Source organism: Haliotis asinina, chromosome 12, assembly GCF_037392515.1.
Source record: "Haliotis asinina isolate JCU_RB_2024 chromosome 12, JCU_Hal_asi_v2, whole genome shotgun sequence".
In the NCBI taxonomy this organism is placed as follows: domain Eukaryota; kingdom Metazoa; phylum Mollusca; class Gastropoda; order Lepetellida; family Haliotidae; genus Haliotis; species Haliotis asinina.
The window spans coordinates 37,828,163-38,116,520 of NC_090291.1; the positions used below are offsets into that span (position 1 = coordinate 37,828,163).

A 288,358-nucleotide genomic window follows, 5' to 3' on the forward strand; every position below is an offset into this window, starting at 1 on the left:
CAAGCGGATTAAAACCGGATGTCACGCGGCCAAAGGTTTAGTCTGTTACGTGAACCTTGATATAAATCTATCCAATAAAAACCCATTGCTAGTCTATGAAAATTGCCAGATTAGATTAATGGAGTAATCGCCCTGTCTAATGTGTATTACATTCTATGCAAGTACTTGGAATCCGCGTTTCTTTAGAATGTGTTTATTCCAGAGGAGAGAAGTTAATCTTCCAGCGGTTTGAATCACCGACCTTACACTCAGTGTCAGGACACCCTAAAAGAGCATTGACTGAAATATGAAACACCGTTGTTTTAAACAAAAGCAATTCGAACTTAAACTCGAAAACTAAAATGGATCATCTAGTGACAAGCGTTGATGGCAATGATTAGTTGAGCACCATTTCAGCATCACTGTTACTGTTCCCCGAAGAAGGTATACAAGTCCCATTTCATTCACAGTATGTTTCCTGGTTTTAATCGCAGTATATTTGTTCTTTTTACGTACGGCTGAACTGTAAAAAAATACAAACATCTGAAGGAAGGATGTAAATCCAGCTACGGTCCATGCAGGTAGTCCCCTTGGTCCCTTGGATGGTCATCTACTTGGTGGTTGGTGAACTAAACCCGTTTTTTTATTGTATTATCCTGTATTGTAATAATTGTTTAATGCTTTACATGTTACGCTTAACCTAGTTGTTTTACTGTCCTTTGTTGACAGATTTCACGGAACAAATTATTATTTATTATCATAGTATATATTAGTATAGACACGATATGGCTGCAGGATTGCAGATGTGACACTAAATTTTAAGTCATTGACTACCTCACTCAACATCAATGTGACTGAAGAACACAAGAAATATTTTGAAAATAACATTTTTTTTCACCATAACCTTGCTTGTTTTTTCTGAAGCTGCCTTCATATGTTTCGTATTTGGGCGAAGCAACAGGGACTCAGAGAGTAATTACAGATATATTAATTACAGAAATATATGAACTACAGAAATATATAGTTTCAGGAAGTATCGTTGCTTCCTGGATATTTATCAATATTGCATCAATGTCGTAAGTAAATGACTTGAACGACCAAACCATTGGAAGAACTGACCGCGCATGCTCACATGCGTGAGTGGTTCTTGAAGAGGCGTAGGCACTACTCAACTTCCCCCGTGTGATGCTTGACAGGCAACATTGTAAGGGTCGGAAGAACATGCCGTGTCTAACTGATAGTGACAGATTGCGTGTCATAGACCTTGGGACGAGCCTTTGCAGCCGTTTTTAACATGCACGGAACACGATAATTATCTAAATATGGGGGAGACGACAGCAAGCCGGTAACGTCAGTGATCGTCCACTTGACGTCCTAGAGCTGCTTTCAGCAACATTCCAGAAACATCATGGCGCTTTATACCTGACATTGGCTTCACACGTTTTATCCATATGAGGAATTCTAACGGGACTTGAGGAGGAGACCTTATGTAACCACTAAACTATGGGCGGATCCCAAGGATTGGGGATGTTCTGGGAATTCTACCTCCCACTTTTGAAAATGACTTAAGACCACACTGAACAGGTATTTTTGCACTGGCACAGCCAAGGGCTGGTTCTGGGAGTTCTAAGCCCCTGGACACACCCTCTCCCCACCCATGTCAAAATTCCTGGAACTGCCCATGCACAAGGCTACGTCAGAGACAGAGACAGTCAGACAGCGACGTCCTGGCAAAAGAATGAAACAATCACCTATTAAACTGCTAAAATAAGCGAGATAATCCATCATTCAGCGGCTTCACGAAGAGTGATTTGTGAAATAGGAGTCTCGAAATGTAAATGAAAAATATCACCTTGAATAAAATACAAAGCCAAAATGCAGATTGAAAACTGAGTCAACTATAAGTATCTGCAAATATAGCACACATCACCAAAAGTGAGACATGGAAATATTAAAATCACGCACTGGGATGACTGCACTTCATACACAACAATTGCAAAATAGGCAGCAAAATTTAAGCCCGGCAGAAACAGCAGAAGATATGTTTTGTCCTGAAGGTGCACCTTTGAAACTATGGGATCACGTTTTTCGGACGGTCATTCTCAACGACACTGTCCATGACGTACCATCAATGTTGACACCACGTCAGAAACTGACCTTACTGGACACATCCAGATACCTTCTGGACAGTTGTCATCAGAATCCTGACAAAAGTGAGAACACCAACGAAGCTCTCTTCCGGTGTCGCTTCCGGGCCCTTGCTCACGTGTGATCAGGGGGCGGTAGGGTAGCCTAGTGGTTAAAGCGTTTGCTCGTCACTGCGTTCCATTCCCCATATGGGTACATTGCTTGACAGTCTAAGTAAACTTTGGCTCAATATTATTCGTTGCATTGTTATACTGAGTCTAATAAACACTAGCAGAGGCAGCTAACCCTTTGAACTGGCCAGTCAGATCATAGCTTGCCAAATGGCGAAATCGCTTTTACTTCGGAAACGACTGTACTCGAACGATCACGAATGCTATTTTCTGCACGACCGCTTTCAAAAATTCACATGGAGAACAACATTATTCACAACAGGGAGTAAACAGTCGCTGAAAATATTCCAGGACGCCATCTTGCGAAATAAGCTTGTCAATGTAACGACTGATAATATATATACTTAGACTGATTGTGTGATTGTGTGAAGCCCATTTCCCGTGTCCCCTGCCGTGATATTGCTCGAACATGATATTGCTAAAAGCGGCACAAAACCCAACTCACTCATGAGCGTACATGTCCAGCTGCTGATGCTGAAGCTGTAGTCTGTGGGTTTGAATGAACCTGAACGATTTTCAGTAGGCCATGCAATGTTTATCATACAGATCAATCCTACAGGTGGGTACAGTGCTACAGGCAGCATAGCAACTTGGTGGTATGTGGAAGGACTTCGCTTTCGGATATCTTTCCCAGAGGACATATACCGACTGCACTGGGCTATGACGAACCTAACTTACGAACATGGGCCCTGTTTCACAAAGCTCTCGTATGTTTTCTCGTAGCATCGGAAGCTCCTGTGTAAAAGTATAGGAGGTACAATGGCTGCGAGAAAACTTACGAGATCTTAGACTTACGAGAGTTTCGTGAAACAGGGCCCATGGACGTCTGGTTTTGGTTACTGTTCAGAACAGGATGTGACATGGAGGCATGGTGGGAGTGATCACCGCCTCTCTGAGAACACAAATTCCTTCATAACTATGTCCGTGACAGTTACATACTTACACTGTATCCTGTCTTGAGCTACGTCTGTACAGAAGATTGAAACACCCACCTCCTCAACAGCATAAAAAATACAAGGTAATCGATCAAGCAGTGGCTGCATAGATACTGATTTGTGAAATATGACTTTCGACATGTTAATGAAAAATATTACCAAAGACAAATACTAAAATACATGCCACAGGGAGTGATCACCAAGTCTCAGAGAACACAAAAGTCTGCATACCTCTGTCTATGACCTTTATAAACTTGAATGCATCCCCTTGAAATAGGTCAGAGAACAAATAGCTTATGTTCCACAGAAAGATGCATGCAAATTTCAGTTTCATTCGTCCCGAGAGTCTGACAATGAAGGACTGGTTGACAAATGAACAGTGATTTTACAGGTGAACTAAATGTGCAAGGTCTTACTAAGAAAGTGAAATCCTAAATATGACATATGTTGTCTTTCAAACAGCTAAATGGTGGAAGGTCATACGAGTGTTGGTCAGTGTTCTGAATGTGTAAACTGACTCTATGTCTTTCCATTCTTTATTTTCTAAGAGGTAACTAAGGGGTCAGGTTACCTGACACGTCATCGTATTCCAGTAGCGTAGATTGATGCTAATGTTGTTGATCACTGGATTGTCAAGACGCGATTATTTACAGACCGCTGCCATATGTTTGGAATGTTGCTGAATGCGTCACTAAACAAACCAACAACCAGTCCATTTATAAGCCGCTTTACTGAGTTTTAAACCAATTTTGAAAAACAATTTAGTCATATTCCTTTGTATGAAAACAAAATGTTAAAGATAAGCCGGACAGGTTTGACGTTTAGTCTCATCTTGGGTTTAGCTGATCATGCATGGTGCGGACAAACCAACACTTGTTTTGATTTTACACATTCCAACACTCGTCTTGGTTTAATACATTCCAACACCCGTCTTGATTTAATACATTCCAACACTCGTCTTGATCTTATACATTCGAAGTCTCGTTTTGGTTTACACATTCCAACACTCGTCTTGATTTAATACATTCCTCACGTCATGTCATCGTGACACTGTTATCATGCATTCTCAGACATTTACCACTCGGGTTCCAAGGGTAGAATGGTGACAAACCAAAACACATCATGGTGCAATACATTCCTTGTGGAACACAAGTTCCAGTTCATAATTAAAACTGTTATTATGCAACATGTTTCTCCACCCAAAGATGCCAGCTAGAGACATGGTTGTCCAGTAGTTTCCATTTCACCTGATGGTGTATGATCACAATGTTCTACTGGTCCTCTAAACATGAAACAAGTAACAACAAAAATGCAACAGACCAATCCAGATTTCATTGATTTAATGCCATCCACAACAACCTTACCAGTACCATCAGCATCCATCATCATTCTCTCATGAACAATACATATTGTGACGATTCTCCACATACACAAGGAGCAAACAATTTCTTTCACTGACATAAATAGATTAACATGATCAGTGACAGTTACCACACTCCGTTTCAACACGGATTAGGACATCACTAAATTGTGGGGCTTCTGCTGTCAAGGAATCATTTCAAATCATTTTGCATTTTCACCTAAAACAAAACAAAGTAAGGCCAGGCTAATTTTACTACTTGTCTGGATCTGCTGGTCATTTTTTTGCAAGAATGAGATTTTTTTTAAATTAATTTTTCCCGCTCAAGAAAATAAAATCCTAATGTATTTATTGGTCAAAAATATAAACTCTTTTTGGATTGTGTTTTGTACCATGTACACTTCATTAATTACCAGAAGTAAAATACTTTAAATATTTAGAAGTAAATTACTTTGATTTTTATTGTTATTTTTAATCCTTCTGCCTTTAGACTTTCTGAGGACAAAAATCTGTAAAACAAGAAATAAAACTAGTCTGGCTTAATCATGAAACAAAGAAATCAGGAAACAATCTCTGTGCTGTCTAAATGTTGCACAATCAACAAGTAATAAAATTCCAAACAGAATGAATGATTTGACAATGAAATAAGAACTGAACACAAATATGGTCTGGTTTAATCAATGGTACTCAAATGGCCATATAACACTGGGTGATTTTTCATGATTCAGTTAACATGGAGGCAAAACATAGGTTCTAATTTCAACTCTGTTAGAATTTGTGTACAGTGACCATACTTATTGTAATGGGATCAGGTGGTCAGGCTGTGATTTGGTTCACATACATCATCTATTCTATTGGAGCAGATGTTGATCACAGGATTGTCTTGTTCAGACTGTATTATCTACTGTCATATAGCTGGAATAAACATTTCCAAAGCATTGTTTGGGTGGAATTCATAAACATCTGCAGATTGGAAAAATTAGAAATTAGAAAGATTAGAAAAATACAGAACCTTTAAGTAGGTGACGCATTTTGTGCACATATGAATATCAGCACAAATTTCTTTCTTGGGAGATATTAACACATACCTTTACTAACTTAAGGTTTAATATTGCTGGATGTCTACATGAGGGTATAATTCTGATAGAAAAAAGTGAGTGAGTGGGTGAGTTTACTTTCACGCAGTTTCTGGCAATATTCCATCAATAACACAGAGAGAACACCAGAAATGGGCTTGACACACTGTACCTATGTGGGGAATCGAACCCAGATTTTCCATGTGATGAAAAAAACCTGCCTTAACAATATTTAAAAATGAAAAGAGGACTGACTGTGATTCAGGAAGCCAATTGCTTCAGATTTTTCCTTTTAATGATAACAAATAGACAAAAAAATGCGAGTGTGTGGGTGTGTGAGCGAGTTGGGTTTTACATTGGTATTTGCAATACCCCAAGAATATATCGTCACACCACCTTAAATAGGCTTCACATCACGTGGCAAATCAAACCTGGTCCTCTGATGTGATGAGCGAATGCTTTAACCACTATGCTAATCTCCCTGAACGAAACAAAGTCTAAATGGCAAATATAATTTTAGTGCTTAAATAATGGTAATGGACAGTAAAGTCTATATTCAATAATATTGAAGAAAGCTACGATCACAAAGAAACATATGCATAGACATTCACTTGAGCTAATAAATAATTCTGGGTAAAATAGATCCAGTATCAAAATCTTCGGATTGCCAAGGATATTCTTCCCTTTTTCAAAGAGTGTTGATATATTGATACCAAAAGCCACATGGGTGAGATTCTATTTATTATAAAAAAATCACTCATTAGTTTTTGAATGACAAAATGTACATCTGTGAACATGGTACTGTCATTAGAATTGCAGTACAGCGATGTCATACCATTGTGATGTCATCATGTCTCTGACATCATAGCATTGTGAGTCATGTAAATGTACAAAATCTATTGTCAAAAAAAGAATCTCTCAAACACAGTTCTGGATGAAAAATTTCTAGTTCGCAAAAGAAGCAAGACATGAATATTATAAAAACACAAAACCTGCATATAGCTTCTCTTTAATTATGTTTGATTTGTTTAAAAAGTCTTCAAGCAAATCAGTATACTAATGCTCTGAGTATATATAATTCTGATATGAAACAATAAATGCTTTTGAATTGAAAAGGAGTTCCTGAGCCTCTGGATATGAAGCTTTTGCATTGCAGAAAGAGTTGGATGGAAGAGAAAATAATATAGTTCTGGGACTGTAAGACAGACTAGAAAATCAACTTCAATCGTTGCACACTGCATTTTGATTTTTTATTTTATTCAACAAACTGACAAGAAATAACACTTCTCCATACTGTTAGAATCCATTATTGTGAATATGTATTCGAAGCTTTCATTGACATAACAGCATTTCATGACATGACTGATAAAATCAAAATGAAAACAGAAATGGAAGAAAATAACAAATCAATAATGTTTAAATCAAAGTTAAATAATTTCATAAACCTTAACTTGACACTAGTTGCCATGATGTGACCAATAAATGTACATCTGAACACACCAGCTACCAACAAATAGAGGCATTAAGAAGACCTGCAATTATTCCAGCAGTATCATGGCCGGGGGGACACCAGAAATGAGCTTCATAAATTGCCCCATATGGGCAGTTGAACCCGGGTGTCCACCAAATGCCCCAGCCAATCTTGATATCATCATCTGGCTTATTAACTGGATTAAAATACAACAAAATTTTGCACTGCAGCTGATCATCCAAGGTGGTTTAACTGCTAACTTTCCAACCCAAACAAGTTCACTTTACTTGATTTCTACATATTTATTAACATGATTTACACTGTATGCACTGCCATTTACTTTTAAACCTCCATTACCAAAATTAAAACTTAAATGAATTCTTAAATTCTTTTAACAAATGTCACACCTACCTCATTCACTCAATACAACATGATAAATATACTGGTGAGATTGACCTTGACCATGAGATAATGACCTTGACCTTTAACACTTGTAAAATGGATTTCTGCAGGTATTCGTTAATATGATAATTTGGGAGTGTTTCAGGGAGTGAGTGGATATATGCGTGCTCAGTGAGTGATTGCGTACACCTTTTCAACACTTTCACTAATACTATCATTACAAGGAATACTACTACCGGATTTTCCAAGTCCTGTCAATTGGGAAACCCAGGTATACACCATCATGAGCAAACACTTGAACCACCAGACTACTCCAGCAACCCTGAAATACTAGAAGTCACTTGAAACTACAACCACATTGGCAACAGATCCCTCGTGATAGCTGGTAGAGCTGCTGTTGATACTGCCTTGAGCCACATTCACCAGAAAACAGTTCTCCGAAGTCGACACTGGCTGAGCATAGAGGTTGCTTGGGTCAGAGGTCAAGGCTGTGATTGCATTTGTGGCATCACCTGCCTGGAACCAATGACTCCTATTGCTTCCTGCATCATTTGACCAATAAGATTCAATGTTGCAAATTGGTTGACGAGGAACATGACTGGCTGCCTCTGAGATAACTGCAGCTGCCCCTTGGATGTCTACATTTTGATTGGTTAATCTAACATTTTTGATGGTTTGAATGATTGCATTTCTTTGTGGTTTTGGTTGTCTCTCCTTAACATGGACAATCTTGGTTCCCTCTTGTGGCTGTGACGGATCGTCTCCCCTGACATACAGTCCTGAAAACACAGACAGCGAGTCCAGTTTTTCCCCAGTGACTTCATCAGGGTGACTTGTAAGAAGGTGGTCACGGAATTCCTTGCCTGTGTTTGTTCCAAATTCACAAAACTTACAGGGATATATTTTCAGTCCTTGATGTTTCTTTGTTTTGGCAATATGTTTTCTCACATTTTCATGTGTATTGCATGTGTAAGGGCAGTAAGGACACTTAAAGGGTTTAGAACCTATATGAATACGCATATGTCTGCGTAAATGGGTGCTACACCCAGCCTTATATGTACAGTACATACAATGGTGGTCACGGATACCAGAATGTGTTTTCACATGGCGCTGGAGACGGTTTTTAGTGGTAGCGCCAAAACCACATATATCACAAAGGAACTTTTTCTCTTTGGTATGTGTAAGCATGTGCATCTTCAGCTCATGTCGCATCACAAATGTCCAGGTGCATCCATCAATGGGGCATTTATGCTTCCTCTCACCATGACGCTTCATGTGTGCTTCAACCTGTTTCTTCAATGTGAAGACCATTCCACAGACGTCGCAGATGCACTTACTACCCTCCTTTTCACTCGAATGTTGTTCCATGTGGTTCCGAAAAGTTTCCAATTTCTTAAATTCACGGCCACAAATATTACATGTGTTCTCAGTGAGCCCCATGTGCATCATTAGATGTCGACGGAGGGACAGCTTAGCTACAAAGGACTTTTCACAGAATCTACATGTATAGGGTTTTTCACCTGTATGAAGCCTCAGATGTTCCACAAGATGATCCTTCTTCAAGAATTTGCCACACTCTGGGCAAGACAGAGAGGTGTTTTTAGGCAAGTCTTCCAAAAGCTGTAAATGATCCCCATACAGCTTTGTCACCTTGTCATTGCCCTTGGTGATCTCATGCAGTGAGGCCTCATTGTTCAGGTGGTTATGCTGGTATTCAAAATGGAAGTTTCTCCACCTTTCATCCACAAACTTCATGTCGCAGATGCTGCACTTGTAAAACTGGTCTGATGCTGTTTCAGTGCTCCTTTCCATCTGTTCTTGGTGATAACGCCCCGAGCAGTGGATGCGATATGCCTTCAGGGACAGGAAGGTACTGCTGCACATGTCACAGTAATGAACCTCGTTTGGGTGAACCTCTTCACAATGAGGTCTGAGGTCAGAATACTGGCCACACGCATAATCACAATGTTCACATTTGAAGACCTTTTTCTTCTTTCGTTTCCTCAATATAACCTTCTTGTTTGTTGGAACTATTTCTTCTTTTGATTCAAATTGTAAGGCACATTCTTTCTTTCCATCTTTCTCTGGAAATGCTTTGTCATCCTTATTGTATATCACCATGGCATCATCTTCATTGTCTTCCTCCTCCTCCTCACTTGAGGAGCAGTCAGCAGCAGTCTTCACCCTCTCTTCAGGCCTGTTTCCATCTTGTTCCTCTTTCCTATCCAGGTTCTTCTCCACCTCCTCCTCCTTCACATTCATCCCTTCTGCCAGCTTTCCTCGCAAAGCCTGGTCCAACACCACCAGTGCAGCATTCTGTTTTAACTTATTTTCATGTCTTCGAGATTTAACATGGTTGCTCAGAGCTCCAAGGACAGCAAATGACTTTCCACAAGGATCACACTTAAATGGTCTTTCTTTGGTGTGGTTCCTTCTGATATGGACAATGAGTGCTGATGGAGACACGCAAGTCTTACCACAGTCTGGGCACTCTGGATGATGACCTCCCTTCACACGAATAAATGGCTTTGTGATCTGTTTTTGAGGATGGCGATAGGCAATATGGCGACTCATACGTTTCCTGTTATTCATTACAACACCACAATATTTACATTTAATCTCACAGACATATTCTTTGATGATGCACAAATTTGGGGACTTCTTCATTTCATCCTTATGCTCCCTGCCCTTGAGGTGATCATTCAGCATCTTGAAATCGCTGGCCATGAACTTACACACAACACACACAAGCTGTCCAACAGCCTTACGGCAGTTAGACATGTGCTCGTCACTGTCAATATGGTTTAAGAAGTCACACTCCCGATTGAAAAAGAAAGAACAGAGCTTACACTGATAGGGGCTGAGTCGCAGCACCAGTTGGTGGTACTTCTGAAGCATGTTCACTGCCTCTGGATGCTTCATGGCACGATTTCGATGGAAATTTGTAACAAGATGTTTAGCAATTTCATATCGTCTGTGGAATTTCTTATCACAAACAGTACATACATGCACTTGCCTTTTAGGAGTCATCCCTTGACTCTCACTCTCAGCCTTATTTTTTGCTGTCTTCTCTTCATCCTTCTTCTTTGATTTCTCAGAATCTTTTGCAGCTACTGTGTCTTTGTGTGTTTTAGAGCCAAAATGATTGGAATATAGAAATCGGTTGTTGAAGGTCATATCACAAATCTTACACTCATAGTTCTTTGTGTCTATTTGTTTGCCTATAGATGATGGGGCCTGTTTTCCATTGGATGCATGACTTGGCTCTCCTTTGGCTGCAGGTCCGTGTTTCCCATGCGTCATCCCTGGTTTCCACTTGCCACCATGTCGGATCGGTCCTGCTCCAAGTCTCCATTTCATCTTTTTACCCTGAGGCTTGTAATGAGGACCTTCACCTGGCTTCCACTTCCCTCCTGTGTGTGAGTTGGGTGGGTTGTCAAAGTCATCGTCCGAATAGACATCAAAGTTGCAATCTAAGTCATCATCAGAAGGCAAGTCTACAATATCCTCATCTGAACTGAAGTCAAGATTACTCAGGATTTTCGAGATTGGAAGATCAATGTCTGCGTGATCTTCATCATCAAACCCTTTGGAGTGATGATTCATAGAATCTCTGCCAAATCCATTGGGTGACTTCTGTTCCCGTGTTCCTTTACTCTGCAGCTCCAAAGACTGGAAAAAGTCTTCACAATGCCCCGAGGTAGTTGTTGGCATTACAGAGTTGGGATCAACAGCTCCTCCTGTAATTGGGCTAAGGTTTGCATTGATGAAACGTGAAAGAGGTGAATGCACTTCAACAGATAATGTGTTATGTGAGTTCTGGTTTGAGTCTGGAGCACTGAAAGACAGACTAGGTGAAGCTGAAACGCTCTGTTGGGAGATGGATGGTAAAGCTGACTGCAATGGCTCTGAAGCTATTGCTGGTGGAAGAGGATCAGCTGTCAGAGATGAGGACAATGTCGAAGGTATGGTATTAAGCTGTGAACCGGGAGAATGGAAGAGACGATTAGGTTGACTGCTTGGGGGAGTAATAGCTTGACATGGTTCAAGGCCAGAGTAATGACTAGATTCTGAGACAGATGTGGGTAGAGTTGTTGCAGCAGTGGTAGAGGTGAAGGTGGGGCCACTAACAGTCTGCATGGGCTGAGTATAAACATCTGGGTGGGATTCAGGGAACATGAGTTGAGACGAGAACTCCTTGTCTGTCCTCTGTCCCAATCCTGATAACATGGAGGATGGATTGACAACATTCTGGTCATTGCTCAACAGCAGGGTGTCAGGATTCTGAAGGTGACTGCTGGAGGTGATCTGTGCCTGGTATGTGTTGTCAGGAGCAACAGGACGAGGCCCGTCTGTTGGGATATCTGTCTGCTTCTTTCCATGGCACTGGTTCTTCTTGTGGACGATGTAGTTGATGAGGCCAACGATGGTCTGGTTGCAGACAAGGCACAAATGGGTGTCGAACATGTCATCCTCCATTCCTGAAACCAGACAGAAGACAGTTACAATATAATTTGGATAGTACCAAACAAACTTTTTTAAATTGAAAAGGAGCCCCGGGGGGCCAGAGTACCCAAGGCAATCTTCATTTAGGGCTTTTACATAGCGGGAAGAGTTGGGGAATAGGGGAAACAATGTAGTTCATGGACTGTGAAACAGGCTAGGTAGCGTAATGTAACTACCAAAACATCATTGTTGTTGTTGGTGGTGGTGGTGTTGTTGAATACTGGGGAATTATTCCTACAGGGTGTCGTAGTACAATACTACACCATTCATGGTCATCCAACATAACTATCCACACATCTGTTTAATCAGCAGTTGCAGAATACTGGGTGATTATTTCTATAAGAACGAATAATGTTTGATGTTGGACATGGCTGCATTCTCAGCTTAAATCAGGAAACAGGTAACTTCTATCGACATGCTGACATGGCATCCAGCCTTGGATGTGAAGGAGTCTGGAATTGTATCTTGAAACTTGGTTACATTAAGGCTGCTACACAACTATGAAATTCCTGGAGTTACCATGGTCCTGATCTTTAAGTCATTATCAAAAAGAGATGCATTTCACTGTGTTTTATCTGACCTTGCAAACAAAGGAAATTTATGGATGTTTTGGGATGATAAGAAATGGCAGTCATCTGCCACATGACATTTGACCTACTGCAAAGTGAGAGTGTCATTAAGGGTGTCATTATATTTTCTGATTTGTTGAGTGACAAGTAGCAGCAGGAACTATATCGATTACACATACAAAGATAACAAATATTCAGCAGTAGGTCATTTCATGATTATATGTTTGTGGATAAATAACAACTTTTTTGAATTTACAACTTTGAAATAACCTACAAACATGGATATGGTGCTGTTTTGTTTATTGCCTCCCTCTGCAATATTCCAGCAATATGGCAGCGGTGTGTAAATAATCCAGTAAAAATCTAGTATGAGACAGGGGCCATGCGCCATTTTGCACATCAGAATAAAAAATGGCGGATTAAAGTTTTGAAGTTTACTACTGATACCAGGGCAGTGGCCAATTCTAAATTCAGAAAATGGCTAATAATCGTGAAAATGACCCATTGTAAAAGTTCTCTTTCTCAGTCATGGACTTGTAATGCTTATCTCCCTTTTCATCCATTATGTCATATTTATGTAAGGCCTAACTGACTCTGGGAGGGAGTTTGGGATAGCCAGATAGAATTCAATGAGAAATATTCTAGTCAATCAATCTAGTCATGCCATTTTCACCAGAGACTGACAGCTTGGACAACAACAAACACTACTATGACAGATTGAAACCATCTTTTTCTTACAGCAGGTATGAGGAACAGGTTATATTCTGTCTCAAAATCAACATGGAGTTCCTCTTTATTGCATGCTGTGAGTGAGGGAATGAGTTTAGTCTTGCTTTTAGCAATATTGCAGCAATATCATGCTGATGTATACCGGAACTGGGTTTCACTTGCAGGCTCATAAGTTTAGTCCGGAACCTATTCCTATACTCCATTCCCAAAGGACCATTCCCATTTAAACAGAAGGATCCGGCCACCTTCACACACCATTTGGAATGTGTGATATCAAAGTATTTCTCGAATAAACCCCATAAATGTAAAATAATAATACCAGGACCACTTAGACCCCTGATTTTTCCTTTATTAACATTTACAGTTCGGTGAATTCAAGTGGCAGTTTTGACAGCATTTGAGGTTTGTCCATGTACAGTGTTAATGTCTGGAGAATGTTCTTGTCATGAATATATTGATCGCCAGTAGCTTTCACCTAAACATGGAACCCTTGGGATCAGACTTTAGTCACGGACCCCGTCTATACACCCATGATGGATGGATGGCACACATCAGGGTCAGGTTTCAACTGAGTCATATTTTAGGACAATGTAGACTGTCCTAAATGTCCTAACAAATTTCAGAGTGAATTGTTACAAAATAGAATAATGGTCTGTCAAGGGATGATATAATAATGATATTGCTCAGAGACTTTATGTCTGGAGCTTCGTCCCTTTAGGGATATAGATATAGTGCTCAGTTGTAGAAATTAAGAATTATTATGTATATGCTAGGTGAAAGTTGGGAATAACCTTTGGGCCTTACTGATATCTACAATTTCAAAGCAACCCAATCCAAGTGCAACTGATCTCTTCAGCCCCACCCCAGGGCAACTGATCTCTCCAATCTCACTCAAGGCAACTGATCTTTTGAACCCGACCCTAAGGCAATCGGTCTCTCCAGCCTTACCCTAAGGCATCTGAACTCCCCAACCCCACCCTAAAGCAACTGATCTTTCCAACCCCAGCCTAAGGCAACTGATTTCTCCAACCGCACTCCAAGGCAATTTATCCCTCCAGCTTAAAGCAACTGATCTCTACAACCCCTCACCCAAAGGCAAGTGGTCTCTACAACCTCACCCTAAGGCAACTGGTCTCTCCAACCCCAGCCTCAGGCAACTGTTCTCTCCAACCCCTCTCCAAGGGCAACTGATCTCTCCAAACCCCACCCTAAGGCAACTGATTTCTCCAACCCCTCTCCAAGGGCAAGTGATCTCTCCAGCCCCAGCCTAAGGCAACTGTTCTCTCCAACACCACCCTAAGGCAACCCCATCAACTATAGAGACCTAAGCAAAACCTAAAGTAAAACTGATCTCACAACTCATTCACACCAACTGTCTCAGCACCTGATCTCTGCAAGAAGTGTGGCAATCACTATCACCCAACAAACTTCATGTACTCAAAACTATGGGACAGTACCAAAGATTGTCTACAAATACACATTGACCTAAATGCTGCCTGTAACATACAGATAACATACTAACAACCACACACGTCATCGTCTTATAGCACCCCAAGAATTATGTATACAGCAAATGATATTCCTGGAAATCAAATCCGAATGATAGATTAACCTTTACATGCAAAGTAAACAAAGACATTACATCACTACCCCATACACTGCTCTGTCAAAGGCCCACTTATACTGCATGAAGAATAATTAGTGTCTGACTGTACACTGTAGATAATGTTAGTCGTCAGCGCCGCCCAGATCGGGTTGCCAGCTCTCAGGAACAGTAATGGCTGCCTTGTTACAGAGGCTGAGTGACAGACAGTGTCAGGGAGGGACATAAAACCGTCAGAGTCTTTCTCTATCATTATGTCAGGGGTTTAATGGATAGCAAGCACCTGCTCTATAGCCAAACCTCGAAAACATCTCGTCCCTGAAATTAACATTATTTTACAGAAAACAATCTCAAATTTTTGTAAACATAAATATGAAATGTTCTTCAAAACCCTTTTTATCATGTTCAGAAGCTGAAGTAATCTATGCTTGTATATAGACTTATATACACCAGATATTACAGACTTGCTTGGGTTCTCTTGGATATAATCATTCAGGGTCTATATGATATATTACTGCAGTTAGTAATCATAGACTAATGCTTTGTCCCTGATGATATATAATTCTGACAGAAACAAAAAATCGTTTTTAATTCAAAAGGAGACCCACTGATAAGGGAATTCAGAACATGAGAAAATATAGACTTTTTTTCATTTTTCTATTTTAACAAGGGTTGGGAAAAGGAAAATAATGTGGTTCAGGGACTGTGAAACAGACAACAGTATATCTAAGCCGTCAAACATAGACCGGCATGTCTTGAAATATTTCAGAGTCTGTATGACAGACTATAGCCATACCCTCCTCATAGAGTAAGTGAATGAGTGTTTTTACCCCACCTTTTGCAATATTCCAGCAAAATCATGGCAGGGGGCATGGCAATGGTGAATCAAACCTTGGTCTTTGGCATAACGAGCCAACGGTTTCATCACTAGACTACCCCCATCACTTCCCCTCCTCACTGAAATCATGGGACACTCTATACCAATATTTAAAAAAGCACATGTTAGTTCGTTTACTTTAGATCATAAATTAGCTACTTCTGCCTAAACCTACTCCCTGGCTATTCATTGATATTAAACCAAAATGATCATCTGTATGGTGACTAACAGATGCTCTTCCTGTTGGATCAATTCAGTGATGTAGAATGGAATGTCCAATCACAATGTTGCTGAAACAAAATCTTGTGTGGGTATTTGTAGTCTGGGAATTAACTTAAAGAGGAATGACTGGGAATAACTGGAAACTGAGTGATGAATGGGGCAGACAGAAGTTGACTGGGGTTTGACTATGGGTTGACTGGAAGACATGACGGGGATGTCTGGAGGCTGACTGGAGGTTAATAGGGGTTGATGGGGTGATGACAAGGATGTCTGGAGGCTGACTGGGGGTTAATAGGGGTTGATGGGGTGATGACGGGGATGTCTGGAGGCTGACTGGGGGTTAATAGGGGTTGATGGGGTGATGACAGGGATGTCTGGAAGCTGACTGGAGGTTAATAGGGGTTGATGGGATGATGACAAGGATGTCTGGAGGCTGACTGGGGGTTAATAGGGGTTGATGGGGTGATGACAAGGATGTCTGGAGGCTGACTGGAGGTTAATAGGGGTTGTTGGGGTGATGACGGGGATGTCTGGAGGCTGACTGGAGGTTAATAGGGGTTGATGGGGTGATGACAGGGATGTCTGGAGGCTGACTGGGGGTTAATAGGGGTTGATGGGGTGATGACAAGGATGTCTGGAGGCTGACTGGGGGTTAATAGGGGTTGATGGGGTGATGACAGGGATGTCTGGAGGCTGACTGGAGGTTAATAGGGGATGATGGGGTGGTGATAGGGGGTGTGTGTCTGGAGGCTGACTGGAGGTTGAATGGGGTTGATGGGATGGTGACAGGGATGTCTGGAGGCTGACTGGGGGTTAATAGGGGTTGATGGGGTGATGACAGGGATGTCTGGAGGCTGACTGGGGGTTAATAGGGGTTGATGGGGTGATGACGGGGATGTCTGGAGGCTGACTGGGGGTTAATAGGGGTTGATGGGGTGATGACAGGGATGTCTGGAGGCTGACTGGGGGTTAATAGGGGATGATGGGATGGTGACAGGGGGGATGTCTGGAGGCTGACTAGGGGTTGAGGGAGGTTGACAAAGAGCTGACAGAGGGATGTCTGGAGGCTGACTGGGGGTTAATAGGGGTTGATGGGGTGATGACGGGGATGTCTGGAGGCTGACTGGGGGTTAATAGGGGTTGATGGGGTGATGACAGGGATGTCTGGAAGCTGACTGGAGGTTAATAGGGGTTGATGGGATGATGACAAGGATGTCTGGAGGCTGACTGGGGGTTAATAGGGGTTGATGGGGTGATGACAAGGATGTCTGGAGGCTGACTGGAGGTTAATAGGGGTTGTTGGGGTGATGACAGGGATGTCTGGAGGCTGACTGGGGGTTAATAGGGGTTGATGGGGTGATGACAAGGATGTCTGGAGGCTGACTGGGGGTTAATAGGGGTTGATGGGGTGATGACAAGGATGTCTGGAGGCTGACTGGGGGTTAATAGGGGATGATGGGGTGGTGATAGGGGGGTGTCTGGAGGCTGACTGGAGGTTGAAGGGGGTTGATGGGATGGTGACAGGGATGTCTGGAGGCTGACTGGGGGTTAATAGGGGTTGATGGGGTGATGACAGGGATGTCTGGAGGCTGACTGGGGGTTAATAGGGGTTGATGGGGTGATGACGGGGATGTCTGGAGGCTGACTGGGGGTTAATAGGGGTTGATGGGGTGATGACAGGGATGTCTGGAGGCTGACTGGGGGTTAATAGGGGATGATGGGATGGTGACAGGGGGGATGTCTGGAGGCTGACTAGGGGTTGAGGGAGGTTGACAAAGAGCTGACAGAGGGATGTCTGGAGGCTGACTGGGGTTCACTAGGGTTTACAAAGTGGTGATAGAGGGGTGTCTGGGGGCTGACTGAGGTTGATTATCTGGTGACTGAGGGATGTCTGGAGAGCTAATTTGGGTTGACATGGATTGACAAGGGAGTGACAGGGATGTCTGAAGGTTGACTGACGCTTGATAGGGGTTGACTAGGTGGTGAAAGAGGGATGTCTGATGTCTGGAGGCTGACTTGGGTTGACATGGGTTGACTAGGTGGTGACAGGGGATTTTCTGGAGACTGTCTTGGGGATGTATTGGGGAATCATCACAGAAGACAGTTTTACAGTGCAAGCTGAGCACTGAGACCTATACTCTAACATGGATACCCAACTCTGTACACTGATGTTAAACACATATTACCTCACATCTTCCCATGTGGACAATCAAACCTGGGTCTTTCAGAGTGACAAGTCAATGCTTTAACCACTAGGCTACACACTGTTCCCCCACAGAAGCATACCCATTTGTAAGAAGTCCTTCAGAATGTTCTCTAATGTCATTAACCTTAGCATAGTAAACATGAAAAAAGTCACTGCAGGTCAAATTCAGACAAAGCCTTAGAGAACGAACAAGAGCACTGCTAATACGTTTAAGAGGATTTACATCTAACCATGTTAAGATGAAAGATTGATCTCCTTTCAAATAACCGTTTTTCACTAGGTAAAAAACACTTGCATTTGATCTTTGAATCCATACAGGATAACAAATCAATCAATGCCACATTATTATCTAGGAGCATCAATCCTTTGATCAGTCAGACCCCTGTAGGTCAATACTATCCCGATGGACTATTTCACATACTTATCAAGTAATTAAAGCATAAAAATTAAATTAAAATAAGTGTTTGATATAGAAACACTATTATTATACCAGAATAACAAAAGTATTCAAATACAATATCTGGAGAAGGGTTATTAGTCCCTTTTATCAAAATTATCTTCAATTCAAACATTCTTGTTACAAATGGAGCTTTGTACAAAGGAAAGCTGGAAATCCACGTAAAAATAAATTTTGCAAAAAAAACGATGACTTTTGGGTCGTTTCAAAAGAAAAAAAGTGTTTGGGTTATGCCACTTTTAGCAACATTGCAGCAATATTGCTCCACACACTGTACCAGTGTGGGGAAATGACCCAATGTTGAGATAAGCAAACACCATAACCCCAACCCACCCAAAGAAAAAGAGACAAGCACAACACTCACTCAGGTATCGGTACATGTATGAGAGCATCACATTTACAATACGGTAAAAGAGAATATAAGGAATTTCAATTTAAACCAAAAAAAATACATACGAATGCCACTAAGAAAAAGCTAAGCATCCATTTCTGATAACACATCACATGCTCATTTTTGCTATATTAGTTGTTCATGTGAAAGAAATTCTTCTCAAAACTAACACGCTCAAAGGTAATGTTAAAATTGGATATATTTCTAGTTGTTTAACATGTCTGAAAATAACTCTCACAAAGCTTGGACATGAGTACAGAACCAAAATGGATGTGGAATTGTTTAATCTGTTGCTGTAATTCTGACAAGGTACATATTAGCTGCAATATTATAATCTGGTATTTTCAATTGAAACCACTTTGGTTTCTGGGATAGCTAAAGAAAACTTGACAGACATTATTTATAACTGACACGAGCCACAGGTACTTTATTTCATGTACACACTTTTGAATATTTCTTTTATGCAAGATGCATATTTTTAGCAATCTATTGGGCAGCTTTAGCCACTAGCCTAAAGCCTGTCTATGCTTAGTAAACTTTAGTCCAGTCTAGTGAGTTAAGGTAATTTAAGTCCATATGAGAACAATTAGACTGGCCAAGAAATGATGCAGAATGTAAAGTTTGGGCTCGTGGACTCCAGAGTATGTGGCACAGACTAACAAAAGATAATGACACTGCAGATTGGTGTGTATCATTTTGAGCAACACCCTAATCATTCTCCACATCTTTTCTCAAGTAGAAATAAGATCAAGTTGGTAAATGTTGACAAGAGTGAGTGAGTGAGTGAGTGAGTGATTTAGTGAGTGAGTGAGTGAGGCAATATCAGCAGGGGCTCACACATTCTACTCAACCGGCAAAAATGAACTCAGATCTTCAGCATAAGTTGGTAACTGTTGACAAGAGTGAGTGAGTGAGTGAGTGAGTGAATGAGTGAGTGAGTGAGAGAGTGAGGTAACATCACCAGGGGCTTCACAGATTGTAGTCATCTGTGAAACCTGAACTCAGATCTTCAGCACAAGTTGGTAACTGTAGACAAGAGTGAGCGAGTGAGTGAGTGATTACATCAATATCAGCAGGGGCTTCACACACTGTACTCATCTGGGAAACCTGAACCCAGATCTTCAGCAAGACAAGCGAATGCTTTAACCACAAGACTATCAAACCACTCCGTTGACAAGAAGATTCATTCACCAAATAATTATGATGTCTGATCAGCTTTATCAAATATTCAACAAAACTATATAAAATACTTTACACAGCACTCAAACATCCTTGTTTGACATCTTCAGATGTTGCTCTTGATTTTGAGACTGGAATTCACTCCCCAATATGAACAGGCATTTTGTGCAAGTAAAACTCATGCTACTACAAGTCAATAAATTGAAATATATGTACCAACCCAAAACATTGGAGCAGTCAATCGGACTCTTTAATCGGACTCTGTTGATTTCAGACATATATCATGGACTTTCAGTAACATATTAATCTATTCTAGTCAAAACACAACTGAGGCACCACCAACTATACTGTTTCTAAAATAAACCTGAGGTCAGATCAATGTTATTTGTTTTACGGATTTTTGTCCTCAGAAAACCTAAAGGCAGGAGGGAAGGAAAATAAAAATAAAATTTCCAGTCAAAGTAATATTCCTTTTACCTTCTTCTAAAAGTATTTTACTTTTGGAAATTTATGAAGTGTAAATGGGGCAAAAAACAGTCTTAAAAACACTTAACCCATTGTGGGTAATGCCAGCGTATCTAAATAGCCTATTATTAGGGCAGTATTACCATACATCCAAGGACGTATCATACAGTGGTGCAAGTGTTATTTCTTCATAGCTTGTGTGAAGATCCAGGTTTGAGGTGGTTGTGAGCATGCTTATCATAAGAGGTGACCAATGGTTTGGTTTGGTTGTTGTTCATTTTTAACGCTGCATTCAGCAATATTCAAGCTATATGGTTTATGAATAATCAAGTTTGGACCAGACTAAACCAATGATCAACAGCATGAGCATCTATTTACGCAATAAGGTAACAATGACATATGTCAAAAAAGTCAGCTAGCCTGACCACCCTATCCCATTTGTCACCTCTTATGAAGATCAATTTTTTACTTGGGTCTTCGCAGGTCAGGTGATAATTGGAATTGATTCATCAGTTTGGCTTCATACATGTCATAGATCGCAATGTCAATCACAGGACTGTCTGGTCCATATTAATTACAGACCACAACCACATACCTGGACTATTTTTAGATGTGGAAAGAACAACAAATGAACAAATACACCGATACACACAACAAACACACAAACTAGCCTAGAATGAGAGCCCAGTTGATCAAATGCATTTTATCACTGGCATTATCATATTTTACTGCTGTTTCTGTGACAGAAATTCTAGTTTTTTATACGCAACACCACCTGTTCAAATATGTTTTTCAAATATTCATTGGATAATTCATGTAGCTTCTCAGTGGGTTCAGTGTGATTCCACAAGGAAGTTTCTGTTGTTTGTTTAACTTTGATGTTTTTTTCAACTTGCCCTGAATTTCCAAATATGGTTCTGGGTGGATCATATGACCTGGAGCTTACCTTGAGCATGTCAAACAAGCTTGTTGACAGTTACTGATTATGTCATATACTGGTCTGTCACGTCTGCCATGCATGATGGCCTTCAAGAGGACACCTGGCAAACAGCGCTCAGGACATGGAACACACTTCAGCCAATCTGTCATGAGTTTAACTGCTTATTTACAACACATCAACTTAATTCAAATTAATCACTTTAACAAATAAACCCTGATTCCTTGTTTAACATTGATGTTTGTGAAAGGATTCAGCAGGCCTTGGATTTCTGAGTTATGATAGTTTTATATACATTTTTGTTTTACTTTGAGTATTGTTAGAAAGTAATTTGTCAGTTTCTTGAAATTAAATTACATCCTCTTTATGATAACTGTTCCTCTAACTATTGGCCACTCTTGACAAAGATATAAAAGAAAAGCACACTTATCTCAAAGTAGGTAACTGATGAGCATTAAAAAAATATGTAAGAATTTCCTATGTATTTTCTTCTCTACATTGTTCAACTATAGCAAAGGACAATATTACAGCCCTCTTATTTACAAATTTGATGACTACACAGAAGATGGTAAGGACAACCAGATTCTTTCACATTACTTTCATCATGGATATTACTATAGATGAGGTGATTCTTAACTTCTTTTGAGTCGTGTATTATGGATAGGGTAGAAAAAGTCAATCTGATGTATTGGTATGATGCAATACATATTCACATATGATGAACATGGGAAGATATGTACTGGCATTGGGCCTTAGCAACCCATTCTTGTAGAGTGAGTGAGTGAGTGAGTGAGTGAGTGAGTGAGTGAGTGAGTGAGTGAGTGAGTGAGTGAGTGAGTGAGTGAGTGAGTGAGTGAGTGAGTGAGTGTTACACCGCACGCAGCAATATTCCAGTTATATGGCGACGGTCTGTAAATAATCAAGTCTGGACTAGACAATCCCCTGATCAACTACATGAGCATCGATCTGCACATTTGGGAACCGATCACATGAGTCAACCAAATCAGTGAGTCTGACCACCCAATCATGTTAGCCGCCTCTTACGACAAGCATAGTCGCCTTTTAAGGCAAGAATGGGTTGCTGAAGGCCTATTCTACCCCGGGACCTTCATGGGTCCCATTCTTGTAGAAGAGGTAACTAACAGGATCATGTCCTCAAGCTTGCCTGGCTGACATGTCACCGGATCCAAACTGTGTAGATACATGCTTATGCTCTTGATCACTGGATTGCCTGGCCCAGATTCTATATTTACTTAAAGCAGCAATACTGCTGGGTGCAACATTAACTGGCAAAAGACACATATCCAAATGAGGTACCATAGCTGAAACTATTGCTTCTAGTAAGCTCCAAACATCAAGGCAAAGTGTATATACTAAATAAATTATCTAACTAAAACTATACATAATTCATTCATTCAGGGCTTTACTATAGCAACGAGGGCTAGGCAGTATGAAAAATAATGTGGTTCAGGGACTGTGAGACATACTAACTGCAAACCAACTTTGAAAGATGAGAAACACAACTTGTTTTTAAAACTGTATTGATGGTGTAAGAGGCAAAAATTTGAACAAAATTTTTCCAGGTAACAAATGTAGTATCTGCATTCTGTGACTACCGCCAGACACCATTTCTTTCAGTGAGTTCCTTGCTTAGATCGATGTGTCACATGACTACAGCTTGACATCATTTCTTTTAGCAAGCTCCATGCTGTGACCGATTAATCATGTGACTACCGCTTGACGCCATTTCTTCCATGGAGTTCCAGGGTGTGACTTACATGCTGGGACTTAATCTCACTGCACCGGTGGCCACTTGCTTCCGCGACGTCTGCCATGCAAGGAAGACATGCATGCCATGTGACGTACATGTTGTGGACAGAATACATGCTTCAGTATTGTTTTAGGAGTTTTTTTACTGCATTTCCTGTCTTAAACCCTGACAAGCTGGCTGTGGTCAGGTCTGATGGCCAACATGGGCAAGTGTGATATATAGCCATGCAAGTGCTGGAGGCATCTTGCTTCACACTGGGCAATATACCATCATATCGGAATTAACGAAAATAAGTGACACTTGAACAGTGTGCAATGGCCAGTGGGCCTGTTCAGGTAAACCTGCATGCAGATTGCAGGTTTCCATTAAGGGGATTATGGTAGTGCACTGTTGTACAAGAATAGGGAGATGGAGGGCAAAGACAGATGGGATAGTTAGAGACAGCTAGACGCGACAAGCTCAGTGCTCCAGGACAATGTTACAGTGCATGCACAGTGCTCTAGAACAATGTTACAGTGCATGCAAAGTGCTCTAGAACAATGTTACAGTGCATGCACAGTGCTCTAGAACAATGCTACAGTGCATGCAAAGTGCTCTAGAACAATGTTACAGTGCTACAGTGCATGCACAGTGCTCTAGAACAATGTTACAGTGCATGCACAGTGCTCTAGAACAATGTTACAGTGCATGCACAGTGCTCTAGAACAATGTTACAGTGCATGCACAGTGCTCTAGAACAATGCTACAGTGCATGCACAGTGCTCTAGAACAATGTTACAGTGCATGCACAGTGCTCTAGAACAATGTTACAGTGCATGCAAAGTGCTCTAGAACAATGTTACAGTGCATGCATGTTCCATGGCAATGTCACAGTCCATACATGTTTCTAAACAATGTAATAGTGCATGGATTAATACTATATGACAATATTAAAATGCATGCACCTTATGTTCTATGACAATAGTAAATGCACACATATTGTCCATGATGACAAAATCATGCAGCTAGTGGTTATGTTCCATGACAATATTACAATTTATGTGGCCATGTTCCTTGACAATATTGCAGTGCAAGCAATTATGTCCATGACAATATTACAGCGCATGTGGCTATGTTCCTTGACTATATTACAGAGAATGTGGCTATGTTTCATGACAATATTACAGCACATGTGGGTATGTTCCATGACAATATTACAGAGAATGTGGCTATGTTTCATGACAATATTACAGCACATGTGGGTATGTTCCATGACAATATTACAGAGAATGTGGCTATGTTTCATGACAATATTACAGCACATGTGGGTATGTTCCATGACTATATTACAGAGAATGTGGCTATGTTTCATGACAATATTACAGCACATGTGGGTATGTTCCATGACAATATTACAGAGAATGTGGCTATGTTTCATGACAATATTACAGCACATGTGGCTATGTTCCATGACAATATTACAGTGCATGTAATTATGTTCCATGACAATATTACAGCACATGTGGATATGATCCATGACAATATTACAGCACATGTGGCTATGTTTCATGACAATATTACAAGGCATGTGGCTATGTTCCATGACAATATTACAGCGCATGTGGCTATGTTCCATGACAATATTACAGCTCATGTGGGTATGTTCCTTGACTATATTACAGTACATGTGGCTATGTTCCATGACAATATTACAGCACATGTGGCTATGTTCCATGACAATATTACAGTGCATGTGGCTATGTTCCATGACAATATTACAACGCATGTGGGTATGTTCCATGACAATATTACAGAGAATGTGGCTATGTTCCATGACAATATTACAACGCATGTGGCTATGTTCCATGACAATATTACAGCACATGTGGCTATGTTCCATGACAATATTACAGAGAATGTCGCTATGTTCCATGACAATATTACAGCACATGTGGATATGATCCATGACAATATTACAGCGCATGTGGCTATGTTCCATGACAATATTACAGCGCATGTGGCTATGTTCCATGACAATATTACAGCGCATGTGGCTATGTTCCATGACAATATTACAGAGAATGTGGCTATGTTCCATGACAATATTAAAGGAAATGAAAGGAATACTTGCATGCTACAGTGCATCACAAAAGTACAACATTGTTTAAGGCATGCTCTTCATCATCATCATCAACCTTAATTTCAATGGAATCTGTTAAATTATCACCCAAATATAATAATTCAATTGTTTGCAGTTTGTCCAAATTTTGCATTAAAAACATTCACACTATATCAAACAAACACATCCTGATATACTAGTTAAGGCAATGGTGGACACACAAACACATTCATAGTTGAGAACCCCTGACAACCTGGTTCAGTCTCAAAATTTCAGTCACTGACACCTGCTCGATATGATTAACACTTACCTGAAATTATTCACTTGTGTGCAAGTATGTAATCTCCAATGCCAAACTAAAAGATGCCTGAGTTATTAAGAAAATATATACCCACAGAAAGGTCGTATATAAGAAGCATATTTCTTAATTAATAACAGCCAGAAATATATTTCAAAAAGCTTTTTCGGAATATTTGCCCATAATTCCACCGAAAAATCTCATCACAAGTCTAAAACAAGAAACCTCCAAAACAAATAACACCATCAAAATAAACCATCTGGGTTTTGCACAACCTGCAACTATAAATCTGACTTAAACCAGGATGACTCAACCCTTAATCCCAGCAATAACCTCAGTTTACATGTACTCTCCATATGCTGTAAGACTCAGTTGACACACATAAATCTTGCTGGTCAAAAACCATGACAAAGAAAACAATCATGTGATCAAGGTCGATAGGAGACGAACACACTGTCAATCATCTTGACAGGGAAATCCCCTACTGGCGATAACGACCCCCTGCTGCTTTGCAAGGTGATCTAGGATCACCAACAAGGACAAGGTCAAGTATCAAGGTCATACTGAGTCGTAGTCACTAACAACAACCTAACTGAAGAATTTTGAATTTGAGAAACAGCACTCAGCTCATCATAGCCTGAATGAAAATAAGCATGTCATGAAGGTTTATCAGTATTGTTTCCATGTCAGAGATAGTAACATTTAAAATATGAGGCATTTTAAGATGAAAAATCTTCATGTCCCCAAGTCCAACCTGATGAGAGAATTCTATCCTCTCTTTCTGTCTACATATACATGTATAAGTAGTTATTAAGCTATCAAATTAGGATTCGGAACTTTCTATTTTGGTCAGATACACACCAACATGAGTTTGGACAGAAAATATTGAATAGTTCTTTAGTTTCTGAAACAACACCTAACTCCCTTTCAGGTAAATTTAACATGTTTGCATGGAAACAGCAAATATAAAACATTGAAAATCCACTAGCAGCAAAAATTCACTACTTCAGGATCTTTTTGTTGAATTATATTGAGTATCAGAAGCATAATGACAGATAAGGCGTCAACTATGAGCCATCCACACTCTCAACCACAAGCACTCCCTGCATAAAATTCCAGGGGGACCATGTGAACAGTGAATTCATCACAATAAGAAGGTGCATCCTGGTACATAGATACACCTTTGTATAGCAATACATCCTGGGGATCCTTTCACGACCTGGTACAAAGATACACCTTGGTACAGCAATACATCCTGGGACTCCTTTCATGACCTGGTACAAAGATGCACCTTGGTACAGCAATACATCCTGGGGCTCCTTTCATGACCTGGTACAAAGATACATCTAGGTACAGCAATACATCCTGGGGCTCCTTTCACGACCTGGTACAAAGAAACACCTTGGTACAGCAATACATCCTGGGGTTCCTTTCACGACCTGGTACAAAGATACACCTTGGTACAGCAATACATCCTGGGGCTCCTTTCACGACCTGGTACAAAGAAACACCTTGGTACAGCAATACATCCTGGGGTTCCTTTCATGACCAGGTACAAAGATACACCTTGGTACAGCAATACATCCTGGGGCTCCTTTCATGACCAGGTACAACGATACATCTAGGTACAGCAATACATCCTGGGGCTCCTTTCACGACCTGGTACAAAGATACACCTTGGTACAGCAATACATCCTGGGGCTCCTTTCATGATCTGGTACAAAGATACACCTTGGTACAGCAATACATCCTGGGGCTCCTTTCACGACCTGGTACAAAGATACACCTTGGTACAGCAATACATCCTGGGGCTCATTTCACGACCTGGTACAAAGATACACCTTGGTACAGCAATACATCCTGGGGCTCCTTTCACGACCTGGTACAAAGATACACCTTGGTAAAGCAATACATCCTGGGGGTCCTTTCATGAAGCAACTATTACTAAGGTTAACCTTAGCTCCCATTCTTTAACATTACACTAAGATTACGTTAGAGACTTATGATCATCTTGGTGCCTTGTGAAAGGAAGCCCTGGTACATTGATACACCTTGGTACAGTGATACACATTGGTAAATAGGTACATCCATGTGCATGGATACACCTTGGTACATTGATACATCCTGGTACAGTGGTACAATCAAATAAATGGGTGTATCAAGGTACATGCATATACCTTGATACATGTCTACATCCTGATACATTGATACACCTGGATAGTGATACATCCTGGTCCATGAATACACCTTGGTACAGTGTACACCCTGGTACATGGATACATCCTGATACATGGATACTCCTTGGTAAACAATCAGATACACCATGACCAACAAACACACTCATAGAGACAACCCATCAAGATCTTCAGCAACCCATGCTTGCCATAAGGGGCGATTAACAGGATTGGGTGGTCAGGCTCTCTGACTTGGTCATCAGTTCCCATTTGCGTAGATCGATGTTCATGCTATTGTTCCCTGGATTGTCTATTCCAGATCCGATTATTTACAGACAGCTGCCATACAGATGGAATATTGCTGAGTGCGGCTTAAAACTAAACTCACTCACTCACTGACAGATACAGCAAAGTGTTTTGGGTTTTGGCCCATCTGATGTATATTTAGTCAAAATGTGAATACAGACCCACGGTTTTAACCACTTAAATAAGTAATCCCTTTGAAATTACTTCAACCATAGTTTATTGTACATAAACTCAAACAAAACAATCCTGAAAAGGTAATACATTACGAGACTGCAGCCTCATAAATATTACATTTTCCCCACACATGATAAATCTAAAAATTTGTACATTTCCTCAACATTTATGAGCAAGGCAAATTTTTATAACATCTTATAAACCGGCTGTCAAAATGAGAACATGTTGGTGAAATTAATGGTCCCTGTCTGGCATGTGGATGCACTTCAGCATACAGACAGGCAATATGATGGACAGGGATTCATGCCAAAACAGCAGCAAAGCATCATGTTCACATGGCTCGACCAATCAAATTACTGGCATTATTATGCCATGTTTGTCTGAAGAAAAATGAAATGAGTGAAATGTAATGTCTCGTATATGGTCACATGACCAAATTCTCCTGCACAGATGCGGATAATTGGTTACTTCTTGTGAGAAGAATCAAGAGAAAGGGGCAAAATTTGCATTTTCCTTATTAGAATATGTTCCTGTTTTTGTCCAATTCATAGCAACTATTTAACAAAGATTCTGTTTGACACTGCGAAGGTAAGTCATAAATCCATATAACTTCCATTGCAACAAATTTTCGAGCAATTATTTCTGACAGGACATTTCACATCGGTATCATGTAAGGTGTTAAATACTGGTTAAACTTTTTAGTTTAAACTTGTTTATCATTTGACAAAAACTGAGTTTAAAATTCTCATAGTTTTGAAAACACTTACGAGAATACTAACCTCACAAATAAATCACGTTCTCATTTATCATCACTATAAAGAAGTTAATAAATGTATTTTCAATTCAATGTACATGAAGTATAAGAGAATAATAAGATAATTAGCAGAATACATATTTTGATGACACAGGAGTCAATGATGTTACTTTAGAGTTACACATATCAAGTCCGCGGCCGCTGGTAAATGACTCCACCAGGTGTCCTTTCACACAACATGCTTTCTAACTTGCTGTCTCTCATGTGTTTTAGACAGTTCTAGTTCATACATCAGATCATTTACACAAGCTCCAGCTGACCAGTTGACAGTCAGTCCTTCATCACGGCTAATACACTCTTCACTAATTCACAAGCCACAAAATACAATATTCATTTCCATATAGACAGAAGACTTTTTTACATCTTCATCTCAATATTTTGTGAAAAACATAATTCATAAATATATATAATGTATTCCTTATTAAAGAAGATGTACCAGAAAATGTCACTTGAGCACATTGTATGCAAATTCTAAGTACAAAAAATCATAAGATGATAAACAAAATTCCTAAGTACGACTTGACATTTCTTTTTTAATTGATAAATATGGTAAAAATTGTATGCATTTGTTTCAATATGCAGATACACAGTGTTCTCTGTGCTCCACTTCAGCACTGAAATGGCTGGAGTGCTGTGATACTTAAGTACTGGGAGTGGGAAACGAAATCCACCATCAGTTATCAGAGGACATGTGGTGAACGATTGTCAATTATGTATTTATAATCGAAATACATGCACATATATTTGAAGTGTACCCATAGAAGAAAGGTGCTGAAATTGTAATTAAACAATGATAGTTGTTAAAATTAGTTTGTGAATATTGATCAAATTTTATGCTTAGTTTTCTTTATTCAAGTATGTTCTACAAAAACAACAAAAGTCTGATTAATCAAAAATACATTTTTTACAATTGATAATTATTTTAAACCCATTTTCAATCATTGGAACCCCACTTTGCATACTTGCTACCTACTTGCAGCATGGGAGAGCCACCTCTAGACACTGGATGTACATTCAGAAAACCGCCGCTCATTCACAAAACTGTTTCTGGAAACACCCTCCATAGTCAGATCTGAAAAACATGATATCAATATAATTTTACACATGTGATACACCTTGGTACAGTAATACATCCTGGTACATGGATACACCTTGGTACAGTAATACATCCTGGTACATGGATACACCTTGGTACACTAATACATCCTGGTACATGGATACATCACAACAATATTCAGGCCGAGAAATACATTTCTCTAATTTGAACAGGTCAAACATGTAAACAAAATGAATCCGGAAACTGTGCTTCATCATCAAATGATTCTAGACCTAAATTGAAGACTTTAATTCAATGTTTAACATTATTCTGTAAATGCAAGAAACAGTCTTCCACACCCAAAATTAATCAGTTACTTCAGGATGATATCAGATAGTAGTTTAACAACTACATTCAAGAACCTTTATATTTCTTGCAAAAAGTTGGTCAAATGTATATTTATTGTTTCCCTCCTGTCTCCTGTCTGCATGCAGTCACTACATTTCTTTGAAGCTGAAAATATTTCTGAATCATGTAAATTCTGATCGGTGATTTATATTCATACAGTCTGCTTTACTCTGACCCCCTGCTATGAAGATACTTGTCAGTCATGTTGTACAAAGAGGTGCCAACCCCAAATCATTGCAAATAGTACTTTCAAGGATCAAAATTAGCATTTTGACCATAAAATTAGTTGTCAACTGAATACTTAATATCACGTCACGATATGGCTGCAATGTTGCCGAGGTGACGTTAAATATTAACTCACTCACTTAATATCATGATGGATTCTGAGAATAATATGACGCAAATCAAGAGTGAAGCTTTAATTTCACATAGCAGGCACCTTCAACAGCAGATTTCCAAACTATCAGTATTACATATTTTCTTGCGAAAATGTATTTAATAGATGAAAAAAATATGTTTTGTCTGTATATCTGAATTATAATTAAATTTCTTCACATTTTGTAGTTTCAGGCTAAAATTTGTATTAACTACAATAAAATCGAAGAGGTTGTCACCTCCTATACATCATCTCCTAGCAACACCTGTAACAGAAATATTTTCCTCATTTGTTCAGTTACGTCTTTAACACTTTATTTCAAGAACTCAATAGACCATACAGGGCCCTTTCCTGATATTTTGCTATCTCTTCAAAGTTTTAACTAATACCACTTTTCATGTGTTATGATTTTGACTAAACACATTGAAGATTTCAAACTTAAAACACACATGGCATTTCATAGAACCATTTTGCAGGAGTTCCATTCTTGTCATAATAAAGCGCAGGATATCAGAAAGCTACTTTCAAAAATAGCAATGACACAAATACTGCCTTTCAAAAGCAAAAAAACCCACACAAATCATCATGCACATGAAAAAGTTGAGAGCAACCACATTTCTTCAAAGACGTAAAAAGTCAACAAGTATTCAACAGAATATGTTTCTATATCACTGTATGATCCATTATTCCTCAAATAACAATGACAGAACTTCTATGTACAGTAGTCAAAAACCAAATAGTATGATTTCAGGGAGGACAAGGCAGTGAAAGATTCCACTGAATTAAGACAATACTTAACGTTTTTCCCCTCAAGTCAAATTTTTTTCAATACCTAAATGTTCTGTTTGAAGAAACCCAGAGGGTTATATTCAGCTTGAGAGATGCTCTTTGTTTTTACAAACATCAACAAATACAATTGTGGACATGTTGGTGATCAATTTTCAGTGTTAAGTCAACATTCAGTTATACAACTTGTCAACGTCACAACAGCAAGTCGTTTTTTCATATCCACAAATATAATTTACACTGTTCCCAGATCAATTTTCAATACTGTTCCAATCTGATGATCAAGAAAGATAACTGAAAATCAATTTTAAAAGGATTAATTCATCCGCATCCAAATCTTAGGATACAAGACAGTGTGAATTCACTGAAGCTCATCTGTCTCAATAATGACTGAAGGTGGAGCTCCTTAAAAACACTCCCTCAAATTTATTTATCTGTTCTAGAGAAGTTGAAACTGAGAAACATTCGTGGACGACATGCACACATTTTTATTAAAATATAGTCAAATGAAGGTTTTGTTACTGGGAATATGTATTTGAAACAATAGTCTTGAAAAAACCTGTTGCTTCTTTGAGTTATTACCAAATGTATGGTTCTAATGCATAGCTGCCATGATAACATTTATAATTGTTATGAGTACAGTCTTAAAAAAAGTAGGGGATATTTTATTTACAGGATTGATAAAATGCAAATGAAGCCAAGGAGGAAACAGATGATGAAGAGAAATTAAGGGAATATGGGACAATTTATTCCATTCTTTTAGAAATGTTCCATCTGTATGGATATGTATTACTTTTTCTCATACGTACTGACATTGGCTAGATGTGTTTGCAAAATGGGTAATCCCCTACTTTTTTTGAATGACATGTAATGAAATTCTGTTGACTTGGAAAGGTTTGAAGGATCAATATGTTTGAGTCAAATTAACAGCACTAGGCTATAGAAATGTTATAATGTGTACCTCATCTACTCGCTTTTTAAGTTCTCAGATTTATATTCTAACCTGTATGTATGTATGTATTTACAACTATTACAAATGTTACCATGGTTACTCTATTTTGTAAGTAATGTTTGTCAAGTTGAATTCCCAAAATATCATTCAGCAGTTCAATGGAATTATTTGCACACCTGAAAAGAAGCTATCTGCTTCTTGTGTGTACAACGGCTTCAATGTATATGGTGATCGAGGGTTATGGCTGTTCAGTGGAGATGCCTAGGAATATATCATCTATTGTGAAAGCTACAGAGACAATCCTTGAGAACAACAGACAAAAGGCAATAAACTATTTTCAGGTCTCTGTTATTGCAGATTTTTATCAGCTTCTATGCAAACTAGCTTGGCTCAAATGTTTGTGGGGCCTGTCAAATTGACAGGTAACTTCCCTAATGGCTGGGACCTACATTTGCAAAATATTTACGAGTAGGAACCTTAGGCATGAAGGACATTGGTTCGCTGCATAGATTTATCCTTATCTCTTTGCTTGTCTCATCCACATCTGTTGGCATGACGATGATCTGCTGGCATAACAACCATTGATGTACCCTCATCACAGGCCTTAGTTTTGAATTCCACAGTTTCAGGATAGTTATTGATTAAACAGGCGAAAATATTTAGACAATGACTATGTGTTTTAATGTTTAGTGTTACAGATCGAATAATTTGAATTTCATACATGTGGAATAAAGTTTAATTTTGAGGATAGTTCTTAGCTTCTTCTGAGGTAATTTTGTTCAAAGGAACCAAAATTATCCTTATATTCCAGCACAGCAGGGGATACAAGAAATGGGCTTCTCATACTGTGCACATGTGGGGAATCACACCCAGGTCCTCGGGCGTGGACACTCTATCTATTAGGTTACCCCACCACCCATACTGATACGCAAAAGTGACTTGCATCTCACAGATCTAGCAAAGGCTGTATCATTTCATCACAACAAAAGAACAAAGCTCTCGATTTGACCCAAATAACATAAAAGGCAAAACCCCAAAACAATTATCTCAAGTATCACTACGATTTGTGCTGTTTGGAATACAACTAGAAATAGAACCCCAATTCAGTTTCTTATGATATTGTTGGTAATAAAATACTTCTATTTTTCATATATAAGAGGTCCAAAAGAAAAGATGGATAACTTAACAGATTAAATATTTTTTTTCCCAGAAAGTACATAAATACAACCTATTTTGAAATCTTACACTACACACTGGCAGATTCACTGGTTAACTGCAAAATGCTGCCTTAAATAAGACGCATGAAAATCTTCTTCGTAAAACTATTGTGTTATCTGTCTCATCCGCCATAACAGACATTTTTGTCTAGTATACCCAAAGCGTAACCTGCAACACATATCTCATTTATACATCATTCATCATCATGCAACTTGGAGCCATAACAATTTGACACTTACATGACGAGTCTCGTCTTATCTCAACAGTGTTCCTTCGTTGCAAAAGCATTTGCTCATCAATGGGTTCAAACCCAGATTCACCTTGACAACCTCCAGATTCTTCATCAACTCTCCTTAACCTTAAAATATTTGCTTTAAAGTCATGTTTGAATAAAAGTTCATTTTGAGAAATAGGCTGGATATTTCATGCCAAAATGCTTCAAGCATTAAATTATACAGGAATAAAATACATTTATCTTTTTACATGTTTCTGAAAGATTTGAGTCAACATATCCATTTTTTAACTTTTCTCTTAAACAAAATGATTGTGAAAATGTGTTTTGCTTATCTTTACAACCATTTGTTTCACATTAGTTTATCGTGCCCCAGGAAAATGATACACTTAACAACATGTCTGGCATCAGTTCTTATTTAGCTTCTATATTGCATATATTCCTACCCGGGAAGACCTTGGGTGGAATTGATCTTCAGTAACTCATGCTTGTTGTAAGAGGTGACAAACAGAATTATTCCTACCTGTGAAGATCTGGGTTGGAATTGATCTTCAGTAACCCAAGCTTTATTGTAAGAGGTGACTAACAGGATTATTCCTACCTGTGAAGATGTGGGTTGGAATTGATCTTTAGTAACCCATGCTTTATTGTAAGAGGTGACTAACAGGATCGGGTGGTTAGACTCGCTGACTAGGTTGACAGATGTCATTGCATCCCCATTGTGTAGATCAATGGTCATGCTGTCGATCACTGGATTTTCTGGTTGAGACGCGATTATTTACTGACTGCCATATAGATGGAATATTGTTGAGTGTTGCGTAAAACTGAACTCACTCACTCACGCTTTAGCTTGTACAGTACATAATTCAGCAGAATTAAAACATTATGTAGTGGATGTCTGTAAATAATCAAAACAGGACCAGGATCCTGTGATCGTTATTTTGTCAACCTATCCTCACTGTCAGGCAGTGTACCAAGTCATCAATTCCAAGAATCTGATATATTTGGTTGTATAACATGTATAGGCTTCAAAGGATCTATTGTAACCAACTGACATGTTTGGTTGCCTCTCAAAACAAACATAGAATACAAGGAAAATATTGAACCAATTGACATATTATTGCCTTTTCACAGCAAACATAAAATACAAGGAAACTATCATAACCAATTGATATATTTGGTGCCTCTCACAGTGAACATAGAATACAAGAAACCTATCATAACCTGTTATCCTCAGAGGAAAGATGTACAACAGTGACCTTATATCAATATGTCTGAAACACCAATAATACCAGATGAAAGTCCATAATGAATCATTTTTCTTTAAATGGCTGAAAGTACCACTAGACCACATCACACAATCTAGAGATGTAGAGAAAGCAAAAGGGAAGTCCAACAATTACTGATATGAAACAGTTTCCAAATAAATCATTACATAATTCTGCATTACAGTCTGTGGTCACCTTTTCAACCTATTTGTTTCACTAGCACTGAACGATTTAATTTCTCATTTTACAGATCTGCTGGTAGTATTTTTTTTTTAAATTAGAAAAACACAATAAAATAAATTTTCCCTTCTCAAATTATAAAATAAAATTCTTATGTTTTTATTGGCCAAAAATGGAAACGTAATGTTTTTAAGATTCTATTTTGCTTCATATTCACTTCATAAACTGTCAGAGGGAAAAATACTTTTAATATTCAGAAAGAATATCATTTTAACTGGTAATTACTTTTTCCCCCCTCCTAACTGATTTTCTGAAGACAAAAATCCATAAACCAAGAAATAAAACTGGCCTGGACTTAGCATACAATAAAGAAATAATCAATATCTAACAGGTTTGCATTGAATTGTGCAGTAAGCTGCACAAAGTTAGCACCAAGTTGCTTGTACTCCCATTCTTTAACTCTGGTTTACAACAGCGTTAAGACTGTTTTGTGCAATGGGGCCCAAGTGCATAATCTTCTCGACATATTATACACAAGGACACATATATTTCATATCATTACTACAACCCGAACTATACCCTGCAGCACTAAGTGATAAGTCCTTATTTCATGCATTTTGTAAATTACATATTGCATTTGTTTCAAGTAAATCTACTGAGACAAACAAAATGTACAAACAAAATTATTGCTGTATGCGCAAGTTGTAATCTAGAAGTTCTCCAAGATGAGTACCATGTATTGTTTTCATGTGAAAGGTATACAAATCTCTGAACAAAATATTTACATTGTATCAATTACAAAAGTCTATCTGTTCTCAATACAAAAAGTATCCAAACCATAACTTCTGTCACGTTTTCATGAAACATGTGTTTTGCTTATCATGAGAATGTACATATGTTCTTCCTGTCACATGGTACAGCTATGTCGCCACAATCATTTGTACCTTGGGCCACATGGCCGCAATACTGAATAAATGAATCGAACAAATGAACAAAATATTGATGAAATTGTCTGAGCATTACAAGTTTTCTGATTGTCTACTAAGCCAATTGTTCTATTGTTTGATGGTTAAGCAGCCCAACATCCATGGTTGTATACTGTTAACATCAGTCAGTGTATATGACATTACACAGCCCATTATTCTAAACACAATTGGTGAAGCAGCTGCATCCATATGTGATTAACATTCAACACTAAACAATGTCTGACGTTAAATACCACACAAATAACTTCAAACCTATCAAAAGTAGCAGATTCAGTACTTTAGTGACGAAGTGAAAGCCAAATGTAACATCCTTTTAGCGTCAAAATCTTTTTCTCATAAACAAGGAAACATTTCAAAATATCTAGCTGTTTATTCAAGGTGATTAAATATTAGGTAGTTATCATTCCTCAGATAAAATCTTGTCACATAAAATTCCCTGTCTAAATAGTATCTCTTCATCCAAATCAAGCAAAATTCCATGACTAATCTTCTTTTCACACCTTTTCCAGCAGGAGTTACCTCCCTTAGCCCATCTCATTTTCTATTCACATAGGGTCTGTGTCTCCAGATTCTGGAGGAAAATAACTCTATTAGAAATATGGTCATGGCTGATTCTTTCTCTGTAAGAGATTAATCCCAAAAGCACAATGAGGCAAATTCAGGATTTTAAATAAGCAAAAAGCATGCTGCACATAAGACATACATCATGAAGAGACTTGTCCAAAGAAGCAGTTGACATGTAAGGCACCCCTCAATCTGTTGCTGTGAATTCTCCAATGAATATACACTAGTGGTGGTCTGGTTTATTGAAATAATCAAACATTGGTTGCAGTGCCTGGAGAAGCAAGCATTTGATCATGTTTTTTCAAAATCAAACTCAAACAAATTTGGAACACTTGTTTGTATTATCAATAGCCATCAGAAGGTTGGTTTTGTTTGTTACATTTCATAAGCACTACAACTTGTTCCAAGATGCATTTATCTTAAAAAGTCTAGGAAACCTGTAAAGATATGAAACCTGTAAATGCATTGCATGCAAGTTGTCAAATCCCACCTCAGATTCCCCTCCCCCTCCCAAAACAATGAAAGAACTACATATATTTTCTTATGTTTTGTGCCTCAAGTAAAATGTCGCTAACCAATTATTTTCGATAACTGAATGGTTGTAATGAGCCAGTCTTCCACTATGTGGTTTTGACCAATTCCTAACACTAACATATACACCATTCCTTCATAATAAAATAATTTGATAGCAAATCTACTGCAAACCATGGCCACAGAACACATTTTGGTTGATCATTTCCTGTTGTAATGAACTTCATTTGGTAATAAAAGCAGGATACTTTATGGATAACAAATTCTCTGTTAAATATGTGACATTTCAGCTTAAATTCTCACATAGTTTTCAAGTGAAGGTGATATCAGAGGCATAATCATCTATACCAAAATATTGCATTATATGTATGTCTTCCTGACAGCGATTGAGTTGATTTTTTTGTAGTCACAGTCCCTGAACCTCATTATTTTGCCTACTGCCAAGTTTTCTCTGCAGTGTTAAAGTTTTAAATGAAGCAAGTCTAGATTTCCTCAAGTTCTGAATCTCTGGTCTCCCTGGGGCTCCTTTTCAATTAAAATGTGTTTGTTTGTTACTATCAAAAAAATATACATTCAGAGACTAAGCCTTCATCTAGGTTTCTTGACACTTTTAGAGAAATTCCAGCAATATCATGGTGGGGACTCCAGAAATGGACTTCACACTTTGTACCCATTTAAGGAATTGAACCCAGGCCTTTGGTGTCATCAGTGAACGTTTCAACCACTAGGCTACTCCTCCAGCTGTCTGACACATAACATGTTGAAGTTTATCATTGATACGTCACTGTAATGCCTCTGAACTCCTCTAAATGCCAAACACAAGGGAACAACTAATGGTGAAGGGATACAGCAAAGTCATGAAACAACATCTATCAAGAAACTCAGGTAAAAAAATAATGATTTTAAAAGTTCTTCTAAATAAATGTTTCAGCCAAGGTTTAAAAGGGAAAGCCAGCTGTAGATGCATGTTCATCGAAGCCAATTTGAGTACCTAACTTGAAATGCTTAACAACACATTTTTTAAATACTTGACAGAAAAAAAACGGAATTTGAAATGAGTAATATATTATTTTAACATTTTCAAAAAAGCATCTTGTATATTGTCTAATTAGTCAAAGAATAAGAACTTGAAGAAAAGTATTGTCTCATCCACTGAAACAACTTATCAGTGCAGTTAACATTGTTTTGTATGACAAGGCTGAGACTTTCTCTCCACCACAACATGGAGAGGTTCTTATCACATGCAGCTGAGCGAAAGTGGTGTGAAGTAAAGGTGAGAAATATTCACTTCTTTGGACAACAGTTCACATTTCATTTTCAAATACTAAAGATTTCAAAACTTGACATCATTATTTGTAAAAAAGAAAAAGAGATGGACGGAAGAGAGATGGGAATAAGCAAGAAAGGGAAGGAGTGCTGGAGGAACTGTGAGATATCCAGTGTTGTCCATAAACAGTGTTTCTCACAACAGAATTCAAATGAGATATTGATTATAGTGTGCTTAATGGAAGGGAGATAACTCTCAATATTGATAAACCTGTAAGCCCACAATCAAATAACAGATCAATATGACAAATATTTTCTCTAATTTAATAGCAAGACAGACAACAATATTTTTTTTGCAAAGTGAATAATATAATAATATATGCACAGACAGAACTGAACAGAATTGTCGAATCCTACACGTAATATGAAAACACAAGGGACAGCACAGGGACATACAAACTGAAATGAGACGCAAGCCTACTTTGTTCATCTTGTTACTATTTTCTCTCTGGCAAAATAAAGACAGGCTGGTCATGTACACAATTTGCTATATCATCATAGCATCATGAAATAGGCACTATGTTCCATACAGTCAGTGAACACTCTAGTCTGTACCATAAATCAGTCTACCAGATTTATTGTTGGGCAAGCCAGGTTAGGAGATTACAATCTGTTTGTTCATGTAAATACAACAGCTGTACACATTCAATCCTTCCTGACTGTAACCTGCATGCACTACAAAACCAAACTATCGTAATCCCATTACAACAGAACTTCGGATATCACAATCAGCTTTTGTTTGCCAAAATGTCTAAAATGCTACAAGAAAATTTGTCTGGTATTCTAATGAAGGATGGTCTCATATCTTAATAACTCATGGAAACAAATAAGGGAACATATGAAAGTACAACTGTCCCTTTATTCTTTTCAAGGTTTCTTCACAAGGTATGTAACACACTGTGGGGGAAATTCTGGAAATAAATAAAGGAACACTTGTACTTCCATGAGTGTACAATGTCCAAAGGTTTATTTATATCATGTAAAAAAATGTTCACCAATGCATGTCAATACACTCTGTTATCATGTATACATATACTGGAGCTGGATATTGATGCAGATCATGGTGATCACTAAAAATCAACTGAATATCGATTGATTATCCATAAATATTGGAAAAGTAACTTTCAGCAATGATGAAAATAATCTGAATGAAATCATTATATTTCACATCACAGGTCAGTGGTGACCTATTCATGATTGGATTACAGATAGAATGTCTTAGAACATAATTTATAAGAAGCCCATTAATATAACAATAAACACCTAACATTGTGTACTGTCCGTGTATGTTCCAATAAATGTCATAACAATAGTTTAGGTACAATATTATCAATGACACAGGTTTAACATCAGTAATCATTTATAATTGTTTGCATGTTTGCAGAGATGATGTTTCACAATATCAATCATTGCAGTCAGGCTTCAGATATACACATCACTGTTTCCCCTACAAGCCACTGCAGCCATCGTGAACAATTGTATTCTCAAGCATATCAGTATCCTTCCCCTGTACTTCAATTAAATGTCCAAATGGCACTCCCCATATGATGCTTGCATCAATGCACTCCCCACATGTATGTATGAAGACACTATCCATACCATGCATGTATCCAGGCACTCCCAAATTCATGCATGCATCAAGGCCCTCCCCATATGATGCTTGCATCAATGCACTCCCCACATGTATGTATGAAGACACTATCCATACCATGCATGTATCCAGGCACTCCCAAATTCATGCATGCATCAAGGCCCTCCCCATATGATGATGTCTCTTCACTGGTCGCCTATTAAAGCTCACACTGATTATGCTTATACTTACTTATCAGTCCATTCATGGTATTGTACATATCTTCAAGAACTTCTCTCTCCTTACATGCCACCAAGAACTCTCTCTGTTCATCCCCAGCTAATCTGCTCTGTGTAGCAAAGTGGAACCTTAAATCATTTGGCTACAAGTCCTACCGGAACATGGCATCCTTCAAATGGAATTCCCTCCCTGATGAACTTAAGCCGTCTTCATCCCTTGAAAACTTAAAGAATCATCTCAAAACTTTTTTCTTCAAAACATTCCACATATATGGACACAATAATGCCTGTTATTGTTAGCACATTGAGCATACCTGGTGTGGAGTTTGGCGCTATATACATGGACATATTATTATTTACGATCATGCATGCATCAAGGCACTCCCCATAATAGGCATGTATCAAGGCACTCCCTGTAACACGCATGTAGCAAGGCACTTCCTATATTATGCATGTACTAAGGCGCTCCACATATCGTGCATGTATCAAGGCACTCCCTATATCATGCATGTATCAAGGCGCTCCACATATTATGCATGTATCAAGGCACTCCCTATATCGTGCATGTATCAAGGCGCTCCACATATCATGCATGTATCAAGGCGCTCCACATATTATGCATGTATCAAGGCGCTCCACATATCGTGCATGTATCAAGGCACTCCCTATATCATGCATGTATCAAGGCACTCCCTATATCATGCATGTATCAAGGCGCTCCACATATTATGCATGTATCAAGGCACTCCACATATCGTGCATGTATCAAGGCACTCCACATGTCATGCATGTATCAAGGCACTCCCTATATTGTGCATGTATCAAGGCACTCCCTATATTGTGCATGTATCAAGGCACTCCCTATATCGTGCATGTATCAAGGCACTCCCTATATCGTGCATGTATCAAGGCACTCCCTATATCGTGCATGTACTAAGGCACTCCACATATCATGCATGTACTAAGGCACTCCCTATATCATGCATGTATCAAGGCATTCCCTATATCATGCATGTATCAAGGCATTAACCATATCATGCATGTATCAACACACTCCCCATATCGTATCAGTTAACACTTGTACATCCCATATTGTGTATAGTTCAGCCCATTTCCCTTCATAGTGTATTTACTAATGTAAATCACTACTATTACATGTATTACAATGCAGATAATGTCTTACAAACTGTATATCATGCACTCCCCATCATTATCTCTGCATCAATGCACTCCCCTGTCATGCATACATAACAATGCACTCCTTTACATCTGTTATCTATATATCAACGCACTCCCCATCATTATCAATATATCATTGCACTCCACTCCCTACATCATGTATACATAACAATGCACTCCCCATCATCATCATCTATATATCAATGAACTCCCCTGCATCCATTATCGATATATCAATGCACTCCCCATCATCATCTATATATCAATGCATTCCCTGCATCATGCATACACAACAATGTACTCCCCATCATTATCCATATATAAATGCTCTCCCCATCATCATCTATATATCGATGCACTCCCTACATCATGCATACATAACAATGCACTCCCCATCATTATATATATATCAATGCTCTCTAATCATTAACTGAATACCAATGCATTCTGTATGTCATGCATATATTACAATGCACTCCCCAGCATCATCCATATATCAATCCACTCACTACATCATGCATACATTAATGCACTCCCGATAGGTATCAATGTGCTGTAGCAATTTTGTGCATGAGAATATTCACAAATTGTGGGATTCAACAAAAATCATGAACACACTTTGTCAATGTACGCCCTTCACTTCCCATACATCAGTGATCTCTCTCTAAACTCACTCACACACTCTACATACATATATCAGTGCACACGCTCACTCTACATACATATATGTCAGTGCAGTCAGTTGGTTGAGAGACTGATGACAAATAATGTGGCAGACTAATTATCAGTCACGCTATACAATCCCTCGAAAATGGGATTCATTGTTAATACATTTCAAATCCGCTAGCACTTTGTCAAGCATCTGTGTACATTAAAACCCCATGTTACACATGTCATCAACATGCACACTTAATTCTTTATCTGTGTTTGCTGAAGGGACATGGCAACACAGAGCAGTGAGCAGGGGCTGATATGTCTAGCCATTGCTTTAAACAATACACAGGAGGAGAATGCTGCATTTTTGACACCTGTGAAATTATGTAGCACAGCTTTGCCGTGTGCTTGGATAATAGCTCAAGTTTATTGTTATTCATTGTGGAGCAGCAATGAATTTCACTTTCCAAGACTGAATGATCACAGTCAGGTTGGGACTTTTCTCTTGTACCTAATATCCTGTATTTAACTTGGGTAGAATAGGCCTTCAGCAACCCACGCTTGCCATAAAAGGTGATGATGCTTGTTCTAAGGGGCGACTAATGGGATTGGGTGGTAAGACTTGGTGATTCAGTTGACACATATCATCAGTTCCCAATTACGCAGATCAATGTTCATGCTCTTGATCACTGGATTGTCTGGTCCAGACTCGATAATTACAGAACACCAACATATATCTGGAATATTGTTGAATGCAGTAACCAACTGCACAGTTCAAAGTTCATGCTATTGATCACTGGATTGTTTGGTCCATGCTCAATTATTTACAGACTGCTGCGATATACCCGGAATATTGCTGAGTGCAGCCTATCGTTAAAGTCACTCACTCTCTCAATCACTCTCTTCAGTGTTTAAGTTGTGAGTGAGCAAACTGATCTGAACTCCTGACAGCAATACTGCAGTCATGCACTGTTTTCCAGGAATGTTTGCACTGCGTGATTAAAATAGAAAAGACATCATATCCTAGCAACATGCATACACTGGAGTAAAGTTTTCACAAACATTGAAAAAAAACAACAACATGAAATATCACCCAACCCTGTCGACTATATATATAAATCTTAATGCTTCTCATCATGATTGAGGCTTCCAGTCATCCTGTCCTTTCAGCTTCCACTCAACATGCCTTAATCATATCAATCAGGCTTCACTTCACTTCATTCAATTGTACCACTCATGTAAACATCCCTTTATCAGCTTTTATCTTGCATAAACATGAATAATACACATGTATAAAACATTTCTACTTCATGTTTCTTGTCATCACTCATTCATGTGTGTTAGTATCTTCAAAGAAATTTTTATTCATTGTAAGGGAGAAGTTGTGTAGCCATAGAATTATCTCCCTTGTTTACCAAACCAAGTTCTTTTGCCTTTTAAAGAGATTAGCCTTAAGAATGACCACACAGTGTTCATGAATGGTATTTTAAAGTAACAGGACATTAGGTCCTGTAAGTCTGAGAGATGTGTCTGACCCACTGAAAATTCACAGGACACACAGAATAAGAAATAATTTTCAGCATTATTAGTAGTAACATATGTAAAACATAGAACCAGCAAACAAGTGTAACATGTTAATATGAAACTTCAAAGTCAAAGTCAAATTACCATATTTCGGGACAGTTGGCAAATCTGCTGGATTTGTCAGAGAGTCAGACACTATTTGTGAACACTGACTACAGGCCTATGCCTTACTTTGGGTTTTAACAGACCAGTAACTAAATAATTGTAGAATTATTCAAATGAACAAAAAAGTCTCAGAAGTATGTCATGTATAACCAGGACATACAACCGGTCACCAAGACTAACAACTTGTGTGGGCTTTCTTGGATATATATACTTCAGGGTCTGCACGACAGACAACCTGTCACCCTCAGGTAACACATCACATCAGCCAGGTAAAAACTGAATTAGTACTATCCATGCTGAATCATAATCCCACCTAATGGCTTGTCAGCTTTAGTCTGAAATTAGCTCTTACCCTGATGTGAACTGGTTGTGTCCAGTAACTTTTATAAACAATTACTGTTTGGGGGATAACAGGTGCTACAGCATCATTAATGGTCACATGCAACCCAAAAATCAAACATAATTAAAACACAATTATCACTTATTCATGACATATAATATATATTGCTGATTTAAATAAAACAAATATTCAAAATTATAAGTGTAAAATCGCAATTCAAAAGTGCAATATTTTGTACTTGGGCTTACTCCCCTCCTAATGAAGCCCTCTGGAGACCGAACCCAGTCACAGCAGGTGGGTGTGCACTCAAGTGTAACAACGGCGTCTGATTGGCTGGTTCATTTGCTGATACACTGAGGGCTCATTGTGTGTACAGAAAGATGATCTGTTTGATGGGTATTTTAGAAGTATGGCGAGTCACAAGAAAGTAAGATTCTATATGGATAACAACTTCATTTATTGCACTTGATGCGTCGTTTCAGTATGGATTCATACACCATTGTCAAACAAAATCATATACACTACAAGAAGTTGTTATCCATAAAGAATGTATATAGAGATGTTGGGTTTTGTAAATACATGTTTCCTGAATTTGCGTTCAATCCAATCAAAAATCATCTCAGTAGAGATGGTAAACTACTGGAAACTGTCATTCGTCCAAGTAATTAGCAGGACTTGATACTGAAAAGTGTTTGCACCAGTTTCCATCAGATCCAGTCATCCGAGAAAAATGGATGTAGTTTGTTTGCAACCCACAGATATAAAAACGTCATGTATACAAGTATCTATCACACTTGCCTAATTACATAATGTGGCAGAGACAGAACTCGGGTGCACAAGTCATAAATCAATTTATTTTGTTTATGTCGCATACCCTGATAGGTATTAAGTTCAAATTGCATGTGGTCAATGATTGAAGCTGTGTATTGTATATTGATTTTAGCAGACAGACAGGCAGACATATAGGTGTCAATAAACCAGACATTGAGCTTTCTCTGTGACCGAGGCTACTTACCACAATCAACAAGTTTTTTGATGTAACAAGTAGATTATTTACTTGTTTGTGTACACAACCAAGATTAGACTACTGCTCATGACCTCATACTCCGGGCATGCATACTGTTTCATACTCCGCGAACCTACTCACTGTGCATGCATTATGGGCGCAGCGCAGCACAGATGTTAAAACCACTTTTTCACCCAGTGCTGGGGGAAATTTTGTAAATTGTTTGAACTCCGATGTCGCAGGCTTTTTTCATCACAATTTTTTTTAACTTTAAAGGATGAAAATGGCATTTTTGATGATTTGTTTTGGTAAGTGCAAGGTATCAAAGGTATCAGAATCTGCAAAGTTGTGTTTAATGTTGCATGTGACCTTTAACAAGAAGTTATTAATTAGTGCTTGTTATGGGTTGGTTTGATGTTCCCACCAATATTTCTGCTGTAGGACACTGGTCTGTAAATCAGCATATCTTCATCAGATCAGTCCAGCCAGTGACTGACATTCTTAACACTGATCTACTTATTTAGGACATCTTTATACATATGAACCATGTCAGTGACTTTGAACAACTGATCTCCAGTTTCATTTCAGTGGTATAGGGTCATCTCCTATTCTCGCAAGTTTCCTATTCTCACAGTAAACACGCTTTCTGCCGAGATCGCCGATGCGTGATCCTTAGCACATAGGAAGCACATTGGTACATAGGAAGTGGCCAAAGTCTGTGAATGATCAAAATTTTGCAATGTAAAGAATATTCGTGAGTTTTTACCTACTTGAAAAAAGCGTAACTTTTTCCTGCCCTTTCCAACAGGATTCCCATTCCTTACACCTAATAATGTTACTTTCTTGTTATGCCATGAGAATGGGAAACGCCTCAAAAAGTCAGCGGCGGACAACCTTGCATTTCATCGAGCTCAAAAGTGATGATACACCAGATGGATCAAGCAGTTGATAGATGTAGAAGTTATTTGTTGAGTCTCTTCATTTAAAAAACAACAAGCATTCATACGAAAGGAACTGTTTGTATTATTTTTTGAGCCAATATCTGCAAGTACCGCGAGAATAGGAAACGCCAGTATACATCATTGTAGATGTTTACCATTTAGCATTAAGAACTTCTGGAAGTCTTTTAAGCATTACATCTTTGGTGCTAAATCTTCATATTGTAGTCCAACTATAACCATGAAAACACTTTCAGTGCTACCATCTTTTTCAGTACCATTTAGGGACCTACATTTCAGCATTTGTCTAAGTGCAGCATTCATGTTGGTTGTTATAACTCAAAATAACCAATTGTGATAACTGAAATACTGCTACACAACACTTCTTCTAGTTCAGGGTCAGAATCATCAATGCTAAATAAACTGGTGTCACTGGATGAAAGAAAAACATATTATGAACAAACCTTGCCAGAATTGACAAGTACATTCTGACAGATAGATGGTACTAATTAAATCACTGATCAACACTAGACACATATCTTCTTTGTACTTCAAATACAAATCACCAAACAAAACTCACATAATCAGATTCACTACGACAGACTAATAATCAGGGACAATGGCTTTCAGCAAATGAAGACTGTTTTTTTTTATTGCAACCACCTTATTGTTACTTTTAACACTTTTTATAAATTTTGACTGTACATGTATCATTGAACAACTTGTGTACTGAAGAAAATGGCAGATTCATTCTTGAAATTACTATGAATCATTATTTGATCAAGAACACAGAAATTACTTGCAAAAAGCATATGCTATCTTCGCAATGCATGCGACCAAATTGAATAAAAAAAGGTCATTCCTTATTTGACATGGTCATGCACTAATGCACACTGCAATTGACAAGGTATAATTATCACTGTCTTTGTTGATTGACAAATTCATTACTGAGCAAGCAGTAATATTGTTGTTTGGTAATCTTTCAAATCTGATTCAGTGTTTAGGAAAACGTTTACCAATGGTAAACCAAGATGCCTTATTATAATTTAGAGAATCAATAGTAGATTATTTTCCTCGTGAAATTCATTGCTGACAATATATATCTGTTCAATGATTACAAGGGTCACTTCAAACTACTGAATAAAACCTAAAACATACCATCATATTTCACTATCGTCAGTAAGTTCACCTTATATCTGTCTAGATTCAGACTCTGTGGCAATTAAAGACAAGTACCCAGATCTGTATCACATTAGTCGGCAGTCTTCCTTGAGTATGTCATACACAATGATGTGCAAGAAAGCATTACAGGCTATTTCATTCAAGTGTAAGTTTGACTTGTACAGCATGTATGATGATCAATCAAATATGGGTCATATCGTCATATTAGCGATATGGACGTCTGTGAATGACTGGGTCATAAAGCGGGAGTAAAACGTGTCTGTTGTTCCAAGATCAAAACATGACAGTCATAACTTACCATGCATTGAAAAAATCAGTGCAATAGTATTCGTTTTAAACTTTCCTGCTAAAAACACAAGAAACTTTCAGCCATTTTCCGGAAGCAGGTGCGTGGGACGTACGCATGCGTGTGTCCCTAAATGACCTTTCATTTGTATCCGGGTCATATGAAAGGTTGGTAGCGATCGGATCGCATCCACTGCGCTCCTCATGCGGTCCATTCAAAGTTTGTTTTGAGAGTGGTACTTATGCGATCAGACTAGCACAGGTGCTCGACATGCCGAGAAGAAAACAGAACTACCCGAAACGATTGAAATGTAAGTAACAAACTGTCATTTTGTGTGTGTTGAGTATATTACGATCGAAGCTGGCGCGAGACCCTGTTGTCTAGCATGTCAGTAGCTGTCAGTCACATGTGCTGTCACCAGACACACTTTGTTTACGGAGTGCAGATCGCGCGAACCATTCTGCTTCGCATTATTTGAGGTAGATTCTTGACTCGAATGTCCGAGTTTTTCTGCTGTGTTCTAGTAGGTCAGGAGCCTGTGTAATGTCGAGGCGAGCGCGACCATCTGCTATTTGTTCTGGGGGCATCAATCAAGGTTCTCATTGCCGCTGTCAATCAGCTGTCACACGGGCTTTGTGGCGCCCAAACAATCAATCTCCTCGCGCATCAATCATCCCCGCTTTTATTGTAAATGTATTTGCTCAACAGTGCAAACAAAGACGCCCGGCTCGCCTTTGACAGCTTGCAAGATATATTGGCTAACTCTTACATTAGATAGAATGATAAGATGACATTTGCAGTCATAATGAGAGATGTGTAACTTTTTGCATGTGTAATGATGCAGTTCAGAGGGGAGCTGTTGTCAAGTTGCCAGGGCCGCTAGAATAGATGGAATTCATTTGGTTGTGTAATGAGAGATGCTAATTGGCGCGTGATTGATGGCTAGTGTTATCAGTCAGAGGAGAGCACAAATAACGTCATTTATTTTTCATACATGTCAGCTACTCGGCCCATAAATAATACTTAATGAAGAAAATTCCCCAGCAAGGCCAAGTGGGGTGGTTTTATCTACAGCTTCAGTATTTGATTTGCATGTGACATGTTGGAGTCTAGCAGCTGTCATCAACAGCCTGTCTGTCTCACACGAGTGACAATGCATTTTACCCATATGAGGAGACAAGTAACTTTTTGCAAGCAGCCCCAAGTACCAAACAATGCTGGTATGGATTTTCTTTCATTAGAGAGACCCAGGGGTGGGGGCTGGACCGAAATAGACGAAAGATTTATGTGAGCATCTGAAGTAATGGATTACCGGTCAGGATGAATTACTTCAAATGACAGGTTGCTATTTAGCCGCTCAGTCTCTCGGGGCCAGCTGCTCCTCGCAAATTTATTTTATATCTAACGTGTTGCTCATAAATCAATCAGCCGCTTGACTTGGTGTTCAATGGCATTGATCTAGCTGAAGCCTATATCAGTCCCCAGAAAACTGGGAGTCAGGAAGGGGGAGGGGCCAGTGGGGGGAGAGAGGGATGCTTGACACCTCTACCTGTTTTTCATCCCCACATTCATTGAAGAAGTGGTTGGGTGCTGTGACAGGTATCCCATTAAGTGTTTGTGATTTATCGTGATCGGTGGTGAACTTGTCTCCCAGGCTGGCAACTAGCTAAAGACGAGAGATGTACATCGCACAAACGCTATTACATGCCATTATGTGATATTGACAATCATCAGCACATGTAAATCAACACAAGATGCCAGAGAAATACACTTGCAAACTTTGTGTCTAGACACACGTCAGTCTGAAAGAAATAAAATGTTAAAGACCAGAAAAACATGGCTTCTTTATCAGTCAGTAATCTAAGGCTAAATAGAGAAGCTGAGGTGATGTGTGACTCGTAATTAGCGCTTACACCACCATAGCACTTGAAACTAATGCGGGATGGCGTTGTAGGAAGCGAATTCAGCAAGGAGACAGGAGTTGCCACAGGCTATCTAGACTGATTTCTGTTAGATGAAATAGAATTACCAGTGCATACAAGTGTAATTTACTTTCCTAGCTAGGGGAAGGCTGAGCAGGACTGGCAGTCACATCAGAAGGCGAGACAGCCCACTTGACAGACTCACACTGACAGATCACTTCCAAAAGCTTCATAATCTCCAACTGCAAGAAAGAGAGCACATTTTTGGGATGTTTTAGCAAACCCAAATCTTTTATAATGGCATTTTCCGGTCAGTCAAGAAGGGACAATACTTAATGATGTATTAACGAAGAATGATTGATAGTAATTGACAGTTGTTAGAAGCAGGCATGTTTGCAGGCGGCCCCAGTCTTGCTCTCTCGCCTGTTTTTCTTTGGCACTTAACCAACTTAACTGATCAGGGTCCTACGCTTTGCAAGAAGTAGCCCTAGAATCAGAAAACAATGAATATCATCCGTCATTATGGGACAGACAATTGATCATCTACTACCTGCACATTCCCAAGTTGGAAACATGGATTCTCAGTTCCTCGGAAGAAAATAATAATTTTGGTATCAGAATCTTATTTTGCATTAATTTGTTTGCTATTTATTTTTTTGTATGTTTGTTTGTTTCTTTGCTATTTATTTATTTATTTATTTATTTATTTATTTATTTATTTATTTATTTATTTATTTATTTATTTATTTATTTATTTATTTATTTATTTGTTTATTTATTTGTTTATTTATTTGTTTATTTATTTATTTACACACACCTTTCATTATTCTCAACATAGTTATTTGACAAAAACTCTTCATGACAATCCTGTGTAATACATTCATGCCCAAGTGTTTAAGATAATATTATGAACATAGTGATTGCTTGTTAGAATGTGTCCTGCTGATTACCTGCCTTTATGAACGTGGGAAGTGATCAGATTGCTGTCATCATGACTTCCGTATCTTACAGCTTTGCACATCAGAGGGGAAAGCTTTGTATTGACTGATACTACTCACCAAAACATATCATTTATTTTAATTGTTAATTGTATATTTTGATTTTATTGCAAGTTATATATCATTGAACTTTAAGTGTACGTTTGAGATCAAAGGTGACACATATGCTATTTCTCTTTACCAACATTTAATTGTCAGCAAATCACCAGGCAGCTTATTTCTTGAAACAATTAGATTTAAAACATTTATTTGATAATGGAAATATAAGTATGTTCCTTACAATAGAGCAAAACCTGATTAATTATTTGTGTTAGGGCTAACTTGGTGGTAACTGGTATTAAGATTCTGTTGCTGATGTTGTACTGTAGTATGAAATTAACAGTGGTGGGATGGTATTTGGGTAATCAGTACGTATCACCAACTACCCCAAACCCACCAATAACACATGCACACTAATTATTATGACAATGATGATGAAATTTGTGTAGAAAAATATTTTATTGTAAAAGTTGATTTTTCAGTGTTGCTTATGATGATAATGATGATCAGGATGAGAGTAATGATAAATGTGCCAAGGATGATGAATACTATATTGTTTGTTGTTTGATACTGCCCTCATTTATGTTTTAGCCATTTGAAGGCAGTATCAAATAATCAAGCTTGTACCAGACAATCCAGTGATTGACTTCAAGTGTATTAGTCCACTCAGATTGGATATGTAATTCACTTGTAAAATGAGCTTTGGTTGCTTGGGACCAATATTCATACTGCGAGTCCTCATGGATCTGATGATGATGATGATGATGATGATGATGATGATGATGATGATGATGAAGATTGTGATGATTTGTTTTAGTAATAATGTCAATGTCAATGGAAGTTTATCAGCATAATGTTAACTGCACATATGAATGAGCAGATTTTTTAAAGTCCAAATATCATTACTATGGAAACACTGATATCACATCTACCCAGGTACCCATTATACAACATTTTGTTTCTCTGTAGTCTGAGAATCAGACCTTTCCTTATTCTTCCTTCTGATCCCTATCTTTTCCTTGACAGCCAAGAAAATGTTGAATTTTGATGACTAAGCAGATGTATCTAGGCTACAGTTTTCATAACATTATTTCTATTTCCTGGTTTAAGATCAAACAGAACCACTGTTCTTCTTGTTCTTACCAATGGAAAATTTGTAGTGTCTTGAGGAATTATTGATTTTTAAAATTTTTTTTGTCACCACCGAAAGACTGTATAGTTTCTCAGTATTGTGTTGATATTTCAATTATCCTCAGCTTTAGCCTCAAGGAAGTTTAAGGTATCTGTAATCTTTCCAAATGTATTAACTCTTCAGTATTTGTTAATGTTATATAACACTGAAATGGGTAAAAGAATGTTATGATGAATGATAGCTGTAGATATCTGTGCTTATATAACAGATCAAGAGTCAGTAATCAACCAGAGTTAGTGAGTGAGTTGGGCTTCATGGTGAGATTTGAATCATACTAAGTCTGTGGCATCAACCATACAACAAATATAACCAAGAAAGCCAGTGCAAGTCTAGATTTCTGCAGCTTCAATGTCTGTAGAAAGGAAAATGAAGAAAGTCTCTTGGCTCCTTTTTATCAGAGCTTGTGAAGAAATTGTTAGAACTTTTTTTTCTTCCATAAAATATGTTTGTTTCAGTGACTAGATATCTGTCTGCATTTATTGTGTGATCTAAGTAGCCATTGTTCATGATATTGAAATAATGCCGGTGTGACTTTGAACACTCACTCACTCACTCAATCAATCAATCAATCAATCAATCAATCAATCACTCACTCACTCACTCACTCACTCACTCACTCACTCACTCACTCACTCCACTGAACCAAGATATAAACTTGTGCCATTGGAAAGGACACTATGAATGTCCTGCCTAAATTTTTGAAGTGAACGGCGACTATCAGGATTGGGTGGTCAAACTCGCTGACTTGGTTGACAAGTCATCACATTTCAGTTGCATAGATCAATGCTCATGCTGTTGATCACTGGATTGTCTGATCCAGACTCAGGTATTTCCATATAACTGAAATGTTGCTGAGTGTGGTATTAAACAACCAACACAGCCTGCTCATTTTGGGTTCAAAGGGATTATCATACTAGGTTAGTGTATATATTATGGTTATCCTCAGGTCAGTGCACTCTCATTTTCTGTACTGTGGTGCCTGACACTATATGACCCAAGGAAACTCACTATTTTCATTACTTCAGGTACATGATAACATTGATAGTTCTGATTAAATCCCACAGTTAATTATGTTGATAGTTTCCAAGAAGTGATAGCATGGGATCTTTGACTTCGCTTGTAGAAATAAGGCCAGGGTGAGCTGATTGATAGACCAAAATCAGTCCTCCGAATATTTGTATTGTCCTTGATGAAAAGGTAATAATTGATAGTTTTAATGATCATTTTTTAAAATGTACATAAAAAGGAACATATTGTCCCTCAAACAGACTATCTGTTTATCTAGACTTGCCTGTTTCAAGGTTAGATTTACTACACATTCATAGACTTAGCATTCAGAACAGCATGGAGAAAGATACACTATCATACCCTGTAGCAAATATAGCCACGAAAGCCCACAGAAGTCTACAAAATGTACAGGAGCAAGACAATATTGTCTAGTACATACAGGTGACATAATATCATGGAAAGGATTACCTGATATTTCATATTACTGCTTATAATCCGTTGTACTATGACAGACTCACTTTCACAACATGAAGAACTGGGTTTTCTCTGTAATTTGTTTTGATTCATGTAGATCAGTCCTGCCTTTTTCATACTACATGTCATGGGTCAAATGTGTGAAGACCATTTCTGGTGTCCTGCCCGTGACATTGCTGGAATATTGCTAAAAGCAGCATAAAACTGAAGTCACTTCTCATGCTACATGTAAATGACACAATTGTGTACCTTTTTAAAGGAAGGTGAAACATATTAAGAGAATGCCTTTTTCCTTGTATTTTATGAAAAAAATGGGTACAAATGTAATACGATAGTTATTGTGATAGTAACATCCTGGAAAGTGAGGGTGCTAATGGTTAAAGCATTCGCCACATGGATACAAATTATGAAGTCTAAATCTGGTGTCCACTGTCATTATATTGAGGAATGTTGTTAGTGCTATAAAACCTTTCCCACTTTGCAGGAACCATCTGTAAGGAGCTTTACACAATGTATCAAAACAGGGATGTAACTATGAAAAGCAAACACATTCACCAGTGGCCCATTGTACACAACAAGGATGTGTATCAAGGCGAAAGTACACAATAGGAAACCATTCCAGATGCTGAAAAATCATTTTGTTAGTGTTATTGTCAAGAGCAGAATATAATATCACAGGAGAAATGCCCATTTTTACGACTTATTGACGCCAAAATATTATGTTTTCCTAATATCATCCTTAAACAACATTTATGAATGAGAGGATGGTATTTGCTTTTGTTGTTTTTTAGGTTGCTTAAAATGACTGACTGGCAAGCTCATGTATATTGACTGTTTGATGGTATTAACAAAATATACAGCTCTCTGATAATTTGCTATTGTACAAGTTTACATTTATTGCAATCCGCTGCCAGAGAATGGAGTGATATGAATCCATGTCACTCCCGACATTAAATAAACATTTCCCATTATACAGTTATCGGCTGAAATGAGAGAAAGTACTGCCCATATATCACTTATGTAATTGAGCAATAGGCGCCAATTTTTGAATAGCACCAGCCTGCAAATTATAATAGTCTGATGTTGTAAATAGTGTATGTATGTTATAAATGACGTAACAGCCAGATTGTCATATACATTTGGCTATCACTGAGGATGTGGAACAGTGAATCTGACAAGCTGGGCTTTAATATTGTTCACGTTGTGGGGCTGGTGTATATAGACGCCATAACGAAATAGACGTTGGCTGCTCTGAAACTGACGAGAAATTGACACATTTGGAAGGGATTGTCTAACACCCACCTCTTTAGTCTGACTCCCGCTGGTTGTAGCAGACAAGTGTCTAATACGAGAAACAGTTCCATACATGCGGTAATCAGTAGTCGTCAGTGTACACACCAACAAATTATTTTAATTGCCTATTTATTTACTGTGATGGATAACAATGGCAGATTTTTCACTTGCTTCTTCCCAGTGTCTATGACGCTGATAAAACCCTGCTCATGTCACTAGAGTTGATCCGTGTGGCACCATATATATTTGTGCCAATTTTTAAATAAGTCCCCATCCTTTTTGATAACAAGCTGCAATCTGATTGGTTGATGAGGTTTCTTTGTAAATGATACAATCGTACAGCAATCAGTCAGGATAAGACAAGGGGAGAACCCTGTATTTCAATAGGAGGATCTGGTTTTCTTTCCTTGTCAGTTTCACCCGTCAATTTCTCATCATTCTGGTCTTCATCAAAGATGTGTCATGTCCACAAGCGGTCAAGAGAATCTGCTGACCAGTGAAGGTTTTGTTTCCCCTTCGCTTTTTGAGAAACCGAATTCGATTAGAGTGGTCACTTTGGTTGGAATTGATGCTGCTGTCATGTCAAGGTGACAAGTATGAATTGCCGTACATGACCATGATACCTTCACAATGGCCAACGTTGAGGGATTGCCAGGATTGAACTTGTCAGGAAAATGTAAAATTGCTCTTGTGAATCACGTCTCTTCTATGTGCCTGAAAATAATCAACATTGTCACATGGAAAACTTAGCCGTTTTGTGGTACCTTTTGACTAACTTCTTGAGAATGCTTTGAAACTAGGGCCAGTCTTTTTAAACTTGGGTCAGCGATCTGGAAGATCCGATTTTGAAGAAGTGAGAAAATGAAAAAAAAATGTTTCTGTTTCCTGAGAACATAGATGTTTTTTGACCTGAATGTATGTATTTCACTGTTTTAAAGGTTCGTTCACAACCTCTTACAAAAGTCTTTTATCTGTGATTAAATCTGTTTGTGTTTACATGGAGTTGTTGTAAGTAAATAAACAAAATTTCACAGTACTGTTTCCATTTCAATTTTGTTTTCTTGTCTAACATCAGTTTTCCGTTTAATCTGAGAGCCAAGTTTTATTAAAAGGTTGAATGGCCTCAGCAAACTCCTAGAGCAGAATAAAGTTCTCCTTATAAGATAGTGGAACAGAGATATACATGATTATGATATACAGTTGAGATGAATTATTGATTGAAAATCTAGAAATCTGATCACAATAATGTTAAACCTTTCTTCATCAGATTAGATATAAAGTAGTCCTCAATGCAATACTGTAAAGGTTAATTTTTTTTGTGTTGTGATCTCAGGACAAACTTAATTGTTCAAGAGCCAAATGGTGGATAACATCTATGGCTTAAAGCCGATGCATGTTGTTTCAGTAATTTTTCCAAAGATCTAATTTTTCATCATTCAATTATAGAATTTAAAAGTTTATTTGTTTAATCAAACACTTAATATGTATATTTTTGTGGTGACTGTTTTTGATTTACTAATTATGAATGTTCATCTCTGACATAAAAATTAATGTTGTGTCATAATCTGTTGTAGAACTTTTGAAAGATAGTCGTACTAAGTTCTTGACAAGCCAGATTCTCAATGGTAAAGTGTCTCCTGAAGAAAGAATGTTTACATAAAAACATAATCTCATAAATTTGTTTGTATTCCTTTCCAACTGACCCTAGCAACGCATATTATAAACCATTTTTGGTGACATATTGTATGTATATGTCACGTTAAGTATTGTAGAAATGACACAAAATTAAGACTTTGATGTTTAGGTGGTATGTTCATCTGACAAGACTTTCATTTACAATTTGTAATTTCTTCTTAATTTGGTGTTTTTTACTCCAAAAACAACGCATCTGCTTTAAATATATAAAGTATGTGATTAAGTATGGAGGTAACAATTAAAGCTTAATAGTTTTGATCTCTTAATTTTATGAACACGGGTCTGGATTAATATCCAGTCAAGCTCAATTGTCTTTTGAGATTATGGTTTAATCTAAAGTTAAAGGTAATTTGGTTACAGGCAACCTTTGATTGTACCATTATCTTTGGTGGCATAGAAATATATTGTCCGTTATTTGAGATAATCAGTATTGTCAAGCAGGATATTGAATTTTCAGAAGTGACATCATCTTTAATGATGAAAAGTGAGCTAATGGAGGGGAAGGTAACGCGATTTTCCTGTGTTCCCCTTGCTCTTTGATGGAACAAAGAGCAGAATGAAGGGGAACAGACATGGCTTCCCCGTCAATGAAACAATAAACATGGGTATGGTACTATTCTACTAGTGATCATCATCCATGAAGATTAGTGTTAGAACTTGTGTTCAAGAAACCTGTTATACGAGACAGTGTTTGCCCTTAACCGTGAAAAGCTGCAGATCTTATAGATCAAGCTCCATAAAAAAGTTGTGTTTTCTGATCAGAATGTGTAGGTAGGCCCTATATTTTAATATGGAAATAGTACTCTTGTAACGACCTACAGAAAACAAAAGTTGTGGGTCCAGGTGGTTTTCATTTGGGCTCAGGCCTAAGGACTGACATTCATTTCAAATGCTGATGTAAGAGGGGGCCATCCCCATGATTTGGTTGAAGTCAGAATCTGTGGTTGCCTTAGAATTATATTCCCAATTGTTGCCTTGGTTGAAACTTGGTTGAATCGATGCTTGACTGAGTAATGGTATTCCCCTGTGTTACCTTGGTTGAAGCTTAGAATCTGTACTTTACTGAAAAAAGGTATTCTCATGTGTTACCTTGGTTGAAGCATAGGATCTGTACTTCACTGAGAAAAGATATTCTCATGTGTTACCTTGGTTGAAGCTTGTTATTGTATTCCATTATATTGCATGGATCGATTGCATCGATGCCAATCACTGGATTGTTGTGTGCACACTCTGTTATTTATACTTTTCATACAGCTTGAATAATAATAAGTGGATCATTAAAAAATCGAATCCAAACATCATCATTACTATCGTCTGTCTTTATCTTTCGACATGCAGCTTCCCATGCCAAAATGTTGCCGTTCTATGCAGCATATCAGATTCTTGTGGCTTGGACCAATGGACTTAGTGCTGACCCTATAGATGTGTACCCAAGCAGACGTGTACCAGGATCTAGATCTGTTATCAGTTGTGTTTCTCAAAGTTACATGGTCACATGTACTGAAACCTAAATATATCCATCTAGGGTTTTAGATGCTGTTTCTCTCTTGTGCAGGTGAAGTTAGACATTGATAGATAGTGGACATTTTTTGGTGTAAATTTGATGCAAAACAACAGAATAGATTGATATTTTTTTCATTGACATGCATGTTTTGTGACTGACTATACATCAATGACAGAATGACATTTGAAATAGACAATTGTACATTTCACTGCAATCCATCTTGAATAATTTGGAATATTTGATAGATCTAGAACCCATCTGCAGAGCGTTTTTCATTTAGATGGGAGCTGTACAATGATATATTTATTAATTAGTGATTTACCTCATATATGAGTTAATGCTAAAGCACTGGTAAGCCATTTACAAAAATCGTCAATGTGACATCGATGAAGTTCCACAGAACAATGAAGAACGATGCATAAACTGTAATGGCCACCATTAGCCAGGAACTGGGAAGGTAGACTCTAAAAGTCTTAGCTGTCAGACGCAGAACCAAATCGGAATTCCCCTGAGAAGGAAATAAGTGTCACAGTGCGTTAGTTAGATCTTGTTTTATTACCCAAGAAGCAATTAGATCCGATGGCTTTGTTTACAGATAACCTGCCATTCTCATCATTTCCTCATGTTGAGGACCACTAAAAAAAATTGAAGACAAGGGTGAAATTTCATTATCCTGTGTTTATTTGAAATGTTTTTCTGTGACTAGATTGTCAGAAGTGTTATCAGACTTGAAGTAATTGTTGACTGATGGAATCCTGAGTCAAAAGTGTCAGTAAAGTATTATGAAAAAAGTCCTGGCAGAATCCTGGTTGCCATGACATTATAACCACAGTTTCTGTTTGATCATATGGAAAACAGTGATACTCTGTGTTCACATCACACAATGTTGAATGAGGTTGAAACTGTAGACAAATCTTAGATTTGTCTTCACGTTCATGCTGAAACCTAAGAGAAACCATGGATTTATATTTTTTTATTCCTTAATTTTGAAGTTTTGGTTTCTGATAGCAGTTTCAATGTTGACACCCATTAAAAGAAAAATGATCTAAATCATTACAAAAGGTCCAATGACAAGGCATTGAAATCAGGATGAGCTTGAATGTTAATTGTCAGTGAGTCAGTTTGTCTTCAAGAATATAGCACTGAATACACAATAATCTGTAAATGTAACATTTACAGGTATTTCATTTTGCTTATTTTTTGTTCGGCTGAATATTAAATTTTTGAGTGTTAAAAAAATTGGTATCCTAGAATCATGTGATCATAAATGTTTGACCCTGTGAAGCATTGAATTTCACATTCCTGATGGTTTTGTAGTAAGTGCCACAGAGTTCTTGCATGCATATTTTATAAAGTTGAAATCAGACCTAATTCTCTGATTAACTTTGTAACTAGCCCAACAGCTCCAGTGTATTTGAAATAAAAATAGATCAAGAAACAAAACATTTAAATATATACGAAGTATTTAAGCTATTATTTGTCAATCTGCATATAATCTATTCTATTTTCAAGGTCACTATTGTTTATATGGGTAATTACAAGGTGAAGTAAATGCTAATGACTTTAGTCTTAAATATCCTATTAAAACATAGTTCCGGAGTTTTGTACATATGGAATTGTGACTCTTTTCTTTTTTTTAAAGACTGCTTTCATGCCAACTGCGATCTCATCACAGTTCTGGTTGTTATATAGCTGACACCATGCTGGTACAGCGTTAAATTTCAACTCACTCACTCACTCTAGTTATTCCACGATATGGATATTGCTATTAGTGTGGCGATGGGTTGGCCGAGTGGTTTGGTTTGATTCCCTACATGGGTACAATGTGTGAAGCCCATTTCCGGTGTCTTCCACTATGATATTGTTGGACTATTGCTAAAAGCACTGTAAAACTACACTCACTCACTCACTATTAGTACACTCTCCTGCTTCAAAATCCTGAATCTTTGTCTTTTTAATAAAGATGGCACTCTCATCATACTTGCGTGTTCATCCAACTTAGGGCTTTCTTGTTCAAACATTTTGTATTAGGTTAACAATCATTGCACTTGTTTTATGACAGATTTTTGCATGTTGATTAACCTTCTTCAGGCAACAAAAACTATATTCATTGTTTGAAAAGATTCTGTGCCTTAACTTGTAGATATTTGAAACCATCTTCTGGGCGATTATTGCAAGAAACATAAGGAATATGCATGATTCTTGTTGCTGTTGAATGTATTACTCTGAGAGGAACATTTGCTTATAAATGAGACTTTTGGTTTGGTATTGAAAAAAAGTGTTTTTCAGTTTCTGACATGAAAAACTGTTGATAGATTTATAGTGTGCTGAAGACGGTTGAGTCTCAACTGTTGCATCCTTCTCGCTGTGTACCACAAGGAAAACAATTGTTGTTTCTCAGAAATATTTGTAAGGGCAATGAGGACAGTTTGGCATGAAACTGTTTGTGAGAACTGTGCATTCGTACTTCTTAGTTTCCCTTGCGTCTTATTCCCATAGTCTCATGCTTAAAAAATGAGGATGTGTTAAGTTGCTGTTTTTGAATTATGAAATATTTATTTGTGAAGGTTGAAATATACATTATTGCCGATGAATATTTAATGGAATCATTTTATTCTGTTAATCAATTTTTAACTGCCAAGTACAAAGTCCTGTGACTTTAATTCAGTACATGTGAAATTTTAATGATCTTTTCTTGTTGAAGGTTTAGGTTATATGAAATGTGTTTATTTAAAAAAATGTTATACAGAACTAAAGTTTGAGAAAATACAAAGAAGTATATCTTGTGATTATTAGTATAATAAAGATGAATAATGTTATTTAACACTAAAGTTAGACATTGTTTTTCATTTGCTAAAGACAGAATGATAAAATTGACAGTATTTTGTAAAAACATGGTTTCCATGGTACCAAGACACAAAGGAGTAAATAATGCATTTTTAAAATCTGATATTTTAATTCACCAAACTTTGGGACTAGAAATATTATATAGAAACAATGCAGTGTTATCATCAGATAGCTTTTCTTATCAGTGTAAATTAGCCCATGAAAATTCCAATCAAGGAACACTTTCGGTATTTCGGGGAACCATCTCATTGAGTTCATGTAAGTCATACTGAAGAGAATCCCTGTGGGAGGGGAGCTGGTGAAGTCAGGTTCTTCTACATCCAGTATCAGACCTCAAGTCCATGTCGGTATAATTCAGCCATCACATCAACAACAGGCACATTAGCCTAACTGATGTAGACATTTGTAGCTTGACAGTTGCTTCTGGATATTGTGCTTGATGCCTCGCTTATCTGCTACACATCTCACCGTGGCAACCAAGATTACAGCATACTTGGCGCAACCTGCTCTGCTGCTAATTCATGCTTAGGACCATAATTTATATACGTCTTTAATTGATATATATGAGGTGTTTAGTTTCTGCAAGGATGGTATGTACACATGCCTTGTCCATGAGGACACTGAGACTGACAATATCAGCTATACTGCTTTCCATCTCCTAAAATAATGCTTAGTTTCTAAATATATATATATACGTATATATAATTTTGATAGAAACTAGCAGTTCTTTCTAAAGTGAAAGGGTGCCCTAGTGAAATGGAAGTAGTTTGTCTCACACGCTCTGGGCCTGAACCACACTATTTTCTATACTGCCTAACCCTCCCTGCAATGCTAAAGTCCTAAATGAGGCAAGTCTAGATTTCCTCAGGTCCTGAATTTCCCACCCCTCTGGAGCTCCTTTTAAATTCAAATGGTTTATTTGCTAAATTATTATATTCAGTGACTATGTGTTAGTCTATGAACATAGATGAAAAACCTGAACATGAATAAATCTAGATTTGCTTCAGTTAAGCCTTTTCACAAAGGGCAGAATGAAAAACTGTAAGACATACCATCAATCTACAAACATATAAAAATCCACAAGTTTTGAAACCGTCCCCTTTTAGGTCCTAAAGACAGATCACTTAGGCTATACTGTAGCTTACTGCTTTCACAGAATCTTTTTTATTCTCTTTCAAAGGCTGTAGGTTTAGTTCGTATGATTGAACTTCAGCAACCCATGCTTGCTACAACAGGTGACTGATATGATTGGGTGTTTCATGCTTGGTAGGCTCACACTTGTTAGATTCATGTCATATAACAAAGTATTAGGTCAGTACTCATGATATCGATCACTGGATTTTTCAGTCTAGACTCAAGTATTTACAGACTGCCTTCAGGTAGGTAGGATGTTGGTGAAGGCGACGTGAACAAACCAGTCGGGCAGACAATTGCTCCCATTTTCCCATGCTTGTCAAGAAAACTACAACTTGTCTAAAATGGTGATTGGTTGATTGCAGTATCAGTTGAGTAGGAATGTATGGAAAGCTTTAGTCAGTGACTCTAAGGAATAAGGGGAATGGGTTTACAATGTTTTAGCATGTAAAGACTTTTTGCAATATTCTAGCAAAAAAACGCATTATATATTCTATGTATATCAGACCAAACCCCATCCATCTTGCAAGCTACAAATTCTTTAATCAGTTGCCTTAACCAGAGCATATGCAAGCTGTAGATGCTATGCCCAGAGTATATGCATGCTACAGTGGCCTTAAACAGAACATATGCCTGCTACAAATGATATGAGCAGAGCATGTGCAAGCTACAGATGCTGTGCCCAGAACACGTGCATGCTACAGTGGCATTAAGCAAAGCATTGCATGCTACAGATGACATATGCAGTGCATATGTGACCTACAGATGTGATGAACAGAACATATGCACGGTGCAGTGGTCTTAACCAGAGCATGCTACTGTAGCCTCTTACTATAGCAGGTTAACCAGAACATCTGCATCTGTGCTGCAGTCATGTTGTATGGGCAACGTCGCTTTTTGTCACTTCAGCATCAAGTAGTACATCTGTAATGCATCGGCAGGTACTACATCAGATCTTTTCTGGGCTCCAGCATCTCTGCTACGAACCTGACCTTTTTACTTATCTCTCCACGCTGCACCGACATTAGCACTTTATCGCATGGGCAATACATAAATGCCAGTCCTGACCATGTGCGAGCCATCACAACCGAGGGCAGTAGACATTTGATGTGGACCTATCCATCCACATTGTCACTCTCTCAATGGATGATTGAACTGGTCCTGTGGAATTGAGCTCTGTGGGACCCCAAGTCAAGATGAGCCTGGTGCCTGTATCAATCAGACACAAGGTGAAGGTCAAATAGTCGGCACCAAACTTTCTGCCACTTTAGCAAAAAGTTACAAAAGCACAATTTGCAAGTTTGCTGCTTTTTGCTTTAAAATTGAAGATGTTGTCATTAGATTTGTTTATTAGTCACTGGGTTGATTTAGAAAGCCCAGTAGACTTGTTGGTGGAGAGAGACAAGCTTGGTCATCAGTGACGTTTCAGAGTCTGACAGTCAGCTTGCTGTTGATGATGCGTTTTTCTGCCCAGTGAAACTTTTAAACCATTTACGTGTTTGAAAAAACCAATGCTGGCTTAACATCTTTTTCACCATTGAATGCACCAGGTCAAACTACAGAACATTATTAACGGATGGTGTGTCTATGAACAATCCTTTCATCGTGTGATCAAATACCTAGTATGTAGGCGGGATTACTGCATTTGATTGAGCTGCAAACAGAAAATGTAAGTCAATCAAATATGGTGATAAAGGAGACAGCTCAACTCTTTTGTACCTTCATCTCTGACTGTGGGAAAAATCCTACTAGCATGCCAGACAAATGAACAACTCAGCTTTTTTACGGCCATTACTTTTGCAAGCCTGCAGTTGTTGGTGTTTAAATTGTATAAAACACCATAGATTCCCTTTATCTTGAGGTTTGCAATCTATAAATGAGGCAGAGTAGGTCTTCTGCACTGTGCACTTGTAGGCAGACATGTAGGATCAGATGCCGTGTGCAAAGTGTTATCACTGTACACACCAGACGTTGCGTCTCCAGATTTTCATGGCCTGTTCTGACCATGACATACATATTTGCTGTTTTTATTACTATTTTTAATCTGCAGAACATAATAGTAAGAATATCTCGATAGTGCTAGTTCCATATCTTTGAGGGACATGCTCAGAGCACCTCTTACACCAAGCTCGTGACTCCTCGCTTGAGAATTATTATTCCATTGTCATTTCATAAGTTTCACTCACAAGTTGTTCTGTACGACTCTGATGACAAAACTAACCTTTCAGGATTGTAGAAATTGGATAGTTTTGCCTGTTTAGAACATTAGTAGGACTGGCAAGTAACTATTTTTCAGACCTATCTATTAGTCTCATTGTTGCAATAAAGTGGCTGTGGCTTTCTCAGATATTGTTGACTTTGACTTTCTGACGTGCTGCTGGGTTTCATGTCCTACTCTTGCATTTACGGAAAATTCCACTCACTCACTCACATACTCACTCAGATAGTGAAACATGTGAAAATGATATATTGCACTTGGTCACTGGTACTGAACTTTATTGTTTCAGTCCTAGGCAATTGATGTTGTGTATTTGTTCTTTGTTGTTGAATACCACTCTTTGTAATCAAGTCAGGACCTGACAATCCAGTGATCAATATCAACATGTGTTGACATATGTCAACCAAGTCAGTGAGCCTGACCACTTGATCCCGTTAATCAACCTTTATGACAAGTATGACTTACTGAAAATCATTTATAACTCAAATCTTCACAGGTCTATTGACTGTTGAAATTATGTAGTAAATATTTGTAAGCAGTTTGTCCATTTGTTGCTAGTAATCAGGATTACACCGTTTCACAACACAAATGTTTGTCACATGAGGGCAGTACAATTTGTTCTCTGTACCAGCATCAATGTTATTTACGAAGCATCTAGTGACTTTCTCCAAAAGTGGGCGTCTAAGTCGATGAAGGAAATCTGTGATGTAGCAGTTGACTGGTCAGCTCTGAATAAAGGTAGTACGGCTCCATCGTACATACATCATCAGAGAGCTGCTAATACATTCCGGCCAATTACTGCTGGTGATTGATTAGTTGTGACAAACATATCAGAACTTATGACTGATGATGAAATCACTGCCGATTCCCACCAATAACCATAATGGCTCTCCTAGTCTCATTGCTGGAAGAATTATTGCACTTATGATCACAAATGCAAAATTTGTACATATCTAAGGATATTAGAATCAAGGGTTAACTTTCAAATTTGTTAAGTAGGTATAGCAGCTGAGTTTTCTTCATGGCCAGGAAAGGTGAGAAACCATGGCAACAGACTTTCTGCTGGTTTGATATATCAGTGTCATGTGTCCAGGTAATGTATGCATGATGTAATTGCTTAAGGATATTTGTCTCGTCAAATGTGTTTACCTCGTCTACTAACAACCCATGAAGATCTGGGTGAGAAGTGATCTTTAGTAACCCATGCTTATCTTAAGAGGCGACTAACAGTATTGGGTGGTCAGGTATGCTGACTTGGATGACACGTTATCATACCCCTGTTGCATAGATAGATGCTCATGGTGTTGATCACTGGGTTATGTGGTTCAGACTCAATTATTTACAGACTGCCACCAAATAGCTGGAATATTTCTAAGTGTGGTATTAAAAAAACTCACCAACCAAATAACTAAGCAGCATGACAAAGTTGTCTGACAACATGAGATCAACATAGCACTTGACAAGAAAGACAAATATTCTGTTCATTATGTATTTTCATGCATCATCGTCGATATCATTAGCATATCCTTAAACTTATGTCCCTGATGTTGACTGAGAGTTGGTAAGGCATAACAGTATTCTTTCATATGAGTCGACATTTTATTTCCAACAAGTGAAATATTGATAATATATTTTGTCCTCAATATAGTATTTCATCTCTAAATAGTTAATAAATGTCACAATACACTATTCTGTGTATAACAGCAATATTAGTCATAATAAAGAATAATGTGGGGTAAAATTTGTATTTTCTAAATCCCGCTTTGGTTGTTTCATTTCAGTTCATGTTATTTCACAACTACATGAAAGATGAGACAGGTTGTTTTGACATGGGTTTATTGTATAATCAATCAGATAATTGATGCAAGTTTTTAAATAATTCTTAATCATAGCATTATAGAAGCAGCTGGGTTCTATAATTTTGTATTGTTGCACATTAGTTAACACTTTCAGCCTTGCATTATTGTGAATGCAGTCATATGCGAAAAGATACATACACAGCAAAACAGTTATTTGTTTGAAAAGCTGAGAAATTCCCCTTTCAACTTTCAGGAGGTGATGTTTTAGGAACTTTTTTCTTAAAACACATAACACATTTTAAAACAAGTAAAGTATATGGTATTGTGATGATACAAATGATATATTCAGAGGCAGATCCAGAGTGAGGTGAGCATGCTCGACACCCCACTCTCTCCGGAAATAATTCCCCCCCCCCGAGGAGCATTTGGTCCTAGCCTTTGGACTTCATGATTTATGTGCACCTCACCTCCAAAATCATAGATCCACCCCTGTTATACCTAGCAGCTTTGGTTGAAAGTAAATCAAATTGTGTTACCATTTGTCGTGATAGAAATCTTACACTTTCTCAAAACTTTTTTTCCCCATTTTATCAGACATATCTTTCTGCCCTTATTTGCCCCATCAACAAATTTCCTCATGGGTCACTGAACTAGTATGGTCAAGTTCTGGCAGCCAAAAGAAGTGGGGGTCGTCCAAGGTCATGGGTAATTGAAAACTTCTTGAGCCAATTAGTCGTAGGCTTTGACCATAGATAGCCAAGAGCCATCTTTACCACAGACCTGACATTCATTTGTCTGTGGCTGGAGGGTTAATTGACTTGACAAGTAAAGGGTTAATCGGTTAGACAGCTGAAGGGTTAATCAGGTAAAAGATTGAGTCAGAGCTTAGAGTGGGGATAGGGTCATCTGAAGCAGAAGATGTTTTACGGACAAATCTGACAAAAATGATCGTCTGTCCCTCTGTTGTCTTTTTTTGTCCCGAATAATTAACATGTTAAACAATTGCTATGGAGGTTTATGTTCCGCCTTTAAAATCAATACTTACGTCTGATGTGTGGACGTTTCAGTTGCTCTTTCAAAGAGTTGTTTTAGTGATCGATTAGATCAGCACTCGATAGTGAATCTATTAAGTAGGCAGTATTAACCTTCACAGGAGATTGTTCAACAGTGATTACACCCCCTACTGATATTACACTAACTTGCCTAATCAAGTCATTGTATACAGTGATCAAGAAAATTGGTTGATTGTCAACAGTCTGGCAAAAGGACAAGACAGTATAGTTGGTTCAAAGATCACTAGGTGCAGTGTGGTGTCCTAGGCCAGACTTAACAACATTCTCGTATTTTGGGAGCATTTGTCAGTATAAATTTACATATCATATTAACCAAAAGTTATGAACAAGTGAGTGTGGTTTTATGCCACTTTTAGCAATATTCCAGCAATATCGCAACATAGGTCACGAGAAATGGGTCTCACACATTGTACTTATATGTGTTGTTAAACCCAGGCCTTCAGCATAAGAAGCAAATACTTTAACCACTGGGCTGCCCTTCAGCTCCCCCAAGTTTATGACAAAGTCAACTGATTTGTAACAATGTGTATTTTTGGTGGGATAAAACAATAATATATTGTATTCATTATTGTGTGCATTACCCATATGGTGACCAGCTATGATACGTAATCAGAGTAATTTTGGTGGTAAATAAACTCTTTTATGAAAAACAAATTTCTGTAAAAATCTCTTGCAATGTTTCATAAGGTAGTCAAGAGATACTCCAGATATTTTCATTATTTTTAATATTTTCTGCCCTGATATTCTATTAATTCACAACATATTCATCATAAGTTCCTTAGTTTAAGAAAAAACATTATTTTGTCACACAATTTTTGATAATTTTTTGCTAAAGCAGTAGTATCACTGATCTGTTTGACACTGTGTCTTTCATGGCATGAAGTGATTCTATTTATTGAGAATATGATTAATCCAAACAAAGCGACACATCAGACCGGGTTGTCAGTTGATCATGACTGGACTACCGCCACAGATCCTTACACAGACCGACAAGTTAACATGGTCGCTGAAGCATGTCCGTGGGGTAGTTCATTGTTCGCAAGCGTGTTCACAATCGTCACTTGTATTTTGTTTGGCTTCGTGATCGAGAGCTAATGTTCATTCAGTGTGAGGGCTCATTATTCCTGCTGTTAATATAATCAGCTGGGGTTGAATAGCTAATTTGGTGGGTGTGAGCTTACTGTGATTAACCAGTAATCAACCGCAAGTATTTGTGGGGTTGATTGTTTGTTGATACCATGACATGGGTTAACAATTTAGGAAATTTCAATTTGATGCTCTCTTAATCTCATGTGAGTGAGGTTGGTTTTATGCCACTGTTCTGCAATATTCACGCCATCTTGGCTGGACAGAAGCTGGCATCAAGGCCCCTGACAATATTTCGTTGAGTCACAAATGTTGTCATTCACACTGAGTTCTTTTGGGGTGTATTCAGTATATTTTCACTAACTTGGAACAAGTCTCCTGGGTATATTTAAAACAGTGGGTAAACATACACCATTCAAAGTAAGTAGGGGATATTGAATTTACAGGATTGATAAAATGCAAATGAAGCCAAGGAGGAAACAGATGATGAAGAGAAATTAAGGGAATATGGGACAATTTATTCCATTCTTTTAGAAATGTTCCATCTGTATGGATATGTATTACTTTTTCTCATATGCATTGGCATTGACTAGTGGTATGCTCGCAAAATGGGTAATCCCCTACTATTTTTGGTGTAGATAAAAAATAATTTTCCCATATTTAACTTGAGATAATAGGTTAGTATATTCACAGGATGATAAAATACTGAAGGGGTAAAACTGCATTATGAAGCATCACCATTTTTCATGTATTGTACATTATTACAGTGTGATTCAACAGTTTGCAATATATATATGTATCATGTTGTTATTCTTTTAAGTTCAGATCACAAAGTATTTCACCATGTATTCTAACCATGCTTATATTGAGATTAAGCCTTCTTGCATTGTAGGATTTTAAACTTCTAACAACATTGTAATAAAACTGTTTAAACTAGAATTAAATATTTCAAAACCTAAGAAGAGATGAACAGCACTCTGAAGTAGAAAGAAATATTTACATCTGATGTTTGTTTTTCCCAATGTTGGTAGAATTGGCAGGGATTTATACAGAAGTGTAGACTAAGGGCCCAAGCAGCAAGTTGAGGGAAAAACTATTTTGTTCAAAATTGGAATCTTTAAAATTTCTGCTTTATAAATTCAATTCAATCTCCTTCCATTCTCAATGAGTATCAGATGCAATATCCTGTAAGACTGGTTGTATGTGTAATAGTGACCAGACATTTTCTCCCAATTTTCCATGTATTTGGTTTTGGTGGATTGTGCCATCCAGAATTCCACCTGAGCAAATTTAGTACCACTGGAACTAACCTACAAACCAAATAATTGTTTTCCTCCAGGGTTAAACTGAATAAGGAATATGTATGAAAAACATTGGATAAGTCGTGACCAAATCCTGTTTTCCAATCAACTCATTGTAGGACTGTAAGCATTGACTGACTGTACAGGCATACTGCAGGAAGGATTGACCTATTGCATTCAGTTGATGAAGTCTTTTATTCCACAATGCTCTCTCTCATCTAGTTTTTTTTTCTTCTTATTTTTGACTTGTGCTGATGTCAACAATGAGTGGCACTACTTAAGGTCTAGGGTAGCCAGCTTGTTAAAGTATGGTAATCTGCTTGTTGTCCATCAGTCCATTGTCCATCCATGTGTCCATTCTTATCTGAACATTGGGATGGTGAGGAAGCTTGTGCGACACTGATGCAAGAGCAAAACCATGTCATACACATACATAGAGGCTGTTATGCCTGTGTGGTTTGGAGGGGGGGTGTATTCTAGTAGTTAAAGTGTTCACTTGTCATGCCAAAGACCAAGGTTCGATTGCCCACAAGGGTACTGTATGAAGCCCATATCTGGTGTCCCCTGCCATGATATTGCTGAAATATTGCTAAAAGCAGTGTAGAACTAAATTCACTCTCTTAAACATTCTGGAGTGGAACATGTTCCCAATATCCCATACCCAAATCACTGGAGATTCTGGACTGGAACAGGCTCTTAATACCCCTTACCTGTCTCAGAGCCAGTAGGTTAGCCCAGTGGTTCAAGTGTTCACTTATCGCACTGAAGATCCTGGTTTGATTCTCCACATAGGTACAATGTATGAAACACATTTGTGATGCCCCATGATATTTGCTGGAATATTGCTGAAAGCGGCATAAACTTGAACTTGGTCATTCACCTTAAAGTCTGTTGCAGTGTATTAAAATAATCAGGAGGGGGGCTTAATTTAAACATTTTTCAGCAAAAGAGTTATTGTACAGTCACTTGATCTTTAAGGCTTTGAAATAATTTATATTATATTTAAATTAAACGCATGTATTTCTCGGCTTTTGTGCAAGAATCAAGGATTCTCAGAGCACCCATTTCTCAGTGATGATTTACTCCAACAAACAATAATTGATATTGCACTCTGCTCATGATGTCATTCACTGGATTGACTGCTCCTGACGCGATATTTACGACACTCTCTCATATACCTTTGTGATGTTGCATGGAGCAGTGACGCTCTGCAGCAGTCAATACATAAGACTTACCCTTTGTCCTACCTCAGTAAATAATTCCTCAAACAGAAAGTGTTTGGGGAAAAAAATGTTAGCATCTGTGATGGAAATGTTGCTTTTTGAAGTAGTTGAAAGGGGTAATGTTTCAGGATTTATTAATGAACTGATATTATGAATGCCTGTCAGAACATTTTGTTCCTTGTTGCCAAGATCCATTGTCTTCAGCATCAAAGATCTTCTTCTCCAAACCTCTAAACAGCTACATTGTTACAGCGCATAACTTATACTTCCCTTTGTTGATGCTTTCGATGTAAGGTTTGAAATATTATACCTGGTTATTTCATGTGATGTCTGTTGCATCCATTACTATTTTTAGATGCCTTTGTGGAGGGAGGTTTGATTGTCAGTTGATGGGAAGGTGAAACCCAAGATGCATGACAAGGCAAATTTGATGATTTAAATCTTATTTTTGCGTTTATGTATTGGTGATGAGAATTGAATGCAGGGTGTTTTGGATGTCATTTGTAAAGAAAATTCTCCTAACTCAACATGCTTTTGTGGTGATTCATAAAAAAACATTATTAAACAGGACATAATGAAATCTATTAAACCCTTTTCATATGACAGTGTTTGTATGAAGTGTGTTTTTTATTAGTCTGATGTAAGCAATAAAATGTTGACTGCATTTGGTGTTGAATATTCTGTGGCTGAACATTGTTTCGAAGGAACTGTAAGTCAGATGAAACCCAGGTCAATTTATGACATCACAGTAATAGCTCTTCTCTGGTATTTTCTCTGTCTGGGAAATGCCTCCTGAATTCTTTCGACAACAAATCCACCTTGGAGTCATTTATTTCGAATGGTTGTTGTTCACGATCTACCTCGACCCTGATATATCAATCCCCTAAAACCATCTGTGTACCAGGTGAGAGACATCGAGTGATTTATGTCACAAGTGTCTGCAGAACCGGGTAGTTTGCTATGCTCGGCTGGTTTCCAATGGTACATGGCTGGTTTTAAACTGTCACCCAACAGTTGGATATCTATTTGTCAGTAACTCAAGCCGTCTGACAAACCAAGATTACTGCTCTCTAGGTGGCACCCGCAATGGCCACAGTGGCGCCCTCTATATCAAAATCATGTGAAGACCACGTTTTTCACTCACCTGTCTTAAAAGAGGAAAGATCAGGACGCTTTTGCTTCATCATATTATCGTTGCCATGGCAATGTTTTGTCATAGCCCAATTAATGTATTTGAAACATGTTCTGACAACATCATGCCTCTAAACATACCAAGTTCTTAGTGTGATTTTAAGTATGAACAAATTCACTAGTAGGTACTTCAAGCATTTGTCAGATAGCTGGCATTGTGTGGTTTGTTATGGTTTCAAATGGAAACAGCCATTTTCTTAATACTTTTGTCTATTACTAAATTAACTGTTGTATTAAATGACACAGATGACAATGGTCGTGACCCAAAGCGGAACAAAATGAATATATATTGTGCATACAGATCTAAGCAGAACAACGAAAAAAAACAAATAGAGGTCATTTGTATGAAATTGTATTTAAGTGAAAAATCAATGATGAAATGATTAATTAACTTTGGCGTACAAGAGTTATGTCCCTTGCTCTGTTGAGTCAGACAGTTTTGGGCTGTGACCAGCTTTATGTGTTGTTGATTTAATGCATATTTTATAATCGTGATAATATCATGTTGCTCTTGTAATTACATAAATTACGAAGATTCTCCAGATTATTCCATCTACCATCACAAAGAAATATCTAGTAAGTCCAAAAGTTTTGATTTTAAATAACATCACATTGATCTGCTTTACTGAGGGAGTGCAGAACTACTCAACATCGAACATAGCAAATCTGATCATCTGATTATTTCAATGTTTAGACACTTATTTTAATTTAGCCATGACACGTTTCAAGAAATATGTTTACCGTACAAAAGGGTCAACGAGTTCATTGTAGTCAATCCATCACTTTAATTAGTGTCCCTAAACTGCCATTTAAGTACGGTTTGATGAACTTTCAGCCAATCAGAGTTGAGTATCACACAAATGTTATCCTAGAATGTCAATATTGTATTGACTTCATTTGCTAATGTGTTCGATGCCTGAATTCACTGAACTGATATTATGTAGTTTTTCATCTGTGCATAATTCTCAAAACATTCTTTTCAACAAAATACAGAATCCTCTAGAGAGGGTTTTGCATTATACATGGGTATACACTATTCCAAGAAAATATGGTCATGAATTTTTGATAAATAACTAAGCCCCAGTTCCAGTTAATATTGTATAAATAAGAAACTGTAAAAACTCCATTGGAGTATAAGGTTGAAATAAATAGCATACATAAAATGCTAATTTGTTTAAGACATATCACAGTATACATATTTAGATATAGTTTAGATATAGGATCACTTAGGAATATCATTATTTTGTTTGATAAAAGACAATCTATGTGATAAAAACAGGCAGGTATTTCTAAGCATATTCATCTTTGGACCCTAAATGAAATCATCATTGGAACACTACTTTTGAAGAAAGAAATTTAGTCTCATCGCCTTCACCATGTACTGTGTTGATATGTGCTTTGTATAAATATCCCAATAATATTATAATAGTAATTTAATGTGTAATAAAATGTTTCACCGACTGTAAGTTTGCATAACATTTTTGATAAGGACATATCAAAATAACATATTCTGCTAGTATGGGTTCTAGTCTTTGTAGCTTTAGTTGGGTACCTGGAAGGAGACAGTGATGGTGACAGATGAAAGTGTACTCTCCCTTATGAATGAGGGGCAATAGGTAGAGTACATTTAGTTTACAACAAGTCTCACTTGATCCGATATATACGAGTGATGTGTGCAGATGCAGGGTTATAGGAAATGGCCACTATCAGTATTCAAAATGAGGATTTATTTCTTGTTGCCAGGTTCAATAGAGTTATTTCTGATGACCAATAGTGAAGTGAAGAATGCCATAGACTATAAACAGAGCAGACCATTTTGATGTTGTTGAACTCTGAGTACAGTTTATAGCTTGTGCTGGGGGTCCCTGCGGTGGATCTCTTTGTGTAGGGTACAAAATAAATCACTTCTTCAGTATATATCTTGATAAGTACTATTCAATAGTCGACACTGAGGTCCGGTCTTTTATGCTTGTTGATTGGTTTTGAATATATGTTTCTTTGGGTTGATATATCATAGTTTCAATTCTGGTTAGTTTTGAAATATTTTCATGCTTCGCTGTCTCCTATTGACTTGCATGTTAGATAAGGTGCTTCACATCCTATACTTGTCTTAGGAAGCAACTACATTGAATAAGAGATCATGAGTTGATTTGTCACCAGAGGCAGATAAAGAATTCTGCAAATCAGTGAGCGAGTATGGTTTTACGTCACTGTTAGCAATATTCCAGCAATATTACAGGGGGAACAGAAATTGGCTTCACACACTGTACCCATGTGGGGAATCAAACCTGGGTCTTCGGTGTGTCAAGCGAATGCTTTAACCGCTAGGCTATTTGATGGCAGCCATGAATGTAAGTAAGGCTTTACTTCGCTTTTAGCAATATTACAGCGTTATTATGGTGGGGAACAATACAAGTTGATGTCACATGTTGCAACCATGTAAGAGTAAATGAGTGAGTTTAGTTTTACGTCGCACTCAGCAATACTCCAGCTATATGGCGGTGGTCTGTAAATAATAGAGTCTGGACCAGACAATCCCGTGACCAACAGCATGAGTATCAGTCTGGACAATTGGGAACGGATGACATGTGTCAGCCAAGTCAGCGAGGCGAACCACCCGATCCCATTAGTCAACTCTTACAATAAGCATAGTCACCTTTTATGGCAAGCATGGGTTGCTGAAGGCCCATTCTACCCCGGTCACACCCATGTAAGAATTGAGCAAGGGTCTTCAGCATGATGCATAAGCACTTTAACCAAGAGACTACCCAGTGACCCACATGGAGGAACAGGATGCTATTGTCTGTCTTCCAGTTCCTGAACCACATTTTCCCCTACTGCCAAGCCCTGAAGCCCCTCTCTGCGATGCTAAATTAGCTAAAGCCTTAAATGAAGCAAGTCTAGATTTCCTCAGGTTTTGGACATCTGGTCCACCTTGGGCTCCTTTTCAGTTTTTATGAGTTAGTTTGTTACTATCAAAATTATATGTATTCAGAGACTAAGCATTAGTCCAAGGATACCAGATCTAATGCTGAATTCCCAACATCTGATGAAGCAAACTGACCCTTAACAAGGACTCGACAAACACCAAGGGCCTATGATATCACACTGAGAAGTCAAGGCTTGCAGGGGCTTATCTAGGATTCCAAACCTAGTACCTTGGCAAGCATATTTGAAAAATAACCATTCTCTTGTTAAAGTTTGCAATTTTAAAAATATATTAGTTTTAGAGGTGTTTTAACATTGCTTGGTACTCTGTAATACAATATATATCCTCCATACTGTGATCAGGGAATTATTAGTCACTTCTCCACAGATGTAACTTTTGTTATATATATGTTATACTGAAGGTTCATTTTCATTTGTGATATGGCTATTGAATTTACTGACGTTGGACGGAATATTGGTCTCTTGGTAAATCCTACCTGCACAGTGTGTCTTTTAATCAATTACCATTACTATCTTATTTTTTTAAAGTAATATCCACCTACACTATAATCTATATTCATTACAGCAATCATGAGCTTTGCTTCACTAAGCACACATTAATGATATGTCAGCTAGAAAATACTTGACAGTCATTTTACATGCAGAACTTAACCGACCGCAGGAATACCTGTGGAATTATAAAATTAATGTACACTGATATGAAACTACGGGGAAAGTGGTAAATCATTTACAATAGCCATTTTGATATAACATGAGCCTTGTGTTTAAATATTGATGGAAGAAATGTGTGGGTTACAGTATGATTGGTTGATAAGAAGGTGTGGGATTCAAAGACTGGAACCAATCATCACACATTTATAAGCTGCTAAAAACTACTGTTGCTTTTGTGGTGACCTTATGGTGTACCTGGAGAGCTGGTTTGATTCCGTTTAATGGCACAATCTGGAAATTTGTGGTGTTTGTGATTTTACTGGAATCTTGTGGAAAAAGTGTGAAATCTCTCTTGGACAACCTTCTGGTGTGGAATTTCACGTATTTGTCCTTGTACATTTCCATCTGAAAACCATCCTGAAATTTGCCAGATAATACTCACTCACTCACTCACTCACTCACTCACTCACTCACTCACTCACTCACTCACTCACTCACTCACTCATAATTTGATTAGTTCCACAGAAGTATACATCATGCCTTTTGGCATTAAAAATAACTCTCATTATTACAGTATTGTCCATATGAAATTCCAACATATCCAGTACTCATTAAAACCAGTATATTCATTAAAACCAGTAAAATCTGAAACACCATGACATGTGTCTAGAAAGTTAAACTTTAGGGAAAACAAACGAATTATATGACAGGTTGTGTCAAACATCAGAAACATAAGTTAAATCGTCAGTTGTGTGACTATTGAACATAGGGTAGTCCTGCCACCAGGGTGCGCTGTCTCAATAGGCTGGCAATCACAGTGAGGTCGTGAATATGATATATGCAGCAGAATGTCAAACATAAGTGATTTCTCTGTGATTGATAGGCAATAAAAGATTTAATAATCCAGGAACTAGTTGTGTAAATTTTCTGGAGGAAATAATTCAAGGTCTATCCATTTTCTTCGCTGTGTGTTAAATGGGAGGTTGCTGACAGCCTGGATTAATGCAGTGCATGGACGATTTACATCATCCCCCCCTCCCCCTTGTTTGATGGTGAAGGGCTGTTTTCTGACAGTAGTTATATTGTAAATGACGAATGTTTTTTGTGTCATGACATCTATACACACTTCATTCTTTTCCATTTTTTATCACATTTGTTTTGTGGCATATGAAATATCTTATGAAATAAAAAGTCATGTGACTGTGTCTTTTCGAACAAAATTTTAAAGTGAATAATACTGGATATTAGATTATGATGATTTATTTTGGATATAATTCAATAAACTTTTGTGAGTTATATTCTCCTTAGTGCGTTCTTTGTCTTTGGCAAAAGTATAAATACACCAATATCTGTTCCTTAACTGCGACTAAAGAGTAATATGAAGGGCCAGCTTCTAGCAACACCTTGATCACTTGAAGAAAAATACATCTCCAGTAAAACTTTTGCATAATGGTATACAGGAAGGAGTGAAATTTAGTAAACCTGAGGTACTTGATTTGCAGAATCATTTGGGTAGCCTAATGGTTAAAGCGTCTACTCTTCATGCTAAAGAACTGGGTTCGATTCCTGGCGCGGGTACAATGTGTAAAACCCTTTTCTGGTCTCACCCACTATGATATTACTGGAATGCTGCTAGAAGCGACGTAAAACCAATTACTCACTCACTCACTCACTCACTCACTCACTCACTCACTCACTCACTCACTCACTCACTTGATTAGTAATGTAACAATTTAATTTCATGGTATCTGTGTTAATTAAGTCGATTTTGCTTTTTGTTCAGAATTTCCGCTCCTTATCTCAATGTCAGCTCATACTATATAAGCTAATGTATATTGTCATGGTAACAAGGAAACATAGGTATACTGGACAAAAACAGTTAGGGATATTTGTAGATTTTGAAATTATGAATCCTTATGTATTGATTGATTCATTGACATACTGATAAACTATCAGTCATAAAAATACCAGTATCCCTATCTTACTTTGTCCAGTATATATACTAGCAATGCTTGATGTCTTGATGTTAGTTCATTCTAGTAATGGCAGGTCCTTGACTTGTTTGGGTAGTGAGATAGCATAATGGTTGTAACTCTTCACGCTGAAAACCCAGGTTCAGTTTCTCACATGAATACAATATAAGGACAGAACTTTATGGTTGAGCAACTTCTTTAATCAGGTGGAGATTAATCAAGATGTTTCAATACAGCTTCTTGTATCGTTGTCAAGCAAGTAAACTTCTTTAATCAGGTGGAGTGACGTTTCGGTACAGCTTCTTGTATCGTTGTCAAGCAAGTAAGCGACGTTTCGATACAGCTTCTTGTATCGTTGTAGAGCAAGTAAGCTTCTTTAATCAGGTGGAGTGATGTTTCGGTACAGCTTCTTGTATCGTTGTAAAGCAAGTAAGCTTCTTTAATCAGGTGGAGCGATGTTTCGATACAGCTTCTTGTATCGTTGTAAAGCAAGTAAGCTTCTTTAATCAGGTGGAGCGACGTTTTGGTACAGCTTCTTGTATCATCAAGCAAGTAAGCTTCTTTATTCAGGTGGAGCGACGTTTCAATACAGCTTCTTGTATTGTTGTCAAGCAAGTATGCGACATTTTGATACAGCTTCTTGTATGTTGTCAAACAAGTAAGTTGCTCATCCATGGAGTTTTGTCCTTATCTGATTCACCAACTTCTAAACATGCCTCTCAAAGAACTTCTGATTACAGTATGTAGAGCTCATGTCTAATGTCACCTGCCATGATATTGTTGGAATATTGCTATAAGCAACTTCAAACCAAACTCACTCACTCACTCACTCATAGCATTATTGAATCCATCTCTCCATACAATTTGTGATATATAACACTATTTCCAAAGATGATTTGTTTGAAATCATGTCCACAAGCGGAATGACGCTTAAAGCTTGCAGCAGTATGCTCTGCCCTTTTCCCAGTTCTGCTGCTTGAACAGAACCAGAATAATGAATCAATTTGATTGATTGATATTCACCATTTCATGTTTTTTCACATGTCAGAATGACTTTCCTGGTTTAGTTAATATTACCTGTTAATAATATAGAATGATACAGATACCATACTGTAGACATCATACATCACAGCAGGAAGGCTCTGTGTCCAGTCACACCTCGAACAAGAGAAAGAACTCATCAATTATTTACATATTACTCCAGTGATTTCTTTTCAAATTAAATCAATTGTGGACAACCGGCTTGCTTTTAAAAATGTTTATTTGTGTTAGACTAGTAGCATTGAGCTGGGAAGACCTACCCACCATAAGATTGATGTATGGCAAAGGGAGATTACTCTCAAGATGTATACACTAAAGTGCTAGAGTTGTCACAAGAAAAAAAGATACACAACATTGTTCCTGTGAGAAGTGAAGTTTTGGTTTAGGTTCATATGACGTTCATGATATATCTTCATCTATTAGAATATACATTGGCTTCTTTTGGCAGCTCTTGTGAAGATCTCTGTGTGTCTTGGCCTTTAGAAACCAATGCTTGATATTGGAGGCCTTTGTCAGGATTGGGTGATCAGACTTGGTGATGTCATCTGATGATGATGTATATCATGATGGTCAGCTGCAGACTTGATTATTTACAGACTGGTGTTACAGAGGAGTATCGCTGAGGCAACAATATCGCTAAAGTGAGTGATTGGATTTAATTTTATGCAGTATTCCTACAGCATCACAATGGGCTTCGAACATTGTACACTCGGGTCTTCATCGTGATGAGCAAATGCTTCAACTACTAGACTACCCCACTGCCCCCATATTGTGAGTGAGTGGGTTTAGTTTTATGCCACACTCATAAAATAGCAACATTCCAGCTATATGGCGGCAGTCTGTATATAATCAAGTCTGGACCAGATAATACAGTGATCATTCACATGAGCATCGATCTGAGCTATTGGGAACCAATGACATGTGTCATCCAAGTCAGCCTGACCATTAGTCAACTCTAATGATAAGCATAGTCGTCTTTGTGATCAAGCACGGGTTGCTAAAGACCTATTCTATCCCGGATCTTCACAGATTCCCCGTACTGTGTTAACATTAAACAAAATCTTATATTTTGTGTTAACACCAAAGACTTATCAGGTTGAAATAGTGACATCTGCTCATCAGGGGATATAATGGTCACTGAAGGTCATTGCAGTCAGTTATTATGTACTTTATTAGTTGTATATTTAATGCTAAAAGAATCTGTGAATCATGACTTCAACATTTGCTATGACAAGCAGTAAATGCATAGCACTTTTTGATAATGAGAACATATTGAATCAGGTTCTTGAGAGGCATTTAGAAGTCGGTATTCTAATATACAACAAAATGTTATGGATGTCAACTTCTTCTTTTTTGTTTTCACAACAATGGATTAAGCAAATACATTGGCTTCTATTGCTTAATCCATTGTAACAACACCATACCAGCTTTTGTATATATTAATTCTCTTTTTATCTGCTATGTTTTAATTGTATTTACATGCTTAAAATCATCTCTCTTGCTTCATGGGCATTACGAGTATATATATCCTGTTTAACTGTTAGTCAGCATCCACCTGACGAAGGGGCAAGGAATAACTCAGAAAAGGGAAAACAATAAAGAAGAAGTTGACGTCCATAACAGCTTTGCATGTACTGAATAACTCGAGCAGAATCATCTCTCTTGCTGGAAATTCTTTGATATAAAATACAAGTATCTGAATGAAAGGAAACTGCTTTGTTAGTATGCCTAATTACCTCTATTCTAGTTGGATAATAATATCTTAAACAGTTGTTTTGAAATTAATCCCAGCAAAAATGTCGGGTGTCAAAAAGTCAAAATAAACAAGTGAGATGTACGATCATCATTAGCACAACCTGTCAGTGTTAACGTAATCTTTCAAGGTTTATCACAGAGACTGGCTGCCTCAATTGTGAATCATCAAAACTATTTGTAAGAAAAACTAATGAGCAATAGAAATTCCTTAGGGCTAACAATAGGATGCTCTGATGTCAGTTTATCAGTCGGCTGGCATGTTCGTTCCCATTATGACAGGCGCCATGGCAATCTACGACAAGGGTGATGTGTACAACTGGACATTTGTATGTAAAACAGCCCTGTGCATTGATCATATTTGGATTATTAATGTGACTAGCATCGCTTGTACATTGCATGCATAAATCACATGTCAGTGCTTTCTTGGAGTGTTATTTGTAAAACAGTGACTTCATTTCTTGTTAGAAGTGTGTTGTTGAAGCGATGGTTTTATGTTTTGTATCAGTAGCTGATAGTTATACAATTCTTCAATATTTCCTTTCCTTTCACCCCAAGAGTAGACTTTCACAAGTTTCTTTTGCATAAATATAAGTTTGAATCATGATTTCTAAATCATGTCAGTAATGAAAATATGTTGTCCAAATAAGAAACTGGTATCCTTGGATTTTCAGCTTGTTTCGATTTGCTGAAAAATGATGAAACTATATATTCATGAACTTACCATTCAGTATTGCCCTGTAACAGGGCAAGTCATGGGGGTTCTGTTTTTGGAGTGAGTATGTGTCTTATGGCACTTTTAGTAATATTCCACCAATATCACGTCAGGGAACACTAGAAAGGGGCTTCACACAAGTGGGGAATTGAACCTGAGAAGTCAGTGTGATGAGTTAACGCTTTAACCACTAGACTACCCCACTGCCCCTCTTTATTGATCATAACTCCTCTGCAACTTTATGTAGGATAAAACAAACAAAGCCTGTCTAACACATAATACTTGGTGACCCATTGTCAGGACATAAAGGTGAAACTTTCAGATATGACTTGAAACGGTTAGTATGGTTTTCCGCCAGTTTTCACTAGAAATGGGCTTCACACATTATATTGATGTAGGAATCAAACCCAGGACTTCAGTATGACAGTTGGATACTTTCACCTTGAGGTTCATACAACCCAAGCTGCCTATTTTTTGGCATTACAAGATTTGCAGTCACATGACTGTCTCTTACTACCACGTACCCATTTGCTGCTAGATGAATGGAGGCTCGTTCTAAATCACTAGCCCGATGTCATGCCACAGTACAGTTATGAGGCATTACGGCATTATGCACGCATGCACGCATGCACGCATGCACGCATGTACACACACACTAATACATTACTGATTATTGTTTAGATTTTACAATACAGGTTTTAGACAGGGATGTCTTGTTTTGAAAGAAGTGTTAGAAACTATTTTCTTCAAAACTGATAATTGCTAGTTAAAATGCACCTCTACTTGATGGTGCTATGGCATTTTTTGTTTTTTGTAAGAGTTGTTTAGTCCTGTACTCTTAATATCTCTCTGTGAATAGAACAAAACTTGCTCATCCAGCTTAAAGCAATAAATAAATAAATAAAGCTCTGACCTTTTGAAACCAAAGAAGGAACAAAGCCATTTGAATCCAAATCAGCTGATGCTTCTTAATCATTGGTGCACTGTTATTTAAACAAGGCTAAGATCAAATTAATCATTAAAAGATGCAATGCTATATTTAGATGCTGCAAGGTGATGTTTCATTTTGTTTTCATTTCATATATCAGGAATGATAAGAATTACCGAAAAAGGGATGTTAATTGATGTATCTCCAAGTTTGGTAGTGAAAAATGTGTACATCAGTTTGTCACATGCCGATTCATCCTGATGGACAATGAAGTTGGGTGAAATGTTTTTAACCAGAAATGTTGAAATTTTCTTTTGTAATAATTCCATAGTACATAGTATAAATAATGACTAGAGAGAGTGCTCCTTTAATTTATCAAGAAGTTCAGTAATATCAGTGTCAAATTTAATGGTGATGTATGATAATGTGCCTGTCAAAATGAGTGAAATACCTGTCACTCCCAAACAATCACATCCATTCTGAATTTAATAAGATATCAAGTTTATCAGCTAATTCATCAGGAATATTTATAGCAAGATTTAGGAATCGTTTACAGTTTTGGATTTAATCTGCATTTCAATCCTCCTTCCTTGATTGTAAAAATTTTGTTTAGCTCTGCGAAATAAACATCAGTGAAATCAATTAGCCTCCCTTCCAGGTTTGAAATGTACAACTAACAAGGGTTGTCGATTGCAACTATGGCGACCACAGCTCAGCTCTTTTTGCCTTGCTATCTGAAACAGGGCCGAGTCTTAAAATGGCCAGACATTTATCACAATTGTTATACTTCTAGAATTTCTTACTTTTGACATGTGACATTTTGATGAATGTTAGCTGCGATGATGTCACCTTGTATTAAGTGTTCACTTTTTCAACTTGTTGTTTTGTGCGATTGAAGAAGGGCTGCAGTGAGGAGTCCCTGTAGACTAACACTTGAGCTATGGGCCCTCCAAGACAATCCCCCCTAATACAGTGGGTAATCGAGGCTGGCAGGTAGCGCAGTTGATTTCGCTGGCTGCAATCCACAGTCACATGACCTCCCTGGAGCCGCCAGTCTCTTGGACAAGGGGCTAGTGGGCACCTGTCACGCTGATTGATTGGATGGTGTTAAGAAAAGACACGAGTCTCAAAATGATGAATAATAGTCACCCCATGATGTATGTTGAGATTGGCGGTGATGTATTTCACTGTAACATGAAATCGAGTAGAGTACAGGTGTGTGTCCCAGCCCTGCTCTTTTATCATTGCCTGTACATTGCACTGAAGATATCATACTACATAACTGATACACATAATAGAAGATGCTCTCATCGCATACAAAAAAAAAGAAACTAACAGCTTCAATAAGTTCTCAGTATGACAAATGATATGGTGCTGGAGAACCTTGCCTTAATTTGCTCACTGACATTTATGAAAACCATAAGGAACAGGATTCTTAAGATTAGAGTGAGATTGATTCTATCAAATTCCCAGAAAGCTGAGCTCTAATAAACAGCGGTCATGGGTTTTATCTCCAACTTTTGTTTTTAAATTAATTCTCTTGCCAGTTTCAAAGATCATGTATGCTAAAATAATTTTCCGGTCATCAACATCAACAATGAATATTTAATGTGAATATGGCTAGAATTTTCATGTCTTGTGTACAAGTTCATCTTCAATGAAAAACTTAACTTCTTTACAATTGTAAGATTAATACTCATTAAGAAAACAAACAAGCGATGTCATTTTAAAAGCCAGTAACTACTAACATCACATGTAGTTTATTTTGGAAAGGACCATCATTCAAGGATTCATCATTCATTTGACGGGTTATTTTGGAATGCCAAGGAAATTAAAAAAACGTAGAGGCTTTTCTTTGAAACCTGTGAAACACAATCTTCACTAGTAACTGTTTTCAAGGTTTTTTTCATTAAGCTGCATGTGATGAATGAAACAATGTGGTGACGTTGGTGTGACTTTGATGCCATTATTGTTCTGTCATCATGAATGCATGTTAATAATAACATAAATAACAGACAGTATAAAACTGTTACTGTTATGACGTTAATGCGTGTTAATTTTATTAATATGATATAGTAAGTAAGTGAGTCCTACAATGCTTTTAGCAATATACCAGCAGTATCATGGCATTGGACACCAAAAATGGGCTTCACACTTTGTACCATGTGGGGAATCAAACCAAGGCCTTCACCATGATGAGCGAACATTTTAACCCCACTGCCCCAAAGAACATCTAATTAACAATCATTATGTAACTGGTCTAACTAAAAAGCATCCCATGTAGAGCATGTCATTTATATTGCTTATCTTGCATATGCATGTAGATATTAATTTATCAGATCTTGGGTATGTTTCTCAGCATGATAAAGCCAACAGATAAGAACGGTACCAGTTTAGGTGATCTATTTATAAAGACCGACATAACCATGACTTGCTAAATCCATTGTTTTTTGATACAGGAGATTTGCTATCCAAACAACACTGAGTGAGTAAGTATGCCTTTACACGACTTATACCAATATTCCAGCAATATAAAGGCAGGGGGCACTAAAATTGGGCCTCAACATTGTACTCGTGTGGATTCAATCCCAGGTTTTCAGTCTGATGAGTGAACACTTCAACCGCTAGACTACCACCCACCACCCCTGAAACCACACATGTGGAGAACATGGTTTTGCTACATGACATGGTTACCTGATGGTTTACAGCCTGTATGCAATATTTATGCACATACATATATATGTAGCATTGAAATTCACACCCACACACAAAAAAATGATGACATTTGTCATCAATGTCAGACAGAATGTCATGTTTGTGAAGCAACTCAGACTGTAAGAATGACTGCAGTTTAATTGAGAGGCATGACATGTTCATGTCACACCTGACAAGGATGAAGGTGAAACATGCCTACATGACATTCTCATGATATGTTTCTGTGATTTCTGAAGTCACTGAGCCCATGACATGTTGTCGTGCCATTCTACAAACAACCACTTCATGCTTTTTTTGACAGAAATTATTTTCCAGTTCATTCTAATCTGGCCAACATTACAATGTGAACTGTGGCACGCTAGATACTTGTACTCTCTTGTTCCAGCGCAGACCGCAATCATTCTCTAATTAAAAGTTCGGTGTCTACTTTAAAAGTTTGTGTCATGGAGGAGTAGACACAAAAACAGAACATGTCAATAGCTTTGGCTTGTGCTGGCAGTTGAGCTGTAAAACTGCCACTAGGTACCAAGCTGATGTTAAGTTTCCACGTATGTTCCTGATGGAGTTTGACGCTGTCGCATGAGTGTCTGAAGACTTACGGCTAAGTGAAATGTGTACCAGACATTGTCCATAGCTCAATCGCATGAAATTAGCATGTTATTGTTGTTTATGAAGCCTTCCTTGATCAGTAAGGGAGACAGGTGCATCTGATATGTAGGTCTAAACATGGCATTCTGGCCACAGCATCTACATATATGACCAGTTGTAAGGGAAACAGTATTTCGGGGTAAGTTTTCACTATAGTTTATAGCTATTATTATTATTTCCTCAACAATGAACTTTGGTACTTTTGAATAAATTCAAAATTAGTTTGTAGCTTAAAAGTCTGAGATAATGTTATTATCCATAATTTTTTATTTGGTTGCTTTTGGGCAAAAACTGTTCAAAATGCAGACAGATTTGCATCAATTTTCTCGAAATCTTAACCAAACAACCAAAACGAAATTTTTTGTTCAAAATGTATCCCTGCAGAAAATTTGGTAGACTAACACTGAATATATATGATTATGTATTGTGCAAAATAAACCCCTTTAAATTGAAAAGGAGCCCCAGGTAGACCAGAGATTCTGAACCTGGAGATGTCTAGAGCTTTTTCATTCAGAACTTTAGCATTGCAGGAAGGGCTACGATGTATTGAAAATAATTTGACTGTGAGACAGACTAGAATTTTGAGGCAATGCTCCGGGACTTCCATGTCCTTTTTCCCTGATAAGATACTTGCTCACAATATCAATCACTTGATTGTCTGTGCTGGAATTTTTCAGAATCAAATGTGTAATAACCAACAGGAAAACAGTGTGATTAGAAACTGAAAAAACATTGAATGGGTTTTGAAAATCACAGACTAGTGGCCATGGTATTTGGTCATTTACATGAAGATTTTGATCAAACTTAGCAGACAAGATGTCTATGTAGGGGATTCTGTAAGACTGTACAGGTGAGCTAACCCTGAACTGTAATTAGAAAACAAACTAGATATGATATCTCTCATACCTGTTTCAAGAAAGCATTTAAAGCCATGCTGGTCAATTTAAATATGTATGCATACCAACGGTATCTTACTTTTTCACATAAAAGACTGAATTTAAAATGACTTTAATTCCTGCTGATAGTAATTAATTAGATTTTAAAAAGAAAACATTGTATGGATCATGGTTTATACCAATTACTAAACTATTAATAAGATCAGCTTTTCATGATAAGCTATGAAAAAGTAATTAAACTTTTGTAACAGCTATTTTTTTCAGCATAGTAAACATTCAGTGAACAAGTTGTACCGCAACATTTAACCTTTTCCTGCATCAGTTTGTTTTGAGATTATTAACCAGATAATGTGAAAATGACCATGTCTAGTCATAATGGCATTTGTAAACTGAAATCTGACATTCTCTCTCCCTTATGCTTTATGCAGTTTGGGTCTATTAAGTCTTTTTCTATTTGTTTGAAATCTATTAAGCTGTTATGTATTTTGTTACCGATTAGGTTTGTTTTTGTTCTGATTAGCTGTATTCTGTTAAGTTGCATTCTGTTTGTTGTTATCTTATTTGTTATTGTCATTTTGATTGTTATTTCTTGAGTTTGTTATCAGTTTTGGGCATCCATTAAGTTGTCTGTTCTGTTCTATCAAGGTATATTCCATAAAGCTGTTATCTATTTTGCTATCTGTTATGGGTTGTTTTTGCTGTAAACCGTTTTCTGTGAAGTGTTATTTTGATTGTGATTGTTATCATCATTTTAGTTGTTATCTGCTGAGTTTGTTATCAGTTTTGTTATCTATTAAGTTGTTGTCTATTTAGTTTTTATTGTTTGAGGTAATTTGAAGTCATTTGTTTTCTTTTAATTTGTCATGATTTTGTCATCTTTTCATAATGTTATTTGGCTATTGAGAATGAATGTTTTTATTGACAACATGTCAGTATATGTAATGGTAACTCAATGAATTTGGTTATGCAGCAATCTAGAATGTAAACTATGACAGGCCTCTTCTTGTATCTGTTACACTGTCATCTGTTAGTTGTCTTCTCTTTGTTGTTGTCCATCAGTCCCAGGACATATTTCATGATTAATTTGTCTATTATTAAGTCCTGTAGTACACTGTCTTTGATTGAGATGTTTTCTATTAATTATTCGTCTGTTAAGTCATCTTCTGTTATGTTGTCTTCCGTTGTCATTGTCATTCTTGACATTGTCATCTGTTAATATTTTTCGTTGCAGTCCATTAATTAAGGAAGGTGATCTTCATAATCCAAGTTTCCTTGTAGACATGGTGATATTTATTTCAGAAATGTTTTAACCGCTTTGGGGTATTCATGATAACAGTAGTGAAAAATGTCCTTTTTCTCACATTTAGGAGCAATCCTATTCACATACAAGTTTCATCTAAATGCTGACTTAGTACAGCAAAATATAATTTATTATGGATAATAAAGGTTTCCATCAATATTTAATCACATAAATTATCAATGTCTATGTATGTTTTCTTAGATAAATGAAAATACCCAAATCCAGAAATTGTATGGTATTAACTCTGAACTATATCCTCATTAAATCTTTAACATTAGAAAATACATCAAATCAACAAAATGTTGTGAACATTCTTTATTTGATGCAACTTGTTCTGTGTGTTATTAGAAAATTCCTCGCTTGTCATATTTTGTTACCAAATATAACAATAACCACTTAATTGGTTGTATCATGTATATATGCAACCATTTCTTGAGGTTGGATGGAGTATAAATGGTTCTTCTAATGATTTAAGGTAATTATTTGGCTTTCATTAATTGAGACGTCTTGAAAGTGATATTTGCTTGTTACCATGGCTACCAAGACAATGGCTTTCAAGAAACAAATGTGACAGTTTCAATGACTAGATAAAACCAGACCAGATGTCTATTAAGGGGAGATAACTCTGTATGGCCCTGGAACAGCTCAACTTGTTCAGGAGTACCTGGGTGTAGCTATGTTGCATTGTGATAAATGATAGGCGTGATTGTTAGGCTGCATTGCCTCAAATCCACATCTTGCTGCTATCTTAGAGTGTCGGGGAAAACTTTGCTTCATTACCCATTCTTTGTGAAGTTGTGACTCTGGGATCGTAAATCTTGCTTGAGCCGTTCCAGATTGACTCCCAGAATAAAGGTGTGGTGTTCGGAAGATAAAGCACTGCATTCGTATTTAGCATGCAGTGACTGTCGGCCCCGTTCCCAGAGCTTGCAACCGACAAGCAGGCTGTGTAAGACAGCACCGAGCTCGATAGAGTGATGGCTTGGAGTGGAATGGTGTCATCCAATCACTGTGATTTATTCTACTGTTTTGAATACAACCTAATATCACCAGTCTCTCATCCGTCTGCCCCTGTACGAGCGCGGCAATAAAACATTTCTGATTAGTAATTTGTGGACCTGGGCCTCATTTGTTTTCATTATTTGATAACTCTGGCATGATAAAAGTATATATATCATGCGCTAAGGTTGAACGGTTACACTGGGCTGCATAAGCTGCTACGTATCAGTTGGAGGCAAATGACAGACAAAGCTCCTTACATCCTCTTGACAAGCAACACGCCTGCCAGGAGCTCTCCATTCTCATTTCTTGTATCTTTGCTGTTACAGGCATCTGTCAGTGAGCAAACAAACCTCCTCCATAGCTGATGACTGATGTCCCTTAATTAGTTGGTAAACTTGATGATTAAGAAACTAACGATAGTTTGTCATGTGACTTTGTATTGAAGGATTTATCATGCACAGACATTTGGCATCTTTATAAAATAGTTTACTTTGTCATTAAGATAAGGTATCATTAAAATTTGATCACGAAGCGGCTTATTGTTCCTGCAGACATTTATTATTAAAATGTATGTGCATGTGATAAGAAGCGACACTTATTTCTTCACACCTTTAATGTTTCTTGAGTTGGAGCTATTTTGAAAATTAGATAAAATCAGCACCAATCTAATAGTTTGGATTAAGTTGAAAATGTAGATGTTTATCGCTCTATGAAGCTTTAACAATAAATACTGATAAGATGTCACCACAATTCATCAGATTAAAACAGCTGATGACATTTTAGAAGAGCAATTCAATATCCTTGAAATAAGGTGGCTGAATGGCTACAAGGCAAAAAAATTGTCAAATACTTCTTGTCTTTTAATGCAGTGAAGGTTTGGATGAGTAAGGATCAACTGACACTCATAACCTCTTGAAAAACCTTGAATTTCTTGATGAAATTTATGAAATAACAGGTGTTTTTAAGATACAATGCTCAGATTTAAGGGATAGTTGTAAAATGTAATTACTGACAAAACACTAACCTAAATTTGAACTCATATGTATTTCAGAGTTTGAAAAGAGGCCTGTCATAGTTTACATTCTGAGTTGCTGCGTAATCAAATCTATTGAGTTACTGCTAAATTTACTGACATGTCGTCAATAAAAACATTCATTCTCCATAGCCAACTAACATTATGAAATCAATATCTGTTGTTACTTGTGACAACTTGTATATAACAGATCAGATATTGACAGGCATTGTCAATTTCAGTCTTTGGATGGAATGTGAGGCTTTTAGCCAGGCCTAAAGTGCCTAGTTCTCTGTTTTTTAGTAGGGAGGGATAAAACCGTGGGCTGTTTGTAGAGTGATGTTGGTTATGAGTTGTCAAACGTCATTGTCACATGTCAGGTATGATGATTCTGGACGTGTTCGCAGCATTTGTTAAATGTTAAAGTGTACTTGTGACATGTAACTGAGAGTTAATTGGCTGTTCATGATATTTTGAGCCTGTCAAGGTTTCCTGAAACGAACATGGCATCATCATCATGTTTGTGTCAATTACTTGTAGTCTCAAAGGTAGCATCTTTGCACTTTGTCATGTATTATTTTGTAATTAAAAGGAAACATTTAAGCTGACTTGAATCATATTTGTTTCTTTATTAAAATGACTTGTTAGGGTTAATAATGGTTTCCTGTAGTACTGTGTGTCCTGTTTTGTGAAAGATGGATATAAGTAAAGTTTAGGCACTATTTATCAAGAACACTGTTGCGATGACAGACATTACAGCAGAAATAGTTACCAACCAGAGGTGAGTATTGAGGGGGAAACAACTCTTGTAAAACTGCACTATTGTGATTAGATATGGCTGTAGAATTTTTCTCATTGAGTTGTCTCATTTGAAGTCATTTCCCAAATGAATATTTTGTTTTTATGAAAATAAAAACAAGCTGAAGTGGTTTCATTCTCTTTTAATAACTGATAAGAAACTTGAAACATATATCAAGTAAACAATTAAAACAAACTCAATGCAAGTCTGCACCCAAACAATCTGGTACTTCTTGTATTTTGCCCTGAGCATTTATCAAGAGAAGTCAATCACTAAGCTATCAATACTCACAGTGAGTGAGTGAGTTTAGTTTTACACCACACTCAGCAATATTCCAGCTATATGGCAGGGGTCTGTAAATAATCGAGTCTGGACCAGACAATTCAGTGATAAACAACATCAGCATCGATCTGCACAATTGGGAACCGATGACATGTGTCAACCAAGTCAGTGAACCTGACCAACCAATCCCGTTAGTCGCCTTCTACAACAATCACGGTCGCCTTTTACGACAAGCACAGTCGCCTTTTATGGCAAGCACAGTTGCCTTTTATATACTCACACATACTAATGATGCAGTGATAATTTTTTGTTTCTACCATTGATTATTTTCTATCGGAGACTCAACAATTGCAATCCATTGATATTTTGATGCATTATTACAGTACTATTATCCACACAACTGGGTTCCAGGGGTGGAAGCAGCTAACTCAGTAACTGACGATCCCTTCCCAGTTGTATTTTTAGGACATGAGCACTGAATTAGCCTAGGGTTAGAAGCATGTATTTTACATGCTGAAAACCCAGGTTCTATTCACAACATGGGTGCAATATGTGAAGTCTATTTCTGGTGTCCCCTGCCATGATATTGCTGGAATATTGTTCAAAGTGGTGTAAAGCTAAACTCACTCGCTTTGAGGACAAACACAGATTGTAGGGGACCTCTGTAGATATGGAATACTGATGAATGCTGACTGCTGATCACTACACATGAATATATGTACATCGTAACCTTTCAGGAGACTGACGAAACAGAAATTGGCAGGTTCCCATGTTTAACAAGCCTGTATTTTCTGAAATTAAATTGATGTTGGCTTTATTACTGTTGTATTCCTTTTCAAAGAAAAAATGACAATTACATCCGCGTGACATCAGTGCAGTTGGTTGCTGTTATGTTGAAGATTGCAACATCACATTTGTGTGACATTAATTGTGTTGGCTCATTATGTTTAGTATACTTTGGGAAACATGCATCAATGTTATAGATATCAATACAGAACAGCATATTTGTTCATCACATCTACGCACACAAACACGACATTACCCTAGCTAGAAATCCTAAATAAGTGTATATACCTGTAGGTAAAACTTTAAGTAGTTTTCTAAGAAAAGAATATAAACATTCGGACGATAAGCTGATGGCATTTGCAAAAGACGTATATCTTGAATTAAGTAGATTTAAGTTAATGGTTGAAATGTGGAGACAGTCTTTATCAGGCGGTAATGTTTTCTCCTGCCAGGCCAGCAGATACAGCCTCCGATCTGCACCCGATCTCCTGGCCTCATTTGACATATTTAGTAGAGTTACATGCTATCTATGTATCCTAACTGAGTCCCAAATTGACGGAAATACCAAACAAGGAGAGGGATATTGGTATTTAATGTATCATAGCTTAAGATGGCTTTAATGCAAACATTATCTAACTGTTAACTCTGTATATGTCATCTGGAGTCAAGATGAATGGGGGCTTTCTTGTGGACATCTTTCAACATTGTTGTTTTTTAATCTCATTTTAATTATTGACCAGTGATACTGTTACGGTGACGATTCATGTTATCGGGAGAATAACATAAGATATTTATTGCATAGCGTTCCACAGAGGAACAGTGACAATATTGTATTAACTATATATACAGGTGCAGAGATATCGAAATACTAAGATATATATATATATATATATGTATAAATGATGTGCAGTGTAACATTTCCATAGAGGCTGTTTCTGGACGTCTGTTTGTAAAACATTTTACGAATTGAACGCATGTTATTTTTGAGGTTACACTGAGTAAATACCGATTCTAGTAGTTGTGTTGGGTTGAGTCCTTATGTCCCAATATGTGTATATTTAAGAATTGTTCTTTTTTAAGTATCATTAATTCTGCATCTTGATTAAGGATTGTTTGTAGAGGTGATTCTCCTTCTTGGTTACACTTCATGCAAGATATTTCACTTTATTCCTAATCTTTCAAGACGTTATATGTCTAAATACATTTGAAAAGGATTTGTACATTTCACCTGTGGATAACCATTGATAACTCTGGCCACTCTGTGACAGGACAATGGTGGTATTCTATACTGTTTCACAGCTCCACCCATTCCACCTAGATTGATGCTGATCCCCACCCTACAGTCCCAACCCCACCTTTCCACCCTACTACTTGTACCTCCTGCATTTTCCTCCCTGTCCTCTACCACACTCTCCATCCCAACTTGTCACTCTCCACCCATTTTCCTCTAAACCCATCCATCACCCTATCACCACACCTTCTACATCCTGCTTTTCCTTCACCTAGGTGTCAAAGTATCCCTCTTTTTCAGCCCACACTCTACAACCCATATGTCACTCTATCCCTTGTACCTAACACATGCTTTTCACTCTAACCTCTCCGACCCTATTTGTCAAAGTCTGCCTCCTCCCTACAACCATCCCTCTACCATCCTTCTCCTGACCCAATCTGTTACCCTATCCCTCATCACACAACGAACTCTCTCCACCTCTAAATTTCATACTTTTTCTCTCATACCTACCATACTTATACACCTTCATCTTTGACCAACTCGCTCCACCCTTATCCCCTAATACCTACAACACCCTTTACAATTGACCTGCTCTAACCCCAACCCCCCTACATCTGACTAAACCAACTCTCTCCAGCCCTAAATTTCACTTTTTACCCTACCACACTTCTACACCTTCATCTCTCACCAGCTCTCTCCACCCTTATCCCCTAATACCTACCACACTCTTTTCTCACTTCACTCTCCATCCCCAACATGCCAAAGTGTCCTCATCTGCCTCTCTCAACAGCTAACCTTAACACCTATCTTGGCTTTGACACTCTTCACTTTCCATCCCCTGTCTGTCAGTTTGTCTCACAGTCCTAGAACCACATCATTTGCCCTAATGTCTATCCGTCCTTTCATTGCAAAAGTCCCAAATGAAACAAATCTACATTACTCCAGGTTCAGGAAATCTCCCACCTCACCGAGTCTCCTTTTCAATTTAAATGGGTATATGTATAGTGGAAGCTGTCAAAACAGGCATTTGTCCAATCCGGCAAGTTGTCAACACTGGCATAAAATCTCAGTCCCATCCATAGCTTGAACATCTACGTTTCAGCTCTACGATCCAGCACTTTGTCTAAACTGGATTATGTGTTCAGTCCCAATGACTGCTGGTTTAGACAGCTTCCTCTGTACTTGTTACTATCAATATTATATACTGGTATATACAGAGACTAAGCGTTAGTCTATAGTGTCTCTCATTCCTGACCACTCTCTCCAACCCTATCACTTAGTACCTACCACAACCTGTACACTCAGAGTATTCCTTAGTCACTGAATATGTATAATTTTGATAGTAACAAACTAACCCATTTACATTGAAAAGGAGACCCAGAGAGACTGGAGATTTAGAGCATGAGGAAATCTAGACTTGCTTCATCTAAGGCTTTAGCCTTGCAGAGAGTGCTAGGCAGTAGGGAAAAAAATGTTGTTTAGGGACTGTGAGGCAGACTGCCTCTACTTTGTCCATCCACCTGTCACAACATCCCACATTTTTAACCACATACTCTCCGCCTCTGATAGTCACTCTATCCATTATTCTACACCCTTTACACTCCTTCTGCTCCATCCCCTGACACAATATCTCTCAACCCCACCCCTCATTCCCTACCCTGTTAGTCCCACCCAGTCTCTACCTTCACACCCAGCCCCTGCTTTCTGCTTTGAGTATACCCCAACCCTACTCTCCCAAATCGCCCAACTCCTCCCCTATTATCCAGCAAGCTCCCCACCCCTGTCATAAAGCCATGTTGTTTCAGCGTAATCACTCTGACACTCGTTAGAATGCTGCTAATTTACTGGGTACTTGAGATGATTATTTATTGAGGGACTCAGGGACAAGATAAGATAGGCAGAGGATATAAACGGGCTGTTTAATGGCCCCCCTCCTCCCTCCCTCACCCCCCTCTCTGTCAGAAGCGATAAGTATCCTTGTCTAGTTAGGGAGGAGAAGCTATGTATGGCCTCCAGGAATTACGGAACCAGAGTGCCTTGGAGGAGAGACAGTTTGGCACATTTTGCTGCCAAGCCATGACAGACCTCCAGTGATCCCCATCATGTCTACACATGGTTCATTCCACCCTAACCAGTCATATAATTCTTTCCTAACCATTCATGAGATTGATCATGCAACTGTGGCTGGATACTCATCTAATCCCATATGATTTGTTGAGATGAGCAAACCAAGGAAATTGGTACTGTGAAAGAGTTTTGAGACATTGAAAAAATGTACTTATACTGAACCGATTTGTGTGTCATAATATTTTTTCATGTGTTTTTTATTCTTCTACAGAAGTATTTTTTTAGACATTATTTTATTTTCAAAATTATTCCATGTATCAATTCCAACTTAATCTTTCTCAGAGACCTGAACCACATTATATTTCCTACTGCTTAGCCCGCTCTGCAATACTGCAGCTGAATGTCTGATCTCCGTAGGGTTCCTTTTCAATTTAAATGAGTTTATTTGTCACAGTCAAAATTGTGTATTCAGAATCTAAGCGTTAGTCTACTACATGCTGAGCGTGAAACAGGAATCATCTCTACCCTCTTTTTATATAAAAAACAATACATTCTTAAACAAGTAATCAAGTGTTGTGAAACTTGTGTGTTTATTTTGCCTATCAGTTAAGAACGTGGTTGTGATGATAGTAGAGAGGAAATAAATTGCAATTTTGGAAGGTTTCACAGTGTCTCTCAGTTTGGAATTGCAACGTTAAACTCAATGTGATAGTCTAAGATATCAGGATAATGTAAATTGGGTGTTGATTTCACCTTGCGAATGACGAGTGATGTGTATACATGCCAAGATTGTCAGCAAAGGTGTGATATTAACGACAGGTAAGATAGGCAACTCCCGGGTAATCTCTGTGTGAAAGCTACATGTGGGAGATTATTTCAGCTGTCAGATGTTGGGTTGTAGTGCAGACCATGGCAGGTGAAGGGGGCTGGGGTGGGGGGTGGGGGGAGTTGTGGGTCCAAAATCGGTCAGCCCTCTTATGATTGAGATTCCATGTCCAGTGGAAGGGATTAGTGTTCCTGTTGTAAGCAGTAGGAGGGAGTGTAGGTCTGTTCAGATGTCAGTGCTAGTTCAAGACAAATGACCATGTATATAGACATGTGTCATGGCTGACCATCAAGAACCTTCTTAGTTTCTTTCATGCATATGGCTAATTTGTCTTCTTCATGTCTCCACAGCTACTTATTATCACCTGTGTTGGATATAACATTTACATTGCCATCCATTGCCAGTATGGTATGGTTTGTTGTCCATCAGTCCATTGTGTACCATGTGTACCCTCCAGGTGTCCATGTCCAGGCCCATTGGTAAAGTGTTTGCTCGTCAAGCCGAAGACCAAGGTTTGATTCCCCATATGGGTACAGTGTGTGAAGTCCATTTCTGGAATATTGCTAAAAGCGGCATAAAACTCTACTCACTCACTCATACGTTTCTCACTAGGCATTCTGGAGTATGCTGTGTTAGCTACAAATGAACACTCATGTCCTCATCCTCCAGTTAACAATGTTGCTCATGCTTTCAATCACTGGTTTACACAATCCAGTAATGATCTATACAGGCCTCCATGATATATTGCCTGTAGTATGATACATTCTCTCATTTGTTCTTAGAAGCTGCCTGTAGGTTATAAACTTAAATCAGCCAGAATATAACTGTACTGTCTTGATTTAACAAGATTACTTATACTAATAATGTCTTGCAGAATCTTTATCTGATCTGCAGCCAATGAGTTTCGACTCATTTCAATCATTTAGATTGCTGCAATCTGATTAATTGTTATGTTCTTGTATCTGTGGTGATTGATTGGTTCGAAATAATAATAATTTTCAGTCATATTTGAGATACTGTGAATTATCTTTCACTGTGAGAGGTAATATTATAAGCCTTTATTCAAAATCACTTTTTATTCCAGTCAACCATGAGCTTCAAAGATAACAGTAATTATAAGAAGTTTGATTTATGTGATTAATTCAGAGTGATAAGAAATCAGTAATATTATACACAACTGTTTTAAGCAATATGATCTTTTCTTTACACTTCTGAAATTGAGTGCCTTGATTAATTTTCTTATCTGTTTTGATTTAAATTTTAACATTTTACTGTTTTATCAAATATAATTCCAACTCATGAAAAAAACAGGAACCTTTGTGAAATGTTAATAATTAATTAAATACATGCATGGCAAGACATCGCTATCAGTGTATGAATAATTGACAGTGTTTGAAACAAAAGTATTGTAATTCAAACAGTGAGAGATATGATGAGGAATTCAGAGGTCAGTTAATTTATTGACTCACTGGGTTGTTCATGTGCCACTTGAAGCAGGTGTTTACTGGAACCCTATCATGTTGGAGAAGATTGTTTATCTTAAATTGGTGTTACATACACAAGATTGGTTTCATTAGCACCATTGAAAAAACGTTTCATGCAAATACTGCCTGCCCACTGTTAGTAGAGAAACTTTGTAGGTGATTTTAAACTGAGTATTGACTTGTGGTGGAAACTTGTTGACTTTTTCATAAATCTTATTGGTCAGTGGAGTAGCATAGTCACTGAAATGTTGGTTCGTCATGCCAGGTTCATTTCCCCACATGGATACTGTGTATGAATTCCATTTCTGGTGTCCGCCGCCATGATATTGCTGGGATATTGCTGAAAGTGGCATAAAACCATACTCTTTCATTCCTTTTACTTATGTCATCGGGCGATGGGGTAGCTAAATGGTTAAAGACCACTGAGGACCCAGGTTCAATTCCCCACATGGGTACAATATGTGAAAGTTATTTCGGGATATTGCTGAAATATTGCTAAAAGCGACATTAAACCCAGTTCACTCACTCACTCAGTGAAATGGAAACACTGGCAAATCATATTGTCACCAATCACCTTGATTGTAATGACACCTGCCCTGGTTAATGTACATTGGTATTTGTCCTGCTGACCAAAATATTTCAGGAATATGGGGTATGTACATGTAGTCTGAATAGGCGTAAGATGACACCTTATGAATTGCATATTCATAGCTTTTTGCAGGATCTTGTGTCATTAATTTTAAGTGGTGCTGATTGCGGCTGTGATCTCATGTGTCATGGGATATGTCACCAGATTCTTTAAATAATTCATACACTTTTTAGATCCGTATTTGACAAGCTGTTCTCCCAAGTATGAGCACTTGCATCCAGACACAGGGAAATAATTGTTGTGACACACTTGTCAGTTGCAGTCACACACGACCACCTGACCTTATTACACACTACCTGACACCTGTCAATCACACATTACCGTGGCGACAAGGGCTGAGTGCTTCCCCCAGTCGATCTTGCACGTCACTTGCAGGCTACATGGTATTAAACTTGACACTGACGTGAGGTGTCATATTGTTCATGTCGTCTTCTGGATGTTGGCTGAATAACAGATAGCGGTATGTATGTTGTTAGTTTCATGATTGACTGCAATGAACATGCTTCTCCATGGCTTAAGTTTTCAGCTGTAGTAACTCAGGCTTGTAGGTTTCGTAAGATGACAATCAGATACGAGGTGTAAATATGATATCAGGTTACAGTAGCCTTGCCCAACACTATATTAACAATTTAGAGTTTTCCTTCTACCTGTCACATCCAATGAAGGATTTATTATCCTGTTTTGACAGGCAGTTTGTACAATGCTTAAGATAATAGCAGGCATGGGATGAGAAACAAACAGGTGTTTTTGATATCTAAAAAAATATTTATGCAACCAAAAAGTCTCATGTTTTTCAACTGAATATACTTGATCCTTATTCTCACACAAATCCATAGTGGTTGTTTTTTGACAAAAAATATTCCTTCAGTGTAGTTTGAAGAGAACAAAAATCATGGGTAACACAGTTATGTCATGTTCTTGTATGAATCTGTCATTCTTGAATAAAGCTGTCTCGTGGATTGAGGAAAATTTATGTCAGATCGAAATATACAACCCAGTTGGACAGATTTGAGAGTCATAAAACATTATATTGACATGATTTACTGTCTAAACCAAGATTTCACAATTTGACAGGGGATTTAGTGTGAAGCTTAGAATCAACTTTGGGAATATGTGGGAGACTGGGGCTGATATTGTCTACAGAAGAAGTCTTTCCTGCCTGGGTCACATTACAAAGACAGATTTGTTAAAACTGAGAGGACAACTGAAAAAAAAAATTAAGATAAGATTTGTTTTTGAATTGTGTCTGTCTGACTTAAGACTTTTTTAGTTGACAGATATGCTGAATGTGTGCCCCACTGGTGTCAAGTTTAGTTTTCTGTAGTCTTCACAAACTTGTCGTTGACTTAGCTTTTATCAGAATTCCTGATTTGAACCAGGTCTGAACTTCGGAACATATCTGTCAGGAATCAAGTCAACTTATCCTTTTAGAAGGAGGGGTAGTCCAGTGGTTCAAGTGTTAGCTCGTCATGCCAAAGACCGTGGTTCGGTTCCTCACATGAGCACAATGTATGAAGCCCATTCCCGGTGTCACCTGCTAAGATACTGCTGCAATATTTCTAAAAGCAGCATAAAACTAAACTCACTCACTCACTATCTTATTAGAATATAATTAAAATTCTTTGGTAAATGATTTGGTAAAGTGAGCAAAAGTATTACTTAAAATGTATTTACACACAAAAAGACACCTTCCTCTTTTATACTCACTTATCTCTATTATATACACATATGAAATCTACCTATTGTACTGGGATAGTCCTGAGTGTGCTAGATAAAAGCCCTACAAAACTGAAAGACCAAAGGGCTTTTGTCTATGGGGCTTTGGTCCTGCAGGGCGCTTGTCTGTCCAGTGCTATGCCAAGCAACTTGCACCAATTCAAATATTTTAGGGTTCAACAGTCAAAACATTCATTTTGACATTATTGTCTTATCTTATGGTCATATGCATTTTACATCATCATACCCTGAAAATACATTGAACATTCTGTGAAATAAAAGACTGTCTTGTCAAGACCAGGTGCAGTTGGGTAGTCTACTTTATAAAGTGTTTGTTCATCACACCAACCAGGTTCGATTCCTTACATGGGCACAAATTTTAAGCCCATTTCTTGTGTTCCATGTAGTAATATTGCTGGAATATTCTTAACAGCAGCATAAAATGAGACGCACCATTGCAACTCCTCCATGATAATGGCCAACAGCAGGCAAAGTTTACACTTACAGATTCACACAATTGGCTATTATATCAGGAGTTTTCACACAGAAGACACACTAACTCAGAACCTCTAGTTATCATAAGAGGCAAATAATGTGATTGAATACATGTTGTCAGTCACTGCATTGTTTGGTCCAGGATTGATTATTCTCATAACTAGAATATTGTGAAATACAGTGACATTCACTTCCACAAACAATATATAAAAGTATATATATATGAAAGAATACACACAGTGACAGGAAAACATTCCTGGATCAAAGAAAATAGCTCCTGATTTAGAAAGAAATAACTGGTGCTATTTTCCTATTATTTTGTCCACTAAGTTCGATACAGCAATTTCATGTCTAAAAGTGTCTAATGTCTTAAGATTAAATCAAGCACAGGTAAACTGTAGCGCAAATGGGTTGCACAGCATAGAGAAAATGACCAGTCTTCTTACATGCGAGCGAAGCGAGCAAAGGTTGGCAACGTACTTCCCTCGCTTTGGTTCAAAAAGTATTTTTCATGTCAAAATAAAATATCGCCACCATCAAAGGTATACACCCATTACTTCACTGGATTGTGCTCTCACATTTTTAACCACATGTTGAACAATTACTCACTTGAAATATTTTTATTCAACATTTTAAGCGTAACTTGTGGTGTATCAGACCGTTCTTTGCCTCCATTACCCCTTCCAGCTTCTGGTTCAATGAAGTGAAGGAACAGGAGGGTATTATTCCATATGAAATGCTTACAGTTACCTCCCTTGCTTCATTCGCCCATTATGCCAGAAGTCTTTTTATGTAGAATAAATTTTACAGAAATTCTAACAATAGCGATGACATATAAGACAAATAAACTCCAACAGGTTCATGATAAAATTAAGCAATAGGGTATTTCTGCTTATTCTTGTTCTGTCACTCCATTCAACTGGAATCTGGAAGGGGTAATGGAGGCGAAGAATGCTCTGGCGCTTAAAATGTTGAATAAAACATATTTCACATGAGTAATTATTAAACATGGGGTAGGGAATCTGAGAGCTCAACCAAGTGAGGAAACTGGAGTGTATCTTTGACTGTGGTGGTATTTTATCTTGAAATAAAAAATATTTTTTTATCTGAAGCGAAGGTAGTACGTTGCCAACCTTTGCTCTAAGAAGACTTGTCATACTCTATACTGCGTAACCCCATTTGCGCTACAGTTTGTCTGTGAATCAAGAAACTTTGTTGGATATTTCTATCCTGGTTTTATCTCTGTTAAAATCTCCATGTAGAGTTATTTCATGGCGGGTCACCTGAAACCTGTGATTGTGGATTGGCATAGTTTGATCCAGTTATGTTTCGATGTATCAACACTTTTCATGATAGCCGTATTCTTGAACTGTGAAGATGCTGGCCAGAATAAATGGTCTTCAGTAACCCATTTTTGTTGTAAGAGGTGACTAACAGGGTCGCAGTTCAGGCTCGCTGACTTGGTTGACACTTGTCATTGTTTCCTAATTGCATAGATCGATGCTCTTTATCACTGCTTTATTTACCAACTGCTGCATATAGCTGGAATATTGAACAACAAACCAACACTTGCTAGTGTGTTTCCCCATAGAGGTAAAAATCTGAAATCTGCATTAGTTTGGACCTTCCTCCATTTTAGTCTGACATGTAGTGATATAACTAGAATTCTGTTAAAGGCAGCTTTTCAACCTAATTCATCCACCTTTTGCTAAAGACTACCTTTCATAACAGGTTTTGATGTAAAAGCAAGCACAATGTTTGTCAACTGTGCTTTGTCAACTTCAGTTACCTCCCTTTGTAGCTAGGGGCACCTGTCACAAGAAAATCACCATTACAATAAAACTTGCACATTTCTGTCACCGGAATGTAATCCATCATGTCATTACCTTCAGTGACACGTGTACATTTGCATAATCAATTACCATGATATTAATTCTGTGATATACATTCTCCTGACACACTTGATGGATTTGTGGTGTTGTGATATATTAGTCTTAACGTCTCCTATGACACTTGTGTAACTCTCCGAAACATTAAACCCTCAGCTACTGCTGGGCTACTGACACTAACATATCTCATCAGTGATAATGTATTACGATAAGTACATCTTGTAAATCACATGTAAATGTTAGGCCTCAGCACTTAACTGATTAGACAAAATTTTGTATTTGGAGTCAAATTGTTTGAATTTTTGTAGAGTATGATTTCATTTCATACATTACCATGATAAATAGGTGAAAGTTTTGAATTGGGAAGGCTATATTTTCATAAGTACATACTTTTCAGATGATAGAAACATGGTGAAATGGCACCTGGTTCATGAATATTCATAGTCAAATCTGACTGGCTCTGTCTTTTTGTCAAATGGGCCAATGAGATTCACTAATTCATTGCTCCCTTTGAATTCTTGGTTACAGGAGAGTCCCAGTAACCCATGCTCGACGGTATTATAGGTATTATCAAAAATGGTCGTGTCGTTTAGTTCATCATCATCATCATCATCATCATCATCATTTATGCTGGACAATATGGGTGAGATAGTGGATTGGATGGACTTGATGACATGATTGATTGCATGTCATCATGACCTGATGATGTGGATCCATGAACTCAATGTCAAACACTTGATTTCATAATTTGTGATATTCAGAATAGAAGATGTTTGTTGTTTAACTCCGCACTCAGCTATATTTATGCTCTATGCCTATGGTCTGTGAATAATTGAGTCTGGACCAGACAATCCAGTGATCAACGGCATGAACATTCATCTACTTAATTGGGATATGATCATGTGTCAGCCAAGTCAGCGAGCCAACTACCTGATCCCATTAGTTGCCTCTTTCGACAAACACTAGTTGATTACAGATCCCTTACCAGGGTCTTAATGGGTTAGATATACAAAGCTCTTCTGGGTTAGATATACAAAGTTGACTTCTTCAAATATCGAATGATTTCACTTTCCCCTCTTCACTAATTTCCATAATCCAGTTCTGATGTTGTTAATGTTTTGTTTACAACATGTGTGAATAAATTTTAATTGAGTTTCATAACTTGTTTAAGTACCTGTCATAAATGGAATTGATTTCAGTGTTTTGACACATGCATCAATCATGTCTTTTGTTAGGTACAGGCCTGTATGCACTGAAGTTGTGGCAGGTGGAAGGGGGAGGGGAGACAAGTACTAGGTGTCTACAGAACACAATGCTTCCAGATATTTCAAATATTCAGGGTCAGGTCACAAACGGAGAGATTTGTTTTCTTGCTTGTTAAATTTTCATGCTATCATTTTCCTTTATGGCTTGATTTCTGCTTGCAGAGTGTTCAGAAAAAATGTTATAAGTCAATTATGCATGTTATTTAAAAAGCTCTTTCTTTCTTTAAACTTTTCACGACTCTCATGCCTTGTGGATAACAGGAACTAGTGTATGAGGCATTATTTAAATTAGAATTTACTTTAACATTTTATGAATGTTACATTTAACCTATTTAACCTTAAATTCCATTTAGAGTATTTATACAATGTAAATTAATATTTTACATGTTCATGTTTATCTTTCACTCAGACCAGTGAGCGTCTGGGTTAGAACTGATCTTCAACAGAACTGATCTTCATTCTTGTTGTGAGAGGTGCCTAACAAGATCGGGTGGTCATGCTCGCTGATGTGGTTGACACGTCATCACTTTCTAACTGCACAGATCGATGCCCACTGGATTGTCTGGTCCAGACTTGATTATTTACAAACCACTGCCATGTAACTGGAATATTGCTGAGTGCAGTGTTAAACTACTCATTTACTCACTCCATCACTCAGTTGAAAGGTATGACGTGAGAACGACAGCATTTGAATAAGATGCAGTTAGGGCCATGGAGTTAAATGATGGTATTGTACCTGTCTTTTATGATGCACATTTTGCCATAGATTAAGATCCACAACGGACACGCCATAACATTACAGTCCCTAGACTAACATCTAGTCTAGGAAATAAACATATATTACAGTCTAAAAGGTTTTAAATTAAAATGATATACAATAAAAAGGAGTCCAGGGACTTTCTTCATTTTCAGATTTTTTTTCCCCCTGAAATTGTGGTTATCTAGACTTGCCACAAATTCTAGACTTGCTTGAACTGCATTGAGTATACTTGTTTCAGAATCTGTTTGACTGATCATAGACTCTGCACAATTCTCTATGGTAAAAATTAATAGTGTAATTGTTAAATGTTTACATAGTTCCTAAACAGTAATAAATAAAAGACTGGGGTACTGTCTTCATTAACTGTTGTCCACCTCTGTGATATTGCTGGAATATTGCTAAAAGCAGCATATAAGTAAACTCACTCACATCTAGACTTGTCTCTTCAAAGGAGAGATAGAATCACAATACACCCTTGGGTACAGCAATTAGTACAGCTGTGCAGGGGGGTATTAAAATGTGTTCCATGTGTGGGTACGTGCATCCATCCATCCTTGCATCCGTCCATCCTTGCATCCGTCCATGCACATTTATCTTTTCCGGAGCAGAACTTTATGAAACTGTTTAATGTTTCTTCGCCATACTTGGCGCATAGATAGCTCTGGTGGTGTACTGGTGCCTTGATGGTAGTTTTGGAATTCTGAATGAAAAATTTTTGGTGTTTCCATGGTAACAAGTTTGACTTCGACTGAAATTGGAGCAGAACTCTAAAAGCATTCGCTATTCCTTCACCAAACTTGACACAGAGATTGGTCCAGTGGTGTACTGGTGGCCTTTGGTAGTTGTGAAATTCTGAATAAAATAGTTTTGGCATTTCCATGGCAGGAAGTTTGTCCTGGCACATACATAGATATGTATGGTTTGGGTATTCTGAATAAAATATTTCTGGCATTTTCATGGCAGCAAGTTTGACTTCAACTGAAATTGGTTGTAGTGCTCTTTTTCAGATCAGAACTCTAAACCTGTTCACTATTTCTTCAGCAAACTTTGCACATAGCTTGGTCCAGTGGTGTATTGGTGCCTTTTGGTAATTTTTGAATTCTGATTAAAATATTTTGGCGTTTCCATATTAACAAGTTTGACTTAAACTGAAATTGGTGGTTGTGCTCATTTCAGGAGCAGAACTTTCAAAGCCTTTCATTGCTCTCCTTCCGCATTTCTATATATACACCAAACTTGTGGCATAATCATGAAGGACATTTTGCCATTGCGGGAGATATTTATGACTTTGTCTTCTTGTTTTTCAGATAATCATGTTGATAGTGCTGTGTTGTAAGAATGTATAACGTTTGGACACTTTTTTGTGCAATGTATATATATGTTTTTTAATAGTGATTTCAATCAGTACAGTGCGACACCATGCAAGACACAAGAACCACACACCCATGCTTACAGCATGTGAAATGGACATAATGAGATCATTTATCAATTGATGCCAGTGACATCATATTGCAGGGTAAATGTTGTGTTTACTGTTGACACAGGACTCTCAGTAAATGTGCAAAACATGAATTGATACTGCAAAAGATAAAGTTACATGTGATATCTGTACAGTTTGGGTTTGAAATTACAAGGTAAATATGTTTTGTGTGCAAAAAGACAAAAAGATACATTTTAGTGCGATGTTGCCCTTTAACAAAATGTGAGTAAACTTTGGGTTATGTGCGTGTCAATATTTTCAAGCTATAGTAAAGCTGAAGTAATGGCATATTCAAACCAAAGTAACACATTTGCTATAATTAGAGGATGTGTTGTAATTATGTGTATCATTTAGAATGTGTTCAGTTGATTTTACGTTAATTCAGACTGAATGATACCCAAATATCCATTGTGTAAATATTTCATTATAATTACAACTGTTAAAAAACCTGCCTGTATAATTGACATTTTGATCCTTTTTTAATTTTAACACATACATACTTAATGCATAAAAATGTTTTATCTTTGACAAATAATGGTTTTAATAAAATGGCAAACTTGGAAGTTCTTAATTTAAAAGAATGTTTTTGATAAAACACTGTCACAAAGGTTAAAAGTTAAGCATGTATTCATTATTTGGAACAAAATGAAACAGCAGTGTAATGTTTTCTCATGGCCCCATACAACATTTCCCATTGCCCCCTACAGCTTGTAGCACTGCCCCTTATAGCATGCTAAACACTGGAAGATGGACCACTGATAATCATTCAGACAAAGGCCATAACTTGTGGAGCTATTGTTTAGGGGTTGACAGTTTGAAACAAAGAACAGCTACGATCACCTGCACCCGCTGTCAAAGGCGAACTCCTCAATCTAATTCTGTTGATGTCTTCACAGTTTTGGTCTCTTTACTTGCAACTGTCTTCCATTTCTTTTATCTTCACACTTTTGAAAAAAAAATTGTGAAATATTTCGTTTTATATTTCATTTGAACATGACAAAAAAGGGCTTTCAAATGAGTACATACATGATATATCTTTACACAATAATTGATAATTAATTTTTTACCTGTGGGTTTTAAAAAACATGCTGTTGAAACGAGCTCAAATACCTCTTTGTAGAATCTTCGGCATTACTTGCTCCTTGGACAAATGATTATTTACACTGTGAGCCTCAAACTTTCCCATTTGAGCCATAATTGTGGTAAATTGCTTTCAGCAATTGAAGTTGTTCATATCAATCGAAAGTACCATTTGACAGCAGAAATTAGACTAATATTGTGTCAATTCGAGTGAAAATGACACCCTCTGACATGAAGGATATTCTACATGGCAAGGTCAGTCTTGGCCGGTTTCTGTAATATATGCTAATTGGATTAATCTGTTCATCTTGCAGAGAAAATTGCTGAGAAAATATTTTGGTTTCCAGCTCTTCATTTAGATGGGATGTGCCATCACTAATCCATCACATAATGCTATGATTGTTTCGTGTTCTTTCTCTCTCACATTTGGTCGTGTTTGTGATAAATTGTTGTCATGCTTTAATTTGTATCACTTCTTCCAATTCAATCTAAAAGCCACTGTAAATTATTTCTTGCACTTAAATTGACTTTTCTAGATTTTAACTCTTTTCCATGTTGTAATGGTTTCTCCAGTAATCTTTAAACCTGCACAAAGCTTGATATTAAGTCTGCAAGTGATGTCAGTAATATTTCTAAACTAGAATTAAAAAAGTAATTTTGAAAAATCCAACTTTGAAGATCACCATCATCATCATCATCATTGTCGTCGTCGTCATCATCATCATCATCATTATCATCATCGTCATCGTCGTCGTCATCATCATCATCATTATCATCATCGTCATCATCATCATCATGGGTTCAGTGTGTGAAACCCAATTCTGGAGTCCCAGCCTGGATATTGCTGGAATATTGCTGAAAGTGTTATAAAACCATACTGACTCACCGGTTACCGTCAAGGGACACTATAGGCATGTTGATTGTCATGTCATCAGCATTGTCTATATTCAGTAGATGTCATACTGTTTTGGAAAATCAAAGTTCTGTAGTGAAGTAATAGCTCTGAATTTTATTTAAAACGGAACTGTCCTATTCCTCTCAGCATGTTTCTTCATTTCACCATAGCCACATTATTTAGATTGAAAAAATGCATACTGTGTTTGAAAATCAGGGAATGGCTTTAACGAATCACAGTTCAATATTTTCTGAAGTTATGGTGTTGTTGAAAGTTGTTGCATAGGCTTCACTTAATGGGACTAATTGCATGCATGCACAGTATAAACATATTTCCAAATTTCAATTGATCACTTTTTATCTGAAAAAAAAGTGCAAAAATAACAATTATGGTCCATGTTCTAAAAGGGGGATAATTAGAGTTGTTGGACGTATTTCAACCTTGGGACCCTAAAATGTATACCTTTTCACCTTATGGTTTAGACAATGACCCTTAGTAAATGTTTTCAAACAACTTTGAACACCGATACTCAGTGTTTATGTCAAATGCAGCGGGCCAGGTGGCCATCATCTGTTCATGTCATATTTTACAAACTGTATTAACATAGTTCAATCACCACCCTTGTCGTAGCTCGGGTGTTATGCTTTGTTGGAGGTAATGAACAGTGCTTCACCAGGAAGTATGAAACAGTAGTGCTCACCAGAACCTGTATCACCCACCCTGGTCTAAAGTGTCTGTTTAGAACCTATGTCACCAACTCTGGACCACAGTGTCTATACAGAACCTATATCACCTCCCTGGACCACAATGTCAGTACAGAACTTATATCACCCACCTGGGTCCACAGTATCTGTACAGAACCTATATCGCCAACTCTGGACCACAGTGTCTATACAGAACCTATATCACCTCCCTGGACCACAATGTCAGTACAGAACTTATATCACCCACCTGGGTCCACAGTATCTGTACAGAACCTATATCGCCAACTCTGGACCACAGTGTCTATACAGAACCTATATCACCTCCCTGGACCACAATGTCAGTACAGAACTTATATCACCCACCTGGGTCCACAGTATCTGTACAGAACCTATATCGCCAACTCTGGACCACAGTGTCTGTACAGAACCTATATCACCTCCTTGGACCATAGTGTCTTTACAGAACTTATATCACCCACCTTGGTCCACAGTGTCTGTACAGAACCTATATCACCTCCTTGGACCATAGTGTCTGTACAGAACCTATATCACCCACCTGGGTCCACAGTATCTGTACAGAACCTATATCACCCACCATGGTAAACAGTGTCTGTACAGAACCTATGTGACCTCCCTGGACCACAGTGTGTGCATAGAACCTGTATCACAGCCCTGGACCACAGTGTCTGTACAGAACCTGTATCACCTCCCTGGACCACAGTGTCTGTACAGAACCTATATCACCTCCTTGGACCACAGTGTCTGTACAGAACCTATATTACCTCCCTGGACCACAGTGTCTGTACAGAACCTATATCACCTCCCTGGACCACAGTGTCTGTACAGAACCTCGAAATACATTTTTTATATAATCACCAATTTTAAGGGTTTTTCATCATTGTTTTTTTCTTTTTTCTTATTAATGTTTAACTAATACTGTCAGGCAATAAAATTCACACATACAAGAAAAACTACAATGGAAGTAGTTAGATTATGTGCATAGCTTTAAGCTGTTGAGTGCATGTATGTTCATAAATATTTGTCAACGTTTTGGGATCATTTTCTTCTTTTCAAGAGTCGTATACTAAAACAACAAACTTCAAACAAATTTCAAACAAACTCCTGCTCACCTCATTCAATTTCCTGGAAATTTCTTAATATGGATAATTTCACTTAGAACTCAGAACTGTCCATATAAATGCTTCTAAATGGGAACTGACAGTTCAGCTTGGGGCAAGGTTTAACTGTGACCATTGGGAAGATCCTTGACATTTTCTTTGAATAATTTCTAGCAACAAATGATGCCATGATTATGACCTCAGGTCTTTTTCAGGAAGTAGACTTGGGGCTGGAAATTTTTGTTAGTCGAAGCATTCCACTCACAGGCCATCTTGGTTGATACCAGACATGGAAAAGTGAAGTTAATACCATATGTACAAGATGACTGACAGGTGTGTGACAGGTCTGTCACTTGTCAGTAGCCTGCTCCCCTCCCTGAAGCCCCCCTCCTCTGTACAGGGATGACTCAGGTGTTAGGAGTGACAGATTAATGTTATGTACAATAGATCTTGTCAATTCTGGTATTAATTACGGGTATTGTCATTTCCTAATCCAGAACATGAAGGGTGACAGGAGAAGGGGGAGGGGATGTGAGATCAATTTCATTTGTGTTGAAATCTACGACCAGAAGTTGACATGTACTGTGTGGGATTCACTGGGGTAATCCCTGGTTGTGTGCTTGTCAGAGGCTCTGATTGGTTGTAAAAACATGAGGTCAGGGGTCATAATGCCCAACTGGTGGCTATGGCTAAGTAGCCAAGGTCATCTTTGACAGGATTTGTCAAATGCCTACTTAATTAAATATCTACTGGAAGTCTGATTGATAGTTCCAGATCTTGTGGTTGAATTTATGGATGAATTTTGAGAACACACTGTTGCATATGATCTTCCTTCAGATGAGTGAGTAAGGTGTGGGGGATGGAGGTAGAGGGGGTGGGGAGCGGACACCAGAAATTGGAATCTGGGAATCAAACCCAGATCTTTGGCATCATGAACCATTTGAACCATTAGGCAACTCCACTGTGCCTCAACTTGAAATTACAGAACTCCTGTTTTTTATGTTTATTCAAACCTTTTGAAAACATGCATTTATTGAAATAGATTTTGCCCCAAAATGGTGTTTTCCTGAGAGATAATTAATCTGCTCCAAGGAGACGTTATATAATTATGGAGCATGGCTATGACAAATTGCATGCTTAAAAAAAAGAAAGTGAAAGAGTTTTATGGTGTGTATTTCAACCCTGTCAGCTGTTGTGTATTTTCTGGGTGTAGAATTACAGAGCAGGTTTTCCATGAAGCCTCTCTATGAAGCCTCTCCATCACCCCTTGTTCTGTATCATGTCTACATGAGCGTTCTACAAACATATGACATCGTTATCAATTTACGTAATTAAAGTTACTTCTCTTGCATCAGGAATGTCCCATTAGAAATCCTTGTGGTTGAAACTGGTTTGGGTGATGTAATATATTACGACTTAACATAAATATGCTAAGTGCGTGTATAATGGATAGTGTTGAAAAAATTCCATCCTCCATAGCATTGTTTCAATGAGGATATGTGGAGAGTTATTAAGAGCAGGATTAGTCACAAGCTGGTGTAATCAGAGCTTTGAGGTGCTTGACTAGTTAATCACCTGTAGGTCGAGTTATCGAGCCAGCGTGTTTGACACAGGAGTCGGAGGGAGAGGTAGAGATGTGTACCATGTACTTAGCATAGTTTGACAGTAGCTATCAATCACCCACACAAGCTTAGGGGGACAGGCTGGGGGGTGAGGTAACAAGCCTGGGGGTGGGGACCAGCATGTGGCTATTCTTCTGAAAAGCTGGACTTTAAGTCTGAGGTGAAAATGGTCGTGGTCGCAGTTCAGCATGATGTTATAGACCTGCATTTAACGTCCACTGTATGTGGGCACAAGGACGCTCTTAGTCGCTCACACATCAAGTCGGTGCCAAGGCACTGGTGATAAGAATGATAAACGACAATGATGGATCCCTCCAATGACGTCGCTATAGCAACTGTCAAGGCCCATCAACCTCCATTGGGAACATATCATTTGTGTGGTTCCGGACTGTCTACAGCCTGACAATGAATTATGATGTTTTTGTGAAAATGCCACCATTCTTTTGACAGGAAAATTATCATAAATCTTTTGTTGGTTACCCCACATAAGGTCATAAATATTTTGATTCTGTCTAATCGTAGCGTTATTATGGCGCTGGGGCAGAGTCTTAATGATGCGGACCTCGCACATACAGCATATTGTCTCTGGGAGGTGATGGATTGCGGAGCTCACCCCTCTCGGCCATAACTCAAACTTTCAAGTGCGATTTTTAATTGCATTTATCAGCAATGTCATATGACACAGCCTACAAGGGGAATTGGCCCTGTCTGGGATGTGTTGCCTGCTGATAAGATACTGCTTGTTATTTCTTCCTGTCTAATGCGCCAAACATTTTTCATTATTACAAGCTGGCTCGCGTCAATCACGAAGGAAAAAAGCCATAATCCTTGTCAAGAGGATTAAGAGTAATGTCTCAAATAAACATATAAGTTTTAACGTGATCTTCCCTTAGAGTGCTTCGGGCGGAGGGATTAAGATGTCAGACTCTGATTATAGGCTCCAGGCTGCATGGCAATTAATCATTACAATTTGAATATTCCGACAATAAATATCTTTAATTGTTATTCGTGTGCTGATAGGTATCTAAATGTAGACACCACGGCTTGGCTGTGCCCATATATCTGGTGTTTATCAGAATACAGGCCTAGTTCCATATCAATCATCTTTTGCATTTTCTGAGAACAATCTTTGGCTGAAGAATCAAAACTACATTTTCTTGTCTGCCATTTTGGAGTAGGCGACTTGCACTCGTAAATATTTAGAATTGTCACTTGCAGAAATTTCTTAGTCTTTATTGAATTTCCAGGAAGAATATTGGGCATGATTTAAGGGTATTTTGTTGTGAAGACATCAGATATGATTGAGGAATATTTTATTGCTGAGTTGACAGAAGTCTTTGTTTAAGGAATTGTAACTTGTGAGTAATGTAGAAAGTTTTCACTCATGATATAAAATCCCATGGTTACAGTGTTTGATTTACAAAGTGATGTTTTTGTCAAGGGACTCTGAAAATATATGATATGATTGTTCTAAATGAGTCAATAGGGGCTTGGATTTATGCTGCCTGAAAGTGTGGAGAGATACACAAAACACCTCTGAGATCGTCTGTACAGAAAACGTGTGCTCTTGTATGTGAATTATCATATGTTGCAGGCACTGTAGAGCATCAAATCAAATCATTAGGAAGGGATGGTTAGCCTTGTGGTTAAAGCGCAAACTGTTCTTGTGAAAAGTCTGGGTTTGATTCTGTTTGTGTACAATGCATGCAGCTGATTTCTGGTGTCTTTGTTCTAACTGGAGCGTTGTCAATAAAATTTTGCCTTATATTTTGGGCATAGCAATGTTATGAATTTGGTCTAGATTGATACTCATATTGTTGGTCACTGGAATATCTGGTCCAGATTACAGTTTGCAGACTGACGCCATATTGCTGGAATATTGCTGAGTGGTGTAAAAGTAATGCACTAACTATGAAGGTGGTTGTACACCAAATCTGCCTCACAACCACATTTGGTTGAACCACATTATTTTCCTTTCTGCCCAACCCTTCATGAAATGTTAAATTCCTTAATGAAGCAAACCTGATTTCCTCAGGATTGGCAATCTCCCTCCTGACTGTGTCTCCTTTTCAATTTGAAAGAGTTGTTTCTATCAAAATTGTATATATTCAGTCTACCTGTTGGTCATTCTAGACCAGTGGCCTGTAATCACAGGTGACACCTGGAGATATCTATTGTTTTATATGTAAGTGGGAAGCAGGTTTTCTGATACAAGGACATAGCTGGTACACGTGAGGAAATCGTCTGACGTAATTCATGTCCTAGATTCATTACATAAGACACCAATGGCTGTCAGAAAGAGTGAGTGAGTGAGTATGGTTTTACGCCCCTTTTAGGAAGATTTCAGCAATATCACGACAGGGCTGACCAGAAATGGGCTTCACATATTGTACTCATGTAGGGAACCGAACCTGAGTCTTTGGCGTGGCAAGTGAATGTTTTGACCACTAGGCTACTCCACCACATACTATAAATGAAAATGATCAGCCACGTAAACTTTATTGAAAAAATAATCTGAAAGGTTATTCAGTAGTGACAATTTATAGATGGATTGTTTCTCCCTTATTCATAGTGTTATTGATAACCATTCTGTGGTGGCCAGGTCGTTAAGGCATCTTGGGGTGCTGGGTCTTGGTTCTCTTCTCTTGCGAATACCATTCCTCCCTTTGATACAGCTTGGATAGTCTGTCTCACTCACTCACTCACTCACTCACTTCAGGAAAAACCACTTATACCAAGTATTTTAGCAGCCATTATATTCACTATGAAATTGATAACAATTTACAAAATTGTGGCTATACATTTAAATGTTTAGAAATAATGTTATTCATAAACAGAAAAACAGCAACAACCAAAAAGCACAAATGCAAAAATCAATGCAAAAAAAATAAAAGAAAAGCACATTTAGTTTCGCAGAATTAGCCAGAAAATAACTGATTGTGAAGAATCAATATATATGCTATGACTTAAAAATTGTCATACGTCAACTGTTGATGTAGTACACTATACAGAGGGTACATGAAAAGCAGCCCACAGGCACGTGTCATCATATTAGACAGGCATCGGCACAGGAAGACCATTATTTAATGCCACGTTTTGCAATGATGAAATACGACACTTAAGAATGAAAAAGAATTGAGATAAATAAAGTTTATCAGATGAGGAAAATGGATAGTTTAGATTTAGCACTTCTTAGTTTGGTTTTTAAGCCGATAACAAATGATTTAAGAATTGTTGTGGTAGAGACAGTTTCGTTTTCAATGTGAATATATTTGTGTCATGAATTACCATATCTGCTGATGAATGTGGTTTGTATGTATGAAGCTGGGTACATACATCTAGTCATGATCCTCCATGAACACAGTGATTAATAATCTGATGTCTCTCTCACTGTTTGTATGTGTTGGGAGATAGTTAATTTAAATCGGTAGAATATTTGTGTTACTTTAAGTTTCAATAGTTGAAATATATTCATAAAAATGTATGAAATCTGAGCAAATCAAACGTAACTTTTTAAAAAAAAAAAAAGATTTGCTTTATGTATGTGGGCATTAAGAAACTACATGGTACCCATGTTACAACTAGGAGTAAACAATAACAGAGTGGTGGAATATGAAATGGTTTTACAATGTCTACCAACACTGAAAGCAAACTCAAGAACATGTACATGATGAACTTGGTATGGACTGACAATTGGAACCAGAAATAATGGGATGCTAGAATTGAAAATGTGATGCGGATGGGTTAAGGGTATTTTAAAGCTGGGAACTGGGTGCTAGAGCTGAAAATGGGGTGCTATGGCAGAGAATGGGATATAGATTAAGGATCCTGTGGATGAGAATGGGATGCTGGGATTTGTAAAGGGAGGGGCCATGGGCAATTTTACACACTGGAATAAGAAATGGACCGTAAAATTTTTGAAGTATACTATTGATACAAAAGCAGTGTCCCATTCTTAATTCAGAAAATGGCTAATAATCCTGAAAATGACCCATTGTCAAAGTTCTCTTTCCCAATCCCTGGATGCTATAGCTCAGAATGGGGTGCTCGAGCTGGAAATGGGATCCTATGGCTAAGAATGGGATTCTTTGGTGAGGAATGGGATGCTATGGCTCAGAATGGGATGCTGGGGATGAGAATGGGATGGTAGGGATGAGAATGGGATGCTACAGCTGAGAAATGGAATTGGCAAATTGGATGTCTTAGAATAGGAATGAGAATAAAAGCAGTAATGGGATTTTTGAGCAGGGATATATATGGGAGGCTTGGTTTAGTATAGGATGATACAGCTACAAAGGAGATGCTAGAACTGAAAATGGAGAATAAAAGCTGTGATTTGATGCTAGGTATGAATATGGAATGCTAGAGCTGAGGATGGCATGTTACTGCAGAGAATAAGATGACCCTGGGATCCTAGTGCTGAGAATCACAGATTCTATTACTAAGAAGGAGAGTGTGAGGGATGAAAGTGCCGAGAATCACAGATTCTATTACTAAGAAGGAGAGTGTGAGGGATGAAAGTGCTGAGAATCACAGATTCTACTACTAAGAGGGAGACTGAGAACTGAGAATGGGTTGGTTACTATACCTGAGAAGGATCTGAAAATGGGATGCTAGAATGGAATATGATGAGAATAGAGTGAAGTCTTTGCATCAAACATATTCTCAAAGGTTTGTAAGAAAGGTTACTTGTGTTTTAAGTGTTGGCTTGTCTGACAGATTGACTGGATATGGATTTGCTGTAGTGGTAAAATGTACCAAATCCCAGGTTGTGATAGTGGTGGAGTCTTCCCAAAACTACACATTCTCACTCTGTGTCCGTTTTTTCCCCTTCCTAAACCCAATGTTCCCTGACATCATATTGTATAAATCTAAACATAAAAACCAAAACATTTACTGCACTGATTCCAAACCTATCATGTGGGTAATTTCTGTATCGACTAAATATTCTTGCATTTGTACAGGGGGTTAAAATTCTGTTTGGTAATACCACTGTCACTTCTTTGCTCAGTGTTAACTTGCTGTTGAAGTTTTATGGTTGTAATAGCATTTAATTTGATAAACCTCTCCCACCTCTGCAGCCAGCAGCAGTGAGGGACCCCTGGTCCGTGACTTACGTTACTGTCAGGGGTCTTGATTAGATCAAGAACTGTATTTATGGACAAGACTATTTGACAGTGACAATGTTAGCCAAGCACACAAGCTCATAATCCCATTGTGGAATGGTTTGTAGTTGCTTGGGATGGCAGAAAGACAAGCTGTCGCCTCCGTGTGTAAATGTCTGTCGCCTGTCACGTCATCCACCTGACATCTGTCAATGCAATCACTATAGCGATGCACAGAACCGATTTCAAATTGCTGCAATCTGACAAGTGCGAAGTCTGTATCAAGTAGTCTAAGTCAAGATGGCTTTCAAATCCCCTCCGTTCTGACGAGAAAAAAAATTATACAAAATCAGCAAACAGTGCGCCATCAGTTACAGCCACCATTGTTGCCCAACCACTGCAACAAAGCAGACCCTCGTAATTCTTCTCTAGTACATTTTCCTGCATTACAAAAAAGCATGGACAGCACTATGTTGTGCTTTCAGTCATTTCGTCTATGATTTATATATAAGTATGTGCATAAACATTTACAGGAATGTTTCCTGCATCTGTTATCGTATTCCTGGGATCAGACATGGGTACATTTCACTTTGTAAAGTAAAACACGTAAATTTCTAATGTTCTAAATACAATTTGACACGTATCTGTCAAGTTCAGCCATCAAGGATAACACTGTCGCTGTCTGTTTCAGACCAAGAGATTTTGCACTCTGTCACCGACTGATTGCTTAAAAGCGATGACAGACAGGAAAGGGCTTCATTAATTATATGAATGCAATTCTTTCAATAAAAACCTTATCGTTGAAAAATTAGTTTATTCAATTTTTATCAAATTTTTGAATTGAAAGGCTAATTTTCGTTTCAGTAATGAATAGCTTTAAAATAAATACAAGTGTCATCTGGTAATAAGATAAATGAAGTTTTCATGTTTTTAAGGACTGTGATATAAGACATGTCAGATCAGATGTATTTTGTAAACACTGTTTGTTAATCATGTTTGACCTGACTGTGGAAAGTGATGTTTAATTATTTGTAGACATCATGCTTTGCTATCAAGGTTGAATAATTAATGATGAATATTTCTGTAGTTTGGTGGAGAAAATAGCCTTATATATGGTTGTGGCATGTTGTTTATGCAATGCCTGTTTTCGGACATACTGCATCCTGCTACATCTCCAATGTATAGTATTCGGTGGACAACTACCTAACAAACATGCTACATACACTAAAGATCAAGGACAATCTCCAAATGTTTCTTTATTATTGTCCGTATTCAATGCAGGGCATTTTCAAATGAAGTGCATGATTGTTTATTAGGATGAGTATGTAGTATCTTTTGACAAGTTAAAAAAGAAACTAACATGCATAGCAGTTTGTATTGATCTGTAACTACTTGTGGGCAAATACAAGGACAATCATTTCAGATAAAAAGTTACGTTGTGATGAACTTCTTGAAAAGCATTTTGAACTTGTATGAATCTGCAATTGGGATATGACACGTTTCTATGGATACCTTCATTTTATTCTTTATACAACAGTTCAGTGCTGATTCTTGCACTTTTGTCAGGTGAATATTGAGCCCAAAGAGTGAATATTTATAGATCAAACATGCTTACACAATGCAAGGGGGACTATGTATAAAGATAACAATATCATTATAATGTATACAAATTTGTAATGACTTAAAATCATATTATTGACCAACATTCGTGTGAATAATGCATTCAAAACATGGAGGTAAATGTATTGTCAAGCTAACTCCACATGAATCTGGAACTACTGAATACTGACTTGTCAAGGTAAACCACCACTGATAAAGACTGCTATTTTGATATCATCAGTAATTATCTGTAGGTATTTTAAAACAACTGTATGTACAAGAGTACAAAATACTTTTTAATTATAGTTATAGGTTACAAAATTAAAATTTACTGCGACATTCATTTTTTTTTGTTGCAATGTATTTTGAGCAGAAGGTTTGAGAGAACTTAGAACAAGGTGCCTGACAATAGATATTTGAGGTTGTGTCTTGACAATCACAATGGGGATGTGAAGAAATAATTTATGTGGTGCTTCTTCCTTTCTCATTTCAAGTAAGGACAATTAAATATTCCTGTAACTGAGCCCTACATTAACGTGTGTCTCTATTTGCACATATTTTGCATACAGCATAACTTTACATTGCAAACAGTTTATCAATTTGAAAATAAAACATCAAAAACCTACAATATTTTCCATTAGGCCAGACCAATTTTCTTTCTTGATTCTATGGATTTTTGTCTTCAGAAAACCTAAAGGCATCAGGGGGAAAAAAAATATAAATAACAAAAATTACTGGTCAAAGTAGTATTCCTTTTAAATGCTAAAAGTATTTTACTCTGGCCATTTTATGAAGTGTATATGGGACAAAAGACAATCTAAAAAAAGTCTTGCAAGTTTATATTTTCAGCCAATAAACACATTAGGATTTTATTTTTTGATTGGGGAAAATTAATTTTCCTTTTCCTTTTTCTTTTGAAAAAAACAACTGGAGGATCTGTAAACCAAGAGATAAAATTGGTGTGGTCTAATCCTGTTTTGCAGACTTAAAATTTGAAATCTTTTGGTCAAAGACAATGGCCCTTGACTTCATGTGTAATTTTTAACTGATGTCTATAATACCACTCTGAGCAGCCATTGCAGTCACCATCCCCTGTAGAAAGGATATGTCTGATGCATGTAATGCTGGATGATTTCAATGCCGATAATCCCCGAAGATTGCCCCCCTTGGCATGTCTGTGCCGTCTAACATTCTGATCGTGCTGTCATGATTAATATCACAATATGTTCATTTTTCCAGACTCACAATCTACTGAACATTGGTCAGAACACCCATTTCCAATAAAAGCTTGTCTTTGTCGGTGTGGTAGTTTTACTTGTATAATGATGAGTGTTTGTCTGACAGGGTGTCTGCTCGCTGCCTTGTATCATGTTCAGTCTGTCTGACATCAGGATTATCCCATGTCTAGGATAGCTTAGGAAATGTAATCAGTTAGAGACTAGGCAAATTCCTCGCACTTTCATATATTGATAATGTGTCTCATGCTGCTGATCTGTCATAAATCGAACAAGGAAGTCAGCTTATCCCCGTTCTTGAAATTCTATTCCACTAGTTATTGGATCACATACTCATTTGTGTGTCTGTTTGCATATAGATCCTGTGTTGGATCTGTATAGTGTGTCTTCATATCTAGCATACAGAGCAACCGAGGGTATTGCTGTCAAGCATCATGTTTTTCAGATGTATTATTCTGAACAATCCTTGTGCTGTGACTTCTGGTTGGAGGTTTCCACCTCCAAATAATAATTCCCCTGTCACATTCTCATCGAAACATTTATCAAAACACCTCACTCATTGAATGAGATATGCACTCACTTCCTTTAACCTTCTCCCTTCTAAGTCAAGGGGGTTCTGTGTCATCAGTTTTGTACATGTGTGGGGGGGAGAAAGGGTCATGGATTTTGTACATGACAAGTATGGGGGATCATTTGCTTTGTACATTAAGTTTCAGAGGGGCCATTCACATTACCTAGCCATAAATTACGAATGGTCCCTTACAATAAGCATGAGTTGCTGAAGACCAATTCAATTCGTACCCAGATCTTCACAGGTCACTCCTCAGAATTAGGTTCTAGTTGTTTCATGCTCTTTCACACTTGATGAGAAAACTGAAAATATAAACTTGCACAGCCATCCCACGCCCTATCTTCTGAACTTCCTCACCCTAAATGTTTGATATTTTGAAATCTACAGTTTTTTTCCATCATGATGATGATGATTATGATGATGATTATGATGATGATTATGATGATTTAGATGTAGTGTGGAACAGTCATTTATGTTTGTCCTGTGCACTTGCAGTAAATTTTATTTGAATTGTTTCCCCCAAAACTTAAGATTATCATGACCTTAAATTACTGGTTCCTTTTTAAGTTACTGGCTGACTTTTTACGGCATATTTTACTGAATTAGCAAATTTTATCTGAACATTCTGTATTACAGCAAATATGTAATGATTGTGTTATCCCATCCTCTCAGGGTACAAAAGACATGTGAAAAACCAGTTTATTACATTAGTGACAACCTATGTGATTAGACTAGTCTGTCTCACAGTCACTGAACCACATTGTTTTTCCCTACTCCCTAGCCTTCCCTGCATCACTGAACCACATTGTTTTTCCCTTCTACCTAGCCTTCCCTCCATCACTGAACCACATTGTTTTTCCCTACTACCTAGCCTTCCCTGCATCACTGAACCACATTGTTTTTCCCTACTACCTAGCCTTCCCTCCATCACTGAACCACATTGTTTTTCCCTACTACCTAGCCTTCCCTGCATCACTGAACCACATTGTTTTTCCCTTCTACCTAGCCTTCCCTCCATCACTGAACCACATTGTTTTTCCCTACTACCTATCCTTCCCTGCATCACTGAACCACATTGTTTTTCCCTACTACCTAGCCTTCCCTCCATCACTGAACCACATTGTTTTTCCCTACTACCTAGCCTTCCCTCCATCACTGAACCACATTGTTTTTCCCTTCTACCTAGCCTTCCCTGCATCACTGATCCACATTGTTTTTCCCTACTACCTAGCCTTCCCTCCATCACTGAACCACATTGTTTTTCCCTACTACCTAGCCTTCCCTGCATCACTGAACCACATTGTTTTTCCCTACTACCTAGCCTTCCCTGCATCACTGAACCATATGTTTTTCCCTTCTACTTAGCCTTCCCTGCATCACTGAACCACATGTTTTTCCCTACTCCCTAGCCTTCCCTGCATCACTGAACCACATTGTTTTTCCCTTCTACCTAGCCTTCCCTCCATCACTGAACCACATTGTTTGTCCCTACTACCTAGCCTTCCCTGCATCACTGAACCACATTGTTTTTCCCTACTACTTAGCCTTCCCTGCATCACTGAACCATATGTTTTTCCCTTCTACTTAGCCTTCCCTGCATCACTGAACCACATTGTTTGTCCCTTCTACCTAGCCTTCCCTCCATCACTGAACCACATTGTTTGTCCCTTTTACCTACCCTTCCCTGCATCACTGAACCACATTGTTTGTCCCTTCTACCTAGCCTTCCCTGCATCACTGAAGCACTAAATGAAGCAGTAAACCATCCCATAATTTTCCCCATTGCCTAGCAATCCCTGCAGTGCTAAAGCCTGAATGAAGTGTGAAGCCTGGGGCACCTTTTTAATTTAAATATCATTATTTGTTGCTATCAAACTGATGTATGTACAATGTATTCAGAAACTGAGTGTTAGTCTGTGATTAGACTAACATGCTCCACTGTACATTTGTTAGACATAATCGGATTGTCCACAAGGGAAATAACTCTGACTGGAAGTTTCGAGATGTTGGTGGATGAAATAGGATACAGCCTTGATGTTTAAAGCTCATTTCACAAGTTTGTGTTTTCGAAGATTGTCTATGCATTTGTTCATACTTGGACAGATGCTTTTGGTGTCTGGCTTTATGTGTGACATGGAAGATATTTAAAAAAAAACAAAATATATGTTCTCACTCGGTTGGTTAATATAACTCTGACTCAGATCCCTGTGTAGATTTTGAAGTAGTTTTTGCTTGTCATGCCTATGCAAAAATATGTCCCCTTGATTATAGCTGGAAAATTGCTGAAAATACACATCCTTTCCTTGGTGAAGCAGCAATCATGATATTTGAAACCCATTCCACCTTGTTATTTCTATCTGCAAAATTTCTGTGTTGTGTGACAGTTTTAGATGTTTTTTGTGCACTGTCTCCTACTTTCTGCTTTGCTGTTTCAGGCACGTCTCAAGACGGTACCGGCAGTCATCAACAGACATCTGATTCAGGAGGAGACGACTCTGAGTTGACTTCAGATGAAGAAGGTGAGGAGGATGAACCCATGAACAGCCCTGATAGCAACAACCAAGCCACCGCTGAGTCCCGAGATTCAGACGCTGATCCTCCTCCCCAACTGAGCACCTCTGATCCCACTGAGGAGTGCAGTAATTCTCCAACCAGCATGACTCGTGCTGACACCCATCGGAAAGAGAAAATGGATGTTGGTAGTTCCGATCTTGCTTGCCCAACCAAACACGCCAAGAGTCCCACATCATCCCCTTCTGTGATTGTGTCCACAGCAGCATTTGTGTCAAAGACTGAAAATAATCATTATTCACAAACTAACAAGAGCATGACAAAATCTTTTCTCCAAGCTACCAGTTTTTCTGACATCCTGGACCAGGACACTGATCAACCTCTTGATCTTTCAAAAAAGGCAGACAAGGAGAAAGTGAAAGTGAAGCGAGCTGTGTCAAATGGCCATTCGACTTTCTCTCCTGCAGTTTTCCCATCGAGTCTGCAAAGTCTCCAGCAGAGATTCGGAGGAGATTTTCCCATAGAACCTCCCCGCCGCCCAAGCAACAGTATCCCACTCCAGTCCACCATGATCCAAGGAAAACCTCTGCTTCGGTCACCACTGGTCGTTCCTTCCCCGAACCACGCCCGAACATCTCCAACACTGGACAGCCATAAACCACGGCCATCGCCCAAGCTCGAGAAAGTAGCAAATCTTGGAGGGTCTCCAGCCAAAAAGATGAACCGTCTCAGTTCAGCAGAAGCAGAACTTGAGGAAAAGAGTAACAAGTACACAATGCACAAATGTTCTTGCCAGAAAAACTTTACTACTCTGTACTCTCTGAGTGTGCATCTTCAGGAAACGGGCCACGTGCCGGGAACAGCAAAAGCAACAAATCTCATGGACTACCCAAAGTTAGTCCGCGGTCAGGACATGTGGCTGAACCAGGAATCCGAGCAGACGCGGAGGATTCTGCGATGCATGCAGTGTGGAGAGTCCTTCAAATCTTTGCCTATGCTAACAGTTCATATGATGCAGACACAACACTACACGAAGATTGTTAGCTCAGACCATGGACGCAGATCGCACAAATGTTCAGCTTATTGTGAAAAAGAACTTGATCGAGAATGCATTTTTAAGTGTAAGGTGTGTCATGAGCCTTTCACTGACATGGAAGGACTCTGCAATCACATGATAATGTCTGGTCATCATAAAAAACAGGTGTTAAGAACTCAGAATTATCCAGATCTTGGTATGCGTTCTCGGCGAAAGCGTTACTATAGTGAGGAAAGTAATGCATGTGGAACACCCACAGTCGCGTCACTGCTGGAGTATAAAAGGAAGTGCATATCCCATGGCTCAAATGGTTTCAGCCCTATTTCTGAGTCTTCAGGGTTTGGCATAGAAAGCGCAATATCATGTGAAAACTGCGGTCATAAAATTGAAATGCATAATTTCGTTGAGCATGTACGGTTATGCCTACGACAGAAGTCTAATGTCATAGGTGCACTCAAACAAAAACTGACAATGGACGACAGTTTGCGGCATCGTAGGGACAGTTCCTCATCTGTGTCCTCCCCAAAACATTTTGACGAGGCTAAGAAACACTCAAGAGTTGCCTCTCCTTCTAAGAACTCTCCATCACCACCTTCTTCTCCTTGTTCTAGCAGTCCAACTGTCCATGAAACTGAAATGGAGGACAAACCACAAAAACTTAATCAACCAAAAGAACATCAAAATGGGGATGATGTTAATTCAAATAAAGTGAGCTTTAATGATGGAACTGACTGTATAAATCACAGTGTGTCAGAATCGTCTGACTTTCCTCTTGATATTGAAATAAAAAAGGAAGTTGATGCTCCAAGTCCAGACCCAGCTGAGTCTGCTCTGTCTCCATGTTCTGTCAAACAAGAGAGGAGTCTTTCCGTCTCACCCACCAAGGAACTGAATGCTTCTTCCTGTCTGCAAGATCGGTCTGAAGCATGCTCACCACAAAAGAATGATGAAAATCGTTCTGAATCCCGGGTAAGCCTTGACATTATTGATCCAAATATTGAAACAAATGGCCGAGGGGATTCTGCCTTAAAGGCAATGGAGTCCTTCATTCAGAGAAGCTTCAGTTCCAAGTTTGACCACCATCGAAGCAACATGGTCCATATGATGAACCCACTCAACAAATCAACTCTACATCTGCCTGGAACAGCTCAAACAGAATCTGACTCAGCTTTTAATTATTTTGGAAAGCTGAGGAAGTTTTTCAATTCTTTTCAGCCATTTGACAGTGAGGTAGCTCCTAAGAAACCTCCCCTGGCTGCAGGGGCAGTGGCACATCCTGAGAAATCCACAAAAGACTCTGACAAGAAAACTGCTCAGACAGAGAGGCTAGCAGCTCATCCTGCTTCAGCCTCTGATACCAAAGATGGTGAGAAGCGAAAGACAAGCACGCCAAAGTCTGAAATAAGTAATGACGATGCCAAATCACCAGCCAAAGAAAGCCAATCTGACGAACCCTCCGAGCCCCTTGTGAACAAATACCTCAATGTAGATGAAGGGGAATCTGCACCTAAACAAGGCTCTGCACTTGATTCTCTAAGCAGCTTTGTGTACGGGCAACCGATGACCAGTGAGCACCCTCTGGACAGCCTTCAGAGGCTGCTGACAAAGACGGACATTCCCAAGATGCTTCAGCAACAGATGGATCCAATCTCGTGTCGACATCTCATGTCCCCCTCAGAAATGATGGCAGTCCCTTTAAATCTTTCCCTAAAACATTCAAAGTCTGATGACGAGGATGACGACCATCTGGACGAACAGGCTGAGGAATTGGCAAGTCTTCGGGACAGTGGGAGCCCCCTGATAGGTTGTGATGGCGAGCTGCTGGAATATAAATGTGCAGCTTGCAGTAGACAGTTTGCATCCAAAGGCTCTTATCGTTATCACTTGAGCCGGTGCCATCTGTCCAGTGTCAAGAAGTATGGCATCAAAGAGGCCTTCAATATGAGTCCATACGTTTACCTACCTCTTGATCACACTGCCAAGTTTACCAAGTATTATGAGATGGCACATGAGCTTGCAAATAAGGGAAAGTAAATTTTACAAAGATTGTGAAGGTTTCCCAAGTGGTGAAAAATCATAAAAAGTACAAAATGTTTCTGAAAAGGATCCTTATAAATATACCTTTGCTTCCAAACCAAACAAGCTGTTTCAGCCAGTTTCCTTTATTTATTCACAGTGCTCCATTTTCTTTTTTAAAATGTCTTCACAGATACATAAAAAAGTAATGCCATTTTCATTCTGTGCTTCATTTTCCAAAACTTAACAGCTCATTCTATTTCGTGAACCACAATAGTGTTTCAAAACACCATTCATACTGTTGGCATGAGCTGTCTTACACAACACGTGTCATATTAAAGTATTTTTGTGCTACCTTATTTTTTATATATTGGTGATAAATATGATAGTTTTCATTGTTTGGGAAACATTTAACTAACTTTTAGAATGGTTACTTTGTTACTTTGATTACAGGGGGATACTGAATTATGTCATGTGTGATGTCCATAGGTGTAGAGAAGGGAGGTAACTGGTGTATGGTGGGCGTTGTTAAAGCTCATTGCTTGTCTAAGCTTCAACCAGTTGATGTTGTGCTCCGGTTTGGAGCAGTCAGCTAATATGTTCATAATGTCATGACCACATGATGTGACTTGTACCAAATATTGCATTTTATCTTGTCCAAACGGCATTTATCTGATATTTTCTTTTTTATCTCAACATCTGTTCATGTGCTCTTGCATTTCAAGTGCTGTAATGCTTTATATATATGTATATCCACAACAACCATATCAGTTTTTATTTTTGACATTACATATGCAATTTTGTGATTGAGACGTGACCTTTGATTTATAGATATTGATTTTAAACATCATTGTAAATATCAAGACAATTGGATGTGACTTTTATTTGATTAAGTTGAAAACATCTTTAATGCACAAATTTGATAATTCTGAATTTGCATAATACTTATATGCATAAATTCCTCCTCTGAGGAAGGCAGTAATGGAACTAAAGATACAGGAATATGTAATCTTGCCATCCTGTTGGTATTACATGCTTTTACATGATGTTCTTTTTCTGCTTTTAGTGCTGTAAAAATCGTTTTCTATGAATTTGTACAATTTGTTTGACTAATTGTTTTGAACATGTTTCAAGAGCAGCTGTCTGTCATAGATCTTATTGCCTTTACTTAAGCAGATAATATCTATTACTTAAATTATGAATCCATCATAATATATCTGTGGCCAAAGTAATGATCTTAGATTTTATAATTTCATCAGTGGAGCAAACAATTTGATTGCAGATATGATTGTATTTTTCATTCGTTGTGAAATATTGATTGTAAGTTTATAAAACAAAAATATTGCATAATATTACTTTTCCTCATTTAGGCCATAAATAAAATGTTGTTCTGTCAAGAAACCTTTAGGCCAGACCAATTTTAATTCTTGTTTTACAGATTCTCCAGTCATATATTTTCAAGAATAAGAATGTCGAAAAATACTTCTTTTTTGTTTTACCCATTAATATGATATATGTGAAATATTCTTTAAATCAGTGTGTAAAGTTGATATAGGCAAACCAAAAGTGTTAACATGAATTTTTGTATTAGTCCCTCCTGCCTTTAGGTTTTCTGAGGACGAAAATCCATAAAACAAAGATTAAATTGGTCTAGCCTTATTTGAAAGTGAAAAATCCTTGGTAATTTTGTAAATGGTGCAGACAAATGTCGCTTAAAAAACTTGAAATGATCTGCATATCAATGAATCTCTTCTTGCCAAATCAAGGCAGTTATTTTACTTGAACTAGACTGACTCCGATTCAAAGTTTTTATGCTAAGATGATTATTTTGATATTTCAAGATGTCAAGAAAATGTAAATTCTACTGATTGTTATTTTCTGATGTTAGTTAAAGTCTGTATGTTCATCTTTGGTTTCTAGACAATAGTGTTTGTCTCTTAAGTCGCTTTGGTAATTAATAATCATGATGGGATGAACTCGTTAGGCTAAATCTACAGCTGTTTCTCAAGTTAAACGGTTTTGGTTTTATGTTAATTTTTTATTTTTTAAGTTAGTTCCATTTAAAAAGTTGACTTCAGTTGAACCACTCAGGATTCCCAGTAAGTAATGAAACGAAGTTCGGGTTTTTCAGAAGTACCACCAACTGGTGTCTTCAGCAAAACTACTAGCATTATGTGAATTTTTTTTTAATATTTCAGACAAAATTTGTATTCATGGAATGACTAAAATCAAATGTTCAGCTCCCTATCAAAAGTCTGAATTGATAGAAATATGAAATGTGATGCCTAATGATAGTCCATTATATCGCAATACATCTTCCTCAGTCAACACTCCAGGCTTGTTGGACTTGGTGCCGTGTCTGTTGGCCACTAGAATAACGTTTTGGGCTAACACTTTGTGTGATGTCATTATGTTTACTGTAGCTAATACATTATGCATTTCGCATGGTGTGTATCACACATTGTGTACCAAGTGTGTATGTCACATGGTCTGTACCACTGTGTGTAGCACAATGTGTATCACATAGTGTGTACCAGGGTGTACATCACATGATGTTTTCTACTGTGTTTATCTTACCTTACACACAAATGTCATTTTCTGGTTGGCTGAGCACTCGTCTATTATTTTCAATATACATCGATATCAAGCAAGTAACACTGTAGCCCACTGGCAGTGCCAAACTGGGCGAATTCATTTGACACTTCACATTAGTAATGCTTTATTTCAAATAAATGACACATTTATGATGTACATAAATTACCTATGTTTTGCTGATACAAATTTATTGAAGGGAGATAACTCTATTTTTTTTTTTATGTCTGCTACATTCTGTGTCATCTGAACATATAGTATCGACTAATTATCTAATCCTTGTACCCCTTATCATCATCAAATACCCATTGTTCAAACAGTTCAAAATTAACATCAAGGTGTTCGGTAAGATGAACACATTGTTCACTGGTCCCATGGGGACCATCAACCCAATGCCCCCCACGTGACCAGTAAACAACTAGTAATATCACAATATGTGTATCACTGTGTGTGTTATCATATCATGGTGTGTACCAACACATAATATGTAACATTCTGACATACAAAAACAAAAGTGAAGTATTTTCCAACAAATATTTTTCTGTTTTGGAATTACCAATTCTCAAATCCTGCTTTTGTGTCTTGTGGCCAATAGATAGCGGTGATGGAATGCTCCTGGTTTCAGGAAGATGGATACCATTGTGTACTGAACCATTTCGTTGCTTACTGAACCATATCAAAATATACCAAAGCTGTTCTACATCTTCCTTTTTAATTTGTATGCATGTTATATTTTCTTTGACCACAGTATACTCTTTGTGATAATTTTCATCTTGGTGCAAGCTTGCAAACATTCTATGAAATCCCAAGGCTCTTATGAGCTTATTCATTTGTGTCAATCAAATGTCCTGTAAATACTTATGCAATGAACATGTTGAATCAAAGTGGTTCTAATGTGGATGGGCTTTAATCATGTATATATGGTTACATTTTTTAAGTGTTTGAAATCCGTTGATTCAAGGTTTATTCAAGTTTATTATAGAATCAGTTTGACAATCTGTCAAATCACTTTCAGATGATGTTTAACTGACAACTTGTTTTTTATCATGTAAATAGGTAAACAGCTTTAAAAGATAAACAGTACATGGGTTTTACAAACTATGGATAATGTGACAATGTGAAGCAGTTTAATTCCCTTTTTATGTAGGAATCTGGGTAAGTTCACTGATTTTAAAGCTGATTTGACCAAGTGCTATTTGTCTGTTGTATGGAAACTGTTCGTGTTTTGAAACTATTTACCCACCAACTCTTCATGTTTCTGATGAACCTTATGCGACTCTATGTTGTGCCCCAAAGGGGATGTTCGACTTGGCCTGTAGCAATGTTACATATGTGCTTTAACTTGTGTCTTGCAGTCACTCTGATGTTGGACAGAGTATATTCAAACAGTCATCTAAATACTGCTCATATTTTCTTGTAGAAACATAATTTTATCGTCCAAAGATATGGTTTAATATTTTAATTTGACAAACTTTTAAACTACTAAAGCTATACAGAACACCACAACAGGAGATCAGTTTTGGAAAACCTCCAACCACATCAGATTAACTTTGAGTATGAACACAAATCATGAGTTCTTGAACTTGTTCCAAGCAGTTTATTACAGTCGAAATGGAAAACTTGAAGTTTTGTTGGTATAACAAAGACTATGACATAGTTTGTTCCACAGATGCTTTGCCCAACTAACATCCCCCAGTGACTGTAAGAGCTATATACTTGAGTGTGATAGAAGCAGGCACTGAGAATGCACTTACCTGATAATGAATTGCTCCATATACTGAACTGTCTTCAATAAATGAACATGCAATGTTTCAACTATGAGTATGTAGAATACTTTGTTTAAGATAAGGCCATTTTATTTTGTACTGGTTGGTTTACAAAATGTTTTGACTTTAAAATTCAATGTAGGTGAAAACTGAAGTTTTTACTTGGCAAAACATAATTTAGTGTTGGTAATCAGCAGACTAACATTACTTGCAGCGTTTCTGTTTGGTATTTTGTTAGTTCTCTCATTTCATAAATTCCAAGACAATTTTTGCAGCTAAAGAGCACCAATGGAGGTGTCAATGAGGTTATTTTTAATTATTAGCTTTAAAAATAGGGGCTTGTCCTTCGAATAACATCTAATTTATTTGAAAAAAATACCTGAGTTTTAATTCCTTCATCAGTTTTGTGAACCAACTATTTAAATTTTAAAAGCTAAGGTATCAACAAAAATTACATAATATGTTGGTCTTAGCATTCTCACCCATTTCACTTAAGGCTTCAGTGCTCAAGCTGTTGATCACTAGATTGTCTGGTAAAGACGTTATTATTCACAGACCACCGTCTTACAGCTGGAATATTGCTGAGTGTGGCATTAAACAACAAATAAACATTGAAAGCATCCTTGCCACTCTCAGGGTATTAGGTTGTTTCAACATCTGTAAATTGTGTCTTGCTTTTAGAAATAAATAGAGAAAGAAATTATGAAATTTCCCCTTTCTTACTGTTGAGGAAAAGGAAAACAATGATTCAATGATTAAAATAGGCCAAACAGTCTTTGAATGTTTTTTTTTTCCCTACACAGACTTGCATTTCAGTACACAAGCTAATATAGAAATATGTTCCTGCTAATAAGAATAAATACGAAGAGTAACGAAATCAAAACATGTTACAGTTATGTCAGAATGTCAAATAGTCCATAGCTAGCCTAGACTTCCCAAATAACCACACATTCCCAGATACCAGTATTATCAGAAGTGCTATGAAATGTACATAATTGAACCATTTTTGTTTTATTGATTTATTGTGTTCTATGTTATTGATCAATTGTTGACATTGTGTAATTGACGCTTTTTGACAGAGCTGTTAGAACTGCTATTCATCAGTATTAAGATTGACAACCATGTTTCCCATCAGCTGATTACGTTTCAACCTTCTGCTCTTTGGGCAAAATTGCCCTTGTTTCCATGACGAGGAACTGGCTGAAGGAATGATAACAATGATGATAATCATCATGAAATAGGAATGTGTAACATGATAAATAGTAATGCATTATCCTCATTTAGAGGAATTATCATCGTTAATAGTAACAAAAAATCATATGGATTAGGCCAGACCAATTTTATTTCTTGTTTTACAGATTTTTGTCCTCAGAAAACCTAGGCAGGAGGGAAAAATAAATAAAATTCAAATCACCGGTCAAAGTAATGCTCTAAATGCTGAAAGTATTTTTTACATTTGGCAATTTATGAAGTGTATATTGGACAAAAAAAGTAAATCTGCAACAAAATTTCTTGTAAGTTTACATTTTTGGCCGTTATAAACATTTTATGTTTTAAGGCAGGAACTTGTTTTCTATGATATTCTCATAAGAAAATGCGACTAGGGGATCTGTAAAGCAAGAAATAATATTAGTCTGGCCTTAATGATTAAAAAATATATAAACTCTGATTTTCATGAATATTATTTTATTTTTTCTTAATAATGAGCGTAAGTGCATTATTAACATAAACAATAATGCATCATGACTAGTGATGCATTATTTTCATTAATAGTTATGCATCATTTTCATGAATATTTATTAACAATTTTGTAAGCATTGATAGAAATGAGGGTAATCAATATATAAAAATCAACTGAGCTTGATCTGTAATTGTTTAGTTCTTTCTGAAATGATTACAAATATTGTAATAATATTTATCATTACCATGAAACATTTGCAAATATTATATCATGAATATTAACAATGAATGATTATGTGTAATAGGAATCTTAATAGTTAGATGATTCACCACCTTTGTGTTCTACTTTCATCTTTGTACCCGTGTAACAACATGTTTATGATTGCCATATAGATCTGATGGGATGACACAGCTTGCAATGCTGATGCTCTTTAGGTCACTTTCGATCATTAACAAAGATCTGTTTTACATGAGATCTGAAAACCTTGCTATTAAAGAAGTGTTATATCATTGCAATGGTTTGATTTGTATATTCGCCAAAACACCTCTTCAGTTATGGTACAAATGTTCAAACAGACTCTCAGGACGAATTCAAGAATTTTGAAAAAAAAAAGAAATATGTAGTTTATCAAACAGACTAGGTGATTCCTTCTGACAGTGTATGGAGCTAATAGGACCATTACTTACAGTATTACATACATTTCCCATACCTGGTGGGTTCTGAGTGACTGTGTCAAAACTTGCAGCAGCTTTAGTCTGGCATCTTGCCAACCTCTTTCTCTCCACCAAATTATCATATTATTCTTTTATTTCAAAGCAAATAAAATATATTTATACCTCAAATTTGTATAATGTTTTTTTTTTATGGGAAAGAAATTATTCCTGACATTTTTTAACCAGCACATTTTTTTCCAAGTCGTCAAACAACCTCTTCTTGATGTAAGGGAGAGAACTCTGATCGCATTGATCTTTGCCTACAGAAACTGACGGATCTCTGTTCAGAAACAATTTGGTTTTAATTTACGATGGGTTTTCATTTATATTCATGATGAACTGTGGATGTCACAAATGAATATCATGTCTGGTAAGTTTTATTCAAAAGCAGAAAATTATAAGTGTGATGTCTGAGTGTTGTATGTATGCTGCCGCTCTGCTGCATCAACTGCAGATCAATACAGTCCACTTCTGTACCATGCTGTAAAAACACTGAGATAGAAAAAACGGCTGCTCAATACTGAAGCTCACCTTGCATGTGCTCCATGACCTACAACTCTTGAGAAAAATAACAAATAATGAAACCAGGCCTTTCTCTCTCATTGACAGGCCAGTTAGGTAGCTCAGTGGTTAAAGTGTTCGTTTGTCACGCCAAAGACCTGGGTTTGATAACCCACTTGGGTACAGTGTGTGAAGCTCATGTCTGGAGTCCCCGGCCATGATATTCCTGGAATATTAAAAATTCTTGCTCCAACATCCATATTAAGAAAAAACATGCTTAACATTTGAAAACACTACATTCCCATTAGTTGTTATGTGAAAATACTGTTTTGAAGACTGTATAACTTCACCAGAATGAACTGCTGCAGCGGCCATGTCAGTGCTGCTCAACACATCTGTGTATCCCCAAATACTAAGAATAATTATTCAGTAACACCAGTACTAGACCAATGCTTAGTCTCTGAATATATATAACTTTGATAGAAACAAACAAACCCATTTAAATTGAACAGAAACCCTTGGGATACCAGTGATTCAGAACCTGGAGAAATCTTGACTTGATTATTTAGGGCTTTAGCATTGCAGAGAGGACTCAGCAGTAGGGACTGTGAGACAGACTACACCACAACCATCAGTTATTTCTGTTTTCAGTAAAAAAGTAAAGTAACTAGCAAATGTCCAGGGGCTCCTTTCATGAAGTAACCTTTATTTAGGTTTACCTTAGCTCCTTTTCTTGAACATTTCACTAAGGTTATCTTAGTCACTTACGACCACTTAACGCTTTGTGAAAGGAGGCCCAGGTGAGCTAAATTTTAAAGAACACATTGGTACCTCAATAACTGTCTCAATGAAGGGGAAAAAAATATGTTTTCAGAGGGAGTACTAGGTAATAAATCAATTATCAAACATCTTGGATTTAACACTTACATAGAGGTACAGTAGCTCACCTATAGTGGTGAATGCTGAACAAGAACAGCTTTATGCTGCTTTTAGCAATATCATTGTACCCACATGGGGAAACAAATGCAGGTCCTTGGAGTGATAAGCTAATGCTTCTATTCTACCCCACCTGAGTGTTGAGGGAGCAGTTGGATAGTCCACCAGTTTAAACACTTGCTTGTTTGCTCGTCAAACTGATGACCCAGGTTTGATTCCTCTCATGGATACATTGTGGCAAGCCCATTACTGGTGTGACTGGCCGTGACATTGCTGGAATACTGCCAAAAGCAGCAAATGCAATGAATGGTGAAGGTGTTTAATTACAACCAACATTCAACACTTGGATATAACAGGTATGCCAGTTATCTTTTTGTGCTCATGTTGCACATGTTAATGGTATTATTTATTATAAAGCGGTGCTGTGTGGTCTTGTACAAGGAGCCCAGGTCACAAATCAGGTGAAGTTAAGCAATGTTGGTCAGTGACTGCCCTTGGATGGGTGACTGTGCTGTCCAGCTTGACCCTGTTTCACAAAGCTCATTTAAGACTAAGTTCTCTTAACTTTTTTCGTAGCATTCGTACCTCCTATGTTACAGTATTTGAGGTACGAATGATATGATAAAGGTTACGAGATCGTAGGCTTATGAGAGCTTTGTGAAACGGGGCCCAGGCCTACAACAAAGCTCATGTGACACATATGGTCTCATCTCTGGCAAGTGAGATAGTTCAAAACTGCCTCTGTTCACCCAGCAGTGAATGGGTACCCGGTGGTATAATATGGTCATACGACTGTTAACCTTCTAGGGTTTCACGGGCACCTTGGGTTAACATTGGTAATGTCCATTATTCTGTTGCTCTTCTAGTATGCTGTGCAGCATTAAGTTATGATGTAAAGTGCATCCTTCATCAGCAGCAATGTACCATCTTCCTTCATTTCATACTCCTGGGAACTACCACACATCTTACTGCTGTAGTTTATTGTAATTACATTTATTACTCGCCCGTTGAAGATACTGCAGTGTAATATTCTCATGGCAATTTTACACTAGTGTAATACCGCTTGATGTATGACGTCAAAATGGTTCAAAGTTGTGACATCACAATGCTAATGTCGCTGTTGCAATTTTACTAGAGCTTGCTTGACTCGCAGGAACCTGAGAGTCCTCACACTGTATTCAATTTCTGTCAGTTTATGTTCACAAGTAATAAACAGAGTACTAAACTCTCTTCCGTGAAATATCATTTTTATTTAACTCGTTAAAGATTTAGTATCAAACTCGCTTTCGCTTATTTGATACCAAATCATTAACTCGTTTAATAAAAATGGCATTACATGGAAGGTCATATAGTATCCTCTATGTATTTCAAGTGCAACATGTCAGTCACAGAAGTGATGCTGGGTTAAATGCTGTGTACAACATTTGGTTGTAATATTTATATCAAGTTTTAAAAATACAATAGTCTGCCCCTTTCTATGAAATGATTTTATTGGTATTAAAGATCTGACCAATCTGCAGTCATCTTTCGCAAGAACAGCCCCATGATGACAACAGCTTTTATTGACTTCATCAGCTTCTTGATGTGAAGTAGTACTTGCTAAAATCTGAAGAAACCTGTAGGATTCTTGCACCTATCTTTCAGCAGGTACCAGTAGGAACAAACATTACCAAAATGAAATTAGTTTCACTTGTATAGATATTTCTGAAAGATATCTGGTTGTTGGTGATAATAACACTGAACTATTTCCAGGTGGATAGAAAGGGGAGTCTTTGGTCACAACACCAGTATTGTAAGCATAAGGTCAGCACAGCCAGATCTTTAATAAATTACACACCCGATTTCTAATGCTGGCAATGGTGATGGAATTGTTTTTAACTGAAATCTTGTTTCATTTGTCAAAATAATGTTACAGACATCATTTTGTCTTCTAGTCCCATCAACACTGAAAAGTGATGCTGCCACAGCCATTTTGATCTGAAGCAGTTAATCTGTCTCCCTGACAGAACATGCCTGAAAAAAATATTGATATGTTCAGTACTGGTAGTTTTTAATAAACTGTCTTACAATCTTATAACAGCTGCAGGTCACTGTGACATGTTCCTATGAGAAGAGTATGCCTGTTTGTTGCTACATTATAAATATTTGGATTATTTGCTGGCAAATGCTTCAACATATACGGTCAAATCTGGATACCTAGCTTGTTTGGGTCAAGTGTCTCTCAGAAGATAATGTATGTGTGGTACAGTCAGATTGTGAAATCAGTCATTTCTTGAAATGACTACAAATTTCAGTGAATTTGTGAAATGACTAAGAGGGACACCCATTTTGTGCAACAACACTCTATTTTCTTCAGTGATTTCATGAAATTTCATTTCATCTATATGTGGTGTGGCTGCTCTGAACACAGCATGTGTCAAACAAACCATCATTGCCACAATAGTTTTAACTGTTAGTGACAATATATGATGTTGAAACTGCAGATTAAGTGAAATTTCACGAAATGACTGAAGTATTTTGATTGTTGTTACACAAAATACTCTAAAAGAACTGACCTTCTTATTAATGTCACAAAGTTACTGAAATTTCTAGTTATTTCATGAAATGACAGATTTCACAATCTGACTAACGTGTATATTTATCACTTTTTCATGATATATGTAAATGTGAAACTGTAACCAATGACTAGCAGATACTGCTTTGGCCTCTACACCTCTACACCGGGTCTTACTCTCCACACTACTTAGCATAAGTTAACCATTGTATGCAAACACAGCAACATTCAAACGTCACCATGTTAGCATGTAAATATGTGTACCAGAACCAAAACAATCTGGTGCACAATTTCCCCAGGGTATGATGTTTGTTGTCTTGTTTGTTGTTTAAAGCCACTTTTAGCAATAATTCAGCTGTATGGTTGTGGTCTTCAAATAATCAAGTCTAGACCAGACATTCCAATGATCAACAGCATGGGTACTGACCTATGCTGCTGGGATACGATGACATGTGTAAAACAAGTCAGCGAGTCTGACTCCCAGAGCCTAGATTATCCATGCTCTCTTAGCGCAGAGACAGCTGTAAGTGTCATACATTACCATTAACTTACGACTATCCTAGCACTAAGAGAGGTTTGAAAATTTCCCTGTCCTGTTAACCACCACTTACAACCAGCATGGGATATTGAAGATCAATTCTAACCTGGATCTTTACGAGTTGATGAATGCTACCAACAAAGTAACCTTGGGTTAAAACCCATTCCATACTACCCATCAGACTTCTTGATTTACTAGTGTAAAGGTAGTCATGTACTCATTAAACTGCACTAAACTAGATTTTGCCAAATATTCCATACTGTTTAAAGGTACTGTTACACATGAACTGATGTATTGTAAAATCGTTCAGTAACACTGAAAAGATAATTGTCATGAGTTCAATCAATAACGAAACTCAGTTAATATTGGCGAATTCTTAAAACTTTACACCAAAATGCAGCTGTTCACTTGCATGATATTTGCACATGCTTTTCAGCAATTTAATGTACAATCCGCATGCAATTTATCTGCATAAAGTTTGCAGTTAGTTCCCCCAAGTCAGTGGAGAAATTTATCATATATATATATTCATGACATATAGTGAGTGCTTTAAACAAGTCTAAACTTTTGACGACCTGTGAAGGTCCCAGGGTAGAATAGGCCTTCAGCATCCCATGCTTGCTATAAAAGGCGACTATGCTTGTTGTAAGAGGCGACAAACAGGATCGGGTGAAAAGGCTTGCTGACTTGGTTGACACATGTCATCGGTTCCCAATCGTGGAGATTGATGCTCATGTTGTTGGTCACTGAATTGTCTGGTCCAGACTTGATTATTTACAGACCGCCGCCATATAGTTGGAAGATTGCCGAATGCAGCGTAAAATTAAACTCACTCACTCACTCTAAACCTTTGATGGGTACATAAAGTCATCTCTATCAACCAACATAGGTTGACGAGAAACTCTTCTAGCTCTGAAAGCAAACAAATGTCCTTAATAATGATTGAAATAAGAACACAACACACAATTCATAACAAATGGCCAACAACAGATTTAATCTGTATGAAAACAATTGCTTCAGACAGACATTGATGAGAATTCAAATAAATAAAAGACTTTCAAAATTCCATCCATTCTTTGAACATGCATTGGTCAGTTAACAAGCAAGGAATCCCATTTGAGTTACATCATCAACAAGTTCATCTTGCAGAATCAATAACAATACCTAAGAATGGATGTAGCTGCCATGATTCCCAGTTTCATACTTGGATTTTCAGTTGAATGAAGTAATGCTGACATCTAGGCATAGCTCACTCAATACAAAATGCCTACTCACCATTTCATGACAGTTCAAATATCAGATTTAAACCCTCTTGTTATTTAATGAACATGAGAGATAAGTAAATCTTCACTAAGCTACAATGTGCAGAGCTTTACAATTTTCACTTTTCATATCAAACATAAGACTGCACAATATGTATATTATTAGATATTGTAAACCAAAAGTCAGAGTGTTCTGTAATCTGATTGGTTGAAAGAAGTGATTGACATGTAGAAATATTGCACACAACTGATGTATTGTTGTTGTTGGCAGAGGTGACCTCATATTGTGACAAAAGTCTGAATGACATCATAAAGCAGGTGCTACCATGGGAACCAGCTGATGACTCTTCACTGCTGTATCTGTACTTGATGTCAACAAGTGCAGACAATTAAACCTATGTGGGCCTCTTGGTTTACTTTTCTGTTCACAATGTCATGTGTTGGCCAATTTCAGGTTGTTGTTAAGTATTTGAAGCATGGGAATATTTCATATGAAACCCCTGTCTGCCACCATCAGTTCCAAATACATTCCCATGCTTCAAATACCAAATAACACCTAGAAATTGGCCAACACATGATGTTTTTCTCCTAATTTGATTCTTGAAATCCCAACCTAAATCATAAGCCTTGCAAACCCTAAATTCATTAATGTTCATCAGTCCTGCTGACAATAACCCACTTCATCGATGCTTGCGGTAAATATTGATTTCTTAATACCATTCATATACAAGATGATCCTGATTTTCAACTCAGGATCTCAATATAAAGTGACCAAACCCTGTACTTTGTAGTGCATGCATGTGGAATTAGAAGACATGATCCAATGAAAAATTGTAAAGACACTGTCATGCCAAACATTCACACATTTCTTCAGACAGAGATACATACAGCAGGGATGAGAATAGGCATGAGTGAAAAAAGTGAAAAATGAGCCAATGGTTTGGGGTCCCCATCATTTGTCTCCAATGATGCCTGCATGATCAGTTCTGCAGAATTGCGCGGGTCCACTGAAAATTCTCATCCCTGATATAGACACGTACGTCTCAGCTGATCCGATTCAGATTCAGTAATGGATACATAACAGATAGTTTTTACTGTTGACTTACAAAGAGAAATCAAGATGACAAAGAACAATATAACCACATGTTTGAAATTCAGTTTGAAATGGCAAGAATAAGTCATTTCATGTGCATCTCCATGCTGAGATCAAGGTTACAATTTCCAGGATGACAAATGATCGCGCGGCTTTCAGTCAAGTTAGTAGCTTTACGAGAAAGCCGAAATGGTTACATGAGTCAAAGTATTGGGACTACTTATGCAGACAGAAGGATGTTAGTAATAAACATATGGTTAACTTGAGCAGTTTAAATAAACTTAGGCTCAGTAGTATGTGTTACACTGTTATACTGAGTCAAACAAACCCTAAAAGAAGGACGCATCAGCTGACATTTGTGTGACCAATGACTGTCCAATGAAACACGATACAGCAGAACAAATTTAACCAATCAGACAAGATACAGCAGAACAAATTTAACCAATCAGACAGTGGTTCTTATTTTAGTGTTTGGTGGAATTTACAAAAAAATTTTTTGTTCTTTTTTTTTTCCTTTTTTATTTTGTCTTCCCCATTTGCGGACACAACAACAAATGAAAATCAGCATAAAACCTGCAGTATATACGCTTAAGGGTTTCTGATGACATGGTTACTGTTTGCTTAACATTTCTGCAAGATGACATCCTGGAATATTGACAAAAATGCTATTTTCAGCAACAGTTTACTCATTATTAAGAATAATGGCATCCTCACACAGAAATTAGCATCCAGACTTGTTTTTGTTTTTGAGCTAAAGGTTCAAACAGTATGTGTGAATATTAACTTTAGCAATTTGGTAACCTATGTTCTGATTGGTCAGTTCAGAAGGTTACCTGATGTGACCTCCTGCTAGGGTTTGTTAGAGTAGGTAACAAGAGTGTAATGAATAATACTGAGCCTAAGTTTACTTAGACTGTTGACCTGAGCATAGTGACAGTACCATGAACAATGCATGTGTGTAGAGTGTGTAGAGAGTGTGTAGTCCATCATTTTGGCAAGAACATGTAACAGTGGAGAAGCATGTTTCCCTTGCGAAGGTGAAATAAGCAAAGACAATCCGGCATATCATTTGTTTTCCTGCAAGAACAGAAAACACCCCCTCCCTATAAGAGTATAATTCTTAAAATGTCAGTTAACCAGATTGGCTAAATTCAGTGCCTGAGAAATGATCTGCTATATTTCCTGCCTCCTGTCTTGCATACTCCATGTACTCACCGTTCAATCATAATGGCCATTAACCCTGACTTTGCTGTGAAGTTTTTATGCAACACTTTGACAAACAGATTGCAACTCTCAAAGAGCTGGTCAGCAAAACACATTACACCAGCACTAATTTAAGGCTGGTCATGGGTGTTTCAACATATCTCTCACAAATCCATTTCGACAGATTTGGTCTTTAAGACCTGTATATCATTGTTTCATTTCAAATGACATATTTGGATACGTCTTTGTTCAACACAACGCGTAAACGTGTACAGAAGGGCTCCAGCTGAATGTGACAGAACTGTTAATATTGCTCCATAGATTCCAGATGTCTATTGTTGAAAAAGATCAACAACTTCAGAGAGGTCTAATCCCTCGTCATCACCAGTGTTGGGTGGTGCTGAGGTGATGCTGATTGTGCTAGTGGCTGCTGGGACAAAGCTGTGTGGCAGGTTCATCGACTGCACCATCTCCAGGTGATGTGCACGTTTGATGTGTGTCTTTAGGTTGCCCTTTTGAGTGAAGGACAGGGAACAGTAGTTACAGAGATGAGGTCGCTCACCACTGTGCTTCTTCAGATGCACCTGTAGGGCGTTCTTCTGGTTGAAAGCTTTTTCACACAGATGGCATACATATGGCCGTTCACCTGAAGGGTCAGAGAAAACGTAACTTAAATTTAATACAAATGCAAAATAAATTTACAATTCATACCAAAAAAACTGATAAATATTTGTTTCTACAAGTGTACACTGAAGGTCAGTGTTTATGACAAAGGAGTTATATTTTCATCACTTTTGCAACAACTGTTTCTTTCAATGAATGATCCTGAGCTTAAGGACATACACATTGTCAGTATGAAGCACCCCAGTCTCTTACCAGTGTGTATGCGTTCATGCCTCATGAGTTGACTGGGTTTCTGGAAGGCTTTGTCACAAGTCTGACATCTATGTGGAGTAGGTTTCACCTTCTTGGGTATAGAGCCAGGGGCGTGTGTGGTCAGGTGCTCCTTCAGGTGGCTGGATCGCTTGAACGCTTTATGGCATACCTACAGTTGAAAGGGAACTGTGTTAAGTGTTTGTTATTTAGCAGCATGCAGAGCAATATTTCAGATATATGTCAACAATCTGTATATAATCAAGTCTCAACCAGACAATCCAGAGATCAACATCATGAGCATCAATATATACAGTTGGGCTATGATGACAAGCATAAGCCAAGTCAGCAAGTCTGATAATCTACCCTAAATTGTCTTGTATGACAAGCATGGGTTGCTGAAAACCAATTCTAAACCTGATCTTCATGGATATGTTGTAAGTGATTAGCTGTGTCGATATCTCCAGGGTATACACTCCGATAAGTTTCCACCAAACCCTGGATGCATCTATGGCTCATCCCTATAAATCTAATACCTCCCTTGGCTGGCTTTTCATCAAATCAGGCGTCTACGTTGGGAAGCTTGTTTTCATTTTTTTAAGCCATCTAACCAATTACACTTGGCAACACAAACCATGCACAGGTTCTCTGAAAGATGTAGAAGTTCTTACATATATATTTTTTCGGACCTATCAATTTGTCTGTATGATTTCTGAGTTGCACAGCAAACCTTCGCAGCTGTGACTGCTATCTTCGTTGACACTAGCAAGCTCAGTTGTAAGGGTGGCTTAGCTGATGGTCTCTATGAGAATATGGAGCCAGCAAGGGGAGGGAATAAAATTATCAGGCTGAGACATAGATGCATCCATGGTTAGTGGAGATTCATCGCAACATTTACCCTTGAGATATTGAGAATGCTTTAGATAGGAATATTAGCTATCATTAGCTTGTGGTGATAGGAATGGCCGAAGTGATGCAAATCATGAGCATTTTAAACTTTAGTGAAATTAATTAACTCATGAATGTTACTGACAAACAGAAGATTGTGTTTTGAGTATATATTGCAACTGAACTCATGATGATGGTTCTCAAGGGACACAACTCTGTTCAACAGATTGCACAAATACAGATCATCCAGGGATCACCCTAATAACCATTATAATCTGTGTAAAAGAGTCCGAAAATAAGATTTTGATGGAATATTTGACATTGATGTAATACTGCTTTATGCTGCATTTGCAATTCTACAAGTATTTAGGGTACAGTTTTACAAAGGCTATGGGCATGTTCTTACCCCACATATGTGGTTCCTCTGCAGGGAGTACTTCTCATCATGTATGGGCATGGCTTGAGGGAAGTCTAGTGAAGTGTCTTCATCATGGACAATGGTGGAGTTGTGATCGTCAAGCGGGACTTCTTCATCATCGTCATTGTAGTCATCATCATCATCGTCGTCATCGTCATCATTGTTGTCGCTCAACAGAGATTGGTCCTGGTCAACAACCATTTGTGACACCTCAGAAACCTGAACAAAACAAGAACAGGGTTAGAAAACAAGAAAGATCCCATTCAACTTTTTTTTCCCCTAAAAAATCTATGCCACTGATGGTTTGTTTACAAAATAACTCCCAGACAATATTAAATTATTTTACATGGCCTATAAATAAATAGTCTGGCCATGACAATCTATTGATATAATTTTGTTGCCTCTTGTTACTGAAGACCCCTTTTCCTAGAGATCCTACCTGCACATCCATATGGTCTGGCACTACAAATCCAGCCATATCTGGCCGAGCCTGTAGGGTGATGTTCTGAGTCTGTAGAGATTGCTGTGCATCTACCTGCGTGACAGCAACACTGGACATGGGCTGGACAATCACATTGGGGTTGACTGTATCCTGCAGTGAAGAAACAGGCTGTATCTGTATATTCTGCATCAGGTTGGGATCATGAACTGTCTGTGTGATGATGTTAGGGTCAGCCTGCTGCAGGACAGTACCGTCAGCCTGAACAGTCTGTGTTAACAGACCCTGATCTGTGGCTTGTACAGTTTGCGTAATGACATTCGGATCCTGAGCTTGCACCTGTTGTGTGATGACATTGGGATTGATGGTGATGTTGATGTTACCCTGTTGCTGTAGCTGCTGCAGTAGACTAGCATCAATCTGGACAGTTTGAGACAGTATGTTGGGATCAAGACCAGCAATCTGAATCCCCTGGCCTAGCCCTGAGGTGAAATGAAGCTGGATACCTTCCAGGCCTTGTAATACTTGTGTAGCAAGCTGACTCTCATTGAGCGACGTCAGATTCTCCGGGACTGTGAATGAGATGGGAACGATGCTCTGTGTCTGAAGTAATGACGGGTCAACGCTGACCACTTGGCTGGACATTGCTTGATGAGGAACTCCTGCCTGCACTGGTACCTCCGAAGAACTGACCATTGTCACTGGGAAGTTCTGGGATGTGTCCACACTGCGTGAAACTTTTCGTTTCTTGGGTAAGTCTTGCTTGAAATGAGACAGAATGTGACTCTTGCGGTGTCCAGATGTTCGAAACCTGCCAGGGCAGTGAGGACATTTGAAAGGTTTGGCTCCTGTATGGAGCCGCATGTGGACCTTCAAGCTGCCCTTCGTCGAAAACAAGGAACTGCACACATGACACTTAAACTTCTTGTCACCTGGAAGTTAAGGATAATGCCATGAATATACAAGCATGTATTATATGAGTAAGTGAACGAGTGATTTCAGTTTTACGCTGCTTTTAGATATATTTCACTGCATTCACTTTAACATGCTAACAATTCAGTCCATTTGTCTTAATTCATGCTAGCTTGTATGAATACCTCTGTTCAGACAATGAAAATATTAACACTAACAAATGAATTCTATGATAGGTTAGTTGTGTATCTGAGCATTTGAGCGAGTGGAGTTTAGTTTCACACTGCTTTTAGCAATATTCCAGCAATATCACAATGAGGACACCAGAAATGGGCTTCGCACACTGTATCATTGTGGGTAATTGAACCCCTGCCTTCGGCGGAACAAGCAAACCCCCGTCCCTCTGAAAGAGTACCTGGTGTTCTACAGTGACTATTCACAATATATCAGAGTAAGCAGCAGGCTGCCTCTCACCTTGTGCTGGTCCATGTGTCTTCATGTGACTGTCTAGTGTAGACTTGACGGTGAAGGAACGGCCACACTTGTCGCAGTGAAAAGGTTTCTCTCCTGTGTGTATGCGAATGTGTCGCATCAGGTCACTGGGCTTCTTGAAACTCTTAGGGCAGTGGTTACACTGGTGTGGGTGTTTGCAATGGTGCATAGGAGGAATCGGTTTCTCTTGCTGAAAAGGGAGATAATTCAGGATTATATATGTCTGCGAGAGAGATGGATAGAGAGAAGAGGTGCAATCAGATTAACTGTGACATAATCCAGTGGATTATTTGTTTGTTGTTAAACGCAATATTTTAGCTATATAGCAGCAGCCTGTAAATAATTTGGACCACACATTCCATTCATAAAAAAATCCAGTGATCAACATCATGAGCACCAGTCTACACAATTGGATCTAGATGACAACCAATTCGGCAAGCCTCACCTGATCCTGTTATCGCCTCCTATGACAACCATGTTTAGTTGTTTATAGTTGTTTAATGTCAGACATTATTTTATGTAAGGGAAGACTAATCAAGTCTGGATCAGACTATCTAGTGATTGACATCATGACCATGGCATAAAGTGTATCAAGAAAGTCAGTCAGATTTCTCAATTCTCTTTTAGTCTCCTCTTATTACAACCTTGGTTTGGAGATGACAAGTTCCAAAACAGCTATGATGTCAAGTTTGCTTCTTTAGTTTCAATATGGCTATTTCCCTAAGGGTGCAAAACTATTTGTGAATCCTATTAAAGGAAATCATGTTGATATGGAGCATATTTAAAAGAAAATACATCAAGAAAATCTTGCAAAGACTGAGGCAGTTACCTCACTAACTCGGTCCTTTTCTGATGCTGACTCTAAAAGTATTTTCTCTGACACCGACAATGCATCCTCAGGATTCTTGGACAGCTCTTCTGTGTGGTCATCCGTGATCTGTATGCTGGCTTTGGTGCGACGAGCAGCAGGTGCTTGGCTTTCCTCATCACCTGGCACACCTTACATACAGCATACACTTAGTACCTCAGTCATTTGTTGCAGAAGCAAAACATAGCAATCACAACACTTGTTACCAAAGCTTAGCATCAGGGATTTAAAGGACGCAAATTACATTGTCCTATATATTTCACTGTGGACACAATAAAATTTACCAGTGTATCCCCAGGGATGCAGAAAAAGTCCCAACACTTTTGTGAAAATTCCAATCAAGTAACAGTAAGTTATCACTGAGTCTACTACCCGGGTTATGGTATCATGTGCAATTTCATAACAGTAACAATGAATGTGTTGATCAAGATACACAATACAATAACAGTATTAATGATAATACTTAAGTGTCTGGGACCACAAATTTGTTGTCCAGGACAAATAATTGCATGAGTCCCTGCGACCCTCAAATACAGGACTAAAGGTAAATCCCTGGCTTAGCATATTGGCTTGAAGGATTTTTCAAACTTTCAGCAGATTTGATAGTAAGACACATAAAAGAGCAGAGGACAGCGTCCGAAAGTTGAGTCCACTTCAAAACATTCCCTGTCCTTTCTAGATCCTTTTAAAGATTCAGTGGCACATGGGAGTTACTGATACAGATACAAATTATTAATAAATGAAAGAATGAAGTAGGGTTAAAGTTGTACTCACTGTCTGGTGGTACTGCCCCTGATCCATCTCGATGCACCCTCATATGTCTCTTGCAGTGGACTGCAGTGCGGAATGTCTCGTTGCAGAAGGGACATCGGAAGGGCCGGAGACTGCTGTGTATCATCATGTGGCGAGTTAGAGAACCGTTGGTGGTAAATGTAGCCTGGCAGATGTGACACTTGTAGTCCTTGATACCCAGGTGGGTCTTCATGTGTGCCTTCAACACTCCCGTTGATACAAACATTCGGTGACATTCAGGGCACTTGAATGGCTTCTCACCTGGACACAGAAGGTACACACAGGGGATATTGAAAACTTTATCGGAGTATGGTCACATAAGGTTAAATGCAACATAGTCGCATTCTGATTGTGCAAAAATTCAACAATAAAAGTGTCGAGCATTACTTCATCAGCAGGAGAACCACCATCATCCAAATCAGTCATAGTGAACCTACACCACCATCATCATCGATAACAGTCACCACCATAAGCATCACCAGTAGCACAGACTAAGTAAACTTAGTCTCAATATTATTTGCTACACTGCAAACACTAGTAGAAGGTCGTGTCACTGACCAGGGGTATCCAATTACCCTTTGTGCCATATTTTGTATAAATACACCCCCAAACAGCAAAGTTATGGAAAAATTAAGATATTTTCGACGAAAAAAGTGGTCCGATTTTCAAAAGGAAAAGTGATCTGAAATCAGTAGAATGCCAGCTATCAGACAATGTTATTTGTATTCATTTATCTATAATATGAAAAAATCATGTGGTATAGCTACTGTCAGCTAACCTTTGATTTTCTGATGACATGGTTACCATTAGCTATTATTTCAACAAGCCTACAAATATTGACAAAAAAGCTATTTTGAGGAACTGTTTAATCACTGTTCACTCGGAAGCGATCATACAGGGAAAAGCATTCGGAGTTGTTCAGTTAAAACATTTTCAAGGTAAAAGTTTAAACGTATGTGTGAATGTCAACTTTCCCTACTTGTTCAGCTGCTCTGAGTGGTCAACTGAAAAGGTTACTGATGCGACATTCTATTAGGGTTTGTTAGACTCACTATAAGCAGTGTAACAAATAATGCTGAGCCCAAGTTTACTGAGACTGCATCAAGCATGACGAACGTCTCCTGCAGTAAGCCAGAAATTAATTAATCCTCCCTGCTTTAAGCTTAACCACACTTCCAGCGAAAAGCCCACTTACCAGTGTGAGACCGAACATGCTGCTTCAGGTGACTTGACTTTTTGAATGACTTGTCACACACCTCACACATATACAGCCTCTTGCCATCTGATTGTTCATCCTGACCAATGATTACCTCCCCTTCATCAGTCTCTTCCACCAGCTGGTCCTCTGTGGCATCCTCAACCTCCCTGCAAATAGGATTCAAACAACCTCACCCTGAGTTCAAACATAACAGCCGGGAGTGACTGAATGCTTATCATCACAGTGCTTTTCATTCAAATCAGAACAGATCTCCTTACATGTTAGATGGACAGAGATGTCTTACTAAGAACCCCTAAACATGCCAACCTACAACTAAATGGTTGGTTGGTTTATGTTTAACGCCGCACTAAACAATATTCCAGGAATATGGTGGATGTCAGTAAATAATCAAGTCTCAACCAAACAATTCAGTGATCAACCGCATGACAATCAATCTACCCAATTGGGATACAATGACGTGTCAACCTAGGCAGCGAGCCTGACTACCTCTTCCTATCAGATGACTCTTACAACAAGCATGGGTTATGGAACATCAATTCTAGCCCAGATCTTCAAGTGTTACAACACAAATGGATCAATAGCGAGTTACCTACCTTGTTTCCAGGATGTTCTGCATGCTAGTGCTGGGCATGGTGGTGGACATTGAAGGCGTGGCCACAGAGAACGCTGTGCTGACCTGCTGTATTTCCATCTGATTGGACAGGGTCTGGGGCTGCATCATCAGCTGATTGCTGGTCAAGGATGTCATCTGACCACTCAGCTGGCTGTTGAGCGTATTTGTCACTTGGGTTCCCAATGGAGTTGTCAGTTGATTTGTGAGCTGACCACCGAGGCTGTTCAGGGAGGTGGTGACTGTCTGTCCGAGCTGACCAAAGCCCTGCTGACCATTTAGGAAAGCCTGGCCAAAGTTCTGCTGCTGGCCAAACACCTGCAGAAAAAGGATATTATGAAGATAACACATACCAAACTGTATCTGCCTCCATATGAACAATGGAAAGTTAGCAATACAAACAGTGCTTATAACAAATGCCTTTAATCAAGAGGACATGAATGAGCATGAGCGCTGAAACATTGCTGATGTGATGTAAAATTTTAACTCACTCACATGCCTCTGTCAGCAACAACAAAGCTACATCATGGTGGCTTTTAAAAGAATCAAATCTGGACAAGACAAACTACAGCTTGATATTATGTCCATTAACCCACTCAATATGAAAACACATGATCAACTTAGTCCAGCAAGGCTGACAACCTGCTTCAATTTCCACACATCGACATGTATGGGTTGCTAAAGCCAAACTCTAACCCAAATGATCACAGTGCCATTGAGGTTTGGCTAGGACAAACAGACAATGAGGACATAATCAACTAGCCTGCTGACTGCACGTGCTGAAGATATGGTAAACTAACCTGCTGACTGAGCGTCTGCTGTAACTGATGATCAATGACTGTGCCAGTAAGGTCCTGCAATGTTGCCTGACTGAGCACGGCTCCAGGGTCCTGTGAGATGCTGGTGACAGGGACAAACTCCTGCTGCGTGATGGTGGTAGTGTGGCCTATATCATCCTGTTGCAGAGCTGACAGGTCTGCAGTTGTCTGTGGCTGTGTTAGGTCATCTGTGTTAACTACAGTATCCCCAACACACTGGGTCTCCCCTTCTGTAACCGTCTGCTCCTCATTCTGCAAAGCCTGCAGCGCCAGTTCATGTCTGAAGTCGTAGAAATTACAATGAATGTTTGTAGCAAAACATAGTTCTCTAGTCGATGAAATGATACACCTTGTTAATGAGCATTTTTTGACAAAAAACAAAACAAAACAAAAAGCAAACATGAGTCATCAGAAGATGACATATCCCCCTACGCCCACATGTTTCAAAGGACAAATCTTCTGACGATTAGTTTTTGTGCTTTTATATAGCATCAGTCTGTAATAATTGAGTCTGGACCAGACAATCCAGAGATCAACATCATAAGCACTGATCTATGCAACTGGGGTACAAGGACATGTGTCCACCAAGTCAGCAAGCCTGACCACTCAGTCCTGTTGGTCCCGTCTTATGACAAGTTTGGGTTGCTAAAAACCAATTCTACCCAGATTTTCACAGGTTTTTAAGACTGCACATATTGATGTTTTCTTTTTGTTGTGCTGCCAAAGGACAAAATGATCCCTACAGGTTTCTAACTATATCAAGTCACAATCAGTTATTCGAATGTTGGTTTCATGGGGAGAACATCAACTGGATGATACTGAGCAACATCCAGCCACACTTTTCTCTGTTTTAGTACCACCTCTTCATGATGATGACTTATGTCTAAGTAAACAGTGATCTTTCAAAGCTGTTTAAATTTGGAGCAGAACCGAGGTTGATGTTCAACTTCCTGTTAAGCTTAAAGTTCAATCTGAGCATACATGGATTGCAGTTAAAGTCTAATTATTTTGTAAGGAAGAGATATCAGAACTGTTGATGTCTATCAGGAATATCTGGCTGTATGTAATATATGAAAGGGTCATTTGTGTCCGAAGCTATTTAGCCACTAACCTGTGAGTTTTCATGTGTTTCTTGCAGTTGACTGATGTTTTGAAAGTTTTCTGGCAGTATGGACACATGAAGGGCCTGACTTCACTGTGGGTAGACATGTGCCGCTTCAGACTACCATTAGTGGTAAACGTTGTGTCACAGATAAGACATTTGTATGCTTTAACACCTGAGTGAGTTCGAGAGTGTGCCTTCAACACCCCACTGGAGACAAATGATCGGAAACATGTGTTACAGCGGTATGGCTTCTCTCCTGAAAAGGAAGATTACAATGACATTCTTACTATTAAACAAGGCAGATTCACTCAGTATTGAAGAAGTGAATACAAGAAATAACTCTGTAAATGTTATGACAAATGTGGTTTGACATTACCTGTATGATATTTGAGGACATGGTGTTACCTGTATGGTATTTGAGGACATGATGTTAACTGTATGAAATTTGAGGAGTTTGCATTACCTGCATGAGACCTGAGGACATTGTGCTACCTGTATGAGATTCACACAAATCTGTCACATGTACCAGATGTGCAAACACTGTGTCACATGTCCAAGATTAGAGGACGTTGTGTTACCTGTATGAGATTTACACAAATCTGTTACATGTACCACATGTGCAAACACTGTGTCACCTGTTCAAGATTAGAGGACATTGTGTTATCTGTATGAGATTTACACACATTGTGTCAACAGAGAGGGTAAGTGGGTTGTTTTACCTGTGTGAGATCGGATGTGTTGTTTGAGGTGACTGGATTTCTTGAAGCAGCGCCGACAGTAGTGACACTTGTAGGGTCTGTCCACAGACCCGGACTCCCCTAAGTACTGGTTGAACACGTTGTTGTTTCGAGGCGGCTGCTGGATTAAACCTGAATGGCAAGCATCAACATTGGTACAATTTGCTACAGATGCATGGATGGGCTCTGTGTAATGAGTGAGGTCTAATGACTTTTTTTTTTAGCAATATTTCAGCAATATCATGACTGGGGACACAAGAAATGGGCTCCACACATTGTACCCATGTAGGAAATTGAACCTGGGTTTCGGAATGATGAGCAAACACTTTAACCACATATATCGACTTCATAATACTTAAATACACTTAGTTTTTCCCTGCTTTACAACGTACAGTTAGCAGCAATTACTAGTACAATTGCAATGCTCATGCAATTGATCACTGGACTGTCTGGTCCAGACTCGATTATTTATAGACTGCCGCCATATTATTGGAATATTGCTGAGTGTTGCATAAAGTTAAACTCACTCACTCACTAGATAATATGATGGCAAACTATTCTGTACTCAAGAGAAAAAGATACTGGAACTGTAAAAGTCTGTGGAAAAACATGGGGGCAAAACAGCAAACAATTTGAATAGTTATTACCAGTTTCAATAATGCCATCAGGTTGAAGTACATGAGTGAGATGGGGAGAAAAAGGCATGGAGTAGCTGACAGAGTGTGACTGGTTATTACACAAACAACACAGTGACAGAGAATTTCAGGATGTGACAAGTCACCACAACATCAAGAGAGTCCTGGCTGCTGTCCCAAATGTCAAAAACAGTAAGCACTATCTGTAGCTTTTGTATTTCTGTCTATATTTTCCTACAGTTTAATATAAGTATTCCTTGCAGGACCCACCTGTGTCTGTAATGAGTATTGGTTCTTGAAGAGGTATTTCAGGTAAAGATACATCCTGTCGTGCCCGTCGTAACGACCTTGATCGAGGACGTCGGTCAGGATTATCTCGGAAGTGTGAATGGATGTGGGATTTCCGATGAGCTGAGGTTCGGAATTTCTTGTCACAATGAGGGCAGTCAAAAGGCTTAGCCCCTGGAAAAAATATTTATTCAATAGTTACATAGAGTATATGTGAAATGAAAACTCATCATGTAACACTGGATTGTTATGGACTACTTGATTCATTCCTTATGATAAACTTGACATAGGGCCTGCTTTCCACTTATTGTTTTATCACAGCATTCGGTTGCACAGTGTAAAACTAACCATTAAAGTCTCTTCCCTTTCATTTGACCTTTTATTGTACAAGTTCTCTCTATCAAGACTTTCACTTGAAGATGCAGAAAATATATATACTGAACAGCAAAAGAAATGCACCTGTTTTTCATCAAGTTTTTAAATAGAAGACATAAACATGAACGCTTACTTTTATGTGATTTCTATCTTTTTCAAACTTGCATTTCTTTTGCTGTTTATCTTTTTCATATTTTACCCACCTGTGTGTAGGCGTACATGAACTTTGAGACTCCCTTGGGTGGAGAAGAGTTTGTTGCACACGTTACACACATAGTCTTTGATCCCTGAGTGTGTTTTGATGTGTGCTGTTAGTGTGCTCTTCACAGCGAATGCCCGGAAACACTGTGTACACTTGTAGGGCTTCTCATGGGTGTGGATACGAATATGGCGGACAAGATCACTGGGCTTCTTGAATTCCTTGGAGCAGTATGTGCACTGGTGCCATCGTACACCATTTACCTGGAGACATCAACACAGTATTACAGCCATACAATGCACAAATTGCAAATAATTTGGGAGTGTTTAATTGAGAAATTAAGAAATCATTTTTGAATATATATCACCATTTTTATTATGTTTTTGTGAAAGTTGTGGGCTAGTTGGCTGCCTTTGTGTGATAGTGATTAGGTGCCTGATTCTGAGGGTGGGGATTCAAATCCTGTATGGGACTCAACCCCAAAAGTAGCAGAATCTGTACTTTGCTAAGAAAGTGTAATTCCAAACATATATTACATTTGACCACTTTCTCATTGGCATTGTATAATCATACATCACTACTTCCAGAAAAAAATACAACCCCTTCTTTGAACAGACTGTCTCTGACTGGCTGATATGAGAAAGTGTCAGGTTTCCATGGCAACAGTGAAAATCAGTGAGCACAAAGTGCTCAGTTCTTCAAAAGAATTAGTGTACTTACTTTGCGGATGACATGTTTCTTGATAGACCCTGTAGATGAGTCATGAACAGTGATTGTAGAGATTGCTGGATTGATGATGGAAGACGCCATGGATGTTACCACAGAAGCTGGTTGACCATTAGTGAGGCCACTGTTCTCCAGGGCCTGTTGGAGGATGTCAGATGCACCTCCTGCAGCTAGGGCAGCCTGGGATGAAAACATTAAAAACAGATTTAACTAGATAAACCACATTCAAGAAATAACACTGCATCTGTTTTGTTTAAATATGGTTTGTGGCCTTGTCAGATATTTTATTATATATGTGAGTATGGTCATATGTTGCTTTCAGTGACAATGATCACAACTAGGAAGACTGGAAATGGGCTCACACACTGTAATCTTGTGGGAAATTGAACCTGGGTTTATAACAAGACAAACACTTTGAAATCATGGCTACCCCACCACCCCCACATAAGAAACCATACGGGAAGAACACTTGAGACATGAGAAACCAATTAGCATGTGTGTTTAGGTGCCATGACTCAGCTCTGGTTAAGAACCATGGCACTTATTCTTGAAACATTTGTAGCCCCAAAAATTCTTAACTTTGATCGTAGCCAATGAATTAAGAATGGGATATAGAAGGTTATAGGGTTAGAACATTTCGAGAATAGCTAGCCTGATCCTGTCCAGTATGTCCCCACCCTTCTGGCCTGTTTTGGACAGTTTGCTGGTTGTTATATGCAATACTCTAATAATAAAACTATGTGTAAATAACATCAGCCAATGATCAATAGTAAGATATTCCATCTTCAACCAAGTCACCAAACCTGATAACCCAATATCTTTAGCTTTCTCTTACTACCAGAAAAGGTAGCTATGGCATGCATCTACTTAGAATCTCCATCGGAGTCCTGTCAAGGATAGAGTTGTATTGGTGAGGGCCTCGTTTCCCAAAGTCTAAGATCTCGTAACTTTTCTCTTAACATTTGTACTTCCCATGTTATTGTATAGGAGGTATGAATACTATGGGAAAAGTTACAAGAGTTTTGTGAAACGGGGCCTAGGTATATATCCAATATCTCACCTGGTCCTGGTCAAGCACCTGCTTTTGGCGAATGTCCTGGTCCTGGACCTGCTCGTCATCAGTGCCATCCATGACAGCGGCCTGGTCCGACAGCTCCAGGAGCTGTTGTATAACAGTTTCATTGAGACTCTTGGCTTCCTCCGCACCTACTCGTCTCACTTCTACCTGAGTTGGCAAGTCCTAAAACAGATAGTGGTTTGTGTGATGTCTGTATCACAGTTGCGAAATATAGTCGTAAATCATTCCGACTGTTATATTCATTCAGGCAGTTCTGTTCTACTGGCAAACAAGAATAAGTTGGAATTAGCAGAGAATGCTTTTACAAAAAGTAGGTAGTGCATGGCAATGAGCAAATTTGGTTTGTGAAAGGTAGAACAGATGTAGGCTAGTGCCTGTGCAGTCCACTATGATGTTGATTCCGTGTGTAGATGCAACATGCTTTGCTCTTAAGATTCCCATGTGGTCATTGCAGCAAGTCAGTACAACCAAGGGGCCCTTAGCTCACAATAGAAAGCAGTGGCCAGTGGGTGGCACTCACACATGCTAATATATGTCAATTGTCAGGTTGTATCTTAACTTATCCTTGCTTGCCAGTAGATGAAGAAAATTATTGCAAGATTCTGACAAACAACACATAACTGTAGCAATGAAAGGTTCCTTCAGGACATACCGATGTGTCAGAGTGCGCCCTGCTGATGTGAGCATTTAGGCTCCCCAGTTTCTTGAAGACACAGCTACACTCTTCACACTCAAACGTAGGGCGACTTCCATCTTTGGCAATATTGTGCACACGCTGAAAATCAAAGAAATATAGTTATAATTTTAACTCACAAGAATTCAACTATTCAGTTTCATATGAATTATGTTTAGAGGGGGTGCAGTGGGGTAGCCTAGAGGATAAAGTGTTTGCTCTTCACACTGAACACCTAGGTTCGATTCCCCACATGGACCTATATATGTGAAGCCAATTTCGCGTCTCCCAACAGTGATATTGCTGAAATGTTGCTGAAGTGACGTATTAACTATGTTTAGAAGATGTCCTTGGCAATCCAAAACTTAGGCAAGTGAATGACTGGTATGAGCAGACAGCAATATTCCTCCTAAATGATTTGGTTTTAAAGAATCCAGTCTGGGATAAACCAGTCTGTGGTTGATAGCACCATTACAAACAATGTTCCATCTACAAAGGTTTCCATACCTGTATATGCGCTCGCAGATTTCCTTTCTGAGCAAATGTCATGGGACAGAACTCACACATGTGAGGTTTTTCTCCAGTGTGTTTGCTGGTGTGTATCTGCAGTGCTCCTTTCTGGTTGAAAGCCTTATTGCAGATCTTACACTTGAAAGGACGCTCACCTAAACAATACAATAAGAAAGTCCTGTATTTAATCAGATGCCTGCATCATAATGGGACTAAATGTCACTTGTAACAAACCAATGAGCATAGGTCATTTGTCTGTGTGAATTGCCAATAGGTAACAACACACTAAGCCTTCTCTAATATCAAAGCATCATCAGTGTGCATTCTCGGTCTCTGGAGGTCGCATGTGTGTTCTTTCCTGTCTCACATGCCTACCTGAGTGTCTTCTCTCATGTCTCAGCAGTCTTTGTATACTCCATCTCGCTGGCCTACTGGATGTATTCTCTATCTCACTACCCTCCATGATGTATTCTCTCATGTTTGAATATCCTACACACAGCATGTCGCGGCAGTCTACCAATGTGTATACTCTCAAGTCTGAGCAACCTACCTGATGTATTCTGTCAAGTTTGCGCAACCTACCTGTATGTATTCTCTCAAGTTTGCGCAACCAACCTGTATGTATTCTCTCAAGTTTGCGCAACCTACCTGTATGTATTCTCTCATGCCTCAGCAGCTGACTGGGCTTCTGAAATGTCTTGGTGCAGTGTTTGCATTTGTGATGGAAGGAAGAACGATCAATGTTCCTCTTGTAAGTTCGATGAGACAGAGATGCCCTGTAAGCAACAACATAAAAACATTCAATATAATTCACCACTGAGACTGTGACTTCCTGCTGGTTTGTTAGTATGATATTCAGACTTTTTTCCCATGCTGGCATAAACCAAATGGCCAAGTGGGTGAGTATAGTCTTATGCTGCTTTTAGCAACATCCCAGCCAAATCACAGCAGGGGATGCCAAAAATGGGCTTCACACAATGTACCTATGTGTTAAATCAAACACAGGACACTTTTACCATTAGGCTACCCAAACACCCCTATCATTACAGAGTCTGACATTCCAATCATTAGATTAAGAGCTGTTTGCATTTTCCCCCAGTGTAAACAGTCATCAAATTTAAAAGATGTTAGGTACAACAATTCATGATATATATCGCGTCAACAAGAATCGGGACATATGAACGAACACACAGACATGCGTACAAACACTGCTGAATACACAGTCCCCCCGTTCCATGTTGTGGCAGGGGACAAGAAGTAAACAGCCGCATAAAAACATGTTTCATTTGACATACTTGATTTTGTAATGCTGTTTCATGTGTTCCCTGAGGAGGGACAGTTTAGAGAAATCTTGGTTACACTGCCGACAGGCATGCCGTCTTGCTCCCTCATGTTCCTCTCGATGTTCCTGCATGTGTCTGTCCAGCTGACTCTGAAACCACATGGTAAAACAACACTAGTACAAACACATACTTCCCTACACTAGTCATGTTTAACTCTTGTAAAAATATATAAGATAAAACAAGTGTTCACCACTTCTACGGCAATGTCCAACGCCCTTAGAGAAGAATGAAGTATTTTTAACATATTCACTACTTTTTACTTTTTGGTAACACACAACATGCATGAAAAGACTAGTGTCTGCATAATCACCCAATGTAGGCTGTTGACAAAGTTGACGAAATGAGCTGCAATGTTTTATGAGATATCACGTTAATATAAGTTTGAGAAAGGGACAAAGTGTCATGCTCACACTGAAAATAAGATCAAGGTCACCCAAATCAACTGTTGTCTGTGGAATCCCCAGATGTGGACGGTCACCGAATTTAAAGATATTAGGTACAACAGTGCATGAGATCTTGCGTTAACAAGAGTTTGGTCAAATCAGGTGCACCTTGAAATAATGTCTGTTTAATTCCTAAATGTAGGGAGTCACCAAATTTGAAGACATTGGGTACAACAGTTCATGAAATGACGTGTTAACAAGAATCTGAAAAGTCTTCAAGATGTTGTAGTGACCTAAATCAAAGAAATGTAGGCTGTCAACAAATTGGGTACAACAGTAAGATATTGTGTTAAAGTGAGAAGAGTTTGAGAAGTGGTCAGTCTGGACGAACTTGAAGTTCAAGGTCATCCAAATCATCTTGTGTTTGCATAATCCCCAAGTGTAGGCTGTCACCAAATTTCAAGACATTGACTACAACAGTTAAGGAGATATTGTGTCAACAAGAATCATGATGTGCGTATGGACATACAGGCACTGCTGGATACACAGTCACCTATTCCATGTTGCAGGGGGGACAACAATTAGTCTGCATGAGTTAAGCGAGTCTAGTTGCTTTTTCACATCCTTTGTTGATGGGAGAGTACCAAAAGTATGGTGCATTATCCAGGTGACTCTGGGATTCAAATCAGTGCTGAACAAAGGGGATTCAAATCAGTGCTGAACAAAGGGATATGATAATTCATAGGGTCTTGACACCTTAGACAATTCTGTCAACCTGTAGGAACCTAAGTCTATCATTTCCACATCACATTCAAGGGGTTCACATTTTTTTTAAAAGCCACTTGCCACAGGGCAAGTGACTTCAAGAAAGTAACTTGTCCTGACTAATTTTCCACTTGCCCTGATTTTATGACACAATGTTTGATGTTAATGTTTACAGGACTAATTAGAAAAGAGTGATAAATTTCAAAGTCTGATAACTCTATTTAATTATTAATGTGAAATTTAATAGCTACATTATGAGCAGACATGAAATGAAATCCAAGTTTGTTTGCAGTTTGACACCATAAGTGGATAGTATCTAGTAGCCCATGGACAAATAAGATGCCATTATTTGATTGCCTGAAATGAAAACTGGCTTGTCCCGGGTGTCGGGTGATAGGATTTTTTAACCCCTGCATTCTCATTTAATAGGTTGATGGTATGAAAGCCATGAAAGCAACATAAAAATATGAAAGTAGGACACCAAAATTATTGTAAGACACTATGAAGGTAGGACACTATAATGACTGAGTGAGCGAGTATGGTTTAACCCCGCTTTTCAGCAATATTCCAGCAATATCAGGTGTACACCAGAAATGGGCTTATACACTGCACCCATGTGGGGAATCAAACCTGGGTCTTCGGTGAGACAAGGCAACACTTTAACCACTAGGCTATCCCACCTCCTCAGTGTTTCGAAAGTATGAGTGAGTGAGTTTAGTTTTAAGCCGCTTGTAGCAATATTCCAGCAATATCACGGTGGGGGACACCAGAAAATGGGCTTTACACATTGTACCCATGTGGGGAATCGAACGCGGGTCTTCGGCGTGACGAGCGAATGCTTTAACCACTAGGCTACCCCACCACCATTCGAAAGTATGACCATAAAATGATGTCATGAAAGTAAGACACCAAAATGATCTTACGAAAGTATGACACCAATTAGATCCCATGGAACAATGATGCCAAAATCATCTGGTTGACACCAAAATGATATTATGAAACTGACACCAAGAAATCAACACACTGCATGATCTTATGATTATTTCAAAATAATCCATTCCAAAAGTATTGCATGGAACTATACTAGTAAAATGAAACAGTATAAATTACTGAATTCATTATTGAATTGATGAAAACAAGCTCATAATCATCAGATTAATCTCTGTTGGAAAGAATGGGACAGCCATGTCAAGTAAAGCATTAATGCATATTGTTAAGGTAATAAACACAAAAACACCTTGGAAAGAGATGGCTTTTGCATTCCTGGTGAATATGGCATTTGTCCTTCTCAGGAATCCTGTAAGCACTGGTATGGGCATGACAAAGCAAGTGTTGAGTTCAAGGAAAATCTTTGCGTCAACCCTTTGATTAGTGAAGCCTTGAGAAGGGAGACAACTCTGTACACCTCACATGCAAATGGGACATAATGACATGCACAAATCAAGCAAGGGAGTCAGACCACCTATTTCTGTAAGTTGCCTTTTACCATGGTTAAGCATGGTTTGAGGACTGATTCTAACCTATAACTTTACAGAGGGAGCTAGTGGTAGCCATACATACCTGTACACTAAACTCATCTCCACATTCCGGGCACATCAGGTTCTCCTCTTTCTCATGCATCATTATGTGAGCTTTGAGACTGGCAACCCGTGAAAACTTCTTGTTGCACTCAGGACATGTGGGGACACCATTCTCCGCCACGTGGGTGGCCTGATGGAGGATGAGGTTGTCCTCCATGTTGAAAGACACAGGGCACTGTAGACATCGAAATGGTTTATCCTCATCGTGGGATTTCATGTGACGCTGCAGCTGGTTCCATTTCTTGAAAATCTTGTCACATAGTTCACAGTTGAAAGGGCCCTGAAATAGTTAAAGAGGTTGCAGAAATCATCTGCATCTATTGTCTTAGAGTGTATCACATTTGGGCCCTCTTAACAACATTCAAATTACTATTCCTGCAATAAAAAGTGGGGTTCAAACATTATTAGCTTGACAAATTACTTTTCAATAACAGTTATCTTGGCTTGACTATCTTTATAAGATCACAGAAACTGATAATCATTAACTCAGTATCAACTGATTAAAGATAAATATCCTAAACATTAAAATCTGAAAGAAATCAAAATATTTGTATGATATTATCGATGACACAATTTTCATATTGATAATCATTATTATTGATTCCAATGATCTATCGACTATCTATCTTGTTAGCGAGCCCTATTGAGATCTACAGGTAATTATGCTTCTTTCCCATGGTATTAAAGTCACACGCACAAGACTAGTTGGTTGGTTTGTTGTTCAAAGCTACATTCGACAGTCCACACAAAGAGAAATTCAATACGTGCTAATATGAAAAATGGTGAGGGGCTGAGTAGTTTTCAAGTTGCTGACATCCCATCCCCCAAAAATGACACATGACTTCATTAATAACGCAAAACTACATAATGCTGATGAACTGATGTGTATCAAGGTACTACATTGCCAACCTTAACAACAAATATTAACATTTAATAAAAAAATACAATCATAATTTAATAATTAAAAATATAACAAAATTCAATTGAAGAGCTTACCTTGCCAACAGGTGGCTTGATATCTGATTGGACATCAGCTGCACCATTTGAAATCTGTGCTATGATTGGCTGTTCCAAAACAACCTGCTCTAGGACACCCTGCTGAATAGCTTGGTACACCTCAATGGTTTGGTGTGGCTCCAAGACCTGGTTGGCATCGAGCACTGTGTGCTCGATGAAAGTCATGGTGGCGCCCTCTGGAACGCCATCTGTCATAACATGGACTGGCGTTGCATGCGTGATGTATTGGGCATAATCTGCAACTGACAGATAGTGTAAACTGAAATACACGGAATAGCTAGAGAGAAAACAAATGTACCCTACACTGAACTATTTTCTTCATAATGTAATTTAGTTTGGAGTGTGACCCATGAAGATTTGGGTTACAATTGATCTCCAGTAAACTATGCTTGTCGTAAGAGGCGACTAATGGAACTGGGTGGTCAGACTCGCTGACTTAGTTGACACGTCATCGGTTCCCAATTGATGCTTATTCAGTTGATCACTGGATTGTCTGGTCCACACTTGCGTATTTACAGACCGCCACCACATAGCTGGAATATTTCTGAGTGCGGTGTGAAACTAAACACACATGCATATCACAATTGTTGTATGTGAAAGAAATGTTGGAGTGAGTGTTTGCATGTGTGTGTGCATGAGTGAGTGAGTGACCTGGTTTACGATGATGTACTTTTTTCCAGTTACATAATGGTGTGTCCGCTTCATTCGGATTGAAAACCCTGAATTGATGCAGATCCAAAAAGGTTATTGTTGTAGTGAAACCTATGATTATGGCAAATCACAAAATATATTTGAGACTAAACTGGATTCAACCAAAGATTGTGCTTCTGGTAACTACTGGCAAATACACGATACTGCAATATATTATGATTCAGTTACCTGTATTGCAGTGTATTGGGATCTTAACTGTTTGACCATAAAGAGGTAGTAGGTGAGTTAATATTTAACAGTGGCAATATTTCAGCCATATTGTGACGAGAAAATATTTTACATTAAAATAGAAGATGTGTATATGATAAATACCTGTTGGCAAAGGACAATAAAACAACTAGAATATCACAATTAGAATTAAAACTAGCGTGGAAAGGTAAAACTACTATCACTGTAATAAGGAAAGGAGGCTATAGATCGCGAACAACTGAAAGCAGATCACCATACTAGGGTCCATGGGGACTTACAAAACTTTTGCTACCTGCATGGACCCTTGCTGGATTTACACCATCCCTTCAGCTGCTGGAGACAGGGCTGAGTTTAAGCCAAAATTAAAATAACAAATGTATTGTCTGAAATGTGTATTGTGGTACAGTCTTGCCACAGGTGTTTATCCGAACTTCAGATATCTGGAAAACTCACCTTCCAAACGAAAATTCCTTGAAACAAATTTAAAACGAAATCCAGTTTCCGTAACCGTACGGTCATTTTCACATACCAAACACCAATTTATGTACATTGTTTGTCTTGTATATCCGGATGGCTGAGCACTGTATGTCTACCCACACGATTACCGAGGGCCTTGCGTACGGTAACATGAAAGAAGTCTTTGAAGCGCGAGAAGATTAATTACCTCTGAGTAGCAAGGTGACACTGAGTTAATTTTGAGGCGTGCCAATTTGTAGGTCACCTTAATTACTGACGAAGTGACCGGCAAATCTTTGAATGACACTGACATCCTCCAAGGAGTGTGTTCGGACAGCGAGGCTGATGATGATGACGAAGTTTAGCAAGTGCCACCTCCCCCACCCGTGTCTCACAAGGAAGCTCTTGTTTGCCTTGATCACCTGATTAGCTACTACGAGTGTGCAGGCGACAGTGAGAACCTCGAACTGTTACTTAAAGTCCTCGCTTTCCTACACAGCCAGTGCAAAAGGCTATGACTGATATTTTTTCAAGTGAGCATGAACAGGTATGAGACATTGTAATTTGTATGCACTGATATTTATTTACGTGTAATCAATAAAGGTTATGTCTGATGCCTACAATGATTGTTTCTTTGTATGTGTCTTTGTACATGTGGCCCGTGATTCAGATATCCAAAAATTCGCTTATCCGGACGATTTCAACAAAAACACAAGCGTTCGGATAAACGGAGCATGACTGTATACTGGTTCATTGGCAGTACCATGAGGGGCTAGTTGTAACTTACTCACATAAACCCTGAAGAAAATATAACCATGCAAGCCATGTAAGTCTAGAAAATATGGCAAGTTTAGATTTCAACAACTTCAGCCAAAAAATCTCAGGGTTCCTTTTCACTATATTATTAAGGGATTGATTTGAACTAATCTTCTGTAAAATATGTTCATTTCAAAGTCTAGCTGTTCGTCTAGTAACTTCTGCATTGTAAGGTGCAATGTCTAAGCCAATGGGGCCAGATGTATACAAACTGTGCCATTACATGTCCGCAAGCAGTACTACAACATTATCAAGTCTATGTCTGAAGAAGACAAACCAGAGCCCAATGGTGTCAGCACCGATGTGCAGTCCACACCACCACTACTATGAACCAAATGGCGTATTTAGTTAACAATTGTGTTCAAACACGTAAGCTGTACCCAGGGGTGAATACTCACTGTGCACACTATTGAGAAATGGAGCAGTGCACACTTTAATTTTCACTTGAGTTTCATTTATCAAAATATGAGGACTATATTTCTGCACCTCACAGTATCTGTTTGTAGATTCATTGATTGGGACAGCAATCTGCTAATCTCCATCCAGAGTCCATCCTCGATATCTCCAGGGTATATGCTCCGATAAGTCTCCACTATACCCTGGACGCATCTACGGCTCTGGCAGATAATTTTATTACCTCCCTTGACTGTCTTTTCATCCAGTCAGGTGTCTACGCTGGGAAGTTGAGCGAACCAATCACAACTCACTTTCGTTTTTTTAATTATCTAACCGATTATACTTGGCAACAGAAACCATGCAGAGGTTCTCTGGAAGAATTAGTCTTGCACATGTTGTTTTAAAGTTTCGGACCTGTCAATTTGTTTGTATGATTTCCCTAAAATCTGGAACACACTGTGGGCAAACCTTCGCAGTTGCGACCGCTACCTTTGTTGACACTGGCAAGTTCTGTTATAACGCTGGCCTAGCTGATTGGCTACTGTGAGAAGGCGGTGCCAGCAAAGGGAGGTAATAAATTTATCTGGCAGAGCCGTAGATGCGTCCAGGGTATAGCGGAGACTTATCGGAACGTATACCCTGGAGATATCGAGGATGCCCAGAGTCAAACTCATAAACAATGTGTGGAGCTCCTGATTGGCACTCGGTGCATGTCTGGACGATGTGCACCCTGTCTGCGTCTGTCTATGATTTTACCCATGATTCTGGTGCACCTACTAGAGCTACTCTGGACTGAGTTAAAAAAAAAATCTGCATGAGATGTTTGACCCGTCAATCAATTATTACTTGTGAAGCAATAGAGGGATTACATAAAACCAGCCACATACAACATACACAAGTATATTTATTACTGAAAAAAAAAAATTTTCTGTAAAATATTTTGATTCAGTTTACCGTAAATTCCAACTTCAAGTCCTCTGTAAACAAAGTATTATTCAAGAACTAAAGGAATAAATGCATTAGGAAGCAAGTGTAACAAAGAAAGTGATGACGTGACTGTGTTACTGCTACAATTTTTTCAAATTTGGGTTCCTTGGAAATTTTTCTGCTCCAATCCTACAACTTGGAGCTAAAGAGATGGACACAACAGCCAGAGTTATCTCCCATGACGGAATCATGTCACATTTCCTGAGTCAATGCCACTATCCCTACCATGTGATGGTAGTTAGATAACTAAAACAAAAACTTCTATACCTGAATGTCAATCTGCAATTTGTAGCTGTATCATTGCGTAAAATAGATACATTTACTATAATGGTTTGTACTTAAGACTTTCAAGTTTTTCAAGCCACTTTCAGCAATATTCCAGAGATGTGTACAAAGAAGGGATTCTCTTACTGTAAGTATTTTACACAACAGTACATTAGTAAATTCAATGCTGCATTCAGACATATTCTAGCAAACAAGTGATTGATATTCTGAGCAATGACAATCACAATCACACTACCATGGCTTTATCAACTAAATCACAGAATCAGATCACCACCACATGCGTCAAGACACCTCTATATTAAAACAACGTTTTCAGTTTTCATATATATACCTCTAAAATATACATACATTGACCTTCGTTGTCAATTTCTAGTCTATCCAAATTTATATTCATTGTTAAACTTTAAATATCATAATAGGAATTCTAACTCCATACTGTATACCTATTAGAGAATGAAACTGACAAGCACACTGAAACAATATTGTATTCTGCTTTGAACAGTGTCCTTTTATTTAGCCTTTGGTTTGGCATACTGTACTGCAATACCAAAATCAGCATTAATCAGTTTTTATACCACCCTTTTCTTAACTTTTTTAAAATGTCTAGAAATACACTGACTTTGTCAAAATCTATGCATGTATTTACAGGTGTGGGGGGTGGGGTTCTTGTCAGTTTTCTGTATTATGATCATATTTCATATACAGAACTGAAACAAACCAAACTGAAGGCCTTGTACCACAATACATACACTAACATGGTAAGAAAACACCCTCATCCCAGCAGATTGGCACTGACATGGTATAAAAGTGACCAATTCTATACTCTTACTTGGATTTAAATGCCTATAGAAAACTCAAAATTGTTCCAAAACATTACTCAACAGGCATCTATCATCAGAACATTGTTGTGTGGACTGCACTAATAACTATAACTAACAATAGTTAAAGTGTGAAAATGTTAATTATCCAATCCACAGTTTGTGGGAAATGTAAAGAATTTCACGACCAAGTAGATATTGCATATCTTTTGCCTCTTTAGTTCAAACTTATCTTCTCAAATCTGTTTATTTTGCACTTATTCATTCTGTATCGTAACAAGAGAAACCCTCAGACTAACATATCTCCTAAGGGTCATAAGAGGGCAAAATACAATATTAGAATTAGAACTGGCTGAATGTTCCTAAATGTTTCTTAGTAAAAGGTGTATCCACTCTCAAAGTTGTTTTTAGATTTTAATAATAAATCTTGATCCCCAAAGACAAATGTGAATCTTTCTACTTCATGTACAATAATAGTAAGTCAAATATTAGACCAGTGAGGGACTTTAGAGATGAGATAAAACCATTGCAGCACATACAAAGATTGATTTATATATACTATACCCCTCAAGACTTCAAGGAAATGCATAACATGTCATTTCTGGGCACACACTTAGGCAATGGCTCTGACACAAATATTGGGGACAATCAAGGCAATATGATATCTACAACATATGAGTAATACAAGTGGAACTTTATTAACTTTGTCTTGAGTAACATAAGCAAATCTGGCGCTTGCTGGAAACATTTGAACGCTCAGACACGATGTCCGCGGTGTCGGGGGAAAGAATATAGCCTAGACAGTGCGTGCACGGTTTACATTGAATTCTTGACTTTATGGTAGGTAACATACAGATGAGGACATTTTGCTAACATCCGCGGCGGTACAATGAACCGAGGAACTAACTTAGGGAGTAGGAATACCTTCCCTCATATTGAAGCGTATTACTGCGCCAAGTATTTCGGGGCGAGTAAGAAGGTTGTGGAACTACACCCAAATTAACACGTTCTAACTAGGTCATCAACCATAGTTTCGGTTACTTTGTTAATTACTTTAAGAAATGAAGTCTCATTGCGTCTGTTTAATCTTACCAGATACATTTTCAACCTGTATATGGGTTACAGGATGAGCTTCTATGGACATATTTTCGCCAAATTATAACCAAAATGGCGGTGATCAGTACGCTGACATCATAACGAGGCTCCATGGAGCTAGTGACCCGGATGTTGACAGACTGTTGGTCGGATCTTTTTCATTCAGTGCACGGTTCTTTAGCTTTAGGCTAATCCTGCAGACTTGAACTGTTTGTAAAGACTAAGTAACAGGGGGAGTGATTATAGCAGATGTCCATAAGTCGTAACTTGCTAGAGGATTTTCTCCATCTTGAAGGACAATAGAGGCATTATTACACGAAAGGAAAAACACAATTGACACCCAATATGTAATATTCTGCTGTAATCACCACTTGGACTATTTTCACACCAACACACAGACAACACAATATGAATATGTGCGTGGGCGTCTTGTCAGACAAATCTTTCATGGGGAATGTAGAAAACAGTTGTTTGTATTGAAGATGCAGATTTTGTGACAATTCCCTTGAAAGCACAAAAGGGCGCGCTTACAATATATCGATACTAGATCTATATTACGCATTTATGGCACAACTCTAACATGAGATCAGTCGGCTTTTTAGATAGCGATGATTTTATGTCCATATTATCCGGAATTTTTGGCAGTTATACAGATACAGAATACGTCCTTTCCGTAAGATTTTGCTTTGTATCTTGAAATCACGTTTCGATTGAATTATCTCCCCTGGGGCGACTCGCCTAGGTAAAGAAACATCAATGTTTATTTTGTTTTCTACCTAATGATAACGATCATTTCTCGTTTTGATTTCTCACATATGGTCTCATATGGACACAAATTTTTTATGTGTGAAGCTAGAATACCATACAATGAACCAGCTGCCATTTTATTGGTGACTGCTTCGCGTAAAGTCATGGAGTGAGTGAGCATGATTTTACGCCGCAATTTAAGTAACTGTGGGAGACACCAGAAATAGTGCCCTTGTACCCTCTTTTGAAATCGAATTCAGGTCTTTAGCCTATGAGCGAACTCTTTGACACTAGGCTATCAAACAAACCCGCTTCGACTATAATGGAAACAAAAACTGTTTAGTGAGAAAGCCAACGTAATCAGGACGTTTATACACACATTTCAGTGCTAACATATGCTACATCCCGGATTACACTTCCTCACTTAAGTACAAATTCCAGTACTTTTGTTGGGTCGAAACCCATTCGGGATTCGAACCCACACTCTCAGACAGTCACTTGTCAAGCACGCAGTCGCACCCATACATATATCCCTTTTATAATCACCCTTGTTGCCATAGTTACACAACGCGTTTAACCATTTATTTCCTGTTGTATGTTATCAGTAAATATTGAGAGAAATTTGATTCTATCGTACAGTATAACAAAGCGAGAACGTAGTTGTAACAAATTCAATTTTTATAGGAAATAAATGAAATTATACCCTCAAGTACTCAGGTAAAGAAAGTTTAACAGAATTACTCCGTATACTATTCTTCAGATGCACCCCAGTGGTTGTCTTTCCGAGGCAAGCTAGTTAAATAACTCTAAAAATATAGTTTCCTTGGCTTTGAACTTAGTTAATCCCATGGCCACTGAAAGATGGGCTGTAAGGATGTCTCCACAGTACGGCCGAAAATGCTGACGTATGTGTTGATTCATACGATTTAATATTCACACTATACACGTTTTCCACAATTTGTGAACTGCGTTTTCATTCACGATTTAAGATGGATCCAAGCAAGATGGATCCAAGCAAGATGGATCCAAGCACGATTTAAGATGGATCCAAGCAAGATGGATCCAAGCAAGATGGATCCAAGCAAGATTTAAGATGGATCCAAGCAAGATGGATCCAAGCAAGATGGATCCAAGCAAGATGGATCCAAGCAAGATTTAAGATGGATCCAAGCAAGATGGATCCAAGCAAGATGGATCCAAGCAAGATTTAAGTTGGATCCAAGCAAGATGGATCCAAGCAAGATGGATCCAAGCAAGATTTAAGATGGATCCAAGCAAGATGGATCCAAGCAAGATGGGTCCAAGCAAGATGGATCCAAGCAAGATTTAAGATGGATCCATGGTTAGCAGCGGTCGTGGCACTGACAGATGAGGAGGAAGAAGAAACCAAGGAAGGACTTCAGGAAGTAACCTCTTTGTATTGCAATAGCGATGATACAGAGAGGAGATGTGGGTACATCCACGCAATGAACGGAGACTCAAGGAGGGTTCTTATCGTGGACTGATAAAGGAACTGGAACTCTATCCTGAGAAATACTTTGGGTATATATGCCTTTCTAAAGAACAGTTTCATGACGTCCTGCGTAAAATTGAATATGTAATCACACGAGAAAATGTCAGGATGAAGACAGCAAGGAGCTTTCTAAACCATGTTTATGAGATGTTCAACATTAAATGTATGTCGTCCGGTAGGATTTTTTCACACCCATGTTATTGTACATGAAGTAGAAAAGATTCACATTTGTCTTTTTGGATCAAGATTTATTATTAAAATCTAAAAACAACTTTGAGAGTGGATACACCTTTTACTGAGAAACATTTAGGAACATTCAGCCAGTTCTAATTCTAATATTGTATTTTGCCTTCTTATGACCCGTAGGAGATATGTTAGTCTGAGGGTTTCTCTTGTTACGATACAGAATGAATAAGTGCAAAATAAACAGATTTGAGAAGATAAGTTTGAACTAAAGAGGCAAAAGATATGCAATATCTACTTGGTCGTGAAATTCTTTACATTTCCCACAAACTGTGAATTGGAAGAATTAACATTTTCACACTTTAACTATTATTAGTTATAGTTATTAGTGCAATCACACAACATTAATGTTCAACATTAAATGTATGTCGTCCGGCGGGATTTTTTCACACCCATGGTGTCTGAAAACATAACACTATCAACTTATAAACTAGCGTCCAAAACAAACGCCACCATGGTCTAAAAACAAAAACAAAAGCTAATTATATGGTGTCATTAAAAGTTTTATTTTAAAAAGCAATAATTTAGTAACAGTATTTCTGGATGACACGAAGAAAACCGACGCGGCCCGTGAGTGAGTGAGTGAGTTTAGTTTAGACCGATGACATGTGTCAGCGAACCTGACCACCCGATCCCGTTAGTCGCCTCTTACGACAAGCATAGTCGCCTTTTATGGCAAGCATGGGTTGCTGCAGGCCTATTCTACCCCGGGACCTTCACGGGTCACGCGGCTCGTGATCTAATGGCACATGATTGACATTTGGGCGCATTATCCAGCATTCCATCACAAATGCAAAACCGACTGGGAACCTTTACAACTTTCTATTGTTCAATACCGGGCATGGTCAGCCCTAGCCGTGATGCAGGCCTGGGCCCCGTTTCACAAAACTCTCGTGGGCCTAAGATCTCGTAACTTTTCTCGTAGCATTCGTACTTCCTGAACTGCAACAAAGGGGGTACGAATGATACGAGAAAAGTTACGGGATCTTAGGCTTACGAGAGTTTTGTGAAACGGGCCCCTGAACTGCAACAAAGGGGGTACGAATGATACGAGAAAAGTTACGAGATCTTAGGCTTACGAGAGTTTAGTGAAAGGGGGCCCTGAACTGCAACAAAGGGGGTACGAATGATACGAGAAACGTTACGAGATCTTAGGCTTACGAGAGTTTAGAGAAAGGGGGCCCTGAACTGCAACAAAGGGGGTACGAATGATACGAGAAACGTTACGAGATCTTAGGCTTACGAGAGTTTAGTGAAAGGGGGCCCTGAACTGCAACAAAGGGGGTACGAATGATACGAGAAACGTTACGAGATCTTAGGCTTACGAGAGTTTAGTGAAAGGGGGCCCTGAACTGCAACAAAGGGGGTACGAATGATACGAGAAAAGTTACGAGATCTTAGGCTTACGAGAGTTTAGAGAAAGGGGGCCCTGAACTGCAACAAAGGGGGTACGAATGATACGAGAAAAGTTACGAGATCTTAGGCTTACGAGAGTTTAGAGAAAGGGGGCCCTGAACTGCAACAAAGGGGGTACGAATGATACGAGAAAAGTTACGAGATCTTAGGCTTACGAGAGTTTAGTGAAACGGGGCCCTGAACCCGACGTAGAACTGAGTAGGTGATCGAGTCTTCTGACGTCTTGATAAAAGCATCCGACGCCATTCCTCTTGCAGGGCAGCCACCAAAGCGTTCCTTGTCAATTGCTGATTTTGGCGTTTCCGAATCCCAGTTGGTCCCAAAGGTACTCAATTGGAGACAGATCTTGAACCTGCTTCTGCGTCACTAAAGAACGCTCTTCGTCAGTTTCGCTGCTGCCAGTGTGGCACAGTCCTGGTCCATTTCAGTCTGGCATGTCGGTGTTGGCACGCCAAATACATGCCCTTGGAAGGTCGAGACACAGAGACCATGATTGCGAAGTCGTCTGGCCACAATTTGTCAACTGAATGGGTGCCCATGGCTGTTAGCGCTTGATGACGCAACAATGACCTATCGGTTCCTCAGGAGAAACACCCGTAAATACTGGTCTTCTTGCTGGGTAGTGACTTTCCGTCCACCACTCTTTCGCCTGTCTGTAGTACTGCCACTCTGCCGTAGACGTGTGACATATGGTGGATTAACAGCATGCCATGGTCCTTGTCAAGATCACAGATGATTTCGTTTATATAATTAGTTTATGGTACTGTAAATAGATGTAGTATGGTATTGTTAGAGTGTGTTATATATTGTTGGGAGTTGTTGTTAGATTATGTTCGGTAATACTATGGGAACAGGGTTATGTTCAGGGAAGCGTGACCAGGTATGGCCAGAGAGCTGGGGTGTTAATTTGTAAACAATAGAGAGGTGTTGAGTAGCTTGGGTATGGGAGGTCAATATAAATAGTGAGGAAGGGTAGTAATCTGGACAGTCAGCCAGAATCACCACTGTGTTCACCTGTATGGGTTCAACTTTTGTATGGGATTGCATCTCACGCTGGCTGGCGTAAGTTTTTATTATCATTATTACTTTTGTATTTATTGATTGAGTAGATGTAGCAAGAAATTGTTTTACTGATGTAGTATTTCTAGATATATGTGCATATTGTAACACTATATAGCCACAAAGCCATTCAAAATTTGAATGTTATCGTTCCACAAAAACTGTTCCACTTTCAAATATGTAAATCGGAGTAAAGTACATGCATAAAGTATAAGACATTGACACATGTCTTACTGAGTAACTGTAGTTACTTATATTGTATTGTAGTGTCCCGGAACTGGCCGGTTATCCTTAAAGTAAGGAGAGGGGTATTATCTCCGCCTGTAAGGAGACAGACAAGAGTCTTCCCTGTTGTACAAGGAGCATGTATCTCCTAGTAATGTGAGATGTGGATGGCACAGCCATCAACCATTACACAGGCCCCTTAAACTCCGTGAGGGAAACCATCGCCTGGGTGTGAGGGATACCACACAAATACCATGACGTCACCAAGTGGAACCACAGTGCACTGACATTCTGATTACATTGTAAAGAGAAAGTGTTCTCTCTGAGTGGCTAATTCCTTTATTGTTATTTAGTTCGATTGTTTAGTTTCTGATTGGGATTATATGTAATCATTATCTATATTAGTGAGGGTATTAGGATTTTAGTGTAGTTAGTAGTAGTAGTAGTAGTATTAGAACTTTAGCAATTTAAGTGGTAGACAGAACTGTATATGTAGCTAGGTTAGGTAATTAGATTAGTTAGTTGTATTTGCACCTGTAGAATTAGTTTAGTATAGGTATTGGGGTTACTTATATCTTAAGGGGAGGAATAAAGTTTTGCAAAACAAACTATTCTTCTGTTGTGGTTACTTTGGTATGTGACATTTTGGTGGCAGCGGTGGGATAATTAGATTATTTGTCACTATCAAAGGGAACCCTAGTTGTGTTCTGTAGCGCATTTGATGTAGCGTTGTTGATTGTATATCGCTGCAGAATCTTTGTGTCCATAAAGAAGGGTTAGAACATACGGCACCACTTCTGCGTCCTTGAGTGTATGATTTGGAATTCAAGGGTGGAGGGTGTATTGTGGTTATTGGTCAGTTAAGGCCATTGGTTCGTCGTGAACATTTTGAACATTGGGATATATGGGAAATCACCTCCGGTTTTATTCTTGGTAGGATCCCTATTTATTCCAGACAGTTTGACTTTTTGTGTACCCTGCTTTGCCCTCATACAGACAATTATGGACATTGACAAACTTATCAAACTGGGTCAGAGTTTAGGGTATGAGAAAGATGATTTGAGAGTGTTTGTGAAAGAGCAAATGGAGTTGGAGAATGAGAAAGAAAAGGACAGGCTCGAACGGGAGGAAAGAGCTAGGGAGCGGGAGATTAAAAAGTTAGAACTGGAGGAAAGAAAGGAGAAAGAAAGGTTAGAATGGGAACGAGAGAGAGAACGATTAGAATTGGAGAAAGAAAAGTGTAAAATACAGTCAAATGAAAGAATAGAACTAGCCAAGTTAGAAAAGAGTGCGGCAGGAAATCAAGAAGGGCAGGTAGGAGAGAATAGATCGGCAGCCATTCCCAAGATGCCTAAAATGCCTCCATTTGACGACCACAATGACAATATTGATGCATATCTGCAAAGGTTTGAACGTGTAGCTACAGCGCAAGGCTGGGACCCGTCCCATTGGGCAGCTTACCTGTGTACTCTGCTGAAAGGTAAGGCTTTAGAAGTATACTCCCGGTTAAATGCCTTTGAGGCTGAAAATTACAATGCAGTTAAAACTGCATTACTTAAACGCTATGAAATGACTGAGGATGGATTCCATCAGAAATTTAGGACTGCTAAAACTGAAACAGGTGAGATTTTCACACAATTTGTAGTTAGAATTGAGAACTATTTCAACAGATGGATTGAACTAAGTGGTACACAAAAGACGTTCGAAGGTGTGAGAGATTTGCTGCTGCGTGAACAGATTTTGAATGTGACTGGAAGGGATCTGGGTATATTCTTGAGAGAGAGAAAGCCAAAAGACGCGATGGAAATGGCTAGACTAGCAGAGCAATTTATAGAAGCTAGAGGTACGAGTCATGGAAGATACAATAGACCAGTTATTCCAGGTCAAACTGACAAGCAGGTTTCCAAAGGGAAAATAGTCGAGGGTAGCGCATCAGGTAAACATGGTACTTGTTCCAAACAATTTGTTCCTATTAAGGAAAGGACATGTTACAACTGCAATCAAACTGGGCATTTGGCAGCACAGTGCAAGAAACCCAAGTTTAAAGTGGCAAGTATCCAGGTGAGTGAAGACAACACAAACATGTCTCTAATACATCCAGATAACACAAAAGTAGAGCCCTGCATACATGAAGTTCTAGATGGTGATGCAGCAACTTCAGAGGAGGTTACTAAAGCAGATGTAGCCTCAGGGAGTGTGCTTACCAAAGATCACCGCATGCCATTTTATCAGGGAAAGGTAAACGACACTCCAGTAGATGTGCTTAGAGACACGGGATGTAACGGTGTAATAGTGAGGAGGTCAATGGTAAAAGATGCATGTTTGACTTCAGAAACACAATCTTGTAAATTAGCAGATAGCAGGATCTTGACACTTCCGGTAGCATGGATTACTGTAAATACGCCCTTTTACACGGGTATGGTGAGAGCAGCATGTATGGACACACCAATCTGTGACTTAATATTAGGCAATATTCCCGGAGTTAGAGAGCCAGGAGATCCAGACTTGATGTGGGATAAGCAGGACATTAAAACAGTAGGTGCTGTAGAGACAAGGAGCCAGAGAAGAGTACGCCAAGTAGGCATGGAACCCTTGAAGACATTGGAACCTGTTGGGTTGACACTGAGTCGAGGTGAGTTCGTATCCCTACAACATCAGGATTCAAGTCTGAACAAAATAAGAAAATTAGTGGAAGAAGGTAAGATTAGGGAGACCCGACATAGTACTTCCTCTTACTTTGTGGAGAATGATATGCTGTATAGGAAGCATACTTCCAATAAAATGGACAATGGTAAACAAGTTGTACAGGCAGTAGTACCGGTTGGATTGCGCACACAGGTAATGAAGGTATGTCATGAAGCACTGATGGGTGGACATCTTGGAATCAAGAAGACTCTAGATAGGGTAATCTCACAGTTTTATTGGCCAGGAGTAATTGGTGATGTCAGAAGACATGTTCAGTCTTGTGATATTTGTCAACGTACCATGCCGAAGGGAAAGGTAAGGAAAATACCACTGGGACAAATGCCATTAATTGAAGTGCCATTTGAGAGGGTAGCTGTTGATTTGATTGGTCCATTGTATCCTGTCACAGACAAGGGTAATAGGTATATACTGACGGTGGTTGATTATGCAACACGATACCCAGAAGCAGTAGCTTTACCCAGAGTAGAGACGGAATATGTTGCCGAAGCTCTGTTCGAGATATTCAGTAGGGTTGGTATCCCCAAGGAGATATTAACAGACATGGGAGCCCAGTTCACGTCAGGCGTGATGAAGGAGGTAAGTAGACTATTGTCCATACATCAGCTTACTACTTCCCCTTATCATCCAATGTGCAATGGCCTAGTGGAGAAGTTCAATGGAACCCTGAAGACGATGCTGAAACGGATGTGTGCAGAACGACCAAATGACTGGGACAGGTATGTACCTGCTTTGTTATTTGCTTACCGAGAGGTACCTCAAGAGAGTTTGGGTTTTGCCCCATTTGAACTCTTATATGGACGCACTGTGAGAGGACCAGTACAGATTCTGAGGGAAATCTGGACAAGAGATATACCAAATCCAGAGGTAAGAACCACATATGAGTATGTGCTAGATCTTCAAAACCGTCTTGAGGAGACTATTCACGTAGCACAGCAAGAACTTCAAAAGAAAGCATGTAAATACAAAAAGTTCTTTGATGTGAAATCCAAGCCAAGAAAAATGAAGGTTGGTGATAAAGTATTAATTCTGTTGCCCACTGATTCAAACAAACTGTTGCTGCAGTGGAAAGGGCCATATAAAATACTGGATACCTTTGGCATTGGCAATTACAGAATACAGGTTGGTAACAAGATTAAAACCTATCATGCCAATCTACTGAAAAGGTACATTGAGAGAGAGGAGGTCAAGGACACAGCTGTATGTGACGTCAGCATAGCTCAACTTGTGCATGTCAGTGCTGGTCTGGTGGATGTCAAGGCTGAAGAGGTGAGTATGTTAGACATAGCTTCACCTTCTTTAGTTTCTAAGGAAACGTATCAGGATGTAGACATTTCTGAAGATTTGACAGAGGAGCAACAAAATGAGGTGAAGGAGCTCATAAGTGAATTCAAAGATGTACTGAGTGATTTACCAGGGAAGGTAGATTGTATGGAATATAAGATCAAGCTGACATGTAATGAGCCTATACGATCCAAGCCCTATCCACTTCCTCATCATATGAGAGATGTTGTAGCCAAGGAGATACAGCTAATGTTAGACATGGGGGTGATAGAACCTTCTCAGTCACCATATGCATCCCCCATTGTACTTGTGAAGAAGCCTGACTCGACTTACAGATTTTGTACCGATTTTCGCAAACTGAATCAGGTGACCGTATTTGATGCCGAACCAATTCCATTAGCTGATTCCATCTTTGCACGGTTACGGAACTGTAAATATCTTACCAAAATTGATGTAAGCAAAGCATATTGGCAGATTCCAATGGAAGAGAGTAGCAAAGAACTGACAGCATTTATAACTCCTGATGGATTATACCAATGGAAGGTGATGCCATTTGGAGTAGTTAATGCACCTGCAGTATTTTCCCGACTGATGAGACAAGTATTGCACAACATACCAAATACAGACAACTTCATAGACGACATCATAGAAGGAACTGAGAACTGGTCACACCACATGGTAAGTCTGAGAGCAATATTTACGAGGTTAAGACAATTCCATCTTACAGCTCGACCTTCAAAGGTAAAAGTGGGATATAAACATCTGGACTTTTTAGGGCACAAGGTGGGTAGTGGTCTAATTCGACCAGAAGGTAAGAATGTAGAAAAGATCCTAAATGTGGAGCGACCTCAAACCAAGAAACAAGTGAGAGCGTTGTTGGGACTGACCGGGTACTACCGGAAATTTATCCCAAACTATGCAGCCATAGCAGTTCCGCTAACTGATCTCACAAAGAAAGGAAAGCCAAACAAGGTAATATGGACAGAAAGCCAGGAATTAGCTTTCACTACGTTAAGAACCCATATGTCAAGTTTTCCTATCTTGAAACTACCCGACTTGAAGAAACCATTCTTGGTAAGAACAGACGCTTCTGACGTTGGAATCGGAGCTGTACTGCTACAAGAACAGGAAGGTGAGCGATTTCCAATATTGTTTGTGAGTCGGAAGTTAGTAGATCGTGAGAGAGCGTATTCTACAATAGAAAAAGAGTGTTTGGCTATTGTGTGGGCAATACAGAAGTTAGAAAGATATCTGTATGGGAGAGAATTTATTTTGGAGACTGACCATCAGCCCTTAATATGGATGACCAAGGCAAAAATGACCAATGGACGAGTGATGAGGTGGGCCCTGACTTTGCAACCCTACAGATTTCTAATTCGTGCAATCAAAGGAAGTGAGAATGTTGGGGCTGATCTCTTGAGCCGGTGTTCACCCTAGTCATACTATGTGTATGGCAGTGTGTAAATAATGTACTCTCTGCATATCCAGATTATTTGTCAGCAGTTATTTCTTATTTATTACTGTGCTATTGTACATTTAGACAATTGTGTTTTATGATATTTATGCATTAAAACAAACTTAAATGTGATCTTGAGTGTAATATATAATTGTACTTGTGTACAATTACTTGAAGAGGGGAGTGATGTCAAGATCACAGATGATTTCGTTTATATAATTAGTTTATGGTACTGTAAATAGATGTAGTATGGTATTGTTAGAGTGTGTTATATATTGTTGGGAGTTGTTGTTAGATTATGTTCGGTAATACTATGGGAATAGGGTTATGTTCAGGGAAGCGTGACCAGGTATGGCCAGAGAGCTGGGGTGTTAATTTGTAAACAATAGAGAGGTGTTGAGTAGCTTGGGTATGGGAGGTCAATATAAATAGTGAGGAAGGGTAGTAATCTGGACAGTCAGCCAGAATCACCACTGTGTTCACCTGTATGGGTTCAACTTTTGTATGGGATTGCATCTCACGCTGGCTGGCGTAAGTTTTTATTATCATTATTACTTTTGTATTTATTGATTGAGTAGATGTAGCAAGAAATTGTTTTACTGATGTAGTATTTCTAGATATATGTGCATATTGTAACACTATATAGCCACAAAGCCATTCAAAATTTGAATGTTATCGTTCCACAAAAACTGTTCCACTTTCAAATATGTAAATCGGAGTAAAGTACATGAATAAAGTATAAGACATTGACACATGTCTTACTGAGTAACTGTAGTTACTTATATTGTATTGTAGTGTCCCGGAACTGGCCGGTTATCCTTAAAGTAAGGAGAGGGGTATTATCTCCGCCTGTAAGGAGACAGACAAGAGTCTTCCCTGTTGTACAAGGAGCATGTATCTCCTAGTAATGTGAGATGTGGATGGCACAGCCATCAACCATTACACAGGCCCCTTAAACTCCGTGAGGGAAACCATCGCCTGGGTGTGAGGGATACCACACAAATACCATGACGTCACCAAGTGGAACCACAGTGCACTGACATTCTGATTACATTGTAAAGAGAAAGTGTTCTCTCTGAGTGGCTAATTCCTTTATTGTTATTTAGTTCGATTGTTTAGTTTCTGATTGGGATTATATGTAATCATTATCTATATTAGTGAGGGTATTAGGATTTTAGTGTAGTTAGTAGTAGTAGTAGTAGTATTAGAACTTTAGCAATTTAAGTGGTAGACAGAACTGTATATGTAGCTAGGTTAGGTAATTAGATTAGTTAGTTGTATTTGCACCTGTAGAATTAGTTTAGTATAGGTATTGGGGTTACTTATATCTTAAGGGGAGGAATAAAGTTTTGCAAAACAAACTATTCTTCTGTTGTGGTTACTTTGGTATGTGACAGTCCTAGCCACATGCTCTTATGTCTGGTCCATCTGCAACACGCGGATTGCTCTCTCCCTCTGCTCTGGTGTTAAACGAGGCATGTTCCTGGTTGTTCCTGGTTAAAATGACGAACAAGAGTAAACCTGGTTAGCTTTTGTATCCTGCTTTAACTGATAGGATAATTTTGTGCAGAATTTCAGTTTTATGCGCGCGTGTAAATTCTGTAGGTGTTTTCCCCACAAAATACGAAATAGACATGTTGTGTTCGAGAGATGTGTTTTTAACTATTTTCAAACAGATTGAGAATTATTTTGACAATTTACAATCATTTTCATTTTCGTGGCGTTTCTTTTGGATGCTAATTTATTTATTCACTAAATGTATCGAAATGCCATAGACTAAATCATTTCAACAACTTTCAGACTATGACAGAAAGAAACGCGGTAATATCAATTATAAAAAAAGAGAAGAGCGTATATGCCTGATTGGAGCCACGAGGTGGGGAAACACGCAATTGACCACTTGTGAATATATTACGTCATCAAAGGAATTCCCATGCGTTTTCCAATGACAAATAGGCGCAGGACCTATTTTCATCGCATCACAAAGCATTTCTTCCGTTTCCAGTTTAAATGGATTTAAAATGATATATAGTATATAATATATTCATATTGCATATGTTACTACAATAAGCGTTAATCTTGAAATATTGAAACACCGCATTTTCCAACAAGATTATAAGGCGTATTTCGATCATTGATGAGGAATTATTTATTCTCTTATCCACGTGTCATGTTTTGATTGCATGAAATATGTCGGTGTTTTCGGACCCCTCTTAAGTTTGTGCTTGCCATAAAGGCGACTATGCTTGTCGACTAACGGGATCAGGTGGTCAGGCTCGCTGACTTGGTTGACACATGTCATCGGTTCCCAACTGTGCAGATCGATGCTCATGTTGTTGATCACTATTATTTGATCCGATTATTTACAGACCGCCGCCTTATAGCTGGAATACTGCTGAGTGCGGCGTAAAACTAAACTCACTCACTCACTCACCCTTTTAAGTTTGACTCCTAAGGAGGTAAGTGTCTACAAAGTGCACACTTTAGGCCTTTCTGTTCATATTCAGATGTCAGAATGTGACTTAAAGTCTGAAAAAAGCGCGTTTAACCTATTCCACCGACTAAAGAGTGAATCGGGCTTTAGCAATATCCGACTGTGAACATCAGAAATGGGCTTCACACATTGTACCCATGGAGGGAATCGAACCCGGGGCCCAGATTTTCGAAGCTGTCTTAGGGCTAAGATAGTCGTAATTGCCATACATTAACATTAAGATACGACTGTTCTAGTTAAAAGAGCTTCGAAAATCTGGGCCCTGGGTCCCGACCCTCAGAGCGATCGTAGTGCTACGTCAGTCGTAGGTCTATATGCTAGTGACGATCATCCTACGGCTTCCACAAGGCTCAAAACCGCCCCACCACCCAGTGAAGATTGCATAACTTGTATGTGCAGCGACGCTGATGAGTTGAGCGTGTGTTTTATGCCAGTTTGAACACTATTCCAGTTATATCACGGCATGTCTGCTTAATGAGGGAGGAAATCCCAGTGTAATGCTTATCTCAGACGTTTACCATTTTGGTGACATCCCATGTTCTGGCATGCTACAAAGGTGCTAACACAGACGTAGACTGCTGGCGTACGCAAGGGACACAACTCTGCATATCCTTATTGTGCGAGGACACTCCAAGTCTGTCTCTTGGATGGCTTCTGCACAACAGTCACGTGATATGCATGACATCCTTTTGTAATGAGGTTAAACTGGAGCAAGCCATGCAGATAGGTAAAATGACTTAGGTCCCCTTACAGCATTGGGAGCTTAAACCACGACAAACTGTGAGTGTACAAAATCAGTTTTCTTTTCTAAAGTTTCTTTTTTAAATTGTGATCTACTATAGCTATTTAGATTAGTTTTGTACAACGATGAACGCTATGTGTAGTATACTCACAACACAAGTTGTACCAACAGTAAAAATGGGTCAGCCAGAAAGCGGATTTATCCATTGAAGCTAACAATAAAGATATACTTCCTGGCTCTCTGCTACCCAGCTGTGGACCAATAAGTCTTGTGTTAATGGTATGCAAAATATTTTTTTTGAAAAATAAATCTGTAAAAAACCCGAAATTTTGAATTGATTCAGGAGGAACTCACAAGATTTTATTTCTTAACGAAATACACAGCCAAAATGTACGGACATCACAAGCAAATTACTAAATTCTAGTAATCTTGTCACCGTTTGTTTATATCCACAGTATTATACGTGATATAAGAGTCTTTTTGGAAAGAAAAAAAAGGACAGTGAATGACCAGTGTCGATGTACAGTGTGTGTGTGTGTGTGTGTGTGTGTGTGTGTGTGTGTGTGTGTGTGAGTGTGAGTGTGTGTGTGTGAGAGAGAGAGAGTGTGTGAGTGAGTGAGTGAGTGAGTGAGTGTGCGTGTGTGTTTGTGTGTGTGTGTGTGAAAATTTCAGTAGTAACAAGTGAACCCATTTAATTAGAGCCGAAGTCACGAGTGGGAACCTGGCGAATTCTAGACTTGCTTCTTTTAGTATTATAGAATTTTATATGGATAACACACGGAACACGAGGAGCCACTCATGAGAGATTAGAGAGGGTCGTACATGGATTTCATATCGTGTACTTCTTACTTCTTTGACCAGTCCAACATACCTATCCAACAGTTTCCAGAATAGAATAACTGAATGTTATTAATGTTATTAAGTTCTCCTACCAAATATCACCATGATTACTATGTAACTAAAAAGACATAATCGTGAATGAGTGACTTTAGTTTTACGTTGGTTTTAGCAATATTCCAGCCATATCACACCAGAAATGGATTTTACACATGGTACCGTTGTTGCAAATCGAACCCGGGTCTTCAACATGAAGAGCGAATGCTTTACCCACTAGGCTACCCAACCGCCCCAAAGAAATAACAGACTGTATTGAAAATATGTTTGAACTGCAGACAAATGGCTAAGGGAAGAAACTTAATGTATTTTCATTTAATTCGCGAATGTGTTTGTAGGCTATTGTTCAGACTATTGTTGGTGTAAATCGGAAATAATGCTCTCTAAAGAAACAAGTACGGCATGCAACAACGGAACACTCGACAATTCAACATAATTCCCATCTCGTGGTAACGCAGGCTGACAGTGCATAGATAAGGAAGCGAGCAAATAGAAAGGGACACTAGGTTGTGGGGAACACTGTAGATGAGCTTTGTATGGTATGATTCCAGTCACACGTTTTTTATCACAAATATATTCCATTTTACAATCCATTGCTCTGAATTTTAAAAAAAAGCCAAAAGGAGAACAAAACCACTCCTGAGAGGTTTCATATCATCGGGGGCGGTGGGGTAGCCTAGTGGTTAAAGCGTTCGCTCGTCACGCCGAAGACCCGGATTCGATTCCCCACATGGGTACAATGTGTGAGGCCCATTTTCTGGTGTCTCCCGCCGTGATATCGCTGGAATATTGCTAAAAGCGGCGTAAAAGCAAACTCAAAATTTCATATCATCATATGTAGTTTCCGATCATCATATGTAGTTTCATATCATCATATGTAGTTTCATATCCGCAGATATGACGGCCGTATGATCGAGGAAGATACTTCTTTCGATTAACATTGTCTATGTCAGTCTCCATCGTTTCCGTTGGAAGTCATACGTTTATGTTTCTGTGAAAGTTGTAGTTTCGTTCCTTTATTTAATATGTGTAATATACATTTTTATTCGTAGTCTTCAGTAGCCTGTGCTTCAGTAATAAACTCTCTATATGGCGGCGGTCTGTAAATAATCAAGTCTTGACCAGACAACCCTGTGATCAACAACATGAGCATCGATCTATGCAACTGGGATACAATGACATGTGTCAATAAGTCAACGAGCCTGACCACCCGATCCCGTTAGTCACCTCTTACGACAAACATGGGATGCTGAGGATTAATTCTAACCCGGATCTTCAAAGATGGGTTCCTGGAAAGGGTAAGCTTGTCCTGTTTTGCAGGTAGCACAATTTGCTTAAAGAAGCATTTGTAGCCCGGCGCCACAAAGCAGTGGACCTGGCATGTTGACAACGGCCTCTAAACTAACTATCAAATACCGATGGACCAGAAAATCCAGTTCGACGAGTCATGGTATGGCCGTTTCCTGCAGGATACTGTATGTCTATTTCAAGGTCGTATCCTCCATCCTACTCGTTGCTGAGAATGCTGTGTGAAACTTTGCTGATTTGGTTGATACCCTTGTCTTAGTTTTGTAGATCGATCAAGACTAGGATCGATCTTCAATGTCCATGTCTTTAACTTCTTTGGCTCGATCCTCTTCTGGGATTGGGTTTATCACAGCTCTGCTATTACTTATCCATTTTGTCAAACGGAATCCACCTTTAATATACAGATTTCTTTCTCTGATTCTCCCAATTCTTATATTATAGGCATGAAATTATGATGTCCATTGTAATAATAGATATTAAACTGATATAAATAATCGAGGTGATTAAGATTTGATGGTAGGCAAAATATGACAGAATTTAATAATAACTATGACAGGATTAAAAATAGTGATGAAGTGGGTTTTGATGGCGTTTTCTCGTAAGTAGACTTATTAAGCCTTGATAAACTGTTTACATGTCCCGTACTGGTGATGGGGAGCGAGGTCGGAGCTTTGTGCCATTTTTATCTTCATAAAAGTAGGTCGTTGGAACTTGATTGGGCAAGGTGAGGTGACTGATAGCTTAGGTACACGCAAAACTGCTGCGATAGCAAGATGTAGCAACGTATCCGGATACCTAAGTACCAGTTCTTGGCATTCTACGAGCCATATATGGTTTAGGATGAGAAACTGAGCTTCTTGGAATCCACCCCACAGTCATACAAATATGGTACCGGGGATACGAAATAGAAGCAGGGAGAGAAATAGATAGTCAGGGTGATGGGTTATTGACAAATGGTAAAAAAGGGTAAAGGGTGTTGGCTGTGAGGTAGGAATCCGGTCTTAAGGTGTAGCAAAGCTTACGAGTGGCAGACTTGTGCGTCCAACTCTCGACGCTCTGATCACTAGGGCCCGTCTTGAAGCACCAGTAATTGCTTAAGACTGAAGCCTTAAGGAGCCTTATATTGTGATCATAGAGTGGGTTGACCAGCAACACAGTGTTAATGAAACTATCAAACGAAGATCATGGTCTTGTGGTTGCTGGAGGAACTACGGTAAAGTTCCAAGGGTACTGACACTGTACCTCCCGCACATCCTAACTCTCCAGGACCGACGCACGGGGTATACCGTAGTTCAGGTAAACTTTTTCTTTCTCCGATTCTTCCAACTCTTGTACTGTTAACACCATAGGTCTCCTTCTTGTTAAACCTGATTTCATCTTTTCACGCTAATCTAGGAGTGCTTCCCGTTTCCCGAGTACTTATGCAATAGCCCTCTTGGGAGCAAACCAGTCCGAATAACGACTGAGAAGGTGGTCTACCTGGCTTGTTGTACAGTAAATCTGGTTGATCCGGGCAACTTACCCGAATTCCACGTCTTTCCGTGGAATGTCAGTTGAAATCTGTGCCTGTTTGAGGCCACATTTCTTCATTGTCTCATAAGAACTCTGGTCCATCTAGTGTCTTTCAGAAATGCATCTATTAACAGTCCTCGAGAAGCGTCATCTGCGGGATTGTTTTGAGTATCCACATACTTCCATTGTGACTGGACCGACCATTCTTGAATCACGGATAACCTGTTTGCTACAAGGGTGTGGAATCGCTTTGAATCATTGGCGATATATCTTAAAACTGACATGCTGTCTGTCCAGAAGTAGGTTTGATTAACAGTAGAACTTACCATGTGAGCGTGAAAAACTTTCCTAAACAAAGGACTTAATCTGAGATAAGGTAGTCCAATCTCCAATCTTGATCCATTTGTAGAAGATGGTATAATTACAGTGGGTAGACGACTAGAAGAGCAAGTGATTCTACCAAAGAAATCTCATGAGTCAGGACCGAAATGTCACATCCATCGTGAATCCATTCAGGCAGAAACTTTGTACTTCCAAATAATTGTCTGCGAAATACTGGATTATCAAAGTCAATGCAGCAGTGAGACAAGAGGGACAATGTCGCGGTGGGGTAGCCTAGTGGGTAACGCGTTCGCTCATCACGCCGAAGATCCGGGTTCGATTTCCCACATGGGTACAATGTGTGAAGCCCATTTCTGGTGTTCCTCACTGTGATATTGCTGGAATACTGCTAAAAGCTCCTTAAAACTCACTCTCTATTTCCAGGACAGGATGGAAACGCATCCGAACCAGCCCAATGATGTTTCTGTGTCCAGTACTTCTACCGGCGATGTACAATCAAGTGTGAATGAAGGGACGCTGCAGTTGGCTTCTCCAACAGGTGATTACATAAAAAATACGGCAAATTAAAACTGTTCTTGGTACACTGTAATGACACAGAATCTCATAATTGCTGTGCTTTAAGGTTTCCTCGAATATCCAATATTGTTCGGGATACCTGCTATGTCTAGGTTGTAAACAAGCACGTATGGTTTTGGTTTACAGCCAGTTTCCTTACTACTGCCATTTGCCTTCTGGGCGTCTTTGGTAACGGTTGCTACGTAAAAACGGCGAGATTCTCGGGTGATCTCGTGAAGCGGAAAATGGGCTATTAAAAGACGCTTGAATCCGCCCTATCCTTACATGTAACAGCAAAATATCAATCTTTATTTTTCAAAGATTTCAAAGAGTGTCATGTGACTTTTGCTCAGACTTTGTTTTGCTCAATTCTACAGAAGTCATGCAGTGTCTTTGTATGTGTGTATTTCATAATAGACATGCGGAAGACTGAGTGATTGAGTTTAGTTTTATGCCACACTCAGCAATATTCCAGCTTTATGGCGGCAGTCTGTAAAATAATCGACAATCCAGTGATCAACAGCACGATACGATGACATGTGTCAACCAAGTCAGGCAGCCTGACCACCCGGTCCTCTTAGTCAGCTTCTCACATGCTGAAGGCCAATTCTAACCCGGATCTTCACGGGTCGACACGCGACCCAAGCCATTTTTCAAATTTGACGCATCGGTGACTGTCTGATGCTATTCAATACCCTGACTTCAATCGTGTGTTTTTGTGGCGAAATTTCGGCTTAACATTTGACTAGCATTTAATGAGTCTGTGATAGGCGCCACTTGTGGACAGACGCTCGGTGTCAAATTAGGAATTCACTGGCATATGCTTATAAACCAAAGACATTGTGGTGCTCCGGTGGAGGCGTTTCTTTTTTAAATGTGCAAAATTTGATTTGAAGCAGACTTTGAACTATCAGAAGTTCACTTAGAGATTGATACCATTCTTTACGGCAACCCTGCTCTGCCAGTTTAGTGCCAAATACTGTTAATGAAAGTGTCATTAGTCGTGTGTATACGTACGTTGTACGAAGTAAGGGCTTCGATTAATCAATAGTATGTCTTAATTTTTTGTTATCCATTCATTATTGTTCATGTTTCAGATGGGAGCTGGCGGTAATAAGTTGCCCAAATTGTTCCCAGTTCTTGAATAAAATGTGTTCAAACAAGCAAACCAAAAGAACTGAATGCTCTGAATCATGTTTTATGATTAATTAGTTTTTTGGTGCTGTATGTCACACATTAGACACCCATTTTGGGAATCAAACAGCGCAACGGAAGATATATAAAGGATACATCAATAACTCGCTCAATCAATCACTCGTTCTGTTGCAGCTCATCTGTCATGCTTCGACTTCTCCAACTCACGTAATGTCTCACTCTCGTTCGGGGACGTCACCTGTAAAGGGTGTCTCTCGCAAGGTAAGACAATTTTATTACCAAGCACAGTGAAACCAAGTACGAGGGTTGATTGATACGTTCTGAACCTCACTGGAACCAAATTGCCTAATAATGAAATAACGCTGTCTGTGATGTCACTGAGGTGCACGAATATGCACAAAATCTAGAGTTAGTTGAGCAAATGTCTTCATTGTGATAAGTCATTAGTATATGCAAGGGTCATTGACCTTTGACAATGGCCACATTTGAGTCTTTGCAGAAAAAAAAGCCGAACAAACAAAACACTAAAGCAGACCCATCCTCACCGTAAAGAGGCGTAAAAAGGCTTCTGACAGCTGATCAAACCAAACCAGATGACCGGTGACAATCTAGCTTTGTTTTGAGAACGTTTCTTGGAAACATTTGTGGCTAATGGGCCCGTCATTAGGCTAGGGCACTTTGCGAGACCTTAGTACTTCCGGCGACAAACAACGTTTAATACCATTTCGAATGGTTTCATGGTTGTCACTTGGCCCCGTCTCCGATATCGCAAGTTGGCGCACGCAAAGGGAGCCAAGAACCAACTCAGTGAAATAAGCAGCGCGAGTTACCGGCCCTATGGGTGTAGCATAAGTTGAGCAGGTTCTAGCAACATTGGGTGGATTTGACATTTCCAAGACTGTCCCATCAGCTGGGAGGAATATGTCAAGTTTGTTATTGGGATACCTAGAGTGACCTTTTGGTAGACGGTCTTTCAAGAGGCGACCAAACAATTGCAGAGCATATCTTGCTGTCCTATTGAGAAACTTAGAAATGGTGTACTTCCACCAGGACAATGGACTAGTCTGGTTATATATCGGGTGTGTCCGATTCATTCAACACTATTTCTGATGTTAATGTGAAGTAAGCTTTAGCATGAACCCGTTTCGTTTGGAACGATGACATCACAGAAGCAGTCGAGAATATTTTGGACAACAAACTGATGGATAACATCCCTCCATCATAAGAGTATCAATGAATACCTTTAATGCCCTCGGGTCGAGTCTTCCCAAACGAGGCTCAGATCTTATCAACCACCTCTCGTATATGCATCATCAATTACATAATGATCAAGAAAAAGAATTACACATGTATTGAGGTCTTGTTCTTTCTAAAGTATCGTGCAGTTCATATACCGATGCTAGATTACAATCCCTCTTGGCTTTGTGCTGGAGGTAAATATAAACTGAAAGTGAAATATTTTAAGCATTTAGTAAACATTTATAAAATCTGATTCGTGCCTGAGGAAGTCATTCTAGTTTACATTGACCTCCTAATGGACTGAACACTTGATTTTCGAACTAGGGTTGGGAATAGGGCGGATGGCATGTTTGTTTGTTTGTTTGTTTGTTTGTTTTTATGTAGCAATAATTGTTTCCTTCAATTATCTTCTCTCTCCCCATTTAAAATGGCTGGTGCCTAATAGTTAATATTTTATTATATTTTTGTTTATACTTGTAGAGAGTATCTGGAATCGTGTTCAGGCATTGAAGGAGGTATTCGTTAACGTCCATACGCTAGAGACAACAAGGCATGTGCTTGACAAACATGGTCATGTCAGCATATGCGGAGCTCCCGGAGATGGGAAGACCAGCATTGCACTGATGCTGTGTGAAGAATATCGTAATCAAAAGTATGAAACATTGTTTGTGGAAAACATCGAACATTTTGAAGTTGATACAATCACTGAACGACGATCTGACATGATGATCATATTTGATGACATATTCGGCTGTGTCACATTTCCAGTAAACCTCGAGAAAATAAACAGAGTTTTGAGGGTCCTCGCTGACAGTTTGACTGCCCCAGACGGGAAGCACGGTGAGAAGAGGAGAAAGAAGAAGAAAGAACCCATGGAAGACCAAGAATCTGTGGATACGAGTTCTAGCCATACATTCAAACTTCGTTTCATTTTCACATCGAGATCCTACAACTGGAATGAGGGGTGTTCCAAATTCCACCAATACAAGATAAATCTCTTCAGCACAGAGACCGTTATAGACTTGACTAAAGATTTTCTGACCCCCGATGAAAAGAGACTACTCTTAGTGTCTTTTAAGAAGAAAGCTCAAAATTGTGATATGTCTGATGAGGACATCAAAGCAATCATTCATTCACAAAATAGCCAGTTTGGGTTTCCTCTAACCTGTAGCCTGTTTTTCCCCAACCCCGTGTTTCAGATGCATAGCGTTGACTTCTTCCAGAACCCTGTGACCTGCTTGAGAGGTGACCTTGACACCATCATCCGAGAAGACAGCAACAGATCTGCAGCTCTCATACTCTTCATTCTTTGTGAAGGGAATCTCAACCTTGTCACACTTCAGACGGCAACAGGAGGAAAAGGTACTGACCTGTTCCATGTGGTGAAAGAAATAGTACCATCCTGTACACGAACCAACGTTTGTAAAGAGATTGAAAACTTTGCTGGAACATATTGTATAGTCGAGGACCACCTCGCTTACTTCTCTCACCCGTCGGTGTATGATGCCGCAGCATGTGCTCTAAGTCACCTGAATCTGGTGCTGTTGCTGCAGTACTGCTCTCTGAAGTTCCTGAATGAGCGGGTGAGGCTGAAGAAGACGCTTCAGACATCAACTACAGATGATGCCACAAACATGATTTACATCAGCCCTGCTCTATATAAAAGTGTCGTGGATAGACTTGCTGAAGGTATCCGACACAGATGTTTCAAGTGGACAGTAACACATCCTGCACTCAGTAACGACACCATTGCCTCCTCCCTTGTGGCTCAGTTAGGTGATGACTTGACAAGGATAGCGCAACAGACAGACAAAACCTTTGGGAAGTGTTTTCTGTATTGGACGTCACTGACACACAATAATGCACTGTTTAACAGCACTTTGGAAATCATGTGCAGAAAGAAATTGATCTACTTAAATCGAATAAAGAATTTGTTCAGGAAAGACTCAATAAAACGCGGACAAGATCTGTATTACTGTGCAATAACTTGCATTGAATGTGGGGATCTGTATAAACTAAAACAAATTACATCTTTACTTAAGCAAGAGAGGAAATTTGATGTCAACTTTAAATCATCCAAGAGCAAAACACTTCTCTTGATTGCTGCTGAGTCAGGACATCTTGATGTTTTTAATTTCCTGCTACAAGAACAGGCAAATATTTCTCTAGTTGATTGTGATGGTATGACTTGTCTTCATTACGCCTGTAAATCGGGGAGTAAGGATATAACTGAAGTTATCCTGGAAGTGTCTCCTGGTATGACCAATGCCGCTGACTGGGTGGGAAACACTGCAGCAGGAATAAGTGCAGAGTCTGGTTATGATGGTATCTTGAAACTGCTGATATCGAGAGGTGCAGACGTGACTCTCAGTAACAGAAATGGTTGGAACAGTCTCCTCCTTGCTAGTCGTCATGGTCACGTGTCGACTGTGAAATATCTGTTATCACTGGGCGTGTTTGATATCAACACAAGAGGCGGACTGTATAAGGAAACACCAGTTATGGTTGCTGCTAAAAATGGACATTTTGATGTATATGACCTTCTAGTACGCAAAGGAGCTGATATCTCGCTCGTTGATGATGACAAAGTAGACTGTCTGATGCTGGCATGTGAGGGAGGAAATCCAGCTATTGTGAATCATCTCCTAACACTAAAACAATTTGACGTCAACAAAAGAGGAGTTCATAGTATGACACCAATCATGATTGCAGCCGAAAAAGGGAATTACGATGTGTTTAAACTTCTTATCTCAGGAGGAGCTGATCTGTCCTCTTTGCTAAGATACAAGCTGAACTGTCTGATGTTGGCGTGCAAAGGAGGTAATGTACAAATACTGAAACACTTGCTTTCTATGAAAATATTTGACATCAACAGAAAAGGTGGATGGCATAATGAAACAGCAATTATGATGGCAGCTGAAAATGGACACTTTGACATCTATGTACATCTGTTATCCGAAGGCGCTGAAGTCTCTCCGAAGTCTGGTGACAGAGGAGACTGTCTGATGCTGGCATGCTATGGGGGTAATGTGTCCATAGTGAAACATATCCTGTCACTGAATACATTCGACATCAACAGAAGATCAGGGTTGAGTAATGAGACGCCACTTATGGCTGCAGTTATGGAAGGCCATTTCAGTATTTATAGCCTTCTTGTGTCAGAGGGAGCTAATCTGACACTTACAGATGACTACAAGACAAATATGTTGATGCTGGCATGCGTAGGGGGTAACGTGTCTATCGTGAAGCATCTTCTTGCCATGAAAATCTTTGATATCAACAGCAAAGGAGGGCCCGATAACATGAGTGCCGTTATGTTTGCAGCAGAAAATGGACACTCTGATGTTTTTGGTGCCCTTGTATCAGAGGGAGCTGATCTCACAGGTACCCAACGTCATAACAAAAGCTGTTTAATGGTGGCGTGTACCAGTGGGAATGTGAATATAGTTAAACATCTTCTATCAACCAAGTTGTTTGATATCAACAAAAGAGGTGGATGGAACACCGCGACGCCTGTGATGATGGCAGCTAGACGAGGCCACTACGATGTCTATCATCTCCTTGTGTCAGAGGGTGCTGACGTTTCCCTAACGGACATCGACAGTCGGGACATTCTCATGGTGGCGTGTAAAGGTGGCAACCTGTCTATCATCAAACATCTCCTTTCTCTGAAAGATATCGACGTAAACAGACGCGGAGGACACAAACGTCAAACCCCCGTTATGTTGGCTGCTGAAAATGGAAATGTGTCTGTTTTTGATCTTCTGGTGTCTGAAGGTGCTGATCTCACGTTTTCAGATGTGGACGACAGAGACTGTTTGATACTGGCTTGCTATGGTGGAAATTTGTCCATTGTGAAACATCTTCTCTCTTTGAAAACTTTCAACATCAACAGGAGAGGTGGAAAGTACAACCAAACACCACTTATGGTGGCAAGTGAAAGACTGCATCATCGTGTTTATGATCTTCTTGTGTCAGAGGGAGCGGATTTGACATGTTTATCTGGGAATGCTGAGCGTCCTTGAAAGAAAGAATGTGTTAATCTTTGAACATTCTTGATTTTATGAATGGTGGACCTGACATTGCTCCAAAACGCAGCACAAATCCTTATCACTAATGTGACGGCTGGTTAGTTGCCAACGCCGCACAATAATGACAGGTCGGACCTGGGCATTCCACGTGAGGAACGATTACTGAAACGAATGCTACTTCACTATTGTTATGAGTGGTTAACTGAAGATTGAACTAATGAGTGAGTGAGATTAGTTTTATCAACACCCATCAACATTAAAGCTATATGGCAGCGGTCTGTACATACTCGAGTCTGGGCCAGACAATCCAGTGACCAACAACATGAGCATCGGTCTACGCAATTGGAAACCGATGACATGCGTCAACAAGTCAGCGAGCCTGACCACCCGATCCCGTTAGTCACCTCTTACGACAAGCAGAGTCGCCTTTTATGGCGAAAGTTTAACTAAGCTACACCACAAATATATGGACGGAAATATACTCACACAGATGAAAAGGCTTATGTCAAGTGATGAAAATCAACATCGGGTGTGTCCCCCATGTCTCTGGAGAACTGCTTGGCATCGTCGTGGCATGCTGCGAATGACTGTACGGCTGGTACCAATCGGAATTCTACGTCATTCTTCCTGGAGAGCCACGAAAAGTTCATCCAAATTGTTGGGTTGAACAGGTCTGCCCCGAACATTGCGGCCAAGAACATCCCAAAGATGTTCGATGGGGTTAAGGATAGGACTTTTAGTCGGCCATTGCAACACCCGGACACCTGCAGCCCGCAGTCCCTCAAACATGAGCGATGTGAGGGCGGGCATTGTCATGCTGGAACTCGAACATTCGACCTGCTGTACGCGCAAAGGGGATCACAATCGGGTTCAAGATCTCGTCACGACATCGTACACCTGTTATCCTGCCATCAACACGCACAAGATCTGTTTTGTGGTTAAAGGTAAACCCGCCCCACAAAATAACAGAGCCCCCTCCATAACGATCATGCTGGTAGATGGTGCAGGCACTGTGACGTTCCCCAAACTCGTATTCGACCGTCATTATGGTCTAGTGTGTACCTGCTCTCATCACTAAACATGGTGTTTCTCCATAGACGTACGGTTCTTCCTCCATGGTTCCGTGCCCACAGCAGTCTCAAGCGCTTATGTTGCTCAATCATGTTGATTCCAACCAATGGACGGTGGCTTTTTAGACCAGCCGATTTAAGACGATTACGCACTGTACGCGCAACAAATTCTGACGTTTCTTCTTCGTCTGAATTCCGTATTGATTTTGAACAATAAGGCGCAGGGTCCGGTTATCGGTTTTCTTTTTCCGTCCCCGACCACGCCTCATTTTGACGTCACCAGTCGCTCTATAGAGATTCCAAAGTCTGGATATCACGCTAACAGACTTGTGAAAAGTTGTTGCAACCTGTCGTAATGAGCTTCCACCATTAACCATGCTTGTTGCCTCCCATTTCTGTGCTAAAGTTAAGTACTGTCTCGCAATGTTAACGTTTTTAACCGTTGTGTTTGACAGTGCATATACATGTAACGTGTATATCTAAGTGCACGTAACTTCAGGAGCATGTAGTGCACGTGCATGGAAAGCATTATGGTGAGTTTGAGTGAACTGCTCTTCACGAAAACGATAATACACGGCGCTGAAGTTAGTAAACGGAAATTTTGAACTGCCCTCAGAAACATGCGTTCCCTTAGGGCCGCACAGACGCAAATCAAATCGTTTAACCTGGCACATGGCAAGATGGGAGAATTTGTTGTGGAGTGGAAAGACCGGTGCAGATAACTGTTCCCGTTCCTTAAAATGTAGCACAATTATCTTAATAGGTTTGAAAAAGTGAAATACGTACATCACTCCAGATGCAAGGTGTTGTTAAAATAGTTTAGCACCTTCCTTCAAGGACTAAAATGCTTTTGGAGCGCTGACCGAACAAACTATTTTTCTCTCGAGCAAAACCTCCCCGCTCCCCTTTCCTGAAATGTGTTTTAAAATTAAACTCGTTTCAACACAAAGGATTCACAAGTACATACCAACACATTAACCACAAGGCTACCCCACATCCATAGACTAAGGCTTAGTCTTTGAATATATATCATTTTGATAGTAACAAATTAACCCATTTTAATTCAAAAGGAGCCCCTGGGAGACAAGACCTGAATCCAGGGAAATCTAGACTTGCTTCATTTAAGGCTTTAGCACTGCAGAGAAGGCTTGGCAGTTGGCAAAATAATGCGGTTCAAGGACTGTGAGACAGACTACCCTACCACTCACGAGTTGTGACTGAGTTTAAAGTACATATCATTATCATAGTATGGTGTTTCTTGTTTAAAGGTCATATGCAACCAAAACACCAAACATAATTAAAACATAGATATCACTTCTTCATGATATATAAAATGCACTGCTGATTATGAAAGAACAAATAAACAGAATTATAAACGTATAATCGAAAAACAAAAGTGCAATATTTTGTACTTGGGTGTACCTCCCTTGAAACGAAGCAGCCGCAATATCGAACCCAGTCAGAGCTGGTGGTTGTGTGCTCAAGTGTAACGAAGCCTCTTCATTGGCCACTGGTTCATTTGCCGATATGCTAAGCCGGCTCTTTGTATATGGAGTAGAAGCCCGATAGGTGTTAATTTCAAATTGGATGTGGTCAGTGACTGAAGTTGTGCACTGCATATTATCATTAGGAGGTATGCAGACATGTAGGTGTGAGTAAACCAGACACTGAGTTTATTCTGGGACAGAGTCTGCTTATCACAATCAACACGTATTTTGTTATGTAAGGGGTAGATTATCTACTTGTTTGTGTACACAACCAAGATTAGACCACTGCTCACGACCTCTTACTCCGCGCAGGCATACTGTTTCTCCACAAACCTGTTCACTGTGCATGCGTTATGAGAATTGTTGTGAAAACCACATTTCCCCCCAGAAACTGGGGGAAAATTAGTGAATCATTTAAACTCTTTTTTTCATCGCTTTTTTTTCAACTTAATAGATTGAATTGGCATTTTTGATGATTTGTTTGGGTAAGTTTTTACCAAAAGGTATCAAAATCTGCAAAGTTGTTTTAGGTTGCATGTGACCTTTAAGGATGCACTTAGCATTACTTAAGCTATCTAAAAGTGGTCTGTAAATTTTCAACTCTGGACTAGACAATCCAGAGGCTGATATCATGCGCAATATCCCATCATGCAATGGGATACACCGTTGAATGAAGGAATTATGGTATATACCATAACCATGGTATGAGTGAGTGAGTGAGTTTAGTTTTATGCCGCATTCAGCAATATTCCAGCTATACGGCAGCAAACCATGGTATATAAGAATGTTGGTGTATACCATTACCATGGCATTAAGGACTCAGCATATATACCATTATCATGGTATAGCAGAGTTTGGGTATATCATAACTGCAGTGTCCAAAGTAAGGTAAAACACTGCAATTGTAAAAGGAATTATGGTATAAAATGAGTTCAGCATTAAAGAATAAAGCTATATATGATAACCACTGTAGGAATCAATCTTTACTTCGTGAAGGAGTAATGTGAGGAAAACATATAACGTCATAATAACAATATATTGCGTGATATGATGTTTCAATACAGATCTTTGTATTGTTGTCAAACAAGTAAACGTTGCATCATCTGAATAAAGAAGTTGTCCAGCCATAAGGTTTGCCATTACCTGATTCATTAACTTCCAAACATGCCACTGAAAGAAGAAACATATTACATGCTGATGGACTTGGCCCTTCTGTGGATACATCCACTTCAGGAAACAAACTGTATGCTAATATCCAGGTTGTTTCACTAGGACTGTAGAGAGGGAGAGTTCATTGTTCGAACACATGACTGTCATGAGATCTCCTGCAAGAAGACTTCTGCTTTGTCAGCATTAGTTTTGACGGACTTGACAATGCAGTTCAGTGGTCCCACTTCCTTGTTCAATACACAGTCAACATCACAGCCCTGAAAGCAGAGAGAGGAGATGACTGAATTTTTCACTGCAGATTTTTAAAACATACAGTAAAAAATATTTTATGTATTTAAAACAAAAATGCCCAAACTCCACAAACAGAAAAGGGCACTCCACTGGCATCTGTTTGATAATGCGGCCAAGTTTTGTTAAAGGTATAGAATAATTTCCAAGTTGTGCTCCTGAAAACAAAAAACATACCTCCATTTCAGCTAAGTTCATACAAAAAAAATCCTAAAAAGCAAACAGCACCACATCAGCCCCTGGTTAATCCATTTACCATGTTTGGAATTTTCATATTGTTGCCATGGAAATCAAGAAAAGTAAAAAAGTCCAAACACAAGAAATAACAAAAGTCACCACTTTAGGGGCTGTTTGATATATCTGTCAAGCTTTATTAACTTGCAAAAAAGTTATATAGTGACAGTTATGTCTATTTAAGAGGACAGGAATTATATATGGTAGGTTTTGGTTTGGGTCTTCTTGACAAAAGATGTCCCTCCAGAGAAAGCATGGTACAATACATGTGGTGACGCAGGTTTCCAGCCCTGTTCCTACCTCATCTCTTTGTTCCTCTGCTGGAAGAAGTTTTTCTATGGTGGTCTTTTGCAACTGAAGCAAAGAAACATCCACACATAAGTGAGTGAATATGGTTTTATGTCACTTATAGCAATACTCCAGCAATATTATGGCAGGGAACAATAGAAATGGGCTTCACACATTGTACCCATGAGAGGAATTGAACCCGGATCTTTGGTGTGATGAGTGAACCCTTTAACCACTATGCTACCTCAATGCCCCCTCACCACATAGCAAATAAACAACGATACTTCTATTTTTTCAGTATACAACTTTGAGCCAAAGCAGAGCCAAGAGCAACCATCTTGAAATATTCTGAGGATAAAAAGTTAAGGGATCACATGAAAGCACAATTGTTCCTTTATTTTTTTCCAGGTTTCTTCAAAAGCTGTGTGACAAAAAGCCAGTGAAGAAACCTTGGAAAAAAATAATGAACACTTGTGCTCCCTGAACTTTTTTCTCCTCAGTATATTCTGAAAATACGCATAATTAGTGACACATGATTGGGTAATATTACATTTTGATAAAGAATGTTTTCCAGCTGTTGACCTCAATGGGGAATCAACAGGTACAGGTACAACAGGTCGTAATGAGTGCTTATTGAGTGTGAGTGTGAGTGTGAGTGTGAGTGTGAGTGTGAGTGTGAGTATGGTTTTTATGCTACTTTTAGCAATATTTCAGTTAAGTCATGCAGGACATGAGAAATAGTCTTCACAAACTGGAGGGGAATCAAACCCATCTTTGGTGTTCTGAGGTGTCATTTAGATGTAGATTTTGAATTCATTCTTTTTGATCACTGAATTGCCCGGTTGTTACTGGACGATAGAGCTGGGATACTCCTGTCTGGGTCCTCACAAAACTACATTTCTTTGTTGTCCATTCCAATAATCCTTCAACTCTATCAACCAAAATGCAAACCCCCAAACCATTTAAAAAACATCAACTATACATACATCTACTTTCACAACAGATCCTTTGAAAGTACTGGAATGTAAGTACACCTCCAACTTCATTCTTATGACAGGGGAGGTAACTTGTTTGCCACAGCTCACACATTTTGATTCTCTGCAATTCATAAACATATTCCAAATAAATTCTGATCTTCACATTATTATATTTGTACAAAAATCTTTGCATATTGCAATGCTGTTTTTTCAAATTTGTTTTCGAGCACTGCAATTTTCAAATATCAAAGGGGTAAATCATTGATATTCTGGTGATTAGAGACAGGTTTTCTAGCCAAAAATACCACATAAAACATGTTAAACAATACTTGGATTTCCCACAATACAACTTATTTGCCAGTTAATTAGGTTTTCTAGCTGTTTTTAATGGGTTTCTATAAAGTTTTGGTTCAGTTACTTTCAAGGGTGTACAGAGAGAATAATTTTACTTTAAACACTGACAGGTAAATCATTAAAGTAGGAGTCAAAAAGTTGCAATATTAAAAATATGTGTGTATCTACAAAAGAAATCCAAATGGGGCTGAAAACATACTGATGCAATCTACACATAAACTGAGACAGACTAAGAAAATTGCTACACTTGAACCAGCTGTGCATCATTAGGTGGGATGATACAAGTGACTTACCCTGGTCTCTCACGGTCCTGCATGAGCCGGTCACCATGACAACCATCACATTCCTCCCAGGTGTAGGCTGCATCCTCATCGACACTGCCTACTGTACCTGCAAGTAGAGTCATATAGAGCCATCTTACAAGCTGCATGGAACACACAAACATCATCTATTAGGGAATCACACTTCAGGATTTGTAGCAGCTTGCTTACTAGGTGTTCAGGCATTTGTCGCGAGTCCTGCACTTGAGGGTACCTTGGACTCTTAATTATTGGGATTCCATGGCAACAAACTTGCGAACCCAGACACTTAAATATTATTATTATACTGTAATTATAAGCTGTTCACTGGTCAGGGGCACATGGGTTGATGTACCCTTGATGTTTGCCCATATAACATAACATAAGCAAACATCAACCCATAGGCCCAAGGGACCAGTGAACAACAAATTTATCTTACAGAACACCTCAATGTTAATTTTGAATGAAGTATGGGTACAAATCTTTTTGTAGCCACTGCTAGATTTTGCAGACAAGAAAAACATATTTAGAGTTATCTCCCTTCCATGGATTTGCATTTGCAAAGTATCACAAACGTCTGTACATCACACATGATTCAATGTTATTTGAGATAATGAATTACTACCACGAAGTATCAAATGAGTTTGACATTCCATGTGGGGTACATAGAAATGTTACTCGCTTGTAAGTGGGGTGCACTGAAAATAATAGAGCACCCAGCCAATCAGAAAACAGCTTTTATGTGTAAGGTAAGATAAAGTATAGTGTATCATGATCATCACTTAAATTGCTACAGTAATCAAACTGCAGATGATACCAAAACTCAGCTGGTAGCAAAGTAAGTGATAACCTATTGTTACTTGATTGGACAGTTTCTGCATCCCTGTGAACATGCCAATATTTTTCTTTGTGTCCATTGTCAATTTTTATGTGTGCAGAATGCAGAAGCTTGTGTCAAATAAATCCGTAGGTGCCCTTCCTGGCAAATTGGGACAAACCCCACAGTATTGTCTAAAGTCTGATATTTAATCATAATTTCTGAAAAATATCAATCTGGGAATTTCTGCTGTTATATCTTGCAGCCATAAGGATGAATATAAGTCTCTTCTCAGATCTGGATAAATCCCTACCATGGTAATAAACACAAAGAAATCAAATATCTCCCTTTACACGGGTAATGTATAGTTTCAAACAGAATATACAAAGGCATCCATGCAACTAGATCAGAGTACATTGTGACTCATGGCAACTTACCACTACAGAGAAGATGTTATCTTAAAACCTGCTAAAACCTGCTCCCTAGTAATAAAGATTGTTCACTGTTATCTATCTTCTTAAAATCTCTGTTCTCAGTTATGCAGAACAAACTATCTCACAGATGGGGTACCGAGCATATAGCCTAAGCCTTTATCTGTATGATTTAACGTAACACCAGAAAATGTTGAAATATTCATTTGAGGACAATTCTAATTAGTAAACAGACACAAGGGTCCTTTGCAAAAAACTGTTATTTCTGGAAGTGACACTGTCAGTAAGGTCACCTACCTTGTACAGAAACAAGGCTCCATGGCCTAACACTGTCTGTTACTTCTGGAAGCAACACTGTCATTGATGACACCTACCTTGTACAGAAACAAGGCTTATGTCCTAACATTGTCTGTTATTTCTGGAAGCGACACTGAGATTGGTGACACCTACCTTGTACAGAAACAAGGCTCCATGGCCTAACACTGTTTGTTATTTCTGGAAGGGACACTGTCAGTGAGTCCAGGTGGCTGAGTGTCTCTCTCATCCAGCTGTTTTCAATATGGACAGGCACTTCCTCCATAATACGAGAGTAAGCATCACAGTGAAAACTACCTGAAACAAATGTTGTAATTCCTGTTAGAAAGTATAAATTGTTGTAGCATCATGACATCTGACCATGTTCATTTAGTGTCCCATGGGTGATTCCTAATGAATTAAAAGTGTGGATTAGATCCTCTTGTTGTAAATCTGTGTCACTGTAAGACAGCACTTGATGTAGAGTACAAAACTGTGACAAATTACAAAAATCAATGAAGGTGTAGCAGAATAAAATATATATGACAAACTACAAAATCAATTTCTATGTTGTTTTGTGAATTCTCTTCCTCAGATAACCTAAAGGCAGGAGGGAAAAATAAAGAAAAAAAAAATCACCAGTCCAAGTAATAGTCCTTCGAAATGATAAAAGTATTCTACCTTTGGCAATTCGGAGTAAGTATACATTTTTGGCCAATAAAGTCATTAGGGTTTTATTTTTTGAGTAGGAAAAAAAAAGAAAGAAAGAAATAAAATGGGTCTGGCCTTAAGGGTGTATCTCAGAATATAAAATGTATCACAAATTACAAAAATCGATGAAGGAATAATTCATTTGAATTAAGAACATTTTCAAATAACTAAGACTTGCTCACCATTGGTGACTGACGTATCTGTGAAGACAGCCGACTGGCCTGCTAATACTGGGATGTGACAGTCTGGTGACAAGGTGACCATTGAGTAGGAAGATGAGAGACTGCTGTCGGTCACATACCAGGTTTCATGTACATTTGCTCTGGACATATCCTGAAACATAACAGCCATGTTAAGACTCAATCAAAATGCCTGTATCTATCCATCCCTGCTCCCTCTTTTAAACAGTGAAATTCTAGCCTACCTTCAACTGTCTCTTGTAAAGAACTCTGGCAACAAATGACACTCTCTTGTCCGAGGCCATCTACAGGAAACAGCAAGAGTGAGAGAGTGATTATTTCTTAATGATGTATTGTCAAATTTTACAGAGAATCATGGTTAAAAATAACACAATTTGGTTAGAGTGTATTTTGACAAGAACTAAGGTTACATTGAACTCAGAGACCACTAATTCTATACACAAAGTGACATATTTGTTTTTTTATATATATTTTTTGTAAAATTTACAGAAAAGAAAAAATCCAGTTCGTTACTCTCCTCTGTTCGGTATAACCAGGTCCATTATAAACATATCACTGTGTTACACATGTACAGCAGAACATATTTTGTTGTTTTTCCCTTGACGGTTATCAAGTTATCAACAGTTCATTACAGTGATCTCATAGTATAATATTACAATTGCTGATGGTTAACTTCTCATTATTGTCATGTATTGTCATGGTAAAAGTACATTTATGGAAATTCAACCCCAAGAATCATGGTAACAAAAACTGCACTATGTGTAACATTGTCCAATCTAACAAGACCTCAGCATTGCCTTGGTGTTGATCACCTCTGGGTCACTGACCTCTAAATACATCATAGCCCTTTCATTTCTGAGCAAAAATGGTCTTTAAGCTTGCCTAATTATTCTAATATCCCCCACTGCTAAAGAAGCGTAAAATATTGATAACATATTTACTACTTTTTATTTTTTGGTCACATACAAGATGTCTGGAATGACTGGAATCTGCATAATCACCCAATTTAGTCTGCTGACAAAATTGCTGACAGTGGGTGCAATGTTTTATGAGATATCACATCTACATAAGCTTGAAAAGTGATAAATATATTATTATTAAGTGTCATGGAGACCTTAAACATAAGGTCAAGGTCACCCAAATGAACTGGTGTCTGCGTAATCCTCCAATGTAGGCTGCTACCAAATGTGAAAAAAAATGGGTACAACTGTTCATGAGATGCCATGTTAATAAAAAAAACCTGGGACGTATGGACAGACGCACATATGTACATACATAGAGTCACCACTTAATATATAGTCCCTCATTCTATGTTGCGGTAGGGGACAATAAACATTCAACAGGTGAAGATGGTTTATTCATAAAAAACATTTGCAGTGCTTGCAGTGTTGACTACCTCTGTCACCCTCCATTTCTAAGCTAAAACATTACAATAGATGTCACACTGGTGAAGATTATTATCCCAAAATAAGGATCCCAAGTTCCTGACCTGCCTTGCTCCAGCCAGTGTTTGGTAGTGTGGTTCTTTGTAGCTGAGTGCTGTCTGTGGGGACACAGTGACAGACAGTGTTGAGTCTCCGGACAGGGACAGGATGTAGCAGAAGCCAGGGCTAGTCACATGTCTCATCTGAAGAATGAGTGAGTGAGTGAATTTTAGTGTTATGCTGCTTTTAGCAATATACCAGCAATATCACGGTGGGGAATGCCAGAAAATGGGCTTCCCCATGTGATGAATCGAACCCAGGTCTTCAGCATGACAAGCGAACGCTTTAACCACTAGGCTACCACACCGACACGTCTGAGGAATGATGGAACATCAGCAACAAAAGCATCTCATATTAAACAATCATAGTGAGTGAAAGGGTTAGGATAAACTCCTCTTTGGAGAATGGTAAAACTGATACAACCTGGGTATATGGTGTTGAAAAAACGAAAAACTTATTCACTGTAAATTGTGATTCAATCTAGTTATAAGTTAAATGTTTTAACAGAGTGAGTTTTACGCCACTCGTAGCAATAATTGGGCACACCAGAATTAGGCTTCAATGACTGTACCCATGTGGGAATCAAACCACTAGGCTACCTCACCGCCCCACCTAAGGAATGGAAGTCGGGTGAATATGAGGTGAACAAATAAAAATTATCAACCATTTTCACCATATATTAGGTTTGGACAGTTCAGTGTTTCTTTCAGTCTAGCTGATAACTCTCTACAGGAAATGGTTGGTGAGACATGTAGTGTGTACTCACGGAGCTGCTTGCCTGTTCCTCCTCTTGACTTTCCTGGCTGGAGAGAGATGCTCTGTGACCTGACCATGCACCCTCTAGCACACTGAACAGTGCCACATTCCTGCATCAAGGATAGTGAGTGAGTGAGTTTGGTTTTATACTGCTTTTAGCAATACTCCAGCAACATCACTTGAGGTAAAACCAGACATGTACTTCATACATTGTACTCATATGGAGAATCGAACCTGGGTCTTTGGGGTGACAAGCGAATGATTTAACCACTAGGCCACACAACTGCCCCGCAATAAGGAGACACTTGCCAAGGTATATTGATGCTAAATCTGAATCCAAGTGCATGCATGCTCCTGATAAAATGATTATGCATGCCTAGGTCAAGATATCAACAACTAATAAGAATAGAGTTACCTCTCTTTGATGGTTCTGTTAACAACTTTGAGTCCTGTGAAACAACACATGTGACCCTCGGCTTGAGTCACCTCATCCTGTCCAGAGTTATCTCCCATCTCTACAACAGCCATTGTGCCATGACTGTCTTCCACTAACAAAGAATATCTGAAACAATGACAAAAAGATATGCAGATCTGTAACCCACTTCTACAACACAAGGATAAGTATTGTGCAGACAAAACATTATTTACTTGGGTTTGAAGCCATGATCATCAGATTCTGGTGAAAAAAGAGACACAACTCTTGCCCCCCACACCAACAGTGCTGAATAAATGACTGGTCAGAATAATCACTGATGTCTTACCTGGCTGCTGATGAGAAAAACACCCTCTGTATGATAGCACGGAAGGTGAGACCGTGGCCAGGCCCTGTCCTTTGAATGCTCTCTAACAGAGAGTCATACACTGATACAACCGGTAGCTGTGACCTCTTCACTGTCTGGAGGAGACCCGACTGGGTGGCAGGAAGACCTGTGTTCTGTGTGCCTCTCACATCAGTCTGTAAAACATGGACAGTTACAAATACAAATACATATAAGTATAAAGTATTTCAAACCATGGCCGCATTTTATCTGGGATTTTAATTCTCAGTCCAGATAGATTCCAATAAAAACATTTTTTCGTACAAAGTATAAAAGGGTCAACAGGTGGCTACATGAGCAATATTGAGCACATCTCATTTTATACTGCTTTACTGATGTCACCATTACATATGTGGAGACACCTTAATAATCTACAATCTTGATACATTTTACACCCATACCATTTTGCATCATTACCAAATCAGAAATCACTGTTGACAACATATTTTGCCCAAAGTAAACAGTTTTATGGGATGCGTGATTCCTGCGTACTTGATGCAGAAATTTGATAAAGTATCCTGTGCCTCATGGTGATATTTTTGCCGGTATAGAAATATCTGAGTTTGTAATGATATCCAGTATTGAAAATAAACATTCTGTTTATGACCATTACACTAATGACATTGAAAGTAACACATATTACTCCCCATTATCAAAGGGGCAGTATCCAAGGTCATTGACTTTATACAAATTTTTACACTCCTACTTTTGGAAATGGACTCTCAAAGAAATACGCCGAGTCTCCAGGTCTACCAGTTTCGAAGAGCTATGTAAAATCCTGGGTAAGACTGTTTATGCCCATACATTTGTACTACCTACAGCAAAGGGGCACACAAGCATGCTAATTTGTACTAGTCAGATGACCCAAATGGTTAAACCGTTTATTCTTCATGCTTAAAGGCTGGGTTTGAATCCTCACATGGAGACAATGTGCAAAGTCCATGTCTAAATAACATAAATAGAGATTTATGCATTAATCCAGGGACTGATGTCTTTGCTGAATACTAGATATATATCACTAGATATCAGTTGCTATTAATATTGAAATACTCACTCCCTGTAAGGATGATGGCAAGTATGGAAACTGTGTTGCAGGACAATGTGCAGCTGATGTATTCGCATCTGGAGACCAAACATAGGTGTCAAACATAACTGGTGAGGGAGACTGATGACAAGCTGTGTGTCAAAGATTTACATCAAGGCTGTCAGCAAAATGTGATCATGACGTTTACCACTTTGAAATTTACTTGCATAGTGTAGACAAACCATGGGGATTTATCAGGATGAACATTAATGATTGTGTGAATAATGTGTTGCTTAAACAGCATCGGGCAACAAGACATTAAACTTATATCACAGTGTGTGATGATGTTTCTGGGCCTCTACTTGCCCCTTTTTCAGGTGTATGGTGAATTATTTTACACAATCAATAATATAATCACTACATACAACATAATATGATCATCCTTAATTCTTGGAGATTCTTAACACAAATTAACTTATATCTCTAACCTGTTGGCTGTTCCTGTTTGTTATATATGTATGCTTATTTAAAATTGTAAACCAAAAGTCACTGTGTTCTGTAATCTGATTGGTTGAAAAACATGATCAAATGGTATTAGATTCCCGGAAACTGCAAGACTATTCACTGCGTATTTACACGTAAACAATTATTTTGTTGTGTCATCAACAGTGGTGACGTCATTCAAATCATATTGTGACGTAAAGTTAGAATGACGTCACAAATGAGCAACTCCAGATGCTACCATGGGAACCAGCTGAAACGGCCAGCTGATGACACTTTACTGCTGTACTCATACTTGATGTAAACGAGTGCAGACAGTAAAACCCCTTTGGTTTACTTTTATGTTTACAATGTCGATAAACATCATGTGTTATTGAGTATTTGAAGCACGGGAATATTTCATTTGAAACCTCCGGCTTACGCCGTCGGTTCCAAATGCATTCCCGTGTTTCAAATACTCAATAACACCCGGAAATTGGCCAACACATGATGTTAATCTCCTAATTCAAAATTAAAATATGTTATGATATCTTGAACCTTCAATGTGGTAAATTTAAACATTTTATCTAAAAATGTTTTCATTTGTCACTTGAACTCTTTGTTGCTGTAAGAAGTGACTAATGGGGTTGTGTGGTCAGACTTGCAGACTTGGTTGACACATGTTACCATATCCCAATTGTGCAGAATGATGCTAATGCGTTCGCTCACTTGATTGTCAGCTCCAGACTTAAACATTTAAAGCTGATATATACTCTTTCCTAAGTGCATTATAAAACAACCAAACAATCAATTTAAACAGACACATCAGTTTTTAAATTCAGACAAACCTTCAGAATGCTATTTACACAGGGAGGGATGCTTCATTACTGCAAGAAATCAGTTTTGTGAGATAACATGCTAACAAATCTAGTAAGACAAACCATTTGTGCATGGGCAGTTCCATGTAGCTATCACATCAGTTTTCACCAAATCCGAGCACTTGGCTTTCCAGTTTTGTTGAACAACAGCTGAGCAAACTCTTGTAAAATGAGTGCACAGCAGGACTGTCTGTTTCTGACTAGTCAACTGTAGTTGCTGCCTGGAAACGAAAACATACATTACAGATTTATTGTCTTGATGTAGGAACACTTTAAAACAAAATTAGCCTCAATGGTAGTTTCAGAGGTGGGGTGCAGGGTGTATGCACCACTTTCCCCTCATACCTTCATTGTTAATAGTGCCTTTAGATAATTCATAACTTAAATATAATAACAACAAGAATATTCTCAATGTGTCTTTCCAAGGCTAGATATCCTGCTCAAAGTGCACAATTTGATCATTATTACTCTGGATAACCCAAGCTGCCTTTCAGGAGCTAAACGGTTATTAGTCGTAAACTTATTTCAACGGGTACCCATTTTCTGTTTACGAACAGAGGCAATTTTAAACAATCTCACTTGCCGAAAGTGAGACCATATGTACCATTTGTACTTTGTTGTGGGGCAGAACTGAAGTCTTAGGAACTCTGAGGAGTCAAGCTGCCAAACATGGTCACCCATTCAAAGCTCTCTTAGAGTGAAGATAGTCGTAAGAGGCATACCTTAACATACGACTATCTCCTTGCTAAGAGAGCTTCGAAAATCTAGGCCATGGCTCAGATTTCTCAAAACAAACTTAGGTTTTGAGTTTGGACTCAAATTTGAGAAAGCGCACTTCCCAGAATGAACTGAAATTGATATTAAACTCAAACATCATAGACAATTTGAGATTACAGATGACATAAGTTGTTAGGCCTCTTTTATGTAAAAATCCAGTTGAGATAAAAATTCAGATGTTTTAAATTGTAAACTGTTGAAATTTGTCCCACAATCATTCTGTCACAAATTGATCCATGAAGATCCAGGTTTGAACAGTAACCTATGCTTGTAAGAGTCAACTAACAGGATCAGGTGATTAGACTTGCTGAAATTTTCAACACATATCATTACCTCCTAGTTGCATGGATCGAAGCTCGTACTTCATCACTAGATTGTCTGGTCCAGACTCAATCATTTACAGACTCCCTACAGTAGGAATACTGCTGCATGCAGCGTTAAAGAAGCATGAGAACCAGTGACCACACATTCCTTGGACTAATGTACATAATTTAAACAGAACCTACTACAAGGGTCCATATAGATTTCATTTTACAGATATTTTAGGGTTGAGGAAGTGAAAATACCATGGAGGGTACAGTGTGACCATTGACCCAGCCTCTATCTGCAGTTTATCCATCATCTGCTTGGAGAACAGGATCAACTGCTTCCTCCATTGGTTGTCATTATCAACTGGGCTGTTACCTTCACCTCCCTTCTCATCAATGTCAGCTACTTCACAGTGAGCAAGTTGCAGGGAAAAGAGGATTTCAAACCTCAAAACCCGCACAAGGATGGCTTTAGAAGAATCTGTAAAACAGCAGTCAAGGTTGTTCCTGAATTCATCTGTGGTGATAATATTGATTTCCTTCGAGATATTGTACTATTATTTTGTTAAACGTGAGGTTGTGAAGGCTGCCATACCTTTCATTTTTGAAAGTAATCATCATATTAGCAATTTCATTTCTACGATCACCCTGAACAACAGACAAAACTGCACAAACTAAACACAGTATGACTATATGAAATCAATTTAGTCTGTGTTAATAAAATATAAAAGTTGTTGCCATCACCTGTGTGGTCAGTGTGCTGATGTTCCCACATCCTGACAGCTGACCTCTCTCTTGCCTGGACACGGGCCAGCTGCTCTGCAAGGCCACCTCTAGCCAAGGGGAGATAAACATGTTGCTACTCATACAGGTCAGCTTTTCAAGTTGAAATAATAACCATCAAATTGACAAGTCCATGTAATTAAATGCATGTAGTATATATGGGTCTTTTGTCAACTAACAATTTATCTCATTGCTTTCTCAAAAATCCTTAAATTTAATGTGCAAAATAGTTTTCAAATTTTGCTAGCCAGCCATGCTAGCTATGTCTGAAAGTTACTACCCCACAAATATTTCACAAGCCTGAAATTTTAATATGGACACTAAGCAAAAGAAACTATACTACCCATCTAAAGTTTAGACTCGCTTAAAAGATTCACCATATGTAATGCACATAAGTGGCTACACTCAACATTAATGCCTTTAAAGATATAGGGGAACCAACTGATAACCTTATGCAGATAAATTGCATGAGGACAAGGTTTCAAACTGCTGAAAAGCATGTGTAAATATCGTGCATGTGAACAGCTGTGTCTTGGTGTAAAGTTAAGAATTCACCAATTTTCACTGAGTTTCATCATTTATTGAACTCATGACAATAATCTTTAGAATGTTACGAATTTATTTTACAAAGCATTAGCTAATGTGTAATATATACCTTTAAACAGTATGGAATATTTTGCAAAATCTAGTTTAGAATAGCTGACTGAAATATGTGGCTACATTTACACTAGTGATGGGGTGTAAAAAAAATAGATGAGAATAAGATATCATCAGCATGACACAGGTTACATCATGTTGAACATTTTTATCAGGTCATAATCTTACATGATTTTAAAATGTGTTATAACTTAACAAGTTGGAGAGAGCAATATATTTACAAAACAACACCATGAAACGTTATTAGCCCGCTAGCCCAGTGACTGTGGAGATTCACAAATGGATTTTTACAAGCTACATGCTAACGAACCAGTGGTTATTTCACAAACTGAAATGATGCCACTTGACTGCACCTTGGAGGCATATAAATATTCATCTGCATGGTCTAAATGTAACATGTTTTGGCTGTTGCTCTTATCAGTCTACTTCTTATTTTGAGAAAAAATCTTTCTAACAAAACAAACTGATCTGAGTGATAATGAGTGCTTCTTTAATACCATTAGAATCAATATCAGAGAAATTATTCATTTTATTCTCATTTTATGTTCTTTTCATGAAAATGTTATATTTGGGGATTATATTTTCTTAGTAATGTACAGATTCGAGTACTTTTGTTGGGTTGAGTCTTATCCGGGATTGGAACCCACAGTGACCCTCAAAGTGGGAGATGTTGTAGTTGAGGGGGTTAGGCACCAGACTTTGCGTCCTCAGGGTTCAAAAATCTTTTCAGTTTTCATTTCTGGCAATCAAATAATGGTATCTTACTTGTCCATAGACTACTGGATAATTTCCACTTATGGTTTAAAAAAACTGTATATTATCTAGGATTTCATTTCATATCTGCTCATAACGAAGCTATTAAAGTTCACAATAATAATTAATTAGATGTAGAAGAGAGAAATTATCACTCTTCGATAAATAGTCCAGTAAACATTAACATCACGCATTATGTCATAAAAATCAGGGCAAGTGGAAAATTAGTCAGGACGAGTTACTTTCTTGAAGTCACTGTGGCAAGTGGCTTTCAAAACATTTTTGAACCTCTGGTGCTGGTGATTGGGTGCCTGACTCTGAAGGTGTGGGTTCCAATTCTGAATAGGATAACCAAACAAAAGTACAATCCCCAAAACAACATATGTTCCATTTGACCACTTTCTAAATGGCATTGTGCACTCATGGGTGGATCCGTAAACCAAGAAAAAGAAGTCCATTCGCCCACGAGTTGTTTTCATTTGGAGCCAGTGAGAAGCAGTAGTAAGATCTATATACTTGTGGTATTTCTTCTTCTTTTTGGCTGAGTCTGGGTCAGGCTGAACCTCTTCATCGTCCTGGCTGCTGCTGGCTTTGACAGGAGTCTGCCAGTCCATGGCCTTCACCCAGTCACTGGCCTTCATCCCTGAGGGGTTTTTGGATGGTGAGTAGGAGCTGGAGGCCTGGCTTGACTGGTATGTCATGATCATTGGAGAGTCGGGGAATGCCTGGAACATTACACAATAGATGAATTATGGAGTGTCTGTAAAAATACAGGACAGGCAGGGTCTGCAGTGATACCATAACAAATATAATTCATATCTTGGTACATCTAGGAACCATGCTTGACATATGTACCAAATTTGATGAAGCTAGCATGTATAGTTTAGGAGAACTACTTCGGACATCCTAATAGCCACAGCCTAAGTGACGCTTCTATGGAAAATGCAAAAAGTAATTTCATATCTGGATTTAACCTCCAAAACATATGTCTAGGGATCATGCTTGACACGCAGTCTAAGTAAACTTAGCCTCAGTACTTTTTGTTTGATTAAACTACTGAGTCTAACAAAACCTTATGGGAGGTCACGTCAGGTAACCTTTGAGACTGACCAATCAGAACACAGCTTACCAAAATGCGAAAGTGGACTTTCGCACACAACTTTCGAACTTTGTATCTCACAATGATTCTGAATGCTATTTAGTGTATGCTTACTTCCGGGTGCTGTACACTGCGCACGTTACAACCATGACAACGGTGAGTAAACAGTCGCTGAAGAAAGTGTTTTGGGCAATATTCAAGGATGTCATCTTTTGCGGAAATATAAGCTAATGGTAACCATGTCAACAGAAACCCCAAAGCGTATATACTGCAGGTCAAATAACTGTGTTTTATGCAGATTTTCGCTTGTGGAGAGATCTGTGTCAGTGACCTGAATATTTTGAAAGTCCCTCCAATCATAAGTAGTATAGCCGTTGTCTGATTAGTTAAATCTATTTAACCGTCTTGCGTTTGATTGGATGGTCATACATCGCTCAAAGGTTACCTGACGCGACCTTCTATTAGGTTTTGTTAGACTCAGTGGTGGAGTGTAACGAGATACACTGAGACTGAGTTTACTTAGACTGGCTTCACATGTGTACCAAGTTTGGTTAAGCCATCATGAATAGTTTAGGAGATACACTTCGGACAAAGTATTGCGGACTTTGTTGTTGCAGGGCATGAAAAAAGAGGGTGATGAAGGGCTGCAACAGTATACATTACTTGAGAAACTATGACAGTCTGTAACAGCACACAAAAGCTGACTGCAACACATCTGTATATGAAAAGGGAGTACCTGGAATAGCTAACTGCAATACATCTGTCTACAACAGTATGGAACAGGAGGCAGTGCCTACAACAGTCCACAACAGGTGACTGCAATGCATCTGTATATGACAGTATACATCAGCTGAAGTGCCTACAACAGTCTATAACAGCTGACTGCAAAACATCTGTATACGGCTAACAGCAGGGAGTGCCTACAACAATCCACAACAGCCGACTGCAATCAATCTGTAAACGACAGTATGCAATAGCAGAGTGACAGCATTTGTAAAATAGCTACTTGACAACTTGGCATTGGTACACAACAGCTTGGAGGGGCCACCAAATGTGAAGTCACTACTTAAATAGTGTGGTGAAAGTCATTTGCGTGGTTTGAAATTGTGACAAATGTAGGGGTTGGCAATTGCAACCATTTCTACCAGTTTTGTGAGGCAATAGAGACTATAAATGCTATTACTGCTATTATAAAGGAAGGTGTGGTGTTAGCTAAAATAATGACCCACGAACATCATATGAGTCAAATTCTTCATATTCAGTCTTGATGTAAGTTATTCTAAGATGCTTCGGTGAAAGATCAAAGGCGCCGACAATACTTTATCAGACGATAATGTGCACTTTTTGCATTACGTCAATATGTGTTGACGTCACTGCGCCATTCCAGTCTGCCCCCTCGTAATCGAACTTTTTTGCATTACGTCACAATGTAACCAATGTCACGATAGATGTCAGTTGCCATCGCCTCATACTGCCTCCAACAGTAAACTGCTTCGTTTCTCCTGTTTCTTGGTTTGCAGTTGCATCACACAGCTAACATCACTGGTGGAAACATTACGTTTATGTTTTCCGAAGGATAAAATGTCTCACAGTTTGACTCAAAATTTTACAAAGAGACGGTAATGTTTGCAATGTTTACATTCCCACAATGCAATCATGGAATGTCGCATGACTAGGCAGCTTCAGCTGAATATACTGATCTAAACTTTCGTTGGTAGTAGAAATGAGACAGTCATATCACCTTGTATCAAGAGAATCAAAGATGTGATTAAAATGATCTAGAGAAGATATTTAACCCAAACATAAACCGTCACCAAACTGTTTTTCTATTTGTTTTTCTAGTAACATTTGTCTTAACGTAGGGGGCTGACACATCAAGAGAACAGCTCGTTAGTTAGCCCTGTGCGAGGATTTTTAATTTAGGTCACAGACACCGTCGTTTGTTTTCTGGAAATGGTTTAATCAAAATTAGGCTTAGAAATTACTAAATACGGCATCTTAGAAAAGAAATACAGTTCGTTCTACCACCATGTATAGTGTAATAAAGCACACTTTCGCCCTGAACTATTATATCATTAAAGCATGAAGACGCTTGCGTCCGAAATAACTCTAAATCTGTTTCGCTTGTGTCTTCTACAAAATCTAACGATGGCTACAAAAACATTTTACTCTCTTTCCAACAAATAAATTTTGACAAAACATTCAAATGCAGTCCCTGTGAATATTAAGAAGAGGGATTACATTGCATCAACTCTACTAAGACAATACCCATGGGGAAAACAGCAAAATGCAAGATTCAAATCGTTTAATTCACACAGGTTGGCTGAAGTGTACAATCTGATACTCATGCTTCAAACAGTTCAAAATTAACACTGAGGTGTTTGGTAAGATAAATGCTGCATTAATCTTCTTGAATGGAAACAATGCATACAACATTCCGTGTTTCATCCTGTTTATTAAATTTTATTACATCCTGTTTCACTGAGGACAGTAAATATGTTATCAGAACACAACCTGGCTGTGTGTGTTTGTGTGTGAGCAACTTCCTTGTACACTAATGTATTTGATTAGCATTACCATGAAATCTCTGCTGTGTGGTATATCTACCCCGACATTTATTGTGCTCATGTAAAGATCACAAAATGAAACAAACAACCACGCTGATTTTACTTTGTTTACCCACAATGATTAACATAAAGCCATGGTACTGTAGCTCACCTGTATGGGTAGTCCACAGGTGCAATGTCATCAGCATAATTGTGCACATTTTAAGATGTAGTTTAGAACTGATGTTCAGTAACCTGCGCTTGTAAGAAACAACTAACAGAAATGGGTGGTCAGGCTTGCTGACATTGTTGACACATATCATCGCATCCCAGCTGCATAGACTGATGCTCATGCTGTTGATCACTGGACTATCTGGTCCAGACTCAAATATTTACCGACCACTGCCATTTAGCAGGAATATTGCTGAGTGTCCATGTCTCTCATGAAATGTTAATATCAAGTCTTGTGAAAGGCACTGATATTCATACAGGTTCTGCATTAATCACGAGAAAAAACAACAACAAAGACTAAAATGAAATAGAGTGAACTAAATAGAGTGCCAATATATGGAAACACATGCTGCATATTCAGGGTATTTCAGCATATTCATGAAATCCCAGACTAACCGAACAATTACTTAATTTAACATTATTTTGTCTATAACTAGTGAAAAAGCAATATGTTTTGCAATGTGGGTGTTATGGCAGCAACATTAAAAAACAGAATGAACCTACATTATTTCTGAGAATGGCGTACCTATAGTATGAACGGTCATAATTCAATACCAAACAAAAGTCAAAATTTAAAAGCATCGGTAAAATCAAACCATAAATTTTCAGCTGATTTCTACATAAATATCAGATTTTATTAAATTTTGAACCAACATGGCTGAGTAATGGCTATATTTAAGACACAGCTTTCATATTGTTTTCATGCATTTGATTCAGACCTCTCACTCATTGTTAGAATAAGCCTGCAAGTTTTCAGCTTTAGTGGCTCTAATTTAGCCTAAAGCAGAGATGTCACAATATATGGCTAATGATATCTGACAGGTGTGTGAAGTGTGGTGGGGTAGCCTAGTGATTAATGGATTTGCTCGTCACGCCAAAAGTATGACTTTGATTCCACACATATATGTCCAGCAGGGATGTTGCTCAAACTAAATTCACCCACTCACTCACTGTCTGTGAAGATCCGGGGTAGAAAAGGTCTTCAGTTACTCATGCTTGCCATAAAAGGTGACTATGCTTGTCTTGATAGCCAACTAACGGCATTGGGTGGTCAAGCTCGCTGACTTGGTTGACACATTGTATCAGTTCCCAATCGTGCAGATTGATGCTCATGCTGTTGATCACTGGATTGTCTGGTCTAGACTCAAATATTTACAGACCTCCGCCCTATAGCTGCACTATGACTGAGTGCGGTGTAAAACTCATGATATATGACACATACACAGGTCATAAACATAACACTTCCTTGTCTTGAATATAATTGTACAAGGAAAATATGACACTAATACAAATAAAGGAAACACGAACAAAGCCTGGTCAAAGGCCAACAGACTGTTATGTATTGGCCTGATTAGTCACTATCTCCAGAACAACATGCACCATGCACAGATATAATTATTATCTCAATTATTATCTCAATTCTATTGCTTTACAAGTACTACCAAGTTTTGAGTATGTCAGATTCAGAACTGAAATAAACAAGAGTTATATCCCCCCAGCCCCCACATGTTTGAAAGGACAAATAATCTGAGAGTTACTCATTGTTTCTTAGACTAAGTTTGAATTGTTTCCATGGAATTCATGAAAATTATAAATGCCATATATCTGTAACCAGCAAACTCACAATTTCATATATCTGTCAAGATCTGTTGAAAGATATGAAATGGTTTTTGAGTTGTGCTCTGGGAACGAAGCCCACCCCTCCATTTTGAGAAAAAGTCTGAAATGTTTCCATGGAAACCAAGAAAATAATACATAACAAAAATCTTTAAAAAGCAAAAGGCACCACTTTGAGGTCTGCCACACATATCTAGAAAGTTTTACTAACAGATATTAAGAAGTTTTTGAGTTCTGCTTCGGAAATGAAATACACCTTTCACTTTTCAGACTAGGTCCAAAACGTTTCAATGGAAACAGAGAAAATAAGAAATCACAAGATCCTGTACATAGCAAAATGCACCACTATAGGTTCTGATTGATATATCTACCAAGTTTCACAGAAAAATATTTAACGGGTTTTGAGTTCTGCTTCGGAAACGAAGCCCATACCTCTATTTTGAGACTATGTCCAAAACGTTTCCATGGAAACTGAAAAAATAATAAATTACAAAAACCTGCAAATAGCAAAAGGCACCACTTTAGGTTCTGATTGATATATCTACCAAATATTGCAGAAAAATATTGAATGGTTTTTTAGTTCTGCTCCGGAAACGAAGCCCACCCCACCATAAGACTAACACCAAAATGTTCCATGGAAAAACCAAAACAAATATGAATGCCAAACTGATTGTGATTTACAGATACATATGAAACAAACATATAATTTAACCAAAGATCTTGCAGAAACACTGATTAAGACACTATTCCAACCCAAAACACTCATTCATACCATAGCTCTGCCACTATACATGCTCTTCGCATTGGTCTTTTTCACATAACACTGATGTGACCATTTCTCATGAAAGATATGCATTATCTTGTATCCAGTTATTACAGTACATTCAAACTATGATTGGGATATCCCTAACTATTTACAACATGAACATCTTAATTATTTTATCATAAAGATATTTTAATTATATGAAGAAATACCTATTGACAAATATAGGATTCTATAAGTATTATTTAGCATGTATAAGTTAACACTTTTAAATAGCACATTCATCACTGCAACCCATGAAGGTCTAGGGTAGAATAGGCCTTCAGCAACCCATGCTTGCCATTAAAGGCGACTATGCTTGTTGTGAGAGGCGACTAACGGCATCAGGTGGTCTGGCTTGCTGACTTTGTTGACACGTCATCGGTTCCCAATAGTGTAGATGGATGCTCATGCTGTTGATCATTGGACTGTCCGGTCCAGACTCAATTACTTACAGACTGCTGCCACATAGCTGGAATATTGCTGAGTGCATCGTTAAACCAAACTCACTCACTCACATATTCATCACTGCAGTTTTGCATTGCTTTTTAAAAAGTTGTGTAAACTAGGACAGTAACAGTGTCTTAACTACATAACTCCCCAGTGTATTGGCTTCATCACCTGTGCTACTTGATGTTCTTACTCTCCATCATCCAATACGTACCACTTGCTTTTCAAATACATGCTGTTGTCAATGTTAGATGCCAGCTTTGAGGAATACCATGTGGGTTAGGATGGCTTATGCTAGGCCTTCAGTGTCAAATATGCTTGATGATATTTTGTGTTTTCAGCAACATCATGAAGTGAATCATTCTTATCTTTCATAGCAACAGGGTGCAACTCTGCCGTGACAATGATATTATCATCGGATAATACAGAACTATGTTGTCCAAAATGAGACTTCTGTCATGCACACTGGTATTCAAAATGGCTGCCTACAACAGATCAAGAGTGCGACCTATAATACTTTGATTGGGTGCATAATTTGTATTTTAATCACGAGTTTGTCAAATTAATCACATTTTCCATTAAATGAATCACAATGAGTATTGTTAGTAAACATTTTAGCCAGGATACTGAAAATATATCATGTGTCATTTCAATATTTCAAATTACACTAATTCCCCTCTTAATAACAGGCTTTGGGTATTTTCTTATTTGTCTTGTCTCAACATGGAATATCCCCAAATTCAGTCACAAGGTCAATTAAAACTTATTCACTTCCATGAAGGAAAGGAGAACTTCCTCAATGAACTAAAATAGATAGAACACTCCTGTGACATAGTGAAACAAGGAAAGTAATGATTGCTGTCCTGGTATTACTGTCTGGCTCTGAAGGAACACTCTTGCCTGTTCTCCCAGATCTAGTCAACTCACTCAACCAACTCAGGTAAGTTATAAACGAACAACTCCTCAGTTTCCATGTATATCTTGCATTACCAGTTTCATAATCTTATAATTGATTATTCAAGTCATAGGATTAAGATACTTCAGAGGATAATTGATATGGAAGGCCTGGCCTCGATTCCCAATCTTCAAAGTAGGTTCAAAGTAGTATGCCCGTTTCTGTGCGCAAAAGTATCGTCAGAAGTGGCATAAAACTCAATTACCCTCACTCAGTCAGGACCAAACAAAAAGTCCACCTTTGTGCTTCATCATGTTCTTCAGTGATACTGACAAACTCCAGTTACTCAGAGGCAACCTTTGACACTGTTAACTAGATTGGCACGATAGATGTGCGAATTTCTGGGCAAGTCTATATCAACATGTACATTGTTTAGGATGCAGTTGTCCATATTTTAAAATCTATACAAGGGAAATGATTTCCAATCTAAAATAAAGAATCATTTATCAGTTTTTACACATTCAGTGATCAGAAAGGTGTTGCACACTATCTTCAAGATTACTCCACCTACGTATAGCAATATGAATGACGTCCCTGGGAATCAGCGAGCGCGTCAGTTTAGTTTTACGCCGCACTCAGCAATATTCCAGCTATAGGGCAGAGGTCTGTAAATAATTGAGTCTACACCAAACAATCCAGTGATCAACAGGATAAGTATCGATCTGTGCAATTGGGAACCAACGACGTGCCAACCGAGTCAGAGAGCCTGAGCACCCGATCCCGTTAGTCAGCTCTTACAACAAGTATGGTTGCCTTAAATGGTAAGCAGGGGTTGCTGAAAGCCTATTCTACCTCAGACATTCACAGGTCTCATGGGAATCATTTCACAAAGTGATAGTAAAGGTGTTGATAGCTATGACTGTTGTTAGTCATATGCCATAACATAGGCTTACGACAGTCATAGCATTTCAATCGTTTTGTGAAGCAATGCTCATCATGCTGGCTTACAGAAACACCATTGTGCATTGTAAACCGAAAGTCACTGTGTTCTGTAATCTGATTGGTTGAAAAACATGATCAAATGGTATTGTAAACCAAAAGTCACTGTGTTCTGTAATATGATTGGTTGAAAAACATGATCAAATGGTATTGTAAACCAAAAGTCACTGTGTTCTGTAATCTGATTGGTTGAAAAACATGATCAAATGGTATTAGATTCCCGGAAACTGAAAGACTATTCACTGTGTATTGTCACGCAAACAATTGTTTTGTTGTGTCATCAACAGTGGTGACGTAATTCAAATCATATTGTGACGTAAAGTTAGAATGACGTCACAAATGAGCAACTCCAGATGCTACCATGGGAACTAGCTGATACGGCCAGCTGATGACACTTCACTGCTGTACCCCTACTCGATGTAAACGAGTGCAGACAGTAAAACGCCTTTGGTTTACTTTTATGTTTACAATGTCGATAAACATCATGTGTTGGCCAATTTCCGGGTGTAATTGAGTATTTGAAGCACGGGAATATTTCATTTGAAACCTCCGGCTGACGCCGTCGGTTCCAAATGCATTCCCGTGCTTCAAATACTCAATAACACCTGGAAATTGGCCAACACATGATGTTTATCTCCTAACTGTAGCATGGATACTTCAGTTAAACATAGCATACTGACATTGAACCAACCAGTCCTTGTCTCATCCACTCAGTGTCAAAGGTCTTCCACCTTACATGTTTGCTTGTATTATGTGGCCAGGTATTTATGATCTTACAGTGAGTGGGTAGACTTTATATACACTAGACAAAGACCGCAGTTAAGTCTTTGTAATTTTTCTTACCATCAGTTTCCAAGTTTTATAGTGGGAATGCATCATAGTACAAAAATGCAACACTTGTTGCTTTAAAGACCAAATATACTTTTTTTTTTTTGTGCTCATATGAAGGACTTGTGGATAGTCTTAAGCGGGACACCAAATTCATTCATAAAAAAAGTCTGGTTAATTAATAACGAGCGATTAAAAGTTGCCCAAAAGTTGTTTGCTTGCCTGCCAAAGAAACCGGGTTAAGTAATGCTGTCTCCAGAACACTGCAACAAACTGCAGTGACGTCATGTGAGGAAGGATTTTCAGTTAGTTGCATATGAAATGTGTAATGAGCTCGTCAATTGCTGATTTCTCGACGTAAACAAAGACATGCTGAATCATTGTCAATTGCTCCCAGGTGTCGATGCAAGGATTTCCACCTGACATTTCTGTTCATGCTAGTAATGTTTGTGAGTGTGAAGCGAGCATTGTGGAAGCAATCTGGTCACGATTGCAGGTTTAGACAAAGCTATAAACAGGATAATCCTGGAGATGTACATGAATACTACAGCGACTCACATAAGTATACCTCACACTATGTTATGGAGGTGCAACCCTCTGAAAGGTTGAAATTTCGTTCACAGGAGAGGATTGTGCTTTGTTGTCAAAAAAGTTGAAAAGTTAAAAAGCTGAAGTTGAAAAGGTACTAAAATGTCAAAATGAGGAGTTTTAATGATGGGGCTTCATTCATAATGATGTCAATCAAAATGATTTATGTATTTGTACCCTCCTAGAGTATATGTAATTTGTAAAACAATATCAGTCAAGAACAACATTCATATGAAAAATGTCAAAAGAGATTTGTTGATAAAAAAAGTCTTTCAATTAATTGGACTACCATACAACGAGCCTGACTCACTGTTCTCATCATGAGCACAAATCTATGCAGTTGGGATATGATATGTGTCACTATCAACAATGTCAGCAAGCCTCACCACCTGATACCGTTAGTCACCTCTTATGACAAGCATAGGATGCCTAAGATACTCCTTTGAGCAGTAGTTTAGTTACCATAGATATCATTTTAGCAAATAAATGAGGGTGGAAAGTCTGAGTTCATGCAATACGTTTTCAACTCCCATGAGCAGAACTGTACTGACTAATCTACTGGGAAACATGAATAAGTTGAGAACCGACCTGACAACTGACAAAAGCTTATGTCCCCAGTGGTCAGCAGTGAAAGTACACCTAGCCATCTCACCTGTCTGGGTATGTCTGCCACTTGAACACATGGCTTCTTGTCTTCCTTGGCCCCGTTATTCATCCCCTCCCCTTCGTCTTCCGTATTGCTGGAGATTGCATCAATATCTCCAGCAGACTCGTATAATCCATGAACATCAAAATCTGGACATGTTGTCCTCAGCTCTAGCTTAGCTGCTTTAGGAAATGCTTTCTTCTTTGTCAAAGGTGTGCAGTCCTTTGTCATAGTTGGTGTGTAATTCTTCCTCTTTGCTGATTTTCTAACTTGTTCATCAGATTTGACATTGGTTTCCAATTCTTCACTATCACTTGAGGACCAAGATATGAGTTCAGCATCTGAAAAGCAAACAAGCAAGTTGAAGGCATCCATATGTACCATATTTATTTCAACATTATTGTGATACGTACTCACTATTACTTCTCAGGTGGTATTCAAGTAATACCACACACTTGTGGAAGGTGTGTGCATGTTTAGTTTAGAAGTTTATATGATATCTCAGACTGACTCAAGTTTTCAAAATGAACCAATGCATTTAAACTTATATAAACCTGTAGAGGTTATGAATTCTTTGAAGAAGAAGTCCTCCTTGGGGTACATACATACCATTAAAATGTCCATTATCAAATGCCTGCGACAGTTGTACTAATATTCCAATAAATATTTTACAAAACAAAAAACCTGTTTTTGTCTTGTGAGACCACCCCCAACAGGACACCTTCCTGGCCCCCAACAGCCAAGAGCAGGTAACTCTCGCCGTCTACCTCGTATCTCACTTTTCATGCTAAACTGGTCGCACCACAGCAGAAACTGCCATGTCTCCTGTAGGAGGGACGGAGACACCGTACCGCCCTGTTTCAGGATATAGGTCATTGCCGTTTGGTTCTCCATCTCCCTACGCACCACACAGCCGCAAGCCTTCTCCTGAAAGTGTTGGAACACTAATCAGACTGCTCTAGCACATTGATGTGCAGGTGTGTTTCGCTTTGTAACCACTGGTCCGAAACTGATTGACCGCCCAGGCCCAGTACAACCCCCCACCCTGTGAAGGAAGCATCCGTCTGAATTGAGAGATCTGGTGAGGGAATGTCCAGGGGCAGGCCCCGGGATAGATTCCCTACCACTGTCCACCACCGTAAATGAGGAATTAACCATCCTGGAGTGTGGAGAATAAACTCGTAACACTGGGAATGAGCCCACATCCGAGCTAACGCATACTGAATGGGTCGCTGTTGCCGCAATGTTGCCTAACAACTGGAGCCAAGTCCGAGCTGAGGCTGAGGGTGACTCGAGAAACTGTGAAACAATTCTCTGAACTTTGGAGATTCAATCCGGAAACAGGGAGACCAAGCCTCGTGCTGTTTCAAATTGTACGCCCAAGATCAGATTCTGTGTGGGAACTAGGTCTGATTTCTTGAGATTGATAATCCAGCCACATAACTGCGAACATCGTGTCTTGATTCAAGTGAACGGCAAATGCCCGAAGGAGCCAATCGATCAGGTACGGGTGACAGCACCTGCCCTGTGACCTGGCCACTTGCGCTGGGATTAGCATAAGCTTGGTGAACACCCTCGGAGCCATAGCGATGCCGAAGGGAAGCACCCGAAACTGATAGCATATCCCGTCAAAGGAAAACCGAAGGTACTTCCTGAACTCGGGATGCATGGGAACATGCAGGTACGCGTCTCTGAGGTCGATGGACGTAAACCTGTCGCCTCTTTCTACAGTTGAGATCACTGACCTTAGTGTGTCTCTGTCTTGAATGAAGGTACCTGTAACATCCTGTTCAGTCCTCTTAGATTTAGAATAGGTCTGAACCCTCTGTCCTTTTTGGTGACTAGGAAATAAGTGGAATAAAATCCCTCTTGTTCATGTCCCTTTGGAACCACCTCTATGACCGCCTTGACCAGTAATGAGCACCTCGGCTTTCTCCGGAACAGCTGGCACTGGAGTGCAACGGATCCCAGGAAAGGAAGGTGGGTCTCGCTTCCACTGTGGTAAGTGGCCGTCCCTGAGTGTGTATAGGAACCAGGGATTGGATGTAACCTTTTCCCATTCCGGCAGGGATGTGCGGTAATAGGCAGTGAATCCCCGACTTCGGCAGTGCTCCGACTGCTTGATTCGGGGTCAACAAGGGCTCCAGAGGACATATTACTGGGAAGCCAGGACCAACTTCCCTTTCCTCTGAAAAGGCTGCTGGGGACCAGCTGCCTTGCCCTTGCCCCTACCTTTACCTTTGCCTTTACACGCCTGCAATGGCTGTGCCCATTTAGCAGTGTCCTTGGCCGGAGGTAAGGACTGAGGGCCGCGTGCGAGACGAATGACTGCTCCAGCAAGGGTTTAGAATCCTTGAACATGGAGACAGCCTCCATGGCCTCTCGGACAACCGTTGCCGCTCCCGAAAAAAATGTAGATCCCATCCGATAGGGCAGCGCTAGGACAGCTTACTGGGTGGCTGGTGAATACCGCGCCACCGACAACCAAAGCCTACGGAGGGCCATAACAGCAGACATCATCTGACACGCCGAGGACCTGATAGAGTCCTGTGCCAAATGAGACTGCACCTCTGTAAGCTGCTGCGCTAGAGTAGAGGGGGCATATTCCTCCTCATCTCCGCCACCGTCCACAAGGTGATCTTGTAACACCGAAGTTTATGTGGCGTGGATGGTGACCTTTAGACATTGCGCAGCATTGCAGTACTGCTCCTCAAATGAGCGACAAGGCGACTTGAGAGCAGTAACATTGGATGTAAATGGTGGCAACTGACGACCCTGCTCAGCCATGCAATCATCGACCACTGGAGGGTTGTATAAGCCGAGGTCCCCCATCAGATATCTGCGATCTAGTTCTGGTAAATCAAAACATGATCAAGAACCCGACAGAAGCTGATTAATTTCTTCGGCCAGAACGGAAGGAAGTATGCAGAGCCGGGTATCCACCACCTTCGCCGGAGCGAATGCCTTGTCTGGGAGCCAAAACTCTGCGGGGTCAGGCGCCGCCAAGGCAACAACCCCCTGAGAAAGGACAGTAGCTATACGCTCCCACCTTGACCCTCTCCCTCCTCCATAGTTTCCTTGACACAATCCCCCAGCAGCGACATCTCTGAGTCAAAAGACAGCTCCGGAGGATTGGTTGAGGGAACACACGAGAGTGAGAGAGGCTCGAGCAGAGCCGAGCGGCTCGATGCTATCGACCCGACACCAGAGATGGAGTCCGGGTGGCTGATAGCCAGTAATGCTTCCAGTGTAGACATGACAGGTGCTGCACCAATATTGGCAGCCACAGAGTGGCCGGATACCGATCCCGCCGCCGGCTCACCCCCTAAGGAATTCCCCACACCAACACCACAGGCTTGGTTGGGGATTCCTTTGGATGCCATATTAGTAGACACACTCGATTCCGGATGGACGCTGATCTCCTGGCGGAGACCAGACATCACGTCCGAAATGAATGTATGTACAGATGCCATTTGCTGCTGTGAAAGAGAGGCGATTAGATCCAGTGTTAAGGGTTGCGGGGTTTCAGGAGGAGGTGCAGAAGATGTTTTCTCACTCATATTCACTTCACTTCGTAAGCTTGCTGTATTTGTAGAGCTGTTGAATGGACGACTGTCTTGAATGACGACAGAATGAAAAGTGAGGTACAAGGTAGACGGCGAGAATTACCTGCTCTTGGCTGTTGGGGGTTCAGGAATGGGCCCTGTAGGGGTGGTCTCACAAGAAAAGAACGAGTTTTTGGTTTTGTAAAATATTTACTGGAATATTGTTACAACTGGCATAGGCATTTTAAAATGGACATTATAATGCTATGTATGTACCCCTAGGAGGACTTCTTCTGAAAAAGAATGAAGCTGCCCCTGCCTCAGATATAGTTGAACTTGATATAATTTTCTTAACCTTGATAGGTACTTTAAAGGGGCACTGATCCAGAGCTTTTCCATGAACTTGTTGCTTCTGTCCTTGTTTTTCCCTTGGGCACCCACATGATATCCCAGAATTTTTTGCTCGTTTGTGACCTCTGCTGCATTACCCTCATGTACAATTGATGGCATAAAGAATAGAATGAACAACAAAAATGAAATCTTGTTTACTTGAAAATATTTCCATCTTCATTCATATGGAAACGCATCAAAATATTTTGAAGTTTGACTATCAGCCAGTGGTAAAAAAAATGTTAAGACTGATAAATAACAAAGTCAAGGTACATCAATATATTTTGTCTTAGAATTTTTAATACTGTTTAGTTGATTACAATAGTTATATGCATTTTGAAACTTTATAAATAACATACGATATGCTTATACTTATAGTGATTTTATAACATGACTGTAATATGTCGACAGTTTATATATTGCCAACGTTAATCATATTTCACACGCTGTAAGGGCGACACGTGAAGGTCCCGGGGTAGAATAGGCCTTCAGCAACCCATGCTTGCCATAAAAGGTGACCATGCTTGTCGTAAGAAGCGACTAACGTGGATCGGGTGGTCAGACTAGCTGACTTGGTTGACACATGTCATCGGTTCCCACTTGTGCAGATCGATGCTCATGTTGTTGATCACTGGATTGTCTGGTCCAGACTTGATTATTTACAGACCGTCGCCATATAGCTGGAATATTGCTAAGTGCGACGTAAAACTAAACTCACTCACTCACTCACTCACTGTAAGGGCAACCTAGTGTATGTTGTCTGTATCAATATGTCACCGTGAAAAATATGATTCTGTTGAATGCTACCACAAGTGAATAATAACAAAATGTAAACATTAAAATAATAACACACTAAGGTTATAGCATCAGTGTCAGGCTATTACCTTGTTTGAGGAATGTATTTCTTATTAACCACAATGAATGATATGCCATTCATCTGTACCTGACAAAGAATCCTCTGCCATGTCAAGTGTCTTTTAACGGTGTAATATGCAAAAATGACATACATCAGTTTTTTCACATTGGTGTTTAGTCTAGTCTCATTGGTCACCAAAGGTAGCAAACCTGACAACTAATTACATGACGTCTACCATTCTTTAAAAAAAGCACCCGTCTCAGTGAGTTGTGTTTTTAGTTCCTACTATTACATTTTTATACTTATCCATCTTTGACCACCCTTGTTGAATGCGTTTAGGTATGAGGTGTTGTTGGAGCTATAGCTTATTTTTTTAGGAAAAGACTGTCACTGCAGAAGAGTGTCACAAGTCATGCCCCTGGAGGTTCAGATGTAAACAACACTCTTCTGCAGTGACAGTCTTTTCCTAAAAAAATAAGATAGCTCCAACAACACCTCATACCTAAACGCATTCAACAAGGGTGGTCAAAGATGGATAAGTATAAAAATGTAATAGTAGGAACTAAAAACACAACTCACCAAGACGGGTGCTTCTTCGAACGATGCCATGTTTTGCTGCGTGAGTTTCCGTTCGCGACCGACAAATCACGGAAGTGAGCCGAAAAATCTACAAAAATGGCCGAGTGTGTTTCAGTTATTACCGCTAAAATGCCGATATGACTGCAATTGTTTCGCGAGTGGGCTGCGTTTGTTTACATTTGAGATGTAATGCCTTCAAATTTGCTGTAATTCCTTCAATTACTTACGGGGGCCTGAATGTTCTCCACACAAGAGAAATGCCAAATGGAAACATCTGACAGGTAATCTGAGTTGCAATATAACTAATTACACCTGTTATAAGTTCATTAACTGATCATCAAGTAAATGATGACAAATAACGTGTAGGTTTATACCAACAAACACAGGTTGTAACAAAGGATGTAGTAATTGCTTTATTGCATGTAAAATTATAATTGCCTAAAAAATTTATGGGCTGATGATTCAAACAGAACTTCATTGTTTCATAAGAAACACATACAAGCATTTGCTGTGTACATAACTTAAAAATTGTACCTATTTACTTAAGTAGAATTTCAGATTTTTCTAGCAATGGCAAAGTGGGGTAGTTTAGTTTAAGAATGCAAATAAATCAAGTGTATGTATTTAATATCATATGTAATACATGTAACATTTTTACATGAAATTAAACATTGTGAAAAAAATACACAGAAATAGAATCAAAGTGGATCAGTCACCATAACTTCCAGGCATAAGAAAATCTCAAAAGCCTACACAGCTGTGATACTTTATTGAAATCAGACAAGAACCACTGAAGATATTTTCAAATAAAAGCATCTGATGGGCATCCACCCTTCCCAATGTTCTACTGTTTAGGTTGAACACATTCTGCTAAGGTGGACAGTAGCCAAATCCCCAAGTTTATTACAGATGAGGGAACAGGTACCAACAAACTTGAAGCTTAGCTTTGTAATTAGACTGTTGGCAAGTAACATTAATTGCCCTGGATCTGTGCCCCTTTAAACATGTGCCATTTTGCACAAGAAACCATAGTAACTTATCACCTTTTGTACTCTGCTCTGATGCATCAGATACAAGTTCAGTGGGATCGTCAAAACTGGACTCCAGGAAGCCTTGGACCTTGGGCGGTCGTTGAGGGCATAATCTCTTTGTGTTTCGTTGCCCTGTGTCCGTCTTGTCAAAACCAGAAGAGAATCCTTCCATACATCGCTTCCACTCTCCATGTTGCAGAGATGCTGATGTTGCTTCTAGATCATCTTCCAGCTTTGGAAAGATCAATAAGACCTTAGATTAGCCATGACTTACTAAATTTATTGCTACAAACACAAATTTGTACAGCATGTCAGTTTTCACCAACTTTTAAACTACTTTTAACAACAAATGACATTCCTAAATAGGGGATAAATGAAACTTAAAAACAGTTAAACATCCTCTTTTTCAAATGGATGTGTTAGTCCTGTTCACAGAAGAGGGTTCCATTACCTTTAACTCCTAACAAAGTTTGCTTTGACATGATTTGAGGTTCATTGCATGAATATGTAATTTAAAAGGCGTTCACCTACACCAAATTTAGAAGGGTGGAAATATTTTCCACGGAGTAGGCAAATATAGTTTAATGACACAATGTTTAAGCCTCTGGTCAACAGGTTTCGTCTGCTACCGTCAGCACAATTTAACAGAAATGACATTGCTATAATTCGTTAGCTCAAAACGTCTCTTTGAGAGAAAGTGAGTGTCAGAACATTTCATGGGAACTATGAAACGTAGTTACCTTCCTCTTTGGGAAGCGCCGACCGCTACTTTTGCTTCGTAACATCTCACCCCGCGAGAAGAGGTTCAGCTGCCTACATAATGAACACTCAAAATGAATGCTTTCGTCCCTTATAAACAAAGGGAAGTAAATGCTTTGCAATCTATAATCGAAAATAGGTGTTACCTCCTCACAGCGACGACCTATGCGTTGTATCGGGTGACAACGACGTACGCGCTGGAAAGGAGTTTCGCATACGCGCTGAAGAGCGGGGGACAGACTGGTTCTCTGAGCATGTTGCGCTGGCGCTTCACTAGGGAAAAGGTAAACGAGAACGTCCTCGGTATTCTCTAATCTCTCAACAATGCGGTGTTACGAGTCTACATCTACAGACAAGGAAGTAGGCAATTCCCATCAATAAATATTTGTTACACTTACGATATCTGAGTGGGAGTTAGTGCATTAGTTGGTAAGTCTTCGCATTCGTGTATAATATTCACACCTTTTTCTATACACTGAAAAGATAGTTACAGAGGTTATATAGTTTACATGGGTATGAGGATATGCAAGAAGCTTATAAGTTACATAACGCTTTATAGTTATCTATTGGACAATAGTATGCGACCTGGTTCAAACCTGTAGATAGGCTGAACAGCAATTACTTTTTAAACTGTTTGATATTTCACGCCACATATTTTCGCAATATTCTGTAAATAAACGAACCAGGACCAGATGATCTGGTGACTGGCATGTTCACTATACCCCGTAGTTGGGATACGTACGGTACTGTGCAGTGAACTTGACGTTTAGCTAAAGTACAGACGCCATTTTGCGGTGTTGTCTAATCTGTGTAATGTATACTTTGCAGGTGTATGGATTTTGTGACATTGTTATCATATACGGACATATGTACTTGTTTAGTTCACAATTTGAACACATTTTCTACAGTGTAAGATCAGTAGAATACACAAGGCACCCATTAGTCTGTCTCATAGTCAGTCAACCACATAACTTCCCCTACTTCCTAGCTCTCCCTGCATTGTTAAAGCTCAAAATGCAGTCTAGATTCCCAGGGGTTCTTAATTTCCCATCTAACAGCTGGGCTCCTTTCAAAATAAGGGTTTATTTGTTGCTATCAAAATTACAAAATTACTAACTAAGCGTTAGTCAATGAACCCATCAACATATCACCAATTTAACTCTGTCATCTCACATGATGTGTCAAAGTTTGGTTCTCTGGAAACGCGGCGCGTGCGCTTCGTTATAGGCTGCGGGTGTCGTTTACATGTTAGCAAGAGAGTAAGAAATGCAATGTTCTGTGATATTTGATAATTGGGAAACATTTCAGCAACAACGCAAGGGCCCTTAAATTACGCCTAAGTTTAAATGGCATTTCACTATACTTTCATTATAAATATTGTTAATAAATACATGTGTGGTGTCAACATAAACTAAACTGAATCAGTCATTCTAAAAAGCACTGCAGCCGTGAAGCGATTATCACATAATATTTAAACATGGTATACACCTCAAGAAATCCGTTCCATTTCCAAAATGGGTACATTGAGTGACGATCATTTCTATCATCTTTCCTCACACAGAAATATGTCACGGTCAGATTGGTTCAGTGCTCTGCTGTTATTTTCAATGCACCCCGTATACAAGCGAGGTGCAATGCATACACGACGCTGCCAACTCGTTCGGTACTTTGTGGTAGTTACATTTTTTAATCTCGCTTAACATTAAATGATCCATGAAGCACGGAAATTTCCGACGTACTGCAAATGGAAATCGATGGAAGGGAGATAACTCTAAATCTGTTTTATTGTGTCGTCCCATACGCTTTATAGTGTTCACCGTCGTGAATTTGCTGAAACATTGCTTATAGTGGCATGAAACTAATATCAAACTTGGTTAGAGTTGTACAGGTGTTTTGTGGTCATTTGATGATTTTACGAGCACTTCCGATGGATCCAAATAAGCATTTTGAAACTAATGAGTGAGTGAGTTTAGTCTCATGCCGCACTCAGCAATATTCCAGCTATACGGCGGCGATCTGTAAATAAAAGGGTCTGGACCAGACAATCCAGTGATCAACAGCATACACATCGATCTGCGCAACTGGGAACCGATGACGTGTGTCAACCCAGTCAGCAAGCCTGACCACTCGATCCCGTTAGTCGCCTCTTACGACAAGCATAGTCGCCTTTGAATGGCAAGCGTGAGTTGCTGAAGGCCTATTGTACCTTGGACCTTCGCGGGTAGACTGAAACTAGTGCTCCACTGGCTTTGATTACGTGCAATGTTTTTCTTGCCTTGACAATTACCGACAGAGACCGTAAACGGACACACAGGTGCCTTCTCTGCACGTACATAATGTAGTCATCCTCACCACGTGTATGTTTGCGTATCTGGCACCGACGACTCAGGTACAATGTGTGAAGCACATTTCTGGTGTCCTCCGTCGTAATATTGCAGGAACATTGCTAAAAGCGACGTACAACCATACTCACTCACTCCACTTAACAATGGCAGGTATGAAGCATGACGAACACAGTCATCAATTGGTTTGATGTTTAGGTGATGCAATCTGTGCTCGGCAGATTGTTGAATAGATTCAGCATTCAATGAAATGGCCTGCCTCAGGTACAAAATGACTAGTGTTTCCGGTCAAACGATTCCAGATCGACTCCACATACACCTCCATAGACAGTAGTGATCGTTCGTTGATCGCCACATTACAGAATGGGGCTCAGCCCCATGAATGTATTACCTCCCTTGGTTGGCTTTTTATCCAATCAGGTGTATACGATGCGAAGTTGAACCAACCAGTCACAACTCACTTTCGTTTTTCAAATTATCTTGGCAGAACGAACCATGTAGATGGTCTCTGAAACTGGCAGGAGGAGTTCTTGCATATGTTGTGTTTAAATTTTCAGGCCTATCAATGTGTCTGTATGATTTCCCCCAAATCTGAGTGTCACTGCGAACAAATCGCAGCTGCGACCGCTATCTTTGTTGACACTGGCAAGTTCAGTTGTGACGGCGGCTTAGTTGATTGGCTACTGTGAGAATGCGGAGCCAGCGAATGGAGGTAATAAAATTTTCGGACCAAGCCGCAGATGCGTCCAGGGTATAGTGGAGACTTATCGGAACGCCTACCGGAGATATCGAGGATGCAACAGTGGAGGCTAGTGTCAGTCTTATCCTGAAAGATAGTGGAACCTTTTATTTATAATGTTCCACTTCCTCATAGCATGTGCTCTCCATGGGATCGCGTGTATGTGACTTGCATGCTAAGGCAGTACACGAAAGGGAATTGCAATACCTATTCTAAGGTAACATAATAAAAGAGCAGTTATAATAGCAGTAAAGGCAGTGATAAGGAGAGAGTTTTTTTATGGATGTCGACTTCTTTATCATGAGAAAGAACGTTTCTTGGTATATCCTTACTCCTTCATCAGATTAATGAATGCAGGCAGAGTATATAGATATATACAGGCCGACTTGAGGCAGTATTTCCGTAAGTGAACGTAAAATTGGCCATGAATCACAACATGATGATCAAGTTTAAGTGAAATTAATAAACTGATAATAAATAATTATTCATTTTACACTAGTGTAATGTTGTTTGTTATGTGTTTTCACTGTTGTGTCTGAAAGTTCAACTTCATCATCAAGGGAGCTAACTCCTGTCAAATTGGACAATTCGGACTCAATGTAATTCGGACAGTCAAGTCGGTCCCAGTCAAGTCCGAATTTGACAGATTCCACTGTATTTATTTACACATGTATATGGTGCGTGGGTGCGCATGTGCGCGTGAGATGGAGGCTAAACAATGTAAACAAAGTAAACCAACAGTAAACTGGCGTCGATATTTGATTGGCAGAGGACAAATGGAAGCCAGCACTTAATCATTTAACTTGCACTGAACAGAAGTCAATACATAAACCAGTGATGGTAATATTCACCTCTCAGCGACTGTAATCGAACTTGCCATGTCTAGCCAGAGTATCCGAGGTATAGCCCGAGCACACAAAATGCTGGTATGCTTGTAGACAGTAAGATGTGAGATGGGAAGCAATAGCAAGAACTCTACATGTAAATAATCGAGTCTGGACCAGAAAATCCAATGGTCAACAGCATGAGCATTGCTCTGTATAATAAAGATGACCAAATCAGCAAGCCTGACCACCCGATCCCATTAGTCGCCTCTTACGACAGGCGTGGGTTGCTGAAGATCAATTCTTACCCAGGGCCCTTATTCGTAGTTCGTAGCCCCAAGGATTGTTAAATTTGATGACAGGTTTAGGGGGTTCTAAGGGCTACGAACGTTTCTAGAATAGCTTTAGCCTGACCTTTACGGAGGAATTAATTGTAAGGTCCAATCTCGTTTATCAAAGACCTCAGTGGGAATTTTAATTTGGAATATTGTTGAGGTAAGTGACCAATACACAGGTAAGATGAGTTGTTAGGAAGACTCGTGTAGATAGCTCACATACTCCAACTAGAATTTCCAGTTTTAGTTCATATACTCGTTCATGAAACGACATATACGAGGGAAAACCAAGTCCTTTGACTTGCTTGATAACGGTGTTCGTACCTACACCGAATCGTCGCAGTCTTGACTATCGATAGAACTTGGTTTTCCTTCATCTTTACAACTTGTAAAATGCCTCTCAAATCAGACATATACCAACCCGATTAAAGATGATCTCTTCCGGACAGAAGGAAGTTGTTAATATTGGTTCATACTTCATGTCGTGTGATAACTAAACTTCTTACGTGCGTTGAAAACCTCTGTTAAAGGCACCACACAGACAGGCTAGACCATGGAGCATTTGGCAGTGTGTGTTCTCCTGTTTATGTCGATCTCTGCGGCAGTCGAGTTTCAAGAAGACGCCCCGTTACTGTTTGAGAGCAAGTATGAGAGAGCGGCCCAGTTAACAAAGGCAAAGGTCACATCCATCAAAAAAGTTCTAAGCAAGTCCTTCGAACCTCAGCCCTTGACGAGACTAACTGACACTGGCAAGGCTACAAGCTGCGGTGGTAAATCTCAACTGATTTTCACAATTATATTTTTTGTTTACGTGAAAAAGAAAGAAAAATGTATTGACCAATCTTGAATTGATAATTGTGTAAACATAACACTGACCCTGTATGGACAACTGTTCATTCATTTCATATTCACAAGGAATTTATAAATAACGATCAAATTAAGATCGATATTTGAATATACAGGTTGGGTGATGGAAGTGGAAGTCTAAAAGTTGGACACTTTCTCAGCTGAAAATGTCAGGGAAGCCGAGGGAAGAGTTACCTGTATCAGGGAGGATTCAGAGGTGTTCTGCACAAACGCTGTGGAGATAAAGACACAGTGTTTATATGGGGGATGATCATATCCATAGTCTTTGAAAATTTGTCATGACACTCGAAAAAAACCAAAACAACCAAACAACCCCCAAAACACCCAGTTTATATCACATGGAACGTCCCTCATGTCATAACACTGACGATGGGGTAGCCTAGTGGTTAAAGCGTTCGCTCGTCACGTCGAAGACCCCGGTTCCATTCCCCACATCGGTACAATGAGTGAAGCCCATTCTGATGTCCACGGCTGTGATATTGCTGGAATATTGCTGAAAGTGCAAAAAAAAAGACCCAGCATACTCACCCACTCATTCATTGCCCTCGTTGATATACGAATGTTTCAAGCGAATACGTTAATGTTTAATAAACTAATATATATCGCTTGCTTGCTTCTTTCCTTCTAGGTCTACAGAAGTTTAACTTGACCTGGACTCCAAAGATTGTGAATCCGTCTCGTGGAGTTACGTTCAGGCTCCAAATGACTGCAGGTAAATCACACGTGTGTAGCCATGTGCTGGTCAGTGTGTGTGGCCATGTGGCAGTGCCTTACAAAAGCCTGTATCCGTCTCTTGATACGTTAAAGGCCCATTGCCGTTTTAGATTTATTCTGTGTAATCCGCGAAGATCCGGGTTAAAATTGGTCTCCATCACATCACACTTGTTGTTGGTGGCGACTAATAGGATTGGGTGGTCAGGCTTGCTGAATTGGTTGACATTTGTCATTGTATCTCACTTATACGCACAGCAACGCTCATGCTATTGATGACTGGATTTTCTGGTGCCGAATTGATTAGATTTCTTATGATGTTCATCACTGAACTGTCAGTGAACATAAATCATGAAGTCCAATATCTGTGGAATACGACCAGGCCAGGCAGCCCCACGACCAGACCAATTCTGACGCCCGAGCATTGACTTTGACGAGTAATACTCAGTCACAACACTGTTCATATGGGTTTGCCCTGACGTGCAAAATCTCCTTACTTGTCACCCACCGAACATGGGTGACTGAAGGATACAGGTAATGACATTTACTCATGGAAACTAACGTGAAAGTACGAGTGTTATTTTTTTTCCCGGAATTCCATCCACAGTGCAATACATACCATATGAAGAAATCTGGAAAAGAATAAAGGAACACTTTGTACATTCATGTGTACCCTTGTTTGCTTTCCAAGTTGACACATGCCATCGGATCCCAGTTGCGGAGATAGATACTTATGGATTGTCTGGGCACATAAACTGTGAAGTCAAAAGTCCGTGCAAAACGACCGGGCAGGCCGACAACCAATTCTGACGCCAGAACATCGACGTTGACTTGTACTTTCATATGTTCCCTTGATCGTGTTCATTAGAATATTTGTACTTATAATCTGTTACAATACACTGAGTCTCTATGTTGTAGCTACTGACTTCAGCAGTGGACAACTGGACGTGGCCGTGTATACTGACGAATCGAGTGAGCCATTCATCACAGACTCATTGCCCGTGAACTGTCCAATGATCGACAAGGTTATCCCGAACTTATGTCCCATCAAAAAAGGAGGTAGGTTTAGATTTCCAACATTGTTTTCCCTTTGAGGGATCAAATGATTGCCTTGATGCATTGTTTTAATGGTCTGGATGAAACAGTTAAAACTGTGAACATCTCTTTAGTCATCATATCATCGTCAGTCTAACATGGAAAGGAAGCATCAAATGGATGCTGGCATCATGAATTTAACATATTTCCATCTTTTGGAAACCCAGAGCAAGGTCTGGGTTTGGAACCCACAAACATAGTGAGTGAGTTTTAATTTTACACCGCTGTGAGCTATATTCCAGCAACCCCACAAACGTAGAGACAGTTGCCGCCATTGTTAACCACCTAGGAACAGTACCTCTGGTCCACCATCACCTTTCGAGAGTTCAGATGATGATATGGTATAACGATTACCAACCAAAAATCTATGTAAGCCCAAATATTCATAGAACTCCTTTGGTCCGTTTGTTTGCTTAACGCTGCACGCAGCAATATTCCAGCTATATGGTGGTTATCTGTAACCTCGACCTTGTTAGACAATGGGGTGTAAGGGAGGTAGACGGTTTGTACGAATAATATGATGTGGGCACATGTGTGATAAGGGACGCAGCTCTACAGAACAAAGTTCCAAGACGTGTGTGATATTACATTCACCATTTACACCCTGTTCTTTACACAGCACCTATTGATGTGAAATACGACCAGTCAGACCTGACAGCCTTGCCCCCAGTGAGTAGTACATTCCTGTGGTGCTTGATTTTTATGGAGTTGCAATTTGAATTTTAGACAAACGTTTTCCATCACCGCGCCTGCATTGTGATCACATAATGTGGTGGTGATAATGTCTTGTATTATCAACAATAACTTGCCCTTTGTCCTTAAAATATCGAACATTTGTATTTTTGAAAGAACTAGAAAGGTAAAAACAGTAACTATTCTCTCATGGTGATTCTCATAACAATAAAATTTACCTGTTTTATAATGGGATGGGATGAAAAATTGAATTTTATGCTATATTTAGTTTTGTGTTTGTTGAATGCTTGCTTCTTTCGATAGGGTTCCTACAAACTGACGGCCAACATCACCAGCACCAAAGAGTGGTTCATGTGTGCTCAGGTGGTTGTTACCATTGAGGGGTGAAGACACCTACCTGTAACCGAAAACACCTGTCTTTCTACATTCCGCTTTTGTTTTTCAACCCCACTTTTAGCTCTCCCATACTTGCAATGGAATGTCTTCCGCTTAGAAAGTTAACAAACTTATATTTGCCAGAGACTTCATGTTTAATTTGTTTTCAGAGATGAAACTTGGTGAACAAATTTAGTTAGGTTCCCACTTTATATTGTTATCTAAAGTCAGTCGATAAAAAGGCACTTGAATGTATCAGTATGAATATGCATGAGTATCAGTAAAATCAATCTATGACTACTCAGTATTATTACTAGTATATGGGAAATGGCATAGATGTATGGTATGTCAAACTATGTCAGGTATCACATATACTTTATATATTCTCTACATGAATCTCAGCCCTCACTCACTCCAAAATTATCCCCATGCAACACACATAGCTGATTTTACTATTGCATAAGTTCTGACAGCTGTGTACAGATCATAAAGGTAAATATTGAGTGTAATCTGAATATTGTGCTGACGATGTTTTTGCCAAGGAGGGTTTAATCTTGATATTACATATATAGCTATGCCTCAGAATTGTTATTTACAAATGTAAATATGATGTTAGCCGAAGGTCGAATCCATCATTTGTTTATGGTTTATGCAACATGTTTTATAGTGTTATTACATCACACAGATCGTCAGGCGCATAGCATGCTATTTGTTTCGTGTATAGGTTGCAAAGTTGAACCTAGGTCGAATGTTTTCACAACAGTAATATAATGAAATGGAGTCCTGAGACTTTCTTCATTTTCAGCTAAGGAAATCTAGACCTGCCACATTTTCTAGACTTGCGTGGGCTTTCCTGGATATATATACTTAAAGGTCTGTATGACATACTAAACAGTCATGTACGCCTGGGCATATTTGTTTAACAATGGTAGCTATGTCCTTGATCATCCTGTCAAGCGTACATCCACACAAACTTCCGGATTCTAACTGCATTATAATCTCAGGTTAATGTGTATCGTCCCTCGCTCCTTCCAGTTTCTGCGGCATTTACTGATGTTTTAACCCACTCTGATAACACTTTTCTGATGACTCTGCAATTTGCTCAAGCTATTTTTGTAATAAACATGATGCATTTCTTGTGGGTCTGACTGTTGTCAATCTGCTGTCGACTCCCCACGACAGCAGCAGCAATGTCATGTTTGGCTTTAGCGTTTCAAAAGTGATCTGACCTAGGTGCACCTGATTGTTTGTTGTTTAATCAGCTCACGGCTGTTTATAAATAGTCAAGTCTGGATCAGACAATTCTTTGATTGACAACATTCGATCTCATACTATAACATGAGTTGACGAAGTCAGCAAGTCTGACCACCTGATCCCGTTGGTCACCCCTTTGAACAAGGTTTGCTGAAGACCAGTTCTAACCCGGATTCTTCATGGGTCCGAAGAAAGGAAACAATGAGCGAGGGTGTAGTTTTATGCTGCTTTTAGCAGTATTCCAGCAATATCATGGTAGGACATCAGAAATGAGCTTCACACTTTCTACCCAAGTGATGCTTGCCATAAAAAGCAAAAGTTTGTAATAAGAGGCGACTATTAGGTGCTCAGGCTCGCTGACTCGGTTGACACATCATCTGTTCAAAAGTGTGCAAACAGATGCAGATGCTGCTGATCACTGGATTGCCTGGTCCAGATTCGATTATTTACATACAGCAGCCATATTGCTGAAAGTTTGCTTAGTGTGGCCTGTTGGTTCTGCAGCCATGTGATCGAGGGACAGCCAGATTCTACTGTGAGGAGTTGGCAACCATGAAAGTTGACAGGTTGTAGAGCTGGTCAACCTTTCTTGGCATACCTAGAGTCAAAACCATGTGCTCACTCATCTGTGAGTGCATATGTGAGCAAGTAAGGTAGCGACTAAGTGAGCGAGATTTTTGCAATGCTCTTAATTTCATCCTCCCATATTACAATGGGAGAGACCGAAAATGGGAGTAACACACTGCACTGCAAGTAGAATGGAACATGGTTTTTGGTGTGATGAGTAAACACCTGAGCCAAAAGGACATTCCACTTTGTGAATAAATGCCTGCAGGGTGATGGAGTAGCCCAGTGGTTACAGCATCGGTTCGATTCCAAACATGCGTACAATTTGTGATGCTGATTTCTAGTGTACCCTACCCTGATATTGCTGGACTATTGATAAAAGCAGGGTGACTGAGGGAGTGAGTTTTGTTTTAGGCCGCACTCAGCAATACTCCTGCCATATGGTGGCTGTCTGTAAATATTCAAGTCTGGACCAGACCATCCAGTGATCAACAGCATGAGCATCAATCGACACAAGTCTGCGAGCATGACCACCCGATCCTGTTAGTCGTCTCTTACGACAAGCATAGTATGGCAGCTAAGAGCAGGGAAAAACATACACCTAAGTACGGCACTGACCACACAAAGGCATAGCACAGGTTGGGTAGGACTCTAAACAGATAGAGTGCCATCTACAGATAGGTAAGAGGATAGCTGAAAATTAGTGGGTGCTGAAAAACCAATAAATATTTTGGAGATCTGATCCTGTGCTAAAATAGTCTGTGTTCATCCTTATCCCTGTCACATTACCGATGAATTTACAAAAATACACACTTGAAAAACACAACATGAAACAGAAAGGTTTTTACAATTTTTTTCTGTAAAATTCACACATTTGTAATAATCAATGAACTAATTTCGTTCAAATTATCGCAGCAAAAATATTTTTCTTCAATACATAGTCATACAAGCAAATTAAACTGCATTCTCTTCCCACAGATGTTACCTGTTATATCTTCCTACGAACCCATTCTAATACAGCCATATTTCCCAGTTCTCATAAAATCCCCTAACAGCAAATATTCACAACATGAATTTTCTCCCTTCCTTCTATTGAATCAGAACATGTGTTACACCAACTCAGATCCAACTTGACTAATGTTGATGTGACACCCAAGACATTTAATGGCTAGCTCAATCCACCATTACATGTCCAGAAGAATTGCTTGCAACATAGCATACAGAAATTACTGATGCCTTCTGAATGATCACTTTTGAAACAAAGTCGCTGATTGCACAACTGTCTGCAACCAGTCATGAATCCTGAACACTCACACCATAAAAGAAGCATGAACACTCACACTATGAAAAGGCTGTACTAAAAAGTGGTTTATATGAAGATATGACAAGAGACCTCTGTGGGAAGAGAATGAAAAAACTGGAGGAGTCACAGCACTACACACTTGGGTTGTCTTCTTTGGAATAGTGGCTACTTTGCAACAACCTCATCAGCTTTCACTCAAATACACTTCACATACATGCTAGCAATACAGCTGGCACTTAGTTGAACAACAGCTGAACAAACACTGCCTGGTGCTTCAGCGTCCTTCAGTATCAACTGTTCATAGGTTGATATATGATATATACCATACTAACCGCCACATACAAGCATGGTCATCTCCTCTCACCACTAACAAAAATATGTAACAATTAAAATTACAAATCACTGATTACTTTACGGGTAAATGGAGATGTGAAGGTGACTTTCTTTTGAATGATGATCCTATGTTGTTTATCTGTGATCACTTGAAGAAACTAGTAGTTATTAAGGCTATATAATAACTACAACTGACAAAATACAGTTTGTTCGGTGATTATCTGCTGTCATGGCGATCATTAAAAATTAGGTTATTAATTACAGAAAGTTGAAATACCTATGCAAAACATGAACTTTTCGTTCACCCATATTGGTTACCAAGGTTTTGGGTATTGCTTTTCTAAGATATAGTGAATATATGAAAGAAATTTTAAAAAATATTAGTGATAATCTTGAATAGATACAGGTGACAGGCTTCTACCTGGACTCACAAACATCAGGGTTCCAGGTACCCCCTGATTATTAGTTTTCAGGTTTCCTAGCAGGAAAACGAGGGTTCTTTGAAGTAACATTGTATAAATCTATACCTTTCAACAATTTCTTGAAAGCCTGGAATGACTCATTGATAATGTGTACTTAGAGATGAAATGACGCATATAACTGCTCAGAAAGAATCAACCAAACATTTTACAAGGTCATAGATGTGTCATGGGTACAATGAAGAATATTATTTCCCTCTGAATGCAGTGACTTTTATTCTGTGTTTATTCACTACATTTGTGCATCTTGTACAGCAATGGTGATAATTAATAGTGAACCCAGATACTGTCAACAACTAAAATTATTTATCAGAATAGATCATGACAAGGAAAGCTTTTTCACGCTGCTCATATTTTTTCTGACTGTGTTTGATGTATGTCAGCTTAATACGGAAAGAAATTACAAAAAAAACTCAACGTGCATTTTCACAACCTTTATAAAACTCATTAATTTGGGAAGTGTGCTTGCAGACAAAGTCTTAAATATTCAAACCTACAACCAACAGGTACATGTACTTGCACTGCTATGAGATAAAGCTCATGAAACACCTTAAACAAAATCTTTTTGTATCCGGCAAAATCTCTTGAAATCAGACAAAGACAGACTTCTGTCAATAAATTAACAACCTTGAAGTTATTATATTAATTTATCATTAGGTTAAACCTGCCTATTCCAGGCTGCCTTCAGTTTACACTGGACCAGGCTGGAAATGCAGAAACGGGACAATTTATCATCCAAATGGCATTCTTTAAAAGTCACATGCAACGTAAAACACAACTCTGCACATTCTGATACCTTTCTGTATGCACTTACTGAAACAAATCATCAAAAATGCCAATTCAACCTACAAAGTTTGAAAAAAAAAAAGATGAAAAAAGGTCTGCGTAATCGCTAAGGAAAAAGTGGTTTCAACAGCTATGCTGCACTGCACTCTTTATGCACATGCAGTGAATTGGTTTGCTGAGCTTGGAGCAGTATGCCTGCCCGGAGTATGAGTGTATGAGTTTGTGAGCAGTAGTCTAATCTTGGTTGTGTACACAAATAAGTAAATGATCTACATATTACATTAAATAGAACCATGTTGATTGTGATAAACAGACTCTGTCACAGAGAAAACTCAATGTCTGATTTATTGACACTTATATGTCTGCCTGTCTGTCTGCCTGACAATATGCAATGCACAACTTCAATCACTGACCACATGCAATTAAGACTTATCAGGCTTATAAGCCATAAACAAAGAGACGGCTAAGCGTATCTGCAAATGAACCAGTGGCCAATGAAAAAGGTTCATTACCCTTGAGTGCACAGACGCAGGCTCTGACTTGGTTCGGCATCACGGCTGCTTCGTTTCGAGGCAGGTAAACCCAAGAACAAAATATTGCACTTCTGATTTGCAATTACATGCTTAATATTTTGTATATTTGTTTTTTCTAAACCAGCAATGCATTTTATATATCATGAATAAGTGATATCTATGTTTTAATCATGTTTGTTTTTTTGGTTGCATGTGACCTTTAATCCACAAATCTGGTTTAATTAGATTATACTCTATTACAATTTTCTATTGCTATTGTTTAATTTGTTATGCTTTCCTGATAAAAATGAAATATCTGTATAGCTAGCGGCTCATGCAAAATATTACCTATGACAGATAAGGAAGCTACCAACAATTGTGGCAATGTACTGACAATTCTGCAAGAAGGAGAATGTTGGTTTTATCCAAGACTGTACATGTCTCCATGAATGTCACGAATCTTTCTGTCGAGATAATTTTCGATTCCTAATAAAGACAGCCCTTCTCTCTCTGAATAACAAATGACGATCTTTAAGTTCCACCTTCCCATCCTTGTACAGGTTCCTGATCTTTTCAGCTTCTGGGATGGGATCCATTTTTCCCGACCGACGCATATAGCGTATGACCATATTGGTCCCTCCAAGTGTCACCGTGTAGCGGGCAGGTGTTGCAAGCTTGTACATCAGGTAGGCCAAGGCCACGAATCCAAGACCACCGGCACGGAAGGGTTTTATAAGCGTCTCACTCAACCCAAGTTGTTCCATCAGCGGCACAATGTCTACTCCACTGCAATAAAGAAAACAATGCATCATGGCATGTTGGGAATTGGTTGAAATCTCACAATTGATGACTGCTACATTATCAATGACCAATCATCGAAAACAACTGGTTAGCGTCATTTTTTAGATTTTCCTATCCAGGCTGTTATTGATTCAACTTACTACTCCAGTGATCAATGGCATGAACATCGATCTGCGCAATTGGGAACCGATGACATGTGCCAACCGAGTCAGTGAGTCTGACCACCCAATACTGTTGGTCAACTCTTACGAAAAGCATAGTCGCCTTTTATGATAAGCAAAATTGTCATGAACATAAACTTCCTGGAGACTTATTCTGTCATGACTTTTCACTAAATTTCAGTCAGTGAAGTGAGTCTTCTAAGAGGTAAACATGCTTTCATGCACTGACAACTTCAAAGATATGGTCCATTGTTAAGGGTTCCAAAGACTAAAAGAGTAGTTCCAAAACCGTTTGAGCTCGATTATGAGAAAATATGACTGACTGCTTGCTCATTTCGTCACTGCAACCAATCTTCATCTACTCATTAATGAGTAAGTCAGACTCCATGGTACTATGGTAGTGAAGCATCTGTCCATTCATTTATTTGGGGTTTGTGACAGCACCCAACAGTTGATGACAAAGTTCTGGCCCTCACAATTAGTGCACACTTGTTTTCACTTGCTTTACACACCTGTCATCTGAAACTTTTTTGGAAATGGGCAAAAAGAATTCTGAAAATGTTTCTTTCTTTTTATTCTGCAGATAAGTTTGAGAGCAAACACCACCAACATTTGCTCCACAAAACACACATTTATCATGTTAAATATTGAACATCAATGTTTACATGTTTAATAAACAACCAAAGTTTGGGGGAAGACTTGAAGAAACTCTGTTTTATATCATCCTACTTGAATGATAAATGAAATATTGTTTTTGGCTTTTTTCACAAACCAACAGGAGTGTAACAAATTGGGCAGTTATGAAGCATCCAACTTCGACATAAGTAAATTTATCCTCAGTACCTTTTGTTACACTCCACTACTGATTCTAACAAAGCCTCATGGGAGGTTGCGTCAGGTAACCTTTGAGATTGACCAATCAGAACACAGCTTTCCAAATCGCGAAAGTGGACATTTGCATATACCTTTTGAATTTTGTATCTCAAAGAGGTTCATACCCAAACGATTCCAAATGCTATTTAGCATATAATCACTTCGGGGTGATGCACACGGCGCATGTTACAACCATGACAATGGTGAGTAAACAGCCGCTGAAAATAGTGTTATGGGCAATATTCAAGGATGTCATCTTGCGGAAATATTAGCTAATGGTAACCATGTCAACAGAAACCCTAAAGCATACATAATGCAGGTCAAATAACTGTGTTATATGGGGATTTTTGTTTGTGGAGAGATCTGTGTCAGTGACCTGAATATTTTGTAGGTCCCTCCAATCCCTAAGTAGTAGCCGTTGTCCGATTGGTTAAATCTATTTAACCGTCTCGCTACTGACTGGACGCTCATAGGTCGCTCCAAGGCTACCTCCCATAAGGTTTTGTTAGATTCAGTGGTGGAGTGTAACGAAAAGTACTGAGGCTAAGTTTACTTAAACTGCATCGAACTATTGATGCATTGCATTAGTTGAGTCTCCAATAGTAATAAATCGATGGTAGAAACAAAAAACTATCGACAGACCAGTATACTGACTTCCATTGAAAAATGTGCAGTACAATATACTAAATATATTTCATTTAGAGTTATCCCTGCTTGGTACCTAACCTAACCTAAACAAACTTGATCTGGGTTTAATGTTTCTTGTCAGCTATTAAAAGAAACAGAAATAACTTCAGCTTGTTTTTCATTTCAGAAAAACTATCTATTCATTTGGGAAATGATTTCAAATGAGACAATTCAAGGTGAGAAAAGTTATTGCAGAGCCAACAATACACACCTGACTGCTGCCATGTAGAAAGATCCAAACCAGACCACAGAGGTTACACAGTGCACACCTATTAGAATCTTCCCATGCTCTTTGTATGTTTTCCTGAATCTCTGGAACACTGTTAGTGTATTGTCATCTTTTCCATCCACTTCATTATGGACTTTATTGTCATCTGTTACTTTATTGGCATCTAACTTTTGGTTGGTGCTGAAATCTCTCACACTAACACAGAAAGTTTCTGGGACTGACGGTTTACAAAATGGGGAAACCAAGACTTGACTGTCATGTAGAAAAGTTGAGAACAATAATGGCCCTTTTGACAAGTTTCTTGACGAAATGAACTGATTGTTCACAGTACTTGGAACTACTGCACAAACTGAAAAAAAAGGAGAAACACAATGAGCATCACAACATGTCATGTGGACAATATCTACCATACGCCAAAGTCTGCAACAGAGGAAACTATTTTTGTAAGAATTAATGGGAACTTAACTTGAAACTTTCACATTGCCAACAAGGTATACTGCTTTATTTTCACGCTATAAATCTGAGGGAGAATTTAGCAGCCATACTTAACGGCTGCAGAAATGAATGGAAATGGAGAAATGTTGAGGAACACATACGAAAGTCATGAGAGGCTATGGTGTCCCATGACTTTCATTCATTAATACTAACAAGTGGACCTGATGCAATCTACCATAACTGAACTATTTTGTATTCTAAATGATAGAATGTGATGAGAAATGATCTCATATGATGCAAATCAACAAAGGCCTCAGGTATCAGACGTTAAATTCTCAAGTACACATGAAGGACAGAGAACTAGATAATTCATTTGGGTAGTCAGGTAACAAAAACGTGTGAGTACTTCATAAGGATTATTAAATATTTATCTTAGGCACTCACACGTCTGCTGCAAATTGGCAATAAAATATTGCACATATGATAATCAGTAAGTGCTATGCTCATTTTAGATCCAGCTGTAATGTTACTTTTATGGTCTTATTTTAAAGTTAACTTCAATGAAGCAAAAATGAGCCTTTTAAAACGATTTTTTTAAAACACTTTTATTCAGGAAATGAATGTGTAAACAAACTTGCAAAAAAGCGAAAGCTTATATTGATGTTGTTACACAATTAATTTAAGCAGCCCTTCTTTTGAAATTTGAAAGAGCAGGTTTAATAATCATGATGAAATATGATAGGAGATGTTATCATCTGATACTGATAATCATGTTTTTCTAAATGATTTAATCAAAACTGACATAAAAAAAAACCGCACACACCAAGAAATTAGAACAGACCAGACATTTCAGATTACCACGTCAAATATTCTTACATCTTGACTGGACTGAATCTATCATTAAAACTACCAACGTACAAGTATGACAAACACTTACCCCTACTAGCGTCCAGAAGCTTCGGAAGATTGTTTGAGAAACTTGGAGGACAACTTTTTAGTATAATCCTTAGGTTTGGCGTGAAAGCCATGCATCGAAACGATGCCATTGCTACTGCGCTGACATGTGCTACCTGATCGACACGAGACGGAATCTTACTCGGGATTGTTTACCATGCTAACTTCGACCTCAAGCTCCACATGCCGCATGTCACGGATGTAACGACAACTCGGTTCTGTCTCTTGTGCTTATAACAGCGCAAAGTTTCAAGAGCATCATTTATGTAAAACCAATGGTACCATAACCCGGCTCTACAGCTAATTAACAGCATAATTTTATTTGTTTATTAGACTGACAATTATTACGTAAATGTTAAAATCAAGCCATAATGCTAGATAAAGTAAAGTTCAAATGCATTTAGGGTATGTATCGGTTTGTTTTGAATATATCATGTACGACAACCGTAGTCCATTAGATTTCCGTAAGCATGGCGAGCGGTAAGAAAAACATTAATGTAACGTTGTTACAGTATGTTTAGAAGTTCATCCTCAACGTTGTGTTGGCATAATTATGCCGTGAATGTGTAATACTTAAGACAACATTAAAGGAACATATTTCCAAATACATGATCATGTTTCAAAATGTGTATGTTTAGACAAAGCAAACTCTTTAGTTTAACACTTGACAGGTTGAGATTCCACAAGCAAAACCGGCCTGTCACCAACTTCCTTTACTAATCGCTATTTTGTGTTGATTGAGTTCGGTAAGAGTTCCACCCGTAACCCCCATCCCTATCAAAAGCCAAAATTACAAAGTTACATCCATACCTCGCCCAAAATATGCATTTAGTAAACTAGAACAGGTATACTGGCGTCTCCTATTCTTGCGGTATCGGCTGAAAAAATAATACAAACAGTTCTTTTCGTTTGTATGCTTGTTCTTTTTAAATGAAGAGATTCTCCCTCTAACATCTGCATCTATCAACTGCTTGATCCATCAGGTGTTCGCACAAAGCCTTGAAATATCAGGAAGTGAATCTGTAAGTTATTGATGGGTCATGGATGATTTCCGAATATTAACAAAGAAAACTAATAAAGAAAACAATTATGGGAAACCACTCCAGTTTGGGAGAAGAAAAACAGATAATTGACTGAAGGCCACAATGGCCTGCAAACATTTGAAACTGCCGGCCTAATACAAGAACAACCGGACCTCCGACCCGATTCCTTGGCCTGATCAACTGTTTTCGTTGAAGTCTTATTATTTTCATATGAGTCAATGTCTTTTGTGTATACTGTCTATTATTCAGCTTAATATCTCAATCTTCTTTAACCATATAATAAGAATTAGTGTTACTAAATATTTTGTGCAGTTATTGAGATCCATGAATATTCATTGTTTCCGCCATTCATATAGTGCTATATTAATCACAAAACAAACATCTTGATAGAAAACCTGTTAATCAATTTTCTGTTGACCCAATACTTTAAAGATAGATCCAGACAGGTTGGTAGATTTAAAATGACATCCTTGTCACCATATGAGGTCTACAGTGTCAAATCTCAAATCTCTGATGCAGGTAACAAAGAGGCCAATAATATGTAATATCATATAAACATGCATGTAAATGATTAGATGCAGTAGATAGGAGTTATTCAAGTTATTCAACATTTGTGTCAAAATTCACCAAGGTACTGATCTCTGCAGTTACAGTGTGTTAGTTCCCATCTTACGCCGGGGTGACACCAAGACAGACTATGGAAATGTAGTCTACTCACAGAGTGAGTGATTTAATATGTAACTTTAAATTGCAGTGTTCAGCCATATAATGCTGAAAACAATTTTGTTGTTGATAGAGAGTATGCATATGTTATAGTGAGTGAGTCAGTGAGTGAGTGAGTTTAGTTTTACGCCACACTCATCAATAGTCTAGCTATATGGCGGCCGTCTGTAAATAATCGAGTCTGGACCAGACGATCCAGGTAACAGAGTGAGCATCAATCTTCATCAGCTAGTCTGACCACGCTTATTCTACCCCAGGACCTTCACAGGTCACATATGTTATAGAACCTGTCATCAAAGGACAGTAAAACCACTCGATCAATACCACAGTGAGAATTAAAACTAGCATGTAAAGTTAAACGTAATAGCACTATTTGAACAAAACATATTTAAAAACAGGCTATAGATGACTAACAACTGAAGGTAGATTACCATATTATGGACCATGGGTACTTACAGTGTCTTTGCTACCCTCATGGAACCCAGCTGGATTTACACCATCCCTTCAGCTGCTGGCGGTGTAGGAAAATTTAGTCATAATTTAAGACGGCACATGTCTGGTACATTTCCTGGTCCCAACAAGCCATTTTTACTGTACTTAACACTGCCTAAGCCAGCATGTACACATGCAATCCAATCTAGGAACAATAATCTAATACACTAATCAAATCACCTTGGCATGCTAGATAATCAGTAAGTAGTGACATGGGGTGAATGAAACGCTTTAAACCTGCATGTACATGAGGAGTCCAATCTAGGAACAATAATCTAATACACCTGGGCACGCTAGATAATCATTAAGTAGTGATGTGGGGTGATGTGATGTCCAATCTAGGAACAATAATCTATTACTCTAATTAAACCTCCTTGGCACGCCAGATAATCAGGAAGTAGTGATTGTGCGGTGAACCAATGACATGTTAACCAAGTCAGTGAGTCTGACTAGCCGATCCAAATACTGAATGCCAGTATTCTAAGCTGGACATTTTATCATAAACTGTCATCTTCATGATGATCAGTGACATTGTGAAACTGTCTAATATTTCTAAGAAAGAATATGAGAGACTTTTGCCTGTATACATACCAGTAGGTGTAGATGTATAAACCCCCAACAATTACCTATTGGATGGCATGATACTGATGCTCACAGTCAATGATGAGTATTCAGGACTGTAGACACATCAGATGTACTCTTGATAAATATGGGCTGAATGTTTATTTGTTTCATTTGCAGATATTTCCCAAGAAACTGTTCCAGTCAGTGAAGGTTCATCTGAAAAGGTGATTGAATGAAAATGAACTATTTGTCCTTATAGTATGTATCCATTGTGATCATTGTTGATAATTAAGTGTAAGGTTCATGTGTTGTTAGCATTTCTTTAACAATTTTTAACTTAGAATATGTCCATGTAGACTTGTTGAACATTTGTTAATTTTCAAGTGTGTTGCATGTAAAACCGCTTTGAACAGTACATCACTACATGTACTTAACTTGTATGAAGGCTTACCAGTTCCATTTTGGAGTAAAGCCTAAAGTGAAGTTTTACGTTGTTTATAGCTTTGGTGAAACACAAGCGTGTATATTTGTTTGTTAAACACTGCACCCAGCAATTTTCCAGCTACTAGTATATGTCGGTGATGTGAAATAATAGTCTAGACAAGACAATCCAATGATCCACACCATGAGCATTGATCAAAGCAATGGGGATACAATGACATGTTTCAACCAAGTCAGCAAGCCTAACCACCCGATCCCGTTAGTCACCTCGTACGACAAGCATTGGTTACTGAAGATCAATTCTAACCCAGATCTTGATGAGGCTTGAAGACATGGATGTGGTGCTGATAAACCTGTAAACATTAATTAGCAAACCAGGAACTGACAATTAGTGTTGTTGGGAACATTTTGAAATCTGTCAATTGATGATTGGTTCATTACAACTGATCAGTCATCAAATATGATTGGCAAGCGCCATTTATCAAAGTTTCCTGGTCATGTTTGTTAATGCTCAAAAAATATAAGAAAACATGTAATTCTTTCGAGGTTTTGTTTCGCAAATTGCACAAAATGCATTTACAAATGTATCGTCATTAAAGAATGACTGTTATGTTAGGCACATAAATTCTTTGGAGAAAACATTATCAATTACTTGGTCGTTCAGTAACTGTGACCAATTTTCAATTATTTTAGTTAATCGGAAGACCACTACTGGCAGTGACACATCCTGTTTCTGATATGCATCAACGGCATAACTTTGCACAACACATGATTGGTTCACCAATGCCTCCTTTAATTTTTTAGAATTTTTGAGATACAAGTTTTCAGTGTTGACATATGTACAACTGACTGTTGTTTATCCGTGTAGGACAATGGTGAGAAGGATTTGACTCACACAGTTGCCAAGCACTACAACGAGCTGCAAGAAGCTGGTCTACAGACACGAACACAGAGTCGAATTTTCTACTTGCGAAATTTCAACAACTGGACAAAAAGCATACTCATTGGTAAGATTGATGGCATGATACTTTGGTATATTCTGAGACTAAAAATGTATTGTGGACTTGACTACTAGATGTTGTGTTGCTGTCATGCATCCATTGTGACCCACCTTCCCACTTCCTGTCCTTCACTCCCTGTCCCCTGCTCTCTGTTCCTCACTCCCTATCCCCCGCGTTCTCTGTACTCCATACCTTGTACCACACTCTCTGTCCCATGCTTCCTGTCCTGCCCCCCCACGCTCTGTCCCCCAGTCCCTCTCCCCTGCACTCTGTCCCCCACTCTCTGTCTCCCTCGATGTGTCCCCACACCCTGTCCCTCACCCTCTGTCCTCCACACTTTGTACCCCACTCTCTGTCCCCCGCTCCCTGTCCCCCATCCCGTCCCTCGCTCTCTGTCCTCCACACTTTGTACCCCACTCCCTGTTCCCCGCTCCCTGTCCCCCACTGTCTGTCCTCCACACTTTGTACCCCCCTCTCTGTTCCCCACTCCCTGTCCCCCACTCCCTCTCCTCCAAGTAATATCATTCAACAAAGTTTGATGGATGTTGTGTTGTGGCTATATTGAGACTTATTTTTTCAGTGTTTTCTGGATATTTGACATGTTCCGTCTAAATTGCCATTGAAACTGAGTTTCTTGGGCTGATGTAGATATCTGATATGAAAAGTGATATATGACAAATTTGTACTGATATATCATAGGGTATCATGTATCACACGTCACATCACATCATAGCCCAGGACAGTGTATGGAAACTATTTTTCATTAAAAGGTGACACTTTGAAGAGACTGAAGAGTGAGAGCCCTCCAAATAAAACTATAACTGTCCTTGACCTTTGCTCAGGCAAGGGAGGTGATCTCCTGAAATGGAAAAAGGGAAGGATTGACCGATTGGCATGTGCAGGTAATTGTTCCTGTTCCTTCTCCCTGTGTGTGCCTCACTCTCTCTCATTCACCTTCTCTTCTCTGGTAATCAGTTGGTTTATGTTTTGGCAGGAAACTACTGTGCATCACTCTATTACATATTTTACTCTGTTACTCATTTAGGGTTGGCATATGTATTAGTCTATTACATAGTCTATTGCAACATACTATTGCAACCAACTACTGCAATACCATTGCAATAGTTTTTTTCCATCTTGAGTTGTCTCATTTGAATTCATTTCCCAAATGAGTGTTTATTTTATGAAAATTGAAAACAAGTTGAAGCAGTTTAAGTCTCTTTTGGATAACATGCAAGAAACCTGAAACCCAGATGAAGTAAACAGTTATGTTTGTTTAACAGGGGCAGATAACTCTAAAGTGAACAAATCTGGTACATTCTGTATTTTGCGCTGTACATTTATCTGTGGAAGTCAGTTATTAAACTATTGATAGGTTTATATTTCTACCATCAATTAATTGCAATCGGAGACAACATTTGCAATCCATCAATTGGCTGACGCATCATTACAGCACAAATAATTACTAAAATGGTATAACATGTACGCTTAGTAAATATGGTTATTTTTATTGTGTAGCACATATATGACTGATATACAGCATTCAAATCTGGCCAAGGGAAATAACTGAGGTACTGAGTAGTGTAGAATGAATTTGATTAGCATCGACTGCTTTTTACAGTAGTCTGTTGTTTGCCAGATATTGCAGAGACATCAGTGGAACAGTGTGAGTCTCGTTACAAGGAGATGATTGACAGGAACGATAGAGACAGATACCCACAGAAGATATTCCAGGCGGAGTTTATTGCTGCAGATTGTACCAAGGTACAAGGGACCTCTATACCACATTCTTCAGTTGGGGATATCATACAGCAGGAGAGGTTCTTTTTTCAACATGCTGGTTTTGGCATCTACAACAGTTCCTTGTAATCCTAAAAGATGCCATCACTGAAAAGGGTCAGGCAGCTCATTGAAACTAAATATAATATGTCCCAACAGATCGCTGACCCTTTTCAGTGCAGAGCAGGTCAAGGCCGAGGTTGTCAATGGCAACAGTGCTTTTTATGATGACTAAGTGTGTGTAAACTCATTATGACAGTAAGGTGTAAGCTTGTCCAAAAGAATGGTCATCAGCAGATTTTGGTGAATTTCGTTTGTGTATACTGTGAAATAACAAGAAAACAGCTGAGTCATCTGTACAAACTCAGGGATTTGGGCTGAGAATCGTGAAATCATGATTTTTCATGCTTTTGAAGACCCTAGCTTTCAAATAACTTCTTCAATTTTTGTGCTGTATGTCTTATTTTGAAAGCATTAGTGTGTGCATATTTTATATAGGATAGATCCTATTGTTGAATTCGACCTGAAGCGAAACTTGGAGTGTTGACCTTGTTATATCCATTTCCGTTTGCAAAGTGCTGAGACCCAGTTATGAACAGTAGATATCTTGATGGCAGTTTTCTGCTGTACAAGCTCGAGTGGTGTCTACTAAATGCCAGATGAATGTAAATAATGCATGAAAAAGTCAGTAATGGTGTCAGTTGGTCTTTCATCTTTTTAGGAGGTGCATTTGGATAGCCCAGTAGTTAGAGAGCATGCCAAAGACCAAGGATTGATTTGCCACATGGATAGTATCTTGGAATCCCATTGCTTGCATTCCCCGTCATGATATTGCTGGAATAGTGTTATAGTCTGTTTGCAGTGAAAACCAACCAATGAATTTCGCTTTAAACAAAAATGTTCACCAAATAAAGTGAAATTAAATTTTCGTATCGTCATAATTATACCTTGCCGATAAAAAATTTAAGTCTCAGATATTTTATTCCGTTTAGGATGAAAGTTGTTTACCAAACAACAAGTATTGTTTGTTAAACAACTATTATCCTAAGTTGAATAAAATTCTGAGATTTAAATGTTCAACTGGCAAGATAAAATTTTGAGGATTCGCAATCTTAATTTCACTTTATTCCATTTACTTTTTTGTTTAAAGTGAAATTCATTGGCACATTTTCACTTCAGACAGACTATAGATCTGGTGAAAAATTGAACTCATTCACTCTTTTGAGGACTGGGGATTTTCAGTTACAATTTGAGGGTGGTGGGATATGTTCTGGTTATTGATCAAAATCTGATCCTATCTATCCTATTGTAACTCTGTTGCAATTGTCAGTAATAGTTTCCTGAAATTTCTGTTTCAAATAAATGTATATACCTGATATAGTACTTGTTAAGTTGAAGAGTTCATACTGACCATAAGTGGACGATGATTAATTTTACATTTTACATGCTTGAAAGCCAATAATAATGTTAAAAAACACCCCCTTTTTTTCAATTCACCTGCAACGGCACTTAGATTGGAATTTTAGATAAGTCTCTGTAATGTAGGAACCATATTTTATGATTGTTTCCATGACATATGATATACAGGTGCGGCTGAGGGACCGCTACAAGGATCCTTCCATCTTGTTTGATGTGGTGAGCTGCCAGTTCTCATTCCATTACTGCTTCGAGAGTCTGCCACAGGCAGAGATGATGCTCCAGAATGCCTGTGAGTGTCTCCGGCCAGGAGGATACTTTATTGGAACCACGCCAAACTCATTTGAACTGATGTGAGTGCTGCCTCCTTGTATTGGATGTGATAGATTCCATTCCATTTGCAGCAAACTCTTTAATGTGAAATGGCAAATTAATATACTTTCGAAAACAGTTGTCTTGAATTCCATAAAAGCTTGTTATTTGTCCATATTATAACATGTTCCATAATGCAGTTAATAATTGTTCTGTTTATTGTGCATACCCTTTGTTACAACAGTCCTTAAAACACTAACATTTGTACAGTTGTGTCTTTAAAATCTTTTCATCTTTTTAATGGCAGTTTTTGAAGTTAAAGTGACAGTTTGGTATGGACAAATGACTATCTGTCATGCCACTGAAGATGATTTGTTGCTTTGCCTCAGACTCGCTGACTTGTTGACACGTGTCATCGAATCCCAACTGAAGCGCTAATTTTGTTGATCACTGGATTACCTTGTCCAGACTCGATTATTTACAGACTGCAGCCATATTGCTGGAATATTGCTCAGTATGGTGTTGAACAATTAACCAGCTAACCAGTTTATTTGCCAGTTGGTACAATTTTTCAGCAAACAGACTATGGATTGTTTATTTCCAAATTTAGCAATTAGACATCATATCTTGTGTAAAATAGCTACTGAGTAGCTATAGAAGTGTATATCTCTGTTCAGTCGCAGATTGAGGGACTCCCCCGACAATTCTTTTGGTAACGAGGTCTATCGGGTGACATTTGAGTCTGACAACAAGGAATCCTTCCCATTGTTTGGTGCCAAGTATGACTTCCATCTGGAGGGAGTTGTGGACTGTCCTGAGTTCCTTGTGTACTTCCCAGTCTTAGAGAAGTGAGAAGACATCTTAATCCGTCTCTTCTTGTTATATTTGCATTTATTTCAATACTTGTCACTTGTTGCGGTTTGAAACTGTCATAAATTTGCTTGTTGGAGATTAGTAAAATTAAAAAAGAAATTATATTTCTTTGTGGACTCCCAGTTTTACAGTTACATTGATGTTTGTTCTGTGACAGAAAACATAAACTCTAGGAGTAGAGATTTGTAATGACCTTTTTTAGAACTGAGGTTCAGCAACCCATGCTTGTTGTAAGAGGGGAATGACAGGATTGGAAGGTCAGGTTCACTGACATCGTATACAAATTGTGTACATCAGTGCTCATGATGTCTATAACTGGATTGTCATGTTCCTTACAGACCACCGTCATATAGCTTGAATAATGGTGTGTGTGGTATGTGTATCATCTTTGCAAACATGTCATCTGCTTTGTATATCATGTTTCAGAATGGCTGAGAAGTATGGTATGAAGCTTATAGCAAGAAAACCTTTTGCAGATTTCTTTGAAGAAAATAAAAATGGGGAAGGCCGGTCCCTCCTGGGAAAGATGCAGGCACTTGAGGTAAGGACGTTGTGTCTCTGTTATATATTGCCCAGTAGGGAGTACTGAAAGACATTGAAATACTGATGTACATAGACAAGTTTTCCACCTAACATTATTCCCCTACATAAAGTGGCAGGGGGATATAGATTTGACCTCGGTCAATCCATCCGTCCCTCCATCCGTCTGTCTTAGATGATGGGGCAGATTTTCAGTAACCGTTATAGATAGGGCAACCAAATTTGATATTTGTTTTCAGTACATGAATGTCTTGAAAACAGAAACTGTGTTACAGAGTTACAGCCCTTGTCATGCATTTCTTGACGTAATGCATGGTATCGCCAATGAGAACAGATTTTCTCATTTAACAGCTTATGTATCACTATTTGAAGGAAGAATGAATAGATGTAAAAATATGAACAGAATACTCCGGCAGGGGATATTGATGTTTATGGCTTCTTGCTGATTATCCAGTGTATTGTGCTCTTTTATTCATTCCATGGAGCCACTGGCTACTACCCGTGAAGGTCTGGGGTAGAATAGGCCTTCAGCGACCCATGCTTGCCATACAAGGTGACTATACTTGTCGGAAGAGGCAACTAACGGGATCGGGTTGACTTTGTTGACACATGTCAGGGGTTCCTAATTGCACAGATCTATGCTCATGCTGTTGATCACTGGATTGTCTGGTCCAGACGCACTTGTTTACAGACTGCTGCCATATAGCTGGAATATTGCTGAGTGGGGCATAAAACTAAACTCACTCACTCACCCTACTACAGCCTTGTTTCAAAAACACCTTTTTAATGTTAGAGTAATTTGATGAAGCAGCTATTTTCGTATACTGCATATTATGTAGAGTCTTTATCATAATATATGGTGGCAAACTACTTTTGATGATAGAGGCAAACCACCACATCAACTGTAGTATATTGGTATACCAGTAAACCATGCATTCCTACCAGGGAAGCTTCTTATGAATTGAAACTGCATCTTATCTTTCGACCGTTGTATTTTCTGTAGGCCTATCCTGCAGATTCTGGCACAGATCTTGTGAGCTCCATTTCCGACAACTACAAACATGCTGTGAGTTTCCTAGAGGCAAACGACAACTCTGGAGATAGGGGTCATAAACCTAAAGTGGTATGTGTCATGTTTGGTTCTGTCAGTAATTACACCATAATAATATGTGAACCAATCCGAAGACCTGGGTTTGATTTCCTACCTGGGCACAATGTGTGAAGCCCTATATCTGGTGTCCGTTCCAAGTGTTAGCATGTGTTAAACCAGGCAAAGTCACTCATGACCATTGTATATATTAAGCAATATTCTGATCATGAGATTGGACAAAATGTGCAGTTTTACAGAGTTTAAGAAACAGATTACTGAAGTCATGAATGTTATGTATACTACATATCAGCCATATGTTTGTATGGAGGAAGGGCAGTGAGATAATCTGGTGGTTAAAGCGTTTGCTTGTCACACTGAAGGTCAGGGTTCAATTCCCATTAGGGTTTCAGTGTGTGAAGCCCATTTTTGCTGTCATCTGCCGTGATATTGCTGGAATATTGCTAAAAGCAGCGTGAAACCAAACGCACTCCCATTCTCATTTACGGAGGATGAAGGAACTTAAGGTACACAAACTTGTTATAATGATTCACCATGACAACATTGTGAAGGTAAACTGGTTTGTTGCAGGGTACTCTGTCTAAAGATGAGTGGGATGCAGCAAGTAAGTTGATTGTTTATTGTTTATTGAATCTAAGGTTACATTGCCATGAATAGAGATGACATGGATTGGACAAGTCGTCATTAATTGGTTGCTGTGGAACCTTTTTTACGTCTTAAGGCTCATTGGTTACTTGGTAATGAAACTTAGCTTGAAGTCACATGTGGAGGGGTTGTCACACCTTGATGAAAAAAGTATCCAGTCAGAGGTCACTAAGTGAAGCAATTCTAACTTCATGACATGGATTAGTTAAGAATTAGAAACCTAATGTCTGTTTTGGAATCATTAAAATGAGCTGTTACGTTATGGATAGTTACCTCCCTGTCACTTCTGAGGGAACTATGCATTTTGGAAAATTTTACTGGGAATGGTACTACCAGATTAAGAATTATATAGTAGTCATTGATATTACTTGGTTTCAGCCATATACTGCACCTTTATCTTCAAGAAGCTGGATAAGGGTGATTTGGAAGGCCAGACAACAGCTGAACATCGCCAGGCTCCCAAGAGAAAACTGGATAATGCACAGGAGGGGTCTGGAGATGAATCTCCACACAAAACACAGAAGGTTAATGAATGACAGTGTGTACTGGGGACTCTGGTGTGAATTCACAGATGAATTGTGGGATAACATCAGCTCCCCCAGCTCCACCTGCCCAAATGCATCATGGGAAAGCCAGTGCCCATGATCCCAAGGATATATGGCATACTCGTCATAACCATGGTAACAAGAGCTTACATGCCTCACTTATACTGGTGGTGCACCTTCGACAATGAACTTTGACATCTTGAGATTTCTAATGGATGCTGGAGCTTCTTCATATTTACGCGAAAGAATTAAGTTTGATGTATTGTATTCACCGGAGAGACTAGGGAGGTTTCATTGACTACGTTTGTCAGTAATATGATGTACAAGGTGCTGATATGTTGGTGTGTATATATGTGCTCTGTGTATGGTCTGTGGGAGAAACATCAGATGGACTGTTTGTGAGATGTTGGATGATGGCTAGAACGGGTCCAGTATCCAGTATTTATTCCAGTGATATCTCCATCACAAGCCAGGACTGTCTCAGACAATAGTTAAGGGATAAACATGTGCCGGCCAATTTGGAGGTTTTATTGAGTATATGAAGCACAGGAATATTGAACCAAAGGTGGTATCCGGAAAATTCAAATGAAATATTTCTTTGCTTCAAATTGGCCAACACATATGCTTATCGACATTGTAAACACAAAGGTAAACCGAAAGGTCCATATGAGTTTTCCTGTCTGCACTTATTGACATGGAAAGAAAAGCACCGATTTTTTTTGTTTCTACCATTCGGTTTCAATCAGATTAGAAAACACAGTGAATTTTGATGTACAGTTTTGGACATATTCAGCTAATTTGAATCGATGCCATGATCTGATAGCTCCAAGTGGCATTAAAACAAGATTCATTCATCTACTCTTTCCAACCAAGTGCAGTATCTGCTTCTTCATGGCAGGGATGGTAGAGTGGCCTGGTGGTTAAGGTGTTGATTCTCCACATGGGTACAAGTCTACATTTCTACATTTCTACTGTCCCCATGCTGTGATATTGCTGAAATATAACGAAAAGCAGCATGAAACTAAACTCACTCACTCATTCTTTTATGGTAAGTCATTGATTGTCTTCCATAAACTAGTTGCATTGTCATGCCTTTGTAAAATTGTTTGTAATGAAAAGTTACTTTGGTTACCGTGGCAACCATGGCAAAAAATTACCAGGACATTTTTTTGTTTGACATGTAGTTCTGAGGTAACTGATCTGGTCTATAGGTGCTTGTTTGAGTTTGTTTTGTGTACATATATTTGCCGATATCAGACTGTCATAAAAATCCTTACCAGGTGCAATACAGTGAAGTGATCTACTGACGACATGACAAGGGTCTCGCCTAAAACATAATACAGCAGAATATGAGCTTAAGTGAGTATGTTACAACAAAACAGAATCCTATTTTCATCAGTGCTACTAGTATTACATAACATTTGCTTTTCTGTAGAACAAAAAATCAAAATGTCTCACATTTTGAAATAAATTCAGTATAATCGTATGATGTGTTGTTTTTCATAATTCTGATGGACGTGTGACGTCTTTGTGGAACATGTTTTATCTTGGGGTTGGAGCACTTTCACCTGACATAATGTGACACAATAACCCAGTATCTGCATCCAGACTTTCAGGGTGTTACAATGCAGCCACATGAGATAGCTGCCTGAGTCCTGCTCATTGGCACTTTATATATGTACAAACTATTTCCATGGAAATAAAAAATAAAACTAATGAAAAATTCTGGCTTTTGATGTAAGGCTTTCCAAGCATTCGCATTGCTAGTACATCTATTTGTATACAAAACTGAAATATCAATTGCTGGAAGGTGCTTATTTTTCTGTATGGAGCTTGAGTTTGTTATACATTCGTCACTTTTAGATATTGACAGACATTTTCCAAAGGAAGTAGGAAATCGGGGATGCAGCAAAGAGGTAACAGTGTACTTAAGTCTCTCTATACTGACTGACATAGTGTAACACTGTACTGAAGTCTGTATATCCTCGCTGACAGAGTGTAACACTGAGCCCCAGCGTCTGTATCCTGGCTCACATAGTGTAACACTGTACCCCAGTGTCTATATCCTGGCTCACATAGTGTAACACTGTACCCCAGTCTCTATACCCTGTCAGCAATATCCCAGCTATAGCTATATGGCGGCGATCTTTAAAAAAACAGAGTCTGGGGAAGACAATCCTGAGATCAACAACATGAACATCGACCTACGCAGTTGGACTACGATGATATGTGCCAACCGACAAGCACAGGTAGCAAGACCAATTCTAACCCGGATCTTCATGGGTACGAGTCAAGGTATCCTTAGGGTGGGCGACTCTTCTCGTAATATTAATAACTGATTTTCTGACAACCCATACTTGCCATAAAAGGCGACTATGCTTGTCGTAAGAGGGGACTAACGGGATCGAGTGATCAGGCTCGCTGACTTGGTTGACACATGTCACCGGTTCCCAATTGCGCAGATCGATGGTCATGTTGTTGCTCACTGGATTGTCTGGTCCAGACTCGATTATTTACAGACCGCCGCCTTATGTCCTTAATATTGCTGAGTGCGTCGTAAAACTAAACTCACTCACTGTCAGACGGCATCGGGAGGATTGCTTGATTCCAGAATCTCAAATCATTACCAGCCAGTTGATACAGGACAGCGGAATAAAACATCCCCAGTTGAAAGTTATGTATTCTCATAATTCATACCATATTGGTTATGAATTTGGTGAATTTCACGTTTTGTTTATGTGTCCTACCTTGGGCCTTGAAAGGAAAAATAGTTATCAACAACTATCACTGTAGCTATTCAAATATGCACAGAACAGTTTTTTCACCTTTATAAACAAATACGAAATTAGCAATATTTGACAAAATAATGACTCACTTTAAGAATCATTCAGTTCAGAAAACATCCTTATGCAAGACGTTGTCTGAAGCATTGCTAAATCACTGCATACTACTATGATACTAGGCTACATAAAAAATGCTTCTCTTTTTGGGGTCAGTTGTGCGCGTAACACCTTTTTATTGCCGATTTTTAAAAAATAGTTTTGACTTGGCCGCGTCCCGATTATCCATTTGTTGACTATAAGAATGAGTGTCTGAAAGAACGAGTGTGACTGAATGTACAAGTCATCAACACGTGGTAAACTTCCCAAGATGTATTTCTGAAAGAGAGAAAAAATAAAAATGTGTTCCTCGCTCATCACTTTTTTCTATCCAAAAGTTTAAAAAGTCCTACCGCCCTCGTCACATTTGAAAATTATGTGCCCGTGAAACATTTAAATTTTTTTATGAAGCTCTATTCCTAATCAGTGTAAACACTGGAAACCACTTTAATACAACATCGGTAATCTGGCTGATATATGTGCGATCCCCAGAGGATATTCTGACTGGTAGTGCGTTATCGGTAAGTTATCAAAGAGAAAGCCGTAGATTGGCTTGTAAGATATTTTAAATAGTTTACAGACACAATTTGTGAATGGGAATTCTTTGTAAGGTGTTCAGTACTTCAGGAAATGCACAGTTAAGATTCTGCTTAGCGCATGCGATATAATCAGTCTTTGCCAACTGTTTATGTCAAGATGCTCGTTGATATTATCCGGGTAAAATCTGTTGATAACCATATTTAATATTAGAAACTTTCTGAACAGACACATATTCAAATGAATACATCTTTTGAGGATGTTTTTATTCTATAACATGCCATGTCTGATGTTGAAGTTCTTAAATATATGTGGTTAAACTCAGCAAAGGCTGGAGCTAACGTCTGTGAGATATGAGTTTGCATCTGTGAGTGAGTGAGTTAAATTAATATTTACCCTCACATCAGCAATGTCTCAGCCATGACGTGACGAAAACGATTCATACCATAAATACGACAGGTTTTTGAAAAGTAAATCCTGTCAACGATGGACAGTAAAATTATTAGTGTCATAGAAAAATAGTCACAGATATATGAATACAAAACTAGCATGTAAAACTAAAACAGTTTAATTACAGAAGACAATACAGTACAAAACGGGGGCTATTTTAGCTTCAATTAATTAATCTCAGTTTAGTTAATTTAACGCATACTAGTATTTGACATTCGTATATACTGGCACTAGATTTCAGATCTCTTCACTAAATGACAAAAAATATAACCAAGATCACATTATACGCACCATCACTGTTTAATTATGAAACCTAACTTCCTAAAGTCCTAAATTCGTACTATTAGTATCCAGTTACATTTAATCTTTGAAGTAATTTATGAATGTAAATCTAACCCCACTTCATCACAAGACGTATGTCGCTCTCTATTATGTTTAACAATTTATTTTCCGTAAATGAACTCGCAAGGTGCCGACTGGCTCTGGATTCGATGTGAGATATACACTGGGTGGAGGCCTCTTCTACAAATGAGATTATTTTACCCTGATCCTAACTCTACTTAACGTGGACAGGATGTAAAATGACACGCCTCTGCCTTTTTCATAAATTTTGCTTGGACTACTTTTTTAGGCTTCTCTGCATTCGAAGGGCAGCTAGAACTCTCATCCCTAGTGTAGGCAATCGGAACACACCAGTAACAATGTCCGCCAAGTGAAGCATACTAATATGTTTAAACGCAATGTTGTTGTAGTATATCGTGTATGTGGCTAAGCGCATATATATGGGTATATGTAGATTATGTAAAATGAATTTTTTATTTCGCATATGTTCGAGTTGTACAATGGTGTTGAAACAAGAAGAACGAGAACGAAGATCCGACACATAAACGAGGTTTTCCGAACGTAACCGGAAGTTGACAAATTGTTCGACGAGCGTCTCTTTGTCTGCCGCTTAACGGCTGTCTCTTAATCCTTACCATCGAGAGACTAAACACTCTCTTATTGTTTAATCATATTTATTTTATCATATTTTATCCCTTTCTTAACCATACAGTCCTCCATTTTCGTGTCAAAGTGTATATTTATTTCGTAAATATGGCCGATATTGAAAATGGTGATCAGGAGGAAAGTTTTACAGAAACCAATGGAGATTTCGACACGAGTCAGTTTGATCCCGAAGCCACTGACGCCGACACCAGTGCAATAGTATCTGAAGATGTTGGCGTGGAAGATCCGGTCTGTATGAATATACTAGATATGAGTCCACTAGATATACATATGCCTAAGGTGTTTAATAACAATAGATATGTGTCTCATGTCTCGTTGAAAAGTTAGTGTAGGTTCCAACATAGACCCACAGAGTGTTTATCTGTGCAAGTTGGAGCAGATGACATTTCTGTATTTTCCATCACTACTGCTACAATAATTCCTGATGATCCAGTGGAAAGAAAACAATTATGTTAAACATTATTTAATCTGCAAACGATATATTTCTCTGAACACTGTCAGATTGTCACACCCGAACTTACCGAGGTAGCATATGTTATGTTCTGTTGTGACAATGGCAAGATATTTGATGACTGTTGCAGGAACTTGAGGCTATCAAAGCCAGGGTCAAAGAAATGGAAGAGGAAGCTGAAAAATTAAAAGAAATGCAGAAAGAAGTTGATAGTCAAATGAATATGAGCTCTTCATCTATATGTGGGTTTTAGTCAGTAGAGACACGAACATCGTTCCTTTTATACTATCATGCACTGTAAAGAAACCATTGGGTTTTCATAGGTTTAATAGCTTTTCTCAAAGTATCATCCATCAATGTGATCAATGCCATCATCAGTATTTAATACTGTTTTGGCATGCTAACAATTTGTATTTTTATTTATTTAACTGTTGCCTAAATTAGAAATGTATAGTTCTGGCACTGGTGTGTCCAGATTGAATTTGCTGACAATGCTGAGAATTATGGATGAGTGTAAAGTGTTTTGATAGTTTTACTAGCTTAACAGCCATCACATTTCTATACATTCAATTGAAGATTCTTAAAACTTACATGTACTTGAATTATAACATCACACCCCATGGAAATAATTGTTTATTGGCTCAGTTAAATACATTTTGTGGCTTTCTATGTGATGTTTTTTACCAGTCATTGTGTTAAATTATGCTATATCTAAAACTTCAATAAAATAATAAGGCCTGCACAAGACTGATTAGTACTGTTAATTATAACTTGCTCCAAACTTTTACATGGACAGACTTGTTCATTTCAGCATCTTTCCCAAGCGTTGATGAAAAAATAGAAGCTGACGCTCGTTCAATATATTGTGGTAATGTGAGTATATTTTAAGTGACGATATTCTGATTTTACAATACTGAATCATTAAGTTTGTATGTAAGTAATTTTGGTATGGGAGGTTCAAGCTTCCATTGCATTTTATTTGTAGTACCAATACTGCACTGTGTGAGCAAAGCAATTACCATATCACCTCAGAAATCCTAGTTTTTGGGGGTTTTTTTTCTTTCAAAATTTTTTTGTTTATAAAATATACTCTTTAAACATTACAGTGAATGTTTCAGGTTGATTATGGTGCCACAGCAGAAGAATTGGAGCAACATTTTCATGGATGTGGCTCAGTGAACCGAGTGACAATACTGTGTGACAAATTCACTGGCCACCCAAAAGGGTGGGTTATCTTTGAATGTCATTTATGATTTTATGCATGTAGGATTCTACATTAGTTTATATTAAAGTTGTAGCTAACACATTCCAAGAAGTGATATTTGCACATGTTGGACTTCTGATTTTCCATGATTGTAACATAACCACTGCTGATCTTGGAGAAAAAATGCTTTTATAATTGCAAAGTTACATCTCTACCTGGAACAATTGTCAGAATTTTTCTTTTTGTTGTCCCAAATGAATTGCCAAAGAGATGTCTTTCAGAGACATCTCATTCTCAAACAATCACATGGGGAAGTATTGGCTGAAGTTCAAATTGTAACTAACAATTGTTAGTGCAAATAGAAAGAGTCAGTTTCCAAGTTAGACCGGTGAGCTGGGTTAACCAAATGACTAAAGTGTTTGCTAGTCACGCCATAGGCCAATATTAAAATATTCCCCACATGGCTACAATGTGGGAAGACCACTTCTGTTGTCCCCAACTCAGATGTTGCTGAAATATTGCTAAAAGCAAATTACAGTCATACACACTGCAAACTTGACTCATATTTTAACATTTGAGGAATTATGAATTCAGTATGCAAACCATGTTTTACAATATGTCATGTTGCTGTGATATAACTCTTGAAACTGCATTACTTGTCAAACTTTTACTGTTGCAGAAAAATATATATTACCTTATGACTGTAAAGAAAATGGTGCCCAAATGTGTTTGTAGGCAGAGGTTGCATCTTTGCTAATCTCCATAATTGCAGTTCTGGAAGTTTGTCAAGAGAGCCGATACATGATTCTGATATCCCAAGAAATGATGTTTGCACATGTTGGACTTCTGATCCTTGTGATTGTAACATATCCACTACTGATCTTGGGAAATACCTATATGCATGTATATGATTGTTTCTAAAAAATCTAAGAAATTAGGTATTTGAACCATGCTCAGTAAATCATTTTTATGTAGAGTCATGATCCAAACACTGAAATTAAATGGAGTGTCAACAGTGTTTTAGAACATGGCTCTTCTTGTGACACTGCATGTTTTTATTCAGTCAATCACCTTGTACATTCCAAAAACTATAATGTTGCCTGTCCATTATTAGACAAGGACACTCGAATAAGTTTCTGGTTTGCAGATGGCATTTGTTTCTCATTTGCATGTTTTAGTTTATGACAAAGCAGAGTTGGCAAACAAAGTCTTCTTAGAACATATGACTCTCAAAGATTTCAGTGTTGTCAAACAATCATACATGTAGTGATCGTAATATTTCCCTGAGCAAGTCCTCACTTTCAGTTAGTGCCATGTTTATGTGTTTGAATATTGAAAGACATATTTTGAAAAGCCGTCACTGCCTTATAGGACCTTTATCATGTTATTCCAAGAAATGATGTTTGCACATGTTGGACTTCTGATCGTTTGTGATTGTAACATAACAACAACTGATCTTGGAGAAATGCTGAATTTTCAGTTAGTATAAACTTACCTCTGTACCGTGTCCCTGACTGTATTTCTTAAAGGAATCTTAGAGACATTGTGGCAGTGACTTTGAAAGGTCTCACCAATATCCAACCCACCTGCATGTAGTGATTATAAAAATGCCTTAGATAAGTTTCTAGTCTTTTTTGGGTTTTTTTGTTGTTTTTTTTGTTTGTTTTTTCGTTTTGTTTTTGGGGTTTTTTTGGAATGGGACTTTTTGAAAGATTTGAAATATTATATTATTCATAAATTTTTCCAAGAAATGGACTTTGGATCCTCTTATTTCAACATATCCACTGTTGATCCTGGAGAAAAGGCTGTCTGTTATTAGATGACAGTCATGTTCGTATTTTGTGCTTCTGAAGAAAGACTGCAACAGTTTTTCAATTTTCTAATTCAAGACTAATGTTTTGTTCCAGATTTGCATATATTGAATTTGCTGACAAAGATTCAGTAGCAACTGCAATGGCTTTGGATGACTCGCTTTTCAGAGGTCGACAAATTAAGGTAAAGTACCAGTTGTCCTTTGATTGCCAGTCTTTCTCAAAACAAATCTGGTATGTTTTCAGGACATGAATACCTTGTAGTTTGATAACAGAAACCATATTACAGTTTGTTTACAAAAGAGTTATGGCCCTTGTAATGCGTTTCTTGACATAGTGTAAGTCATCCCCAGTGGGAACAGATTTTCTTTGGAAAAAGTGATGGGTAGGGAAACTGAATATGTTTCATTGCATGAGATGGGTGGTGAAGTCAAAACACAAGAACCAGATAGGAACAGAACACTGGTGGGGAATATTGATGACCATGTCATCATACTCATTGTTACTCTTCTGAGTTACTAAGATTGCTGTCTGTGTATCCCATGTTACAGTATTGTACAAGGCAGTGGTAGCATTACCTTCATACATTCCAATCTGGAACAGCTCTGAGGGAATAATATACTTGGTTGTTAACCCCCTGGTGTGTAATGGGAGGTGGAGATATAGTTGACGCCTCGTCTGTCTGACCGTCCGTCCATCTAGAACAGCTCTGAGGGAATATTTTAGTGTTGTGTTTTTTGTGGTGCAAAATGTGTAATGTTTACCCAGTATGTTTTTTCATAGAAACTCAGTCTGAAATAGTGCAGTGTATGGACTGTTGCATTTATTTCAAATCCATTTTATGGTTTCAGGTCTCTCCAAAACGGACAAATAGGCCAGGCATTAGTTCCACAAATCGCTTCCCACGCAGTAGAGGCAGAGGCAGGGGACGTGGGTTTAACCCCAGGGGAAGAAGACCATATGGGTTTGTTGCCTTTCTTCTGTTGTCCAGTTAATTTCATATCAGACAATTATATATATTTTGTCAACCAAGAGTAGGTCCTTTTTAAATTATTGATAGCACAGACCGGGAATTCAGTATCACAATTCTACTGCTTGACAAGTATAAGATGAGCCTTGATTTGACACATTACCCCAGTTTGCATATGTGGGAATGCCCTCCAGAACATTCCATTTGAAACAAGAGGCAAACAAATTGTCTAAATATGGAAGAGTTCAATTTCCTCGTGCAAATCTTGTTGTGATGGTGTTTTGCTGAACTAAGTCGGTTTACAAGGCACGTGTTAAACAGTAGCGCTATTGATTTCATGCCACGGTCAGCATGTATTGCTTGTGCTTAATTGGCAATCTGCCTGTAGCAACCAAGTGTATTTGTCCCGATTTCTTGCCCTGCCTGCATGTCACAAACGCGTTTACTGTGCTTGCTTATCCAATACTTGTCAAGCAGTAGTATCACTCATGCTTTTCTTAGTGCTTAATCTCATTGTTCAAAGAAGGAGAATCAGGAAGTTCTGTGTTCTGTAAAATCTACATCTACATGCCAGTCAGACATTCTACTGATTAATCTTGATGTGGTATCGTGCAATCAAAGAAGTTTTGAAAGTATTTTATTACTGCCATCTGATAAATTTCAAGTCATTTTTTCATTTGTATTTATGGAATGATATAGCAGTAGAAACATGACATAATAAAACCAACCCTCTACATCCCCAGATGTTTGGGAGACACAGCAAGTAGTTACTAGTCATAGCAAACTACACTTTTTGTGTAGCCAGTTGAATTATATGTAGGTTTTAGATGAAAAATCTCGTGTGATTCTGACTCAAAGAGCTATCAATATATTCTTTTATAATTCTGTTTCATGAACAGAACAGTTTCGTAACACATACACACATTCACTCACTCACCTCACTTGCTCACTTTTGTCCTGAAATTTTGTGAAATGACCTTTGAAATGAAGTTTGCACCCCACCTTTCTCAAAAAGTTGTTTCTGCCTTTGGCAGATGTCTTTTACGATAGTTTTTATTATCAAAGAAATTGTAATTAAAAATGACATTTGTTTCACCCAAATCACTTCTGTTAGGATGACACATGTCATTCTTCATTTAGTTCATGTGACAAGCGCAAACAAATTATTGTATGTTAAAGGGTATTTTAAGTAATGTGCAATCAGTCCTTCATTTTGTGAGTAAAATGTAAGACGTATCTACTCAAGATCAGTAGTTATGCAATGTTAGTAAACTTTGTTGAGGAGACAATATTTGAGGTTATGCATTTTTGTAGTGTTTGTTAAAATTGAAAAAAAATTGTTTGTTTCAGGAGATACCGAAGAGCAGCCTACTATTCCCCTTACTGAATCTAAATAACAAGAAAGAATGAAGGATACTATGGTGATAACCATGGTGGTAAAATAACTCCAAAACTTAATAAAAATTCTATCAGAGTTACAGCCTGACTTTTTATCAACAGCGACGTCAGAAGTTTTGTCACACCACCCTTTTATTCTCATAGCAGAATCAAAATCCATAGTAGTTTGTATGTCCCGTATGGATTAATTGTGCCATACTGCATGATATTTCCATCTATTTTATCATACTTACACTGGCATGCAAGAGGATTGGTTGTTTAAAAGTGTGAGTGAGAGGATGTTTCAGGAAAATAGTCAATGAACTGGTGCAGGCTAGGCATAGAAATTTACAGTTCTCTATTTTTGTATCTTGTTTTTATCAAGGCCAGAACATGACTTCCCTGTGTTATAGTGGAATAACTGTATTTCAGTGGTCTTATTTAACCGTGGACATTAATATAGTGTTGGTGTTGTCTTTTAATGTGTACACTCTTGTCAATGTGTGCTTTTATAGTGCAGTAATCTGGAATTAAACAGATACTCTGACTGACACTAAATCCTTCTGAATAATCACCTTTAATAGTCATTGAATAAACATTATTTCATATTTCACCCTCTAATTATTTGCATCAAGTTTTCTCAGGTGAATGTCACCTTGTGGATATAGCTAGATATGTCTGTGAATACTACCATAAGGTTCTTTCTTTAAATTCTAAAATACCTCAAGACATTCCCCTTTCTGTGCCCTGAAGATGGTGTCATAGCTTTGACTGTGAGTAGTACATTGTGCACTTCCTGCTTATTGATGCATTCTTTTTCAGGTGAATTATCTTCTATATCCGTGTTTTCTCTTGTCTGCAATTTTAACATAGATATGTTGTTGATATTATGCTAATCATATTCTTTTTCAGACTGGCAATATTTGACTGAAAATCTTAAGAACAAAAGAATTGAAAAAATGTACAGAAAATAAGACATGAAAAAGAAAAACATGTAGAAAAGAGAAAAAATGATGTATAAATGTGAAGAAAAAAATGTAAAAATGTTAAATAAAGATTAGAAAGAGATATCTTGTTCTGTTATCATTGAGCTGCTTTGAGTTGTTGCCTGTTGGATAACTGTCAGCAGACTTGTCTGAGCATACATGACCTGTACTTTCATACTTTTTGCTAAAAGTTTGCGTGGAAATGAAACAAAACTTTATGGATGACAACTTATTCATTGTATGCATTCCCATGTAGATGCTCACATTGTACATGTTTCTCCATATAAATCAACACAGTGACAGTTGTACATTCTGACATTTGTGCATGAAACAGTGTTATAATTACACTAATGGAGACCTGCGGCATCAAGCCCATTGCACAACATTGGTGATTTCCCTTTTCAGCAGTTACTCCTAACATCCTGTTTTCATTCGCCGCTGACAAATAGGAAACAGGTACTGTTGGAGCTGTAAGACACCGGAAGGGGTAGGCATTATGGTGATTAACCAGGGACATCGGCATAACCAGCAAATGTTTAGTTTCTTCTCGCCTCAGTCGCCAGGACACGCGAGTGCAAGTGTCTTAAACTGGTTGCTGACTTGTTTGACACATTTCATGGGACCCCCATTTGCGTAGATCGATGCTCATGCGGTTGACCATGGATTGTCTGGTAAAGACTAAATTATTTACAGATGGATATGTAGCTGGAAGAGAGGCGTAAAACTAAACTACTCAAGCACTCATTCACGTCTTCACCATCAGATCACCGGGTCGAAAAAGTGTGGAAACGGAAATATATACCGGTGCAGATCATATTTTCCAGGTGTATATTTAGTCGAGAACCGTACCTTCAACATGTACATAACGTGCGTTTGTCATGGCTAATAGTAAACATCACCATTGTTCATTATATATAAGAGAGGTAAACATTTTTATGTAACAGTGCTCGTCGTGTATCTCGATGCGTGGTAAGAATGACTAAGGAGTCTGTTTGCATTAGTGACCTGAAAAGTTTACAGATAAACATAACAGGCGCGGCAGCGTACAGAGATAAGGAGTGACTCGGCACTATTAGACTAAGGCTTAGTCTCTTAATATGTACACTTTTGATAGAAACAAACAAACCCATTATAATTGAAAAGGAGCCCCAGGGAGACCATACATTCAGAGGAAATCTAGACTCGCTTCGTTCAAGGCTTTAGCACGACAGAGAAGGCTTGGCATTAGGCAAAATAACGTGGTTCATGGACTGTGAGACAGACCAAGGCACTATATGCTGTCACTATCATGTTTTGGGGAACCACCCAACCCCAAGTAACCACAGTGTCTCTACCATTTTTTTAAATCTGTGCTTGTGGGATTCTGAACCTACATTCACAAAACTACAAAGATTGTTCTAAAAATTTATTGTTAAGGTGAGTGAGTGTGTGAGTGAGTACGTTTTTAAGCAGCCTTTAGCAATATTCCAGCTCTGTTTTCGAGGGGGACACCACAAATGGGCTTCACACATTGTACCTACCATATGTGGGGAATCAAACCCGTGTTTTCGGCGTGACGAACGCTGTAACAGCTAGACAACCCCATCGCCCCTAAGAATTGTTGAGCACAGAAAGAAATCTTTGTTTCCAAGGCAATACTTTAGGAAGTAATTATGCTCAAGTCACAATCACATAGGCTCTTAGTGAAGTCTATGTAAACCCAGTCTCAGTATTATTCGTTACACTCCTATACCTAGTCTCGGTGTAGCAGTGAAACGAATAACACTGAGTCTTAAGTTTACTTAGAATGGTTCTTAGAGCTTAGTTCTTTGCTTACGGTTCAGTTATTGTAATAGTGTATTTTTACTCCAAATGGGATTATTAGATTTGGTTGTTTTTACAAGTAACCATTATCATATGTTTTATGTGCGTTATCTAGACGCCCTGTAATATGTTACTTATGTGACCTCATTGGCTTGTAGGCGTTGTGGGTCGCCTAAAGCATGGCTATCATACATGGCCTTGTCCTCATAAGGGTATGACTACAAACGCGTGCAGAAACACGAATAATGAAAGCCATGAAAGCTAAAGTCCAGGTTCTGAAGATATACTTTCTTATTATAGGGTCTTGACGCCAACATTAGCACCAAGACATATGGTCATAACAAAGACCAAACACATGGTCATACCAGAGACCGTAATGTAACAGATTATATTGTCTCTGGTCATCATAGTCGAAGTATATACCATTGACTCTACGTTTATACGGATGTTAATGCATGATGTCATGGCACAGTGAGTGATCCCTAATTTGAAACCTGCGGTTGTAACGCACCCATAGTGATTAAAACTCCTATCTTACAGTTTGTATGGTATGCAAATACTTTCTGAACTTCACTGAACACGCAATAGCACGTGTGTTTGTTATTGTTGTTCACGCATGCTCAGTTGAAATATACACAGAAGCAGTGCGCATGTCTGTAAAGGTCAGCAGGTCACTCAAGTACATCACGTTGCTGTCCGCTTTCATGACACAGCAGTATAAAACTGCACACTGGAAGCGATATTTCGGAAGAACAGAAGCTCACCATGATATCTAATAGAAGTACCGCTGTGTTGAAACAATCCAACTCGCTGTCACTCCGTTTTCTTTCGACAACAGTCACTGCCAAGACTCAACAACATATTGACTCGGCTACTGCTCCAAGCGACCAGAAACTGCACAAATCTCCCCTTTTGATCGAGGGATTTCAGGGGAGCGTAAAGTCGGTTTCTCTAAACAGAGCAAGGCTGCTGCTGTCGACAGCATTGAAGAATTCACAAGAAGGACCTGGGCTCCAAGGCATTCAAGGTAGAAAACATAGTAAAGGTGATATGTTGTTTTTTTAAATCACGTGTCTGCGTGAATGTGATCATGCACTGACCCAGTGGCAGGTTGTAATATAGAGTTCTACTTTACGACCTTGGCACGGCCGCTGAAACTAATAATATTAGGCTTAACTTTTTCTCGATGTCAGAGTACCAGTTATCTAATTCATCAAATGTATAGGTTTTGTTATTGCTTGCATGTTGCATAAGCGGTACATCATGTATTATAGCGCAATAACGAGGTGGTATCGTAAATACAGCCATTCTAAAGCAAATAATCGGGTGGTGACGTTTCTTTAATATTTTCTTTTTTAATGTTTTCTTTTATAAGTTAGTGACTTGTCTTACAGTTGTTAACCAAAATGTTCTTAAGTGGCCAAAAACGAATGATATAAGTATAAACTGGGAAACCCATACAGTTTTATTGTGTTGTTATTAAATGTCAGTGATCAGGTAATTTTTATAAACCTGTAACAATGTATGTATGGGCAAATTGTGTTTAACCACACAGCAATAAGACAGTCATTTAACAGCGACCTAGAACCTGTAGGGTAGTTCAGTTGGTAGTATATTCGCTCTTCATGCCAACACAGGTTCAGATTCCAACATGGATACTATGTGTGCCCTGTAGTGATGTTAAACCTCACTCACTCACTCACAGCAGCCTGACAGTAATTCATGCCATGGCTACACAAGCCAGTGTCTGCATTTAAACTATCAATGACCTACACAATGGGTTGGTTGGTTGTTTAGCGCCACACTCAGCAATATTCAAGCTATATAGCAGCAGTCTGTAAATATTTGATTCTGGCCCAGACAAACTACTGGTCTGCATTATGAGCATTATCTAGGCAGTTGAGATATGCCGGATCAAGATAATTTTGGGTTAATGCTGCTTTTCAGGCCATTATTGTTTGAAGTAGCCCCAGGCCTTCAATTAACTGCCCAATGAAGGATTAAGGAATCAGTGTGCCATTATCGCTTGCCACAGCCTGCTCACTTGTAAGTGAGCGAGTGAGGTTAGCTGTATGCTGCACTTAGCAATATTCCAGCTATATGACAGTGGTTTGTAAATAATCAAGTCTGGACTAGACAATCCAGTGATCAACAGCATGGGCTTCAGTCTGCGCAACTGGGAACTGAAGACATGTGTCAACCAAGTCAGTCTGACCACCCAATCCCATTAGTCGCCTCTTACGATAAGCATAATCACCTTTTGTGGCAAGCATGGGTTGCTGATGACATATTCTACCCTGGATTTTTGACAGATCTGCTCATTTGTGATAGCTAGAGGGCGATTTCATGATAATTCCATCCATTTTAGCTAAAATTCCTCTTACAACGAGCACTAGGTTACTGAACAATGCTGAAAACCAGTTTTAACCTGGATTGTCACAGGTTACACATTGCGGATGTGATATGACACACAGGTACCAAGTCTGACCTCATTTACAAAATGACCAGCATATTAAAACCCATGTTCCAATAATCTGTTGGCATTGAAGACCAAATTATCTGCAGTGCAAGAATTTTTTTAGTATAAACCTGTATACATGAACAGTGTGTAGCATTCTGGTAGTATAGTATTCCATCTAATATACATCATACAAACAGCAATTACAACTGTAGTTTTCTGCGCATGAGTGGAGAATTGTTGTCATCCATGGAACAGATGTTGCTGCTTCAGGTATACATCTCTGAAACTGATAGAGACCCGTGAAGGTCCGGGGTAGAAAAGGCCTTCAGCAGCCCATGCTTGCCATAAAAGGCATTTGTGCTTGTTGTAAGAGGCAACTGACGGGATTGGTTGGTCAGACTTGCTGCTTTGGTTGACTCGTCATTGGTTTCCAACTGTGCAGATCTATGCTCATGTTGTTTATCACTGGATTATCTGATGCAGACTCGATTATTTACAGACCGCTGCCATATAGCTTTAATATTGTTGAGTGCTGTGTAAAATTCAACTCGCTCACTCACCTTTTGAAGATGTGATTCAGTGCACAATCAGCAGGGTTCCAGTTAAGTGCAATATCAGCGTATGTTGGAATAAAAAGTATACATGTACACCATACTGTATGAAATAATTTAGACAGTGTAGCAGATATGCACCCCAGCAATTGTGTACGTCATAGAATCATTTACTAGCGTGTTACTTTGAAAAAGTATTTTGTTATTGTTCATTGACCTGTTTACATAAGTGTAGCAATGTTGAGGGGCATATATGAAATGAAATACAAGATTACTGATACTCCATTAAATTCCATTCAGTACTCCAAATGTACTGTAAGGGTTTAAGTACTCTTATACTGACAAAATCAGGAGTACATATCCCTGATGTTGAAAAATTATCTGGAGCCCTGAATCAGTACTGTATACTAGAAAGAATGCTATAACCATGACATCACACATTTTATTAATTTGTTCTTAGTCTTAACATTATTAATGTTAATCTTAATGTTTTCAATGAGATTAAACGTTAGAAATGTAAGTCTTGATTGTGCTGAAGTTGACATTGACCATGAAACAAATTTGTTTGAGATCAAAACAGATGGTATAGGATATATTAAACAGACGTGAGAATTTTCTATGGATTTCCAGGATTTTTGTTTCAATTTATATCTGCAGTAAAGACCCCAAAGACCCACCACTAAACTTTCATATTTTTTTGGGTGCTCTGCCATTTTCATGTCTGATTATTCTTCAGGACTTGAGTAAGAGTTCTATCTGAGTTTTATGCCAAAAACATTTTAGGATGCTATCTGAATATCACCTAACTCTTGTGTGTTACACTTTGAATGACTGCTCAAAATAACTCTGGCATAGAATCACTATTGTTTTTTTTAATTACATTGTTTGATATATTTTATTCTTGTAGGTTATGCCAAAGACCCTCGTCAAGCATTCTGTCGGCATTTTCACACGGGTGTGTTGCGCCCTCTTCTGGAGCAACCTGATACACATACAGTAGATGTGGACAACGAGACCAGTCCACAAGGTATCCAGGGCGATGACTGTGTTAACTTCAAGCTATGGATGGAGAGTTGTCAGCGATACGGCCTGGAAAACTGTGACCAGCAGCTGCAAGGAATCCAGAGCGGCCGGAAAACACTGGCCCAAGTGCTGGCAGAACAAGATGAACTCATTTACAGCATCTCTGAGGAGTATCGTCAACAGGCATCAGCTCGGCAACAGGAAGAGGCTGTCGAGACCTGCAGTGTTCAAGGACTGCAGGGAGATTTGAACAGTTTCCCTGCTGTTGATACGCCCTGCCCTCAGGGGGTGCAAGGGGAAGACTGTGTCAGGTTTAAACTATGGCTGGAGAACTGCCACCGCTTTGGGTTCAAAGAGTGCATGGACCAGCTAGATAGTCTCAGTAAAGGACGGAAATCTCTTGGTCAGGTGTTTGCGGAACAGGATCAGTTGATCCGAAGTGTTGTCAAGCAGTACCAACAACGGCGTGGATACTCCACGTCAGCCCCTGACTCTAAGTCTGACCCCAAGGTTGGTCAAACTGAAACGCCTAAGCTTACTCAGGCAGAGCAGCTTAAAAAAACCTTTAAAGAATATGGAGCTACAGTGATAGTATTTCATACAGGCATATCCCTGATGTCTCTTGGCGGCTTTTACCTTGCAGTGTCCAGGTAGTGCAGTACCTTGTGGTGATTGGTTCTTTGCATAATATGGGGAAAGGGTATCATGATTCATTGCATAACTTGTTCATTGCTTAAGTTTGATCATGGCTTAATCGCTTAAATTTGTTCATCGATCATTGATTTATTGCTTATATTTTATCGTGGATTCATTGCTTAAATGTGTTCATGGATCACTGAGTCATTATTCAAATGTATTCATTGATCATTGATTCATTGCTTACATTTTATCATTGAGTCATTGCTTAAATGTGTTCATCGATCATTGATTCATTGCTTACATTTTGTCATGGATTCATTGCTTAAATGTGTTCATGGATCATTGAGTCATTGCTTAAATGTGTTCATTGATCATTGATTCATTGCTTAAATTTGATTGTGAATTCAGTGTTTAAATGTTTTCATGGATCATTGATTCATTGCTTAAATTTGATCATGGATTCATTGCTTGAATTTGTTCATGGATCGTTGTTCAGTTGCTTATTGTGTTCATCAATCATGGATTCATTGCATCATATGTTAATATGGAGGAGGGAAGTCATTGATTCTTTGATGATTTTTGACCATTGATATATTTAAAAAATACAGTTTGTTCTACCACCATGTATAGTGTAATAAAGCACAATTTCACCCTGAACTATTGCTTTAACTATAATAGTTCAGGGCAAAAGTGTGCTTTATTACATTATATTTCATGGTAGAGTGAACTGTATTTCTTTTCTAAGATGCCTAAGCTTAATTTAGATTAATCTATGGCAGAAATCAAACGATGGTGTCTGTGACCTAAATTAAGAGTCCTCACACAGGGCTAACTGAGGCGCTGTTCTTTTGACATGTCAGCCCCCTACATTAAGACAAATGTAACTAGAAAAGTAAATGATGAACAGTTTGGTGACGGTTTATGTTAGACAATATGAACGTCTCATTTCTACTACCAACGAAAGTTTAGATCAGTACATTAAGCTGAAGCTGACTAGTCATGCGACATTCCATGATTGCATTGTGGGAATGTAAACATTGCAAACATTACCATCTCTTCGTAAAATTTTGAGTCGAACTATGAGACATTTTATCCTTTGGAAAACATAAACGTAATGTTTCCACCAGTGATGTTAGCTGTGAGATGCAACTGCAAACCAAGAAACGGGATGCAGCGAAGCAGTTTACTGTTGGAGGTTGTACGAGGCTGTAGTTGACATCATCGTGACATCGGTTACATTGTGACGTAATGCAAAAAAGTTTTGATTATGAGGGGGCAGACTGGAATGGCGCAGTGACGTCAACACATTTTGATGTAATGCAAAAAGTGCACATTATCGTCTGATAAAGTATTGTCGGCGCCTTTGATCTTTCACCGAAGCATCTTAGAATGCATCATATGTTCATGTGCTGTTTGTGGATCGTCAGTTCATTGCCTAACATGTGATTGGATCCTTGATCGATTGCATATGTTCTTTGATCATTGAAATTTTGCATATGTTTGTAGATCATTGTGTGTTTTTAAATGCTCATGAATCATTGAGTCATTTAGGCTTATGAAGGAAATAAGAATCAAGGCATATGTTCATGTTGAGGTATTTTTGTGTTTTGATCATCGTCACAGGAGTTACTTGCAATCTCATGCTGGCTTTTTGCAACAAAATGCTTTATCCCTCCCCAATCTTTCTGCAAAATGGTGCTTTGTGTTTGTGTTCAGTCACACTTTTGATTAAAATCACCTTTCTCTTCATACTACTGGCAGTAATACAGGTTTTTACATGCACCTACTGAACAGAGGGTACCAAATTATGGATTTACAGGAAATACAAGGGTACTGTGAAGTGATAACATCAAGAACAAATCCACAGACAGTGAAACACTAGATTTAGAATTCCATGATATTGTATTGGGTGATACCAATTCTGTAGTTACATTCACAGTATTTATTTCAAGTGCAGACCCTTTAAAACAACACTTGTGAAGGTTGGTTGCATGTGTGATTAGTAAACTGTACCATTAAGACAAAATCGTATCACCTATGTAACGAGTTTTGACAATGTAGCAGGTGATCCTAAATCATCAATATCTATTTAATCTTTCATATTCAAAGTTGTAAAAATATATTCATCAAGGCAATCTGATCTGACGAGAAATTACATCAGGAGATGACTGTAGTCCAACATAATTTTAAGGAAAATTAAAGAGATATGATTGCGCCCTACCTTGCTGTATTGATTTTACAAATATTGTTTAAAGGTCATTTACCAGCTACATGGACTGCTGCTGTTATAATACCATGATATCAAAGGGAAGTAGTAACGAACATGGTAACTACAGGGGCATATCATTGTGTAAATTTACATGTATCATAGACAAGATTATTAATACCTTTGTTGAGAATGAAGGTGTAATTTGTGAATACCAAGGGGGGTTTAGAAAACATCACTTGGAAACATCGTGCTTGTTTACCAATTCAGTTCGGCTTTTGGTAACAGATATGTCTGAAGCAGATGGTATCCATTATTTTGATTGTTCCACTGATGTTAGACAAGGATGTCCACATAGTCCCATGTTATTCTCCATATTTATGAAAGTGTAGACCTGGCCATTCATTGATTAGAGGTGACCAACATGGCCCAAGTAATTAGTGTGCTATTTTTATCTTCATTTTGGGACGTCTGCGTTAAGGGAGTGAACCCAAACAATCTCTTTGTCACAGTTTGCTTTTTGTGACCCTTATTCTGTATGTCAAAGCTTTGGGCCATATAATGTTAACATGTCTAATAGTATGCTCCAGTATGTCTAGGAAACAAGTGCCTCATTATATTGATGCTTGCATGATTTCATGATAAAAGTAGTATAACTATATCAATTCAAAATTTAATGAATCTTATGTTAATGCAAATACAAAATAAATGTTTCATATTCATGAAATAAGGGGTATTGTGGTAACAGTGATTCAAGAGTTAGCTCATGATGTGGGGTTTTATGCCACGTTTAGCAATATTCCATTTATATCATGGCAGGGGACACAAGAAATGGGCTTCACACATCATTCTCATTTGGAGTATCGAGCACAGGTCTTATGCATGACGAGCCAACAATTTAACCACTGAGCTACCCCACATCCCTCATGCTTGAAGACCAGGTTAAGTTACCCCCACATGAGTGCATTGTGAGAAGACTTTTCACACTATCTTGTGTGATGAAAAGAATTGAACAACATTGAAATCTGATTTTTTCACTTGGGTATGTCGTAAGATCATGGGTATTGATGTAGAAAACAACCTCAGAATATGTGAGTTATGGTCCTGATTTTTCGAAACAAACTTAAGTCTCTGTTTTCAATTTTTATTCAAATTTCAGGAAAATTCATTTCCCAGAATGAACTGAAATCATATTAACTCAAACACAGTAGACAATTTGAGTTTGGTGAATACATTGATTAATTTTGTATGTTTTATTATTATTATTATTATTAAAATACAGTTGAGTTAAAATTCAGCTGTTTCATTTTGTCAAACTCAGTTTGAAATTTGAGTAAAAAGTTGGTTTCGAGAAATCGGGGCATGGTCACTTAAGTGCTAAGATTGCTTTTACAGAGGCCACCCAGATGTGATTTGAAGACCTTGAATTTAATCTCTTCTCTGATTTTTTGTGACATTGCTGATTAAAATTTTACCCTTTTACTTTTCAGTGGAATTGACATGGTGTCACTTTTGGAGAAGATCGGGATTGGGAAGACCTTGGTAGGATCAGAGGCATTAGTTGCAGGGGCAGGAACTTTTGTGGTGGCTTATGCCGTTCACAAGGTGTTTGCCCCAGCCCGAATTGCCATCACCGTCTCTGTAACGCCCTTCCTTGTCAGATACCTGAGGAAAGTTGGCATCCTGAAACCCCCCAAACCCAAGGACGTAAAACCTGTTGAAAAGTGATTTGGGATATAAATATCAGTCAGCTAGACAAACATTATGTTTTGATTCTGTGTCAGTACCTCTGACTTTGTTGTGGGATGTTGTCCAGATCACAGTGAGGTTTGGTTATTGTGATAACCATGTGTCATGCGATCCAAATGCAGAATTGTGGCCCTTTTACATAGCAGAATCTGATAGTTATTGGTTGAAATCCCATCTTGGTTTGCCAGCTCTGTACCTGTCTACGAAGGCTGTAATAATTTTAGGTTTAGTTTTAATTCTGCTTAAATTGCCATGCTGGTATATATAACTGAATTACTTTGTTGTGTCATGTCATGTCAAAGTCTTCACATATGGCTGTACAGTTATGTCCCTTTCTTACAAGGATACAATATTATTAGGTACGTCAGTAAACTAAAAACAGGATGATTGCATTCTTCTTAGTAATTCAGAAGTTTCATGTATTCATTCTGATTGTTCCGTTTGGTGACAGTCTCATTCTCTGTTTGTGCTATTGGCCAACTGTTTGATGTTTGTGTGACATCAAGTTAATAAGATGTGATGGAAGTTGATCAAATGGACAATTGCTATGTTGTTGTGTACGATTGAGTGAGTGAGTGTCATTTTTCATAGCATCAACAATTCATTTCATTAAATGCAATGATAGAATGTCAGCCAAGTCACATCTTGACCTCTATGTTATATTGAGGGCAGTGGGGTAGGGTAGTCCACACTATAAATAATATATTTGCTGTTTATATATTTTGTTACAAGTGCTTTTGTGAATTTATCCTGTCATTAAAGATTTAAGATTTTGTTATTTTTGGACAGATCAGTGACTTTTGTTTTAAGATGGGAAGCATTACCTCTGAAACTCTTTTTTTGTGAGATGGGTTGAAAAAAATACATAGAACTACTGTTATTATTTATTAGATAATGATTTAAATTATAACTTCACTAATTTTTAATCAAGATGAGTCTGGTGTAATCTGTACAGTAGAAAGCATATTAAATATCACCTGCGCTGCATCTCTACTCTGGATGAGGTGATAGGATTAGTTTACTGATAATTCTAGATAATTCATTTACTCTAGGAAATATGGCATGACAGTGATGTTGAACAAATAATTGTTTTATCTAGAGGTCATATTATTTCATACATTACTTTCATTCACTTTATGTCATGGTTGATGTATTACCATCCTATATCTGAATCTAAGGCTAAGGCTAATCTTTCGTTACCTCCCTTGCTGGCTCTGTTCTTACAGTAGTAAATCAGCTAAGCCACCGTTACAACCAAGCTTGCTGCGAACAGCTGCAAAGTTTTGTTCACAGTTCAGATTTTGGAAATCATACAGACATATTGACAGGTCTTATACATTAAAAAATATATGCAAGAACTTCTGCCTCTTTCAGAGTACCTCTACATCAGTTATGATGCCAAGTTTAATTGGAAAGATAATTTAAAAAGCGAAAGTGAGATGTGATTGGTAGGCTCAACTTCACAGAGTGGACACCTGATTGGATAAGAAGCCAGCAAAGGGAGGTAATAAAATCATAGGGCCCAGTCATAAGTGCTTGCGGGGTGTAGTGGAGATTTATTGTACCATATACCATGGAGATACTACAGACATGTTATATTGTACCTGGTAATTGAGACTTCAGTATCAGAGTATTGAGGTCCCCATAACCTCTTAGACTTCTAATGGTTAATCCAGCTGTATGCAGTACTGAAGTTATGAAATGTCTGTCAATTATTTTCTGAGTGTCCATACTTCCTTTCCTTGTTACCATCATCCAATATCTTAAACCTTATGCTGTATTGTACAAAGCTTCCTACTGTATCAGGTTCCATGTTTTTCAGGTGATTCATATGTAACATATGTCATATTTGGGATTTCACTTTCTTAGTGAAGTACAAATTCTAGTACTTTTTTCGGTTGAGTCCCATCCGGGATTCGAACCCGCACCCTCAGAGTCAGGCACCTAATCGCCAGCACACAAAGTCAGCCGCCTAGCCCGCTATGACATATGTTGCATTTGACCACTTTCTAAATGGCATCGTGTAATCATAGCTTTCGGCCGTGGGAGCCGTGCCAATTTACACTCATCAGAGGGGTACACAAAGTACGCAGTCTAGACTACCAGTTGTCCGACTTTCATTTTTGTGGAAGTCGCGGTGGCTGAGCGGGCTAGGCGGCTGACTTTGTGTGCTGGCGATTAGGTGCCTGACTCTGAGGGTGCGGGTTCGAATCCCGGATGGGACTCAACTGAAAAAAAAAAAAAGTACTAGAATTTGTACTTCACTAAGAAAGTGAAATCCCAAATATGACATATGTTGCATTTGACCACTTTCTAAATGGCATCGTGTAATCAGATTCATATGTAGTTATTTATGTCAGATTCAGATTCTATGCTTATTTCATCAGCTTTCCTTACTTTCTCATCGTCATCTCACTGACTGGTCCGCACAGAGGGTGGTTCCTGATAACACTGATTCCATTGTCACCAAAAGGCTGAGGGCATACTTGTGAGTGTTTCGTATCATGACAAATTTATTCCATGTTATGAAATAAAAACTATGACAGTATTTTGGTTGTATCATTGTTGTCTTGAATGGACTGGCTGAACTGATGTGTAATCTACTCCAGGGTACCAGTCCACAGCGGCACTAGAGAGTGTGAAAGCTAATGGTGAACTATAGAGTTTGGACATATGGCAATGTTTGTGGATTGGGAGCCTGTTAAGCCTTTTATGGTGATAAAGGCAGTATCTCATGACTGGTTAGCTTGGAGTCAATATAATGTGTAGGTATTCATGCTTAACTGTGGCATGATGTCTCAGTGAGCATGCTCTATAAAACAAGTCTTGGCTAGTACGTGCAGCTGCACACGCACACGCAAATTAGTCCTTTCCTGAAATGTTTGTCAGTTACGTTAGGCAGCATATAAACAATGAAAGGTTTCAAAAGTGGCGAGGGCGGTAGGACTATTTTAAAATTTGTTATGGAAAAATAGGTGATGAGAGAGGAACACATTTTTATTTTTCTCTCAGAAATACAGCTTGGAAAGTTTAGCACGTGTTAATGGTACTCTTGCAGCCGAACTGATTACCAATATGGGTACTATGAGTAAAGATCGTTACTGGTGCTCCTATCAAGATATTGCTGGAACACTGATAAAAATTATGCAAATTATTATCTGCCGATACATGAAGGCGTAATGCAGTGACAAAATTATCCCCTTCTAAACGGCGCTTCCGTGACAACCATGGATAACAGATCACGGGAAGAAGATCAAAATGGTTTCTGGTGACTTACAAAGATACCAATGGAACATAACTGGTAATTGTACAATTAAATGAATTAGACTATGGGTAATAATGGGATACATTTGCACGTGTCGGGTTTTATCCACTTGTCCATAACAACAGACATTCTGATGATTTCCTGTAAAGTGGAAGTTCTGTTCCTGTACCTCGAAACTCTTTAACAACACTACGTGCAGTGTCCAACAATGAATGGCTGTTTCGTTTCTTTCAGGATTATTAAGTGCAAATCGATGAGTGGAATGGGACACTGAAATTGGTTTTCTTGAGGGAATCGTGAATTAATGCAACAGGTGGTCGGTTAGTTTGACAAGGGAGAGTAGAAGGCGTTTGTTGTTAGCGCCGCACTCAGAAATATTCCAGCTATATGGTTGCGGCCAGTAAATAATTGTATTTGGACCAGACAATCCAGTGATAAGCATCACGAACATCGATGTACGCATTGGGGATACGATGACATGTATCAACCAAGGCAGCGAACCTGACCACCCGATCCCGTTAGTGGCCTTTTACGACAGGCATGGGGTGCTAAAGATCACTTCTTACCCGAATCTTAACGGGTTATACAGTATAAATGTATAAACCCTATTAGCTAATACCTTTTATAACGTTTTAAAAACACATAACACCATCACCGGAGAATAGAAAGACCTGGCCATCAATAGAAAGATTCCCCATCAGACAAAAAGACAAAACAGTTGTATATGTATGTTCAAGGCACAACAATGCTATTTCTGTGGTCAGTGATTCATACTGCTGAACATTGTTTTCATTGAGTGCGTAAGTGAGTGAGTTTGGTCTAATGCCCCTTTCAGCAATATTCCAACAATATCACGGCGGTAGACCCCAGAAATGGACTTTGCACATTGTATTCATGTGGAGAATCGAACCATGGTCTCCGGCGTGACGAGTGTGACTTCTAGGCTACCACACCGCACTCCCTTCAGCCGGGATCAGCCACTAACCCTATTAGTGCTTAACTGGTAACTTTGGTCATGAAATGAAAGAAACAGTCGGGTATCTTTTTAGTATTTTTATGAGTAATTAGATTACAGTTTGCAATTACTCCTTCGCCGATGTCCAAACAAAATTAATAACAATAACATTTGTGTAAAACGACCAAAAGCAAAAGCCTGTGAGAGGTTCCTTCGATTGGAACCTCAAAGTGAATGTCCTCCCTTCAGCTGGGATCGGCTAACTTTGTCTTATTTGCGACTCCTGACTTCTCCACAAATGAGGTATGGATTACTTAAAGGAATCAACACTCAAAGTTTCAATTGTTTTTAAACCTTGGCCCATGTGCTGTTGTAAATCAACTAGCGTGCGACTGATTGTGGCAAGAAACTTGGTCGAAAAGCGAGCGCGTGTGCATGTGCATGTGCGCGTGTGTGTTTATCTTAGGCAGTACCCAATGCCTGTCAATTGAAATGATACAAAAAGCCTTCAAGCCTGTCTGGTTATTAGTGCTTAAATGTAATTGTTTTACGATAACAAATATCACCTTCCGTGCTGAAAACTTCAGTATGCCAGGGATGAATATGTACAGATAACCCTATTGTATACTTCTCAAAAGAAGTTAACGAGTGCTGATTCTTTCATATCACTATAAACACGTGAACATACGGGTTAGAACTGATCTTCAACAACACATGCTTGTCGAAAGAGGCGACTTGTGTCGGGTGATCAGGCTCCCTTTTTTATTTGACACGTGTCATCTTATCCCTACTGCGAAGAACCAGGGATAATCTATGTATTTTATTCTCCTTGGTAGAATGACGTTGATCACTGGAATGTCAGGTCCAGACTCGATTATTTACAGACCACTCATATAGCAGGAATATTGCTGGCATTAAACAACAAACCAACCAACCAATCATATCACCTTAATGAAATTGTCACGCCCATCATGTTAACTTTGGTAATGAAATGAAAGAAACAGTCGGGTATCCTTTTTAGTATTTTTATGCGTAATTAGATTACAGTTTGCAATCTCTCCTTCGCCGATGTCCAAACAAAATTAATAATGATAACATTTGTGTAAAACGACCAAACACAATAGCCTGTGAGAGGTTCCTGTGATTGGAACTGCAAAGTGAATGTCCTCTTTGAAACTCGGATTCGGTATGAACATTAGAGTTACCTGCCCCTGCAGACACTTAGCGGCGAGGAATGACCGTCAAACTCACATGGTGTCGATTACTGATCACTTACAGACAATGTCGCGGTCTTTCGACTATTGCTGTATCGGGAAAGGATGCGAGGAAGAGAGACACAGGAAATCCCCGTGTTGCGATGAGCACAAATACCACAGACCACAGGACTTTCTGTAAAGAACTTGTTCGGTGCGTTGTGACAGTACACTTTGTTGAAAGAGTCACAGAAACAATCGTAAAATCGCCGCCAGTATTTCGAGATGTCAACACTACAGCTGTTTTAAATGAAGGATATTTTTTTTTATTTATGAAGTTGTGTGTGATTTGCTTAATATTGTTATTGTTAGAGTTCTGACGTCGCTTTTACTTTTTGTGACAGGATTGTCTTGGTTATGAATCGATGTCTGGGTCTTTGAAATAGGAAAACATTGCAAACGCACAATTCCCCAGACTCCTCCAGTTTTTCAGTGGCAGTTTTCATACGCTTTTGGGGGAGATCATATCGTAGAATCTGATTGTAAGGGGATATTCACTTGCAAAAATGCTATGCATCTGCCCACTTACCCTTAAAACATGTCTCTGAACTTTTAAAAAGTCAGTATTATTGGAGTATGTATAATTCAGCATCACAACTTTGCAGAAAACATTGGAAACTTACATTATCAATGATTTTGTGTATCGTCATGCTGACACCCTGCTCATATTTTGTTATATATGTACATTTCAGATTATATTTGAAGAACTAAATGCATGAACTGCCGCATACTTCAGCAAGATAACTGAAATGTGCAAAACAATTTTAATTTTGGAAACATTATGGTTGACAGGCATTACTGTAATTATGGCAAACATACTACACAAATACATTGTGCATGACTACCGAATCACTTCAGGAAATCACATGTTTTTATGAGGCCTCTATCAGGACATTATATTTGATAGTTAGGAAGTAGTGATTAGTTACAGGTATGGGCAGTAAAAAATTATCACATAATGACAGATATCCTGATATTATAGCTCAAAATATCTAGGGGAGGACCATAAAACAACTGCTCATATTGTTTCTGTTTGGAGGGTTGCGTAAAAAAAGATGTAAATTGACATGGGAAGGGTTTGAAATAAGACTGGCAAGCAGTAGGGGAGTGTTATTGTTTAAAATATGTTAGTGGATGAGATGCCTTTAGCCTAACACCATGTGATAACTAGTTTTGAGTGACATTTTAAAATTTGGGAAGTACAATCCTCACAATTTACAGATATAATGTTATGATTTGTGAGTGAGACAAAAATAAGTTGTTATAAATAAACATGTCAGTACCTCTGTGATAAATGGCAGGTTACAGAGATAGTTTCTGTCTGTGTTCACAGAAAACATGACTATGAGAACTATCTGTGCTGTCTACTGCTGCCTGGAGCCACACAGAGAGCGGCGCTCGCCATCAGGGCATTTAATGTTGAACTCGCCCAGGTAGAAACTGTCACTTTTTCATATATGATATAAACGGCTGTAGCGATGCATTGAACCATCCATGATGTACAGTGGTTGTGTCTCTGATAGCAATTTATTGATGACAGAAATGGAAAACTAGTTTCAACAGCTGTGCTGCACTGCGTCCATAACGCATGTGCAGTGAATAGGTTCGCGGAGCTTGAAACAGTATGCATGCCCAGCGTTTGAGGTAGTGAGCAGTAGTCTAATCTTGGTTGTGTACACAAACAAGTAAATAATCTACTTGTTACGTAAAAAAACTTGTTGATTGTGATAAGCAGTCTCTGTCACTGGAAAAGCTCAGTGTCTGGTTTATTCACACCTATATGTCTGTCTGCCTGTCTGCTAAAGACAACATGCAGTACACAGCTTCAATCATTGACCACGTGCAATTTGAACTTAACACCTATCAGTCTATACCACATAAAGAAAATAAGGTGATTTATGACTCGTGCACCCGAGTCCTGTCTCTGCCACATTATGTAATTAGGCACGTGTGATACACATGACATGTTTTTATGTCTGTGGGTTGCAAACAAACTACATTCATATTTTTCGGATGACTGGATGTGATGGAAACTGGAGCAAACTCGTGTCAGTTTCAAGTCCTGCTTTGTACTTGGACAGATTCCAGCCACGCAGTAGTTTACCATATCTACTGACATGATATTTGATTGGATTGAGCGCAAATTCAGAGAGCATGTATTTTCCAAACCCAACATCTCTATATACATTCTTCATGGATAACGACTTCTTTTAGTGTATATGATTTTGTTTGACAACAGTATATGAATCCATACTGAAACGACGCATCAAGTACACAAAAAGAAGTTGTTATCCATAAAGAATCTTACTTTCTTGTGACTCGCTATACTTCTAAAATGCAAATCAAACAGATCATCTTTCTGTACACACAATGAACCCTCAGCATATCAGCAAATGAAACAGCCAATCGGAAGCCGTCGTTACACTTGAGTGCATATCCACCTGCTATGACTGGGTTCGGTCTCCCGAGGGCTTCGTTTCAGGGGAAGTAAGCCCAAGTACAAAATATTGCACTATTGAATCACGATTGTACACTTATAATTTTGTTTATTTGTTTTTTTAAAAGCAGCAATGTATATTATATGTCATGAATAAGTGATAAATGTGTTTTAATTATGTTTGATGTTTTGGTTGCATGTGACCTTTAAGTATTTGGATGTGTGGGCAGGTATTAGGAACAGACACTGGAACAGAGATATGTCAGTTCATAGGCGAACACATCCTTGGTACTTCCAAGGCATACGCTCTGTAAATCTCCACTCTATCCTAGTATTAAAGAAATGTATACCCTCAGGGATTGGAAAGAGAACTTTGACATGGGCCATTTTCAGGATTATTAGACATTTTCTGAATTTTGAATGGGCCACTGTCCTTGTATCAATAGTAAACTTACAAATCTTAATGGATTTTTCATTCTAATGTGGAAAATGGCCCATTAGCCCTGCCTTTCCCAATCCCTGTACCCTAAAGATACCAAGAAGGCATGAAGATGGATAGCAAGGGACATAATATACTCTGTTTTTGAGTCATGATAACTTTGCAGTCATAGATCATTTTGAACTGATACGAAAATTAGATGCAATTTTCAAAAATATTTAGTTTCATTGTATTGTAAATGAGTAATAAGTGACACAATCCCATAGAAGCTTTTTAGCAGGAGCATCCTTTACAGGAGTTATATTAAGATAGTTATGGGGTAGACCACTATACAGTGTATCAACAATCATAACAATTGACTAAAAATATTCCTGCTGTATCTATGGCATATGAGACATTCAGTGATATAGCGTATCATCTTCAGGTAGTATGTAATTCTCTGAAAAAATTAAGGTATCTTAAATCTTAACTGTTACTGTTGTTATTGAGTCATGTTGATTATTGACGCTAATATAAAAGAATGGAAAAGACTCTAACTCCAAGCAGTATATTGTCGATATATCTTTCGAGTTTTTCTATGTGTATGTTTAAGAGACTGTCAGACAAGCTTCAAGTAGTATTTCGTCAATATATCTTTTGAGTTTTTCTATGTGTATGTTTGAGAGACTGTCAGACAAGCTCCAAGTAGTATTTTGTCAATATATCTTTTGAGTTTTTCTATGTGTATGTTTGAGAGACTGTATCAGACAAGCTCCAAGTAGTATTTTGTCAATATATCTTTTGAGTTTTTCTATGTGTATGTTTGAGAGACTGTATCAGACAAGCTCCAAGTAGTATTTTGTCAATATATCTTTTGAGTTTTTCTATTTGTAGGTTCGAGAGACTGTGTTGGACAAGCTGCAAGTAGTATATTGTCCATATATCTTTTTGAGTTTTTCTATTTGTAGGTTCGAGAAACTGTATCAGACAAGCAGAGGGGAATATTGAGAATGCAGTTCTGGAAAGACAGCATAGATCACATATATAAGGTAAGATATATGTCCTGTGGGATAAAGTGTAACCGAAGACTCACTGAAATCCTAATATGTTGATATTTAAGTCCTTAAGTCGAAGTATGCTCAAAGTCCTAACACTGTTATCACCTTAGTCATCAATGCTGGTCAAAAAAGATGACTAATGGGGTTATTTTGGGTAGTACAGTGGTTGAAGTGATTGTTTGTTACACCAAGGGACCAGGTTTCGATGGACCAGATGTGTACATTGTGTGAAGTCCATTTCTAGTGTTACCCACCCACATGGGTACAATGTGTGAAGCCCATTTTCTGGTGTCCCCCCACCGTGATATTTCTGGAATATTGCTAAAAAGCAGCGTAAAACTACACTCACTCACTCACTCTAGTGTCTCCCACAGTTATATTGCCGGAATACTAATGCAGCATTAAACTTATTAAAAGCCAACTCACTCACACTATAATAAATAAATAAATAAACCTACCTGTGATCCTCTTGATTGTGATAAATATCATTTGACAAACATATGAGCTGGAGTGAGAGTGTTTGGGCCATAGATCCCAGAGCTGTATCTATACCCTTAGCCATGTTACAGCACAAACCCAGTGAAAATTGGGTCAATGAGGTAGCCTAATGGTTAAAGCATTGGCTCGTCATACTGAAGACCTGGGGTTTCATTCCCCACATTGGTACAATGTGTGAAGCCCATTTCTGGTGTGGCATAAAACCATATTCACTCACCAGTGAAAATAAGAAATTGTCTTCAGTAGGCCATGCTTGTAATAAAAGGTGACAGACATGATGGAGTGGTCAGACTTTCAGTGACATTCTCAAGGTACTGACTTGTAGCACTTGCCAGCATATCTGTGAGAGTGAATAGATGTGAGTGAGTGAGCTTGGTTTTACATGCCACCTTTAGCAATATTCCGGCGATATCACAGAGAGGGACTCTAGAAATGGGCTTAACCCAGTGTGAGGAATCAAACCAAGGTCTTGTTGTGATGAGTCAACGCTTTAACCACTTTGCTCCTCACAACAATGAAATAATGTGAACGAGTGAGTTTCATTTTAGCAATATTGCAACAATATCATGGCAGGGGACTCCAGAAATGAGCTTTACACAATTTACTATGTGGGGAACTGAACCGGGATCTTTGTGTGACAAGCAAACGCTTTAACCACTAGGCTACCCCACCACCCTTCAGACATTCAGTGAGTCTCTACATCTGCAACTGATTCCCATGTAGCTATGCAATGCTCTTTAGAGATTGGAAGCAGCAAAACTATTGAACCTAATGGATGAATCTTAGTTTCATATTCAGTGGAAATTGTGGAATTGAAGTATGAGTTGTTTTAAGTTGAGCTAACTTGACCTAACAGAATTTTATGAGATTCAGGCTGCAGATTTGTGGCTGGTGTCCCAAACTGTGGTAGATAAAATTAATAGCCACATGGAATAAAACTGGAGTCGTAGATGTAACCTTGGCAATAGCTCTGTTGTATCCCCACTAGAACTCACATTATCAATCCTTTGGAACCCAGTGAGGGGCACGGTGGGCGAGCTGGCTAAGGCACCAGAATAGTGATCCAGTGAAATTAATAGCCACATGGAATAAAACTGGAGTCCTAGATGTAACCTTGGCCCTAGCTCTGTTGTATCCCCACTAGAAGTCACATTATCAATCCTTTGGAACCCAGTGAGGGGCACGGTGGGCGAGCTGGCTAAGGCGCCAGAATAGTGATCCAGTGAGGTTGAGGTGTCGGGATCGAGCCCACCTGTGACCGGGTGTAAAAACCTGGGAGTCAGCTTTGTGTGCAGACTCTTTCAGTGTTGTCACAACCCCTAGTGTAAAGTACACAACCCTGTGCACTTAAAAGAACCCACGAATCTGTTGGTATATGACCAGAAGGTGGCCACATGAACACGTGCAAACACCCAGTTGCAGGTACAGCAACGTGCAGTGAACTTGGACAAAGTACTGTGACTATGTGTCCCAGTGCACCCAGCTGTTAATGGGTACCTTGTTAGGATGAGAGAGAGCCTCAATAAACTGTGGCAGCAAGAGTTGTATACTCCTCAGGGGGTTGAGATTGAAATGCTATGTGCTGTTGAGATTGACGTCAAGTGATCGAGGGAAAAATACCAGTGCCTTGAGCGTGCACTAGTGCGTGGATATGTGCGCTATATAAATATCCTATATCTATCTATCTATCTTTGGATCCGTTCCTCGTCAGAGTGAACATAGCACTACGACAGTCGTTACTTCCATAAATTAACTGAGACTTACGACTGTCATAGTGCCATGATCGCTTTGACGAGCGGGGCCCTGATTTGTCAGTATCTATCCCTGATGTGAGACCACACATACAGTTCAAGGAGATGTTCTTTCATTTCCAGGGCTCACCCCCTAAGACGCCTGTGGCAATCGAGTTGGCAGGGGTAAGTGTCTCATATGTCTCGTCTAAAGTCTCCATGGTGCTGACAGCTGTCATAGCCGTCAAAAACAAGAGTACAAAGTCGTTTTGGAACTGAGGATGTTT

At 38.7% G+C, this 288,358-nt stretch overlaps 11 protein-coding genes across 14 annotated transcripts in view; 7 read left to right on the top strand and 4 right to left on the bottom strand.

Moving 5' to 3' along the window:
• Positions 1-4,555: 4,555 nt before the first annotated feature.
• Positions 4,556-48,392, bottom strand: LOC137257699 (zinc finger protein 62-like). The gene is made up of 3 exons (XM_067795083.1): positions 48,276-48,392; positions 30,291-30,389; positions 4,556-12,022 (listed from the first exon to the last, which is right to left on the bottom strand). The coding sequence occupies exon 3, from the start codon at positions 12,018-12,020 to the stop codon at positions 7,872-7,874; it is 4,149 nt and encodes a 1,382-aa protein (XP_067651184.1). The 5' UTR covers positions 12,021-12,022; positions 30,291-30,389; positions 48,276-48,392; the 3' UTR covers positions 4,556-7,871.
• Positions 48,393-48,427: 35 nt separating this feature from the next.
• On the top strand, positions 48,428-125,148 carry LOC137257700 (teashirt homolog 3-like). Of its 2 annotated transcripts, none has more exons than XM_067795084.1 (2): positions 48,428-48,573; positions 121,936-125,148. In XM_067795084.1, exons 1-2 carry the CDS (start codon positions 48,534-48,536, stop codon positions 125,079-125,081), a joined length of 3,186 nt encoding a protein of 1,061 aa, XP_067651185.1. In that variant the 5' UTR covers positions 48,428-48,533; the 3' UTR covers positions 125,082-125,148. The 2 variants fall into 2 exon arrangements, with proteins under 2 accessions (XP_067651185.1, XP_067651186.1); XM_067795085.1 differs by lacking the exon at positions 48,428-48,573 and adding an exon at positions 98,347-98,426.
• A 14,043-nt stretch (positions 125,149-139,191) lies between these two features.
• On the bottom strand, positions 139,192-165,523 carry LOC137257691 (zinc finger protein 236-like). 2 transcript variants are annotated; one of them, XM_067795067.1, is made up of 23 exons: positions 165,396-165,523; positions 159,625-159,881; positions 158,609-158,908; positions 155,853-155,989; positions 155,206-155,333; positions 154,555-154,712; positions 154,027-154,149; positions 153,357-153,536; positions 152,291-152,476; positions 151,575-151,833; positions 150,979-151,170; positions 150,056-150,205; positions 149,343-149,592; positions 148,214-148,511; positions 147,397-147,731; positions 146,780-146,949; positions 145,567-145,845; positions 144,754-144,923; positions 143,907-144,114; positions 142,521-143,452; positions 142,070-142,300; positions 140,779-140,947; positions 139,192-140,548 (listed from the first exon to the last, which is right to left on the bottom strand). In XM_067795067.1, exons 1-23 carry the CDS (start codon positions 165,445-165,447, stop codon positions 140,235-140,237), a joined length of 5,478 nt encoding a protein of 1,825 aa, XP_067651168.1. In that variant the 5' UTR covers positions 165,448-165,523; the 3' UTR covers positions 139,192-140,234. The 2 variants fall into 2 exon arrangements, with proteins under 2 accessions (XP_067651168.1, XP_067651167.1); XM_067795066.1 differs by having other exon boundaries at positions 159,625-159,887; positions 165,396-165,508.
• A 13,717-nt stretch (positions 165,524-179,240) lies between these two features.
• On the top strand, positions 179,241-192,335 carry LOC137257795 (ankyrin-1-like). Its single transcript, XM_067795234.1, has 4 exons — positions 179,241-179,318; positions 183,760-183,874; positions 185,221-185,307; positions 186,766-192,335. Exons 2-4 carry the CDS (start codon positions 183,766-183,768, stop codon positions 190,308-190,310), a joined length of 3,741 nt encoding a protein of 1,246 aa, XP_067651335.1. The 5' UTR covers positions 179,241-179,318; positions 183,760-183,765; the 3' UTR covers positions 190,311-192,335.
• Positions 192,336-193,308: 973 nt separating this feature from the next.
• LOC137257796 (DNA repair-scaffolding protein-like) lies at positions 193,309-225,621 on the bottom strand. Its single transcript, XM_067795235.1, has 19 exons — positions 225,497-225,621; positions 224,769-224,988; positions 218,362-218,696; positions 208,171-208,379; positions 206,206-206,294; positions 205,720-205,942; positions 204,440-204,597; positions 203,049-203,116; positions 201,938-202,131; positions 201,592-201,738; positions 201,187-201,286; positions 200,426-200,563; positions 199,161-199,220; positions 198,919-199,069; positions 198,182-198,343; positions 196,478-196,574; positions 195,840-195,951; positions 194,866-194,919; positions 193,309-194,300 (listed from the first exon to the last, which is right to left on the bottom strand). Exons 1-19 carry the CDS (start codon positions 225,539-225,541, stop codon positions 194,187-194,189), a joined length of 2,676 nt encoding a protein of 891 aa, XP_067651336.1. The 5' UTR covers positions 225,542-225,621; the 3' UTR covers positions 193,309-194,186.
• On the top strand, positions 215,211-234,633 carry LOC137257797 (uncharacterized). 2 transcript variants are annotated; one of them, XM_067795236.1, is made up of 6 exons: positions 215,211-215,339; positions 230,286-230,525; positions 231,251-231,334; positions 232,252-232,392; positions 233,048-233,097; positions 233,425-234,633. In XM_067795236.1, exons 2-6 carry the CDS (start codon positions 230,309-230,311, stop codon positions 233,506-233,508), a joined length of 576 nt encoding a protein of 191 aa, XP_067651337.1. In that variant the 5' UTR covers positions 215,211-215,339; positions 230,286-230,308; the 3' UTR covers positions 233,509-234,633. The 2 variants fall into 2 exon arrangements, with proteins under 2 accessions (XP_067651337.1, XP_067651338.1); XM_067795237.1 differs by lacking the exon at positions 215,211-215,339 and adding an exon at positions 225,766-225,944.
• A 1,523-nt stretch (positions 234,634-236,156) lies between these two features.
• On the bottom strand, positions 236,157-243,097 carry LOC137257875 (uncharacterized protein C18orf19 homolog A-like). Its single transcript, XM_067795365.1, has 3 exons — positions 242,854-243,097; positions 241,464-241,830; positions 236,157-239,516 (listed from the first exon to the last, which is right to left on the bottom strand). Exons 1-3 carry the CDS (start codon positions 242,960-242,962, stop codon positions 239,183-239,185), a joined length of 810 nt encoding a protein of 269 aa, XP_067651466.1. The 5' UTR covers positions 242,963-243,097; the 3' UTR covers positions 236,157-239,182.
• Positions 243,098-243,310: 213 nt separating this feature from the next.
• Positions 243,311-255,838, top strand: LOC137258143 (mRNA cap guanine-N7 methyltransferase-like). Its single transcript, XM_067795709.1, has 11 exons — positions 243,311-243,350; positions 245,870-245,916; positions 247,002-247,140; positions 247,905-248,036; positions 248,774-248,898; positions 250,501-250,682; positions 251,319-251,489; positions 251,941-252,055; positions 253,058-253,177; positions 253,733-253,766; positions 254,186-255,838. Exons 1-11 carry the CDS (start codon positions 243,341-243,343, stop codon positions 254,341-254,343), a joined length of 1,233 nt encoding a protein of 410 aa, XP_067651810.1. The 5' UTR covers positions 243,311-243,340; the 3' UTR covers positions 254,344-255,838.
• Positions 255,839-259,110: 3,272 nt separating this feature from the next.
• LOC137259076 (polyadenylate-binding protein 2-B-like) lies at positions 259,111-266,103 on the top strand. The gene is made up of 7 exons (XM_067796789.1): positions 259,111-259,454; positions 259,808-259,919; positions 260,489-260,550; positions 260,796-260,902; positions 262,789-262,876; positions 263,544-263,656; positions 265,013-266,103. The coding sequence occupies exons 1-7, from the start codon at positions 259,314-259,316 to the stop codon at positions 265,047-265,049; spliced, it is 660 nt and encodes a 219-aa protein (XP_067652890.1). The 5' UTR covers positions 259,111-259,313; the 3' UTR covers positions 265,050-266,103.
• Positions 266,104-268,463: 2,360 nt separating this feature from the next.
• LOC137258749 (uncharacterized) lies at positions 268,464-277,885 on the top strand. Its single transcript, XM_067796438.1, has 3 exons — positions 268,464-268,855; positions 271,748-272,513; positions 276,199-277,885. The coding sequence occupies exons 1-3, from the start codon at positions 268,594-268,596 to the stop codon at positions 276,434-276,436; spliced, it is 1,266 nt and encodes a 421-aa protein (XP_067652539.1). The 5' UTR covers positions 268,464-268,593; the 3' UTR covers positions 276,437-277,885.
• A 3,982-nt stretch (positions 277,886-281,867) lies between these two features.
• LOC137257939 (NADH dehydrogenase (ubiquinone) complex I, assembly factor 6-like) overlaps positions 281,868-288,358 on the top strand; it is an 11,245-nt gene continuing 4,754 nt past the window's right edge. The window contains exons 1-4 of the mRNA XM_067795450.1: positions 281,868-282,084; positions 283,264-283,363; positions 285,754-285,834; positions 288,216-288,257. Coding sequence (XP_067651551.1) covers positions 281,912-282,084; positions 283,264-283,363; positions 285,754-285,834; positions 288,216-288,257 — 396 coding nt within the window. The 5' untranslated portion in view covers positions 281,868-281,911. The remainder of the gene's footprint in view (positions 282,085-283,263; positions 283,364-285,753; positions 285,835-288,215; positions 288,258-288,358) is intronic.

Excerpts from the sequence above, each read along its gene's own strand:
- LOC137257699 (XM_067795083.1), bottom strand. The coding sequence starts at position 12,020 with ATGGAGGATGACATGTTCGACACCCATTTGTGCCTTGTCTGCAACCAG.
- LOC137257700 (XM_067795084.1), top strand. The coding sequence starts at position 48,534 with ATGCCGAGAAGAAAACAGAACTACCCGAAACGATTGAAAT. Across the intron at positions 48,574-121,935 it reads CTACCCGAAACGATTGAAAT|GCACGTCTCAAGACGGTACC; the intron begins GTAAGTAACAAA and ends TTGCTGTTTCAG.
- LOC137257691 (XM_067795066.1), bottom strand. The coding sequence starts at position 165,447 with ATGTCCATAGAAGCTCATCCTGTAACCCATATACAGGTTGAAAATGTA. Across the intron at positions 153,537-154,026 it reads GGGCGCACTCTGACACATCG|GACTTGCCAACTCAGGTAGA; the intron begins GTATGTCCTGAA and ends TATCTGTTTTAG. Across the intron at positions 147,732-148,213 it reads AGCAGACGCTCAGTCAGCAG|GTGTTTGGCCAGCAGCAGAA; the intron begins GTTAGTTTACCA and ends CTTTTTCTGCAG.
- LOC137257795 (XM_067795234.1), top strand. The coding sequence starts at position 183,766 with ATGGAAACGCATCCGAACCAGCCCAATGATGTTTCTGTGTCCAGTACT. Across the intron at positions 183,875-185,220 it reads GCAGTTGGCTTCTCCAACAG|CTCATCTGTCATGCTTCGAC; the intron begins GTGATTACATAA and ends GTTCTGTTGCAG. Across the intron at positions 185,308-186,765 it reads TAAAGGGTGTCTCTCGCAAG|AGAGTATCTGGAATCGTGTT; the intron begins GTAAGACAATTT and ends TTATACTTGTAG.
- LOC137257796 (XM_067795235.1), bottom strand. The coding sequence starts at position 225,541 with ATGTTACGAAGCAAAAGTAGCGGTCGGCGCTTCCCAAAGAGGAAG. Across the intron at positions 196,575-198,181 it reads GAGCCTTGTTTCTGTACAAG|GTACAGTAGGCAGTGTCGAT; the intron begins GTAGGTGTCACC and ends CTCTACTTGCAG. Across the intron at positions 194,920-195,839 it reads GATCTGTTGTGAAAGTAGAT|TTGCAAAAGACCACCATAGA; the intron begins GTATGTATAGTT and ends TCTTTGCTTCAG.
- LOC137257797 (XM_067795236.1), top strand. The coding sequence starts at position 230,309 with ATGGAGCATTTGGCAGTGTGTGTTCTCCTGTTTATGTCGATCTCTGCG. Across the intron at positions 230,526-231,250 it reads CAAGGCTACAAGCTGCGGTG|GTCTACAGAAGTTTAACTTG; the intron begins GTAAATCTCAAC and ends CTTTCCTTCTAG. Across the intron at positions 231,335-232,251 it reads CAGGCTCCAAATGACTGCAG|CTACTGACTTCAGCAGTGGA; the intron begins GTAAATCACACG and ends TCTATGTTGTAG.
- LOC137257875 (XM_067795365.1), bottom strand. The coding sequence starts at position 242,962 with ATGGCATCGTTTCGATGCATGGCTTTCACGCCAAACCTAAGGATTATA. Across the intron at positions 241,831-242,853 it reads GCTTCTGGACGCTAGTAGGG|TTTGTGCAGTAGTTCCAAGT; the intron begins GTAAGTGTTTGT and ends CTTTTTTTTCAG. Across the intron at positions 239,517-241,463 it reads TTCTACATGGCAGCAGTCAG|TGGAGTAGACATTGTGCCGC; the intron begins GTGTGTATTGTT and ends TCTTTATTGCAG.
- LOC137258143 (XM_067795709.1), top strand. Across the intron at positions 248,899-250,500 it reads TTGCTGCAGATTGTACCAAG|GTGCGGCTGAGGGACCGCTA; the intron begins GTACAAGGGACC and ends TATGATATACAG. Across the intron at positions 253,767-254,185 it reads AGATGAGTGGGATGCAGCAA|CCATATACTGCACCTTTATC; the intron begins GTAAGTTGATTG and ends ACTTGGTTTCAG.
- LOC137259076 (XM_067796789.1), top strand. The coding sequence starts at position 259,314 with ATGGCCGATATTGAAAATGGTGATCAGGAGGAAAGTTTTACAGAAACC. Across the intron at positions 260,903-262,788 it reads TTCACTGGCCACCCAAAAGG|ATTTGCATATATTGAATTTG; the intron begins GTGGGTTATCTT and ends GTTTTGTTCCAG. Across the intron at positions 262,877-263,543 it reads TCAGAGGTCGACAAATTAAG|GTCTCTCCAAAACGGACAAA; the intron begins GTAAAGTACCAG and ends TTATGGTTTCAG.
- LOC137258749 (XM_067796438.1), top strand. The coding sequence starts at position 268,594 with ATGATATCTAATAGAAGTACCGCTGTGTTGAAACAATCCAACTCGCTG. Across the intron at positions 268,856-271,747 it reads TGGGCTCCAAGGCATTCAAG|GTTATGCCAAAGACCCTCGT; the intron begins GTAGAAAACATA and ends TTATTCTTGTAG. Across the intron at positions 272,514-276,198 it reads TTTTACCTTGCAGTGTCCAG|TGGAATTGACATGGTGTCAC; the intron begins GTAGTGCAGTAC and ends TTTACTTTTCAG.